At 30.4% G+C, this 288,358-nt stretch overlaps 8 protein-coding genes across 10 annotated transcripts; 5 read left to right on the forward strand and 3 right to left on the reverse strand.

Annotated features, from left to right (window-relative positions):
* The first annotated feature begins 13,368 nt into the window (after window positions 1–13,368).
* On the forward strand, window positions 13,369–38,403 carry LOC135955495 (uncharacterized transmembrane protein DDB_G0289901-like). Its single transcript, XM_065505844.1, has 4 exons — window positions 13,369–13,386; window positions 31,803–32,460; window positions 37,869–38,330; window positions 38,399–38,403. Exons 1-4 carry the CDS (start codon window positions 13,369–13,371, stop codon window positions 38,401–38,403), a joined length of 1,143 nt encoding a protein of 380 aa, XP_065361916.1.
* Window positions 38,404–38,431: 28 nt separating this feature from the next.
* Window positions 38,432–168,656, forward strand: bma (SCY1-like protein bma). 2 transcript variants are annotated; one of them, XM_065505368.1, is made up of 18 exons: window positions 38,432–38,614; window positions 38,775–38,900; window positions 39,033–39,131; window positions 43,326–43,472; window positions 43,615–43,735; window positions 44,040–44,135; window positions 44,328–44,473; window positions 60,243–60,373; window positions 73,672–73,786; window positions 84,159–84,304; window positions 84,910–85,063; window positions 93,056–93,232; window positions 93,404–93,476; window positions 93,671–93,807; window positions 103,247–103,463; window positions 126,944–127,197; window positions 133,657–133,725; window positions 168,355–168,656. In XM_065505368.1, the coding sequence occupies exons 1-18, from the start codon at window positions 38,438–38,440 to the stop codon at window positions 168,652–168,654; spliced, it is 2,685 nt and encodes an 894-aa protein (XP_065361440.1). In that variant the 5' UTR covers window positions 38,432–38,437; the 3' UTR covers window positions 168,655–168,656. The 2 variants fall into 2 exon arrangements, with proteins under 2 accessions (XP_065361440.1, XP_065361439.1); XM_065505367.1 differs by lacking the exon at window positions 133,657–133,725 and having other exon boundaries at window positions 38,438–38,614; window positions 168,385–168,656.
* Window positions 168,657–225,135: 56,479 nt separating this feature from the next.
* LOC135953508 (uncharacterized) lies at window positions 225,136–226,011 on the reverse strand. The gene is made up of 2 exons (XM_065503441.1): window positions 225,697–226,011; window positions 225,136–225,635 (listed from the first exon to the last, which is right to left on the reverse strand). The coding sequence occupies exons 1-2, from the start codon at window positions 225,979–225,981 to the stop codon at window positions 225,213–225,215; spliced, it is 708 nt and encodes a 235-aa protein (XP_065359513.1). The 5' UTR covers window positions 225,982–226,011; the 3' UTR covers window positions 225,136–225,212.
* A 914-nt stretch (window positions 226,012–226,925) lies between these two features.
* On the forward strand, window positions 226,926–229,484 carry LOC135954866 (caspase Dronc-like). The gene is made up of 2 exons (XM_065505111.1): window positions 226,926–227,866; window positions 228,345–229,484. The coding sequence occupies exons 1-2, from the start codon at window positions 227,429–227,431 to the stop codon at window positions 229,221–229,223; spliced, it is 1,317 nt and encodes a 438-aa protein (XP_065361183.1). The 5' UTR covers window positions 226,926–227,428; the 3' UTR covers window positions 229,224–229,484.
* A 2,221-nt stretch (window positions 229,485–231,705) lies between these two features.
* LOC135954370 (uncharacterized) lies at window positions 231,706–232,921 on the reverse strand. 2 transcript variants are annotated; one of them, XM_065504518.1, is made up of 5 exons: window positions 232,754–232,915; window positions 232,463–232,600; window positions 232,183–232,393; window positions 232,013–232,106; window positions 231,706–231,952 (listed from the first exon to the last, which is right to left on the reverse strand). In XM_065504518.1, exons 1-5 carry the CDS (start codon window positions 232,809–232,811, stop codon window positions 231,734–231,736), a joined length of 720 nt encoding a protein of 239 aa, XP_065360590.1. In that variant the 5' UTR covers window positions 232,812–232,915; the 3' UTR covers window positions 231,706–231,733. The 2 variants fall into 2 exon arrangements, with proteins under 2 accessions (XP_065360590.1, XP_065360589.1); XM_065504517.1 differs by having other exon boundaries at window positions 232,463–232,921.
* Window positions 232,922–242,666: 9,745 nt separating this feature from the next.
* LOC135954425 (caspase Dronc-like) lies at window positions 242,667–245,267 on the forward strand. Its single transcript, XM_065504595.1, has 2 exons — window positions 242,667–243,280; window positions 244,123–245,267. Exons 1-2 carry the CDS (start codon window positions 242,867–242,869, stop codon window positions 244,981–244,983), a joined length of 1,275 nt encoding a protein of 424 aa, XP_065360667.1. The 5' UTR covers window positions 242,667–242,866; the 3' UTR covers window positions 244,984–245,267.
* A 5,060-nt stretch (window positions 245,268–250,327) lies between these two features.
* On the reverse strand, window positions 250,328–251,268 carry mRpL46 (mitochondrial ribosomal protein L46). The gene has a single exon (XM_065503359.1). The coding sequence runs from the start codon at window positions 251,185–251,187 to the stop codon at window positions 250,381–250,383; it is 807 nt and encodes a 268-aa protein (XP_065359431.1). The 5' UTR covers window positions 251,188–251,268; the 3' UTR covers window positions 250,328–250,380.
* A 249-nt stretch (window positions 251,269–251,517) lies between these two features.
* Window positions 251,518–256,034, forward strand: vnc (GNAT family N-acetyltransferase vnc). The gene is made up of 2 exons (XM_065504253.1): window positions 251,518–251,651; window positions 254,930–256,034. The coding sequence occupies exon 2, from the start codon at window positions 255,202–255,204 to the stop codon at window positions 255,793–255,795; it is 594 nt and encodes a 197-aa protein (XP_065360325.1). The 5' UTR covers window positions 251,518–251,651; window positions 254,930–255,201; the 3' UTR covers window positions 255,796–256,034.
* Window positions 256,035–288,358: the final 32,324 nt, after the last annotated feature.

A 288,358-nucleotide genomic window follows, 5' to 3' on the forward strand; every position in this document is an offset into this window, starting at 1 on the left:
TTTTTTACATCAGTCGAGAATATGATGTCATGTAAATGGCCGCCGCCACAGTTGATTGTCATTTGAGCCCTTTTTATGGCATTTTCCATCAATTTGGCCAAAACTTCCGGCTATAGGTCCTCACATTCTTGACGGATATTGTCTTTAAGAGCTATATTCTTGACACCATACAGTGACTTTGGGTTACACGCGGATTTTCAGTGCCCCAGAAGTGAAGGAAATGGGCCTCATCACTCATGATTATTTTTGATGAAAAATCATCTTCCTCTTGGTGGTGATCAATTGGTCAGCAATATTCCGCGTTCTGGAGCAGTGTAGCGTAACATTGTTTATTAACGTGTATTTCGCATGTGTTTACTACACAAATGTCAAAATAGAACTTAGGGGCCAATCGCAAAATTTATAGCATTTCCTGATAGGAGGATTAGTTTTGCGCCACCTTGTACATAGACATCACGTAAAAATATTTTATGACAATCGAATCACAATAGGTCATAGCTCCCATATAAGTCCCAAAATCCAGAAATACATTAACGCATATAAACATTAAAAAATTCCACAGAAATTAGTTTCAAGTAGACAGAAATCATACCGCTTGATTTTGTGACTATGGCTCATATCAGGAAAATTCATTAATCGCAAATATATATTAAAATTTTGTCATATAACTCATTTTAATATGCGAAATTTTTAACTTTGTCTAAATATATTTGTATACCCTTTTTTATACACTGTTTCTTCACTTGAGGTTAATAAGGAAATATTTTGAGCCAAACGTGTGATGTTAACAATATTTAATTGGTTAACATTACACGTTTCGCTCAACATCTATATATAAATGACAAACTCTGTTGAAATGTTAAGAATGGTGATCCTGTGGAGTGCTGAAATTTTTTTAAAAATATAAGCAGTTTTGCTATAAAATTCTGAATAAAATCAAAACAACTTGCTAACGGAGGAGATACAAGGATCTTCCACAAAAATTATCCCCATAAAATTCCACAATATAACTCTGACAATACGAATTCTTTCGATAGGTCAAATGTATGTGCCTTGCTCTATCGCTTTAGAAATCCCGGTTCGAGTCCGAATGTGGGCGGCCTGTTATTTTTTCACGTTATAAATGCAAATTTTTGAAAATAAAATGATGTAAATGCAAAATTTTTGGAAAATAATCTAAAATAATCAAAAGTAATCTTTGAAAATAGTCGAATTATTTTTTGATTACATTTGATTATTTTTGATTATTTTCGCGTAATCGAAAGTAATCCTGATTATTTTTTGATTATTTGTAATCGTAATCAATTAGTAATCGTGCAAATCTGAATATAATCGTAATTTAATCATTACTTCACCTTTCGAAAAAAAATAATCTAATTACTAATTATTATGATTAGTAATCATTATTTAACAGCTATGCTTTAGACCAATATTTTTGGGCGTTACACACATCTGCACAAACGCATTATACCCTCCCCACTATGGTGGTGTAGGGTATAAAAACTGATTTCGGAGTGTTACTATGTGTGATCTTTACTTTGACTTATATATTGACTTGTTCATATGTGAACAAAACTTATAATAAATGATTATTTAATATTAAAGTTTTCCAAAAGTTTTTCTATAGCAAACAAATTTGTAACTATTTCCTCAAACATTATATCGATATCCACTTACCCACCATATTAACCTGTAAATAGCTATGTATATTAATCCTTCAAGCTCTTTCAGAGTTAATAAATATTAGTTTTTAGCAAAATATCCCAAAAGCTAAGTTTACCTAAAAGAATGCCATAAGACTAAACATGTTGTATCAACAGTATAATGCACATAAGAAAACAATTTCTCGGAAGAGCAAATGAAAATAAAACCTTAATAAATAACGAGGCTTAAGTATAAAATACATATTTGTACTTGTTGCATGTACGAGCTGGTATTCATTAGATGCTGTTATTTTTGTCTTTTGATATGTTTATTTTACCTGTTACAATTTTGCTGATTTTTTACTGTAAGCTGAAATTGTTTCTTTTTATAAATAACTCTTCCTGGAATCATTCAATATTTATGCAAAGAAAATTAGGTTTAATGAATTCCTACTTCCATGGCAAATAATTTTGATTAGCTGTAAAGTGTTTGAAGTTGTTCTAAGGCTAGCAACATTTGAGGAGATTGCTGGAAAATCTGATTTAATATTTAAGAACACATAAGAAGATGCTAAAAAATGAATTATTGAATTCATGTAAAAACCTACAGCATAGATATTGACGCCTCCAAACTAAAGTATGATAATTCAAAACAGTGTGTTTTTTCAGGAGAAACTTTCAAAGTCTCACTGTTTTTATCACAATTTCAATATACTTTTCTTAGTATTCCCAGAATTAAAGACAATAATGTATGTATGTCATGGGCAAAAATGACATAGACTGCTTTAGTATGGAGAAAAAATAGTTTGCATGTTTTTGGTGGGTCTATTGAGCTTTAGTTCGGAAACAAATTTAAGTATTGTATAAAATAATTTATCCGACCTACACGAACATTTAAGCATTGTTGTAAAAGACAAAATATTTTTCATTAAATATGAAATGTTATCGAAATTCTATTTCGATCGAAAATGGAATTAATTCCTTATTGTGTTCCTTCTGTCAAATTAATAAGATAACACAACTTATAATCGTAATGCTGGCTTTATCTAGAGATTATACTTTTTTTATACTTCTTTTTTGGCCACCATTTTCATCATTCCCGTATATACAACTAGCTGAAGCCGGTCCGCGTTGCTGGTCCCCCGAGGTGGTCAAATACCAAAGTTGTAGCAGATAAGTATAAGTACAGTACCATGCTATGCCCTTAAAAAAATAAACGAACGTATTTAATTCAAATTTGATATACAATGTCTCTTGTTTTTTTATCTGGAGTAAAAATATTTAAATTACTAACTGTCTCGGCAAACGAGGAATTCAGTTACTTAGGTGGCATTTACACTTTGATTTAAAATCATGTCGATTTTTTTGTTTTTCTTTTAAAACCCCTACGAAAATCCCCTTGAATTTATACGATGCCTTTTTTTGTCAACCACGTTTGCCTTTTTTGGCATATAATCGTATCAACAACCAATCAGAAAAGAGCTCAAAGCAGAATATCAAAAAAAGTCTTGAAAAACAGAAAACTTGCCTTATGTTTAGACGTCACAATTTGTTAGTACAAAAAATAAAACATGATTTTTAGTCATGACTTAAAGTCATAATGTAAATGCCCCCTTACACACGTACAGAAGAATTATATATATATAAAAATTTGATGTGTCAAATCAGGAGCAAGCCCCATACAATTGACCCTGTAAAAAACATGCATTTTTCAAATGTAAGCCTACAAATAGTCAACAATTGGCCTTGTGCTTTGTTAATGGTTATATCAAAGACAAGACGAATCGGGAAATCATCGGAATCACTACGTCTTCGCCTTTGAATTTACCACTGATGATTGTTGCCTCAGTTAAATTCGGTGAGCATTTTTTGATGGTCAATCTTGTTTCGTTGCATAATTTTGTCGTGTTTAAGTTGCGGAGAAACATTATCGGTGATCCAACCTTCAATGTGGTGACATTCCAGATGGTTCCAATGAATTCAAAAATTCAGTAGGATAATTGACGGCTTGTTTTTCGTTTATTACTGTGTCAATCGATTTGTATTTCATTGTTTCGCCAGATAGTTTCAATTGAATTTGCTCATTGAGCGTGTTGCACGTTCTCACAGCCAATCCGAATTTTTTTAGTTGCTTGCAAGACTTGGGAATACTTTATCGACAACGTCTTGAATATTCAATTGCATTTGGCAGAAGTTCGGCGGGAATGAAATCTCATTTTGGCGGGATCAATTGCAATTTTTCCACATCCGATGTCCAATAATTATTTTGAGAATGTTTCGGCAGAAGGGTCCTGCAGCAAATGCATACATATGTTTGTCTATAGCGTTCAGCTTCTATAGTTTCATTTCCAGAGAAATAAATTTGAATGAACTTCGCATCATCCTTGGGAAGCGGGAGCAATGATCCAATTCTGTGATACATTTGGCCTTGAACTTTAAAGTTGGTCATGAAGCCAACATTGTTTACGATATAAGTTGCCGCGAAGAACGTCACTTGAAAGCACGAGTTGCACATTCGGATAGATTAAAGGAAGTGCTTGGCACATATAATATGCGCCGGAAATTAAATTTAGAAGCGGCTTGATGATTGGTGGCTGAACTTCTTTACCGTTCGAACAGCAATGTAAACAAAGTTTACATGCTCAACTTTCATTCTTATTGTAATGAAATGCCGCCAACTATAAATCCATTCTTTCACTTGATCGAGCCATTCGGGAGCAATAACCTTCTAGTCTTTACATATGCTGTTGAGGTGTCTCTGCAACAAAAAAAATTATTCTTGCAAAAATTCCAAAGCACTTGTTACTTACTAATTTTATTTAACTTTTTGCTAAAGTTTCTGAATGGTTTGTGATTCGTTGACGTAAAACCATCCTTTCCAAAAAACTCAAGGGCTATCAAATCTGGGAATCGAGGTGGAAACACAAAATCTGCATTTTTTAAATTTTTTGGCTATCAAAAAGTTCACGCAGAATCGCAAACGTGGTATGAGCTGCAGCATCATCTTGCTGGTACAATATATCAGAATTATTTGTATCTACCGGAAGTAAACAACATGGTCCGATAACCGGAGACAGTTTCAGATGGTGTGTAATTGTCCCTGATACAATACTCTAGGACTTTGGGTTCCCATTTAAATGAAAATGGGCTTCATCGTTCATAATGAGATTGTTCAAAATGTTGTAATTTTCTCTCGCAAGCCAAATTAATATATTGGCACATTGTAGCAGTTGTGATAATTAAATAATAATTCTTAATTAAATAATAATTCTTGAGCCAATTAAATTGTATATGGAAACATCCCCAGATAAACTTTTAAAATGCGCCGCAGCGATGTTATGATTTTAAAAGTATGAGGTCATTTTAACCCCAAGTGCCATTGAAGGTTAATCTTCATTTTTGTGCTGTTATATATAACATTTCGCTATCTTTCCATTAGAAATTCCAAATATGGAAAAATTTTACTTTTGACCTTCAAGATTTAAGGTTTAACGTTAATTTAAAATTTGTTACACAAAATTTTTAAAAATTTGAAAATGGAGTTTTGAAACTGTCGTTAAAAAAATAATTTTTTTTTCATACCTGCGAATAGGTAAATACAAATACATATTGATATATTTTAAGTAAAAATGAGCTTTTATTTTAATATTTCTCAAAATATATTCTGTTCCTAAATTTCTTGTTGTAGTGTTGGGTATTCAAGCGATTAACCGTTAATCGGTTAACCGATTAATTTTAGACGGTTAACTGTTCGAATAATTTGAAATTGCCGATTTTCAAATAACAAATAAACCGATTCATTTGTGTCGATTAACTGAAAATCCTTTTTTTTGCACTTAAAAAAATGCTTTTGTATTTATTTATCCGTTTCAATTCAAATACAAATTTCAAATTAAAATTAGATATTTTTTGAACATCCTATAAACATGATTAGTGAGTTGTATAACAACTGACTTATTTAATTTACATGTATTTGAAACTTTGTTTATATTTACATGTATAGACGATACTTTTTTCGAAATGAGTCTTTTATCATAAATAAACGAAGCTGTGAAATTAATCAAAATCTAAAACAATCCAAAAAAGAATATTCTTTATCATGCTTTTGAGAGTTTTTTTCCAAGAAAAGTTTTATTAAATCTAAAGAAAAAAATCGTTTAAATTATATTTTTTTTATAAAAGATTATTTCAGAAGATCTCACTAAAACCCTAAAAAAACTCACACATCGCTAATTTGCTGCAACAACGTCATAATTAAAAAAAAGTCGTTTCGAGAAAAACGTCTTTGAATATTTTATGACATTTCACTATTTCTTAAATAAATTTTCAACATATCATGCGATTTCAGAAATATAAATGGTAGATATTAATATCTTTCTAATCTGTATTTAACCCAAATTTTTACTTATCAAATATACGAGAAAACATGAATTTTAATTTTGATGTTTACAACAAAAAAACACTCTCACACAAAAAATAATTGACTTCTTTGAAAACTGATAAAACTTTATGAAAGATTATAGAACAGCGCATATTTTGTATTATTCAGTTCAAAAAATACGGATTTTGAGTTATGAAGTTGTTGCAGCAAGTAGGCGATATGTATACAAAAATCATCTCAAATACCTTATTTGCTGTTTTTTTATGTTTTTGTACACAAAATTTGTTGTTGTATTTTCAATTTAAAATTAAAATAGAAATTATTCGGTTAATCGAATAATTTTAAATTAACCGATTATTAACCGCATAAATCTAAACCTCGATTAATTATTTGCTCGATTAACCGATTAAACCAGAAACCCGATTAATTGAATAGCCTATTGTAGTGGCCTGAGACACGTTAATGGCCTGGGAATTTTTAATAACTTTAACATTTTTTAACTAATTTCTGTTTTTTATGTCTCATTAGAATAACAATTACGTACACATTTCTATTATTTTAAATTAAATTGTAAAAGTAATTTTTTAATGGCAAAATTTTTACAAAAACTGAACAAATTGCATCTCAAAACTTCAGAGCGCAAGTCCTCGATATACCTAAAATTTTTTCAGGATGATTTTTTTTACCAATGTTCACCAAACTGGGGGGGGGTGTGAGACTGGCCAAAATCCAACTTTTGTTTATTAAGGGCCATCCTAATGAATAGATATATCAGCTACCATTTTATGGGTCCCCAAATCGTTTCCTGGAATACCTTATTTTTCAATTAAATATCAAAATAATCACAAACATCAAACATTTGTTCTTAAATTTCATATAAAAATTTCTTTCATTATAGCTTTGCTTCATCTTTTCTAATAGAAAACCTTTTAGTTATATCAGTAAATATTAAAAATTAATAAATATTACCATTAAATCTATTTCGTGTCAATTTCATGCACGCGAACTTATTTGATTTGTAAGAAATAAAACACAAATTAGGACTCTGCTGACTGCTTTTTCCAAACTGAAACATTGTATGTACACTTAGACTTACTAAATATTTAGTCCAATTCATGGAATAACATGCTAACTATACTTAGAGTCACTAAAAATAGAACACAGTTCATGCTATGTAGATTAGGGTGGCCCTTAATAAACGAAAGTTGGATTTTGGCCATTCTCACCCCCCAGTTTGGTGAACATTAGTAAAAAAATCACCCTGAAAAAATTTTAGGTCAAATTTTTCAAACTTCTAAAACCATAAAAAAATTATGATTTTAAATGTTTGGGGTCATTTTAACCCCGAGTGCCATTAAACGTTAATTTCCATTCTTGTTCTGTTATTATAAACCCTAGAGTTTATGTTATATTTTTGTTAAATTTCATCAAAATCGGCGCAAAAATATACAATATTTCGAACATTTCGAAATTCCAAATATTGAAAAATTTGACCTTTGACCTTCACGATTTAAGGGTTAACGTTTTCCGATTTTAGTAGAAGTTTCAGAGTATATTTAGAATTATCTGGACTATAATATTCGGAATAAGTTTGGCTTAAAATTCATAAGAGTAAGGAAATGGAGCTTATTGGCCTAAAAATGGCCAAATAATTGGTTTATCTCGAAAATTTCAAAATTTTAATCGCAGGTACGGAAAAACTATAAGAGATATTTTCATAATTTTTTCACATTTTTATTCCCTATTATATTCTTAATAAATCCCAATGAGATGGTCAAAAAAGTTTTAAATTTGTTTAACAAAATTTTTAAAAATTTGAAAATGGAGTTTTGAAACTGCCGTTAAACAAATTTTATTTTTTTGTTCATACCTAAGAATAGGTTAACGATATCCTACGAAGACAAAAACTCATATACAAGTATATTGGGACATATTTTAAGTAAAAATAAGCTTTTATTTTAATATTTATCAAAATATGTTAATTTTGTTCCTACATTTCTTGTTCTAGTGGCCTGAGACGCTTTAATGGCCTGGCGAATTTTTAATAACTTTAACATTTTTTGACCGATTTCTGTTTTTTATGTCTCATTAGAACGACAATTACGTACACATTTCGATTCTTAATAAAAATAAATTACAAAGGTAATTTTTTATGGCAAAATTTTTACAAAAACTGAAACAAATGCATTTTTTCCCCTTGTAAATGCATCTCAAAACTTCAGAGGGCTTGCGGCACGTCTTAACCCCAACTGATTTACCTAAAATTTTTTCAGGATGATTTTTTTAATAATGTTCACCAAACTGGAGGGTGAGAATGGCCAAAATCCAACTTTCGTTTATTAAGGGCCACCCTAATGTAGATATAGAAAACGCAATTTAAAAAAAGTCCACCATAAAATGTTATGTGAACTTGGTTTTAAAAATTTCCATACCAAAGTATGCTAAGTATATTTACAAAATTTTGTACTGAAAGTTTTTTTAATCGGCAAGTGTATGCTAAGTTGCTTCCCACTAAGCAGTTTTGCTGGATTTCAAGTTGAAAACAAGTGTAATTCAAGCCTTGAATAGCATTCTCCAGTAAAAAGTAAACACAAATTCAAGCCACATGTTTTTTTTTTTTAAAAAAAACATTTAATTTCTAGAAATATTTTTCAAGTTTAAATCATAATTAAATTTAGCATTCAAGTCAAATTCAAACAAAATGTTCAAGTGCTTGATTTTTTAGGGATTTAGTGCTTATTGGGTTATAATTGTGTATTGAATAAGTCAATCAGAACAAAATTTTGATTTAGTATTTAATAATAAATATAGATTTAAAACGTTCTAATTCGCCTTAGCCTACTTTAGTATATATATAAGCATGTCTTCACTTGAGTTGCTTACTTTTTTCGTTGTCCTTTCCACCTAATTAATTTCATTTATTAAAAAAAAAAAAAATACAAAAAAATAACAAGATAAATTCCATGATTTTGCAATTGGGAATAATATATACAGCTTGTATAAATAATTGTCACTTTTATTTACACTTTGCTACTTATTTTTTTAATCTTAAACAAACCATTTGAACTGTTGACAATATTAAATTTCTTAATTTATTTGTATTCTCTTGGCAATTAATTTATTTTCTAAATTACATTAATTTTGTTTTCTCTTGCAGTTTTTCTTTTTTTGTTAGCAAACTCCCTCAAACGTTACATATGTATGTATGTATTTATTATTTCAACATTTAAACTAATTCACTAATTTAATTGATTGTAACACTTACATATCAACGTTTGGGTAAAAAAAAGTGCAAGAAAAACTACAAAACTGAAATAAAACTTTGTTTTACATTGTTAGGTGTTCTTGCAAAAAAAAAAACTACACTCCGACCTTAGGAGACAGCTAAAAGAGATTAATACACTTTAAACTAAATACAAACACTTTAAATAGAGCTGTGCCGCTTTAAACGAAAATTAAAACGCTCTACTTTAGTGATTCAGTTTTAAAGGTTATGCACCAAGCAATTTCTTATTTTGCTTGTGATACCATAAAACAATCAGGGTTATTCCTGTTCTGACTTTCACCATTCACCTTATTTTTGGAAGCATAATTACAACAATAGTATCTAATTTTCTCAGCATTTCTAATTATAAATGTTTACACGTGATTTTTTTAACCTTAATTATATAATTTTAAAAATATTATTTTATATTATATTGTTGTAATTAAGCATTCAAAAATAGGGTGAATGGTGAAAGTGAGAACAGGAATACCCATGAATATATAAGTTGTTTTTGTCCAGGGACCATAAATAACCGTTGTCCATAAAATTGTAAATCAAAAACTGTCTATGTTAGAGTCAACGGAAACCTATACTGTTATATACCAATATATTCTTATTGACGTGCTCTTTCAGAAAATTATCTCAACTCCACAGTTAACAGTTATCTTTCAACGTAAAAATAAAAGTTCGCATGAAACTCTTAAAAAAAGAGTTGTAAATTGCCGTCCTAAAAAAAAAACTCATTTGAGGAGTTTTATTTTTCCCGTCATAAAATAAAAATTACTTGAGGAGTTTAATTTTTCCCGTCAGAAATAAAACTCTTTTCGTATATTTTCTATTTTTTTCAGTATCTTTCTTTATTGAGTCTGTTTGACTCAAGAGTTGTAAATAGCCGACATAAAAAAAACTCATTTGAGGAGTTTTATTTTTTTCCGTCAGAAAATAAAACTCTGCGTTTATTTTATAATTTTTTCAGTATCTTTATTGAATCTATCTGATATAATGTGTGCAGTAATTTATTTTTGTAAGAAAAAAACAACAATAATTTAATAATAAGAATCAAACAATAGCAAATTAAAATTCCAATTGTTTTTATTTTAATGACAATTTTTCAATTGCAACAATGCAACGTGCTTTACAAATTGTAATGACCTGACCAGCGACAAGCTTAAGTTGTCAATTTACATACAATGAGTTTTATTTTCTGACGGGAAAAATAAAACTCCTCAAATGAGTTTTTTTATGACGGCTATGTAAAACTCTTTTTTTAAGAGCTTCATGTCAACTTTAATTTTTACGTAGAAAAATAACTGTTTTAGATGGATATTTATTGTTAAGGTCACAAAATAACTTTTTTGATATCACTTATAACCGTTATGGTCTCTGAAATTGTCTGATAGTTTTAGTACAACCTTTTAACTGAATCACTAAAAAATAACGTTTAACTTAATTTTAGTTTAAAGTAGCATAACTCTACTTTTAAGTCATCTATAGAATACAGCATGTTCCTTAATTTTAAATAAACTAATAGAACAAATATAAGAGTTAAAAGTACTTATTCTGTAGCAGTAAAAACAGGCCTCGTTGTATATCGTTACCAACCTGGTAAGCTCCATTGACTTTATAATACTATGTACATGACCATATATTTTAAACTGGAACATTTATTTGAAAAGTTTTTATATTTACCTATACACTCGTCCTTACATACATATACTTATGTACGTGATAGTATCCCAGCAGTTCTAGTAGGCTGTCCCGAACTAGTGATTTAGGTTGATCACTAGTTACATAACTAGGTACTTGACTAGTTATTTTAACACCTTCAAATCCTAAGCAGGGATCAATTGACCCAAACAGTATGTTAAAAAGACATCCCATTGACAAACATTCCTCCGACAAATCTCAATAGATAACTTCGAATAAAACGTTTAAAGTGACTACACTCTAGGTTACTTAGAGACACTAAAGTGACAATTGACTTCACTCGCTAAGTTTCATGGGATGTCAGAATACTTAAGCAAAAAGAAAATAAACTGTATGAGACTTATATCAACGCAATTCGTAAAAAACCTGTTTAAAGTGACTACACTCTAGATTACTTAGAGACTCTCAAGTGCCAATTGCCTTCACCCTAGATTACCTGGGATGTATAATGTAACCAATTGTATTCTCTCCCAAAATGTGATCAAACATTAGTGACAATTTCTGTCTATAAGGGATACATTTACTATTGCTTAACTACAGGGATGCGTTCACATTTGTGAGTAGGAGTTAAGTACAACCGGTACATTTACATTAACTTACAGTCACTCTTGGTTTCTAATAGATACTAAAAGTAACTACTTTTTTATGCATGTATGTGCAACTTTTTAGTAGAATAGTTGTGTTTAACATAAAGGTCCAAAACTCTTAAGGTGCAACATAATTGTAACAACTTTGATTAGTCTCGTGTAACAGAAATTTTAAAAATTTAAAAATTGAGCTTTAAACGTGCCGGAAGTGTGGGAATTAAAAGAAATAGTCCGATTACAATGGCTCTAGATTAGGTATAGCTGAGTTTAAGTTTAGAATTTGAACATAAAAAACCAAGAGGTGCATTAGCTTCAAGGCCCTAAAATGAGTAACTCGGATATATCTTATATATAAACAGGTCAGACGTTTCTGTGTGTACACTTTTAAGTATGTTATTGTCCACCAATATTGATGAAACATATAGGGTTTAAAAGGATCTTTACGCTAGACATGCACAATAAGCGTTTTCAAAGTAGTCGAATTTTGGCCAGCGGACGATCCTAGTATATCGAGCCCTTAGCGCTAAATTATCGTAAGCGACATCTTCAAAATTTTTTTTTTATTGCTAAAACTAAAATTTTATGGACCAACTGATGTTTTAGCGTTCTCAGAATATCAAAATTGTTAATAACTTCAAAATTATAGAGGGTAAGATTTTATCGTAAGTCAATGTTTACATTTTACAGTAAACGAATTTTATCGTAAGCGACACTCAGTGGTATAAAAAAAAGAAGGAAATAAATCTGTAACTTCTAAATGGTTAAATTGGTTTGAATGAAATTTCACATGCGTAAAGAAGAAGTGTTGTCTAGTTTAAGTTCTGAACATGGACATCATGGGCCCACCAGGGGCTCGACCAAGAGTCCTCAGAGTAGGATACCTCGGGTATGTTACATTTTTAAAACGATCCTATTTCTTCGTTTGTATTCCAATTGATAACATCGTATCCAAATATTTCCCGATTTTCTCCAGTTTACCTTTATTAGACTAACAACATATGTATGTGTCAAATAGAAAATGAATTGTTTAAAAATAATGACTAAGTCCAAAGTTATATGAATTTGAATTAAAAAAAAATAAAAAAGATGATTTTTCACAAATTTTTTGGGAGAAAAAAACTTTTTTTTAATTTTAAGTTATCGCAAAAAATTTCTAAGAAGTTGTATAAGGAATTTATACTTTCTGAAAGCTAGGTCTTCATAAAATATTTTAAATGAAAAAAAAGTTAAAAAATTGTTGTTACCGAGGGGACCAGGTCCATTCAAAAAATACCTATTTTTTATGTAAAATTAATCTTTAGGGCAAAAATTCTAAAACCGCATATTCGATATCAAAGTATAGTAACCAATTTTGGGGGCTCAATATGTTTCTAATTATTTTGTAAAGGGTTCCGATAACCCCGACCCTGGTATGGATATTATAGCTAAAAAACTAAAAATTCCCATTTTTGGAATTTTTCAACACTTTTTTGTTAATTGCGGGATTGCTGATAGTAAATTTCGAAGTTCCAAAATAATAACGAACTATCTGTTTAGATTTTAATGATTTTCTTCCACTTGTTTTTAGTTCCCCCAGTGTGCACTGGTAGATCTACTGCCAGAATAGTATTTCACAGAAATTGTGCTGGAATTCTCTTGATAATAGCGGTATGCCTAACAAATCTTAGGGAATCCATAAGGTATCAGTTATTTGGTAAGCTAAATCTCCCTAATTTTGATATTTTATGTACCCAATTGTACACATGGATCACATGATTATGATAATCAACGCTATCTCGTTAAGAAATGGGTAGCAGTCTGGAGGTATTTTCGTTCTTAATAATGCAGATTACAATGTCGCAATGATGGTTCTACTGCCAAATTCCCATAACTACAATTAATGTTTATTCTGAGCTTGCAAAATAATTGAGAGCTACTAAAGCAGCAATTTCAAAAGAAAATCATTTTTGCACCAAATCATTACTTGCAATAAAAAAATGGATCCATTACTATAACCCGAAGCGGAAGACATCATATGCGAAGCCCGGCCAACCAGCCGAATCGACACCAAAGCCAAATATCCATGGCGCTAAGGTAATGATCTGTATGTATCACAGGGAACTTGTATTGAACTCCACTGATTCGCTTGAAGCGAACATTGTCTGAAAAAAGCCCAGAATATGCGGCCAGATATGAAACCATAATATTCCATCATGACAACGCTAGGCCACATGTTGCTATACCAGTTAAAAACTATGTAGTTGGGAAGTTTTGTCTCACCCGCCTTATAGTCCAGACCTTGCCTCATCCGGCTACTATTTGTTTCGATCGTTGCAGAACGTTCTCCGTAGGATACGCTTCACTTCAGAACAGAGTATCCGAAATAGGTTTGATTCGTCCATGGCGTCTCAAGATGAGCTGAAGTTCTTTGGGCTCAGAGTCCATATGTTGCTAGAAAGATGGGAATAGGTCATAGCTAGCAACGTTCAAAACTTTGAATAAATTTATATTGTGCAAATCTTTCAAAATAAAAGCTGAAACTTTGAAAAAACTCGCATTTTTCTACCTTCCGCTTAAATTAATGCGCAAAATGAGAGACATGGAAGTAGCCTAGGTTGGCCATAGCTATTATTATCACGAAAATAAAAATCGATTCGCCTGACAAGATATATTAATATTTGTCAAAGTGTTATCAAAATTTACCACTTGAACAATAGTGAACAATATTAGAGTCACGAAGTTTAAAAAAATGTAAATTTCGTCCCCTTAATAAACTAATTTTGCCATTTCGAAATAATTGAATTTAAAATTTTTGTGTTAGTAGACATCCAGAACAAAAGTAATATTTCAATTGATCTTTTGACCCACTTTGTGGAAGTAGAATTTCACCAAATTTTTACCACATATAGAATCAGTTATGCAATAAAAAAATAATGGTGTATATACACTATTGTTTTATTGAGGGGACGATTTGTACCACCTTAGTGTATTAGTATGACCATATACATGTACGTAGGTGTCCTTCCATAACTATAGTATAGAAGATCTCAAAATACATTGTGCAACGAAAAATGTAAAATGTTGTCCCTCCCTTATTTCAACTTTAAAGTGGTTTTAAATGAACATGAAATTAATGGAGAGTATGCTTGTGATATGATGGTTTTTCTTGCTACGAACCGCACAGGTATTCAAATGACAAAATATATTTTTTGTTGTTCGTTTGTAGTAGTAGTTGGATAAAATTGAGCCTAGATATTTGAGCTTTTTGACAAGACTACAAATGTTGATGAAGTTGCTTTAATGCTGGAAATATGTTCTGGGAAAGAAAAATGTTCTACAGAAAATTTAATTAACAAAAAATCAAAAATCAAAAAATAAAAATTAAATGGAATTTTGATTATGTGTTATGTAGTGCTGCAACAAAACTTGTGGAACTTTAAAAATTAAAGCTAAGAAAAGAAATCAATATCTTTAGTAATTATCCAGCTGTATACAACAAGGAAATGTATATAATTCAATATAAAACTTTACTTAAATGTTTAAAATTTCTATAAAAAACTGACCAGTTCTTTGAAAAATATTGAAAATTTAATTTTCAAATTTACTATTACTTTTTATTGAAATTGAAATTTTATTGAATACAGATTCTTGCCATTTCAACAGAGTCTATCATTTATATATACATAAATGTTGAGCCAAAAGTGTAATGTTAACCAATTATTTATTTAGTAGACAAACAAGAAAATCTTTTGTATAACAATACCTTTTTGCCTATTGGCAAACTCGCTTACCCAGAATTTATGTTGTAATGATAAAGAATACTGGGGGGATTCAAACGGACTCCCATTAGGTCGTATTGTCATAATGTCATAAAATATTTTTTTAGTTTAAACAAATTTTTGTTGGGTTTCAAACAAAAATGTTATAAACTAATAAGACTTTTTGAACTATGTTTATTGGTTTGTCATAAAATAACACTTTTTTTGTTTGCAGCACAACAAGAATTTGTTTAAACTAAAAAAATATTTTACGATCATACGACATAATAGCAGACCGTTTGAATCCCTCAACTGTTTCGTAAAATACCACAAAATAGACTTGTAATAGAAAATGTTATAAAAGTTACAAAACTAATCAATATATTAATAAATTTTAAACAAAAATCTATGAGTTCTTTAGCTTTTGGTTGATGCTGACTCATGCCTGTCCCTTTCGGATCCTTGCAGGTCCCTTTCGGTTCCTTGAGGTCCTTCATTAAATTAAAATTTTGTAAATAACTTCCTGAAGTCCTTATTTTCAATATTTCATAATAAACATAAAACTTTTTCAACGATTTAAAGCCTTGGTCAACAAGGGGTTAAGTTATACTTTGAAGTATATATGAGGAGCCGCAGAACAAAAGGTAATTTTTCGCACATTTAAAATTTTTGGGAAAATGAGTTTTATTTATTTCGCCATTTTAAAAAACTGCATGAACCTGGAAATGGTAACAAGTTTCTTACTTATCAATAGATACATCTAACTGCCATAAGTCACCACATTAAATGTTAAGAATTTTTGATATAAAACCATTTTAATATCGGAAAAAGAACCTTTAATAAATAGAGAAAAAATGTATGTTTTGTTAAAAACAAAATTAAAAAGTATGTTTTTAATGCGTTTTTTCAATGATAATATTTTGAATGAATGTTCTTAATCCTGATCTAATATATAAACAAATTACTAGGGTATTCGAATTATTCGATTTTTCTCTTGTTCGAATAAAACGAATAATTCGAATAAGAGATTTTAACTTGTTCGAATAATTCGATCACACGTTTAAAATTAATCGAATTATTCGAATAATTTCAATTTTTTTAAAAAAGTAAAGAATGAAGTTTTGATGTCGGTTTTTAAATATTTTATTGTTAGAGAAAAACAAAAAATAACGTTAAAGTTAACAACTCAAGTATTGATAATGTTAAAAAACATTCGAAAACAAAGTCCAACTCCCGAAAAATCTACAAAATAATTGACTAGCAAACCTTTTAGTTTCCGTTTTGGAGCTATGCTTTAAAAAATTTGGGCTAGTTGGACATGATCCTCAATTCAAATACAATATAAAAGTATTAAGAACTTTTTTATGTCGTTCATCAATTCGGGTTTTAAATTGAGTAACTTATTCTTTAGTAAATTAATCATTCACTATTTCTAAATTATTTATAACAAATTGTATTATACATCAAGTTCTATCAACGTTGCCGAATCTTTGCTTAATAAAGTGGTCTTGGGGATTTACACAATAAAGGAATATGAAATCTGAAATTTTATGTCATTGTCAGTGAACGTGGCTAATTTGATCATGATTGATGCATTTACAAATACGCAAAAAGTTTATTACCATGTTTGACAAAGATGTTCAAAATCATGTATAAGACGAACTCCATGCTTTTCTTGCAACAAAACTTTAGTTTGCAATATTTGTGTTTATCATTAGATTTATTAAATACTAGTTGATGTAGCATTTACTAATGTTAGTTCGTCAAGTTTCACCAACCCACATACACCTGCCTGTTCTTATTTATTTGCAAATAAAATATCTAAATTTGTACTGCATACTTTACGGAGCTTTTTTATTAAAGTTGAATGGACTAAAAAAAAAAATTCCGAGTTTTACCCGGAATTTTTTAATTTTTTTCTTTACAAACCATCTCCAAATCGCTCCAGCCGTTCTCACATGATGCCATTACATACATGGACCATTTCATTTTTATATATATAGATTTTTCAACACTTAAGTACGCGGTTAATATACATATATTTTAAGATCATGGCCTTCATCTATTTCAAGGTAATCATTATAAATGTCATCATCAGTATCACTTCCGATGACCGTTTCAAAATCACATTCTCCATCACATTTAACTCCACTTTAATCTAAGTTAATATTTTGATTATTAATTGCGATTCTTCTAATATGTCGCCAGCTAAATAACAAATATTTTATTCCGTACCTTTTATTTTCATTGGTTGAAGTCCTAAGTTAAAAATTTTGAAAGATTTATTTTTAGAATTGTAACTTCCTGCAGTAATATTTATACATTTATAGATGGAGCTATCGGAACACTCATCTACAGTGATTCAAAGTCCCTTTGTCTTTAGTTATTTGTCGAATTTCAGAAACAATACAATTTTTGTAGTCATTATTACTTATTTAAATTTGAAATTATGAAAAATTTTAAGCAATTTAATAAATTTAAATATATATGAACGTTTATTCGTTTTATTCGATTATTCTACATAAAATTTTTCGAATTATTCGTTATTCGAAAATGATCATTTTTAAATTGTTCGAATAATTATTCGTAAGAAATTATTCGATTAATCGAACGATCATTAGTCGAATGAATACCCTACAAATTACACATTGAAATTAAATAATTTTTTCGTTTCGTTTTTTTCGTTTTAGACTAGTGTTGTACGTTTTGTTAAGCACAATTTTTTTTAGAACCCATTTACTTAGTAAAAAAATTAAAAAAATTTTGCTGACTTGATTGTTTCTAGATTTCAACCCAAATATTATAAAAATACCAAAAAACCAATTTTTGATAAGATGCGAAAAAGTACGTTTGGTTCTGCGGCTCCTCATATAAGATTCGGCATTCCCTTTTTTGTTGAGTCGGGAATTACAAAAATTGTTATTGTGGTGTTATTATTAAAATTATATACATACGTATATTTTTTATGAAAAATATCTAATTTTGTTTTATTTTTTTAGAATTTTTTCACATTGTAAGTGAAAATAAAATGATGTAAATGGAAAATTTATTGAAAATAATCTAAAATAGTCGTAAGTAATCTTTGAAAATAGTCGGATTAGTTTTTGATTACTTTTGATTATCTTCTCATAATTGCAAATAATCTTAATTATTTTTTGATTATTTGTAATCGTAATCAATTAGTAATCAGAAATTGTTCTAAAGAAAATTATATAATCAATTAAATTATTTTTAAAAAATAATCTAATTGATTACTAATCGTAATCCAAAATTAACAGCTATGCTTTAAACAGCTTTACTGTAAACAAATAATTAATTTAATTTCTAAGCCAATTGTCTTGTTTGTCATTGTTAAGTCAGACATTTTTCAATTACTGTAGTCAATCTATTTTATTATTTCTTTTGTGTACTTTTTTTCCACATAATTAAATACAATTACTGAAATATTAGCAAGAAAAAAATAAGAAAATAAATTATATGTTGTCACAACAGGGAATTGTTTATCTAGTATATAAAAACGTCTTTTTTATTCAAAATTTCATTTTTTTTCCTTTAATTTTTTGTATTTTATATCATAAACAAACAGTAGAATAAATGTTTTGCTATATAAAACTGGCCAGCCAATTTAAAGCTATTAAACACTTACTTAAAAAATTCAATATTTAAATTTATATTGTTGCATACTCTGACCATGTTTACTTTAACATTTGCAAATTTTACTACATTAATTTGTGATCCTTTAAACAATTTTATGTCTATTTTTTATACTGAGATGTAAATTTGACAATGTTCTTCTGACCACCAAAAATCATAATAACCATTTTCACTAAAGTTTTCTTCACAAAAACCAACTTATGGAAGACAATAATGAGATTCATGTAAACGAGCAAATGCAACTCACATGAGGTGTTGTGCATTGTTATCCTAACTCAAATACGGTATACGGTTAGCGGTATTCACAATCTTGTGTTAATGGTCTTGCATCATTGCAAATGCAAAATTGTATAGGTTGTATTTTGCATAAATTGTATTTTGCAATGATGCTAGACACAAGATTGTGAATACCGCAATTGTCATGTTATGTCATTGCAATACAATCTACTTAATTGTTGTGCTGTGCCAATAAAGAAGTAGTCATCGAGTCGATATAAAGGGAATTTTTTTGTAGAGGCATATGTTTGCGGCTACCGCAAATATGGCTTACCCTGGAGGTCAGTAAATCAGGTTTTATTTACAAACACAAACTGTAAAGCATTTTACTTGTTTTGGTAGTCCAGCACAGTATCGTCTAGTCTACGCGGCAATAACGTGTCGAATATTCGATTACAAGTGCTCGTTCGGTTCTGGTTTATCTACATAGACCTGGGACTTTACACATTCACAGAGAAAATAATTTAATTTCGTCAAATCACATGAATGATGGGGCCAGTTAACAGGTCCATGTCTTGAAATTATTCATTCGCCAAATGCTTCTTTCCGTAAATTGATGTTATCGTAATGTGACACCATACTGCTTAAACCACGAAAATGATAGTAAGCATGTTTCTATACTGCTTACCAGTACCAAACAATAAATTTTTGTGAATGTAACGGTGTTTCGGTAATGGCTTGAATATTATCATCTCTTCCGATGAGGCAATTCTGTTTATTGATATAGCCATTTAACCAAAATGTGCTTCATCTCTGAACAACATTTTCAAATGAGGCTTCAATTGTATGAGTTTAATGTTGTAAGCGCGCAAATTTCCCATAAAGTGGATGGACATAATTGTTGAGCACTATGACTAATTGATACATGCACACAATTATAAAATGCACATAGAGCGGAAACCAGAAAAAATCTCATAATAATCACACATACGATTGCTGTTTTTGTTTTCACATAAATAGTATTTTTTACTAATTCATTGTTACCACTTATGTTTTTGACAACTGAGTTAGGTCTTTGATATTAGAGATTCCAATCTAGGTGTATTCATCTTTGTAATTAGCATATAGTAAATACATTTAACGGAAGGAAAGAGAAATGTCAATGAAAAACATTTAACAAAATTACTCTATTTTTACACATATAGATGACAAAATAACAAAATACATGGCAATACATTCTCATGAATTAGGCTATTAACTCTTAGTTATCTATATATTTGTTATCTATGGTATTTATCTTCCCAGCGGGAAAAAGGTGCAGTAAATATGCATTCCTGAAGGCCCTTCTTTGCAGGCATAAGGTTACCCAGCCGCATTGCAAAATCGTATAAATTTTACACGTTTTCAAAACTTTTTTGTGAATTGTGGGATTCCTGTTTTTATTTTTTCATTTTAATAGAAAAATCAACATAACTGTAAACTATCATTAAAAAAAACTGCACCAATATTTCCTTTCCATCAGTAACCATTAAAAAGAGGATGCCATTAATTTATTTACGAAAAAACCTTCAAAAATATACATATACAGCCCAATTATGAAAAAATCCACGGCAGTTTCTTTCCTTTTTGTTTTTTTAACATAGAATTTGAATAGGAAAAATTAGAAAAGGCAAAAAAACTCCCGGGGAATTTTTTTCCAATTGGGCTGTATATGTATGTTTAAAGACTATATCGCTGGCTTAATTAACGTGCAAAGGCTCTAAGTCCACTTTTTTTTAGAAATTGAGATTTTAATGCAGTAATATGCAATAAGTAAAAATACATCGATTACAAAGAAGAAAAAAATGCAGTTAAAAATGCTTTTTGTTGTTGTTTCGTAGTGATGATCAAAAGCGGTTAGTCCAATTTATCATAAGAAAAAGCTCTAAGTCCCTACAAAAGTACGGTTTAACCATTTCTGTCATATTGTTCAACGACATGTATTAAAACAATTAAGTAAATGAGTAAAATCATTTTTCTTTTAAAATTTCAATAATTTATTTTCGGAAGAGGGTCTTATATGGGAGCTATGACTAATTATGGACCGATCGCCATGAAAGTTATTTGTATTGAATTTTATGTGTATACCAAAATTTTTAAGAGATTTATACTCGTTAAAATGATTTTTAGAAGCGGGACTTATATGGGAGCTATGTCTAATTATAGACCGATCGGCATGAAATTAGGCGACATGATTTCAAAATATAAAACTTATTTAGAGCTAAATTTGTGTAGATACCTATATGAATTAAACATTTATGACGGATAAAGTATTTCGATAGGACATTTGTATAGGAGGTAGGGGGAATAATGGACCGATTACAGCCAGTTTCAATAGGCTTCGTCCTTGGGCCTAAACAAGTGTATTTACCACATTTTATCGAAATATCCTCAAACTTAATCGACTCATAAAGTGATTCTGAGTCTATCGGTATAAGTTAAGGTGGGGTTAGTCTAATATTTTTGGGCGTTACAAACATCTACACAAACGCATTATATGTATATTCGGCTGTGCCGAATCTTATAAACCCTTCACCAAATTGTAATTTAAAATATTTCCAGTTATACAAAATTTAATTTTTTTTTAAATTGTTTTTTAAAATTTAAATTTTTTTCTAAATGTTTTTTTAATTATTTAAAATTTTTTTTTTTGTTTTTTAAATTTATTAGTGAAAAACAGGTAAGAGAGCTGTATTCGGCTGTGTCGAATCTTATACCTTATAATATTATATACCTTTTTACAATTTTTTTTTTTTTGAAAAAGAATTTATGTTGAAAAATTTTTTTGGAAAAGAATTTGTCAAAAAAATTTTTCTTGGAACAAATTTTTTTTCCGTTTTTGACCCATTGTAGGTCCAACTTACTATAGCCTTATATGCATCGTTGCAGTGGACTTTAAAATATCTATCATTAGATATCCTTATTGTCTATATTAGACCCCTTTCACACTAGGCAATTTAGTTGCGCAAGTCTCTTGCCCAACAATAAAACAGCATCTGGCGTCTACAAACACAAGAGACTTGCGCAACTAAATTGCCTAGTGTGAAAGGGGTCTTAATGACTGAGTATCGAGATATCGATCAAAAATAGGCCAAACATCCAGGTTGTCACGGTTTTTTACTTATACCAAGCCGGAAGAATTCTCGATATATTGATGTATGAATCATGTATGTATGGGCGCTACGGAAAATTGATTTCAACATACAAACTGACAGATGAACAGACGGGCATGGCTATATCGACTTCGCTATATATAACGATCCTGAATATATATATTTTGTGGGGTCGCAAATGGAAAATCTAGAAATTAAAAACGGAATGAAAAACTTATATATACCCTTGCCACTCATGGTGAAGGGTATAAAAAGTACAATACTTTCATTGTAGTAAATAAGAAATGAAAGACAAGTTCTAAGAAAAAGACCTAAGTCCATCAAAAAATACAAACTAAGCAATAGAAAAAGCTCTAAGTTTACAAAAGCTGTTATCACGGCAAATACTTATTTTATCATTTTGCTTTTACGCACATAGTAGGGTATTAAATTAATCGGGTTTCTGGTTTAATCGGTTAATCGAGCAAATAATTAATCGAGGTTTAGATTTATTCGGTTTTATCAGTTTTCAAAAAAGTATATTATTTTTTGTGTGAGTGTTTTTTTGTTGTAAACACCAAAATTAAAATTCATGTTTTCTCGTATATTTGATAAGTAAAAATTTGAGTTAAATACAGATTAGAAAGATATTAACATCTACTATTTATATTAACATCTACTATTTATATTTGAAATCGCATGATTTGTTGAAAATTTATTTAAGAAATAGTAAAATGTCATAAAATATTCAAAGGCGTTTTTCTCGAAACGATTTTTTTTGAATTATGACGTTGTTGCAGCAAATGAGCGATGTGTGAGTTTTTTAGTGAGATCTTCTGAAATAATCTTTTATAAAAAGAATTTATTTCTTTAGATTTAATAAAACTTTTCTTGGGAAAAACTCTCTCTGATTGTATATGTTGGAGAAATCAAAAGAAATCATGATAAAGAATATTCCTTTTTGGATTGTTTTAGATTTTGATTAATTTAATAGTTTCGTTTAGTTATGATAAAAGACTCATTTAAAAAAAATCGCCTATACATGTAAATACAAACAAAGCTTCAAATACATGTCAATTAAATATGTCAGTTGTTATACATACTCTCTAATCATGTTTATTGGATGTTCAAAAAATATCTAATTTTAATTTGAAATTTGTATTTGAATTGAAAAACATTTTTTAAAGTGCAAAAAAAGGAATTTCGGTTAATCGACACAAATTAATCGGTTTATTTGTTATTTGAAAATCGGCAATTTCAAATTATTCGAACAGTTAACCGTCAAAAATTAATCGGTTAACCGATTAACGGTTAATCGATTGAATACCCTAGCACATAGTAAACAAATTTAAAATGTGGACTTAGAGCCTTTGCATGTTAAGCTAGCGATATATTGTTTTACTATAAGAGAAAAATCTGTCACGTATGGTATGTCACGTACGATATTAAATTTTATTATACCCTTCACCTTCGTGAGAAGGGTATATATAAGTTTGTCATGCCATAATTTCTACATTTTTCATTTCCGACCCTATAAAGTATATATATTCTGGATCCTTATAGATAGCGGAGTCGATTAAGCCATGTCCGTCTGTCTGTCTGTCTGTCTGTCTGTCTGTCTGTCTGTCTGTCTGTCTGTCTGTCTGTCTGTCTGTCTGTCTGTCTGTCTGTCTGTCTGTCTGTCTGTCTGTCTGTCTGTCTGTCTGTCTGTCTGTCTGTCTGTCTGTCTGTCTGTCTGTCTGTCTGTCTGTCTGTCTGTCTGTCTGTCTGTCTGTCTGTCTGTCTGTCTGTCTGTCTGTCTGTCTGTCTGTCTGTCTGTCTGTCTGTCTGTCTGTCTGTCTGTCTGTCTGTCTGTCTGTCTGTCTGTCTGTCTGTCTGTCTGTCTGTCTGTCTGTCTGTCTGTCTGTCTGTCTGTCTGTCTGTCTGTCTGTCTGTCTGTCTGTCTGTCTGTCTGTCTGTCTGTCTGTCTGTCTGTCTGTCTGTCTGTCTGTCTGTCTGTCTGTCTGTCTGTCTGTCTGTCTGTCTGTCTGCCTGTCTGTCTGTCTGTCTGTCTGTCTGTCTGTCTGTCTGTCTGTCTGTCTGTCTGTCTGTCTGTCTGTCTGTCTGTCTGTCTGTCTGTCTGTCTGTCTGTCTGTCTGTCTGTCTGTCTGTCTGTCTGTCTGTCTGTCTGTCTGTCTGTCTGTCTGTCTGTCTGTCTGTCTGTCTGTCTGTCTGTCTGTCTGTCTGTCTGTCTGTCTGTCTGTCTGTCTGTCTGTCTGTCTGTCTGTCTGTCTGTCTGTCTGTCTGTCTGTCTGTCTGTCTGTCTGTCTGTCTGTCTGTCTGTCTGTCTGTCTGTCTGTCTGTCTGTCTGTCTGTCTGTCTGTCTGTCTGTCTGTCTGTCTGTCTGTCTGTCTGTCTGTCTGTCTGTCTGTCTGTCTGTCTGTCTGTCTGTCTGTCTGTCTGTCTGTCTGTCTGTCTGTCTGTCTGTCTGTCTGTCTGTCTGTCTGTCTGTCTGTCTGTCTGTCTGTCTGTCTGTCTGTCTGTCTGTCTGTCTGTCTGTCTGTCTGTCTGTCTGTCTGTCTGTCTGTCTGTCTGTCTGTCTGTCTGTCTGTCTGTCTGTCTGTCTGTCTGTCTGTCTGTCTGTCTGTCTGTCTGTCTGTCTGTCTGTCTGTCTGTCTGTCTGTCTGTCTGTCTGTCTGTCTGTCTGTCTGTCTGTCTGTCTGTCTGTCTGTCTGTCTGTCTGTCTGTCTGTCTGTCTGTCTGTCTGTCTGTCCGTCTGTCTGTTGAAATCAATTTTCTGAAGACCCCAGATATCTTCGGGATCCAAATCGTCAATAATTCTGTCAGACATGCTTTCGAGAATTTTGCTATTTAAAATCAGCAAAATCATTCCACAAATGGCTGAGATATGAGGAAAAAACCAAGACAACCTCGATTTTTTACCTATTTTTGACCTATATCTGGATTACTAAGACATTAATATAGACAATATGGATATCTAATGATAGATATTTCAAAGACATTTGCAACGACGTATATAAATAAGACCATAGTAAGATGGACCTACAATGGGTCAAAATCGTAAAAAAAAATTTTAACCCGAATTTTTTTTTTCTCAAAAAAAAAATTTTAAAATTTAAAAAAAAAAAATAATTTAAAATAATCGAAAAAAATTTGTTTCCAAAAAATGAAAAAAACAACTGGAAAAAAATTAAATTTTGTTTACCTAAAAATATTTAAAATTTTGAAGTATAATTTGGTGAAGGGTATATAAGATTCGGCACAGCCGAATATAGCGCTCTTACTTGTTTATTATAAAATCATCCAAAGATTATTTTTATTTAGATATGACGAATTGTAAATGAAAAATATTTGGTTTAGTATAAGAAATTAAAAGAAAACAAAACGTTTCTAACGATTCGCAAATTGTTACCTCGAAATTACTTCCATTTCGAAATATTTTGGACAAGAATGTTTCGAAATAACTTAGTACTTTATAATGGAAAATAAAGATCAATTTATTTTTCAGATACTCTTATTATTGCAAAATCTATTCCACTTCATATTAAATCTAATGTCACGTACGATGACATTGAAATGCCCATATAGAAATACATATCCAACCAATCATATTTTAATTTTAAATAAAGGTTTTTTAGACCTTATTTTGTAAAGCAATTTTGAATGTGTATGATTTTTTTTAGAAGAAGCAAAGCCCTTCTAGAAATTCTTCTGCGAGAAGTACTATACTATGAGTATTGCATCTTCTAGAATGTGTAAACAGGTCTTTTAGAAGGACTACAAAGAGAAGACGCAACCTTTTTTGCAGCTGATTTTTACTAAAAAGAAAATACACTTTCAAATAAAAAAGTGGAAGTACCAATAAGTTGCGTTTTAGGGCAAGTTAAGTTATAGCAGAACTTTTACAAAAATCAAAACCAAAACGTTACGAATTGGAACGTACGATTATTTTCACTCTCATACAAATTTTGTGACAGTCGTGATAGTATAGTATAGCGGTACTACCAAAAAACCTTACATTCACTGGAAATTTGAAAAAAAAACTCTTGTTTTTCTAAAACTAATTGGCTCCTAATTTATATTTATTCAAATTTTTTATATTTTATTATTCTAAATTGTTTACAGTTTGATAAAAATATAAATGCTATTATATTTTATGTATGTATAACCTCATAATAAACATAATTAAACGATGCACAAAGAAAACAAAAACCACAGCATTTACACACTAATTTGGCAAAGCAATAAAACAAATACAACAATAAAACAGCAACAACAGCAACAATATAATAAAAATCTAATATAACTACAACATAATTTAATGAAATCCCTTAATTTGATTTTATTACAGCCACAAAATTGAACAGCAAAAAACAATAAAAACAAGGAGTATCAATCATATCAAATAAACGGAAAATAAACGTCAGAGGCAGGCTGATACTTAGTGAAGCAACAAGTATATTTCATACAGAAAAAAAAAATTAAAAATATTTATATACAAACAACAACACGTACCCACATACACACACACTCTTGCAACTCAGTAACAGGGGTTTGTTTTTGCTAAATACAGTACAATGACGACAACCAAAATTCGCTACTAAAACGTCAATTTAAGCGAATGAAAACTTCATTGAAAATTAACCAGAAACTAAACCACACACAAACACAACCAAAATTGACTGTGGATGTGTATTACATACACACACATTAGCAGGCAGTCATCCATGTATAAAGTAATCCTTTGTAGAGAAGGCCAATGGGAAACTAAATGCTATTTACTGTCATTATCCTTTTTCGGATATGATCCGCTGCATGAATTCATCTATGAGAAAATAATTATTTAAAAATTATATAGGATTTTATTGAAACAATTCCAAAGGTCATTAAAAATCAAGTTCATGTTTCAGGATTAAATTATTTACATCCCAGCACACAGTGGGGCAGAATCAAAATTGTTTGGAAAAGTACGGCAAAATATAGATAAAATTTTTAAATTTAAATTTTCAAATGCCTATAACTCGGAAATTATAAGAGATAAATAGCACACGCAAGACCTAGCGGATCTAAAAATATAAAAATCTTTGAAATTGGATGGGAAACAAAAACGAAGGTACCCTACTTTGAGCCCCCATAGCGCCCCTGGTGTATTTATAGGGCCCATATTAATAGCTTAAAATTAACTACTCCTTGGCTATGACCATATCAAATTTACAGATGTATTTTGCAAAAATTTTGATTCTGCCCCACTGTGCAGTAGTTAAGCTAGTACTCAGTGTCTAGACAGTAATTGTCACTAATGTCTGATCACTAGGCAGACACCACTTTATAGATTTTGGGTCATTTGACACGTATATGCTCTTTGTAGTGCAGATAGCGGTCAATTGTTTACTTTATACATCCCAGGTAATCCAGCGTGAAGTCAATTGTCACTTAAGTGTCTCTAAGTAATTTAGAGCGCCACCCCTGGAGCATATGTAGGGCCCATTTTAATAACTAAAACTGGAATATTCCTTGGCTATGACCAATTTCAATTTTTTCCCGATCGGACCAGCCGTATAGAAATGCCAGATTTATTTCTCCAAAATTTAGATTCTCAAAATTTGGATCACTAGGCTGACACCAATTTATAGATTTTGGGTCATTTGACATGTATGCGCTCTTTGTAGTGCAGAGAGAGGTCAATTGGTTACTTTATACATACCAGGTAATCCAGCGTGAAGTCAATTGTCACGTAAGTGTCTCTAAGTAATCTAGAGTGTAGTCACTTTCGAAATTTATTTTGAACTGCAATTATGTGTGAGTAATTCGTGCAAATAAGCCTACTGACGTAACCTAGCATAAAGTCTATTGTCACTTTAGTGTCCCTAAGTAACCTAGAATGTGGTCACTTTAAACGGTTATTTTGTACTGCACTTTAGAAAGTAGTTATTTTACCCACCAGAAGTATTCTATTGAAGAGTTGTCGGAGAAAAGTTTGTTTACAAGCAATCGGTTATTGTATTGTCTAGGAGATGCCTTTTTAACTGACTATTTGAGGTCAATTAACCATGGATATATGACTTAAAAATGCGGTATTTACGATAGATGGAGTATATCCTGAACGCGGTTTTTATTTTTAATAACTTTATGTCAATTTGAAGGGTACATTAGGGTGGCCCTTAATAAAGAAAAGTTTGATTTTTCACCCTCAGTTTGGTGAATTTTGGTAAGAAAAAAATCATTGTGAAGAAATTTTCAGTAAATCTCTTTAGGTTAAGAAAGCCCTCTGAAGTTTTGAAAAAATTAAATTTTTCAGTTTTTGTAAACATTTTGCCATTAACAAATTAATTTTGCAATTTAATTTGAAACACTATAAATGTGTACGCAATTGTTGTTCTAATGAGATATAACAGACAAAAATGTTAAAGTTATTAAAAATTCCCCAGACCATTAACGTATCTTATGCAACTAGAACAAGAAATGTAGGCACAAAATTAACCCTCTAACCGGCCAATTTTATTTCGAGGTAAAATAATATACCAGGTTAGTGTTTGAAAAAAAAAGAAATACGTTGGAATAAAAACAAATCAAAGACAAGTGCACGTTCTTGTTTATCACAATATGTAAATTGTTTGTCTCTTTACACATATTTACCGTTATAACGGGAAAAATATCCAAATAAAGCAGCATTACATACATTTATCATACACGCCTAAAGGCAGCCTTGCTGGTTAGAGGGTTAACATAATTTTAAAAATATTAAAACATTAATTTTTTTTTAAAGGCAGTTTCAAAACTACATTTTCAAATTTTTAAAAATTTTGTTTAACAAATTTCAGAATTTTTTGGGATTTATTGAGAATATAATAGGAAATTAAAATGTGAAAAAATTATGAAAATATCTTCTATAGTTTTTCCGTACCTGCGATTTAAATTTAGCAAGTTTTGAGAAATACAAATTATTTTGTCATATTTTGGTGAATGAGCTCAATTTCCTTACTGTTATGAATTTTAATTCAAATCTATTCAGAAATTAAATCGTGAAGGTCAAATGTCAAATTTTTCAATATTTGGAATTTCTCATGGAAAGATAGCGAAATTTTATATATTTTTGGGCCGATTTTGATGAACCTTAAGAAAAATATTACACGAAGTCTAGTATTTATAATAACATATAATTCTAAATATACTCTGAAAGTTTTAATTAAATCGGAAAACGTTTAACCTTAAATCGTGAAGGTCAAATGTAAAATGTTTCAATATTTGGAATTTCTCATGGAAATATAGCGAAATGTTACATATTTTTGGATTGATTTTGATAAACCTTAAGAAAAATATTACACAAAGACTAGTATTTGTAAAAAAAGCACAAAAATTTAAATTAACCCTTAATGGCACTTGGGTTTTAAATGGCACACAGCGTCAAAAAGATTGTTGTAAAACTCAACAAGAGCTTGCAAATTCAAGCAGCAATTTCAAAACGTTTGCGACCAGAAGCAGGGAAATTGGGTACCATACGAATTGAAAATGATGCTGGAACTCTTTAAAAGAAAATCATTACTTTGGTTAATTAAAAATGTATCTATTACGATAACCCGAAGCATTAGATATCGTATGTGAAGCCCGTCCAACCAGCCGAATCGATTCCAAAGCCAAATATCTATGGCGCTAAGGCAATTCCCTCTATTTGGTGGAAGCAAAAGGGTCCAATCTATTATGAGGTGCTGACATCTAGCCTGGCCATCACATAGAACCTGTACCGAACACAACTGATTCAGTTGAGGCGAGTATTTGCCGAAAAACACCCAGACTATGCGGCTGTTAAAAACTATTCAGAGTGGAGTGGTTGGAAAAGTTTTGCCTCAGCCGCCTTATAGTCCAGACAGTGCTCCGTCCGACTACTGCTATTTGTGTCGATCAATGCAGAACGCTCTTTCTATAAGACGCTTGACTTTGGAACAGATTATCCGAAATTAGCTTGATTCGTTGTTGGCCTCAAAAGATAAGCAGTTCTTTTGGCTCGGAATCCACATGTTACCTGAAAAATGGAAAAAGATCATAGCTAATAATGGCCAATAATTTGAATAAATTTATATTGTACAAATGTTTGAAAGTAGAAGCCAAAAAATTTAAAAAAATCCCCCATTTTTAAGTCATACCCCCAATATACATACTGAACATCGAAAATGTTTATCATTGTAGTCTAAATTTTGGCACAATATCTCTAGTTTTTGAGAGCCCTTGAATTTGTACTCAGCTATAGACTAGTTTTTCTTTAACACAATTTATATTTTTTAATCAGCCCACATTACATTAGAAGGCGAATATTAATCCAAATGTAAATTCCATATATTGCCGAACATTTTTAACCAGTTATATATAAATTATAAAGCCAGCTGAGTTTTCAAGAGTTTCCCATAAATATTTATTAGGTTTTCTTATTTGTTTGCTGGTTGAAAAAAGTTAAAAGACATGTGAAATTTCCAACTGGGTATGCTGAGTAAAAACAATAGAATGTACTCAATTACTTAGGCCAAAATTACTCTAATACAAACGTACATATATACATAAATACAAACATACTTACATACATAAGCATTAATGCCTACTAACTTTAGGTTAAATAACTACAGTGCTCCCTCGATTATTGCAACAACATAAATCTTTAATAAAACCAAAGGAACTAAATTGCACTTGTTAAGAAAACATTACTATAATATTTCATTGACTTAACGTCAAAACTTAAAAATGAAGATAAATTAACCAGAAAATAATTTTTTATTATTTGTAAAATTTAAAGATTTGAAAAAGTCACAACAACTTTTACAGGTTGCCTCTATTAAGTCACAAATTAAAAATTTAAATGTTATAATAAACCAAGAGTTGTATTAAAGGTGAGTTGCACATATCGAGGGCGCACTGTTTATTGTATTACTGATATATTTGTAGCAGCAAAAATAAAATTCAACAGAAAGAGCATGAATTGTGGTAGTGGTACTGGTCGCATAAAAACAAAAGCCATTCAATAGGATTATATAAACAAACTCAAGCATATAAACACTTAAGCACACAAAATATATAAAACTAATTTTCCAAAACAAAAACAACAACAAAAAAAAGAAGGGACACACAGAGCGAAAATCACTTGAAACGGACAATAAGTACAAACACAACAACATCAACCAACAAATAATCAACAAAACAAAACCAACCATCAACGAGCAACAAGTAACTGTGAATAAAATTAAAATTTATTGACTGTATCAAGGCAGCCAGCCCAATTAAAATCTAAACAACAGCAGCAGCAGTCACAAAAACTACATTAGCCACTTCAAAAAAAAATCCATACAATTTTCATAAGCTGCTGGTTCACTGAAAACGAAAACACAATAAATTTCTGGGAAAATCAACTTGAAAATTTGCCAAAATAGCGCTGCATTGGAAAAAATTAAAAGAGCATATATTGCAAACACACTCAAATAAATCACCACATGAACAGGGCGCGGAGGCAACATCAACATATCGGGCATACGGAGGCGATATCCAGCCATATCCAGAGCCTAATAATGTTGCTATAGAAAATCATCATCAACAACAACAAAAACAACTTCATCATCAGCAATCACATCTCGACAAATCTTTACGTAGCAACAGCAACAATTTCTCTTTACAACTACAACTACAACAAACTCAAGGACAGCAAAAACCTTTAGCGACTCCTCATCTGGACTCTCTCAAAAATACTGACTTTCTAACCTCCAATACAAAAGCCTCAATCACGGCGACTACAGCGGCAAGACGTTACTCCAGGTTTGAGAATACAGAGGCGTTGGAACGACGGGTAAGTTCAGCAAGCAGTGGCAGTGGCGGTGGTGGTGGCGGCTCTAGATCATTAGCAGCTTCAGCTCTTGCTGATATTATAACAGCGGATGTAGCTGGCTCTCCGCAACAGCAGCAACAACAGCACACATTCGGTACAAGAACGTACGCAGACGGCAGGATAAAACGTGCCAGCATTTATGGCTCCGATATCTCAGGCAAACTAACGGCAATTGGTGGTGCTGGTCCTAGTCGAGATAATACTGGCAGTTTAGTTAAACGTCATAGTGGCAGTTTTACAGGCGCATTTGATTTAACATCGAATCGTGGCCAAACAGGTGGGTAATAATTAATATGTTTATTGTCTTGCTTTAAAGCTAGGGTGATTATAACTGCCTATGTAGGTATTTATATCTAGCCGATGATTCTGCTTTAGAGAAGCAAATACATCGGTTGCTTTATATATATTTATCCATTTTCTTGTTTTTTTTATTGAATCATTATTTTAGAAATTCATAATAAGTATTCACATATTAACCTAAATCTTCTATATATATAAAAATGAAATGGTCCATATATGTAATGGCATCACGTGAGAACGGCTGCAGCGATTTGGGTAAAACTCGGATTTTTTTTTGAGTCCAGTCAACTGTAAAAAAGCTCCCTAAGTATGCAGTATAAATTTAGATATTTCATTTGCAAATAAATAAGAACAGGCAGGTGTATGTGGGTTGGAGAAACTTGAAGAACCAACATTAGTAAATTCTACCGGCCGAAGCCGGGGCCGTCAACTAGTTATAACTTTATTACCACTTTATCTGGCTAATTCCAAGGTTTCCATTCTTCTATGGCGTCTGTGATCCTCAAAGGATAGCAATTCCTCTGCAAGGTGATTTGGATGATCCAGTAATTTTTTTTATAGTTCGAAGTAGATTATTTGATCTCCTCTCGTATTGTAGGAACAATTTCTAACGTACCAAGGAGCACCTGTTATTACTCTTAAGAGTCTCGGCTGTCATCTTTGAATCTTTTCGATGCTAGAAGAAGATAGCCGGATGCCATACGACCATATTGGTTTTTTAACCGCCTTATACAAGAGAACCCTGTAGTCATTGACCGAGGACCAATAAGCCAGCGCATTTGAATAGACTTCAGTATACTCGGACCATGTTAGACGGCAGTCGAGATGGATACTAAGGTACCTTACATGGTTTTCGGGTATCTTGATATTGCTAATCTGTATTTAAGGGCAACTGCCTCTTAAATGTGAACACATTTTGTAGCTTTAGCTTTTATTTTCAATTTCTGCAACTCATTGATGTTAGACTGAAACTGCTCAGACGCTACATACGGATCTTTGTGAATGCTTACAAAGATCCGTATGTTCTGCAGAGGTGTATTTTTCGAAATAAAGAGATGACATCTTTTCATTTTAAAATGTCTCTGGATGGATACCATAGTCTTTCTTCTCATATTATGATATCCATAAGACGAGAGCAAGATAATTTGGTAATTCCTTCATCATAAAAATTGTTGTTACAAACATATACTTATTTACTACCATCATGTGAATCGCAACTTTATGTTATTATTACCGCAATCATATAAATAATTACAGTGACCATAATATTGTTAAAAACTTGTATAGGTGTTGAATTAAATTAAACATGTACAACTATATTTTGTCGCTGTGTGAAGAAATCGACGACAAGCTTGAATCCCACATACTGTTTGATGTGTGTACAATTAGGTACAAGATCTAATGACATCATAGAAGAGGCTGATACTCGAATGTCATATAGACTTCGAATGTCTTGGAGATCTTGAAAGCCACGGAACTGCAGCCATCACTAGGGTGTAGATAAAAATATCTATATCGACAGTCAAGCAGAGCTGAAGGCTTTGGTGTGTCCTGTGGCAATTTTTGTGATAAAAGCTCTCCGTGGGTTAATAAGTATATGCAACTGTAGCTTACGTGAAAATGAGGGCACAGATTAAATTGCGTGGCAAGATTCTGTAGTGGTACTTGGAGATAAAGGAATTGGTCATTGTGTAATATCTGATCCTATATGACCAATCACGGAACACCTCCCAGTGCAGTGTTCACTTTTGACTAAGGGCTAGACAGTGTCATTTCAGAATTATGTAGGATGTGCGACGATGTATATGATACTAAAACTCTGGAATATATCATCTGTAATGCTGGGCAGAATGTTCTACGATTGACTAGAAAACATTACCAGTTGCAGACTGACGATATCATATGTTTCATTAGTGAATCATAAGAGCAGAAAGCTTAAGGGCAAGATAGTGTAAATTATATACAGTTGCGAACAAGATAATAGCAGTACCATGAAATTTTGAAATATTTTAACTTTTTTTTACAGTGTACTGTGTTTGACATACAGAAGAGAGTGGACGTCGAATATATTGACTACAGCCTGATCTTCCAAATAAAACCAGTTTATACCCGCCAGTTCACAAAATATTGCGATATTTGCTTGCGAACCTGTCGGCATTCAGCGTACTCCAAACGAGTACCACTATGTATTTTTGTTAATAGTGGCTTTTCCTTGGAATTCGTTATGTGAAGTTTGCATCTAGAAATCATCTCCTAACTGTTATATCAATAACTTCTAAATTTCATTTAGTTTTTATTTGTTTGACATATTAAATGGATTGCATTTTATGATTCTAACGATATTTCGATCGTCCTGAGGTGCAGTTTTCCGTTTGCAGTTCCTATTTTCTATTTCTTTCTTTCTATTCAATAGCGTTTGATATAAAGTTGAATATATGGAAAGGATTTTCCTTATTTTTTAACATTAAAATTAATTTTCGCTAAGCAATGGTGCTATGTATTGCACGACCCACTAAAACAGGATTTATATAGAAAAGAACTATATTTAACATTAAAAATACAATAAATTCAGCATATTTAACTAAATTGTACTTTGATCTTAAAAAATATTTGACTTCTTTAAAAAAAATTAATTCAATATTCCGGCACTGCTATTTCAATATTTCCGAAGTTATCATTATTTTTACAAAATAATTACCTCACAAAATATTTACAGGGTTGACCGATTATGGGTATAAACAAAATTTTAAATTTAAAATATTTAAAGACGTTGTAGCCATTTCAAAAAAGTTTGCTAGTGGTACTGCTATTTTCTTGTTCGTAACTGTATATATAGAACTCTTATTTTCCTCCTCTATATTCTGTATTACTTAAAAATGCAGGATTTTTAGCTTTGTACAATATACATTTAATCAAAGTCTTGGCCATTATTAGCTATGTCCTTTTCCCATCTTTCTGACAACATATGGATTCCGAGCCATGAACGAATCAAGCCAATATCAGATACTCTGTTCCAAAGTGAAAGTATACAAGATAGAGATGCAGAGAGTTCTCATCGATCGAAAGGGCGGGTGAGGTAAAACTTCAAAACCATTTATTTCTAAATAGTTTTTAACAGGTATTGCAACATGTGGCCTAGCGTTGTCATGATGGAATAACACTGGTTCATATCCGGCCGTATATTCTGGATGTTATTGGGAAAATGTTTGCTTAAAATGAATCAGTTGCGTTCGGTGCAGGTTCCCTGTTATAGTCTGGCCAAATTTCTGTAGCTCATAATAAATAGGACACTTTTGATACCATCAAATACAGATAATTACTTAGTGCCATAAATATTTGGCTTTTGTGTCGACTTGGCCGGTTAGCCGGTCTTCACATACGACCTCTTACGCTTTGCGTCAACGTAATGGATCAATATTTCAACGCAAGTAAGGATTCGGTGCAAAAATGATTTTCTTTTATAGCGTTCAAGCATCATTTGGTATATTCAAAATCTTCTTCAAAGTCTATCGGCTTCAATTCGTATGGTATCCAATTTCCCTACTTTTGAATGAATACTGATGATCGCAAACGTTTTAAAATTGCTGCTTGAGTAGCTCCTAATGATTTTGCAAGCTCTTTTTGTATTTTACAACAATATTCATGGAGTAATGCCTCCAATTCTTGGTCTTCAAACTTTTTTAGTTGGCCCGGACGATCTTTCTCTTTCATGTCTCGTACATTGAAACCGAAGGAACACATTCACCATAAGTTTTGGTTAGTTATCGGTGTGTTTCGGCGGCACTTTTTTTCATAGTGTAGAAGTTAAGCTAAACTCCCTAATATGACGCTTTGTTGGCACAAAATTTTTGTTTAGACTATAATATTCAATAACTAAGTGAAAATAAATCAATCAAAAACAATAAATGTGTTCAAAGGATACCCCATGTATTTAAAATCCAGAATTTTTAAGTCATAAACTCAATATTTCCCACTAATATTGTCTATTTAGTAAAAATTTTCTTTCCTTCCTTAAGGATCATAGGCGTCTCCGAGTATCAAAATTAGAACTGAAAAAAAAACTGAATGGAGGATAGGGCGGGTCGATTGCCAGCCGGGGGCATGAATATGATTTTGAGGGTGCCTGTTAAGTCTGTTTTTTATTATTCACTCACTGATGCCAAATTACCCGGGCAAGTTACACGATCTGTTCGCAGTTGCTTATGGAGTAAATATATTTCGTAATTTTCACCCATATTGTTTTGAAATTAATGTCAAGTTACAAGTTAAATTTGACTGCTGGGTATTTTATACCGTTGATATCTATTTGCTGAAATTATGGTCATAAGCAGTATAACAAAACTTTATTATCAAACTTGTTCGTTAGTTCAAATGGCATCTTCTGTGTCACTTTTATCAAAGGGACAACACAATGACAAACAATTTATTTTGCTCCGATCTGAATCAATTTTTTTACATCGAATTCGACGTTACAGACTTGGACAACATGTGGTTGAAGCAGTTCGATGCTACGTTCTACGTTCCGTATGACAAAATCGACGACAAACTATTTATGTTTTACCGAACTGAATGATATGTTTCTAATAGCGACAGTGAACGTACGAACGGTTTGGGGATGTGATTATATCTTGTGGAGGTGACGCAAATTGGCCACCTAGTTCATATGATTTGACCCCGGTATACTTCTTTTTGTGGGATTATATGAAGTCGCAGATATATACCAAGAAACCCTCATTAATAATTTTAACCTCTCGGATCTATGTCATCGTACGAAGCCGCGGCGGACTTTTGAACAAGGTCATGCTCCATATCTGGGCATTTCAAGCAATAAAATAATATCGTTTATATCTAACATACAGATTGCTAAAAAAAAGTTAAAAAAAATTTGCACCAGAAATAAAACCACAACATTTCCAATTAAATAATATAAAAAATATCTTCGCAACTTGTCTATTGTATCTTCTAATCAAATATAAGAAACATTGTTATCAAATATTTGAACTTTTCTCTAAAAATTTACAAAATTTTCAAAGTCCGCCAGCAATCCATTTTCCCATTTTATAAACCACACTATTGTATTGAACATGCATACAAATTTATTTACTGCTAGACTTTAATTTATCTTCTATTCAAAAAAATACTAAAACAAAAAATAAATCACATTGAAACCAATGTTTTGGGGGATTTTTTATGCATGAGCGTTCATCATTTTGGAAATGCAGCAAACATTTTGCAAACTCTGGTTTTAAAAATATTGTTTTTTCCCCGGCATGAATAATAAATAATGAAAGCAACTGACACATTTTTGGTTAAAATGTTCTCTCTCTATTTACAAAATTTAACATTTATATTTTTTGTTTCGTTGTTTCTTGGTTTTCATTACAGGTGCTGTGAATGGCTTTGACAGTGGGAAACATTGGGATGGTGATAGCTTACAACAGCAGCAACAACAACAACAACATCAACAGCAGTATACAACAGATGCAACACAGGGTATTGGTGGCTCATCATCATACAGCACAAGTGCAAGTAGTACAAATTCACCTATGAGACAGCGTCTCCCCTCACAGTCGGGTCTCAGCGATTTGAGTGGCAATACACCAGGCATCTTTGTTGGCGGCCTAGGTGGCAGTAATATTTACAGCAATAACATACAAACACCCAGTACATTTAATATTCCAACTGGTGTAAGTGCTGGTGGTGCTACTGGAGGAGCTGGTGTTAGCAGTAGTAGTAGTGGTGTTGCTGGTGGAGGCAGCGCAGTGGCTATTGGAAATAGTAGCGTTGTTGCAGCAGGTCTTACTAGTGGTGGTAGCAGTAGTGGCGGTGGCACTGCAGGCAGTGTTGGTAATACTATTAGCGCTCCAAGTGGTGGATCGAGTGGAGGACCGGCAGTTTCTGGACCCAGACGTCAGGGTAGTTTTACGAATGTTTTTTCGAAAATAATTGATGGTATGCCAGCCAGTACAATGTTTTCGAAATTCAAGAGTGTCAATACCCCGGTTAGCCAACAGACGGTCATCGATGGTAATCCCATTAAGCAGTATTTCGATATTGGCAAACAAGTGGCTTGTGCTGGTCCCGAGTTGGCTTGGAGAATACACGATGGCAGTCGGAAAAGTGATGGCAAGGTAGGTTTACATTTCCACATAATAGTTCTATAATGTGGGGGAAAATAAGGCCAAGTTTTTGGAATTTTCATTTTTTTATCTCTTGTTATAGAGTAAATCTTTTTATATTTATAAAAATGCTTTGCTTTTCTCTTTTGTGTTTTTAAATTTTTTTTTTCAGGAATGTTCTGTATTCGTCTTTGAGAAAAAAGTTGCCGAAAAATTGCATAAACCCAGGCGCAAGGAAACAATAACGGAGATTTTAAAAAATTCAGTTAAAAATTTAGAAAGATTTCGACATCCTAAGGTAAGTTAAATAAAGTTTTTAGAATCTTTAATTTTTACTATAAAAAGTTATCAATTATGTATATACTACATACAATAAACAATTTTTAATATTAAATTACTTTATGTTTTTATTTCTTTGTATCACTCTCAGATGCTTCAAATTTATCATACGGTAGAGGAATCATCAGAAACATTGGCTTTTGCTACTGAACGAATTTTTGCAAGTCTTGCAAATATATTAGCATTTCATGTAAGTATGATAAAAAAAAAACTATATCAATAATTTACAAAAATTTTTAAAAATCACCAAAATTTTATTGAAGAAAAAATATTTTGGAGCAATAAACCCCAAATAAACCCCCTACACAATTTTCACCAGTAATATTAATAACTTAAAAAAACATGAATGAAATCGATCATATATTGTGTCCAAATACGTATAACTCAATAACTATCGAAGTCTTTAAGAATATATCGAGGGTTTATATTCAAATAGTGCTATACGACATTTTCTCGAAAATGAGTTTCTTATAGCAACGTATTCCCTAACTAATTTGTCATCTGTCATTTAAATTTAAAAAAAAAAAAATATTTCTAATGGATTGTTTCATAAAATTTGTATTGTTGTATCTAACACACAATATATTTTGTTAGTAAACAAGTGCTATATTCATATGAAATATTCGTGTCTATAATAAAATATTAAAAGTGTTTTTTTAAGTGGAGAAAACCTGCGTTTTCAGTTTATCATTTCGTGGATAAGTCCTTTTAAAAGGACTTAAAATTTTCAGAGGAGTAAATTTTTGAAAACATGTTTTAAAATACTTCTCATCATCCTAATATGCCAAATTTGATGTCAAATGATCAAGAAGGATTGAAAAACATTTCGTATTATTTTGATTTTGTCCTGTCAGGAACAAATAATGTTAAAAATGTCCTTTCAAATTGTTATCCTTGAATATCCTTTTAGATTTCCAATAATTTTTTTTCAAAAAAATAAAGATCCAAATATTGAATACCACATGCCAAAATTTCATCCTTCTATCTTCACTACTTAAGTGTTAAATAATATTTTAAATTTGCATTATTTGATTTTTTATATTTTATTTTAATAACTTTTAACTTTTTAAAAAACAAGTAAAATGGTATATTCGGGCAAGCCCGATCAACCAACAAAATGAATTCCCTACAGCCTATATTTGAAACGTTTTGGAGTATGTTCTGATAAAGTAAGCAAATTTTTTTAAAGACCCACGTATCACAGCTTCCTACAAAAAGAAATTCTGTGGAAAATTCTAGAAAGCTGATTAGCTTTATGTATAAATTTTGATACAACTACGAAGTTCTTCACGTATGTAAAACTATGTCCTATTCAACTAAGCAAGTATTAAAAACTCGTGTTATAGGGCCCATACACTACACCATCAATCAAGTAATTGTGCCAGCTGATTGGCCGTGTATGAGTTTGTGTTATGATTGTACCAGCTGCTGGTGCTTTATCAAAAATCGTTTGATATTTTTTTGATTGTACCAGTATGATTGAATCGAGTGTTGTAAAATTAGCTCATAAAAGTTAAATAAAACCTAGCTTTCCTTTGTCTTCTAGCAATTACTTTATCTAAACGCGTTTTTTTACTCCTTTATCGTTTTAGGATAATAGCAATAATAAATGCATTACAAATTTTATCGTTATTCATACAACCTTTTCCACACAATTTTTGGTAAAAGATTTATTTTGTACCAGCATGCTGGTGTAGTGTGTGTGTCCAGCTTAATTGCACAATCAATTGATGGCACATCATCGATGGTGTTGTGTATGAGCCATATGACTTACATAAAAACCTCAAAGTTTTTATTAAAGCTAATTTTTTTTTGTTCAAATAGTGCTATCTGCTTATTTCACTGTTAGAATCGAAAAAACTTCAACTTGTAAAAACTGCTATCTAACATATTAGCGCGAATATTAGGAATTAATAAAAACTTAACATATGTAGGATTTAGACTTCGTTTTTAAATAACATTGCAAAATAAACTTTAGTTATTACTGTTATAGTTAACGAAAAAAACATTTTTTTCGCTCTCCTGTAAAATGTTGATTTTCCTTATAGCACTATTTGAATATAAACCCTCGATATTCAATTTGATTTTAGACAAACCAAAACAAAACCAGTGCAGTCGACCAACGAAATTCAGCCACATTTTTTATTTTTTTTAAATGGTCATGAAATTTCGACAAAAGTTTAAGATTAAGTTTTGAATTTGTGGTTTGGACAGCATAGGGGTCCTCAAAGCACACCTCGACTATGATACATTTTTAAAACTATCCTATTTCTTCGTCTGTGTTTCGATTTCAAAATTGCATATATATAATCTCCGTGTATTACATAAAACCTCGTCGTAACTATCAATTATCTCTTATAAATTAGGAGAAATTCACATTTGTAAATTTAATTTTCAAAATTTTTACCCACCTTACTCCAGATTTTTGATAACAGCTAGTTTGTGGTTTCCAAATTATTTTACCCATTTTCTCCATTTTTCTTTTGTTTGACTAAAAACAAATGTATATGTCAAACAAAATAATAATTGTTTAAAAATCGTGACTGACTCCAATGTTATATGCATTTTATTTTAAAAATTTTAAAAAAGGCGATTTTTTGCTAGTTTTTAGGAAAAAACGATTTGAATGAGGAGGTGTTGTCGAGTTTAAGTTTTGAATTTGGACCTCAAGGGCCCACCAGGGCCGAGATCAAGGTTCTTCAAAATAGGACACCTCGGCTATGTTATATTTTTAAAACGATCCTATTTCTTCGTTTGTGTTCCGATTTCAAAAAATTACACATATAGCTTAGGAAATATTCGTATTTGAAAATTAAATTTTCATCATTTTTACCCACCTACTCCAGTTTTTTGATAACAACGGATCCAAATATTTCCCGATTTTCTCCAGTTTTTCTTTATACACACGTATGTATCAAACAGAAAAAGAATTGTCCAAAAAGGACAAAACTTTTCGAAAAGCTAACTTTTCATCAAATATTTGAAATGAAAAAGAAATTGAAAATTGTTGATACCGAGAGGACCAGGTCCATTAAAAACGCCTGATTTTTATCTAAAATTCAACTTTAGGGCAAAATTTCTATATCAAAATATAGTAACCGATTTTAGATGGCCCAATATGCTTTTAATTATTTTGAAAGAGTTCCGATAACCCCGACCCTGGTATGGATATTATAGCTAAAAATCTAAAAATTCCCATTTTTGGGATTTTTCAACACTTTTTTTTGAATTGCGGGATTGCTAATAATAAATTTTCCATATTTTTTTTAAATAGAAAATTCTGCATAACTTTGAATTTTCATTAAAAACTATTCATAAATAAAATTTTAATTTCAATTTCAAAAAATTTTCCAAAGTTATATATATTTTTGAAAACTAGACAAAATCCTCTATCCACTGATATATAATATGTATGCCTTATATCTTTTACGTGGCAAATTAATTAGGGAAAACTTAACAACTCGCAGAGAATTAGAACGTTGAAAATTAGTCGAAGAAAGAGGATCGTTTTAAAAATTAAACATGCACCCCTGGTTGGCCCTTGCAGTTCAAATTCAAAACTTAAACTTGGCAACACTTTTTCTTTACGCGTGTCAAATTTCATTTAAATCTAACTAATAATTCGCGTTATGATTTTTAAAATAAATTCGAACAATTTGCAAACGTTGCTCTGGCATTAGCCTAGTCATGATAATTGCCAAACCAGACTAACCTCAAAACAACCGAGAACTGTAAACTTAGTTATCACAGAAAACAGTGCTGTCAATTTAAAGTTCATAGTTTAAATTTTGAAACATTCGATTTTAACCTTAAGTTGATATGGTTTTTTGCAAATTTATTTGGTAATGGCTACAATATTTGCTATGGATGAGCCTTATTTTGTTCATTGGTAGCTAAAACTAACTACTGCAAAATTTAAGTGCAATCGGATAACTAGAACCCGTGCCGGAAATCAATTGAAAGTTGTAAAATAATGTTTTCTAAACATTTGAAACACATTTCATTTCATTCGTACGAAAATTTTGCAAACGATAAAGATTTATTACCACTTTTTTTCTATCGACCCCACTGCGTTGTAATTTTACACATTGGCTTACACATTATTCGACCATTGGTATAAGTGCTGTGGTGGCCGCTACATATGTTGAAGTTTTATATACACTTCATATCTAAATAATACCATCTGTCTAATACGTTATATATGAATATTATTTCTATTCAAAAATTCGGAAAAATCGATAATTTTGTATTGTTTCTTGAATTTTTCCACTAATAAAACTATTTAAAATGATACTAATCCATTTCTAATTCAAGCAAAATTTTTATCATTAAAACTGAATTATTATTTAATTTTCTTTTGTTTCTACATAAATAAAAATTCTAGGAATCCAAAACATATGAAAATGTCATCCCACCAAATACTGGCAATAATCAGTCAATACAACAATCACAAACACCAACGCCCATGAGGCCATCTCATGCCAAAGACTATACATTTTTGGATATTGAATTAAAATGTGGATTTTTACAGGTAAACTAAAAATTATTTATTTATCAACCTCCATAGACTCGCATATTTGAAATAATTATGAAGAAATTGTTGTTAAATTTATAAACAAATATTTGATGATAAAACAAAATACATCGAATGTATATATTTTTTGTATTAACAGTTAATAGAAGCAATAACATTTTTACACTACTCTGGGCATGTTATACATCGGAATATCTGTCCATCATCAATATTAATTACAAAAAGGGGTACCTGGAAATTAGCCGGTTTAGAATTTTTAGGTAAGTAGTTCCAAATAAATAAAATGTAATGAAACTACATTTTCATTACATTTTGATGTATGTTTACAACTAAAATTTATGAGAAATGTGAAAAAGGAATCAAACCCCAAATTTTAGTTGGAGACATCCATAGCTTTTTTGGTGTAAAAACTCTTCTCCAAGTTAAATTATTTTAACGAGATCATAAACAAATACTTAAACTTGTATTTGTTTAATAAAAATGTTATTTAATTCCATAAAATTACAATACATTACATCAAGCATATTTTAATTTAAGTAATTTTTCCATTTAAACACTTTGCAGAAAGAATGAATGAGACTGATATAAATGAATCCATCACATGTCAACCGTGGACAACACGCAGTTCAAAAATGGCCCAGCCAAATTTGGATTTTATGCGTAAGTTTTAATAACAATAGCAAAAATTTAAAACAAAAAAATATAAAAAAAATAAAGCTATTTAAAGCTGTGATTTAAATCTCTTAAAATATATGTTATTATTCTAGAAACTTATTTATTTCTTGTGCTGTTTTCCTTTATTTATGGTGCTTAACTTTTGTCTTTTGTTCTTTGCTTGTTTTGTATTTACAGCACCTGAAACTCAAATACATTCCAAATGTAGTCTGCTTAGTGACATGTTTTCTTTAGGTTTAGTAATCTGTGCTGTTTTTAATAGAGGGCGTCCCATTATCCAAGCAGGCAATATACCAGCCAACTATGTTAAACAATTGGAAATGGTAAGTTTCATATTACCACTCACTCACTCATTCGTCCACCCACCACTTACACGCTCTCTCACCCACTAACATCATACCCACTTACTCAATTTCTTAGATCCTGTGTCTAACAGTTGTCAGTAGCAACAAGTGTTGTTTTTTTTGTTCGTTTTTTATTCCTGCTTTGCTTGTTTATTTCTCTGTTTTATGTCATTTTAATAAAAATATGATTTAAGTTTGTAGAATGAATACTACTGGTGGTATACTACTGTTAACATAAGTATTTTTAAAGTGCTGTATCATTATATTCATTGACTGGGTTTGAAAACTTAAAGGTATGAAATCGGAATACCGATTACTTTATCTAGTTAATCAAGCAAATTACAGAAGAGTAGTCAGTAAAGGCGTTACCACAAATTGGTCGTTCACAAGATAAATTAAAATTCGGAATGTAACTACTCAAACTTGGTCAATGATTGTCAACTTAGCAATATTTTATTCCAACAAACTACAAACAAGTTTTTTGCAATATCTCAATATATACAGTAGAGTGTCCCAAATTCTTTTTTTTTGGAATTTCGGAACGCATACCCTCTAATTTTTTTATATTTACAAAACTATAGTTAAATATGAAATTTTGTCTTTCTATCATGATTGCACGGGTGTGCCGACTTGCGATTTAGTTTTGTGGTGCATTTACAAGGGGAAAAATGCAATTTTTCAGTTTTTGTAAAATGTTTGCCATTAAATAATTAGTTTTGCAATTTAATTTAAATGAATTGATATGTGTACGTAATTGTCGTTCTAATAAGATATAAAACACAAAAATTGGTTAAAAAATTTTAAAGTTATTGAAAAATCGCCAGGCCATTAACGTATCTCAGGCCACTAGAACAAGAAATGTATTAACAAAATTAAAATATTTTGAGAAATATTAAAATAACAGCTTATTTTTACTTAAAATATATACATATTTACTTGTATATGAGTTTTTGTCTTCGTAGGATACCGTTAACCTATTCGCAGGTATGTTAAAAAAAAAATATTTTTTTAACGGCAGTTAAAGGGTTAATTTTAATTTTTGTGCTGTTATTATAAATACTAGACTTCATGTTATACTTTTCTTGAGTTTCATCAAAATCGGACCAAAAAGATATAACATTTCGCTATTTTTCCATGAGAAATTCCAAATATTGAAAAATTTGACCTTTGACATTCTCGATTTAAGGGTTGACGTTTTCCGATTTTAGTAAAACTTTCAGACTATATTTAAAATTACATGGACTATAATATTATGAATAGCTTTTACTTAAAAATCATAACAGTAAGGAAATTCGGCTCATTCGCCAAAATATGGCCAAAAAATTAGTTTTTCTCGAAAATCGCTAAATTTAAATCGAAGGTACGGAAAAACTATAGGAGGGATTGACATAATTTTTACACATCTTTATTCCCTATTATGTTGACAATAAATCCCCAAGTGCTGCTCAACAAATTCTGAAATTTGTTTAACAAAATTTTTAAAAATTTGAAATTGGAATTTTGTAACTGCCGTTAAAAAAATATATTTTTTTTTGGTCATACCTGCGAATAGGTTAAGGGTATCCTACGAAGACAAAAACTCATATACAAGTAAATATGTATATATTATAAGTAAAAATAAGCTCTTATTTTAATATTTCTCAAAATATGTTAATTTTGTTCCTACGTTTCTTGTTCTAGTGGCCTGAGACACGTTAATGGCCTGGCGATTTCTTAATAACATGAACATTTTTTAACCAATTTTTATATTTTACGTCTTATTAGAACGAAAATTACGTACACATATCGATTCTTTTAAATTAAATTGCAAAAGTAATTATTTAATGGCAAAATTTTTACAAAAACTGAAAAAATTGCATTTTTTCCCCTTGTAAATGCACCACAAAACTAAATCGCAAGTCGGCACGGGTTACAATCATGATAGAAAGACAAAATTTCATATTTAACTATAGTTTTACAAAGTATACAGAGTCGACACGGCAAAAAAAATATATTTGTCTGTTTCGTTCGAAACAATTTCAACTGGTTTGGTTTTGTGCTTATTTATATAGTTGTTTGTTTTAACGCACTGTCTGTATTAAACCGCAAATTTGTTTTCTCTTTCTATCGAAACAATTTCAAAAAAAGCTGATTTTAGTGTTTTTGAACTGTCAAATTTGACGCCTCTGTATACTTTGTGGTGAAAACTATCCCTAATCCACAGCCAAAAAGTGCTACTCGTAAAAAACATATTTTTTATATAATTTTGACATGCAGAACTCCAACATTTCAAAATCGTACGATCTGTTATCGAGATATTTGCACTTTTATGTCTTCAATAAAAACCGGGTATTTTTAAGTTTCATCCCACGAACGCACAGTGGGGCAGAATTAAAATTGTTTGGAAATAAATCTGGCATTTCTAAACGCCTAGTCCGATCGGTATAAAATTTGACGCATAGCCAAGAAGTATTCGAGTTTATGTTATTAAAATGAGATCTACAAATAATTCGCGGGCGGCGCTATGAGGGCTCAAAGTCTGGTACCCGACATATAAAATGTTTGAACACGTGCAATTTTTTTTCCCCAACCGACTTCAAATATTTTTATATTTTTGGAAAGCGCTCGGCTAGTTCTTGAAAAAACTTGCGTACTTGTGCTATTTAGCTCTACTAATTTCTGAGTTGTAGCCATTTAAAAATTTAAATTTTCAAATTTTGACATATCTTGGTCCGCTTTTTTAAAAATATAGGTCGTACTTTTGCACCGAATGGACTAGAATTTGTTAGTTAGACAACGAAATTACGAATAACATGCAAGATTTCAAAGCAATATCAATTACGGATCCCAAAATAAACGATTTTCAATTTAAATATTCAAAAAATAGTTGATTTTTGCTGTTTTTTGGGCGAAAAGATGACTTAACTCTTTTTTTATTAAAAACAAGTAAGAAAGTATGGTCGGTCAAGCCCGACCATATAATAAAATACACTAAGTAAAAGAGCAAAAACATTTTTCTTTAAAAATATCAATAATTTATATTTTTCAGAAGTGTGCCTTATATGGGAGCTATGACCAATTATGGACCGATCACCATGAAATTAGGTCGTGTGATATATGTCTATATGAAAGTTTACTATGTTGAATTTTGTGCGTATACCAAAATTTTTAAGCGATTTATGCACGTTAAAGTGATTTTCGGAAGCGGGTCTATATGGGAGCTATGACTAATTATGGAGCGATCGTAACAAAATTTGGTAACATGAATTTTGTATATATAAAACTTATTTGTAGCGCAATTTGTGGAGATACATTTATAAATTAAACATTTATGAACGATAAAGTCCAATTTTGGAAGGATATTTGTATGGGGGCTACGTGAAATAATGGACCAATGGACAGCTAGTTTCAATAGGCTTGGTCCTTTGGCTGAAAAAATAATATGTACTAAATGGACAGCCAGCCAGCCAAACAGAAGGACGGACGGACATCGTTTAATTGACTCAGAAAGTTATTCTAAGCTGATCGGTATACTTTAAGGTGGGTTTTAGACTATTATTTTTGGGCGTTACAAACATCTGCACAAACGCATAATACCCTCCCCACTATGATGGTGTAGGGTATAATAAACTTTCTTTAAGAACATATAACAATTTTATATTTTTCTGTAAGGCATATTTAAAGAGAACATTTTGGGTTAAAAAAACATATCCAATTTTTCGAATATGTCGTCCCTACGCCACATAGAGGGATGGCTTCATATATATTTTTGGCAAAAATTATAAATTATAATGAGCGCTGAAATTTGGCACCGAGAATTATGTGGACCAAACTAAGAAAAAAATAAAATTTTATCAAAATCGACCACGCCCAACGCCCACTTCCATACAGTCCAAATTAATTTTTTCGCATAAAATGTTTCCTATCCAAGAAAAAGTCTAGAAATTTGGTACATATATTTTCTGAAACAAAAAAAGAACGTATGCCGAGTTTCAATAACATCGGCCGTGCCCATTGAAATTTGGCACCGAAAATTATATGGACCAAATTAAGAAAAAAAATAAAATTTTATCAAAATCGTCCACTCCCAACGCCCACTGCCCTTATAATCCAAATATATTTTTTCGCATACAATTTTTTATATCCAAGCAAAAGAAATTTGGTACATACATTTATTGAAACAAAAAAGTAAATCGGTCACGCCCACCGCCCACGAAATCCATACATAGATAAGAATTTTTTTGATATTTCGTTTATTATTAGAAAAAAAATGTTAAGTGTTCATCCTGTTCCGAAAACTATTTTTTATTAATCGAAACAAAACACTCCCACCTTTCATTTTATTAAAAAAACAGCTTGGGGGGAAGTGGGGCTACATTTTTTTTCTCCATGGAAAATCAAAAATAAAATAATTTTTAGAGGCTTATAGATTTGGACATATCTTCTGAACGGTTTATGATATCCCCATAATTTTTTTTTATTTATGGAGAAATGTTATATTTTTCAAATATGTTAAAGGTAAATGGTATTATTAGGAAAATTATACATATATAAACCACTGAATTGCGTGAAAGTATAGGTAAATTTTTGCTTAACACTTTGGACTTTGCTTCAATTTTTTAAAAATAAAATAAAATTTTTCTTAAAACTACAAGCATACATTTAATCTTTAAACATTTCTCTACATAACTGCATCATTTGATTTTTGAAATTAAGTGTTTGACACCAAAATCCCTTTGTGCGACATATCAATAAAATCATTTTAGAGGAAAATTTAAATTTTTTTTACTTTTATCGAACTTTTATTTTTATGGCGGATAAATCTGGCATTTCTAAACGTGGGCGTGGCCAAGGAGTATCTGCGTCTACGTTATTAAAATGGGCCATACAAATGATCCATTTGCGGCGCTATGGAGGCTCAAAGTATGAGTCCCCATGCAATTGTTTCCCATCCAATTTATATTTTTAGAAAGCGCTCGGCTAGGTCTTGAAAAAAATGCTTGCGTGTGCTATCTATCTCTTATAACTTCCGAGTTAACGGCATTTCAAAATTGCTATTTTAACTTGGTCATCATTTTTAAAAATACCGAACCGAATGGACTCGATTTAATTAGACAACTAAATTAGAAATAACATGCAAAAGATTTTGGAGCAATAAATTTTATGGATCCAAAAATAAAGGATTTTCAATTAAAATATTCCAAAAATAGTTGATTTTTGCTGTTTTTTAGGCGAAAAAGTGATTTAACTCTTTTTTATTAAAAACAAACTTTCTTTAAGAACATATAACAATTTTATATTTTTCTTGGTTTAATAAACATATCCTATTTTTCGAATATGTCGCTTAGGGTTGTTTTTCAAAATCGATTTCCGATTTTTATAGATGCTCACGTCTAGAATTGTGCCATTTAGTGTAAAAATACGATTGTGAAAGTTTTAGCTCAATCGGACTTTGCCATCCCGTGCCGAAAGTGCCTCGAAGTTTTAAAAATGACTACTGTATATTAGGGTGGCCCTTAATAAACGAAAGTTGGATTTTGGCCATTCTCACCCTCCAGTTTGGTGAACATTAGTAAAAAAATCACCCTGAAAAAATTTTGGGTAAATCGGTTGGGGTTAAGACGTGCCGTGCCGCAAGCCCTCTGATGTTTTGAGATGCATTTACAAGGGGAAAAATGCATTTTTTCAGTTTTTGTAAAAATTTTGGCATTAAAAAATCACTTTTGTAATTTAATTTAAAAGAATCGAAATGTGTACGTAATTGTCGTTCTAATGAGATATAAGAAACAGAAATCGCTCAAAAAATGTTAAAGTTATTAAATATTCGCCAGGCCATTAACGTGTATCAGGCCACTAGAACAAGAAATGTAGGAACAAAATTAACATATTTTGATAAATATTACAATAAAAGCTCCTTTTTACTTAAAATATGACCATATCTACTTGTATATGAGTATTTGTCTTCGTACGATAACGTTAACCTATTCTTAGGTATGAACAAAAAAATAAAATTTTTTTAACGGCAGTTTCAAAACTCCATTTTCAAATTTTTAAAAATTTTTTTATACTAATTTCAGAATTTTTTGATCATCTCATTGGGATTTATTAAGAATATAATAGGGAATAAAAATGTGAAAAAATTATGAAAATATCTCTTATAGTTTTTCCGTAACTGCGATTTAAATTTTGAAATTTTCGAGAAAAACCAATTATTTGGCAATTTTTAGGCCAATGAGCTCTATTTCTTTACTCTTATGAATTTCAAGCCAAACTTATTCAGAATATTATAGTCCAGATAATTCTAAATATACTCTGAAACTTTTACTAAAATCGGAGAACGCTAACCCTTAAATCGTGAAGGTCAAAGGTCAAATTTTTCAATATTTGGAATTTCTCTTGAAAGATTTCGAAATGTTCGAAATCCGATTTTGATGAAATCTAACAAAAATATGTGTGTTTTTGTATGTACATTTTTACTTTGTGGGTTTGTTTGAAGCCTATAAACGGCGAAACTGCTGGACCGATTTTCCTGAAATTTTCACACCGTCTTTCTGTATGCGTGGAAGGAATTAATGGATACCATTCATTAAAAAATTTTAAGTGTGCGAAATGCCACGCCAACCTTAAAAATAAAAATACAGCTCCTTCCTTGTAATTGACATGTTAAACTCTAAATGAAATAAAAATCGTTCAGGCAAAATGTGGCAGCTAATTTTTTACACATTAAAAAGCTTCATATATATAGATGACGACAACATAAAAACTAAAGCTTAACTCTGTTAAATTACCATTTGAAATTCTAATAGAATTTGGACATTGAACAAAAATTGCATTTTTTTTCTAAACAAAACATATTTTATGAAAAATTTAAACAGTGATATTTACTCTTGCCTTTGTTATATTAATTACACAAACAAATTTTTTTTTAATTGTTCTTATTATTTTTTGACGACAATTTCACTTGCGCAATTTCACAGTAGCAATTACTTATTTTTGAAGCAATGTACCAATGCTAGTGTAGCTATTTAAAGAAAAAATATTCCGTTATGTACTATGGACACTTGTCAACATACTACCATACAAAAAATTTGCTTTTGAAACATTGAAAAAATTACTTTTTTCCGGCTAGATTGAGCATTTGGACCACTGTGCAATAGTTAAGCTTCCTAGCGGTAATGAGGGCCAGTTCGTGGCCCCTCAAAGTTGGTCACCGCAGGTCTCAAATTTAAAAACAAAAATCGCAAAAAGGCCCACATCAAAGTGTGACTTTTTCATTGAATGTTCTGGAATCTCATGTGGATTGACAGCGTCCCAAATTCGATAATTTTGTTTACTGACATGCCCATTCATCCAGAAATGGGCGTTATCGCTGAAGATGCAAATTATGGTCACAACAAAAAACCCATTTTCATAGAACAGTTTTGTCATTTGCACGTGTTCCATAACGGATTGGAAATACAAACTGAATAAACTGCAGTCAATTCGAGAGATGTAGCGCAACACTATAGCCGCTATCAACTGCAAAGTTCGGAAATCCCTATGGAAAAATTCCATTTCAAATTTACATTTTATGCATGTCATGTTATTTTTTTTCTTACTCGCATTACTTTAAATTAAAGAATTTCTTTATCCTGGCTGCAAATAAAATGGCACTTTGCCTTTATAAACTTTCACTTAACTATAGAGTGGCATTAGCAGAAACAGCTTAAGTCTTAAATTTCTGTTGGAATTCTTGAAAAGTTAATCAAAAGTTAAATATGAAATAACTTAACTTATCTAATGATTTGCTTAGCGTTTTGTCAGTTTATTTTGATGAAACTATTTAACAGAGTTCAAATACGAGAGGCTACATTAAATTTCTGGGAGAAATGTGAAATTTTGTATGTTCTTAATGTTAGAAAACTCTCACAAATTTAAACTACAGCTGTAATATAAATTAAATAAAAGTTTCTCAAAATAATAAAATTAGTTTGCCGAAAAAAAAACTAAAATTATTTTATATTTCTTATAGCAAAGTTTTCAGTTATTTTCTTTTCCTCCAAAAAAATTTGCATAAACTTATATTAAAGATGTTGTTTCTTTCCTTAAATAACTGTACTAACTATATAGTCACAATTTTAAATCTGTATTAGAAATGGCAACGCTCTGCCTGCCTTCGTAACAGTATTTGTCTTTATTTGGTTAGATGAATTTATAAAGTTTTAAAACTTTCGTATGAAAATAAGTTTATTAGTATTGACTTAAAAAACAGTTGCCAATATTACCAACTAAAATGAAAGTTTAATTTTTTTTTCTTTGAACTAATTTTTGAAGCTAATTTAGCTGGTAAAGGCGACAAGTTTTTGTTGCAATCCTAATGTATTTAAGTATAAATTTGGGTTATTTTATTAAATATTTAGATTTAACGCAGTTGTTGCAAAAAATAATAAACAAAACTTTTTCTTTTGTAGTCATTATATTATTATCTATTAAATAAATAAAAAAAAAATAAAACTTGAAATAAGTTCTACGATAACTTAGTTTAAATTTAAACACCGCACAGTGGATTATATAAGGTGAATGCATCTCATAATTGATGTTTGCAAATGATTGAAATTAACCAAAAAAACAAGTAAGAAAGTATGGTCGGTCAAGCCCGACCATATAATACCCTACACTAAGTAAAAGAGTAAAAACATTTTTCTTTTAAAATTTCAATAATTTGTATTTTTGAGTGATTTTCGGAAGTGGGCCTCATATGGGGGCTATGACCAATTATGGACCGATCACCATGAAATTAGGTCGTGTGATTTGTGTCTATATGAAAGTTTACTATGTTGCATTTTTTGAGTATACCAACATTTTTAAGCGATTTATGCACGTTAGAGTGATTTTCGGAAGCGGGTCTATATGGGAGCTATGACTAATTATTGACCGATCGTAACAAAATTTGGTGAAATGAATTGTGTATATATAAAACTTATTTGGAGCGCAATTTGTGGAGATACGTTTATAAATTAAACATTTATGACCGATAAAGTCCAATTTCGGAAGGACATTTGTATGGGGGCTAGGTTAAATAATGGAACGATTTCAGCCAGTTTCAATAGGCTTAGTCCTTGGACCGAAAAAATAATATGTGCCAAATTTGAGCGAAATATCTTCAAAATTGCGACCTGTACTCTGCGCACAAGGTTTACATGGACAGCCAGCCAGCCAGCCGACCAGACGGACGGACGGACATCGTTTAATCGACTCAGAAAGTGATTCTAAGTCGATCGGTATACTTTAAGGTGGGTGTTAGACTAATATTTTTGGGCGTTACAAACATCTGCACAAACGCATAATATCCTCCCCACTGTGGTGGTGTAGGGTACAACAAGTTCTATCGTAAAGCTAAGATGTCTAGCAATAATTATTTGCAGAAATTATAGTTATTATGTCAACACAAGTATTCGACAGAACACACTACTTTCGACTTTAAAGATTTGGGAGTTAAGATTATACCATTTTCATGGGCGTATTTTTAATATTTATAATTATTTTTTTAGGACTGTTATACACTGTTGGAAAGGGCATCTTATCCAGATTCTATCTTTGTAATGAGTTTTGTATATATTTTCAGCTGATTTGAAATTTATTCATTTTAAATAAATAATGTTTTTAGGCTTACCTACGCAACTTTGACTAGGATTTTAACTATTGGCGCCGTTTGCCGCCGATCTAGTTTTAACAGGGAATTATTGTCTAACTTATTATCTAAAAGATGTATCAAAATTAGCTGCCTTTTGATACCTATAAACAAATGGCATGCAAAAAAGTTGAGCAACTCAGAAATTTAAAACAAAAAAATATGAACATTTTTTGATTTTAGTTGCTTTTCATTGCTTATTTTGCTATGATAGCTTATAAAAATGTATAACTCTGTATAAAGCAAATTTAGTTCTTAACAAAACAGTGTTTTAATTTTTTTAATCGAATGAAAATTGTAAAATTGATTCAACTTTTCATTAACACCTTTTATAGTATTTTCTCCCTCAGCGCATATAAAAAAACAAAAAACTAAGAATAAAAAACATTTTTTGTACAATTTTTAATTTACAAGGTAATTTTTTTCGAACTTTGTTCGCAGAAGTTTAATAACTTTTGCAAATATAAACCGATTTTAAGAAGCAATGTCTCATTTTTGTCTCTATAGAATTGTCTTTAAAACACGGTGCGAAAAAAATTAGTTTTCATATAAAAAAATTAAAACAGCTATTGTTGAATTTGAAAAATTATGAAAAAATAAAAAAATGCGAAACTTTTTACTAAAACTTACATAATTTCATGAAATATGCTGACATCTATGAACGATTAATTCGATTTCTATCCTTAATTGTTTAAAATTTTGAAATCGGTCTAAAAATATGTGAGTTAGAGGTACTGTACATTTACAATTACTTTTATACAAAATCTCAAAAAAAAATTAAAAATGTATTTTTAACCGTTCGTAACTGTTTTTTTTAATAATTCGATTTTTATGATGAAAAATACTTATTAAAGCTTAAAAGTCCCACCAATTCAACAAAAAAAATCTTTCAAAAATCATCATCAATTCAAAAGTTACAGATTTGAACTTAATGAAACATTCAATAACAAAAAAAACTGCAGAAAACAAATAAATATATGAACGTATACGTGTTTTTAATTATCATAGATTTTTTGAATATTACGTATACGTCACACTGTACACTGGATTAGAATCGCTTTTTTATACTGAGCACCAAAATGACGGGGCATATATTGATTTTGTCATTCCGTTTATAATACATCGAAATATTGGTGGTAGATGCAAAAAGTATATATATTCTGGGTCCTCATAAAATTCTAGGAAGATATAGCTATATCCATCCGTCTGTCTGTCTTGTAAAATCACGATAGGGTCTAAACGAAAGGAGTTGGCTCTCTGAAATTTTCCACAAATTCTCTCTGTTTATAAGGTTTGTATTCCATGAATTTTTCCACTACCCCATATAAATGTACCCCCGGAATATTGTTTGAGCAGTCATAAATATGTTGATTATACGGTAATTCTGATAAAATATTGTACAACGTAGTTCTAAGTACTCTGAAATTATCGAACACATCTATCAGAAAAGTAGCTCGTAAAGATAAATGCTCTGATTATTTTGTACCAATGCTAATACTGGGTTGATATCGAAAAAATTTCAAAAAGTTCCAGATCACAATGCGGTAAAGAACTTAGAAGCAAAAGAACGAGCGAACAAATTGAGGTGTAATGAATGATGAACATTTTCACAACTTCAAGAATAATATCGGACAAAAAAACAAAATTCCCCAAGAAGTTTCTACGGTGGAAAAGCAATTGCAATTGTAGCAAAAAAGCCAATTATTTGTGGCATCAGGCACCATACACACATAAATGTATATTACAGAGTGTCTAAAAAAACGGTTTTTACATTTCTTAAAACAGCACATATTTCTGGCATTTAAGTGGTATTCAAACAATAATGTCGATTTTGGGTACCGTGAAATAGCTCCCAATGAAATAATTCCCATCAAAAATTAAATAATTCCCAAACTTGAAAAATGAAATAACTACCAAAGGGTAAAATGAAATTACTCCCAGTAATCGGCGGTTTCATAATTTTAAAAATATTACTTCCAAAAAAGCGAAATAACTCCCAATGAAATAAATCCCAATAGAAATGAAATAATTCCTAATCCGAAGCAATTTATTTATGTAATCTAAAAAAAGGAACTTCAAAAGTGAAATTATTCTTCGCTTACCAAACATTTTTTGCATTGCGGGCCTATGGTGTAGCGCAAAGTTTTACTCCTGTGGGAGTAAGAAAATTGTTGTTGGGGTGTATCAAAAACTGGATTCGCTCAGAAAAGTTTTTTGCAGTGCGTTAAGGTTTTCTCCTCCGGGGTGTATCAAAATCTGGCTTCGCTCAGAAAAGATTTCTTTCATTGCAGTAAGGTTTTATAATATTTGAGAAAGCCGATTTTCATTTCGCACCAGATTAAGAAATCCATGCAACCTAACAAATGCCGACGATGTAAAAAGAATCCTATCTGATTGAAGCCGGTTTTTGATACACCCCAGAGGAGAAAACCTTTTCGCCCGGCCGAAGGCCTGCAATGCAAAAACTCTTCTTAGCGGAGCAAGTTTTTGATACACTCCAGAGGAGAAAAACTTAGCTGGAAATACAAAAAACTTTTCTGAGTGAAGACAGTTTTTGATATTTATGGGTTCTGCTTTTGCAAAGTAGAACCCAACAAAAATTAAATAACTTCCAATACAGTGAAATAACTCCTAATTTCCACAATAATATGAAATAAAACCCAACAAAAATTTTATTGGGAGTTATTGCATTATAAAATAACTCCCAACAAAAAATTATGAAATAACTCATGAAATTACAAGACTTAACCCCTAATTTTGTAAATCACATCACCACAGTAAAATTTTAAAAATTTGTTTTTGTTTTATATACAAACTTTTCAAATTATGAAAGGAAAATCAATGCCTCAATTTAGTTCGTTTTGTCTGTTCAGAATTTGTGTATAAAACAAGGCGGTATGAAATAACCCCCCAAAAATAAAATGAAATAACCCCCCAAAATGTGGGGCCTTATTTCATATGCAATAAAACCCGAATTTTGAAAATGAAATAAGACCCCAACAAAATGAAACAATTCCCCAAACAGAAATGATATAACACCCCATTATTGGGGTCTTATTTCATATGAAATATAACCCCAATTTATAAAATGAAATAAGTCCACAAATACAGTGAAGGTGATCAAAAACAATTGAGGATTTCATTGAGGATAAGTTTAAACACATGACGATAGTTTAAACACATTTTTGTTGTTTTTCAAACAAAAAAATTTTAAACTAATAAGACTTTTTGAACTATTTTTATTGTTTTATCATAAAATAACACTTTTTGTATGAAGTACAACTACAATTTGTTTAAACTATCATAATATATTACGACAATATAAACTTAATAGCAGACCGTTTGAATCCAAAATCTCCGAAATCTCTTTTAAGACTTTTGGATGAAATAAAAACTATATATATACAGTACGGGCTCGATTTGTGCAACTACCTATTATTGCAACTGACCGATTAGCGCAACAGCCTATTTTTTAACATTAGAGTCTTTATAACTGCAACTTTCTTCAAAAAACAGATGCGATAAGTGCAACTTTATTTTTTTTTTCATATGTAATATTATTCAAAAGTTATTCTATACTCTTCTCTATTTATTCTGGTTGTTTTTTTAATCAGAAGCGTAATTCAAAACTATTTGCCAAATCATAGGCACCTAAAAAATACTTTCACGACGACACTGCTCTCATAAAGAATTTTGGCTGTTTATTCACAGTTATTTTTTATTAAAATATTTTTTATTTATTCGAGTACATATTATATTTATTTACACCATTTATTTTTACTTTATGTTTAATAAATGAATTAATTACTTTCTGTTAATTAAATTGCATGTTTTTGTTAAAAAAGAATAAAAAATAATAGCGTATATAGTGGTCGCTTATTGCAACATTTCGAATATCGCAACAACCTCGATTTCCTTTCGGTTGCGCAAATCGAGCCCGTACTGTATTTGAATACGAAACATATTTCGTTTTAATGAGATTTGTTAAAATATTGATTTGTAAATATATTGTTACGAAATTGTACTTGAATTCAAATATAACGATTTTAACGGCTGATTTAAAAGTAGCATAATGCTTTCAAATAACAGTGCTGTAAAACTGTAACATATCTGTGGGCATTGTTGAGTGGAAGCTTTCAGTTGATTTGATCCTAAATTGGCAACGCTGTATTCGATTTCGAATATTCAGTTAAAGAACATTGTATTAGAAACCTCTAGACAGTTAAAGAACTTTCTAGATGGTAATGCAGTGTTATAAATAGTGGCAGAGGTTGCAGTCGTGAGTGAGTTTATCGGAGACGCTTTTCGAAAAAACATCATCTAAGTGCCTTAAAGTGTGTTGTGTTTTTCAAGTAAATTCGTGTACATTATAAATTGTGTCTGTAATTCTGAGAATTTATAAACGTGTATAAAAAAAAATTGGGTGGCTATTTAATTCTGTTGTTGTTGTACATTTTAAAGAAATAAAGAGTTGTTACAATTTTCAAACTACTAAACGGCTTTTATTTGCAATCAAAAGTATCCGGTTTATTTAAAGGAAATAAACCAGCGTTTTGAAAAGGTTAAAACGTAACAATATTTTGAATTAGTGTGATATCTTGTAATCCAGCGCAGCAGACGAAAAATTTTGTAAAAAATAAAAAATCGTGCGATTTTTTTTTTTGGGGGTTATTTCATTTTATTTTTGGGGGATTATTTCGTGGGGGGTTATTTCATGCCGCCATAAAACAAACACAAATTTTGAAATTTTGTTTTTGCTGTCCTCATAAATTTCACTTTGGTGCCATGATTTAAAAAATTAGGGTCTTAATGATTTTTAGTGAAGAAAAAAATTCAAATTCAAATTCGATTTAGAATCAAAGCCGTAATAAAATTTTGAACTTTTATAGACTGATAACTTTTGCCATTCTCTTCACTTAAATACCGAAATTCCAAAAACAATGCCGTTATTTACCATAAATTTTAGTCCATGTTAAAGGGTATATCCGAAATACCACTTCAGTTCTACAATATTTTCAATAATTACTGTCAATTACTCAACAACAATAAATACTCTTAACGCAACAAATAACTAAAACTATTATCTATAAAACTCTAAAGCAATTGTGTTAAGTACTCGCATCTGTATGCAATTTATAAATGAACAACAATTTGTTGCTCTTTTATGTAGATACAAGTTTTAAGCAAAATTCCTAGTCTAATGAAATTATTTATAGCAATAAAATTCGCTTCCAACTCAATGAACAGTTGAAATGAAATCCGCTTTAGCTAATAATCGGCTTAAGTCATTGGTTGTCATCTAAATTTCATTGTTGTCACCTGTAGCATTAACATCATGACAACCAGCTGGTCTGCGGGTATTAAACGGATTAAGTAGTTGTTATTTATAGTATTTTCTTAACTCTTTGTTTTTAGTTGTTTTTTTATTTTGCTGAGCTTTGGCAAAATAAATGAATCAATACGGGTGTTTTTAAAAATTAAGGATTTAAACATTTAAGGTAGCAATTTCATGTAGATATTTATATTTTGGCTAGAGAGAAACTATCTAACACTTGCTGTAGTTTATTAATTTTGGTTGTTTTAAATAGTCTCCAGCTTTGCTACCCTTAATGCTGATATTTATTTAATTTACTTACTTATTAAGAAATTTCCTATTTATTATAAACTTAATTTGTGTGTTTTTGTAGCCACAACAACACCTGTTGCTAACTGTTTAAACAATTGTGTATGTGTTAATCACGTAAATATCACAATGACATTTACCGTCTACTAAACATACACAAATATACATACATACTTCCTATTATTACCTCTATCTTTAACCATATTATACCCACATACACACACTTTTTCCTTATCATCATCAGTATTATTAAAGAATCCTTAGAAGTTATTTAATCAATTATCCATACACCTTTCAAATTACTAATGACTTTTAAATAAATGTCTTGTTGTCTTTCTCTGTTTTCTTTGTTTGTCTCGCGTTTTGTTCTCTTATTTATTTATACACACACACACGCTCTCACACACACTTACATATAAATATAAAAATAATTACACACATACAACTGTTATACTATTACACCCACCCACCCACAGTTGGATGATAATGTACAAAAAATGTTGCCAAGAGTTCCAGTGCCGCTGCAAGAAGCCACATCACGTCTAGTGAATCGAGATCCGACCGCAAGACCTACAGCCCAACTGTTACAATTGATTAAGTACTTTGTGTAAGTAAAAATAAAATATACGACTGTCTATCTATTCTTATATCTTATGTACAGCTGTAGGTACATTAATAAATATTGTATGTGGTTACATATATACGTTTAACTTATACATTAGGGTTCTTCCAAAAAAAAATGATTCATTATATTGTTACCCAATTTATTATTCAATAAAGATGGTTTTATAAAGGGTCTTGCATTTATCGCTTCCTATTTTTAAATTTAAATAAAACAAAATGTGTGTGAGTTATCATCAACATTTTGTATTAGTTTGAAAGGCTTATAGATACCATCATGTATGAAATATAACATCCAATGTCCAATATAGCATGTCGTTGGTGTACATTAGTGTGCTCCAAGATTGTATGGAGAAAAAAAAATTTCATACGGCCTGTAGAATTGTTCTATGTATTGTAGAAACACGTTGCACAGTGGTATAGGAATAAAAAAAGTTGGAAATAAATCTGTAACTTCTAAACTCTTAGTCAGATTTAAATGAAATTTGACATGCGCAAAGAAGACGTCTTGTCTTGGACCTACCAGTGATGCACCCAGGGGTCCAATGAGTCAAATTAGGACCCTTGGACGCCTGTCCTCCGATTATCTCTTAGAACTTAGGAGATATTTGCATTTGGAAATTAAAATTTCAATATTTTTACCCTATTCCAGCGGGTCCAACTATTTCTCGATTTGAACAACTACAAATGTATTTGTGAAACAAGAAAAGAATTGTTTAAAAATCTTAAGGCTCCATTAGTCTTTGCGTTCTGTAACGTTTCTGTTCTATGCCGTTGTGAATGCTGTTATATTGTAGTTAGTTTTTCCGTAAGATCGTATCAGCTGTTTTTAAAATAATAACCAGAAAACCAACTTGTTGATTTTGTTAATATTTTTAGTGTTTCTTGTATTTATACCGTCAACATTTTATTGTGAACATTTTTATAAATACATACATATATTGTTTGTTAATGATTTATTTTAAACTATTTTTTTACATACATTTGAAGAAATTTATATTTATTTTATTAAATTTCAATGTTTTTTTTTAAAATATTATATTTTTTATTCTTTTGTTAATAATAAATATTTACCTTTAAAAATGTTGGCTCCGCTGCTTTCATATTGTTAGCATTTTTGTGTGTATATGATATCAACTGTTTTAGCTGTCACTTAACGTTGCGGACAAAATTCTGTTTGCAACAGACTCATCCGCAACAGAACGGCAACGTTACAGAAAAACTAACGACATACACAACTTTCCCTAAGCTAAAAACAAAACAGCTGATTCGTTACGGAACGGAAAGTACAAACTAATTAGGCCTTTAACTGAATCCAAAGTTATAATCATTTGAATTTAAACATTTTTAAAAATATGATTTTTTGCTAGTTTTTGTGAAAAAGTACTTTAATTCTTATTAAGTTATCTAAAAAATAGATTTTTCCAAAACATAATTTTTTGATGAAAAATGCTTTTTTGAATTCTGATTTGTATATATATTATTAGCTTATATTGTTAATATTCATATAACATTCATTTAGTAAACGATAATTTTATGAACAATTAATTTAAAACGATAAATCATATAAAAATACAAAACGCAGTGGACAAAACAAAAGCACCCTCTTATAAGATGTTTAAAAATTTGACTCGGTACTGCATATTTGCAATGTGAGTTATCGGGAATCACAATAGGGAGACGTAGTGTGCAAAATTTAAGTTTTATACAGTTTATTGCGAAAAAAAAAACAATGACAAGGAACAAGTACTCCAGTAAATTTAAAATTAAAGTTATTGAAGACTGGAAGACGGGCTTATCACTACATGAATTTAGTAAAAAATATTCAATTAAAAGATCAGTTATTTCCAGGCTCGTTTCAAAATTTGTTAAGACTGGTCGATAATCTCCGGTGCATTCTGGAGGTCGTTCGCGAAAAAAACACGATATTATGATTTCTTGATCAAAAGAGCAATACAAAAAGATCCTACAGCATCAGCTATTCAAGTACGAACAAGTTTAAGATTATGCGTTAGCGAAAGAACAACCCGTAGAAAAGTAATAGAAGCCCGATTATTCAGCTGACGACCAGCAAAAAAAACATTTCTATCAGCTAAGAACATGAAAGCTGGACTGAAATTTGCAATGCCCACATCGACTGGAGTGTCCAAAAATTAAAGACAGTACTGTTCCCTGCCGAATCCAAATACAACTTAAAAGGTTCCGCTGGAATAAGACGTGTACGCAGACCAAAAGGAGGAAGACTGAATCCTAAGTATTGCAAAGGAACAATTAAACATGGAGGAGGCAATGTAATGGTATGGGGTTGCTTTTCTGGTCAAGGAATTGGGCCAATTCATAAAATTAATGGGATTATGGATCGGTTCATGTACCGTGATGTATTGAAAGCTGTAATGTTGCCTTATGCCAGTGAAGAGATGTCAATTATAGGGAGCTTCCAACAGTATAACGATCCTAAGCACCCCTCCAAAGTTTGTAAGACTTGGCTACACAGCAATAAGATTCAAGTTCTTCATTGGCCTGGTCAATCTCCCGATCTCAATCCTATTGAGAACTTGTGGCACATTGTTAATATGAAAATAAATCGTGAAAATTGCTGAAATAAGGATCGGAAATTTTCACGATTTATTTCATGCCGTTAAAATAGCCTGGGAAGGAATATCGAAAAACGCCATAAAAACATAATATCTTCTATGCCATGAGATGTTCTTGTGCTATCAAAAACAAAGGATTTGCAACAAAAAATTAATTGAAATTTTTTTTAGAGTATATCCTTGAAGGGGTGCTTTAGTTATGTCCGTTTCATTTTCTACCTTAAATTATTTTTTTATTTTAAGTTACCTGTTATAGAAAGGTTGTTTATCAATACTAAACATATTAACAAATGAAAATAATACATAATAGATATTTAAAACTTTGATTTTATACAAAAAAAATACCATATGAAAAAAATGCACTGAGGGGGTGCTTTAGTTATGGCCAATACTGTAACTGTAAAATTTCATTAAAAATATTCATCTTGCATCATTGTTGAATATAAAGCATTTTTTTTACATATTTTTCAAAAAAGTATTCCATGAATTTTTGAATTGTCAACAGCTATAGGTATATTTTGAAAAAAAAATCCTCTTTCCATTGATATATAACATGTTTTTTACGTGGCAAATTAATTAGGGAAAACTTAACAACTCGCAGAGATTTTACCAGCACTGTTATTTACATTCATAAAAATGTTGTCTATGTTAAGTAGAAGAGCTCTTAAGTTTTCCCTAATTATTTTGACACGTAAAATTAATTATCCCAATGGATAGGGGATTTTGTCTATTTTTCAAAAATATATAGTCTTTTGACCATTAAAAAATTCATGGAATACTTTTTTGAAAAATATGACAAAAATGCTTTTTATTAAATTTTTGCGAAGATAAAAAATTTTTCAAATTAAAATTAAATTTTTATTTATGAATACTTTTTAATGAAATAAAATATATTTTTAAATTTGTTATTAAGAATCCCGCAATTCCCAAAATTTTTTGGAAAAATTCAAAAAATGGGATTTTTAGTTGTTGGTTATGATATGACCAGCGGCGGAGTAAACGGAAAGCTTTACAAAATAATTAAGATCGTATTGGGCCATCTAAAATAGGTTACTATATCGACTATGCGATTTCAGAAGTTTTGCCCTAAATTTAAATTTTACATAAAAAATAGACGGTATCAAAAACTTTCAAATTTTTTTCATTTAAAATATTTCTTAAACATTTTTTAAATAACTTAAAAAGAAAAAAAAGTACTTTTTTCTCCCATAAACTAGTTTTTTTTTAGTTTTTAATTCAAATGCATATAACTTTGGAGTCAGTTACGATTTTGTGGTTAAAATGTTGAAAATTTAATTTTCAAATGCGAATATATCTAAGTTCGAAAACCCAGACGAAGAATAGGATCGTTTTAAAAATTGAACACACCCGAGGTGTCCTACTTTGGAAACTACTGGCCGCACGCCTGGTGGGCCCATGCGGACAATATTCAAAACTTTACAACACTTCTTCTTTGCGTATGTCAAATTTTATTCCAAGCGGACTAAGAGTTTATAAGTTAATCCACACCAAACATTTAATGTTTCAAAATGCATTGGACGTTCTTGAATCTAATGTGACGAAAACAATCCAAAATCTTTAAACAACAATCTAAATAAATGACAGTCAATTCGACAGATGTAGAGTAATAAGGCCGCTATCAACTGGGAAAGTTCGAAAGTCCCTATTGAAAGACCTTTGATATTTAGAATAGGCTACAAATCATTCTTTTGGAATTCGAATAAAAGTAATTCGGATAAGCGAGCAAAAAATATAAATTTCTTAATCGAATGAATAAAATTTTTCAATTTACAATAAACAAATATTAGTTCATCAAATTGAATAGAGTTTATTTTCAAGATAAAATTAATTTTTTTTTTTTTATTTTTTACTTAGAAAAGCGAGATTTTTTCAAACTTTTTGCTTCTATTTTGTACAATATAAATTTATTCAAAGTATTGGCAATTGTTAGCTATGACCTTTTCCCATCTTACTGGAAACATATGTATTCAGAACCAGAAGAACTGCTCATCTTTCGAGGCCAAGAACGAATCAAACCAATATCGTATACTCTGTTCCAAAGTGAAGCGTATACCAGACAGAGCCTTCTGGATCGATCGAAACAAATAGAATTCGGACGGCGAAAGGTTTGGTTTATAAAGTGGGCGACGCAAAGCTTCCCAACCTCTTCATTCTTCATAGTTTTTAACAGTTGACATGATGGAATATTACTGTTTGAAGTTGTCTGGCAAGATTTCAGCAGCTCACAAATAAAAAATATATGACATTTCCTTAGCATTTGACTAGTTGGCCGGGCGTCACATACGATCTCTTACGTTTCGGATTTTCTTCCAAATCATTCAAGCATCATTTTGAACATGCAAATTCAACTTTCATGGTCTTCAGATTCAATTTGGAATGAATCCTGCTGTTCGCAAACGTTTTTAAATTGCTGCTTTAGTAGCTACCAATGATTTTGCTCTTGTTAAGTTTGAAAAACAATCTTCATAGAGTAATGCCTTCAATTCTTTATCTTCAATATTTTTTTTGGCTGTCCTGGGAAATTATCTATTAAAAAAATTATTGAACTGAATGTGATAAATTTTCTAAAGAAAATAATCAGCAGAATCACCGAAATTTTCCATAGAAAATATTTAACAGAATGTGAACCACACAAACCATCTATCGCAAGTTTAAAACTTTTTTGGCACAAAATTCGTCATTTTCGAAGCCAAAAAAGACTTTGTTATTTACACTGAAATGTTTAATAACTAAGTGAGAGTAAATGAGAAATAACCTTCAATATAACCAAACATATAATTTATTAAAAGCTAAAAGTGTGTTCAACAGATATGCTAACTATTTTTAACTCATTCACCCAATATATACTTTGCATATTTTTGATTACAGATTTGAATTTGGGATAATCATCACGAAACTCTAGTTATTTCCATCGAGTTACATAGAATTCATTAATGGCGACATAGTTGCTTTAGACATATCATCTAAATGTAATCAAAATAATCATATTTGACATTATTCCAAGGTTTAATCGACATTATAGACTTAAATTAAATTAAAAAAAAATTTTAATTTTTTTTTTTAATATTTAGTGAAAAAAAATTTTTGGTGAAAAAAAAATTCGGCTTAAAAAATATTTTTTCCGATTTTGACCAATTGTAGGTCCAACTTACCATGGTCTTATATACGTCGTTGCACAGGACTTTGAAATATCTATCATTAGATATCCATATTGTCTATATTAATGATTTAGTAATCCAGATATGGGTCAAAAATAGGTAAAAAATCGAGGTTTTCCTGGTTTTTTCTTATATATCAGCCATTTGTGGACCAATTTTCTCGATTTTAAATAGCAGCCGAGCCGGAAGAATTTCGGAGATATTGATGTATGTATATCGAGTATATAAGTTATTTGGGGACTACAGAATGTTGATTTCAACATACTGACGGACAGAAGGACATGGCTAGATCAACTTCGCTATCTATAACGATACAGAATATATATACTTTGTGGAGTCGCAAAAGAAAAATGTAGAAATTACAAACGGAATGACAAACCCTTGCCACTCATGGTGAAGGGTATAAAAACTATATGACAACAAAACCAAAAGAAGCTAATTTTTCTTCATTTCACTAGGATATCCGAATTTCAAATCAAAATTCTCAAAATCATTTAGATTTTTCTCAATTTCATATTGAAATTCTGAATTTGAATTAAAATGTTTTTCCATTTTATTTGAATTTTTCACATTTTGATATTGAAATTCTCAATATTAATTGAAATTTTCTCAATTTTAAACAGAAATTCAATTTCAATTGGAATTTTTTCAATTTAAAATAGAAATTATCAATTAATTTCATTTGGAATTTTCTCAATATCATGTATAACATAGAGAAATATACATAGATCGGAAACTCTGCTGACAAAAACCAAATTCGATTGCCAAAAACCCAAGTTTTGAGAAAATATTAGTAAAAAAAAACATAGATAAATATACATAGATCGAAAAATCTCCTGTCAAAGACCTAAGTCAGTTGTCAAACCATATGTTTTAGAATGTATATATAATTAAAGAAAACAAAAAAACTATTTAAAACAAGTAAGAGAGATATATTATACTTCATAATAAAAAATTTAAATATTTTTAGGTAAACAAAATTTTTTTTCAGCTTTTGGAAAAAAATTTTCGAATTGTTTTTTTTGTAATTTTAAATTTTTTTTAAATTTTAAAAAAATTTTTGTTTTTAAATTTTTTTTGGGTGAAAAAAAATTCGGGTTAAAAAATATTTTTTCCGATTTTGACCCATTGTAGGTCCAACTTACTATGGTCTTATATACGTCGTTGCAAAGGTCTTTGAAATATCTGTCATAAGATATCCATATTGTCTATATTAATGATTTAGTAATCCAGATATAGGTAAAAAATCGAGGTTGTCCTGGTTTTTTCCTCATATCTCAGCCATTTGTGGACCGATTTTGCTGATTTTAAATAGCAAACTTCTCGAAAGCATGTCTGACAGAATTATTGAAGATTTGGATCCCGAAGATATCAGGGGTCTTTATAAAATTGATTTCAACAGACAGACAGACGGACATGGCTTAATCGACTCCGCTATCTATAACGATCCAGAATATATATAAAATGAAAAATGTAGAAATTACAAACGGAATGACAAACTTATATATACCCTTCTCACGAAGGTGAAGGGTATAAAAACAATAAGCGTTTGTGTGATTAATTTTATTGCTTGAATTGTTTCTTGTTTCCGCTCTATGTGTATTTCTCTACACGCAGAGAAAAAACATGGTTGTGGTAACCATAAACTAAGAGCAACATATTATGATCAGATTTTTGCTTGTAGTCCAAAACATATTATGATCATTATTAGTATCATAAAATATCATAATATGTTCTGAAATAATCAAATTATGATAAAAATCAATCATAATATGTTTTGAAATAATCATATTATGATAAAAAACAATCATAATATGACCCAGAGTCATCATATTTATGACCCAATTAAATCATATTATGATCCAAAACAATCATATTATGATCCAAAATAATCATATTAGTATTAAAATTTATTTTTGGAAATACAAAATTTTAATAGGATTTAGTTTTAAAATACTAAATTCACAATTAAAATATTATTGATAAAATCAAATTTATTGTTTTTCGCTCTAGGAAAGTTAAAGATAATATACAAATAAAACTATAGAGCGAATGGGAATTACAGACACTCAAAATTTACTTGTAAAAACAACACAGCTTAGACAAACACCAGCACTCACAAATGGTTGGAAAAAAGACTATTAAAAGTAAACATATTTTGTTTGCATCTTAAACATATTATGACTACATAATATAATATGTTTACCTATTTATCATTATATAGTTGTTGTAAACATATTTTGTTTGCATCTTAAACATAATATGACTACGCGTATATAAACTTAACATTTAATGGTTGTATATAAAAATAATATGTTTACCTAATTATCATTATTTGGTTGTTCGAAAACCATATTCATATTTATAATTGCGATGAAAATGTAAACGTTTACAGTAACTATAATATTGTTGAAATTAAATTAAAACAATAATTATATGTTTACGACAACAATATATTGTTACAGAGAACATAGTATAGTTGTCGTAACAATGTCCAACCATGTTTTTTCTCTGCGTGTATGATGTGTAATGTTCTCAACTTCAATCACAAATGGTGTAGATCCTTAGAATACAAAAAATTTTCAAATTCAGTGTCACACAAAGTACTACTAAATTTTTAGCATTATTATAATAATAAGAAACCTATTTTACTTAGTATAATACAGTTTATTTTTGCAGTAGCTACTGCATTTCTTAGTTTAGAGAGAATGAAATTAAGAGAAATCTAAAAAAAATGTAAACTATGTATTTATATTCAATAGAGTTTTCTAATGCAATTGCATTTGTGTGCTGTTTCCTCTTCCGGCTATAAGTTAACATTGTTCTTCTGTTCTGCTACATATTGCTTTTCTTTGTTTTGTTCCATTTTATACAATTTAGCAGCAAACAACAACTCGATAAATATACAGAACAACAACAAATATTTGAAAACTTGTTTATACTTTTTTAAAGAAAATGCAAAAAAGTTTGTAGAAATTTAATCACAATTAAATAAAAACAAAGCTAAGATATTTATATGTAAATAAATTAAACCATACTTGCGAAAAAAAAAACAAGTAAGAAAGTATAGTTTTAGCCCGGCCATATGATAACCTACACTGAGTATATGAGCAAATCATTTTTCTTTTAAAATTTCAATAATTTTAACTCAAGAGTAATTTTCGGAAGTGGGAGCTATGACCACTTATGGACCAATCGCCATTGAATTAGATCGCGTTATTTCCGGACCTTATATGGGAGCTTTTACCAACAATTCAACATAGCTTCCATTTAAAACCCACTTCCGAAAATCACTCACGGAAACCAATTATTGTAATTTTAAAAGTTAAATATTTTTGTTCGTTTCGTTTAAAAATTGAATGCAAGTAATTTAATTGGCTGGAATATTAAATATGTGTGGAGTGTAATGGGGACCTTGAGTATGTACTGTACATAAGTTGTTGATGTCACAGTATATGCAGAACCACAAAACTCATTAAGACTGTTACTCAATTCTGACCTCAGCCAGAACGAACCGTGATCTACACGGTAGAATGTTTTCTGCATCTGCTATTGCTTATAGGTGTCCTCCATGTACGTAATTTAAAACGACACCTATGAATGTTTTTCAAGCTGCTACGATAAAATATATCATAGAGACACTTCTGAATGTTCTCCTTGTACATACGTAGGTTCAGTGGGAGATGTCTAGGGAAGCCTCCAACTGTACGATGTCGAAGTTTGAATGACTCCTCCTATGACATTGGATTCAATTACCGGTAGAACATTTGTTGCCTAATGAGTATGGCGTCAGTGACAATCCTTAAGGCTACATTTTGAACACTAAAAAAAAACGATGATAACTACAAGATGCACCACTGAGCTATCAATAGTTTTGTAGGTAACAAACAAGTTATCTTTATTCATATCCCAAATACTGGCCACTAGGACTTTGAAGACCTTATTCCGTTCAGTGAAGGAATTTTGAATTTCATGTACCACTGCGCAAAGCTCATCAACGCTGAGAAGTTAAACAGAAGGGGCTATATGATCCTATTTTGAGAATCTTCTGGTTTCGAGAGAAATTTCGGCCTCCCAGATAATTCACTATCCATCTATTCGTGTTATTGGGTATAATGGAATGCAAGATGTCGAAGAAAAGTGAGTGACAGTGGTGAAGGACTTCTAAAGGTCAAGAGTCACGAGTATAATCCCATGATATCCTAGTAGATATGTTTATTATGTTGCGATGGTACTGGAGAGGATCTTCGAGACCTGTAGTATTGTTCTACACACAAACATTTTCTGTGATCTAGCCATTTATTCAGCTTGTCCCCATTTACCAACCGTCTAATATGACAATTCATTTGAACGATACTTAGAAACTACTGATTTATGATTCGTGATTTACACAGGTCAACAACAAAAAACGCTTGACTAACCCCTATATAGAGTTGATGCATCATGGTAAAAGTACAAAAATGGCAAAGAAATATTCTTTTTGCGTGAAAACAGCTAATTTTTGGTTTTATAAAACTTATTAAAATCCAAAAACGTTTTATTTTAAGAATATCGGACTAACCGTTTTTGAGTTCTCATTAATTATGTAGAGAAACGTCTAAAAATATTCAAAATTGTACTTAAAAATATTAAAAAAAAAATCTCTGCATAGAATTACAAATTTGGTCCATATTTGTACTGCTGGAACCACCATATATCAAAATTGTGTAGTAATTTAAAAAGCCTCTAAAATTTTTTCGATTTTTGTTGACCTGTGTAATTATTTTATGTGAAAAAAATCAATGTATACAAAATTTGTTTTTGTTTCAATACAAGTAAAAAAACTTCATCAAAAAAACATACAATGAAACTGAATTTATAGGAGTTGCTTTGCTGTTAAAAAATAATAGTATTTGTATTGAAAAAAAAATAAATTCTTGAAATTTTTAATATTTTGTTTCTCTGGTTTCATACAAAACTATCACATAGCGACAGGATTTAGAACATTATACACTAAATGTTGATGTATTCCAACAGGTCCATAATTCAGACTAATTCTCTTAGCGATTATATTAAGTTTTAAAACCTACACTTTAGATTCCAAAGTATTTTTAAATTCGTATAAGGCTGTCTATTATATCGAGCCCTTAGCGCCAAATTATCGTAAGCGACAAAACACAAATTTTACAGGAGAAGGTTTTTCGATTATTTTGAAATTTATACATATAATTAAAAATTTTATGATGCGATATATTATAATTTCGTTCAAGCTATTTGTCTAATATTTATAACTTTTGACAATTAAAAATTCATGGAATACTTCATTGAAAAATATGACAAAAATATTTTTTATTGGATTTTTGCATAGACACAAATTGTTCGAATTGAAATAAAATATTGTTACGTTTTAACCTTTTCAAACGTTTGGTTTATTTCCTTTAAATAAACCGGATACTTTTGATTGCAAATAAAAGCCGTTTAGTAGTTTGAAAATTGTAACAACTCTTTCTTTATTTAAAAATGTACAACAACAGAATTAAATAGTCACTCAATGTTTTTTTTATACACGTTTATAAATTCTCAGAAATACAGACACTTTATAATGTACACGAATTCACTTGAAAAATACAGCACACTTTAAGGCACTCAGTTGATGTTTATTCGAAAAGCGTCTCTGATAAACTCACTAACGACTGCAACCTCTGCCACTACTTATAACACTGCATTACCATCTAGAAAGCTCTATTTCTACAATGTTCTTTAACTGAATATTCGAATTCGAATATACGGTCGCAGCAAACAGCGTTGCCAACTTACGATCAATGGTCAACTGAAAGCTTTTATTTAATAATGCCCACAGATATGTTACAGTTTGCTACTTTTAAATCAGACCTTAAAATCGTTATATTTGAATTCAAGTACAATTTCGTAGCAATATTTATTTATGAATAGTTTTTAATGAAATTTCACAGTTATGTAATATTTTCTATTTAAAATGGAAAATAAAAACGAATTTGGAAATTTATCATAAGCAATCCCGCAATTCCAAAAAAAGTGTTGAAAAATCCCAAAAATGGAAATTTTTAGTTTTTTGGCTATAATAAATATACCAGGGTCGGAGTTATCGGAATCCTTTACAAAATAATTAAAAGCATATTGGGCCATTTAAAATCGGTTATTATATGTTGATATTTTTGGCCTAAAGTTTTTTTAATAAAAACAAAAATTAGGTGTTTTTTGAATGGACCTGGTCCCCTCGGTAACAAAAATTTTTAATTTTTTTTCATTCAAAATATTTTCAGAAAGTATAAATTCCTTATACATCCTCTTAGAAATTTTTTGCGATAACTTAAATAGAAAAAAAGTTATTTTTTCCCAAAAAATTAGCGAAAAATCGGCTTTTCAAAATTTTTTCTTATTTGACACATACGTATGTTGTTAGTCCAATGAAGGAAAACTGTAGAAAATCGGAAAATATTTGGATACGCTGTTATCAAAAAACTGGAGTAGGTTGGATAAAAATGTTGAAAATTTAATTTTCAAATGCGAATATCTCCTAACCTATAAGAGACAATTGATAGGTACGACTAGGTCTTTTGTAGCATTCGATGAAAAGATTTTATATGTGTAATTTTTTTGAAATCGGAACACAAACGAAGAAATAAGATAATTTTAAAAATGTAATATACCCGAGGTGTCCTAATATGAGGACCCTTGGTCGCGGCCCTGGTGGGCAAATGAGGTCCACGCTCAGAACTTAAACTCGGGAACACTTCTTCTTTGCGCATGTGAAATTTCATTCAAACCAATCTGACCATTTAGAAGTTACAGATTTATTTCCCTCTTTTTTTCTGTTCCACTATGTGTCGCTTACGATAAAATTCGTTTACTGTAAAATGTAAACATTGACTTACGATAAAATCTTAAAACCTATAATTTTGAAGTTATTAAGAATTTTGATATTCTGAGAATGCTAAAACATTAGTCGGTACATAAAATTTTAATTTTTGCAATAAAAAAAAATTTTGAAAATGACGCTTACGATAATTTGGCGCTAAGTGCTCGATATGCTCTTTCAATGTCATTATTAATCACAAAGTTTTCGTTTTTAGCTTAAATTTCATCGAAAAATTTCAATTAATTCAACAATTTTATTCATTCGAATAAAAAACATATTTTTTCTCGATTATTCGAATGACAAACCTAATGTCTACGAATATTTAAAATATTATAATTTCTTTTATTTCCAATTACATTTATATACTTTTATTATAAAAGTGAACACTTATATTTAAAAACATTTAATTATTTAAAATATTTTTATGAAAAATTTTTTTTTACATGTATTTAGAGGGTTACTACTTATATTTTTCCATTTTAATGTGTTGCTGCTAAACTAAGAACATCACAACCACCTTGTCAAAATTTAGTATTATAAATTAAACGCAATTATTTTTTCAAAAAAATAATTTTAACAATTTCTTTCTTCACGTTTCTTTTTTCTCCCTGCAACCATATTTCATTAATTTTAGTGATCCGGCGGTAAATGCCCTCAAGTTTCTTGATGTGGTTAACATGAAGGATACATCACAAAAATCCCAATTTTATAAAGTCACATTAATGGAAAGCATGCCGCTGATACCCAAGGTAAATTGTTAAAAAAAAAAAAGAAAACAAACAAAATAATGAAAAGCAGGAAAGAAAAATAAATGAACACAAGAAGAATTATTAAGCATTAAAAAATAATAATAAAAAAAATAACAGTTAAAGCACACCTACACACACATATCTAAATACACACTCATACACATTCACCTAGAGTAATGTAAACACATATTCAGAGCGTACACACAAAAAAAGGATTTAATTTCGCTACAACCGGATATTAAAACAGAAGCATACAAAAAACCAACATCGGGGAGAATAACAAGAACAGCAACAAAATCATCAACAAAACACTTTGCACCACATAAATTGTACCTGAATTTTTTTCTATTCGTGCGCTTTACTTTTGCCACATACTCTACTCGGGGCAGCAGGGAATCTTAAGGCTCTAAGTTTGTTTGTAATGAACACTATTTTGTAATGAAAGTTCAAAATAATTGCTTGAAATTTTTTATGTTACATACGGGCATTAATCTATTGGACTAACTAAAGTTAGTTGAAATTCTTCATATTTGAACCAGAATCTAAAAATTATATGCAATTTCAAGACACTTACAGCCTGGCCCACGATGTCGAAAGAAAAACGATTCGAACAAATTTGTATGAAAACTATTCGAAAGAATTTTAAAAACTGAGTGTTTTCCATAAAAATTTCTTCGACTCATTTTTCTTTCGATATCGTGGGCCAGGCTGTTATAATTTGTTGGCTTTTTTCGTAAACAATTTTTGTTAAGAACTAGAAAGACTATTTAGATGTAAACGAAAATTCCAAAGCAAAATTCTAACAACTACGGCTCTAAACTCAACAAGTCTGAACTAAAATATAGCCTCACTGTGTAGAGTACCTATTAAACATTTTCTATTGCCTAAAACAACCTTCTTTACTGTTGTTTAAATAACGTTTTTTCTGCTTGCCACAGGTAACTCTGCTGTGTTAATAAATTGTACGTACACGTTAGGGTGGCACATATTTGACGCTTTTTTGGATTTTCGATGCATCCAGGGTCTAAAATTTTTTTCCGTCACATAGTGTATCGATCCAGAGTGGGGCAGAATCAATTTTTGTTTAAAATAAATAAAACTGCTGGTCTGATCGTGGGCGTAACCGAGGAGTATTTGAGTTTATGTTATTAAAATGGACCCTACAAATACTCCAGGTGCGGTGCAATGGAGGCTCAAAGTTGGGTGACATTTTTTTTCCCATCCGATCCAAAAATTTTTATATGTTTGGAAAGCTCTGGAGAGGATAGGTTTTGATAGGCTTGCATGTGCTATTTATCTACACAGAAAAACAAAATTTCTTGATATTTTCTATTGTATTTTGAGTTTTGAATTTGATTATTTTGACAATTGAATATAATATACAATTTTCGTTATTTGTTGAATTTCAAATACAAAAATTATTGAATAGATAATTTTCGTAATTGAAAACACATTTTTGTTATTTTTTGTGTTTCAATTACGAAAATAATCTATTCAATAATTTTTGTATTTGAAATTCAACCAATAACGAAAATTGTATATTCAATTGTCAAAATAGTCAAATTCAAAACTGAAAATTCAATAGAAAATATCAAGAAATTTTGTTTTTGAGCAAATGAATACTTGATTTAATTATGAAATAATTGAAACCAGTTCAATATGGGATAAATGTTTGAATTGAAATATAATTTTTTCTGTGTATATATATAAAAGAGTAACCACAGAAAAAACTATACTTCAATTCAAACATTTATCACATATTGAACTGGTTTCAATTATTTCATAATTGAATCAAGTATTCATGTGCTCAAAAAGAAAATTTTCTGATATTTTCTATTGAAGTTTGAGTTTTGAATTTGATAATTTTGATATTTGAATTTACAATTTTCGTTATTGGTTGAACTTTAAATACAAAAATTATTGAATAGATTATTTTCGTAATTGAAAAAACAAAAAATAACAAAAATGTGTTTACAATTACGAAAATTATATATTCAATAATTTTTGTATTTAAAGTTCAACCAATAACGAAAATTGTAAATTCAAATATCAAAATTATCAAATTCAAAACTCAAAATTCAATAGAAAATATCAGAAAATTTTGTTTTTGAGCACATGAATACTTGATTCAATTATGAAATAATTGAAACCAGTGACAAATATTTGAATTGAAACGGTTTAAGAAATAGTTTTTTCTGTAACGTTACTGAATGACTGATTCATCATCGCACAGCCCAAACGACTGAAGCTAGAACCATGAAATTTTAACTGTGGGTTCCTCCCTCCCCAAAACGATCCCAAAAAAAAAAAACTTAAAATTGCATGTTACTTCATTTAAATAATAAGCTGACAGGTGTTTAGTACTTTTTCGAAATTCGAAACTTTTAGGGGAGATAACGTGTAAAAACTATATATTGATACTTTTTTGGCACACTATGTATCTTTTAAACCAATAAACCTAGAAACAAATTTTAAATCGTATTCTTTACTTATTAAAAAATAAAAAATATAAGTTTAGTACTTTTTCGAAATTCGAACCGTTAAGGGATAAAAATTGTTTTTATTTTTGGTACTTTTTCATAACAATATGTTTTTCTATAATTTGACATAGACATACGAATATTTTATTATGAACTCCCACCACGATGCAGATTTTTATTTGAATAAAATTTTACCACCACAATGGGGATCAAAAAGGTACCAAAAAGGGGATAGAATCGGGAAAATACATTTTATTTGAAATTATTAAGCCAATTTTGATAATTTTTTTAACATTGGCTCCTGGCTGGATTCATATAAAAACAAGTAAGAAACTATGATCGGTCAAGCCCGACCATATAATACCCTACACTAAGTAAAAGAGCAAAAACATTTTTCTTTTAAAATTTCAATAATTTATATTTTTGAGTGATTTTCGGAAGTGGGCCCTATATGGGAGCTGTGACCAATTATGGACCGATCACCATGAAATTAGGTCGTGCGATTTATGTCTATATTAAAGTTTACTATGTTTAATTTTGTGTGTATACCAACATTTTTAAGCGATTTATGCACGTTAAAGTGATTTTCGGAAGCGGGTTCTATATGGGAGCTATGACTAATTATGGACCGATCGTAACAAAATTTGGTGACATGAATTTTGTATATATAAAACTTATTTGGAGCGGAATTTGTGGGGGTACATATATAAATTAAACATTTATGACCGATAAAATCCAATTTCGGGAGGACATTTGTATGGGGGCTAGGTGAAATAATGGACCGATTTCAGCCAGTTTCAATAGGATTGGTCCTTTGGCCGAAAAAATAATATCTACCAAATTTCATCGAAATATCTTCAAAATTGCTCTGCTCACAAGGTTTACATGGACAGCCAGCCAGCCGACCAGACGGACATCGTTTGATTCTAAGTCGATGGGTATACTTTAAGGTGGGTGTTAGACTAATATTTTTGGGCGTTACAAACATCTGCACAAACGCATTATACCCTCCCCTCTATGGTGGTGTAGGATATAATTAACTAACAGGTTGTTATTTGGAACTCGAGTGCCAGGAAGTATATTGGGCCAAATCCGGGTAATCAGTTTGGTACTTTTTTTAAAACATATCTTTTCTTGGGCACATTAACACAGATTTAAGATTTGAGACATGTCTGTAGCATAAACAGTTTTTAAAAAAATTTTAAATTAAATTTTTAAATTTCAAACTTGAGGGGTGTTCAAGGAAGAAAGGGGAAATTGGTACTTTTCTCCTAATGGTACTCTTTTAATATTTTTAATTATTTCACTTATCGACATTAAAGTTAGCTGATATGTATCTGAGTGAAGTTAGTGTTAGGAATAGGGGATAATATTTAGGTACCAAAATGTGAGAACTGAACTATAGGTACTTTTTTATTATTCTAATGGTACTTTTTGAATTTTCTATTACAATAGACTTAAAAACATGAAATTAAGCACATATGGTCCTAACTGATTGAGAATTCTAGGGCGAGACTTTTTGGTACTTTTTCTTTATTCTAATGGTACTTTTTAAATTTTTTATAACAATGGACTTAGAAACATGAAATTAAGCATACATGGTCCTAAGTGAGTAATAATTCTAGGGGTAGAATTTTTGGTACATTTTCTTTATTCGAATGGTACTTTTTGTAATTTCTTCACCAATGAACCTAAAAACATGAAATTTACCGGAGTGAGTGGGAATGCACAACTTTCATTTTGGTACTTTTTCTATATTCTAATGGTACTTTTTGAATTTTCTGTAATAACGGACATCGAAATATGACATTAAACATATATGGTCTTAACTGAGTGGGAATTCTAGGGGGAGACTGTTTGGTACTTTTTCTTTATACGAATGGTACTTCTTGTAATTTCTTCACCAATGAACCTGGAAACATGAAATAAAGCTTATATGGACCCGAGTGAGAGGGAAACCACAAGTGGCTTCTTTTTGGTACCTTTTCTATATTCTAATGGTACTTTCTGAATTTTCTGTAATAATGGACATAGAAATATGACATTAAGCGTATATGGTCTTAAGTGAGTGGGAATTCTAGGGGGAGTCTTTTTGGTACTTTTCCTTTATTCGAATGGTACCTTTTGTAATTTCTTCTTCAATGAAGCTAGAAACATGAAATAAAGCTTATATGGACCCGAGTGAGAGGGAAACCACAAGTGGCTTATTTTTGGTACCTTTTCTATATTCTAATGGTAAAGAAATGGAAAACAATTTAACAATTTAAATGATGGAAAACAATTTAACACCTTGGAAGCATAGAAAATCCATAAAGTGTGAAACTGAATCCACCCTAATGCACATACACCTATCCATAAATATACTCTCTCCAACACAAATACACACTTAGTACATACCTGTATACATAGAATACAACAAACCCACTTTGATTAGAGCGCCACTTATTTTTCAATTTAACCCCGAAAAAACGACGCAAATAATAAATCGATAATAATGCCGAAATAAATTGAGGCGAGCTTAAATTTAGGTAAACGTAAATATTTGACAATTTAAATTTTATATACATAAGCACAGGTATTTTGAAATATTTTGTTTTAGGTTTTTTTTGTTGTTTGCCTGTAACAAAATAATCCTTGATAATTTGGGTATTTTCTAAATAAATACACTTTTATGTTGATAATTGATATTATGGCCTAAGGTTAGTTGTTTGCTTGTTTTATTTTTTTTTTGTTTAGGAATTCTTGTGCTACAAAGTAAAGTAACAATTTAATTTTGTACGAATATTGATTAACATATCTGGTTGGACAAGGTTTTTAAGGCGAATTTAGTTAATTTAGTTTAAAGAGAATGAAAACATTGAAAATAATAACTTGTATAATTTAGTAAAAAAAAAAGTTTTCAGGTTTTAGTGTTCAGTATTACATAACTATTTACATTTTCTTTTCTAAATCATGCTAGTGTTTTAAAACATAATTTTTCGCAAATAATTGCTAAAAAGTCATTCTTATATTTTAATTCAAGCTACATTAATACATATCAAGAGACAATTTACTATTATTGTCAAGTGTTTTTTGGCGTTCAAAAAACCTTAAATTTAGCCTAGTTACTTTTGTAGCACCTTTAAAAAACAGTAAGCCATAGCTACAGAATTTGATCGTAGGTCATAAGACCTCCATAGACTACAGAGTAGTCGGCCTGAAGTAGTCAAATTAAGGATATGCTTTATTGAATCAGTTACTTGACTAGGTGGAATCTAAGTTACTTGCGGGAAGATAATAAACTGACTGCAATAAATAGTGATTTTAATCATAATGTTAAGTTGTAATAGATTTTTAAACTATATTCAAAAAATTCAAAATACTGACTTATAATGAAAATTAAACCGGCAATAAATAACTAGTGTCTTATAGAAAATATTATTGTCTTATAGTAACAACTATAGTGTTATATTAAAGACTATTCAAAATCTTGTAGTAAATGCTGTAGTCTTGTAACTAGTAAGGTAGATTGTCTTATAGTAGAGGCTATATTCTTATAGTTAAGACTATATTCCTGTAGTAAGCCAAGCATATCCCAAGTTAATAGCAAACACTACAGTTTTTTTAGTAAAGTCTATAGACTCATAGTAAATACCATGGCCTTGTAGTAAGGACTAGAGTATAAAGCTGTAATGTCTATGGTCTTAAATTAATTAATATAGTCTTATAGTAAAGCCTACAGTTTTGTAGTAAAGTCTTTTAGTAAAGACTATAGTCTTATATTAAATACTATAGTATTATAGTAAAGCCTACATTCTTACACTAAAAACTATAGTCTTATAATAAAAATAATAGTTTTATAGTAAATACTATAGTCATATAATAAATACTATAACCTTCTTGTAATAAAGAATCGATATTATTAGAGTAGGTCGAGCACATCATCAGTAACACTATAGTCCTGTAGATAAGGCTATAGTTTTTTAGAAAAGACTACATTCTTATAATGACGACAACAGTTCTAAGTATAGTAACCCGAGCACATTTCATGAAAACAATCACTATAGATTTCAGGAAATGCTGTAGTAAGAACTACACGCTAATAGTAAATACTATAGTCCTATAGCAAAGAATATAGTCTTACCATAGTTTTTTAGTAAAGACTATAGTGTTAAAGTAAAGTCGATAATATTATACCACATAATATAGCCTTATAGTAAAGTTTATAGTCTTATAGTAAATACTATAGTCTTTAAATAAAATAGTAAATAATATAAGACTATATAGTACTATATGTTTTGTTACTCTCTTATCGTAAAGACTATAGTCCTGTAGGAAGCCGAGCACATCCCATGTTTTTAGCAAACACTATAGTTTTTTAGTAGTAAGGACTATAGTCTTATATTTAATAATATAGTCCTAGAATAAAGTCGATAGTCTTGTACTAAATAACATAGCCTTATAGTAAAGGTAGTAGTCTTATAGTGAAGACTATAGTATTATACTAAATATAATAGTATTATATTAAAGAATACATCTATTTATTTTTTTATACTTTCTTACTTGTTTTTGTATGATGTGGTGCGGAATCTTCATAGATGGGAATTGGGATTGATTATGTGCTATTCAGCTACTGATCCACCTACTCACTAAACCACATTCCCATTCGTCGACAAGGTTTTGTTAAGCTCCACAATCTTGCTTTCGGGTCTGTTCTCATCTATGTTTATTTCCTTGGCAGCATACACTCTATAAAGCTCATCTGCTGCTAGGTTCAGTGTGATTATGCCGGCAAAAAGACATTACATTTTTTCGAAATGTGACTTTAATTGATTTTCCTAATATGGCTGCACCATATAGTAATATAGTATTACGAATTGTTAGTTTATAAAGGATTTCATTTCACTCAAGTGGATGTTAGTTATAGCTTTATTTTTCAAATCTTGTATATTCAAACTCTTGATACAAAACTTCTGCAAAACTTCCTACCGTTTTCGATAGAGGATGTTGTCTAATTAAGACCAAGTCTCCTATTTTAATTTTATACGTTCGTCTTTTTAAATTGTAATATCGTTTCTGGTCTTCAGATGTTCTAGCCATTTTTCTTCTTACCATCTCGAAAACTTCATTCATTTTAGCTTGGCGTTCTTCTGGATTAAATCTCATAATACCTCTACCAATAATAACTTCGTCTTACAAAGGTTTCGGTAGCCTCGCTTCTCTTCCTTGAGTAATAAATGCTGGTGAATAATCTGTGGTCGTTGATACACTTGTGTACATAGCCAACATTATTTCTGGTATCAATTCGTTCCATCTGTTGTATTGTTCACAAGAAAACTGATCTATCATTGTTTTTAAATGATTAGCTCGTTCTGTTGCGTTTTCTTGAGGAGTAAATCATTGGTGGACTACCAGTTCTTCTAATACTCCTTTCACAATTCGTGATGTAAACTGGGTACCATTATCAGTAATAAGGACATTCGGGATACCATATCAAGCAAAACGACGCTAACGAAATGCTTTGGTAACTCCTTCAGCTGTAGCCTTCCGATTTGGCACTAACTCACTCCATTTTGAGAATTTATAAAAAAATTACTAGGAACATTGTATTACCTTCTTTAGTCCCATTATATAGATAGATGAACACAGCTGGATAGTTTTATAATTTTAAGAGAACTCAGAATATATATAAATTTGTGTGTCTACGACCAATATTTAGATGTGTTACAAACGAAATGACTAATCTGACAAGCGTGGTTAAGACAGTCAATAGAGAAAAATACTCACTATAAAAGTTATACATTGCTACTAGGGATGCCAAATGGGACTGGGTATTACAAATCCCGGGATTCGGGATTTTAGAAATGTAAATCCCGGGATCCTGGGATTTTTCGGGACACCGGGATTTTTCGGGACTTCGGGATTTTAGTTAAACGTCAAAAACATCAAATTCAACAATAAAAACTATTAATTTCATTAATATATTTAATTAAAAATATAACAAATCAAAAACTAATGCATTGAATTAAAATAAAATGGTCCATGATTTTCCCTAGCTCCATACAATGGTCCCCCGGAGTACTGTTTGAGCAGTCCTAAATATCCTTATAAAATTTTGCACAAAATAAGTTGTAAGTACTCTGAAATTATACTGTAAAGTATTGCGGAAATCGGGCAAGATTTGCCTTCAGAAAATAACTTGAACATAAATTTCGTAAAAGTGTAAAAGTCTGTCAATGCAAGTGAGACGTACTGCTCCCTGATTCAAATGAAAAAATCTTGCGTTTGAATTTGAAGCGAGATTAGCATTATAAATATGCTGAAATTTAGCTTTCTAAGTATTTTGGGTGATTCAAAAATCTTCCTAAAATATCAAAAATCTTATAATATTCTGGGATTTGTTAATACCGAAAAATCCCGGGATTCTTTTTCACAAATCCCGGGATTCGGGAAATCCCGATCCCGAAAAATCCCGGGATTTCGGGATTGGAATCCCTAATTGCTACTATCAATACCAAAGACTACTCTTCAAAACAGGGTAAACTGTAACGGCTGTTTGCAACATTCAGCATGTTTATAAACATTTCCAGTGCTCGAAACTTCTACTTATCAACAATTTTGATAACACGCTTTTATTAATATTGTTTATAAGTATAACAACATTAACTGTTAAAGCTGCTAACATTAACATAGCTGCTAAAGGCTTTACAAATAGAACATTCTAGTTTTGTCCGTTAGATAGATTCATGAAATTAGTAGAAAACAAGTAAGAAAGTATGGTCGGTCAAGCCCGACCATATAATACCCTACACTAAGTAAAAGAGCAAAAAAAAATTTTCTTTTAAAATTTCAATAATTTATATTTTTGAGTGATTTTCGGAAGTGGGGTTATATGGGGGCTATGACCAATTATGGACCGATCACCATGAAATTAGGTCGTGTGATTTATGTCTATATGAAAGTTTACTGTGTTGAATTTTGTGTGTTTACCAACATTTTTAAGCGATTTATGCACGTTAAAGTGATTTTCGGAAGCGGGTCTATATGGGAGCTATGACTAATTATGGACCGATCGTAACAAAATTTGGTGACATGAATTTTGTGTATATAAAACTTATTTGGAGCGGAATTTGTGGAGATACATTTATAGATTAAACATTTATGACCGATAAAGTCGAATTTCGAGAGGACATTTGTATGGGGGCTAGGTGAAATAGTGGACCGATTTCAGCCAGTTTCAATAGGCTTGGTCCCTGAGCCGAAGAAATAATATGTACCAAATTTGATCGAAATATCTTCAAAATTGCGACCTGTAATCTGCGCACAAGGTTTACATGGACAGTCAGCCAGCCAGCCGACCAGACGGACGGACGGACATCGCTTAATCGACTCAGAAAGTGATTCTAAGTCGATCGGTATACTTTAAGGTGGGTGTTAGACTAATATTTTTGGGCGTTACAAACATCTGCACAAACGCATAATACCCTCCCCACTATGGTGGTGTAGGGTATAATGACACTGTGTATATAAATAGAAACCGAAAATTGCAGCTAGTCAGTGTATTGTAGGCGCTGTTAGACTACGTCAACTGTATTACCAGTGTATTTTTACAGTGTGTAATATAAGTATACATTTCAATTAATATAAGAGTTGTTACAATTTTAAAACTACTAAGCTGCTTTTTTAGAGTGTAATATCTCTTACAACATGACAACGTAGAACATACATATGTAGCCTTATAAATCGGTTCACATTTTTCGATATATATTCCACGCCTTATACATATAAGTATATGATTACGTTTACAATATAATCAGCAAATTTATGTACAACGCCAAACGTCGAACGTTCCAATTGTGTTCTCACATTAAGTTCACTTATTTCTTTTTTTGCTTATTTAATTTTCATTGCAGAAATTGTGGTGGCAAAATCTCTGGCCTATGCTGCAGTCGGAAATTAGCAATGGCGAAGTGCTGGCTGCAGTTCTACACCCTGTTCTCACTCTATTGCAGGATTCTTCCAAAACTGAATACGAAGCTGTTATGGCGCCAACAATGAAGTAAGTTTTTCGATTCAACTAACTGATAAATAATTATGCAATAGTGAACGCACAATTGTGGTAGCATATTGACAGCTAATCGTGTGTTATTAGCGTGTGTCTAGCTGCAAATTAAAGCTAAATTAATAAATAGCCTTTATACTCTTATATACCAAAATTAGTAAAATATGTTGGGAAACATTTTAATTATTTATGGAATTCCTGCTAATATGTTATCAAAAATTTATAGGGTTTATGGTAAATTGTTTTAAATGGAAATGAGCATTCGATAATTACATAAGCCATAATTAAGGTGCTATAATTTCCATGGATGTTTTGAAACAATAACAATTTTTAAACTCTCAATGTTAAAAATGTCAAAAAGTGTTAAGTATCATGAAATTTAAATATTCAACTTATCAAAGCAAGCACTTTATTCCAAGAATTTATATTCATAATAGTATTTATTTCAATTTAAATTTCAATTATATTTGTAGGTATCTATACCTCTTTAGAGTTATTCTCTTGCCTGCATTAAATTATTGAATAAGTATTTTAAATAAATTCAAGTATTTCAAATCACATATACAAATATATTTAATATTTTATATCATTTTCTATTCAAGAATCATTTTAAATGGACCTAAATCTATACAAGCAACTGTTACTTTACTGGAGAATTTACATTTGATTATTGATAAAACACCAACAGAGGATGTCACTACGGATATTATGCCAATGTTATTTGCATCCTTTGAAAGTTCCACCATACAAGTGCAGGTAAGTTGAGTATCAGCAGCAGCAACATCATCATCATATGTATTTACGTTCCAACATCTAAAGATTACAAATAAAATGTATTTTCTTTTTTTATATTTTTATAAAAATAGTATGAGTATTAAAAAACTCATACATACAAACATATAACTTGTAGTTATATGAGTAGTTAAAAATATCAATATTTCACCTTTACAGAAATTGTATGCAAAATACTATCTTGTTTTTTTATTATATTTTAACTTATAAATGTCTTTGCAACATTTATTTATACTGTTGTAGATAATAATTTAAGAGTTTCTTTTTTTTCTCATTTTATCTTACATTTGCATTTGAAGAAGTCTTATAAAACTGTATATTTTATGCAATTTATTCATATGTTGACATTAAATACTTTAATCATGATGTAGTTAGAAATTATGTAAATTTTTAATGGATGTCATTCGAAGTAATAGTGATTGAATGATGAAATATTTTAGATAGATTGTAAACTGATGCTTAAACTCTAAAAATAAATTGTTTGGTCGTTAAGTCTGTGCATTTTTACTATTAAAATTTAATTCAAAAACCTAAATGTCTTCATAAACTAGACTATTATACGCTTATCCTATTATGTACAAGTCCGAAGTTGTAAATGCTTTACAATTATCATTCAGTTGATGAAAGTTCCTGAAATCAAAGAACCGACCACAATGTACTTTGCTTCCGGATAACAAAGTGGAAAAAGTGCAATATTTTTGAAGGACGGAGTTTTAAAGTGGCATATTTTTGAATCTAATTGAGATATTGACTTGAAATTTTTTTGGAAGTTCAAAAATTTACTTATCTAAACAAAATAAAATATTTCGGAATAAATGTGGATCAAATTTCTCCTAATATTTGCAATCATATTAAAATTTTTGTTTTAGGAACTCAATAAATATGTAATAAAGTCTTTATATATTCACAAAACTCAATGAAATTTTGAACGTTTTTTAAATTTGTCTTAATAAAAAAGTGTAGGGATGACGTGATCTCAATCTACACTGATGGTTCAAAGACAGAAAGAGGCAAGGGCTCGGGAATCTTCTCAGATGAGCTGGACCTTTTGATGTCTATTCGATTACCCGATACCTGCACGGTTTTCCAGGCAGAGATTTATGCCATCGATACAGCCGCGAGAAGAATCCGGGAACTCAATCTCGAAAATTCGACCATACATGTCTACTTGGACAGCCTTGCATCACTCAAGGCTCTTAACTCCAACGTGATCAGGTCGAAATGTCTTCTCAATTGTATCAAATCACTGGCACAACTGACACAACATCACGTCGAGTTGATTTGGGTTCCAGGACACGAGGGCATTCGGGGAAATGAAGTATCTGATGAGTGCGCAACCAATGGTTCGTCCATGGACGTATCTCTAGCGCAAAGGGATATTCACACTCCCCTGGTGACAGTATCGAAATTGATAGATGAATGGGCTTTGAGCGAGACGGAACTCAGGTGGTCAAATATCATCACTTGAAAAATATCCAGAATGCTCTGGCCCAATCTGACAGAGGATAGAACTATGACTCTTTTGTCTCTTAGCAGGAATTCGATTAGGCTTCTTACGGGTATAATTACAGGGCACTGTATGATTGGACATATGTCGGAACGTATGGGCTACCCACGTTATAGCTATTGTAGAAGTTGTTTAGATGAAGAGGAGGAGGAATCAGTACAGCACCTTCTATGTGAATGCCCAGCTTTACAAGAGCAAAGACTACTACATCTTGTTAGAGCTCTTTTCCATGATCTGGACTGTCTCAGAGATGTGTCACTAGTAAATATGATCAGATTTATTAGAAGTACCGGTTGGTTCCCACGGGGACCACAGGAATCACATAGTCAACGAAATTAGAGAGGGAAACTATTCTCACTTTATGTACGAAATTTCAGTATAAGGGTATAGTATTTCTAAGGGTACCTCAATAGGCCACACGGCCTCCGAGTCAACTCGCTAAATTGCGAGCAACCCACGAAACCTAACCTAATAAAAAAGTGTAACAAAAAATTGTAAAATGGTCAAAGGAAATCCCGCAATTCCTAAAAATTGGAGCGAAAATCCCAAAAATTATATTTTTTTACAATTTTTCTCATAGGATCCACATTTCCTTCGGTGCTGGGAAAATACTTTGTGGATAAATAGGGAAAACATCAAGGTTTTTATATCTGCATTCAGTTTTCTGATCCCAGCTTTGGGATTTTAGAACAAGTGGCCCAAAGTTAAAATTTTAATAAGAAATAGGTCAAATTCTGAAGGGCGTAGCGACGACATACTCGAAAATTTTTTTTATACCAAAATGTTCTCCGTAAAGTTACCTTACAGAAAAACATAAAACTGTTATACGTTCTTAAAGAAAATTTTGTTTAAATAAAAAATGAGTTATGTCATCTTTTCGCCCAAAAAATAGCAAAAATCTACTATTTTTTTAATTTTTAAATTGAAAATCGTTTATTTTTGAATCCAAAATAAATATTGATCTGAAATATTTTTATATAATTGGCAATTTAGTTGTCTAACTAACAAGAAAACCGTAGTCCATTCGGTCCAAAAGTACGTCCTATATTTTTAAAAAGGCAGACCAAGGTATGGCAAAATTCTAAAAATTAAAATTTTGAAATAGCTATATCTCCAAATAAATAGCACAAGAAAGCTTTCGCTTTCCAAAAATATAAAAATCTTTGAAATGTGATGGGAAACAGAAAAATGGCACGTGTTTAAAAATTGTATATGCCGAAGGTACCCTAATTTGAGCCCCCATACTGCCGCCCCTAGAGCATTTGTAGGGTCCATTTTAATAACTTAAACTCGAATACTCCTTGTTTGTCCAGATTTATTTACAAAAATGTTGATTCTTCCCCACTGTGCTGTAGAAATAACTTAGCTGAGACCCAGATAATCTCCCTGTAGAGTACAAGAATTTATCTCCTTATTAAATTTTCAACTCAATACCGACGTCTCTTAATATTTTAATAGCAGCATAACTGCCCACGAAAATTCGTACTGGATCGGTGATATCATTATCCTTTAACCATAAAATCTCCTCTCTGATTGCCAGATATATTAAAGAGCGACAAAGATACCTGCCAATGTTACAATATAAAAACCCTGCAACATATGATTGTCCAATTTCAAACCATCGCATTGTGGAAGACATCGTCAAAACCAGCCATTACTGCAAATAAATAAATTTGATGAACATCTTGAGCAAGTCATCGATAGATGAGTTGAACTATACTCTTCTCTTCATCCTCGATAGCCTCTGCAGAAGTCATAGAGTCTCCTGTGATTTTATGGTCCTAACTTCGTATAACACTGTGTATAATTTTTTGAGTCATGGAAATATAAACATATACGGACACCACTACATGATAAAAGACCTAAAAAAAAAGACCCGCGTCTCCAAATGAGGCTGGTCTTGGTTGCTATCGTCCTGTGAAAAAACCACTCATTTCTAAAAAGAACCGTTCTGCTCGTCTACAATTTGCCAGGGATCATTTAAACTGGTCGATACAGAAATGGAATACTGTCCTCTTTTCCGACGAATCCAATTTAAGAGGCAGTGATGGGAGAACATTTGTAAGACGACCAAAGGGAAAAAGATTACATCCAAAGTACACAAATAAGACTGTAAAGTTTGGCAGTGGCAATATTATGGTATGTGGATGTTTTTCAGGGCAAGGTATGGGCCCAATTCATATTATAAAAGATACCATGACAGGTATAGGATACAGAACCATATTAAACGATGTTCTGTATCCATACGCTGAGGAAAATATGCCCCTAGTTTTGAGATTCCTACACGACAACGACCCGAAACACACCTCTAGGGTTGTAACCGAGTGGTTACAATCCAACGAGGTAAGTGTTTTGAAGTGGCCTGCCCAATCGCCAGATCTCAATCCCATAGAAAATCTATGGGAAATTGTAGATCGTAAAATAAGGACCAAAAATTACACCAGGAAGGAAGATTTATTGGAGGCGGTTATAAGGGAATGGCAAAATATTTCAAAGGACACCATTGACTCTTTAATTGGTTCAATGCATCGTCGATGTGTAGCAGTTATAAAAAGTAACGGATACCCAACAAAAAATTGAGTTATTGCAAAGTTAAAATAATACCTAAGTTTCCATTGTTTTGTCAATGCCGTAATAAAGAAATCTTTTAATTTTAGTTCTCATTTTTAGAATTTAATTAATTATGTCCTTTATTTTTTGTTAAATTAAGTTAATAAAAGTATACAAATAAAATACTACAAAAATGTTAAAATTTGCTAATGAAATATTTGGAAAAGTTTCCATTGTTTTGTCAACCACTGTATATCTTTCTAATTAACAAGCCCATTCATTTAGACATCTAGTCTGTGGCTCTTCGAAGAGAGTGATATCGATGAGTGATAGTTTGCACACAGCTAGAAGGCTGCAGCACAGATTATCTATGGCTTGATCCTTTGCTAGTGATTATCCCTAATCTACGCACTCAAATGAGTGCGACTGTCAAATGTCTCGCATTCGAGTTTAAGGATTTTCTGCATACCAGACTATCGTTTACGTAGTGTAAAAAAATAGGGAACTCTTTGCAGTCAGTCTGTAAGCCTGAAAGATATCCTGATCCCAAATTACTCAATCTAAACTCCACCACCAATATCTTCTCTCGCCTCAGACCCATCCTTGAATATACTTAAATTCAACGGTGACGAAGAGTTTTTTCAGTACTCCCTTATTGAAAATCGAATGTTTCTCAGGAGACTTGGGTACAATATTCATTGTCCCTATGATACTGGCATCACTCAAAAGTATGTAGTCCCAGTTCCCAGATATATGAAGCCTAATAACACAGGTCAACCGCATCATGGTTACCTAAGTACAAAAATGATAAAATTTTTGAATTATATGGATTTTTTTTTAAATTTTGAATTTTTTTAGATGTTTCTCCACATAATTTATGATAACTCTAAAAGGGTTAGTCCAATATTATTGAAGTAAACTAAGAAAAGTTCAAATTTACATAAACCTTTAATCTGATTATATATTGCTTTTAAATCGGCTCAGTAGTTTCGGAGTTATAATAACAAATTGATGCAAAAAATATAGTTTTTACGTCAAAATAGCAAATTTTTGTGTTTTAAAAAACTCATGAAAAATCGAAAACGGTCTGTAATTAGTAAACCATAGCACAGTGGTTTAGAAACTTCTTTTTTGGAAATAATTCGGTATCTCGGGAACTATTGGAAATATTATTACAATAATTATTTGATACTGTTGAAAACATTATGACCTGAGGATTGAAATTAAATAATTTTATAAAATTTTGGGACTTCATTTACCTTAAAAACTAAAAAACCTTTCATATGGTGATTTTCCACGAATAAAAATATTAATATTAATATAACAAAATTGGGAACTAATTTAGATCTAAATGTCCTTAAATTAATGACATTATAATTTTTGACACTTTTTATTTTCAAATACCGAAATTCCTAAAACGGGGAAAATGTGTTCCAAAAACTGAGTTTTTTTAGAAAAGTGCCTACTGTGACGCTATTTACCGTGTGATAGTAAAACAACTTTCTAAATATTTAAACAACATATAGGGTTATACAAATACGGAACTTTTTCGAGGATCGGTGCTTTGCCTTTTTAGAATTTTTTACTGAAACCTAAATATTTTTTTTAAAATTGTCCAAGTTTGGATAGGTCTGGGGGATACTGTGTCCGCTTAAGTGAGCCCAATTTTACTTTACATGCTTTTGCATTAAGTTTTCTTTCCGGAACATATAAAAATTGTATATAGTCCCAAAGAAAATTTGTTTCTACAAAAGAAAAAATATAGGGACTTTTTTAGGAAAAATCTTAAAAAATTAGGCCCATTTTACATGTTCCAACTTTGGATGCGTGTAACTTTTTACACGGACGAGATAACTGTTACCAAGTTTTTTTTATTTTATTTAGAATTTTATTGCCAATATAGCTGATATTTTGAAAAAAAAATTCGACCCTCCGTAGGGCCGCCATATCTAAAAAACAAAAAAAAATCGAGCAAAATTAAAAAAAAAAAAAATAAACCTAAATATCTCTTCAACTGAAGGAGATAACCTACATATGTAAGCGTATTTTTTGTAGACCTTCTCAAGGACTATTTATATTATAAATTTCAGCTCATTCGGATCATAAATGAATTTTTGGGGATTTTTATAAAAATTTTGAGATCCGAGGTGACCAACTTTGAGGGGGCACAAACTGGCCCGTATTACCCCTAGGAAGCTGAACAAATGTAATTCAACTCAAAAACACCTAAGCTCTAACCATGTGAAATTTTGTAATAATACAAATATTTCCCGAGATACCGAATTATTTCAAAAAAAAAAAAGTTTCTAAACCACTGTGCATAGTGCAATAAGCCCAATTATGAGTTAAAATAACTAACAAATTCATCCATTGGTGAGATTAGTACGATTATTACTAACTGCATTGCCTGCACTAGGTTACGTCCGACGTCATAGCCCATTAGAGTCTATAAAAGGATATTTATGGTAGATTTTCAATTGATGTGAGATTTATCGGATGATTCTGCGTAGAGCTGTCAGTTCGAAAGTAGAGATCCATTAATAGTCCAATTATCATCAGACCGATTGTCTCGGAGAAACTTATTCCATGAGGTTTTGCAAATCATTCCATTGAATTGAAGCTTACGACGACTTCTACCAGATTCCATAATATCAGCTTAAGATCATATTAGCAATGTCTCCAATACTTCCAATGATGGAGAGTTGGATACTTGCGTGAAGATAATCTTTTTACATCCTAATCAGTTTTCCTTCTGTCAATGAAGTGTTCCTCAGTTTTGTGTTTTAAGATATGGAAAAGTCCAGTTCCGAGAATGAATATTTGTTCGACACATTCCAGTTCTCGGTTTAAGATTCTCAATTACAAGTATAATATACAAAAATATACAGTAACTCCTGCCTTTTAGTAACTGCAAATATAGGTACAGAAAGACTGAGTCCATAATAGCTCCTATATTAGTCCCGCTTCCGAAAATCGCTGTCAAAAGTAAATTATTGAAATTTTAAAGGAAAATATTTTTTTCAGTTTTCCTTACAAATGTCCAGATGTCGTTGTTCCGAGAATGAATATTTGTTCGACACATTCCAGTTCGCGGTTTAATTCGTATGATTCTCAATTACAAGTATAAGATACAGCAAACATTCATAAAGAGTAAGTCAGAAAAGAGTGAGTCCATAGCTCCTATATCCAGTGTAGGGTATTATATGGTCGGCCTTGTCCGACCATATTTTCTTAATTGTTTTATTATAAAAATAATTCATGCTTTTCAAAAGATAAAATTTCCTTTCCGCTGATATAAAAGATGTCTAGATTTTCTCACATTTTCAATGCCACGTCACCTTCAGACAGAATTACAATTTCTCAGACTTCAGTGACTTTTTAATCACAGCCAGATTATAAGAATAAAAGGTCTGTTTGTCTGTAATAAAATTACCATTCAATGTATTTACATAAATATTTTCTCCTTAGTTGTCTGTTAAGTTTTCAACAAAAAAAAAAAGAAAAATAAGATGAATACAATTCATTATTATTCACAATTCATCAATAATTCTATTTAATGTTTTAGCCCCCAAAAAAAAGGTCTGTTTTTCTTTGCTTCAGCAGGGAATTTACAAGGTGTTTTGGCAAATACATAAAGGATTAAATATTGATTTTCTTGTTTTACATATTTCAAAATATTTTATGCAAATTTTGGTCCGCAAACATACCTACAAGCCTTTAAATGGAGATTATTATTTTATAAAATTCCATGTAAACTCAAGGCAACTACAAGGTAGATTTGGGTGCTTAACTCCTTTCTCATTTCTATGTTTTTTATGTTGCAACAGCATGTTTTTGTGGATTAAGTTTTAAAATTTGTTGTCTAATTAACATATTTGGTTTAATTCATTTCATTTTAGAATGCTGCGGTAGTTGCGGTTACAAATGTTTATGACAATATTACAGAAGCGTCAATTAAACGCATGGTTTTGCCTAAAGTTAAATCGGTATTTGAAAAGAATCTCACCGATCCGAAAATTGTACAAAATGTATTGATTTGTGTTGAAAGTCTTATGGATAGAATGGATAAGCCAGAGGTATGTGAAAACTTGAATAATTTTGTGCCATAAATTAATTTATAAAATAAAATATCTTTAAGAACTGTAAATAAACCAAAAGAAAAACTTAATTGTTTTATTGCCACACCAACCATTATGGTTGCTTTTAATTATTAATGCAACTTTCTGTATACATTTTCACATTTCAAGGTAACGGAAGAAATATTATTGATACTTGCTGGCGTGGAAATACCAGATCCAGATTTAATAATGCGTTCTGTGCGTAAGTATAATTTTTATTTCTCCACATCTCAACGGCAAAGCAAAGTGTTAATGTATGCCTGTCGAACATTGCATGCATCATTTGCTATATCATCATTACCATCATTAATAAAGTTTTCTTTCTTTCTGTGTTTTCTACTCTTGCAAGAAGCAAAATTTAAAAGGAATATAAAATTTTTCATTTCAAACTTGCAGGTATTTATCAGCGTATGTTCTTTGATGTTTCGTATAATTTAACAACTGAAGCAGTTGCCAATAATGTCTTGCCACTGCTGATACCGCACACCATAAATCCACATTTATCTTTGGAACAATATTGTCTGTTACTCGAGGTTGGTATAATGCAGCATCATGATGTTGAAAATAAATATTTTCCATTCATACACGAACACAAAAACACATGCATTCATACATAGTAGGGTGGCCATAATTTATGCAATTTTTGGATTTTCAATGCTCTCAAGGTCTAACGCGGGATAACGTTTAGAGATTGTATATTTTATATGAAATATCGAATTTTTGGTCAAAGCTACAATTGTAGAAAATATATATGGGGGATTTCATGTCAAGTGAACCAACTTTTAAAATCGATGTCTTCCAGGATGAAATTTTCACCAAGGTTACACATATTAGATAGTAATTCAGACACAATTTCTTAACAAGATCGGTCAAGAATTCTCTGAGTCAGAGGTGATAAAAATTTGTCATTTTGGCCATCCATATGTTTTTTCTCATCCCTGTAACTTTTTACCTATTGTTCTTAGCAAAATGTGTCCCAAATAGTTTAAATAGCTATTTCTTCAATTTTTAAAATTTTTTAATATTTTTTTTTCGAAATCAAAAACTTTTTTGACTTTTTTCAAAAGACAGTTTGTGCCGAATATTTTCTACCCACCATCAATATGTATTTTTGGCTTTCTAAGGGGACTTGAATCAGTTATGGTCTGAACTGTACAGAATTTGATAGAGTGATGTTAATATCATATTGGATGTATGACTTCAAAATACGGAATTTTCTCAAACTTGTAGCTTTTATTTTGAAACATTTGTACAATATAAATTTATGATCTTTTCCCATCTTTATGACAAAATATGGATTCCGAGCCAAAAGAACTGCTCATCTTTTGAGGCCACGAACAAATCAAGCCAATATCGGATGCTCTCTTGCATATTTTAGCGTATCCCAGAGGGAACTTTCTGCATCGACCGAAACAAATGGAAGTCGGACAGAGCACAGTCGGGTGAATCAAAACTTTCCAACCACTTCATTCTACATAGTATTTAACAGGTATTTCAACATAGTTATGACCTAGCGTTGCACAATGGGGCAGAATAAAAATTAGTTGGAAATAAATCTGGAATTTCTAAACAGCTGCACTGTGGTTCCAAATCCAAATCTAGGTGGACAAAATTATGAAAATCGGTATCTTCAGAATTTAGAAAAACTTAGTTTTTTCGGAAGCTGACAATCTGCTCTCCTCCAATACAAATGGGTTTTTCAATTGGACATTTCGTTTTATCGACAGAAGCGCCAGAAGTTCAACAAATTTTGAATAATATTTTCGTTAATTTTTTTTTAATATTTTACTGCTTTACTAAATTAGATATATCTCAATGGTTTTACCATATAGAAATTCATACTTCAAAACATAGATAAACATTGATATAGGCTTTTATTAAATGTATATCTTATGTTTATGGGCATCTCCATTTTCCTGTTATAGTCCTTTAAACTTGATTCTCAAATATACTGATTTTTTTTTTCTAAGAATGTTATATAGCTTGCCAAAAAAAAAGACCATCGAAACCCGTCCAATGACTTTATACATCATTTAAAGATACTTCTGGGAAATGTCTTTGTAAAAAAAAATTTAGCCGCCAGCCCCCGCCGAAATACTTTTTTTTAATTTTAACGGAATGGAATTTTTAGAAATATTTATTTATTTATTATTGATTTTTATATATCTAGACCCTACTGTAACTTGAAATATAGTAAATACAGATATTTTTAAAAATTTAGTTTCAGAAAGACATAAAAAAGTATTTTTTTAATTTTTTATTAATGTTTTTTATATGTACATATATATAGACCCTACTGTAACTTGAAAATAAGTTTATGTTGATCTTTTAAAATTTTTTTTGGAATCGGAGATACCAATTATAAATAAAAAAAGATCGCCAAATAATTTTGTCCACCTAGATTTTGATTTGGAACCATAGTGAGCTGGCCAGATTAGGATAAAATTTGACGTGGCCATATCCAAAAAGTATTCGAGCTTAAGTTATAAAAATGGGCCCTACAAATGCTCCAGGGGCGGCACTATTGGGGCTGAAAGTTGGATACCTTCTCACCTCTTCGCCCAAAAAACAGCAAAAATCTACTATTTTTTTTAATTTCTATCCAGAAAATCGTTAATTTTTGGATTCATACAAGTGCTCCTTGCACATCCAATATTTTTAGACACGTGCAGTTTTTTTGTTTCTCATTTTATAAAAAAGAGTTAAGTCTACTATTTTTTTAATTTTTATACAGAAAATCGTTTATTTTTGTATCCATAACACAACAAAAATTACAAGGTCCAACCAATAAATTTTAATAGAGGAGACAAAAAAAAATACACGTTTTGAAAGTTTGCATCTGAATTACATTTGAGGGGGGTTAAAGTTTCGCAATTCTGGCACATTCTTATTGTTAATCGGAATAAAAAAATCATATGATTCTTACATTTTACGTATAAAATGTGTTCAGCAAATTTATGTAGAATATTACGCAGAACATTTTTGTAGAATATATTAACCCTCTAAATCCTCAAGGCATGGGTCTTTTTTGTCCTTTATTTAAATAAGTGCAAAAAACACCATTAAACAGGGATTTAAGGGGTTAAAATGTTCTGCAAAAATATTATCCGTGAAATTTTACTATGAGTCCCTGAATACACCAAAACAGAAAACTCAACCAGAAAGTCAAATATAAGACACAACAAAAGAGAGCCTAGGGTTAATTTCGCATTTATTAAGAATTTTATTTTAAGTACCCCAAAAAATTCATCACGACTAAAAAATAATTGATTTTACTAATATCTCTATTATTTAACCTTCGATAGCAAATCTGAATACAAGACAATTCCACTTCATTACCATACAATGTCCAATATAGAATGTCCCATAGATATTTGGCTTTGGTGTCGATTCGGCTGGTAGGTCGGGCTTTACATACGATCTCTTACGCTTTGGGTTATTGTAATGGAATGATTTTTCATCTCAAAATTTCCTTTTATAGCGTTCAAGCATAATTTCGGACATGCAAACTCGTTTTTCAAGGCTTCAATTCGTTTGGTACCCAATTTCACTGCTTTTTATTGAATCTTGCTCGCAAACGTTTTGAAATGGATGCTTGAGTACTAAGTTAGCTCCTAATGATTTTGCAAGCTCTTGTTGAGTTTGACAACAATCTTCATGGAGTAATGTCTTCAATTCTTGTCCTTCAAAATTTTTTGGAACATGACGCTTTGTTGGCACAAAATTCTACAGTTTCGATGCAAAAAAAACTTTCTTGTTTACCATATAATGTTCAATAACTAAGTGAGGGGGACTAGGGACAAATGTTGCACGATTTTCCCTGATTTTCAGAGTACTTAGGACTAATTTGTGGAAAATTGTATCGGTATTGCCGCATAATCAAGCTATTTATGATTGTTCAAACAGTATTCCGTGGTGACATTTGTATGGTGGCTAGGTGAAATCATGGACCGATATTGTCCATTTTCAATATCAAATAAATCTTTGTGGAGAAGTACAGCTAGCTAGCTCTTTATGTTTTTCAACCCCTAAACATTATTCGATTAAGATTAATCCAAAAAGTGCAAAATAAGGGCCACCCTAATACACACTTACTACATATATCTATCATATATCTATATCTAGAGAAAGACAGATGAATATCATTCGTATCATATTTACAAAATCATAAATGAGTACTTTAATTACATTATCACATCATAATCGCAATAGTAAGGATATTCACAGATTCTGTTTATGCACGTCACATAGAATAACATGAAATGTGAACCAGTTCCCATAGAATAGCAATATGATAACATTCCTTAAGGAGATTGGGTCAACATAGAACTGGTGCCGTGATTTGTACCTCGAGAGGAAGGGAACGTTTCTAGTTCCAACACGTTTTATGATGAAGACCTGCCATTTCAACATTGCACTGTCCTAACACTAAATCAAATGTACTTGTTATGTTTTTCCCTCCATAGTGTAAACCTCGTTCACAAAGTACAGGCCGCAATTTTTAAGATATTTTGATTAAAATTAGCACATGCATTTTTTTCTGTCCAAAGACGAAGCTCATTGAAACTGGATGAAATCCCATACAAATGTGCTCCCGAAATAGGACTTTATCGGTGATAAATGTTTAATTTATATAGGTATCTACTAGGATATTCAAATTATTCGATTTTTCTCTTGTTGGAATAAAACGAATAATTCGAATAAGAGATTTTGACTTGTTAGAATAATTCAATCACACGTTTAAAATTAATCGAATTATTCGAATAATTTACATTTTTAATTAAAGAAGTAAAGAATGAAGTTTTTTGTTAAAGAAAAACAAAAAATAACGCTAAAGTTAACAATTCAAGTATTTATAAGGTTAAAAAACATTCGAAAACAAAATCCATCATTAAATTTTCATCAGAAATATTCTGATAGGGAATCTGCCTATCGAATAATCTACAAAACAATCGACTAGCAAACTCTTTAGTTTCTGTTTTGGAGCTATATATTTAAAAACTTTGAGTTAGTTGGTTATGATCCTGGAATCAAGTACAATATAAACGTATTAAAAACTTTCTAAATTATTTATAACAAATTGTATTATAACCTCAAGCTCTATCAATTGTTTAATCAAGTGGTCTTAGGGAGTTACACAAATATGTCCAAAGCTTGATATCATTGTCAACGTAATCATTATAAATGTCATCCTCAATATCACTTTCGATGATAGTTTCAAAATCACATTCGCCATCACTTTCACAACCACTTTAATTTATGTTAATATTTTGATTGTTAATTGCGATTCTGCTAGTATTTCGCCAGCATATATTCATGTTTAGAAGCTAAAATTTCAGTTTCGAAATCAAGACAATTTTTGTAAGTTTATTACTTATTTAAATTTGGAATTATGAAAATTTTTAAGCAATTTAATAAATTTAAATATATGAGGTGCCGCAGAACAAAATGTACTTTTTCGAATCTTTTCAAAAATTGGTTTTTTGGTATTTTTATAATATTTGGGTTGAAATCTTCTAGAAACAATCAAGTCAGAACATTTTTTTAATTTAGTATACTAGTATTGTACATAACGTACAATACTAGTATAAAACAAAAAAAAAAAATTATTTAATTTCAATGTGTAATTTGTTTATATATTAGATGAGGATTAAAAAAATAAGTAAGAAACTTGTTACCATTTCCATGTTCATGCAGTTTTTTAAGGGGGCGAAATAAATACAACTCATTTTCCCAAAAATTTTAAATGTGCGAAAAAGTACCTTTTGTTTTGCGGCTCCTCATATATGTATGTAAATTTATCCGTTTTATACGATTATTGTACATAAAATTGTTCGAATTATTCGTTATTCGAAAATTGTCATTTTTATATTGTTCGAATAATTATTCGTCAGAAATTATTCGATTATTATGATACACAGTTTCAACCTAGTTTCAACTAACTAAGAAGACCTGCTTCTTCTGAATGTAAATATCAGCAAAACGAAAACATTACATGTTAACAATTCTACATTAAAAACCTTGAACTGCAAGATGTTGACTCCTTCAGACATTTGGGTAGCATTATAATAAAGACTGGAGGCTCTAAGGAGGACATTTAAATCCGCGTCACAAAAGCCAGACAATCCTATCGTAAGCTGAAATCAAACCGGAGCTCTCGAGCTCTTTCTCGTCGAGTGAAGCATAAAATGTTCAAAACAAACGTAAAGTCAATCCTACTCTATGGCTGTGAAACATGCCATGCTGCAAGTTTTTGTGAAGCAATGGAAAATCCCCAAAATTATATATATCTTCTGGCCAAATGTTATAACCAGGGAAACCAAAATATGCAAATGCATGTTTTTTCTGGTGAGTCTAATGAGCACATAGATATGATATTTACACGTTTCAGAACTATTTAAGAATTTTGGCATCGATTTGTTAGTGCCATTATATATTTGTTTTAAGAGTATATTTATGTCATATTTATGCGTTTTTAGAGCATATTTTACTGTTTAATAGCATATTTTGACTTTATCAAAAACAAATTGTGTCTTACTTATTTTTCGCTGTTGTGTTACAGGTTTCTACTTCCTCTGTTTAAAATTCAAAATTGAAAAATAGATGGTTTTTTTTAATATAAAATAAGCACTATTTTAATAATAGCGCCATCTAAATATCAAATTTTTGTTCTAATTCAAACTTAACCGTTCTAAGAGTTAAATAAATATTATCTTTTAATTTGCTCCTATAACATCAGTTGATGTCGAAAAAACATTTTCTTTGTATAAATATGTTTTCAGATCCAATAGACAACAATTTTTATTTGAAAATTTAAGTCAATATTTTGTAATTTATTGCAATAATAACCTTAATTGAAGAAGTGACTTTATGTTTATATAAAATATCATCAAAAAATACCTCTCGAGGCCTTTTCTTAGCTTATGTTAATATTGTTTTTATGTTGTATTTATTTTTTGTTATTGTTGTTTTAGTTCGTGTTATTTTTGTTTATTTTATGTTACTTTACCTTTTTAGAAGTGAATTGTATTGATTTTTTTAAATAAAAGTATATTTTTTGGTTAAAAATTGTGTAAAAGTTTGTTTTTTTAAGAGCATATTTTTTAAATTTTAAGAGCATATTTTAAAGTTTTTACTGCATATTTTAAGCGCTTAAAACGCTTTTTTTAGAGCATATTTCCGGTTTCCCTGGTTATAACGAATGTCAGATTGAGGATTGTTGTCAATTTAGCCCTTTTCTGGCTATATTTAGCACTTTTGAAACTTGTTTAGCCACAAAAAAGTAAATTTAGCCTTTAGCCATTTTTGTAGCCTTTTGTATTTTCATTTAGTTTATAGCTAAATCAAAACTTATGTATTTACTCTTATGATCTGAAATTTTTGCTGTTGAAAATTAGTAAAATCAGTTAAAAAAAATTGGCAGGAATATTATAACTAAAAATGTTGAACCAGTAAACAATTTAAGCACATACACATTGTTGGAACCTTCTATACATTCTTCAAAATTATATCTTTAATTATATCTTTAAATTTTTGCTCAAGCATTTTATTATTTGCATCAAGGACGCATTCAAAATACATGTTTTATTCTTCCATGGTTGCTCAGAATTGTGTTTCAAAGGCAATGTCTCTGTAACTTTTGAAACGATTGAGATATTTTTGTATTTTTTTAATTTACAGATAACTTCTTGAACATCCATAATTTCTAATGTTTTGACCAAATATTTTGGCTACCTTAGTTTTGATATGTTTACTAACTAATGGCAAAATTTATGTTTTTGTCAATTAAAATCAATTCTGTCCGGCGACGTGTATAATTTTTAGAATATTTTTTTTCTGCATTACTTGAGGGTCATATTTGTCATATATGTATTTACTTATCAAAATATTCTCCATCGATTTCGAAGTTATCACAAGGGATTACTTTATACATAATTTGTCTTTCATATAAAAAATTTGTTTAGGAGCATTTTGCAGGCCAGGTGATAAACATGAGGTTTTAAATACATCGGCATATGATATACGTGTGTGCACATATTACGTTATTTTAAAGTTAAGGATCAACATACAGGAATAAATATTCTTATTTTCTTCCATTTGAACGTGTGTTTTTTGTGTCAAATGTATGTATTTTTTTAATTAAAAATTTTAGGCCATTTTTAGGCACTTTGGCAACACTGTTGAGGACCGAAACTAATCCACTGCCAATTGCAACAGAAATTAAGAAACGCAAGTGGAACTGGATTTGCGACCCCACAAAGTATATATATTATGGATCGTTATAGATAGCGAAGTCGATTTAGCCATGTCCGTCTGTATGTTGAAATCAACTTTCCGTAGTCTCCAAATAACTTACATACATGATTCATACATCAATATATCGGGAATTCTTCCGACTCAGTTGCTATTTAAAATCGACAAAATCGGCCCACAAATGGCTGAGATTAAAGAAAAAACCGGGACAATTTCGATTTTGATCTATATCTGGATTACTAAGTCATTAATATAGACAATATGGATATCTAATGATAGCTATTTCAAAGTCGATTGCAATGATGTATATAAGGCTATAGTAAGTTGGACCTACAATGGGTCAAAATCGGGAAAATATTTTTTAACCCGATTTTTTTTTCATCAAAAAAAAATTTTTTTTTTGTTTTAAATTCTTTTTAAAAAATTAAAAAACAATTTGGAAAAAAAATTTAAAAACAATTTAAAAAAAAAATTTTTTTTGTTTAAATAAAAATATTTAAAAACAAGTAAGAAAGTATGGTCGGTCGGTCAAGCCCGACCATATAATACCCTACACCAAGTAAATGAGTAAAAATATTTTTCTTTTAAAATATCAATAATTTATATTCGTGAGTGATTTTCGGAAGTGGGTCTTATATGGGAGCTATGACCAATTATGGACTGATCACCATAAAATAAGGTCGTGTGATTTATGTCTATATGAAAGTTATTTATGTTGAATTCTGTGTATATACCAACATTTTTAAGCGATTTATGCACGTTAAAGTGATTTTCGGAAGCGGGTCTATATGGGAGCTATGACTAATTATAAACCGATCGTAACAAAATTTGGTGACATGAATTTTGTGTATATAAAACTTATTTGGAGCGAAATTTGTGTAGATACATATATAAATTAAACATTTATGATCAATAAAGTCCAATTTCGAGAGGACATTTGTATGGGGGCCAGGTGAAATAATTGAGCGATTTCAGCCAGTTTCAATAGGCTTGGTCCTTGGGTCGAAAAAATTATATGTACCAAATTTTATAGAAATATCTTCAAAATTGCGGCCTGTACTCTGCGCACAAGTTTTACATGGACATCCAGCCAGACGGACGGACATCGTTTAATCGACCAATATTTTTGGGCGTTACACACATCTGCACAAACGCATTATACCCTCCCCACTATGGTGGTGTAGGGTATAAAAAATATGTTTAAGTATAATTTGCTGAAGGAAATATAAGATTCGGCACAACCGAATATAGCTCTCTTACATGTTTTACTAGATTTGTTTAAAACACATTGATAAATTCTAAACTGTTTGCCACTTATTCAAGTGAAGTGATATGTCATAATTTCACATGTCGTGGGACTACTGCTTTTAAAACCATTTACTCTAATTGTCAGTTGTTTTAAAAGCACTAGTTCCATGACATGTTAAAATAGGACATAGAACTTCAATTGTCCAATTGATTCAAAAAGTTATAATAATTTTCTAATTTTTAACATAGAATAGGAATAAATAATTGTCAAATTACATAGGATAGTACATAAAAATATAGCTTTACATTGAATTACATTTAGTGTAAGCAAACTCACACAAAATACCATTAAATCTGAACCATTTTCCATGAAATATCATTGAATATTAAACATTTTATATAGAATTTCATTAAACATTTATAAGTGATCACCCCTATTGAATATCAATTTACCATATAATTTTTCTTAAGGCAATTCAATCGTTTTTGGAAAATATTGACCGACAACAACGCAATCGCTTGAAAATGGAGAACATATCAATGTCATCACCGGAACGTCATCGTACCTTAAGGCATCAGTATTCAACGGATAATATGAACGCAATACCGCCATTCAATATACCGAATTTACGCATTGATCAACGTAAAACCTCCAGTGCCGAGGATATGGCAAGAAAAAATTCTGGTGGTAAGTCTTTTTTTTTTTGTTCAATTGAAATTTTATGACTTTTCTTGTTTTATTTTATCATGTCATGGAATGTAGTCACAGTAGACTGTCTCAAAGTGAATGATTTGTGAATATAAACTTGATAGAGTTTTACAATATTTCTAACAATTTGAAGCTTTCAACAACTCTTGAATTTTGTAGTCAAATTTAATTTTATAGCCCTTTTTTATAGCCAAAGCCCCAACAATTCAAGCACTTGAATATTTTGTTGGAATTTGACTTCACAGCATATGTAATTATGTTTTAAATATTTGAAAAAAATAAACCGATATCTGCATCCATGAAGGTACCGTGTTACAGTCTTTCGAAGTATATTGGAACAATTTTGAGGAATATTGTGTCGCCCAAATACAATATACAAAATTCAGTAGAATTAAAACGAAAACTGGAAAGCGTCTCATTGGAAAATGACGATATTATGGTCTCTTTCGACGTGGTATCATTATTCACTAATATACCGATTCACTTGGCTATAAGGAATATACTTGACAAATGGAAAACACTTAAGGAACACACGGCAATACCAAGGCAAACATTTTTGAAAATTCTTCAGTTTTGTTTAACTGATAATAACTATCTCACTTTTGACAATAAATTTTACCATCAAACATATGGTATGCCAATGGGAAACCCCCTATCGCCAACAATTGCAAATATTGTACTTGACACACTACTGGACGATGTAATTGACGAATTAAGGGCTAATAATATAGAGATTAAGTTTATCACTAAGTATGTGGATGACTTGTTTGCGATTATAAGGAAATCGGACGAAGGGAGGATATTAAGAACAATGAACGTTTATCACAATAGGATACAATTTACAATAGAACGCGAGAAGAATATGTCAATACCGTATCTGGACATCAATATCATCAAGGATAATGGAAGAATAAGGACAAATTGGTACACGAAACCCACATCTTCAGGTAGAATGGTTAACTTCAACTCTACACAACCATTGAAAATGAAGATAGGTACAGCGACGAATTTAATAAGGAAAGTATTACAGATAAGTGATGTTGAATACAGGAAAACCAATATTAATAGAATAAGAAAAATACTTACAAAGAATAGTTACCCAACATATATGACGAACAATTTAATCAACAAAGTACTAAAATATGGAAAAAAGCAGAAAAATCCAGACACTGAGGAGGAAAAAGTTTTTTACAGTGTACCATTTATTCCCAAACTAACGGAGACAAAAACTATGAAGAGAATGATCACAGAGAAAACAACAACAATAGCTTACAAATCAAATATGACACTGAGGCATCTATTTACAAACAACAAAACAAAAATTGACAAACTTAAGAGTGATAATGTGGTCTATGAGATAAAATGTGACGGTAATGAAAGGGAGAGATGTAACTTGGTTTACATTGGTACGACAAAGAGAATGTTGGGGACGAGAGTTAATGAACACAAAACAGATATTGAAAAAGGAAAAATAACGACGGCATTATCTCTGCACGTAAAGGAGTGCAATCATAAGATGGATTTTGACAATATTAAGATATTGGACAGAGAACAAAAAGAGAACAAACGATACACTCTTGAAAGCTTAAGAATACAACAAAAAATACACAATACAATGAACACGAAAGAGGACAAGGATAACACAAAACTGCAATATTCCGCTGCAATATTTAATTATTAAATCAGTTGAAGTTCTGTGATATTAGTATTAAGTTTGACTTATAGTATATGTTTGTGTTGTAATGATTATTTATTTATTTATTAATTCTGTGTCGTGAAGTCCAGTTTTTTTTAAATAATAAGTTAATTGACAATGTAAACAATAGAATTTCGTAAGTTGAACTGTGATATCTTAAGTTTTTCAATGATTTATAATAAAATATTTATATGTTTTTGTCGCTAGAATTCAACAATAAAAGAAAACCCCTGAAGAAGTTTGAAACAAACAAACGAAACGTTGGGTAAATAATAATAAAAATGAAAATACTTTGATTTTTATTTACACATTTGGTAACAAATGATTGACCATAAATAGCCCGTAAGATTGGAATCTTAAAAACTAAAATTGTCAACATCATTGGTCATAAATAGAAAACTAAAAAAAAAAAATAAATATTTACGTTTCCTTTATACTGGAGAATGCTATTGAAATCAAATGTAATAAAACTGTAATTCAATTGCTTGACTATAATTCAAGGCTTGAATTACACTTGTTTTAAACTTAAATTTCAGTAGAAATGCTTATTGGGTAAATACAATACATATTTATGAATTAATACGCCAACCAATGTTTGGGCAATAAAACGCTTTAGGTTTTATTTATCTTAATTAATGTTAAAACAACAATAAATAAGCAAAATCTTATGCGAGTGAGTCATGATAAATATATATTTAATTTAATAGTTATGCAAGTATAATAATAATATTCAACTTCTTAGTTATACAATCGCGCAAATATTAATTAAGTAATTGATATGACAATGCTTAAGGGGAGCTTTTAATTATAATTTAATTTAAATTTTATTTTCAACTTTAATTACATGTGTATGACAAGTTGTTACTTATAAAAATTAAAACCTTGCAGTTTTGAAATCTTAATGGTTGTTCCTATTATGGGTTGGAGTGAGGGCCAAGTTGACGTTACACAGTAGTTAAGAAAGTTTTTTGGAAATAATTCGGTATCTCGGAAAATATTAGAGATATCGTAACGAATTTTGACTTGGACCTAAGGTATTTTTCAGTTAATTTACTGTTGTTCGGTTTCACAGGGGGAATTGGGGCCCCCAAAGTTGGTCTTCGGGTCTAACATTTTTGTTAAAAAATCCATTGAGCTGAACTTTAAAATAAACCTTGACTCTTAACCGTTTTTCATATCGAGCCCTTAGCCAAATTATCGTAAGCGACAAAACACAAATTTTACAGGAGAAGGTTTTTTTAGATTATTTTGATATTTATACATAGAATTAAAAATGTTATGATGTTAGCATAATTTCGTTCAAGCTATTTGTCTACTTTTCAAAACTATTGATAACTTTTGACAATTAAAAATTCATGGAATACTTTATTGAAAAATATGACAAAAATATGTTTTTTATTGAATTTTTGCATAGATAAACATTTTTCGAATTGAAATAAAATTGTTATTTATGAATAGTTTTTAATGAAATTTCACAGTTATGTAAACTCTTCTATTTAAAATAGAAAAATAAAAACGAATTTTGAATTTTCCCAAAAAAGTGTTGAAAAATTCCAAAAATGGTAATTTTTATTTTTTTTTGCTTAATATCCATACCAGGGTCGGGGTAATCGGGACCCTATACAAAATAATTAGAAACATATTGAGCCACCTATAATCGGTTACTATATTTTGATATCGGATATGCGATTTGAGAATTTTTGGCCTAAAGTTTTATTTTACATAAAAAATAGGTGTTTTTTGAAAGGACCTGGTCCCCTCGGTAACAACAATTTTGAAATTGGGCTTCCTTTAAAATATTTTATGAAAACTTAGCTTTCAGAAAGTAGAAATTCCTTATACATCCTCTTAGAAATTTTTTGCGATAGCTTAAAAAGAACAAAAGTTCTTTTTTCCCAAAAAATTAGCGAAAATTCGCTTTTTAAATTTATTTTAAATTCAAATGCATATAACTTTGAACTTAGTCATTATTTTTAAACAATTCTTTTTCCATTTGATACATACATATGTTGTTAGTTCAATGAAGGAAAACTGGAGAAAATCGGGAAATATTTGGATACACTGTTATCAAAAAACTGGAGTAGGGTGGGTAAAAATGTTGAAAATTTAATTTTCAAATGCGAATATCTCCTAAACTATAATAGCTACGACTAGGTTTTTTGTAGTGCTCGATGAAAAGATTCTACATGTATAATGTTTTTGAAATCGGAACTCAAACCAAGAAATAATATCGTTTTAAAAATGTAACATACCCTATGTGTCCTAATTGTCGCGCCCCTGGTGGGCCCATGAGGTCCACGTTCTGAACTTAAACTCGACAACACTTCTTCTTTGCGCATGGGAAATTTCATTTAAACCAATCTAACCATTTATAAGTTACAGATTTATTTTCCCTCTTTTTTCTCGTAAGTCAATGTTTATATTTTACAGTAAACAAATTTTATCGTAAGCGACACACAGTGGTATAGTGTGACGCTTACGATAAAATTTGTTTACTGTAAAATATAAACATTGACTTACGATAAAATCTTACCCCCTATATTTTTGATGTTATTAACAATTTTGATATTCTGAGAACGCTAAAACATCAGTCGGTCCATAAAATTTTAATTTTTGCAATAAAAGAAAAAATTTAAAAATGTCGCTTACGATAATTTGGCTCTAAGGGCTCGATATATTGCATGAAAAATGTGATTTACCAACCATTTAAGTCAATATACGTTTCAATTCATAAGTAACATTAATAATATTTAAAAATTTTGCATGCAATATACGAACAAACGTTCAAGTTTTTAAAAAGGAGCTTTTTGGAGCTTTTGTAAAATAAATATAAGCTTTTTAGATAAGTATTTGATATTAGTGAAAACCTTAATAAAGAAAAGTTTGATCTTTCCCAGTAAAAAAACCCGTGCCAGCCATTTGAAGTTTTGAGATGCACTTACAAGGGAAAAAATCAAATTTTTTCAGTTTTTGTAAAAATGTTGCCACTAAAAAATTACTTTTGCTATTTAAAAGAATAGAAATATGTACGTAATTTTCATTCTAATTTACATTTACAAGTACTTACATTAAAGTTTAGTTATACAGAAAAGAAAAACAAAATAAATAATCTGCTAATATTTTTCTCAAAGGTAACATTTTGGAAAGTAATAGAAAACTAAAATAATTTCAAAATTTTAATAACTGGGAGTTTCAGATCATTCCGAATTAAACCTAGTTTTTCTATAAATTGCAAATTTATGCCAAATTTTCTCTAATATGAAAAACTACTATCGCCATCGTTATTGGCGTATAATTTCACTTTGTAAAGGTACGATTTTTATACCCTACACCACCATAGTGGGGAGGGTATTATGCGTTTATGCATATGTTTGTAACGCCCAAAAATATTAGACCAAGCCTATTGAAACTGGCTGAAATCGGTCCATTATTTCACCTAGCCCCCACACAAATGTCCTTCCGAAATTGGACTTTATCGGTCAAAAATGTTTAATTTATAAATGTATCCTGTCATCATGTCATCAAATTTTGTTACGATCGGTCCATAACACTATGCAACAAATGAAGACTTTTGGAAAAACACAAGATCATGACAGTATAGGTTCGACTCTACTACTAAAGGGTAGTAAAACCCTGTACTCAGTTTGTCCATTTTGGTGACCGATTTTTTTTTATGGGCCCCCAAAGTTTCTGAAAATCAGTGGAGCCTCTAAAAAAGGTGTCATCAGTTTTTGGTTAACACCTAATTCAGACTTTGTGATACGGCTTAACTTTATATGGCAATAATATAGCTAAGAGTCCGCCAAATAAGTTTTGTTAAAATTTGTTTCCAAAAAATAGCTTTTTCGTGAACTTTTCTTGAACAAATCCCAACCGATAGAGTCCTATTTCGGGAGGACATTTGTATGGAGGCTAGGTGAAATTGAAAAATTTTAACGCATTATCTTCAAAATTGTGACCTGTACGTATACAGCCAGCCAGACGGACGGACAATATTTAAACGACTCAGAAAGTGATTCCGAGACTTTAGGGTGGTTGGTAGACTACTATTATTTTTGGCCGTTACAAACATCAACACAAAAAAAATTATGATTTGAGTATACTGTTTTGTTCAAAATGAGTTCACGACTTGAACGAAAAAAAACAAATTTTAGAACAAGAAATATATTTAGGACCATTATTACAACTTGCCTTTATAGTTAAAGGTAACTTTAAGCTATAGGAAAAGGTACCCTTAAAGTTAACTTTAACTATAAAGGCAAGTTGTAACAATGGCCCTTAGAATGTAAAAACTGTGCAATGATCTATAATATTATAAAGCTAAGAAATGTCCAGATAGGAATACAAAACAAAATATATATGTTGGAATCACCCAGTCGACGTCTTTACGAAAAACTTTTCTTATTACTTTTCAAACTACTGGTACATTGCAAGACATGGTGTTTGCATAGTAATCGTATACTATGATGGTTCTGATGCTCCAGACTATTATAAACTTAACATTAAGTTCAAATTTCCCAAATAACCAGTCACATAACTAGTTCTGTGTTAGTTTTCTTCTCCCTTGAGAATAAACTGGTTCCTAATGACAAATGTTTAAGCTGACTGCAATTAGGGAAAGTGAAATTACAATTGATTCTGAGCCTACGCTAGGTGAGCATAAACGTTAAATAACTTAAAAATATATAAATTGGAATCTTCCAAGTTATCAGACATTAGCAAAAATAGATAATATAAAAAGGTAGACAGTATCACCTTTAAAACTGTTGAAATGTTTTGAAATTTAAAGAGTATTTTACAATGATTACAATTACTTTCTCTTATTTTCAAGAATGATAGTGAGTACTTACTTTTGTGTTTATAGCAATGGAAGCAGTGGGTATCACAATGTTTCTACTTAACTCAGTTACGGTTGTCTGCATTAATTTGGTAATGTACGTGTATGATGTAATTCCTTTCAAAATAACCATATTTTCATTTGAAATTGAGGGAAATTATTATCTTTTCTTAATTATAAACTCAAACAGCTGTTGCCTAGAAGTTTTCGTTTAGTTAAAATGACATTAAATAACAAGAAACAAATAATACCCTACACTAAGTAAAAGAGCAAAAACATTTTTCTTAAAATTTCAATAATTTATATTTTTGATTGATTTTCGGAAGTGGGCCTTATATGGGAGCTATGACCAATTATGGACCGATCACCATGAAATTAGGTCGCGTGATTTATGTCTATATTAAAGGTAACTATGTTGAATTTTGTGTGTATACCAACATTTTTAAGCGATTTATGTACGTTAAAGTGATTTTCGGAAGCGGGTCTATATGGGAGCTATGACTAATTATGGACCGATCGTTGGTGGCATGAATTTTCTATATATAAAACTTATTTGAAGCGGAATTTGTGGAGATACATATATAAATTAAACATTTATGACCGATAAAGTCCAATTTCGGAAGGACATTTGTATGGGGGCTAGGTGAAATAATGGACCGCTTTCATCCAGTTTCAATAGGCTTGGTCCTTGGGCCCAAAAAATAATATGTACCAAATTTGATCGAAATATCTTCAAAATTGCGACCTGTACTCTGCGCACATGGTTTACATGGACAGCCAGACGGACGGACGGACGGACATCGCTTAATCGACTCAGAAAGTGATTCTAAGTCGATCGGTATACTTTAAGGTGGTGTTAGACTAATATTTTTGGGCGTTACAAACATCTGCACAAACGCATTATACCCTCCCCACTAAGGTGGTGTAGGGTATAAAAATACATTGATGCTATAGGAACTAAGGTTTTTTGCTAATTTTAATTGTACTGTGCATAATACGATTAATTTACATTGTTTTAAATACGAAACAATATTGAAAAAGTTCTGTTTGCAAAAATTTCAATTGAAATTTCAGTCTTAACATTTTTAAATGGTTTAAAATCTCTTAGAAATGAATATGACAAGTAACTGAAAACACCTGTAAACAGATTACAATCCAACTAATGTATTCATTTAAATTTAATTTATATAACATTTTGTGGTTTTTTCATTTTCATTTGGAAAAAGTTATATGAAAACTTATTTATTACAACATGCAATAAATTTAAATTATGAACTTTCGACAACTTTAAGCATACTTGTTTATAAAGCAGGCATTTAAAGGAATGTGTTCATAATAATATATTATTAAAATAAAAAAAATATTATCATCCCCATTGCAAACAAATTTTAAAATCGATTCAATGCTTTTGAGAAAGTTACTTTTTCAAGAACTTTATAATTTTCTAAATTCCTTTATAACTCTGTCTCATAATTCATTTGTTCGTTTGCATAGCAACTATTTAGATATGGAAAATTCCAGTTTGTTATTCTCTTTTCAATGTTAATGTCAAGGTTATTAATTTTCATTTGAAATCATATACATATGTATGTATTTGAAGTACTCAACTTTGTTTTCTCTTTTTTATTTATTATTATTCCTTTTTTTTTCTTCTTTTCTGTCTGTCTAACTTTTTGTTTTGTTAATGTCATTTAACAAAATTTATGGTCAACATTTCATAAACACCTTTCAAATGCAAATTCATATGAAAAATTTGTACTAGACCTACAAAGTGGTTACAGCACAATTAGGACGGTATATGGTAGTTTAGAACATAAATGCACATAACTTTTTTATTATTTTTGTAACCAGTCAACACAATTCAAAATATAACAGAATGGTTTGGTTTAGTTGCGTGATCTGTCGCAGAGTGTATAAAATGTGTCAATGTATTCCTTACTGGACCAACGTCACAATGAAACAATCACAATAAACCCACCCTTCAAATAAATATACATTTAAACCATTATGAAAAATCTATTTTTCTAATGTAATAAAAGCTGTGAAAAATTTAAAAATTAATTCTGACGGATGTGTTTTTCTAGAATTTTTTAACAATTAATTTTTAAGTAATTGATATTGGAAGGGGAAAATATTCGAAAATAATTTTTGAGAGAAAATGTTACATTTTTATTTCAAGTAGTGAAAATTATTAAAAATATTGTTTATCGGATGTATAACATAAAAATGCGAAATTTACAAGAGATAACTTATATGTAATTTTGAAGGGTACATATCTGTCACATATTATCAGTTATGGCGTTTTATTTTCTGGCATAAATGATGCCTTTTTTCTGGCTTTGGCCTTCTTTGTGATCTTTTCTGAAAATCGCAAAAAATTCGAAATAAATATTTTAAAGCTGCCTAAAAGTATGCTTTAGTTTATAATAATTTAATAGTTTATAGCCCAAAACAATTCCTTTAGTTTTTTCTATTTACCTACCTAAACGGTGTTAAGACTCATTCCTAGGATATTCATATATTCTAGAAAGTTATTTATTGAGATCTTAGGTACATTTTTTGTAGTCGATTGTTTCCTTGAATTTTGAACGCTTTGCTACCTATGGACCTGAACAGGGGAAAAAAGGTAAAAAAAAATATTTTTTTTTAATTTTTGGCGATTTTGATCCTGAAGATGAAGTTTTTTTGATTTTATATATTCACAATTTTTGTTCTTTATGACAAGGGCTAGTAGTAGTGGTATCAGTATATGGTTATTTTTTTTTCGTGTTGTACTGTACAATATATGCAAAACTAACATTTATAACAAAATATGCAAAAATATTCATGTTGGATAATCGGATTCAGAAACGTAATTGCTCCAAATTGATTTTGGTTTTCTGAACACAAACATGCATTTGTATGAAAATCGTTTTGAAAGCAATATTTTCTTATTAAGAGATTATTCCTGAGTATACTTGTTATAATTGAAAAATATTAATCATACGACATGGTTGTAACTGAAGAAAACAATTTGTTAAGATGAATATTTCTCTATACCGGAAATCAAGGTTGTAAAATTGCATAACAAAAATTTAATTTCATAAAAATTTTTAGGTTAAGTTGTTCTGATCTTGGTGTGTTAGTCCAATGTCAATGGTTTCTAAAAAATGTTCAATGTAACTAACTTGGAATAACTTCATTAACTATTAGTATTGTTTCTTTGAGATATTTTGATCCAAATTTTTGTTTAAATAATATAGTTTGTTAAATTTTAATTTGAAAATAAAGTTATTCGATTAAACGATTAATCCAAAATTATTGATGGAATAATTTTATCTTCTAAATTGAAAAGTTTTATTCATTCGAATCAAAAATATATAATTTTTCCACGATTATTCGAATGAACACCCTATTTAAAATTTAATAACAAATGTGAGCTATTTTTGATTATTAAATTATTATTTCTATATGTTGTTAAACTTTAACTTGAAAATAAGTTTATTCGAGTATCCGATTAATTGATTAATCGACAATTATTAATAGAATAATTTTTTATTCCAAATTGAAAAATATTATTCATTCGAATCAAAAATATATATTTTTTCCTTTAAAATTTAATAACAAATTTGAAATATTTATGATTACTAAATCATTATTCCTATATTTTTTTTAAATTTTAACTTAAAAATAAGTTTATTCGTATATCCGATTAAACGATTAATCGACAATTATTTATCGAATAATTTTTTATTCTAAATTGAAAAATATTATTCATTCGTATCAAAAATATATATTTTTTCCTCCATTATTCGAATAACTTTTATTCGAATAAAAAACCTATTTAAAATTTAATAACAAATTTGAGCTATTTTTGATTATTAAATTATTATTTCTATATGTTGTTAAACTATAACTTGAAAATAAGTTTATTCGAGTATCAGATTAATCGATTAATCGACAATTATTAATCGAATAATTTTTTAATTCCAAATTGAAAAATATTATTCATTCGAATCAAAAATATATATTTTTCCTTTAAAATTTAATAACAAATTTGAAATATTTTTCATTACTAAATCATTATTCCTCTATTTTTTTAAATTTGAACTTAAAATAAGTTTATTTGAGTATCCGATTAAACGACTTATCGACAATTATAAATCGAATAATTTTTTATTCTAAATTGAAAACTATTATTCATTCGAATCAAAAATATATGTATATTTTTTCCACGATTATTCGAATAATATTTATTCGAATGAAAACCCTATTTAAAATTTAATAACAAATTTGAGTTGTTTTTGATTATTAAATCATTATTCCTATATTTTGTTAAATTTTAACTTGAAAATAAGTTTATTCGAGTATCCGATTAATCGACAATTATTAAGCGAATAATTTTTTATTCCAAATTGAAAAATATTTTTCATTCGAATCAAAAATATATATTTGTTCCTGGATTATTCGAATAATTCGTATTCGAATGAAAACCCTATTTAAAATTTATATATATTTTGTTAAATTTTAACTTGAAAATAAGTTTATTCGAGTATCCGATTAAACGATTAATCAAATAATTTTTTCTTATAAATTGAAAATTTTTATTTATTCGAATCAAAAATATATATTTTTTTTCTCCATTATTGAAATAATTTTTATTCGAATGAAAACTCAATTTAAAATTTAATAACATATTTGAAATATTTTTGATTACTAAATCAATATTCCTATATGTTTTTTTAAATTTTAACATAAAAATAAGTTTATTCGTGTATCCGATTAAACGATTAATCGACTATTATTAATCGAATAATTTTTTTATACTAAATTAAAAAATATTATTCATTCGAATCAAAAATATATATTTTTTGCTTTAAAATTTAATAACTAATTTGAAATATTTATTTTTACTAAATCATTATTCCTATATTTTGTTAAATTTTAACTTGAAAATAAGTTTATTCGAGTATCCGATTAATCGACAATTATTAAGCGAATAATTTGTTTATTCCAAATTGAAAAATATTATTCATTCGAATCAAAAATATATATTTTTTCCTGGATTATTCGAATAATTTTTATTCGAATGAAAACCCTATTTAAAATTTAATAACAAATTTGAGCTGTTTTTGATTACTAAATCATTATTCCTATATTTTGTTAAATTTTAACTTGAAAATAAGTTTATTCGAGTATATTAAACTGTTAATCGGCAATTATAAATCGACAAATTTTTTCTTATAAATTGAAAAATATTATTCATTCGAACCAAAAATATATAATTTTTTCCTCGATTATTCGAATAATTTTTATTCGAATGAAAACCCTATTTAAAATTTAATAACAGATTTGAGTTGTATTCCTATATTTTGTTAAATTTTAACTTGAAAATAAGTTTATTCGAGTATCCCATTAAACGATTAATCGACAATTATTAATCGAATAATTTTTAATTTTAAATTGAAAAATATTATTCATTAGAATCAAAAATATATATTTTTCCACGATTATTCGAATAATTTTTATTCGAATGAAAACCCTATTTAAAATTTAATAACAAATTTGAGTTTTTTTTGATTATTAAATCATTATTCCTATATTTTGTTAAATTTTAACTTGAAGCTAAGTTTATTCGAGTATCCTATTAAGCGATTAATCGACAATTATTAATCGAATAATTGTTTATTCTAAATTGAAAAATATCATTCATTCGAATCAAAAATATATATTTTTTCCTCCATTATTCGAATATAAATTATATTCGAATGAAAACTCAATTTAAAATTTAATAACAAATTTGAAATATCTTTGATTATTAAATCATTATTCCTATATTTTGTTAAATTTTAACTTGAAAATAAGTTTATTCGAGTATCCCATTAAACGATTAATCGACAAATTTTTTCTTATAAATTGAAAAATATTATTCATTCGAATCTAAAATATATAATTTTTTCCTCGATTATTCGAATAATTTTTATTCGAATGAAAACCCTATTTAAAATTTAATAACATATTTGAGTTGTTTTTGATTATTAAATCATTATTCCTATATTTTGTTAAATTTTAACTTGAAAATAAGTTTATTCGAGTGTTCCATTAAACGATTAATCGATTAATCGAATTTTTTTTATTCTAAATTGAAAAATATTATTCATTCGAATCAAAAATATATAATCTTTTCCTCGATTATTCGAACAATTTTTATTCGATTGAAAACCATATTTCAAATTTAATAACAAATTTGAGCTGTTTTTGATTACTAAATCATTATTCCTATACTTTGTTAAATTTTAACTTGAAAATAAGTTTATTCGAGTATATTAAACGGTTAATCGACAATTATTAATCGACAATTTTTTTCTTATAAATTGAAAAATATTATTCATTCGAATCAAAAATATATAATTTTTTCCTGGATTATTCGAATAATTTTTATTCGAATGAAAACCCTATTTAAAATTTAATAACAAATTTGAGTTGTTTTTGATTATTAAATCATTATTACTATATTTTGTTAAATTTTAACTTGAAAATAAGTTTATTCGAGTATCCCATTAAACGATTAATCGACTATTATTAATCGAATAATTTTTTTATTCTAAATTGAAAAATATTATTCATTCGAATCAAAAATGTATAGTTTTTCCTCGATTATTCGAATAATTTTTATTCGAATGAAAACCCTATTTAAAATTTAATAACAGATTTGAGTTGGTTTTGATTATTAAATCATTATTCCTATATTTTGTTAAATTTTAACTTGAAAATAAGTTTCTTCGTGTATCCGATTAATCGATTAAACGACTATTATTAATCGAATAATTTTTTTATACTAAATTAAAAAATATTATTCATTCGAATCAAAAATATATATTTTTTGCTTTAAAATTTAATAACTAATTTGAAATATTTATTTTTACTAAATCATTATTCCTATATTTTGTTAAATTTTAACTTGAAAATAAGTTTATTCGAGTATCCTATTAATCGACAATTATTAAGCGAATAATTTATTTATTCCAAATTGAATAATACCATTCATTCGAATCAAAAATATATATTTTTTCCTGGATTATTCGAATAATTTTTATTCGAATGAAAACCATATTTAAAATTTAATAACAAATTTGAGTTGTTTTTGATTACTAAATCATTATTCCTATATTTTGTTAAATTTGAACTTGAAAATAAGTTTATAAGAGTATCCCATTAAACGATTAATCGACTATTATTAGTCGAATAATTTTTTTTATTCTCAATTGAAAAATATTATTCATTCGAATCAAAAATATATAATCTTTTCCTCGATTATTCGAATAATTTTTATTCGATTGAAAACCATGTTTAAAATTTAATAACAAATTTGAGCTATCATTCCTACAGCTCAGTTGTTTGGCTATTACATGAAAATGTAGCAATATAATGGAATAAAAGAAGCCCAAGTGGCCAATTTTCATTGAATTCTGTACGACATTGAGAATTTTACTAAACAAACAAAATCCAAATAACCCAAAATCTTAATGAAACCTTTCTAATTAACGAGAAAACATAAAAGTATTTACAAGCTATTCTATGCATGTGTTACACACAAGTTACTATGGCAATCGCAGATAGTAACCAAAATTTAAGATTAATTCTCATGCTAATATGCAAAAATATGCCAGCCAAGGAACAGAAATGATAAGATAGGCTTTCAACGACCCCAAACCACATGCTGCCTTAAATCTTCTTTTTATGAGTTCCGCCAAATATGTATGTACGTACTTGAAAATGTTTTAAAATTTGTTTTCTATCATTTGCAATTCCATTTCAAATGTAAATATTCCCGAGGGGAATCAGCAATGTTTGTACCTTAAAGTGTTGTAAACATACGTAAAACAAAAATGTTTATGCTCGTGAACTGGTGGGAGAGAAAAGAAGTGGTTGGGCTTTTGGTTTGGTGATATAGGGTAAAATGGTTACATCAAAACAGAAATTTTATTGCTGCTGTAATAACAGCAGGTGATACTCGTGCAATGTATGTAGTAAGTAAATTACAAATATACATATATGAGCAAAAACATAATTTTGTTCAAATTAGAATAAATTTCGTTCACAGATTATTTTGGCTTTGTGTTCCACTGTATTTTGTGGCTTATTCGCGTAGGCCTGTGACTTAATAAAACTTCACAAGAGGGATCAAATCGCACAATCTCGGTGGCACACCTTCACGTGAGGTGACCATGCCCTCAAAAAGATCCTACAGAATGTCCAATGAGGCATGATCTATGTGGTGGGGGGACATTTGTATGCTGCTAGATGAAATCATGGACCGATATTGTATTCCAGATAGTATATCAGGAATATTTCAGCCAACTTGCTCCTTTAATTTTGGGCAGACGAACGGACATAGCTGGCCCAAACGAAGGAAGCTAGCTGCCCATATATAGATCGTTTAGATTATAAAAGAAAAGTGTTTTTGCCCATATGTATACATGGTGTGTGTATACAAGTCTATTTATGTATGCGTGTACTTGAGTACATAGAAACCACATAACAACTACAAATGCAAATGCAAACAACATAAATACATAAATAGATGTATGTAAGTACTAGGTAACATTAACTGTCAACATGTCATAAAAAATGACAAACAAATTTTGTTTTTAAGGTTCAAGGTTGCTACTAACCTGATGAGTTTAACAATAAATTCTAACAAGTACGTAAATTTTTCTTTAAAACACAAATTTTGGTTTGAAATGAGAGCCATAATTTTAACAAAAATTCTTAAGACTTTTATTGCAGAAAATTCTAAAAGCCCATTTTTAATTTAGAAAATGAGAACATTATACATATATTGTATTGGTGCAGGTTATAGGCTGAAAGCATCATACTCTTTCGAAAATGAGACTCCCAAAAAGTGACTGCTGTTACTGGTTTCCGATATCGCGACATGATAACAGAGTTATTTCTGCCTAAAGTTTATGAAATTGACATGGACGTTATTTCAGTTGAATATTCCAAACATCCCATGAAACAATTCAATTAAAGCATGATATACTTCCTAGTCGTGACGCTCCTGTTTCAGTAATCGGAATCATTAGATTTATTTTTATGAGCTTATTTGAAGTCAAAGGTTTTTTTCAGTAAACCCATATTTTCCGCATCTTTAACCAGCCCTCAGAGGAGGCTCCTCTTTACGCAATTCATCGCATTAGTTTTAAAAATATATGTATTAGGGTGTCCCTTATTTTATACTTTTAAAATTTTCGATTATCCATAGGTCTAATTGTTATCCGTCATATAAAAACCAAATTTAAAAAAAATCGTATTACGTTTAAAGGTTGCATTTTTTGTTTCGAGTTTTGTGTACTCTGACCCAAATAGGCCAGCCAAAAAAGTTTGAAAACCAAGAATTGGATGCACTACTCCTTGAATATTGTTGTCAAACTCAATAACAGCTTGCAAAATCATTGGTAGCTACTCAGTCAGAAATCTCAAAACATTTTCAAGCAGCACGATTCATCCAAAAGCAGGGAAATTCAATCCCATACGAATTAATGTCGAGAGAAATGATAGTTGAGCGCAATAAAAAAACAAGTAAGAAAGTATGGTCGGTCAAGCCCGACCATATAATATCCTACACTAAGTAAAAGAGCAAAAACATTTTTCTTTTAAAATTTCAATAATTTATATTTTTGAGTGATTTTCGGAAGTGGGCCTTATATGAGAATTATGACCAATTATGGACCGATCACCATGAAATTTATGTCTATATCGAAGTTAGCTATATTGAATTTTGTGTGTATACCAACATTTTTAAGCGATTTATGCACGTTAAAGTGATTTTCGGAAGCGGGTCTATATGGCAGCTATGACTAATTATGGAGCGATCGTAACAAAATTCGGTGACATAAATTTCGTATATATAAAATTTATTTGGAGTGGAACTTGTGGAGATACATTAATAAATTAAACATTTATGACCGATAAAGTCTAATTTTGGAAGGACATTTGTAAAACAGGCAAGTTTAAACAGGCTTGGTCCTTGGGCCAAAAAAATAATATGTACCAAATTTGATCGAAATATCTTCAAAATTGCGACTTGTACTCTGCGCCCAAGGTTTATATGGACAGCCAGCCAGCCAGCCAGCCAGCCAGCCAGACGGACGGACGGACATCGTTTAATCGACTCAGAAAGTGATTCTAAGTCGATCGGTAAACTTTAAGGTGGGTGTTAGACTAATATTGTTGGGCGTTACAAACATATATACAAACACATTATACCCTCCCCACTATGGTGGTGTAGGGTATAAAAATGTTTGCACCAAATCATTACTTGCAATGAAAAGCCGAAACGTAAGTGATCGTATGCGAAGCCCCGCCAAACAGCCGAATCGACACCAAAGTCAAATATACATGGCGCTAAGGTAATGATCTGTATTTGGAGGGACCGAAAGGGTCCGCCCTGAATGCGGCCTAGGGTAGCCCTTAATAGACGAAACTTGGATTATTGCCAGTCTCACCACCCAGTTTGGTGAACATTGGTAAAAAAAAATCATCCATTTATCATCATGCATTTATTTACAAGGGGAAAAAATGAAATTTTTTTCAGTTTTTGTAAAAATTTAACCATTAAAAAATTACTTTTGCTATTTAATTTAAAAGAATAGAAATGTGTACGTAATTGTCGTTCTAATGAGACATAAAAAAACAGAAATTGAACAAAAAATTTTAAAGTTATTAAAAATCCCCCAGGCCATTAACGTGTCACAGGCAACTAGAACAAGAAATGTAGTAACAAAATTAACATATTTTGAGAAATATTAAAATAAAAGCTAATTTTTACATAAAATATATCCATATTTACTTTTATATGAGTTTTTGTCTTCGTAGGATACCGTTAACCTATCCTATAAAAAAAATTTAATGGCTGTTTCAAAACTCCATTTTCAAATTTTTAAAAATTTTGTTAAACAAATTTCAGAATTTTTTTGATCATCTCATTGGGATTTATTTGGCAATATAATAGGGAATAAAAATATGAAAAAAATTGGAAATATCTCTTATAGTATTGCCGTTCCTGCAATTTAAATTTTGAAATTTTCGAGAAAAACTAATTTTTTGGCCATTTTTTTCCTTACTGATATGAAGTTTTAGTAAAACCTGTTCAGAATATTATAGTCCAGGTAAAAATATAGTCTGAAAGTTTTACTAAAATAGGAAAACGTTAAACCTTAATCGTGAAGGTCAAATGTAAATTTTTTCAATATTTGGAATTTCTAATTTAAAGATAGCGAAATGTTATTTATTTTTGGGCCGATTTTGACAAAACTAGTATTTATAATAATAGCACAATGTTAGTAAAGTCCAGTCCAGTCCTTGCACCGTCCGACTACTATTTGTTTTGGTCGATTTAGAACGCTCTCTTTGGGATATGCTTCACTTCACAACAGAATATCCGAAATTGGGTTGATTCGTTATTGAGAAAGAACGAGCAGTTCTTTTGGCTCGTAATCCATATGTTACCAGAAAGATGGGAAATTTATATTGTACAAATGTTTCAAAATAAAAGCTAAACATTTGAAAAAATCTCTCATTTTCAAGTCAGCATGTTTTTGAAAAATATCGATATTTTGACCAAAACTCGAAACTTCAAATAAATGTTATCTGTTAAAATTTTTTCATTTGGTTTTAAGATAATGCGTCATGACAGAGAACGATTTTTTGGACCTTGGAAGCTTAAAAAAGGGCCACTCTTAAATAAATTAAATGTGTTAAGCCACACTACCATGAAGAATTCATTTGGGATATAAGTCTTTTTCATAAATACACTTATGTCAGTGACCTTTTTACAATTTCCTTATGCCACTGTTACAAACAAACAAATTTTTTTAAGGTATTTTTTATTATTTGATTATAGAAAAATGTGCTTAAATGCAACAAGCAGCAGAAAACATGTGAAACAAATAGAGGGTAATAAATCTGTAACTTCATAACGCACAATCAATCCGATTTGAATAAAATTTTACATGAGCAAATAGACAGTGTTTTCAAGTTTAAAATTTGAGTTTGGACCTCATGGGCCCATCAAGGGCCCACAAAGTATGACACCTCGGGTATGCTACATTCTAAAATGATACTATTTCTTCATTTGGTTTCAGATTTCAAAAAAATTATATATAAAGAATCTCCACGTCGAGCACTTTTTTCGCTAGTTTTTTTTAAAAACAGTACTATTCTTCTTTTTAACTTATCTAATGAATTTCGAAAAAGATGTATAAGAAATTTACATTTTTTGAGAAGCTAATTTTACATAAAATATTCTAAATGAAAAAAAGTTTGAAAATTATTGATATCGAGGGGACAAGGTTCATCCAAAAAACGCATATTTTTTATGTAAAAAATTTAGGGCAAAATTTCTCAAATTGCATAGTCGATAGCGAAATATAGTAACCAATTTTAGATGGCCAAATATGTTCTAAATTACTTTGCAGAAGGCTCCGATAAGTCCGCCTTTAGTATGCATATTATTGCAAAAAAACTAAAAATTTCATTTTTGGGATTTTTCAAAACTTTTTTGGGAATTCCGGGATTCATGATAAAATATTTCAAAATTTATTTCCCGGTTTACATTTTCATTAAAAAAATCTATATAAATTTAAAATTTCGCTAAAAAATATTTTATTTCAATTTGAAAAATTTGTATCTTTGCAAAAACTCAATGAAAAGCATTTTTTGTTATATTTTTCAAAAAAGTATTCCATGAATTTTTTAATTGTCGAAAGTTATATTTTTGAAAACTAGACAAAATCCCCTATCCAACGATATATAATGTGTCTACATTATATTTTTGACATGACAAATTAGTTAGGGAAAACTTAACAACTCGCAGAGAATTTACCTAGCACTTCACAGTGGGGCAGAATCATAATTTTTGGAAATAAATCTGTCATTTTCAAACTGCTTATCCGCTCAGGATAAAATTTGACATAGGCGTAGCCAAATAGTATTCGAGTTCAAGTTATTAAAATGGGCCCTACAAATGTTCCAGGGACGGCGCTATGGGGCCTCAAAGTAGGGTACCTTCGTCATGTAAAATTTTTAAACACGTGCAATTTTTTTTGTTTCCCATCCGATTTCAAAGTTTTTTATATTTTTTGAAAGCGCTCGGCTAGGTCTTGAAAAAACATGCTTGCGTGTGCTATTTATATCTTATAATTTCCGAATTAGAGGTATTTCAAAATTGAAATTGTAAAATTTTGCCACAACTTGGATCCCTTTTTTAAAAATATTGGTCGGACTTTTAAACCGAATTTTTTTTTGTTGGTTAGATAACTAAATTACGCATAACATACAAAAGATTTCAGACCAATATCAATTACGGATCCAAAAATAAACGATTTTCAATTTAAATATTCAAAAAATAGTTGATTTTTGCTGTTTTTTGGGCGAAAAGGTGACTTAACTCTTTTTCTTTTAAAAAAATAAACTTTCTTTAAGAACATAAAACAATTTTATATTTTTCTATAAGGTATCTTTACGAAGAACATTTGGGTATAAAAAAGATGTCCTATTTTTGCAAGTATGTTTCCCCTACGCCCTTCGGAATGTGTCCTATTTTTTTATCAAAATTTCAACTTTGGGGCACATTTTCTAAAATCCCAAAGCTGGAATCAAAAAACGGGAAGCAGTTTTAGAAACCTCAATGTGTTCCTTATTAACTCCCAAAGTATTTTCACAGCCCAGAAGAAAATGTGGACCCCATTGTCAAAATTGTAAAAAAATCCATTTTTGAGATTTTTGCTCCAATTTTTAGGAATTGCGGTATTCCCTCTGACCTTTTGACAAGTTTTTTTACAATTTGTTATTTAGAATAACAATTTTACATACTACATACATATTTATTGAGTCTAAAACTAAAATTTGTATAAAATTCTTAATAGGATGGCAAATAATAGGACCAATTTGATCCACATTTATTCCGAACTAATAGATAAGTAAATGTTTGGTCTTACAAACAAAATTTCAGGTCAATATCTCAATTAGATTCAAATATACGCCACTTTAAAACTATGTACATTGTACATCCATCAAAAATATTTCAAATAATAACTTATATACACGATTCATACATCAATATCTCCGAAATTCTTCCGGCTCGGTCGCTATTTAAAATCAAGAAAATCGGTCGACAATGGCTGAGATATAAGAAAAAACCAGGACAACCTCGATTTTTTACCTATTTTTGACCTATATCTGGATTACTAAGTCATTAATATAGACAATATGAATATCTAATGATAGATATTTCAAAGACCTTTGCAACGACGCACGGTGGCTCATATCTCAATTTCATCGGCCAAAAGTCCAAATTTTTGTTAACTCCGATTTCAAAAATTTTAATGCCATTCAATAGTAAACACATTGAAACTAAGGTAGCCAAACAATTAGATTGTGTGCAATTGTGTGCGTGGCATGCTGTTAATGTCAAATATTTTATGTCATTTTATAAAAAATTGATCAGAAGTAAATTATCATTACTTGCAAACTATTATAGATAATTGGATGATTTTTCTTTTGTTATGTTGGTAGGATAATAGTCTTTAAGAGCTGATATGATTTGTCATTGTTCCGTTTATACCTGATGTGTTATTAATTTTTTTTTTCTCAGGTACTATATTTTAGCCAAATTTGAATTTCAGTGAAGTAAAAGTGCTTAGGGTCAAAAGGGGTTAAACAAATTTTACAACCAGGAGAAAGTCCAAAGTGTCCTCTTTAAGCCTATATATACTTGTTGACCTGTTTTGACCTGTTTGTTAAACACTTTTTGCATTTGAATGAAATTACTCCCAAATTTTTGTTCTATTTTTATTTTATTTGTTCATATGACTGGCGCAAAGTACAAGTCGCAATTTTGAAGATATTGCGATAAAATTACTGAAATCGGTCCACTATTTCACTTAGCACCCATACAAATGTTCTCCCGAAGTTATACTTTATCGGTCGTAAATGGTTAATTTATATATCTACACAAATTTTGCTCCAAATAAGTTTTATATAAACTGAATTAATGTCACCTAATTTTATGATGATCGGTCCATTATTAGTCATAGCTTCCATATAAGACCCGCTTCCGAAAATCACTTTAACGATCATAAATCTCTTAAAAATGTTGGTATAAACATAAAATTCAATAGAAATAACATTCATATAGAAGTAAATCACACGACCTAATTTCCTGGCGATCGGTCCATTATTAGTCATAGCTTCCATATAAGACCCGCTTCCGAAAATCACTTTAACGAGCATAAATCTCTTAAAAATGTTGGTATAAACATAAAATTCAATAGAAATAACTTCCATATAGACATAAATCACACGACCTAATTTCATGGCGATAGTCATATCATAGCTCCCATATAAGACCCGCTTCCGAAAATCATTCACGAAAATAAATTATAGTGTAGGGTAGTATATAGTCGAGCTTGGCCGAACATACTTCCTTACTTGTTTTTATCTGCTGATAACTTTTTTAATAAGTATAGCTGATTCAAAAAATAAAAAATTTGCATTTTCATACTAAATGCTATAAAAATTAAATTTTAACCTTAAATTGCGCAACAACTGCTAAACGGATTTTAATGAAATTAAAACTAGAGAAAAATTCAAAAAAAAGTTTCTAAAATATCTCTATCGGTTCAAAAGTTACAGAGTTTTGGCCGATGAATAACGAAAATGAGCGACTGTGCGACTCATATCGGAAAAAATATTTCTTAACCCGAATTTTTTTTTTTCAAATTTAAAAAATTTTAAAATTTTAAAATTTAAAAAAAACAATTTGAAAAAATTTTTTTCCAAAAAATGAAAAAAACTGAAAAAAAAAATTTGTTCACTTAAAAATATTTCAATTTTTTATTTTGAAGTATAATTTGGTGAAGGGTATATAAGATTCGGCACGGCGGAATATAGCTCTCTTACTTGTTTAGTATGAAAAAGTGCAATATTTTTGATGGAAGCAGTTTTAAAGTGACATATTTTTGAATCTAATTGAGATATTGACTTGAAATTTTTTTTCTAAGGCCAAAAATTAACTTATCTAAACAAAAAAATATAACTTGGAATAAATGTGCATCAAATTGTTCCTAATATTTGCAATCCTATTAAAATTTTTATACAAATTTTAGTTTTAGAATCTCAATAAATATGTAATAAAATCTTTATTTATTAACAAAACCCAATGGAATTTTCAACGTTTTCTTATAATTGTTACACATGCTATAATAAATTTAATGAACCTACCATTTCAATATCTGCCTGTGGCTTTCCCAATAAATTCTGAAAAAATTTACACCGTTTTGAATAATAATATTTCAGTTATTTAAAACCAAATGACCCTCATGCACATTCGCTGCTTCCCATGCGAATGTGCATAAACATGAATATTAAATATCACTATTTTTCTGGTTTTTCCACTCATTAATTATTTTTGTATTGTTGTTATTTTTTTATATTTTTTATTAAAAAAAAACAATTTTTTCTACATAAAATGTGTTCAATCGAATTTCAGTAGAGAAATTTGATGATATTGCCACAAATGATACATTTTCTGGATCAAGATATTTAAATTTCAGTTCAATTTGCTTAATTTTAAAAAAGGTCAAATCAATATTAAATTTGTATTACAGTCTAATGTTATAAAACAGGATAATTAAGTAAAATTCATTAAAACAGTTTATTTCGAACTATAATTGCGACCCTTTCTACCAAATACCATTCATTATTCATTGCTTTAAATTATTCGGTCGAACCCTACAAATAAATATCAAATTTCCACTCACATCTACTAACTATTATTAAGTCTGTCTGCATATTCCACCATACATTTTTATATTTTAAAATATTTATGAGTTTATTTATTTATTTTATTTTTTTCTATCTCCCCCATTTATTATTCTGAAGGCTCTGGTATGCTGGGTGGCTGGTGGTTTGGCTGTTCGCCCTCATCGCCGGATAGTAATTTTCTACGTGTGGCGAATGCATTTCCCAATCGTCGTTTATCAGACAATACATTAATGACACCAAAAATACGTATTGCACCATCGTGCGCCTCATCGCCGGGTGGAACGCCTGGCAGTGGTTTGCCAACACGTCGTCATTCCAGCATTGGTCCACAGGAGAGACGTGGCTCAACAATAAATCTATCGCCACCTACGGTAAGTTGTCATTTATTTTTGCTGTTGTAATCACACTTTATTATTGATGGTGTATTTATTATTTATTTATTTGTTTGTTATTTTTTTTTTTTGTTTGAAATTGTTTTTTTTTTATTATAAGTTTTACTATTGAAACCATAATTTTATTGTTCTTTTTTATTGAAGATATTCTTTTAATAACAATTTTTATTTTGCGGTCAAATTGACAAATATTATTATATTCTTTCTGTATTTTTTGCTATTGTTTTGTGATTTAAGTTGTGATTAATTTTGCTGTTTGAGGCTGAAATGTTTCCATTGTCAAATTAATGAAATTTAAATGCAATTTATGAATTGTCACACCTGTAAAATTGATATACATACATACTTGAGGGATTATTGTGCTTTTAATAATTGAATATTTCTCTATTAGTCTTAAGCTATTTAAATACAGTTTTTTTTTTAGTATGAGTTTTAAATTGTTTATTTAGATTTAAATTAAACACGTAGGGAGGGACAAAATATAGTTGCACATGTTTCCATAACAATTTAACAATATTATGGTCACTTGAATTATGTATATGATTACGGTAGCCATAATATGTTTAAGTTAATTTAGAGTATTAATCACCTTCCTTGTTAGCACACTGTAGCCAACAAATGAATCTACATTTTTTAATACTGAAAATAAAAAATATCTTTAAAAGAAATGAAAACTGACACTAATTCTTATCAAACAGTTAAATACAAATCCTAAAAACTGTTACAAGAAATAAGGTGAGACTCTCAGGAATATTTATAAATAATTTAATATTAACAAGTAAGAAAGTATAGTGGGAGCAACCATAAAATTAGCTGGCATGACTTCTGTATATATGAAACCTATTTGTGTTAAATTTTATTTGAATACCAAACATTTTAAGAAATCTATACTCATTAAAAGGATTTTCGGAAGTGGGCATCATATGGAGATATCTTTGCTTGATAAGACTATACCCTCATCTGTGTTTCTATTACTGGGTCCATAAATAATTGTCCCACTTATGTTCTGGGTGCAAATTCCCGAACGTTCCACTCTTATATTGGTTATGTAGGAGACCGGGTATATTCGAATAAAACCGGTTTATCTGGTTGAGCACACACGAATTTTGGGATCAATGAGAACAAACCTAGTATTAGAACATTGGACTACATGTTATCGACTTTGGAATTGCACTGGAATTGCAGAATATTCATACATTCAAATCGTGAAATTGCTAATCAGGTGTGGTTCATTGCTGCGCAGTGGGAACATTTCGAAAACTAATTAAAATAAATATGTAATTTCTAGATGGATATAACGATTTTAATAAAACAACCAATGGCAACAGAAGAGGTAGTTCCGAGTTTTAATTTTGAATTTAGGCCTAATAGAATATGGAACCTGGGCATATATATGCTAAATGGAACCTGGGCATATATATGCTAAATGAATGAGACTAGAGGGTCAATAAGTACGTGGCTTTTTGAATGAAACATAGGTTTTTGTATTAAAGATCATTTTAGTTTTCAACATAGTATCCTTTGAGCTCTATACTAAAGTTTCTCCAATTTTTTAACCATTTCATCAAATAAGATTTATTGAGGTCATCGAAATAGGGATTTAATGAAATCCCTATTTCGATGGGAAACAAGAAATAGTCGCTCGGGGCTAAATCCGAAGAATAGGGCGGATGATGGAGCAATTCTTAGCCTAATACTTGAAAACAGCACATCGCATTGTCCAAGTGAAAAATACGTTTTTTTTTTCTCATACATACTGCGGTTGAACAACGGCATGATCCATGTGAGATGCCTACGGCTTCCACAATCTCTCGCACATTCAATCTTCGATCGGCAAACACTGTATCGTGAATTTTTGTTCAATTGTTTTGGTCGTCAAAATTTCAACTGGACGTTCAGAACGTTCGGTATCTTCCGAGCTTGTACAAAATTTGGTTAATCCCTTTTTTCCATTGAAATTGATGATGCAGAATATTTATCAAGCAGAACTTGAGATATCGCTATTAATGGCTGTCAAACACAAACTAAATGACGCAACTTGTTGAATGAATGACGCCTGTTGACAAGAGCAGTGCTGTCCTTTCTGTTAAGAGGCGCGAAATTCCAAAGTAACGAACTTATTGGCCCGCCATCTTGTATAAAAGTGTAGGAAATTGTGTTTCCTTTTCCAAAATGTATTAAATTTTTAATATTTAAACAATTGATGGCAGGTTTTTTGCAAAAACAAATCTGAAGTAAAGTAAAGCAGAAGTAAGAAGGAAAAAAGTTAAAGATGTTTTATTGGCAGTCCAACAAATCCCAAAAAAAAAAACAAGTAAGAAAGTATGGTCGGTCAAGCCCGACCATATAATACCCTACACTAAGTAAAAGAGCAAAAACATTTTTCTTTTAAAATTTCAATAATTTATATTTTTGAGTGATTTTCGGAAGTGGGCCTTATATGGGGACTATGAACAATTATGGAGCGATCACCATGAAATTAGGTCGTGTGTTTTATGTCTATATGAAAGTTTACTATGTTGAATTTTGTGAGTATACCAACATTTTTAAGCGATTTATGCACGTTAAAGTGATTTTCGGAAGCGGGTCTATATGGGAGCTATGACTAATTATGGACCGATCGTAACAAAATTTGGTGACATGAATTTTGTATATATATAACTTATTTGGAGCGCAATTTGTGGAGATACATTTATAAATTAAACATTTATGACCGATAAAGTCCAATTTCGGAAGGACATTTGTATGGGGGCTAGGTGAAATATCTCACCGATTTCTACCAGTTGCAATAGGCTCCGTCCTTAGGCCTTATATGTACCAAATTTTATCGAGATATCTTCAAAATTACGACCTGTACTCTGCGCACAAGGTTTACATGGACAGCCAGCCAGCCGACCAGCCAGACGGACGGACATCGTTTAATCGACTCAGAATGTGATTCTAAGTCGATCGGTATACTTTTTGGGCGTTACAAATATCTGCACAAACGCATTATACCCTCCCCACTATGGTGGTGTAGGGTATAAAAAGTGCCCTTAATTTGGATTTTTTGTTATACTCTCAGGAATGTTTATACATAATTTCATATTCATAAGTTTTGGACTTTGGATTTCAAAAGTAAAAATGTACCAATATGCATGTTATATTTGGTAGGTTCTTTAAAATAATCAAAAAGTACCATTAAGGCCCACTTTAGACTTTTCTTATATGTATATGCCGTCTTAGTATGGTGGAATGGGCTAGAGAACTCTGTTTGTTTCTATTACTGGGTCCATAAAGACTACATTTTGGTAATGTAGGAGCCCATAGAAATGAATCTACAGGATATATTCGAATAAAACCGATTGATGTGGTTGAGCATATGCGAATTCTGGGAATCAATGAGAACGATCATAGTATTAGATTTTGGAATTGCACTGGAATTATAAAATATTTATACCTGAAAGAGATCAGTAATAGAATTATAGTCGTGAAAATGTGTATCAGGTGTGGTTCACTGATGATCTGTGTTAAAATTTGGAAAAAAAAATAAAAAAATAAATAAATCTGTGATTTCTAAACGGTTATTATGACTTTAATAAAATTTCCAATGGCTACAAAAGAGTTTTAATCGAGTTTTAGTTTTGAATTTAGAACTTATAGAATATCCAAAGCATATTTATGCAAAATTTAAAACGTGCAAAATGTATTTTGAAGCCATGTATGAGAATAGAGAAATATATAATAGATGAATAATTCCATGAATTTTTGAATGAAACCTGTGTTTGGATAAAAAATCATTTTAGTTTTCAACATAGTGTTCTTTGGCCTCTATACATTTTGTCCAACGTTTCTCCAAATTTTTCATCCCTTCCAAAAAATAATATTTGCCGAATCCATCGAAATAAGCAATAGGTGAATTCTCTTTCCGCCGAGCCATTTCTAAAAGTTTGAAAACAATAAATGAGGGAGCAATTCGAACCCAACTACATGCTTTCTTTCATTATCCTGGTGCCTTCTTTGCCACCGATTCACCCCGAGCAACGCACTCTTTTGACTACTGTTTATTTTGGTGGATCCACGTTTCGTACACGGTTACGAAACAGCGCAAAAACTCGTCCATATTGCGGTTACATTCCAGCGAAGTTGTCACACGATTGCGTTTGTGTGATCATTCAAAATGAGCAGAGCCATGTGACATGCCTATGGCTACCACAATCTCACGCACTTTCACTATCATGAATTTTTCAATGAGTAAAGCACTTTTTTACTACTGAAATTGATGGTGCAGAATTCCCATAGTATTTATCAAGCATAACTTGGTTTGAGATATGTTTATACCCTATAATGCGTTTGTGCTGATGTTTGTAACGCCTAAAAATATTAGTCTAACACCCATCTTAAAGTATACTGATCGACTCAGAATCACTTTCTGAGGCAGACGGACAGCCATGTAAATTTTGTGCGGAAATTGTTACGTACATTTGCTTTAGCTCAACGAAGCCTATTGAAACTGGTTGAAATCAGTCCATTATTTCACCTAGCCTCCATACAAATGTCTTCCCGAAATTGGACATTATCGGTTATAAATATTTAATTTATATACAAATTTTCTCCAAAAAAGTTTTATATATACGAAATACATGTCACCAAATTTTATTACGATCGGTCCATAATTAGTCATAGCTCCCATATAAGAACTGCTTCCGAAAATCACTTTAACGTGCATTTATCTCCTAAACATGTTGGTATAGATATAAAATTCAACACAAACTTTCACATTGACATAATTCACACGTCCTAAAATCCGAAATCACGAATATAAATTATTGAAATTTTAAAAGAAAAAAAAGAAAAATATTTTTGCCCATTTACTTAGTTGTTTTTTTCGCAAATACTATCAATCACTAAAATTGGCTGTCAAACATAAACTAAATGACGCAGCTCGTTAAATAGCTTACAGGAGTCAACTGACGGATGTCTGTTGACAGAAGAAGTGTTGCCCCTTCAGTTAAGAAACTCGAAATTCAAAAGTCACGGAGGGTCATCATCGTATATAAAAATATAGAAAATTGTGTTTTCTTTTCAAATGTGTAGTCTTTAATAAAACAATTCATGAACAAAAATTTAAATATCCAGAAATATTTGGATCCGTTTTTAGTAAAAAAAACCAAAAAATGCAAATATCTTGTAAATTATAAGATATAGATTCCATATATGTATATCTTTCGGTTAGGATCAAAATCAAAAAATTGGTATATAGCCATACTTCGGCTATACCTATTCTCTAGCTATGGAAAGGTTTATTAAAATCTGGCCATTCGTTTAGAAATTAAAGATTTATCTTCACTTTTTTACAGCAGTTAATGCTGTTGCCAATGAAGATTTGCTGATGATATTCCCAAATTTCGAAAGACTTGAGCTTCAATATAGAACATGACACTTTTGTATGGCATCCCGCGGTAAATAATTCGTTCTTGCGTTAGAATTTACCCGACATTGGGGTAACTTAACTGGATTCAGCCAGGCCAAAAGTTGCAATTGCTTTGAAAGTGAGATTTTAGGATACTTGTTCCACTATTAACCGGACATTATGGTCTCAGATACCACCAATTTACTTTAGGTAATGTTGAAACAACATAGTGCTTGTTGTTTCGAGATATACTGATATTACTTTCAGAAGGTCTTTCAGAAAAATAACAGTTAAACACGATGCTTGGGCCTATTTGAATGAAGTTTAGGGCTGCACAAAAGGTCATAATATTTCGCACTTGTAATTTTTTTCTCGAATACTACGTTCCCACATAGACAATATGTATGTATATCAAATAAAAGGCCTTTACAAAGCTCCTTTTAGACCAAAATATTCTTTTAGTGTAATTTCAGTAAAACAGGAAAAAAAATACTAAAAATAATAATTAATCACAACTTAAGCCTTATAAAAATCAAATATTTTGATTTAATTTTAAATTTTTCTTCAGTTCATTACTTCTTTAACTTTAATTTCAATTTAATAAAAAAAAAAATATTAAAAAAAAACTACATACGTATACAACCATAATGTTATTTTAAACCTTTTTGTAACTACAACCAACTTACTACTAACTACAACCGGAAAGAGTCCTTAGTAATAACCAAATGAAATCCTAATAATTTTTTTTATTATTTCATTACCTTTTTCCTATCCTCTGGTTAAAAAAAAATAAAAATATATATAAACGACAAATCCCTTTAAACAAAACTAAAATTAAATATAAAAAAAATGTTAAAACTAAAATTTAAACAAAACTCCAACTAACATTTTAACACTAACCCAATAACTATATATAAAACACAATTATTTATATATCTATACATAAACACTCATAATAACACATATATATTATAAACATATACTTTATATACATTTCTCTATATATATATATAAAAAAAAACTCCAATCACATATTTACTACTTAGGCGTATGGTTTTGGTGCAAGAGGTGGCTCAGGATCAAGTCTTTCGGTTCCCTCATCGTCTGTTTATGTAGTAAGTCTAAAAAACTTAAAAACAATATTTACAACAAATCAAAATAATAAGAGATCAAAGGGAACTTGATGATAAATACGAGTATTTATCTAAATAATCATTAAAAAAATATATGAGAAATAATTAAGAAAGAATTACTTGTGCGAGTATGATGTTTTTATACATGTAACAATTCAACGTATTTTACTTACTGCTGTTTTCTAACTAAGATATTAAGAGCAAAATTACAATTGAAACGACAAAGCTACAAACCACAAATAGAAAAGAAAACTAATTTAAAGTCATTTCATTATAGAAAATGGTGAGACTAAATATTTAAATCATTGGTAGGCGGCCATAGCCCTCAGGGGTTCTTTATATGTACTCAACATGATCTGTTGCCAGATTTTCCGATTTATGGACTATTTGGCAATTTTTTTATTTCAAAAATAGCAATCTGTGAATTGCCAATTTTTTGCCTGAAAATCACAAGATTTTCATAAAATCACATAATTAACAAATAGAAAGAATAAAAATATGATGATTCAGATACCCAAATTAAATCGAATAATGCGAATATTTTTCGATTATTTTCATATGCTCATGCATCAGAAGATTCTCGGTACATGCAAATATTTTTGATACTAGGTCCAAGATTTATATATATTGTTACGTTTTAACCTTTTCAAAACGTTGGTTTATTTCCTTTTAATAAACCGGATACTTTTGATTGCAAATAAAAGCCGTTTAGTAGTTTAAAAATTGTAACAACTCTTTATTTATTTAAAATGTACAACAACAGAATTAAATAGTCGCTTAGTACACACTTTATAATGTACATGAATTCACTTGAAATAATACAGCGCACTTTAAGGCACTCAGTTGATGTTTATTTGAATAGCGTCTCTGATAAACTCACTAACGACTGCAACCTTTGCCACTACTTATAACACTGCCATCTGCTCTCTAGAATGTTCTTTAACTGTCAAAGCTCGTATATTCGAAGCCTAGAGCTTTCGAATACACACGCCATCTCTGGTGAACTTTCTACAATGTTCTTTAACTGTCAAAAACTCGAATATTCGAATTCGGCAGCAAACATTCAGCGTTGCCATACTTACGATCAATGATCAACTCAAAGCTTTTATTCAATGTTAATAATACCCACAGATATGTTACAGTTTGAGAGGCACTGCTTTCAAATAGGATTATGCAACTTTAAATCAGCCGTTAATATCGTTATATTTGAATTAAAGTACAATTTCGTAACAATATATATATATCCGACCGAAAATGGAATACAACTTCCATGTATGGACCGGTGCTTCAAAGTCTATTTTTGATCTTCTCCACCGCATACAGGAGAGGGCGATGGTGATTATTGGTGACAGAGTAGGGTATTCAACTCTATTGATTCGATGGAGAACCATCGCAATGTGGGCCACGTTTCACTGTTCTCTCGGTACTACAATGAAATGTATGCTGATGAAATTAGGGAACTTGTTCCTGATACCCCCAGATTTTCGCATAATACACATTCTTAATCAATAACACATTCCTTTGTAGTCGATTGGCCAGTGGACCGCACAACACACTACAGGGAAAATTCGTTATTTAGCCATACTGTACGTATGTGGAATGTAGGAAAGTTCAAATCGAATGTCCACAAATACTACTCCCTCTATACTCTCTCCCATAACTTATTTTACTAGTTCCAACACAATGCTTTGCATGAGTAGGGGTTATCCCCTGAGTGCTGAAACAAAAAAAAATTTACAGCAGCTGGCGATTAAAATGCCAGACACATATTCTGGGCGTCTCGCCATACTACTCCTGGAGGCAGACAAGAAGCAATATCGTCTAGCAGCGGCCAACCTAACATCTAGTAGCCAACCTACCTATTGACCCGCAGATCTTAATAAGATTCCCGATGTAATTGACTTCGCTATGATCAAGACTCGAAATTTTACCAATGCGGTACAAGTTCCCAGTTCCCATGGGATGTTACAGATATTCAAGATGTTCTGGAAATATTGAGCCATTTATAGGAGATAAAAGAATATTCAGGAGCTACGAGACTGAAGGTTAAACTTAATCGGTGCCAAAAAAGATTATATATCGCCTTACAGACTAATAAAGAATCAAATATTAGAAACTATTTGCAAAACTTAGATCCTACTAAGAAAACAGAATATAGTTTGTGGAAGACTGTATCCCCTATGCAACTAATATTGTCGAGACATTCGCTAAGCATTTAGCTGAAGTGTTTACCACATTCTCCGACGATTATTAATGAGAATGAAATTCCGGTTCTCTATCGTGAAGATAGAGCAATTAATGGTATCAAAGCAGGAAAATCCCGTACCTAACTCAGCACTGAGATTTACATATATTGTTTATTTTTAACTTCATATTACGCACTGGATGTTTCGCAACCTCATGGAAAGTTTAAGAGAGTTTCAGTTAGTTAAGTGACGTAATAACGCCTATTCAGTTTCTTGTAAATATTCTTCGATATTTAATATTGAAAAGTTAAGTATTCCTTGAGAGCCTTATACTATATCTTGATACTAATAGCATCAAGGAGACACAGTACCATTGAACAGTTGTATCGAATAAAAGCTCTTATCAGGAAAGCCTTCGAGAGCAAACAGTATTGCTCTGCATGTGTGTTCACGTTTCGTTCACTTTAAGATGAGGCAATTGCACTTCAATATAGATTAACAATATCAGGATACCCGAACAGAGCCATGTAAGGTACCTTGGTATCCATCTCGACCGCAGTCTAACATGGACCCTCAGTATCTTCTTCTAACTTCGTAAAGATACAAAGAAAACAGTCAAAACTTGTAAGAGTACTAACAGGTGCTCCTTGGTACATAGGGATCTCAATGTTCCTACAATACGCGATGAAATCAAATATTCTACTTCGAACTACAAGGAAAAATTACTGGATCATTCAAATCCCCTAGCAAGGGAATTGCTATACTTTGAGGGTCACAGACTCCTAAGAAGAACGGAAACTTTATGCTTAGCCAGATAATCTTATTGATAAATAGATTAAGTTTCCAGGCAGCCCTATAGTGAAGACAGGAAAGAAGAGCAGCTCACTTGGGTCCTGAAAGTAAAAAGATAGAAAAGAGTGACTGATAGAAGTAAAAAGAGCAGGGGACAGTCAGGTGTGATGAAGAGTTAGAAAAGTGAAGAGGAAGAAGGTCCGAAAAAGAGAGAAGAGGTGAGTATTATTAAGCTCCAGTCAATTGGCGGTTATTGGGTTTCTCCGTGGAGGTTCTCGTGTCTGACCTAATTCGCCAATTGATATTCCTGATAAAGGCATTAATACACTCTAGCTTCATGTCCCAAAGACTAATTAAGGTACGATATCCCTGAAACCTTAAGCGTAGATCTCCTAATGCCGAACAATGACAAAGAGATGATAAATGGTCTCATCCTCCTCTTCATTTTGACAACTTGACAGTCTCCTCGCATGATTGCCGAAAGTGTAGTGATCGGTTATAGCAGCCACTGAATCACTTAATTGTGAGCGTAGCAAGCCAAGAACATATGTTATCCGTCCTCGTTTTAGTCGGGGCCATATCGTCCTGGTTATAGTGCATGTGGGTTCACAACCCCATCTAGTCTGAGCTAGCTTGTAGTAAAAGTTACTAATTTGTAGCTTGCATTTTGGTTAACGGAATCCCACATAGGAAGTATCTGTCTCCGTCAGGCAACATGGCGCCTTTTTTCACAGAATCATAAGCAACATAGTTGCCCGTAATATCTCCGTGTCCACGTACCCACTTGAGCACGACTGTTGAATGTCTCGCCATCCTGTTTAAGGATTCCCGGCATTCCTGGACTAAATTAGATGTTGCCGTCTGACTGTCAGTATATATACGAATATCCCTGCCTGATATCTTGTTATAACTGAGCCAGTTAGCTGCACTTTTAATGGACGATATTTGGAATTCTAAAAGATAGCCTAGTTTCGAATTCCTTTATGTAGACACCTACGCCAATACGATCTCCCTTCCTAGAACCGTCCGTATAGACTGAGAGACTTGTCGTGTGATGTAAAAGTCACCATTTCTTCCGTGTTGTATGGAATTGAGTAACCGAAGTTCCTCGACAGTAACAGCCTAGTAATGCAGTATTCGATATTATAAGGAAGATACTTCCTATTGTACTGGCATGACCGTATGGAGCATGTTTCGCACTTAGCCTAAAAGCCGAAGTGAATGTAATTTTTCTGGCCATTAGATCCACAGATATACAGTTCAATGTAGTAAAGAGCGACTTTTTTGCAGTCGTTCTTAGACCTCCTGTTATTAGGATTGCCATTCTGCTTAAAACCTTCCCGAAAAGCATACAAATTGAGCCTTTGTCTAGTGCCTTCCTCCAGACAGAGACTCTATAGAATAATATCGGTTTGGTGACCGTATCAAATAGCCAGTCAACAAACTGGGGTCTAATACCTTTTGATGTCCTTAAAGAGTATTTCCAGGTTTCCAGGTATAACTCTCAAGTATTTTTCGCTGTCCGATAATGATAGTTCAACACCATTTAATCGGGGAAGCAAGAAATGAAGAATCTTATACTTCCTTGTGAAAAATACAAGCTCGGTTCTGCTTGGATTTACACTCAGTCCACTATCAGACAAAAAATTCCTATTTTTTTTTCTTTTTTTGGAAATGGAAATCCCGCAATGTTCAAACAACTTTAGTGAATTTCTCAAATCGTATTCTAAGTTGAAAAAATTCAACTTAACGTTTCCTATAAAAAAACTAACCTAAAAAATAACATTTTTATATGTTAACGAACAAACCTTTTATTAATTATTATGTATTTAGGAATTCACCAATTTTATGGTAGACAATTTTACAACAATTTCCTCCAAAATGAACAATCTTCTTAATTTAGTTAACATTAACTTGTCTTTGATTATAAAATAATAAATTTTCATTAATTCCCTTTTGAATAATATTGTTGCAGTCCGACGCTTGTCGTTTCAATTGTAATTTATCTACGAATATCAGCTACGTCTCTACTACTGTGTGAATGTTTGTAATCGGATTGTCATTATATTTTACTCCCAATATGTATCTTTATAATCATTATTTGTGTCTTTTTTTTTGTAATATGTTGTTATTTCTTTATATACATATCTATATAAAACAAAATAATAAAAAAAATCATATATAAGGTGTCACCTTGTATATAAAAACATGTATATTTTGACAGTTAATAAATTGTATGGAATTTTTCAAATATTAAGTCAAACTTATGTACGAATACATGCTACATGCCACCTAACTACATGTATGGAATATGAATATTGCTCGCATTTACTGATTTTGCCACTTATTTTTTTTCTTGTGATGTCAACTGTTGATGAAATATCTATTTTTTTCGTAATTTACTACACTGCTGTCTTTATTAAATGATATATTTCAAAATATATTTATAAATATATAACAAACAAACAAAAAAAACGCTGTGATACTCATACATTTGCTCAATATTTTTCCTGTTAAATGTATAAAAAAAAAGCTGAAATAATTCTGGTGATGATGATGATTGTTATAAATTTGTTTTTTCCTATTTTAAGTTAATATTCCTTAATTATTTATTTGTTATATTTTGTTTTATTTTTCTGAATGATTTGGTTGATTGCATTTTATCATTGGTATGTGTTTAATAAATGTCGTATTTATTTTTAAAATTGATATGGATACTTTTTATTATGGTTGTTTTTTTTTTTTTTTTTGAAATTACAAATGACATATGTATATTAGGCATATAACTAATTTTGGCGAAATTTTTGGCGTACCATCACGTGATGGCCAATGTTGTAAATCATTTTTTTAGGTCAATTGGAATCAAAAACATCACGCACCATCACCAATTTCTAAAATAAACCAAATTTTTTTTCTCTGAAAAATTATATAAATAATTTCATATTTTTGTTTTGTTTGGTTTCTAAAATAAACCAAATTATCTTTTGAAGTATGTCCGCAATTATTATTAAAATAAAATATATTGTATTTCAAAATAATTGAAAATATTTCATGAAAAACTTTATTGCGTTTGGTGCGAGAACTTTTTTAACAACCGCGAAAAAATAATACCGTGGTTTTTTATATTTTCTAATACTATATACGACTATGCTATGCCAATTTGCATATTTGCAAAAATTGTCAATAGTTATATCCCTACTGTATATCACTTTAAGATAATGTACTCATAATGATATCTTTAAAATGCTAAGGAGTTATTAATGTCACTTCCTAGTAAATGAGATTGACAGGGAATTTGATGGAAAAGAGAAATTGTATTTATTACTAACATTTGGTATGAATTTTATAGACCCTTTAATATATCTACACTATTTCCAAATCTATTTCAGAAATTTCTAATAATATTGCAGAACAAATTTCGAATTTAATTTCAGGCATTTCTAATTGTATTTCAAAATATTTTAATTTTATTTCAGAAATTTTTTGTCTTCTAAAAGAAACATTGTGTAGGGGTGGCTAGTTGGGTGATCGGCTCGGTTTTTAACAACCGCTTATAACCGGTTTTTTTGGTCGGTTTCGGTTTCGAATAAACCGAGTTTTTCTCCTCGAATAGCCGGTTTTTTCTAAAAATGAGTTTTCATGAGTTTTAGTGTATTAAAAACTTAAAAAACATTCAAAATTCAAAAAACTTTTTTAAAAGAAGACTTTTTATATTTAGACACATGTCACAAGTGATCTGGAAGGCCTGAAAACTTGCTCAATGCATTGTTATCTATATGTCCTACAAGTACACTGAGTGAAAGATCATTTTCAATGTCTATAGTTTTATAAAAACAAAAGAAAATATCGATCTACTCCAAAGCATTTAAACTGTGTTTTATTCCTAAGAGATTATTTTAACCTTCATAAGTTCTTCAAATTTACTGACGTTAACGATCTTCTGGTCAAATTTGACCCAAATAGAAAATACATTTTTTTTGTGAATTTAAAAAAAAAAACCTAACGAAATTAAATTAAATTTTTAGAAAAAATGAAATTTTAAATTCAAAATGAGTAAAATTGGGAAGACCTTATGAAGGATAAGAAAAACATAGCTTTAGTATTTACCCTTGTACTGCAAGTATGATGAAAAAGAGACAGATATATATTAGAGCTTGATTGTGCGTAACTAAATTCAAGATTTTTGCTCCAGGTCAAATATGCCCAAATACTTTAAGTCCAAAGAAGTTTATAGATATTTTTTTGTCAATTTGTTTTTCTAAAAACCTAACATAGTTGTTGACATTTGAAATTAAATAAAATTCATAAAATATCAACCAATAACTTTTAGAAAAAATTAAATATTAATTTCAAAATGGGGCAAATTTGAACCGAATACCTTGTGAAGGTTAAAAGAAGTAATCAAAATTGTTTTAATCCCTATTATTTTAATAAATACAGCTGTTTTGCTTCTTATTTCTAGGCGTTTTAATATTTTACCAAAAAACCGGTTAACCGGTTATTATTAAAAAACCGAAATCGAAACCGAAACCGGTTTATTTTAAATTAAAATTTTTCGAAGAAACCGAAAACCATAGTGGCTAGGCCATCCTTCCAAAATAAATTAATCTCCTTATAAGCCATATTATTGAGCCAAAAATTTTGTTATCATTCAGAATATTAATTGAACTTTGCTTTTAATTCCTGCAAAAAGGTCATTAAAAGGTCAGCATTATTTGGTTTGCTGTAATTATTCTCCTAATTTCTGCAGCTCATTACCTACTGGATCTCTTGATTCGTACGGCATGAACACCGAGGCCATGAAAGTAAAAAGATAGAAAGAGATAGAAGTAAAATGAGCAGGAGACAGTCAGGCGTGACCAGTCAATTTGCGGTTATTGGGTCTCTTGGTGGTGGCCTAATTTGCCAATTGCTATTCCTGATAAATGCATTAATGCACTCTAGTTTCATGTCCGAATGCTCAGAAAGACTATTTAAGGAACGATAACCCAGAAACCTTAAGCGTAGATCTCCTAATGCCGAAAAATGACAAAGAAGATGATAAATGGTCTCATCCATCCTCATCTTCATTTTGACAACTTCTTGATAAGTCGTTGTAGGGCAAACCATGTCTCCTCGCATGGTTGCCGAAAGTGTAGTGATCGTTTATATCAGCCACTGGATCACTTAATTGTGAGCGTGGCAAGCCAAGAAAATATGTTGTCCGTCCTCGGTTTAGTCGGGGCCGTATCGGTTATAGTGCATGTTGGTTCACAACCCCATCTAGTCTGAGCGACCTTGTAGTAAAAGTTACTAATATAATACCTCTTCTTATAACCTCATAAATATTTTCAAAATTTTAGTTATAGTTAGTTTATTGGAAAGGATGTGGTAGGAGTAGAAGGTACGGAAGCTAGGACGAAGAGGAGCTCGTAGGAGATGCGGGTCTTACCCTAATTGGGGTTCATACCAGGATAATGGAGCATGAAGGGTAGGTTAGGGTTTTGGATGTGGACGGGATCTTTTGTTATTGTCGAGAGAATCTATTGGTGAATCGAGTACCATTTAAATGTTCGAGGACATGGCTCTACACTCTGACGAGAAGCTAGATATCACTGTGATATCTACTAACAGTCAGAAGGCAGAGGAATCACCTCCCACCGACGAGGAAAAGTTAATCCAAAAGAGTCGATCGTTAGTAGATCGCCCACATGAGACAGGGCTCCAAGATTGTTCTGCTTATCGGATAGAGAGCCGGCTTCAATTACCTCAAAGGAGTAGTATTGTGTTGGTCTTTTTCTGTGTAGTGTCATGCAGATGCTGAAGTCGCCGACCTCATCAGCATGTAGCTTAGGTGAAAGCGCTAAGGTCTTCGGCAAGTTCTGTGTATAATAGTAGGGCATCAACGTAATCTTCACAGGTACCAAGGGTGAAGAGTGCTGGGAAACTTCCAGCTAGTTTACTTAAGGTGTTCCGTAAAGGGGACCTTAAAGGAACAAAGCTGGCAGTGTTCAGCATTACACGACAAAGGTTGTAAAGAACCCGGCATCGGTGAAGACTGGTGGTTTAACTCCTAAGAGAGCTCTTAAAGGCTCCCAAAAGGAGACTATTAAGAGAGCTAAATTTGGGGATGATCAACTATTCTCATCAACTAAGAAGGTGCAGAAAACTTTGAGCCAGTATGATAATTTTCAGGCGACAGGCGATGAGGATGGTTGATCATCCCCAGATTTAGCTCTCTTAATAGTCTCCTTTTGGGAGCCTTTAAGAGCTCTCTTAGGAGTTAAACCACCAGTCTTCACCGATGCCGGGTTCTTTACTACCTTTGTCGTGTAATGCTGAACACTGCCAGCTTTGTTCCTTTAAGGTCCCCTTTACGAAGCATCTTAAGTAAACTAGCCGGAAGTTTCCCAGCACTCTTCACCCTTGGTACCTGTGAAGATTACGTTGATGCCCTACTATTATCCACAGAACTTGCCGAAGACCTTAGCGCTTCAGAAGTTCGATCACCACCGTTCTTATTTTCACCTAAGCTACATGCTGATGAGGTCGGCGACTTCAGCATCTGCATGACACTACACAGAAAAAGACCAACACAATACTACTCCTTTTAGGTAATTGAAGCGGGCTCTCTATCCGATAAGTAGGAGATTTTCGGATTCCACTGCTAGCATTCTCTTCCTTCGTTCGGCTGGTATTCGACAACTCTTCCACGGCTACCTACCGAACAATCTTGGAGCCCTCTCTGTTATGTGGGCGATCTACTAACGATCGACTCTTTAGGATTAACTTATCCTCGTCGGTGGGAGGTGATTCCTCTGCCTTCTGACTGTTAGTAGATATCACAGTGATATCTAGCTTCTCGTCAGAGTGTAGAGCCATCTCCTCGAACATTTAAATGGTACTCGATTCACCAATAGATTCTCTCGACAATAACAAAAGATCCCGTCCACATCTAAAACCCTAAGCTACCCTTCATGCTCCATTATCCTGATATGAACCTCTGTTAGGGTAAGACCCGCATCTCCTACGAGCTCCTCTTCGTCCCAGCTACCCCTTCCATACCCTCTACTCCTACCACATCCTTTCCAACAAACTAACTATAACTAATATTTTGAAAATATGTTTGATCCATTTGATATGTTTATTAAATATTGTGAAAAAACTACTAAAAATGTATATTTAAGCCTTAAATAAATACTTGTGATGATTTATGATCGTTGCAGAAAATAAAGAGTTTTCCAAATTCTATATATAGGATTCAATACGACAAATAGATTATGAAGAATCTTTATGGAAGACTTTTGATTCCTATATCGTGGAATACATATCTGTAAAAATATGCAGATTATATACAATTATTGGAGAATGATGGAAGTTTTACTTTGAATCATCCAGTTGATAATATGAATAATGTGTCACTGTTTATATGTGGCACGGTCTGAATAGAGTGTTGATCATCAAATCTTGCTAAGTCTAGAGTAGTGCGTTTCTCCCATAAAGGTATCATTTGTTTAGAGAAGGTAGTACAATTTAAGTATTTTTCTCCGTTTTAAAGAAGATGTCACTTCTATTTATGTATGGAAATATTCTGAGGAATGTCATAAGAAAATACAACAAATATTTATTCTTGTTTGAAGATAAATAAGCGTATGGAATTTAAAATTGCTGACAAAAGTAGAATTTCCATCCCAGCTTCATAATAATAATAACGTGTGGTAAGAGTAATATTTTTTGGAAAAGCAATTTGAATTTGAATACGAATTGCTACTAAAATAAACAACTTTTCTGTGATTTAAATTTGACTCTTTTGGCAATCCATTTATTTTATATCTGCATTAGTAAAATTTTACATTTTAAACATTTCTAATCTGTAGAAAAAAAAAACAACAAACAAAATCAGGCGTTATCATTTTATCAATATTACAAAATTGTTGTTTTCCATACGCCCTCCCTCTCTCTCTCACTATTTGAGTTGTTATTTTTTTTTTATATTTGAGTAATACCATTTAAGTGAAAAAAAACTCTAGGGTATCAAAAGGTTAACAAACAAAAGTTTACGGAGATAAATTGTTGTTAGGAAAACAAAAGTGAAACAAACAACAAAAATTAGAATAAAAAAAAGATGAAAAACATTTAGAGATTGAAGCAGAGGCAGAGGAAGTGGAAATGAAAGTGAACAAGGTAGTGAGTGAATGAGTAATACATAGTGAAAGTCTTATTAAAATAAATTAACATTTGACTGAAAGTGATTTTATGCAGCAGCGAAAGAAATCCTGTTGAGAGTGAAAGGATTAAAGCGACAGCTCAACAATGTAAAGCAAAAAGGAAAATAAATTTCATTGTATGTTTAGGTTATATTTTGTTAGGTTTGATTTTTTTTTTTTGTTCTACATTTCATTTTCATGTCTGTGAGGTGGCACTGTAGGTGCAATTGTATAATGGAGACTTCTAAACTAATGTTTTAAAATTGTAGAAAATTTGATATAAGAAAAAAAAAGAAAATTTTTTATTGTTTTTAGAAGGAACATATTTAATTAAACATATAAGAAACATGGTGTCGAAGTGGACTTGGTTATGAAAATACTTTTATAAAAGGGACCAAACGAAAAATGTCGATCAAAAAAAAATCTTCAAAAGTGCAAAATACATAAAGTCAAACTGTTAATAACTTTAGAACTATTAGTCAGATTTGACAATTTTTGATATCATAATAAAGCTAATGAGTAAAACTCGACTGGACTTTTAAGTTTTTTTTTCGACAAATTCGTTTCTCTCTCAAATATGAGGAGCCGCAGAACAAAAGGTACTTTTTAGCATCTTATCAAAAATTGGTTTTTTGGTATTTTTATAATATTTGGGTTGAAATCTTCTAGAAACAATCAAGTTAGCAAAATGGGTTCTAAAAAAATGTGTACTTAATAAAACGTACAACACTAGTATAAAACGAAAAAAAAAAAATAATTTCAATGTGTAATTTGTTTATATAGTAGATCAGCATTAAAAAATATTCATTTAAAATAGTATCGTTAAAAAAAAAATTTATAAAAAACATACTTTTCCCAAAAATTTTAAATGTGCGAAAAAGTACCTTTTGTTCTGTGGCTCCTCATATAAAATGCCATAAAAAAATCATCATTATACATAGGATATATCAAAGAAGACAACTTCCATTTTCCAAAGATTTTACTTAAATATTAGTCATTTTACGACTAAAAGCACCATTGTGTTTTCTCATTTTAATTTAGCGATATATTTGAAAAAAAATATTTACCTTTTTCTGTACATTTTTCTAACTAAATGTAAATTTTTATGAAAAATATTTCTATCAAAAAAAGGATAATTTGAATAAGGGTCCTTTGAAGAAATTACTTCATACTGATGGTAAAAACATGGCAAAAATTGGGTTCTACGGATCTCAAACTACTAGAGCAAACATGACTTTTTGAATTTCCCGCCTCTTAACGGAATTATCCAAGGCTAAGCCTGTTAAATACAATGGGAACTCTGCACGATCAATTTCAATGCTGAATTTCGTTGTGTCCGTACAAGCACGAAAGATGAAGAACGTTCTAGATTTCTTGTTTCCAAACCTGTAGCAATGTCTCGGCGCACAGAGAGGCCAAACATACTAGTTTTGCGGATTAATTGAAAAAACAAATTTCAAGTATCGTGAAAACTGAAAGTGCCAGCTTAAAGAGCACAAAATTCTACATCAGCAGGCAAAAAATTAATGTGAAATATTAAAAGGTATTTTTATAGTCACGTGTTGAAATTACATATTGTGAGAAAAAAACCTAAAAAATTTATCAAAAAAAAAAATGGATTTTGTCCGTTCAAATGGACATAAAGTTATTAGCTGGGCTCAGCTGGGCAGAGAATTTAATATAATTTAAAAGCCTGGATAGTTAGGCGTTGTTTCAGGCCTGGACGTGGTTAGATTCTTGTATTATAATGAGATAAACAATAATAAGCTTTTACCAATTACTTTTCTTTATTTCAGTTTAGTTTTCCATCCGTTGATTTTCTAATCGTGAATGAATAGCACGCGGAATTTTAACAATTTAACTCTCATGCACTCACGCTTGTATATGCTTGTTTAAAAGTTTTTTTTTTGTGATTAATTCGTTTTTTCTTGTGGTTAATACGAAGTCATCCGATAGCAGGCAATTTAGCGAGAATTTTAAAGTTTTATATCGGGAGCCAGTTATCACTCACGTTCAGATCTGTAGTTTTTATATTGTCTTATTTCAAATATTGTGTTGTATAAATTTTAAAGCAGTGCATTTAAACTTTGCAAGTCTTTTAGTGGCAGGAGTTGGGAAAGATCTCTATTATTCAACCAATGCGGATTGGTCTAAGGGCTACCCACGTAAAATTTTGCGAGCGTCGCTATTATTGTTGTTGAGATATTAATGAATCCGTAAAAAAGTGGCATTTGACCCCACTGTGCGGCGGAAAGAGGTCTGCCACGAAACATATAGACATAATGTTTCGTAGCTCCCAAATAACTTACAAATATGACTAATACATCAATATATCGGGAATTCTACCGCCTCGGTTGTTATTTAAAAATGAGAAAATAAATGGCTGAGATATGAGGAGAAAAAATTTGAAAAAATATTTTTTCCGATTTTCTTTTTCACCAAAAAAAATTTGTTGTCCTAAATTTTTTTTCACTAATAAATTTAAAAAAAAAAACATTGAAAAAAAATAAAAAACAATTTCTAAAAAAATATTTTGTTTTGTTTACATAAAAATATTTAAGAGATTCGAGTCGAAATAATCGAAAAAGTACTGAAATTAGAAGAATTGGGTTGATGGGATGAGTTATCATTAAAATATCAACCAATAAGAAAAAACTTGAAAATATTAATTTTAAAAATTTCGTGTATCAAGAATTCCACCAAAGAACACAGAAAAACTCAAGTTCTTGACCTTCACCATATTTGGAAAACACATACCCCTTCGAATAATTTGGATATTTCCCTCTTTTTATTCTTTTAAATTTAAAGAAAAAACAGATTTTATTAACGTTTTAAAATCGAAATAAATTAAAATAAAAATCTCAATGTCCGAATGATTCTAAAGAGTATATGTTTTTAGCATGTGATACAAATCGAAAGATTTTATAAATTTTCTGAGTATGTCACCAAAAACCTAAATTTAAAGTATATTCTTTAAGCAAGGATATTTTAAAATTAATTATTTAAAATATATTCTTCGAAATTTTATGAAATTCTTCGAAATTTAAGGAAATTTTTATTAAACGTGTACCCAGCTGTTCTAGGAGACTTTTTCTTACTAATGATTTTACAACTAGTTTCCTAAATAGCTATGTGACTAGTTGTTTTAGCACGTGCATGTCCTAAGCATGGGATCAATTTAGGCTTTTTTGATTACAATGAGACTCATTGGATTCACATACAGGTTACATAGAGTCAATTATCTTAGTAGCTAACTGGCTGTTTACTTAAACAACTACATAACTAGTAGTTTTAACAAGTTAATTGACCTAAAATATTCAATTAAAAATACATCTCATAGGCAGTCCAGTAACCGATTGTTTGTAAACAAAGCTTCCTCCAACAACTCTCTAATAGTAGTGCTCATTTAAAGAGCAGTACTTTTGGTTACAAAGAGACAATAATATGGCAATTGAATTTATGCTATATTATATGGGATGTCAGTATATGAGAATTACTCATAAAAAAATCTGTAGAAAATTAACTTTCATAGATTACTTAGATACACTTGTATTCATGCTAGATTACATGGAATTTACAAAATAACAATTGATTTATCGCTGCACTACCAAGATCATATACATCTCAAATGGCCCAAAATATATAAATTGGGTTCAGCCAAGTGGTCAGGCATTAGTGACAATTATTGTCTACTAGTTGACCGCCCCGACTTCGTCCTGTAGTTATTTACTAATGTTAGTTTTTCAAGTTTCTCCAACCCACATACACCTGCCTGTTCTAATTTATTTGCAAATAAAATATCTAAATTTGTACTGCATACTTTAGGGTGCTTTTTCCGAGTTCTTTACAAACCATCTCCTGAAAATTTCGAATCAGTTCTAACAATAGAAAGTCAGTTGATAAAGAAGAATTTCAGTTGAGGCAACCAAACTTTAGTTACCCCTTACAAAATATTGTAGTCACAACTGTAAAATTCGGTCACTAAGATAGAATCATTCGATTGGCAACAAATTCGGTTGCTATCACGAATCTGTTTCTGTATAGATAGACGATAGAGGATAAGGGATACATTGCCTAATTTCATAACTGCTGAATATTATCTCGAGATCCCCTCATGGTCCCATTCTGAATTGTTTATGTGTTGTTAACCATTATAATTGAGGAAAATCTTTGGAAAATGGAAGATAGCTTTTTTGTTCAAGGACAATTTTTTTGGTTTAGTATCATGTGTTTAAAAGGAAAAGATGAGATTAAAATTTTAAAAATTGGATGAGCGCTTAAAGTTAAAGTTATAAACATTTGAAATGGAACGATTTGTTTGCCATTCTTATAAAAAATTTGAACTTTGAACCAGTGTTTAAAAAACTAGACTACAAGTAGCAGTAGCAACGAAAAAACACAAGTAGTCTAGTTAAAAAATTAATAAAAGCTCGGAGTCAATCAATTACTACTACTACTGCTACCTTCACATTTTGGTAGCAGTAGTTGTAGTAGCATCAATAAAAGAAAAATTTAAAAGTAGCACAGTAATTTATTTTCTATTGCTACCTTAAAAAAGAAAATGTTTTGATGTAGCAGAGTCATCAGTTTTTTATTAATTCTGCTAATTATTTAAAATTAGGAGTAATAGAAGTAGCAGTTGAGGTAGTAGAAGAAGTAGCAGCTAAGTAGCAGTTGAGGTAGCAATAAAATAAGTCAAAAATAAAAATCTTCAGCCAAAAAAGTATATTGTGTGTTGTTGTTGTGAATGTATATTTGTGTAAGTTGGTCGTGTTGTAAACAAAAGTTCGGATTTTTTGTTATACACACAGACAACACGATCTTTCTGTTAGCAACACGAACATCTGAGACGAATAAAAACGAATAATTCTTTCAAAAACTCTCAAAACAGAAACAACACACAGTGTTTAATTCTGTCAATTTTGGTGTTATGACTGAATATTTTCTTTTTTGACTACTTTTATTGCTATCTTAACTGCTGCATCAACTGCTACTTAACTGCTACCTTATTTCTAAATAATAAAAATTAATACTCGATATAGAGCAGTAGCAATGATTTGTATTTTTATGCTACTACTCCATTTACAATTCATGTTTCATTACTACTGCTCTGTTAAGAGTTTTATATTTTGAAAGTAGCAGTAGTTTTAAAAAAAACAAGAAAACGAAAAAAGACAAATGCTACTGCTACCGCTACCGCTACATACACTTTTTTGAAGCAGTAGTTGTAGCAACAGTTAAAAATTTGTTAGTTATCGTAGCTTTTTAAACACTGCTTTGAACCCTGTGAAAATACAAATAAAAGCGAATATAAAAATTTTTGAGAAACTTCAAATTTTATATAACCATAAGGAATCTGTGCTTCAACAAGTAAGGTCTTATGCCTTCTAGAAAATTTTTGTTTTTCCCCAAAAATAGTTTATGCTGCTTAAATATTATCCTCAAAACTTCATTCTATGCTGGTATTTTGAAAGTTTTTAACCCATAACTTTTCAATTTGGCCCACTGTGTGGCGTAAGTTTGTGTGTGTGTGTGTGTATTAGAGTGTGTGTCTCTGCGTGTGTGTGTAAGTTTAATACATTGATTGGTGTGCTGTTGTTGTTTTTGTTACAGTTCCCGTTTTGCTTTTTTTGTTTATTTCCTTTAATATGTTGTATGTGTGTAATCAGGACTTTTAACTTCTTGTACTTGCTGCGTGTATACGAAACGTATTAACTAATACATACTACAACTAAACACATACACTTACACATCTACAAATATACAAATATTGTATACATTCTCATACACATTTACTTACCTAAATAACCATTTGTGTTCCAATCTTCTTTACATTAACATAATTTGTTTGTTTGTTCGTTTGTTTGTGTTTTTCTTTCATATTTATTTTATTTTCATTTCTGTTTTATTCTTTATGTCGAAATTGTTTCAGATTGTCTAGTTAATCCCAAACATACATACATGTTCATAGCCAGACAACATACATCAGTACATTCTTAAGTAACATTACATATATGTATAGTAGGGTGGCTATTATTTTGCATCTTTTTGGATATTCAATAATTCCTAGATTTAATATTGTTCTCCGTTGTCTAAAAACAAAATACTGAACATTTGAGCACTTTCGAAAACAGTTAAAGGTTTCATAATTTATTTGAATTTTTTGGCTTTAGGTCAAATTGCAACGGTGGGTCAATAAGTCCGTGACCTTTTGAATTTCCCGGCTCTTAACTACAAGGGTAAAACTGCTCCTGTCAGTTGACTCCTGTCAAAATTTGAACAAGCTGTGTCATATAGTTTTAATTTTTTGATCGAAGGGATCATGATACTAAATGAAAAAAATGTTGTAAGTTAATGTCTGAGAGAATTCTTCTTGTCAGAGTTATATTGTGGAATTTTATGAGGATCATTTTTGTGGAAGATCACAACCATCTAGCTCCTCTCTTTAGGTGTCAATTTTACCCTTTTTTCGAGAAAATCACAAAAGTCCTTTCAAAAAGGACATTTAAGGATTAAAATATTCTACGAAAAGTTTTACCCTCTTAACTACAAGGGTAAAACTGCTCCTGTCAGTTGACTCCTGTCAAATTTTGAACAAGCTGTGTCATTTAGTTTGTGTTTGACAGCTTTTATAGCAGACAACCTAGTGGCTTAAGAAGAATTTAGAAAAAAGTGAATTTCAAGTGCACAGTAGGCATTACACTGTCCAACAGCATTTTTGGCACAAAATAGCGATCCTATTCTACAGTTTGGTAGAATAAACTTAAAGTCCAGCTGGTCTGAGTTCTTTTTTACAGTGCGTCAAAATTTAAATTTTTTGATCGAAGGGATCATGATACTAAATGAAAAAAATGTTGTAAGTTAATGTCTGAGAGAATTCTTTTTGTCAGAGTTGTATTGTGGAATTTTATGAGGATCATTTTTGTGGAAGATCTCAACCATCTAGCTCCTCTCTTTAGGGGTCAATTTTACCCTTTTTCGAGAAAATCTAAAAAAGTCCTTTCAAAAAGGACATTTAAGGATTAAAATATTCTACGAAAATTTTTACCGGAAAATTTCATTTGGGGTCACCAAAGAAACCAAATTTGTAAATAAAGCTCTTTACACTTAATTAGCAAAATTACACAACACCTTGGGTCTCACATTTTTTAAAAAATCGCCACAAATCCGTATATGATTCTAATAAGCTGAATTTTTATCATTTGCGTATGAGAAAGCTTTCCACAAGATGGCTACCGCATTTGTTCATGATCGGGTGCACAAAAGGATACACTCATGTGCAGTTTCCAATGCAAAAATACGTGAATAAGGTTACGAAATGCTCCCTCTTCCGCCCTATTCACCGGGTTTAGCCCCGAGTGACTATTTCTTATTTCCATTTTGTATAAAGAAGATAAATGTAAGACATTGGCAGCATCGAAAATCCAAAAAGAACAAAATAAGCATCAGCCTAATATTTACAAATACACACATTTCCACATCCTTAAGTAACTCTACATACATATTGTACAGTTTGCATTTGAAACATTGTAAACATTTTCATCTAAATTCATATCTCGTTTTATAACATGAATTTTTGTAATAACTAAAATAAATAAATTAAAACCTTAAATTTGTTTGTATGTATCAAAAATATTTGTTATTTTTTCTTTTTATTATTTAATTTATTTTTTAAAGATGTTATTTATTTTATTTCTGTATATGAGTGTTATGTTTTATTTATTTAAAATATTTTCTTTATAAACAGTTGAATGATTTTGATTACTGAGCATAAAGGCTGTTAATACCACAAATATATGTAAATATTGCATTGATAGAGTAAAATAATTTGATATTTAATCTTAATAACATTTCTTTGTACTTAAATCATAAATGAGTAGCAGAAAAATAGTTTATTTTATTTAATGAATTACTTAAATTGATAAATAACAATGTAAGAATAAAATAAACTCATACTATAATTGCGAAAAACTTGAGATACTACGGACTCCACTACGTGAGTCATGCACTTTTTTTATAGACCCCCAAAGATTTGGGAAATCGGTGTAATTTTTTGCAAAAAAGGAGATCAAGTCATTATAGCATTATCGGAAACGTGAAGACGGACAAACTATCCACGATGGGATGATGTATGGATACCGTAAATCTGGAAAATACCAAACCCTTCCCATGTTTTAAAGGAGAGGGCAATAAATTATAGTGTCAAAGACGGGCAAAACTCTACTATCAGCAATATCATTTGGGGAAACCCAAACCTAAACAGAACAAAGGATATTCCGAACCTGAATAGCACAGTGCAACACGAAAAAATAGCCATATACGGACACCACTACGTGAGTCATGCACTTTTTTTAATAGACCCCCAAAGATTTGGGAAATCGGTGTCATTTTTGCAAAAAAGAGATAATTTTCTCAGGCTCATATCTTGCAAACAGTTGGGAATTTTGATTTACTCTCTTTTCCCTGTTCAGGTCCATAGGTAGCAAACCGTTCAAAATTCAAGGAAACAATCATCCACATAAATGTACCTAAGATCTCAATTAACAACTTTCCAAAACATATAAATTTCTTAGGAATGATTCTTAACACCGTTTAGGTAGGTCAATATAAGTTAGTAAGAAAAAACTAAAGGAATTAAGAGTTTTGATTCATAAAATATTAAATTATTATAAACTAAAGCATACTTTTAGGCAGCTATAAAAAAATTTATTTCGAATTTTTTGCGATTTTTATCTTGAAGATGACGTTTTTATACCCTACACCACCATAGTGGGGAGGGTATTTTGCGTTTGTGCAGATGTTTGTAACGCCTAAAAACATTAGTCTAACACCCACTTTAAAGTATACCGATCGACTTAGAATCACTTTCTGAGTCGATTATACGATGTCCGTCCGTCCGTCTGGCTGGTTGGTTGTCTGGCTGGCTGTCCATGTAAATCTTGTGCGCAGAGTACAGGCCGCAATTTTGAAGATATTTGGATCATATTTGATATATATTATTTTTTCGGCCCAAGGATCAAGCCTATTGAAACTGTCTGAAATCGGACCATTATTTCACCTAGCCCCCATACAAATGTCCTTCCGAAATTGGACTTTATCGGTCATAAATGTTTAATTTATATATGTATCTCCACAAATTGACTCCAAATAAGTTTTATATATTCAAAATTCATGTCACCAAATTTTGTTACGATCGGTCCATAATTAGTCATAGCTCCCATATAGTGCCGCTTCCTAAAATCACTTTATCATGCATAAATCGCTTAAAAATTTTGGTATACACACAAAATTCAACATAGTTAACTTTAATATAGACATAAATCACACGACCTAATTTCATGGTGATCGGTCCATAATTGGTTATAGCCCCCATATAAGGCCCACTTCCGAAATTCACTCAAAAATATAAATTATTGAAATTTTAAAAGAAAAATGTTTTTGCTCTTTTACTTAGTGTAGGGTATTATATATTCACAATTTCTTTATGACAAGGACTACAACTTTGCCTCAGAGAATAAATCAAAATTCCGAACTGTTTGCAAGATATGATCCTGAGAAAATTATCACGTTTTTGCATCGAGGCCCCAAATTTTTGGGGGCCCATAAAAAAGTGCATAACTTTGGGAAGAACTGGGGACACGGGTCTTTTTTTTTTGTCTTTTAACACGTAGTGGTATCCGTATATGGCTGAAATGCAGAAAATCCAAATTTATATTGAGAAAATACAAATTGAAATCGAGAAATCGAAATTAATGTTAAGAAATAAGAAATGGAATTTCAGAAAAACTAATTAATATTGAGAAAAAAAAATTGAAATTGAGAAATTGACTTGCTGGTAAATAAATGGAAGTCCCAGTAAACTGTATGTAAAAGTCGTTACTACCTTGCACAGTGGTTTAGAAACGTTTTTTTTTTTTTTTGTGGGGGGGGGGGGTAATCTCGTGAACTATTTGAGATATTGTTATGAAATTTCACAAGGTAGGGGCTGAGGTGTTTTCGAGTTGACTTACGTTTGTTCAACTGCCTAGCGCTAATGGGGACCAGTGCGTTGCCTCGGATCTCAATTTTTTTTTAAAAAAATCGCCAAAAATCCATTTACTATCCGAATGAGCTCAAATTTAAATATAAATAGTCATTGAGAAGACCTGCAAAAAATACCCATACATGTGTATCTCTATTAATTTAAGAGCTATTTTGTTTTATTGATTTTTTTTAAATTTTTCTCGATTTTTTATGGTTTTTTAGATATGGTGGGCCATCCCACAGTGGGTTGAATGGTACCCAAAGTGGCGATTAATTCATAGAAGCCGTAGTTTTAAAATATTATATTTTTTTATTGATGAGTTATTATAAGCACATAAAAACACAGCATTTTAGAAAAAAAAAGGTTAAAAAAAAATTGTTTTAGCCCTTTAAGCGCATTATTGTTTTTTTGGAAAAAAAAAGACCTTAGTTCACAATGTATGCTGTAACTTTGGAATGGAAAGCGATAAATTAATGAATTAAATTGGAAATAAAAGCATATTTAATATGCTATTAAAAAATTCAAAACATAAATTTATTATATGCATTTACATTAGCATAAATTTAATTTAAAATCTAATTTTTGTTTTTCACAAAATTTTATAAATGTACAAATTTTTTTAAAAAAATCCACAAAAGACAATATTATAAATTTTTGTAATGAACAATCATAAATACATAAAAACACAACTTTAAAAAAAATGTAAGAAACAAATGTTTTAACCTATTTTGTATCAGAATATGTTTTTTAGCAAGAGGAGTTCTTTCACTATAACTTAAATAAGTAAAAAACCTCAATAAACCCGCACGATTTTTTTTCTGTATATAGAAGCTCAAAGTTCATATTTTAAGAGCATTTAATGGAATTTACCCGATCTCGCCCTGATTTTTTTTAAACTCAATCTATATATCGAAAAAACCCCAATAATGGAGAACTTTAAAAAAAAAATCTTAAAAAATATTTTCAAAGCATTTATCTAAACAAAAATTATTTATTTATGTTCTCAAATACCTGAAGTTGATGGTTCCATTTTAATATTTCTACTTTTAACTGATTTAACAAAAAATATAAGCTCTCGAAATATCACAATTTTCAATTTTAACCACAGCACGCAAAATTTGTAAAAATTATTTGACTTTGACCGCTCACTGCCAATAAAGTAAGTTACTCACAACTGTAATTTTAGCAGTTTGTGATGTATTATTTAATGCACTTTAACCCAATACCAAACATGACTGAAACAGATAAAGTTCAGTTTTTGAATTAATCGCCACTTTTGGTACATTTCAACCCTCTGTGCAACGGAGGGCCGAAATATTGGCGATAAAATTCTAAATAAACAGTTATCTAGTCCCTAAAGTTTTCCCAAAACAGTCTATCAGCCCAATTATGAATAAAAATTCCCCGGGAGCTTTTCTCATTTGTCCTATTCAAATTCAATGGGAAAAAACTCCCGGGGAACAAACTCCCGCGGAATGTTTTATTCATAATTGGGCTGCATATATTGGACTATATCTAATTTTTACCTGATCCGGAAAGAGAAGTATGGAAAGTAAAATTTGGCTCACTTTACCGGACACAACATCCCCCAGACCAATCCAAAGTTGGCCAATTTTTAAGAATATTTTTCGGTTTGAGTAAAAAAATCTAAAAAGGCAGCAGCAATCCTTGCAAAAGCTCCATATTTTTGTATAACACTATTGGGGTATTCACATGGTCTGCTATTAGTCATATTGTCATAATGTCCTAATATATTATAATTGCTGTTGTTGTGTTTTAAACAAAAAAATATATTATTTCATGACAAAACAATAAACATAGTTCAAATAGTGTTATTAGTTTAGAACTTTTTTGTTCTAAACTATCATAATATATTAAGACATTATGACAATATGACCAAATAGTAGACCATGTGAATACCCCATATATGTTATTTAATTCCTTACTAAGTTATTTTACTATCACTCAGTAAATAACGTCACTAAACAAACTCAGTTTTTGGGACACATTTTCCCCGTTTTAGGAATTTGAAAATAAATAATGTCAAAAATTTGAATGCCATTGATTTAAGGATATCTCAGTCTATATAAGCTCCAAATTTTGTTATGATATTTTCAACCGTTAAAATTTTACATTAATTAAAATTTTATATTTTTATTCGTTGAAAAACACCATATTATAACTTTTTTAGTTTTTAAGGTAAATGATGTCTCATAAATTTATAAAATTATTTAGTTTTTCTAAAATAAATTTGATGGGTTCCACCAATATCAAATACTTATATAAAACGCCTTTAGATACTCCCCAGAAGTTAAACAAACTTTGCCCCCTTTTACGTTTTTTCATATATTGCATGCAATTATAATGGATTTTTTTCGATTTGTTTAAAAATTTGAGACCTTACTTGCCCCCAAAAACACATCATCACCAACCATGTGAAATTTCTTAACAATATCTCAAATAGTTTCCGAGATAACGAATTATTTCCAAAACAAAAAACGTTTCTAAACTACTGTGCCTTGAATTATAACTGCAATTCTAACATCTTTATGAAAATAGTATTTTTAAGACAACAACTGCAACTTCAAATAAATTTATTTCAATATAAGTACTTTCATTATAATCATGTATCTTCATATATTTGTGGCAACACTACCATTTAACTCAAAACTTTTTGTTTTTCTCTTAACTTTTTTGGTAGTATACCACTATTTAAACTATAATTTCAGTTTATTTTAACATTTCCATTTCTTTATTTTCTTTTTTTTTATTAATTAAAAATTATATTATATACCAAATTACATATATATGTGTAACTACTACTACCACTACTCCTATTACGGCTACTGTCTTTAACTCTTTTTTTCATGTTACTTTATGTTTGATTTATTATGTTTCATTTTCTTACGTGTACTATCAAAACAACAAAAAAAATTACAAAAAATAAATGGAATATATAAAAAAATAAAATTTTATATATAAACTGAAAAAAAAACTACGCAGCTTGCACGGAGCATGATCGTGAGTACACGTTTTCATTTTAATCAATCTTTGTTTTCTTTCTTGCTTTTATTATTATTAAAAAAAAAAGAATTTAACTTAATATTACTTACTTACTAAGTTTTTCGTTTTGTGTGCAACAAATACAAAGTGTATTGCAAAGAAAGAAAATGGGAATACGAGTACAATTAAGAAAGTAACAAAAAAGAACGAAGTATAAGTTAAGGGGTTTCACAGTTAACAGTTATACTTATGCTTACATACATATATGAGAGTTTTATGTAATAAAATAAAGCATAATTTCAGGATGAATGATGGATTTAAAGGAAATTTTAATGTTTTTAATTATTTTTGTAAAAATCTTGATTTACTTTAAAAAAAAATACTAATGATTTAGAAATTTCTTATTAAGCACTAATATTAGATATGATTTTGATGTCTGCAGTAGTATCAATTATATAAATAAAATTTTCGAAGACCTTGTTTTCGTTCCGAATAATTACTGATATGTTCTAAATAAAACGAGATATATTTTATTAACCTTCCGTTACTCGCAACTGATCTATTTTTTTATATTGTATTTTTTTATAGTAAATTTTTTTAAACACCCTAAATTTTAAGCTATTTTTTGATAAAAATATATTTATACTGCAATTTTATTTGTATAATTCCTTTAATTACTTCGAATTTAATATTGTTTATATATTTTCGAAATAAAAAAAGTGAAGAGATTATTTTCAAACGCGACTTTCTTTTATTGATATCAATTTGATACATTGCGACTAGTCTCGATTGAAAATGATTGCGTCTAACGGAGGGTTAAAATGGATGCATTAATTTAGTTTATTCACAATTGCACAATTTAATTCTGAAATTTGTCCACTATGAGAATACGCTACTTTCAATATACTTTCCTAAAAATCCTTTTCTTTTGAACACAGGATATTGAACCAAAAAATAATTGTAATTCGTCTGGAATATCGTTTGGTTGGTTGTCACATAATAACTTTCTTTTTTCAAATACCTCCTCATCTGTTTTACAGGCCGTATTTGGAGTAATAATTTTGATATCAAAATTTCAAAGGCTTATAATAGAAAACTAATCAATGGCAATAGCAAATTATCAAACATTTTTTAATATTGGGTATATGACATAAAAATGTGGGATTTACAATAGATGGCGTTTTTATACCCTTCACCTTCGTGACAAGGGTATATATAAGTTTGTCCTTCTGTTTGTAATTTCTACATTTTTCATTTCCGACCCTATAAAGTATATATATTCTGGATCCTTATAGATAGCAGAGTCGATTAAGCAATGTCCGTCTGTCCGTCTGTCTGTCCGTCTGTCTGTTGAAATCAATTTTCTGAAGACCCCAGATATCTTCGGGATCCAAATCTTCAATAATTCTGTCAGACATGCTTTCGAGAATTTTGCTATTTAAAATCAGCAAAATCGGTCCACAAATGGCTGAGATATCAGGAAAAAACCAAGACAACCTTTTTTACCTATACCTGGATTACTAAGACATTAATATAGACAATATGGATATCTAATGATAGATATTTCAAAGACATTTGCAACGATGAATATAAGACCATAGTAAGATGGACCTACAATGGGTCAAAATTTAAAATTTAAAAAAAAAATTAAAATAACAATCGAAACAATTTTTTTTTCCAAAAAATGAAAAAAACAACAACAACAAAATATTTAAAATTTTGAAGTATAATTTGGTGAAGGGTATATAAGATTCGGCACAGCCGAATATACCACTCTTACTTGTTTTTTTTTTTTTTTTTCGAAAATGTCGAGTTTTATAAAAACGAATCGTCATATGCGGGAAGATTTGCTTCACTTCTTCAATTTGAAAAAAATTTGCCGCTGAAACACACCGAATACTCACCAAAGCTTATGGTGAATATGTTCCATCGGTTTCAATGTCCGAGAGTTGGTTTGTGCGGTTCAGAAGTTGTGATTTTAACACGGAATACAAAGAGGCCAGTCAAACAAGTTTGAAGACCAAGAATTGGAGGCATTACTGCATGATGATTGTTGTCAAACTCATCAAAAGCTTGCAAAATCATTGGGAGCTACTACAGCAGCCATTTTCAAAGATTTTCAAGCACCAGGATTCATTCAAAAGCAGGAAATTTAGATACCATAGGAATTGAAGCCGACAGACTGTGAACAGAAAATCGTTTTTACACCAAATCATTCCGTAATCATGAATCCATTACTGTAACCAAAGCCTAAAAGATCGTATGTGAAGGTGGAACAAAGGGATCCAATCTATTATATGCTGCTTAAATCTGACCAGACCATCACAGGGAACCTGTACCGAACGCAACTGATACGCTTGAAGCGATCATTGACCGAAAAATGCCCACAATATGCGGCCTGAATTCCATCATGACAACGCTAAGCCACATGTTGCAATACCGGTTTCAAAGTATTTAGAAAGAACAGGTTGGGAAGTTATGCCTGACCCGCTTTATAGTCCAGACCTTGCCCCTTCCTACTACTATTTGTTTCGATCGATGCAGAACGCTCTCTCTGGGATACGTTTCACTTTGGAACAGATTATCCGATATTGGCTTGATTTGTCCATGGCCTCAAAAGATGAATAGTTCTTCGCACGTTGAAACCAATGAAACACATTCACCATAAGCTTCGGTGAGCAAAAGTGCTTCAACAGCACTTTTTTAAAATATATTCGACATTTTCGAAGCAGAAAAAAACTTTGTTGTTTACACTATAACGTTCAATAACTAAGTGATAATAAATGACAGATATGTACCCTTCAAAATGACAAATAAATTATTAAAAACAAATACCGTGTTCAAGAATTACACACAATAAATTACATTGTGCGTAATTTTTGAGTCATGTAAATATAACCATATACGGATACCACTACTTGATAAAAGACCAAAAAGACCCAGTTTTGCCCAAAGTCATGCACTTTTTTTATGGACCCCCAAAGATTTGGGGCCTCGGTGTCATTTTTGCAAAAAGAGTGATCATTTTCTCAGGCTCATATCTAGCAAACAGTTCCGAATTTTGATTTACTCTTTGAGGCAAAGTTTTCAGAATTCATCCTCCTACGTTATCTTAAAACACGCAGCCAACATGTATAAAAAATTAAGTGATAATTTAGTTTATTCAGTTACTCAGCGAAACTGTGAAACCCCTAACTACTGAATTTTCCAATACTTTGCTCTTAATACCTTTTCTGTTAATCTTAATAAAACTTTGTTTATTTATCTTTAATTTCACTTACTAAATGTTCTTTTTTTATTCCTATACATTTGAAAATACATAATCACACATTTGCTTATTTAATTTACCAATTTATTCATTTATTTAAACATATTTAACTACACAATAATAAATAATGATTCAATTTGTTAAACTAATAAAGCTTTAAATACATATTGCGTTTTATTATTCTTCTAATTATTATAAATATAATTTTAAATTTTATCCTTAAAACAACAACAACTACTTCATGTTCTATATCCTTTTCCGTTTTACTCATCTACATGGTTTTATACTGTTAATTGATTGTTATTTGTTTAACAAAAAAAATGGAAAAAAAAACTACTAAACTAAAGAGTTAACAAATATTGGTGATTATTAATTGTTTATTTGCATTTTATTAAATATTTGGCATAAAAATTTTATTTGAAACTTGAATTGAGAACGAACAAATATAAAACAAAATAAATATTTATTTTATATATAAATTTATTTCTTTTATAAAAAATTTTTATTTGAATTTATTAAATCGTTTGTTTGTTGTTGGTTTTATTCGTTTGAATTTTGTTTGTCACAACGTATGTATTTGAATTGGCTATTTTAATTATTATTGTGAGAAAAAACAACTAACCAAATAAATTAAAAATTTAAAACAAAAAAAAAACTAAAATGTTTCTTCTTGTTTTTCTCTTTTTGTTTTTAATTAAAAATAATAAAAAAAAAAACAGAGCTGAGAAATATGTATTTTTAATACTTTGCCGGGCATTTAATACTTTTGTTTAAACGCTGTGGCAAATTGCCCCATAAACATTTTAACGCATCGTTAAATTTACAATTTCTTTTTGGTCACAGCTCAATAAATGTGTTAAGACTGCGGCATAATGAAGTTATATAGATGCTTAAATGTTTATGATAACAAAACAGTAAAAAAAAAATGCTGTAAACAATAAGTTTATTCATTATTTATGTACAGGGTTGAATAAATATTAAATTGTTTGGGTTAATTTAAAACAGTTAAGGACATACACATATACCTTGCACTGTGATAAATTTGCGACAAAAATAAGTGGAAAAAACTATGTAAATTCTGAATTTATAGTTCGAAATTATTTTTATAAAACTTCTAACGGCTATAGAAGAGGTACAGTCGAGTTTAAACTTTGAATTTAGACCTTATAAGATATCAGGAGGCGGTGTCATAAGGCCCCAAACATACTTCTAGTCTGGTTATTTACTAATAGTGGATCCCAAACTTTCCAGATTTTTTGACATTTTCTTTTATAGATAAAAAGATCTAAATATTTGTCGTAGAACCAAATAAATATATATTCTGGGTGCTCATAAGATTCTACAACGATCTACACCATTTCCAATTGTATTTCAGAAGTTTCTAATTGTATTTCAGAAATTTCCAATTGAATTTCAGAAATTTCTAATTATATTTCAGAAAATTCCAATTCAATTTCAGAAATTTCCATTTATATTTCAGAAATTTCCATTTATATTTCAGAAATTTCCTATTATATTTCAGAAATTTCTAATTATATTTCAGAATTTTCTAATTATATTTCAGAATTTTCCATTTATATTTCAGAAATTTCTAATTGTATTTCAGAAATTTCCAATTGTATTTCAGAATTTTCCAATTGTATTTCAGAAATTTCCATTTGTATTTCAGAATTTTTATTTTATACTTAAAAAGTTACCAATTGTATTTCAGAATTTTCCAATTGTATTTCAGAAATATCCATTTGTATTTCAGAAAATTCTAATAGCAATACCAATGGATATTTCTGAAATACAAATAGAAAATTCTGAAATACAATCGGAAAATTCTGAAATACAATTAGAAACATTTTAAATATAAATTAAAAATTTTGAAATACAAATGGAAATTTCTGAAATACAATTGGAAAATTCTGAAATACAATTGGAAATTTCTGAAATACAATTAGAAATTTCTGAAATATAAATGGAAAATTCTGAAATATAATTAGAAAATTCTGAAATATAATTAGAAATTTCTGAAATATAAATGGAATATTCTGAAATATAATTAGAAAATTCTGAAATATAATTAGAAATTTCTGAAATATAATTGGAAATTTCTGAAATATAAATGGAAATTTCTGAAATTGAATTGGAATTTTTTTAAATATAATTAGAAATTTCTGAAATTCAATTGGAAACTTCTGAAATACAATTGGAAATGGTGTAGTATGTCCAAAGGAGCTAGCTGACATTAATTTTTCACAAATACTCTATGGTGACAAGGTTTGTTTGGTATTGAAACTGGGCAACATGAGTCCACGATAGCACCTATCCCTCATACAAATGTCCACCCGAAATACTATTTAAGCAGTTATTAATATGCTAATTATGCAACAATCCTGATCAAATTTTGCACAATTTAGTTCTAAGTTCTCTGAAATTATACAGTAAATTATGGAGAAAATCGACCAACATAGTCCCCATATAAAGTCACCATCAGAAAATGACATAAAATTTCATAATTGTCTTACAATAAATAATATCGTCATGAAATTGGACATATACAAGTTTTTATACCCTTCACCATGAATGGCAAGGGTATATATAAGTTTGTCATTCCGTTTGTAATTTCTACATTTTTCACAAATTATAAATATTCTGGATCGTTATAGATAGCGAAGTCGATATAGCCATGTCCATCTGTATGTCTGTATGTTGAAATCAACTTTCCGTAGTCCCTAACTAACTTACATACATGATTCATACATCGATATGTCAGGAATTCTTCCGGCTTCGGTTGCTATTTAAAATCGACAAAATCGGCCCACAAATGGCTGAGATATAAGGAAAAAACCGGGAAAGCCTAGATTTTTGGCCAATTTTTTATCTATAAATCGATTACTAAGTCATTAATAAAGACAATGTGGATATCTAAGGATAGATATTTCAAAGTCTATTGCAACCAATGGGTCAAAATCGGGAAAATATTTTTTAACCCGAATTTTTTTCATCAAAAATTTGTTTTGTCATAAGTTATTTATTTTTAACAAATTATTTTTTAAAAATAAAAAAAAAAAACAAATTAAAAAAAAAATTTGGAAAAAACTTTTTAAAAAAAAAATTAAAAAACAATTTGGAAAAAAAAAATTCTAAAAACTTTTTTAATAAAAAAAAAAAAATATCGAAAAAAAATTTAAATTTTGTTTACCTAAAAAGACCGAAACCGTTTAACCAGTAAACCGATTTTTTCAAAAACACACTTTTTCGGTTAAACCAGAAACCGGTTTTTCAAATTTGTCAGTTTTTTGGACACTCTAGTACCATACGAATTGAAACAGAGAGACGATTTTTCATGTCCGAGATGATGCTTGTACACTAAAAAAGAAAATCGTTTGTGCACCAAATCATTACTTGCAATGAAAAATGGATTCATTACTATAACCCGAAGCTTAATAAATCATATGTGAAGCCCGGCCAACCAGCCGAATAGCACCTAAGAAATTTATCCATGACGCAAAGGTAATTCTCTGTGTTTTGTGAGAGCAAAAGGGTCCTATCTATTATGAGCTGCTGAAATATGGCCAGACCATCACAGACTTGAAACCGTTATATTTCACCATGACAACGCTCGGCCACATTATGCAATATCTGTTAAAAACTATTTATAATGAAATGATTTGGGAAGTTTTCTCCCATCATTTGTATAGTGCAGAACGCTCTCACTTTGGAACAGAGTATCCGATATTGGTTTGATTCGTTCCTGGCCTCAAAAGATGAGGAAAAATGTCATAGCTAACAATAGCCAATACTTTGAATAAATTTATATTGCACAAATGTTTAAAATAAAAGCTAAAAATTTAAAAATAAAAATCAAGCATTTTTAAGGCATACACCCAATAAATTTAAATATTGTTATTACTGCAAGGACCAGAGTCCTCCATATATTTAATATAAATTTAAAATATAACCCAAATTTTCCCTAAAGGCATAGCTGTATTCAAATTATTTAGCAGAGAGAATTTTTTAGGAATTGTGGGATTTTCAATAACAAATCTCAAGATTTTATCAAATATAATATTTCGAACTAATAGTTCTATATAAATTTAAAATTTCATTGAAAAACATTTCTAAAAAAAAGCACAAAAACTTAGCTGAAAATAGTTATTAAGAATCGTATATATTTTTGAAAAGAAGACACAATTTTCTACACTTTGATATAAAATATGTCTATCTTATCGTTTTCACTAGTCTCATTAATGGCTTCAGAATATACAACTCTCAGTAAAATAACTTTATAGTTTTCTTGCATTTTTGGTAATGCAGTAGTCGGTAATGTGGTGAATTAAAATATATATATATATATATTATATGCTGTCATTTCTAAATGACTGGTCTGAATTTTTACATAGACATAGCACAGTGGTTTCAATGATGGACCACACAGGCGCAGAGAGGTCTCAAAATAGAACATGCTAAATTTTTAAACTTTAACGATTTGCGCTTCGTCCAAAATCAAAGATTTTAATATATTATTAAAGCCCTTGATTACACCAATATGGGCGCATGCTATTTATCTCTTATAGTTATTGAGTTATATGCATTTGAAAATTTAAATATCAGAATTTCACCCTGTTTTTCATATTATCTAAAACAATTTGTTACCAATTTCAATAAAATGTTTCCTATTAACTGGTTAAACAGTAAATAAAAAAATCATATGAAAAATGTTCAAAGTAATATATTTTACGAGTCCAAAATTAATCGATGAAAAATTTCATAAATGAGAAAATTTAAAATTTTTGTCCGAAAAAGAACTTTTACTTCCTAGAAAAAAGTTTCTTAGGAAACTTGCAATGTGTTTATATTTTTTGGAAATACAACTCAACAGAGACAGCTCTCAAATAAAAAAAAAACACCTCAAATTCAGTAAAAAGAGTTTTCCTAGGCCCTTCCGAATTTAACCTATTTTTTATAAACATTTTGAATTTAGCATAAGTGTTTTAAAACTCAATAGCTGGGATTCCAAAATGGATAAAAGTTTTAGATATTATGGAGTATTACAAATCATTCATATTATTTTTTTACCAGCCCAAGACCAAATGTGAACTTTCAGAGCCGAATTCCAAAACTAAGAAAATTGGAATTCTTATTAGTTTTTTTTGCAAATTTTCTGAATTGCTATTCCTAGTACATTTATTTCCGCTTTTAGATAACAAGCGTAACAAATTTAATTGCAATATACTAACGAACCAACCTTTTATTGAATATTATATATTTATGAATTCCCCCATTTTACAGTTTATGTCTAAAAATGCAATATTTTTGAATATTTCGGAGCAAAATATTTTTCAGAATTTTACAAACGACTTTCATCAAAATGAACTCCCTTATTTATTGGTTTTAAAGTTAAATACTTATTACAGACATTTTGAATTTCATCGATTTTTAGTCAACAACTTGAATGTAAATTTTGAGCACTGTGGTTCCAAATTCAAATCTAACTGGACAAAATTATTGATTGGCATTGTTATTGGATAAATCCTATTGTTTAAATAGCTCTGGAGTTTTCGACTTACTAAAATATAATTTTTTAACTGCAAAAATTTGGAATACTAAATTAAAATAAAAGGTTTAGCAAAAAATCCTTTAAGTAGACAAATTTTCATACATTTTCAACAAAGTCATAATTGGTAATAAAATTAAAGAATAGAAGAGATGGGGTGGGATTATTTTGAATATAGACAGATTTCAATGATACAATAAAAGTGACCCCCTCGGCTTAGTAGAAATTTATACAGCTTGTAACTTGTACAAATATGGACAGATTTCAATGAATGAGACTAACGCAAGTGAGAAGGTAAATAAATTCCAGTTTATGTTACCATGTTATATTGGTGTATGACTTAAAAATTGTGGGATATTTTGGTCGTTTTTCGGCCAATGCTCGCTTCAAATCAATCAGTTGCATTCGGTACAGGTTCCTTGTTATGGTCTGGCCAGATTTCAGCAGGTCATAATAAATAGGACCCTTTTGCTCCCACCAAATGCAGAAAATTACCTTAGCGCCATGGATATTTGGCTTTGGTGTCGATTCAGCTGGTTGATCGAGTTTCTCTTACGCCTCGGGTTATTAATCGCTACACTTTTCATCGCAAATAATGTTTAGGTACAGAGTTCAAGCAGCATTTTAGATATTAAAATCGTCTGTCAAATTCTCTGAGCTTCAATTCGAATTGTAACCAATTTCCCAGCTTTTTGATCAATCGTTTGAAATTGCTGATTGAGTAGCTCCTAATGATTATGCAAGCTCTTGTTGAGTTTGGCAACAATCTGTATGGAGTAATGCTTCCAATTCTTTGACTTCAAACTTTTGACCTGTGCGATCTTTGTCTTCCAAGTCAAAATCACCACTTCAGAAACAGATGGTGCTTCAGCGGCACTTTTTTTAAATTAAAGAAGCAAAGCGACTTAATAACTTGACAAAAATTATTAAGTATTTAAAAATTGAGGGGTCATCATCAAAACCTAAACTCGAATACTGCTCTCCTACAGCTATGTGAATACCGTTTGCTTTGCTTTGCTTTGAAGTAGTCACGATGTTAATCATTATAAGACAATTATGAATGTTCAAGTCATTTTGTGAGGGGTGCCTTGTAGAGAAAAAAGTTTACCGATTTTCGCCAACAACAGAAAGTATTTGTGGAAAATTTTAGCCGGTATGAGCCCTATCGTGTTTTCAGCAGACATACAGACGGACAGACTGACATAGCTAGATCTTCCTATAATTGTTTGAGGACCCGGAATATATATACTTTTTGAGTCTACGACCAATATTTCGATATGTTACAAACGGAATGACAAAATCAATATACCCTGGCGTTATTGAGAAAAAGTATTAATTACATTCCAAGGAATAAATGAAAAGAAATCCATTAAATTAGAAAATTGTTTGTAACTAAAAAACAACATAAATGCAAAGTATTTAAAAAAAAAAAAAAAAAAAACTTAAACATATTTCTCTGCTCTTTACATTTATTTTACTTATCTACCCCCCAGCACATTTTCGCACAAGATAATATTTTCTAATACGAATATTTTGTTTAATATTATTTTAAAAAATTTACAAGACAATTAATAAAATTCTTTAAGCAAATTTTTAATTTTCCAAAGAAATCTCCTTTACTATCATCCAACAAACAGGGTGGATCAATGCCAAATACATCGAGCAGTGTACCATTTTTACTATCATCCAGCATGCAATCGATTCGCTCCAGACGCACCTCAACTGTACTGTCATCGGGACCACTGGGTTCGGGATCGGGTCTGCTACAGCAGCTAGGCAGTGGCATGGTAAGACAATTTACTTCAGTTTCTGGTACAACCAGTCCCTTAGTACCCATATTGCAAGTTAATAATCAACGACAAAATGTCCGAAAGTGTCCGTCACTCAATATAACATTTAGTCAATAAATGGAAATCTAAACAAACTTTTAAAAAAAAAACACAAATAAATTACAAACTAAAAAAATAAGTGAAAACAAACTCTTGATATTAAATTGAATTGAATTAAATGGTTGTAATTGTAATTTTTTCAAACATACAAACAAACAAAATTGAAAAATAACTATATTTTACATTAAAAAAATATAAATAAATTAAAACGGAATAAAAAAAGGATTTCATTAACTACTTACCAAAACCATAATAATAAATTTTAATATTCTAACAAATATAAAAGGTATTTTTTAACAAATCACTAAACGATTTAGACAAATCACTATTTAAATAACAACAAATGTTTTTTAACTTCAAATCTCGATCATATTAAACAAAAAAGGTATTTTATTTTTTAAATTATTAATATTCAAACAACAGAAAATAAACTATTAATAATAGATGATTGATTTTAAATCATTTATGGCCAAAAATTAAACTAAACAATTTTAAATGAGGGGCAGAGGGTAAAAAAGATTTTTATTAATTTTTTTTTTTTTTTATTTTAACTTAATTATACTATAAGATTTTTAAAAATATTTTCAACTTACCTATTGTACTATTAAAAAAACAAATTTTTATTATGTATATGTTAGATTTTTTTTAAAGTTGAATTTAATTTAAATGTTCCCTGATTGTTATTTAGACAAAATAAAAATTTTAAATATTGAATAAATATCAATTTAGTAGTTTGATCTTTTTTTTATAAATATTTATGTACAATTGATGATGTTTTGTAAATAGAAATGGAAAAAATCCTAGAACTAAACAAATGCTTTCAGATAATTATTAGATTAAAATTAAAAAACTGTTTTGAAAATGAGTACGAATGTGTGATCGGCCTTACTGTTGCGATTGGTTTTCGAGACAAAGAGAACGAGCTGCAGTGTCTAATGTACATACATATTTATGTGTTTGCATTGAACGTAAGAAGCGGGAAAAAGATGCAGTAAAGAGGCCTTCCTAAAGGGCTTATTTTGCGAAAGTGCCTACTGTGACGTAAAAACACTTAGTAAGTATTTTTTACTCAAACCGAATTTTTATACCCTTCACCGGGTATATATAAGTTTGTCAATCCATTTGTAATTTCTACATTTTTCATTTCCGACCCTATAAAGTATATATATTCTGGATCCTTATAGATAGCGGAGTCGATTAAGTCATGTCCGTCTGTCTGTCTGTTGAAATCAATTTTCTGAAGACCCCAGATATCTTCGGGATCCAAATCTTCAATAATTCTGTCAGACATGCTTTCGAGAAGTTTGATATTTAAAATCAGCAAAATCGGTCCACAAATGGCTGAGATATGAGGAAAAAACCAAGACAACCTCGATTTTTTACCTATTTTTGACCTATATCTGGATTACTATGACATTAATATAGACAATATGGATATCTAATGATAGATATTTCAAAGACATTTGCAACGACGTATATAAGACCATAGTAAGATGGACCTACAATGGGTCAAAATCGAAAACCCGAATTAAAAAAAAATTTAAAATTTAAAAAAAAAAATTTTAAATTTTAAATTTTAAAAAAAAATTTTAAATTTGAAAAATTTCGAAAAAAAAAATCGAAAAAATTTTTTTTCCAAAAAATGAAAAATACAACTGGAAAAAAAATTAAATTTTGTTTACCTAAAAATATTTAAAATTTTTAAGTATAACTTGGTGAAGGGTATATAAGAGTCGGCCAAGCCGAATATAGCAATCTTAATTGTTTTTTTTAAATTGGCCATATTTGGATAGGACTGGTGGTGACATTTTCGCTTAAGTGAGCCAAATTTTTCTTTACATACTTTTGCATTAAGTTATCGTTCCGGATCATATAAAAAATCTATATAGTCCCGAAGATAATTTCTACAAAAGAAAAAATATATGGGCTTTTTTAAGAAAAAACGTAAAAAATACGGCCCTCATATTTTAAAAATAAATTTCGACCTTCCGTAGGCCCGCCATATCTAAAAAACCATAAAAAGATCGAGCAAAATTAAAAAAAAAATAAATCAATAAACCTGAATATCAACTAATAGAGATAACCTACACGCATATTTTTTGTAGATCTTCTCAAGGACTATTTATATTTAAAACTTCAGCTCATTCGGATCATAAATGAATTTTTGGCGATTTTTTTAAAAATTTTGAGACCCAAGGTGACCAACTTTGAGGGGCAACGCACTGGCCCGCATTAGCGCTAGGAAGCTGAACAAACGTAAATCAATCAGAAACACCTCAGCTCAAACCATGTGAAATTTCGTACCAATATCTCCAATAGTTCCCAAGATACCGAATTATTTCCAAACAAAAAGTTTCTAAACCACTGTGCGTTGAAGGTCTGTAAGCACACTTTCCTCATAATGTCTGCATAGGAACCTAATTGAAGATCTGCTGAAACCAGCCATTAAAGATTGTTATTGAAGCAAATATTCTTAATGAATTCAGCATAAAACCTAAAGAATAAACTTTAAAGTGTCACATGTGAAGTTTTATATATAAAAAACTATTTCACGCGAACTTCACAACGTCAAATGTTATAAACGACTAAATCTGTTGGAAGATTTGTTCCTCTGCTTTCATGTAATGTTTTATAATAAACAGTGCAAAACTAATTTTATTATAGAGGGACAACATATATGAATATTTGCAAAACCAAGCATGTTAGAATTTTAAATAAATGTTTGAAGATTTTGAAATGCAATTTTGAATGTGTATGAAGGTTTTTAGAAGGAGAAGTAAAGCCCTTCTAGAACATTTTCTGTAAGTTGGCAGAATGGAATGGGTATCGGATCTTACATAATGTGTAAACAGATCATTTAGAAGGCATAAAAAGTAAAGCCCTATAAATTTGTCCCGGTAGATTCTACTTTTAAAATCTTATTTACATGTGTAATAGGGAGAACTAAAATTTTTGGACTAAACAAAAGTAAACACTTATAACCCAGTAAGAACCAAAGCCCCAAAAATTCAAGCACTTGAACATTTTGTTGGAATTTTACTTGAATGCAAATGTAATTATACTTTAACCATGAAAAATATTTGAAAATTTATTTATTTTTCAAACAAAAAACATATGGCTTGAATTTATGTTTCCTTTTTGCTGGAGAATGCTATTGAAATAAAGTGTAATACAACTGTAATTCAATTGCTTGACTATAATTCAAGGCTTGAATTACACTTGCTTTCAACTTGAATTCAAGTAAAAATGCTTATTGGGAATTCGATGGTATTATACTTCCCAACAAAAACTTAGTAATGGCCTGCAATAACTCAATAACTTACTTTACAATGATTACAAAATACCGTCTGCAACACCTTCGAAAAATCTAAATATCTGTTCTAAATTGGAACAAAGGGCCGTAACGAAATTCTTCTATCGTGATCTGTTAGGCCAAGTTCTTTCTGTATCACTAATTTTGGATTCTAGTTGCCTTCTCCAGTCAATTCCTATCTTTGATCGGTCATTATGAGGCCTTCTCAAAATATGGCCAACCCAGCTCCATTTGCTCTATGCAATTCTATGCGGATTTTAGTTTCGCCTGTTCATTGCCAAAGGTCTCTGTTGGTAACCATATTCGGCCAAAATATTCGCAATATTTTTCTCAAACAGCTATTAATGAATATTTGCTGGGATTGCAGTAGAGTTCCAGGACTCACATCCATATAGCAGGGTGAATCAAACATTTGAGAAGAAAAAGCGGAGCTTAGTTTTTACATGTATTTGTGGTGACTTCCATAGTCTTTGCAATAATCCAAATGACTGTTTTGCCTTTCTTATACGATATGCAATATCTTCTCTTCTCCTGTGGTGGATATGAAGCCTCCTAAAGCTGGGTTTCCACATACACCGTAATCGGCGCCGATAACGAAAACTGAAACTGAAAAACGTTGGTGTTCGTCACCGTATGAGTGCTTTTCGGAAGTGGACCTTATATGGGAGCTATGAGCAATTATGGACCGATCACCATGAAATTAGGTCGAGTGATTTGTGTCTATATAAAAGTTTACAGTGTTGAATTTTGTGAGTATACCAAAATTTTTAAGCGATTTATGCACGTTAAAGTGATTTTCGGAAGCGGGTCTATATGGGAGCTATGACTAATTAAGGACCGATCGTAACAAAATTTGTTGACATGAATTTTGTATATATAAATCTTATTTGGAGCGTAATTTGTGGAGATACATGTATAAATTAAACATTTATGACCGATAAAGTCCAATTTCGGAAGGACATTTGTATGGGGGCTAGGTGAAAGAATGGACCGATATCAGCCAGTTTCAATAGGCTTGGTCCTTGGGCCGAAAAAATAATATGTACCAAATTTGATCGAAATATCTTCAAAATTGCGACCTGTACTCTGCGCACAAGGTTTACATGGACAGCCAGCCAGCCGACCAGACGGTCGGACGGACGGACGGACATCGTTCCGAAAGTGATTCTAAGTCGATCGGTATACCTTAAGGTGGGTGTTAGACTAATATTTTTGGGCGTTACAAACATCTGCACAAACGCATTATACCCTCCCCACTATGGTGGTGTAGGGTATAATAATTAAAATAATTTCGTTCCTACAGCACCGAAAACAACCCACTTGAAGTGGTTTTCAACACCAGATGCCAGCTGATGTATCTGCTGCAATTTGGCAAATATCATCAGCGTAGTCAAGATCCTCCAGAAAATCATGTACTGGCTCTTCTAATACGGGTTGATTGCTGCATAACTGAGTTCGATTCAATATTGAATAACAGCGGAGATAGGATACATCCCTATTGTACCCAAGTGCTTATACCAATTGGGTTGCTTAACATGCGTTCATGTAGTACATGCCATACAAAGCTCTGATAAGGTCGATTAGCTCAGATGGAATTCCCTTGCATGGAAGTGCGTGCGAAATTGCCTGATGGTGGATTGTATTAAATGCTATTGTGAAGTCTATAAATTTCAAATATAGTGGAGATCACCATTCCACCGACTTCTCTATGAGCCGTAGGTAATTTACATGATCGGTGTGGTCTAAAACCAGCTTGCTCATTTTGAAGATCTGCAGAAATTGATGATGACAGTCTAGCATTATGTTCGCTAACACCTTATTAATCATGGTTAAAGAAGTAATACCCCGCCAGTTCTTGCATTTTGTTAAGTCTCCCTTCTTGGGTAGTTTAATTATTCACTTAGTTCAATAGCAAAAGAGTGGGTCCATTCTGATAATAGGTCTGAGTATTTCAGCACTAAGAGTCGAATCAGCCTTAAGGAGTTCAGGATTGATGTTGCCTGCGGCTGGTACCTTTATATTCTTCAGTGCACGTATAGCATTGGTGATCTCAGTTTCGTCTGGTCAAATCGTACTCATGTTGGATCTGATTTGATATAAAGTACAGTGACAGTTGTGGAACAGTATGCTGGCATAATAGTCGGACCACTCCACGGACGAAGCAGTTCATCCTATCGGGTCCTTAAGGGGATATGTGGTTGAACGGGGGTTCCCTGATATCTCCTTTGCAGTTTTTTACAAAACTTCGATGTGTATTGACAGCTGTCTGGGCTTCTGTGCCCATATTTTCCATCCAAACCCGTTTGTCTCGTCGCGAACTTCGTTTCACCAGGCAATCTAAACTGGAATACTGAGCATGTAGGATAGACTTAGAATCTCCTGTTCTAGCAACATTAATGCCATCTTTAAATTGTCTTATATCTTCAATAAGTTGCCAAGTAGCGTCAGAAATCCACACTTTACGCTTAGGTTGAGGATGCCCAAGATGTTAATTATGCATTTTATAGCATTCCATTGCCCTTTGTTGCTGTTCGGAACATTTTCATAGCGAGTTCGTAGAGAGCATACATAACGTTTGAGAGTATTTGGGAATTTCAATTTGGATACATCGTATCGTCTTGGCAAAGAATGTGTTGTTTATCGCTGGATTGCAGATATCCTTGATCGTAACTCTCCTACAAGTAGATGGTGGTCTGCACATCCAGTAATGAACCACGACACTTCTTGCTTGTAGTCAATTTGGGTTTCTGTTCGTGGTCGGGGGAAATCCAGGTTACTTTATGCACGCCTCTGTGTTGAAAGATAGTGCCACCGATAGTAAGACCAGTGCTCGCACATATTCCGGTAAATTCATTTTCCAAAGTCCATGAGTCTCAATATTCGTGTTAACTGGGCTCACCTGTGCTAGGAGTGTCTCTTATTATCTGTTCCAGGAGGCTGTAGAAGTCTTCTTTGTCGTTGGGGTCTGAGACTTCAGAGAGGATGTCGCATTGAATGCGTGTTCTGTTACATGCCCGGGTGTGAAGGCGGATGGAAGTAATCCTATCAGAATGAAGCTTCCATGCCATTAGAGCACTCTTGGTCTCTATAGAAAGAAGAAAACCTACGCCGCTCAATCGAGGGAGCCCACTTGCCTTGCCAGAATATAAAAAGGTAGTGTCACCTTCAGTTGTTATTGCGCCATAATCAGGCCCCCGGTTTCACATAAACCGAGGAAGAGAAGGTTATAATTTTTGAACTCCTTGCATATTGAACCAATCTTGATGGTTCCAGAAGCGTTCTAATATTCCATGTTCTGCATCGTGGCCTTCATTTACAGCTAAACGTCGTCAACAGTTGGGGTTTCTGTAATCCGGAGAGTTTGAGATGAACCGATGATTTGCCAATCGCATCCGATTCTGGTATTAATATTGCTGATTGGAGCCTCCAGACATGCTTTTTTCAACTAGTTGAGTGGCGCCAATTACTCGCCACGTCATTCCAAGGATATTTGAAGGGTATTTAAAGGAGCTCTAAACGAGACCCCCGAGACTCTTCCCTTGAGACCGCTGATTTGTCCGTGACTGGTTATTTCATTCACAGCATCCCAGCATAACTACTGGGGTTACCACTATCCGCTTGATAGCATTCAGCTATGCCTCCCAATGTATGTGATTTTACATATTACATGCTACTTAGCCGCCACTTGTACACTATAAATGTATCCAAAATATTGTTAGCTATGACCTTTTCCCATCTTTCTGGCAACATATGGATTCCGCGCCGAAATAACTGCTCATTTGTTATCCGACTCCAACTGTGACATTAGTGCTTCTACCCAGCTATCTATAAGGATAAATAGTGCACCATAGATGCACTACACAGCGTTTATATTTATTTTCGACTGCCTTCTGATGGCCCATTGGAATTTCGGAAGAACTACAGCATAACATAATCCTTACTCTTCTCAATATTATTTTAAAATTTGTGGTATTTTCATTTGGTTTCATTACTTTAACTAAAGATTTCGATTTCACGCTTGCTTAAGTGTAGTTCACTTCGGGAGTTCTGGACCATCAGCTGAAATGTGTTTAAGATGGGGGAATTTTTATTTAATTTTAGTTTAGCCAAGACCGCATTTTTTCTGATGCAAATGCTGGCGTTTTTCTTCTAATCCTTATTAAATTGATCCAATATGTTGGCTTAATATTTGCCATTGATTGTTTTGAATATAGTTGAATGCGTACATCCAAAAAAACGGTTGCCTTGATTTTAACCCTCCTTGGACTTCTTCGGCGCCGATTCACCCCGAAAAACCCACTGTTTTGACTGCTGACAGACACACCAAGGTTTCGAAATGGCACAAAAACGCATCCATATTGCGATTGCGTTTGGTGTCAGTTGTGAGCAAACGCCCATCTCGGGGAAAAGTTTTTAATACCCAAGTGATTATTCAAAATTAAAACCTATAGGAAAATGAAGCCTATGGCTTCCACAATCTCTAGTACTTTCAATCCCAGATCGGCCGACAACATATCGTGAATTTCTTCAATTGTTTCGGGTGTAGAGACCTAAGCTGGGTGTCCAGAACGTTCGCCATCTTCCGTGCTCGTAGGGCCACAACGAAAATCAGTAAACCTTTATTTACCATTGAACTTGATGGTGCAGAGTTCCCATAGTATTTATCAAGCTTAGCCTTTATTTGAGTGATGGTTTTTTTTTCCAAAAAAAAAAACGAAATTCACTTTTTTCCATTATCTCCTCATACGGTAGTCTGCTATCAATGGCTGTCAAACAAAACCAAATGACGCAGCTTGTTAAAATTTTGACAGGAGTCAACTGACAGATGCCTGTTAACCGCATTCGTACCTAAAGTATTTGTTTAGTTTTAGGCTCAAAACAAGTTCATTTACAAACATCAATATTTTTTCCAACAAAAAAACAAATTATAAATAATTCCACAAATAAAAATTTCCCCAAAAAAACCTAAAATTATTTTAAATATTTTTGTGAGTGTATATAAATAACAATTTATTTTCCTAATTTAAAAAACTAAATTTTTTAAACAAAATCCCTATAATTATATAAATATGTAACCATTTTAATTTCATGATAATAAAATACAATACATTTTAACAACATGTGTTCCTTCCTCGCAAAAGTGCACACGTAATTGTTTATAATAACAATATCAAAAAATAATAAACACAATAAATAATAATTTCATGGAATTAAAGAGATTGACATTAAATAAATATTATTATTAACACTCCAGTTTACTGTTTATCTAGGAAATGTTTCAATTAACACTTAAACACAATCATATGAAGCACTATTTGTTTAAAGCAAAAAGTGTTTAGAAAAAATTTTAAATATTTTTTTATTGTTAGGTTTCTAGAAATAATTACATGGTTAATAAGAATTATAGTTCAATTAAAATAAATTAGAGGATTTTTTTTTGTTTGTAAATATGTATTTGATAATAAGGATTTAATTTATATAATGCATAATTCTTATTAACTGTTTATTTTTATTTCAATTAATTTAATTAAGGCTTAAAGTGGACATGTAATGAAATTATAAATTAAATTTTCATAGAACAAATTTCTAGTGTCAAATATTAAAATATTCTATACGATATTCTAGCTGGAATTCATGAATTAAATCGCTCATTTTAACGACAGTTACTACTTCATTTTCTCAATCGTTAAAATGCTCGATTTCATTCATGAACGACACAAAACTAATTCTAATGGCCACTGAATCTAAAATTCGTTAAATAAAAATTGGCATAGACGGAAAATGCCCTTTTGATCATGAACACTTTTTGCCTAAAACTATTTTACAATTTAAATCTTTGATATTTATTATATAATTTAATTTTTTTTGTTCATTAATATAATGACTTCTCCCCCCTCCCATTTTATAAATCCATTTAATTTAGACAAAATTCAAATGAAGAACAAATATTTTAAATAAAGCACAATTCATAATTATTTTCAGCTTTTTGTAGAATTATTTTACTGTAAATATTTATTATGTTTCATTTCGTGAATAAAAATCAAAACCAAATAAATATTATCCATTAGTATTAAATTTATTTGTAAATATTAAATCACTAAAACAAAATACATATTTGCTTTAAATTTTACACCTGTAAAAATGTTTATTGAAATATTTGAATATTTTAATTGCATGCCCCAATATTGTTTTATTTATTTATTTTTGGTAAATTTCAATTAATTTAAATTGATTTATATTTATTTGTTTTCAATCTGTTTAACTAACATTAACATGCACTCAAATAATAATTTAGTTAAATGCAAATACGTTAATTTATTTATATAAATTTAATTATTTAATTTCATTAAAAAACTCCATTTAATATTGTTGTAAACTTTAAATACAAGTATAATGTTTATTTTTAGTAATGATGCTAAAGCTTTAGTATCCCTCGTTTTCCGAGTTTTATACTATTTAATATGAAACAACGTGATAATCGATGCCCCATTTTTTTAAAATTAAAATATAACTTGATACGTTCCCTAATTCATTCGTTCTCTAATTAGTATAGGGTTATCTTATTAGTCCATTTCACCACTCATACATCTATTAGTCCATGGTGATACCACGGTACATTGCTCAGACAGAGTCCTTAATATATAACCAATCCAAATTCATGAAATACATCAGATACCATGTTGATCACTTGTTTTCTCACCAACCCGTAAAATAAACACCTAGATGCCCCGTTACAGATACCAACAAAGAGATATAACTCATAGACATTCTCTGAAGTCTAAGTATTCTGGAGATTACATTTGCATTCCGAATTTACTATCATAGTTCCCATTATGTGTTGTTCATTGGCCTGATATATCCTTATATATTTCCAAACATATACAAATTCATCAGAACTCATTCATCAAATGCATCAGATGCCACTCTGATCATTTATTCTCTCTCCAACCCGTAACAGTGATCTCAAATGTATTCAACGCCTTCCTGCTTATTCTCATCTCCAAAGATCCAAAATAAGTCATTGTATTCAACATGTAGATTCCCAGGTTACTGATACCACCAAAGATATATATGTATCTCCTAGTTTTTCTCTGAAGTCTAAGTATTCAGGTGATTACATTTTCATTTCAAATTTACTATAATAGTTCCCAGTATGTCATGTTTATTGGCCTAATACGTCCCTATATATTCCCAAACATATATACGACCCAAATTGATCAGTCAACGACAAGAAAGGCAGGCAATGACAAGGAATCCTATGGCGAATCTACTGTCTGCAACTGTCCTAATCCTAATATCTACCAGAAAACCTAAAGTATAAAAGTTTAACTCGCTTTGTTATACCAGCAATAAAATTTTATCAAATATTGCAGTCTGGATTTTAACAATTCATAGACAGATTCTTTACGATAGAGTTAATATTTTATTCTTACTAAATCTTAAATATTCAGAATCTTTAAATGGTGCCAATTGTTTTTAACAAATACAGTGAAATTAGGTGTAGACATAACTTGAGATTTTCCTCTGTATCGTAAACAAATATATCCATCAGGGCATATGTGACCGTTTTACTTATATATCCTCTTTAGACCTGAACATGGACCGACTGAGATTATTATTATTATTATTAGAGAGGCTTCACGCACTGTGAACCATAGAATCTTGTGTGCAGGTTTAAAGGTTCATCATAACAGATTTAGGCTGCGTATGAAGCCAATTATTCTATATGATGAGAGATCAATTACATCTCTCATCACTGCCAGCATTGGTTAGTCGCATGGAATATCTTCAGAGGTTTCAGCACGAAGTTCACAAAACCTACATTACCTAAAACCACAGTATCCGGTAAATAACCCAGTAAGTATTCTCAAGTCACCCTTTCCGAGTGATAGCAGCAATTGAGATCAACGTTTGCACAGAATAATGAATAATGTCTAAGGACTGGTAAATTACCCCAAAATCGGAACCAATTCATTCGTTCCATAGTGTGATGCCAAAGATCGGTTCTGGGCCTATGAACGAGAGTTGGGAACCTCTATTGGGTACCCATGAGGGTCACGTAGTACGTTCATTACCAGCGTGGCCAGGTATCCAGTACAAAATGAGTTCATTGTGCGTACCGAGTTCATTCAAAGATGTCCAGAAGTCCATAACAACACCAGACCTTACTTCATATTATGATAAGGCTACAAGAGCAGCCTGGCTATAGAACATAACACATATCCTAGTATTCTTCAATATCTTTCTTAAACATTTATTAGAATATATAAGAATGGCGTAAATCTCTGCCTGAAATATAGATGGGAATTTACCCATTTGAATATCTCTTTGACAATTTGGCCCATAAATACGAGACCCAGTGACACCATTAACCTGTTTGAAACCATCGGTAAACCACAGTAATGGAAATACTGATGAGACGACTGAGATAGTAGACTCTTATGTGCTGTTTTTCTATAGCAAACGAGTACTTTGAGTGGAAATTTAACATGTGTTTTGTTATTGTAACAAAAACAAAATACATGTAAAATTTCCACTCAAAGCACTCGTTCGCTATAGAAAAACAGCACATTAATGTATTTTTTCTACTTTCTGGTGTACAAATAAAATACGCGTTTGTTTTTAGGTTTAGTCTATCTCTATTCCATCTTTAACGTCTTCAAAATAGAAGAATTTCCCTTTTTTCCTCGTCTAAACCTTGATTTTTGGACCAAATGATTTTGAGAAGAGCAAAACACTTCAGTTTTCTGCCCCAATATTTTATTAAAAAGGTGTTACTATATCCAGGTTCTTAAGGATCCCGGCGCTGTTATACCTCTACCTGATTTATTTAAGGATTAATGGTGCAGCATAGTCTGCCTACAAGACTTTTTACACAATACTTACGCTTACATTAATGACTTTTTCGACTGTCTTCTGGTATTGGTCAGCATAGAGTAGTTCCTCAGCCGCTCATCCACAATATGAAATATATGTCGGCTGTTCCTTGGCGATTTTGTTGACTTACTTTCTCCGCAGTAGTTGCGGATCTCTTCATTTCGTTTTCCATCCATCAACTAAAATGTTTGCTTGCTTTCGTGAGTAGACTTTGAAGAGAATATTGGAATGAACTCTCTGGCTATTCGCCGAAAATTAGTTTCAACTATCTTATATGCAACATCCCTTTGATGTTTACCTTGTTGGGTTTTTCTCTTTCTTCACATTTTCATATCACTTATCAGGGGTTCAGGGTATCTCCATAGAAGGCCACAAAATAATAACCTCATTTAGAATTATTGATTGAAAAATATGTGGACCATTTGAACGATATTTGTAGCTAGTACCCTACTATTTCCACTGGCTCTCTTGTAAAAATAACGAGTTACCCATTCCATATATTTGTATATGTCAATTAAATTGATCACTATGTTGCTCAAACTGATGGATCGAAAATTATATATCCTTCTTAGTTTTTTTCCAAAAAAAAAAATATACTTCTTTTAAAGATTCTGGCAGTCTTATCAACCATGAAGTTAATATCAACGAAGCCTTTGTGTACTATATCCCCTCTGTTGTATAATTAGGGTCACATACTTATGCCTGTCAGTAACTTACTGTTAAAGATCACGGCGATCCTATCAATGCACATTTAATAAAAATGGAGTATAACTCTCCAGTCCGTATTCTATCTTGCTACAGGTCAGTTATTCGTATTTTATGCACCCTTATATGTTGAAAATATCTCGTGTGATATATTAAACTTATTTCTGTTGAATTCTATGTCGATATCAACGTATATATAGGATTTATGCTCGTTAAAGTAATTTTCGGAAGTGGGCCTTATATGGGAGCGATCATCATAAAATTAGGAACATGTCTTCCGTATATAAAAATTATTTGGAGCAAAATTTGTGTATATACATATATCAATTAAACATTTATGACCGATAAAGTCCTATTTCGGGAGGACATTTGTATGGAGGCCAATTTCAATAGACTTTGTCCTTGGGCCAAAACAAATGCATGTATCAAATTTGATCAAAATGTCTTCAAATGCGCAGCCGTACTTAGGGCACAAGCTTTATACGGACTTTGTTCAATTGACTCAGAAAGTGATTCAGAGATCTTTTCATCATTGATTAATGAACTGATTCCATTATTGTTCCAAATAATGGATGAATGAAGCTGACAATTTCAGACAAAAATCATTGGTCGCAATTTAAAACTAGATCGAGTACTGTGGAAATAATGAAGTTTTAATACTCACCACCTAAAAGATGGGGGTTATATTGAGTTTGTCATTCCATTTGTAACATACGGAAATATTGGTTGTATAACCAAAAAGTATATTGTTACGAAATTGCACTATCAATTTGAATTTAACAGTCTGTACCGACTGTTTGCAACATTCATCATGTTTGTAAACATTTCCATCAATAGAAACTTCTACTTATCAACAATGTTGATAACACGCTGCTATTAACATTTGACATGTTTATAAGTATAACAACATTAACTGTTAATGCTGCTAAACATTAACATTATAGCTGCTAAAAGCTCTAGAAATAAAACATTCTAGTTTGAAACTACTAGAAGATGGCACTGTGTGTATATATAGGCATTATTAGACTTAACATCTACTGTATTTCCAGTATGTTATAAGTGTGTATTAAAAGAGAGTGACTATTTAAATTGTTGTTTAAATTTAAATAAATAAAGAGTTTAACAAATTTTAAACATTTTATTTGCAATTAAAAGAATACGGTTTGTTCAAAAGAAATAAACCACCAAGGAAATGTGCATCTGCTGTTGGCATAATAGGGCCTCGATAAAAGGATATACGTGGATGACATTTTCCCCAAATATTCAATTGTATAAAAAACAAGTAAGAGTCTATATTCGGCCGTGCCGAATCTTGAATACCCTCCACCTAAATATGATGGTATAACAACTGAAATAATATAACAATTGTTAGTAAGACTAGTTTACGCAGAAGATATTTGATTTCAAATTTACAAACAAATTTTATCTAATTCAGCAATTTATAATTTAAATTTCTATTAGAACGTATGAAATTTAATAATTTATTAATACGTTTGGATCAACATTTTTCCTTTTTAACCTCAAGTGAAAAAACAGAGTATAAAAAAGGGTATACAAATGGGACTTATATGGGAGATATGAATCGATTGTCATAAAATATTTAAACGTGATTTTTATGTATTTATGTGGGAGCTGTTGCCAAATATGGACCTATATTCACAAAATTCAGTAGTAGATTTTAAAAATTACTGATCTGTGTACTATTTTGGTTCAATATATGGAAACTATGACCTAGTATTTGAGTGCTATTTTTGTACAATTTCATATAAACAACGCCATTAACAAGAGTGGAGCTATGACGAATTATGAACCAATATTTAAAAAATCCTGTAGTACGAATCTTGGATACAAATTACTGATCGGTGTACAATTTTGGTTCAGTACAGATTATTTTTAATATTTGTGCAGATTATTGTGTTTTCCGGAAGTGGTTTTTATATGGAGGCTATGACCAATTATGGGCCTATCATCGTAACATTTGGTACATCGATTTTTATATACATATATTGAACAAATTTGTTTCGAATTTCAACCTGATAACTATATATTTGTGAGGAATTTATGAGGAGTTTAGTGATTTTCGGGAGTGGACCTTATATGGGAGCTATGGTTAAATATGGACCGATATTCACAGTAGTATGATTGCTGAATACAAATTACTGATTTGTGCGTAATTTCATTCAGATATCGATTTGTTTTAAATATTTATTAAGGTTAATACCTTTTTCGGAAATGGGCCTTATAGGGGAGCTATGACCAATTATCGGCCAATCTGCGTAATATTTGGTACAGTAATTTCGATATATATACTTATTATTTGTATCGAATTTTAGCATGATAAAGCTATTTATAAAAGACTTATGAGTACTTAACTGATTTTCAGAAGTGGACCTTATATGGGAGCTATGGTCAAATATGGACCGATATTCACAATTTCTAAATATAAATTAGAGATTTGTATAAAATTTTGTTTTGATAATTATATTTTTCAGATATTTATGTAGGTTAATGTTTTTTTCGGAAGTGGTCCTATATTGGGAGCTATAACCAATTATTGGCCGATCTTCATAGAATTAATTATATCGATTTTGGTATATATGGGGACTATTTATGACGAATTTAAACTTAATAGCGATATTTATAAGACATTTATTCTTATTTAAATGATTTTCGGAAGTGAACTTTATATGGGGGCTACGCTCAAATATGGGCAGATCCACAAAAAAATTGGTGTTGTGATTTTTTTAAGCACGAAACTTATATTTCCTGAATTTTGTGTGGATACTGCAATTTGGTAGGCATTTACAGACCATAAAACCATATTTCGGGAAGAAATTTGTATGGGGGCTAGGAGAAATCATGGACCGATTCCTATAATTTTTACCAGAGTTAGTTCTTTTACCATAAAAATATTGTGCGTAAAATTTGATCTGCAATATATTTGCACAAATAACAAAAATAATTTTTAAATTATCATGTTTTTTTTTAGGTTGTCTCACATTTTGGTTCATAACTCTGGTTCCACTGAACCGATATTGCTCATTTTCAATATCAAACTGCTTAGGAGAACAATAAACATTTTTCTTGCAAGTTAACCAATTTTATTTGTCTATTTTGGACGTGAGCGTGTTTTACACAGACAGACAGACGGACAGACAGACGTACATAGCTCAATCGACTTAGAATTTCATAAGGATCAATAATATATATACTTTGTTGGGTCTCAGATGAATATTTCTCAATGTTACACACGGAATGACAAACTTATATATACCCTCATTCACCACTTATGGTGGTGGAGGGTATAAAAACAAATATAGAAAATGATTATTGTGATTGGGTCATAGGTTGCTAAGAGCAAATATATTTCTTTTATATAACAGCAAATTGTTAAAACAAAAATAAAACACTTAATCCCTCAACCGCTTTTGTTAATTAATATCCTCTATCTTTATTAATAAAAGCGAACAAATTAATAAATATTTAATCTCCAACGCACAATGTGCTGCATGTTCATTATCACTAAATAAACAATTTATACTGATGTATTTAAGAGAACATAAATATTGAACCAGCAGAAAAAAGAAAATATCTCATACATCGTTTTGTAATTATTTTTTTTATTATTATTTACTACTACTACTACCACTACATTGTACTAATACATATTTTATTGTACTTGTATGTATGAATTGTATTGTATAAAAATTTTACTTTCTGCCCATCTGAATTGAAAATTGCATACGTTTAATTTGGTTATTTTTTTTCTATTATCAATATCTAAAAAAAAAACAAACAAACTTTATATTAATTGAATTTAATATTTGCTTTATTAACTTTCACCAACATTTAAACTAGCATTTTGTTTGCTTAGTAATGAAATATAATAAAATTGAAATTTTCGTAAAATAAAATTTTTTAACTTTATATATACAACAAAATATAAATTACATCAAATAGAAATTTAAAAAAATTATTTATTGCTTTTGCTAAATCCTACTACAACTATTTCATCATCTACAACTGCAACAATTAAAACAGTTTAATGTAAAAATTAAAAAATTAAAAAAATAAAATTAGAAGAAAATTGATTGACTGACACTTTGAAAAAAAGGAAATATAATATTTATTTTGCTACAATATAATAATCAACACTTTGTATATAAAATTATTATGTAAAATATGCAATAAAACACTCCAACACTCACTTAAACATAATTGTACTAAAAATAAATTCTTCTGATGCCAAAATACTAACAATAAACAAACTATTTTATTAATATTTTTGTAGTACTATATTCATTGTATATTTATGTATTATTGTATGCTTTGTTTTTATACTTTTTCTACTTAATCATTTTAAACAATTATATTTGATATTCTCTACACTGAAACTGCTTGCCTTAAATACTTACTAAAATTTACTAAAAAAAAAAAACAAATCTATTCTAAAGCTCATGTTCCATTATTAAACAAAAATTAACAAAAACAAAATAATAATAATAATTTAGTTGTTGTTTTTATATTAAAACCTTTTAAATTTTTAATTATAGCATAGTATATATTAAATTTGTTCTTTTGTATATATTCATTGTATGTAGAAGTTCATAGCTGTGCAAATTGTTGTATTTTAAATGTCATTTTTACATTTTATGTATTAATATCACCATATTTTTGTTACCACATACTTATTTATAAAATAATACAATATAATTAATTAAAAGGTTATGAGGTTACATTTTTATGAACTTTTTATTTTCAAAATGATTTTAACTAAAGTTTTGGTTTGTTTAAAAAAATTCAAGGTTTCCTAAGAGTTCTAACTAGTTCTAACTAGTGATTTTACCTATCATTTAGGGTGACAACTACTTACATAACTAGCTACGTGACTAGTGTATGTCCTAAGCAGGGAGCAATTGAACCTTTTTAATTAGACTGTCTGATAGCTGGTCCAAAGTAGCCAACGCATTGGATTTACATATCGATTACATACTGGTTACTTGATCAGCTAGTTATTTTGACATGTATGGGTGCAAGCAGAAGTTAATTGACATCAAATAGTCAGTTAAAAAGACATCTCATAGACAGTCCAATAGCCGATTGCTTGCAAACAAATCTTCCTAAAATAAATACTTTTTAAAATGCACTACAAAATAAATGTTTAAAGTGACTACACCATAGGTTACATAGAGACACTAAAGGGGCAAGTGGCTACACTCTAGATTACTTAGAGACACTTGAGTGACAATTGCCTTCACGCTAGGTAACAGGGGAAATCAGTAAACCTAAGCAAAAAGAAAACAAACTGTATGAGAATTATATCAACACAATTTCTATAAAATCAGTTTATACAAATTACTCACAAAATGTTTAAATTGACTACACTCTAGATTACTTAGAGACACTTATGTGACAATTGACTTCACGCTAGATTACATGGGACGAATAAAGTAAGCAATTGATTTCTCTCTGCACTACATACATGCCAAATGACCCAAAATATTTCAATAGGAATTGGCCAAGTGACAATTACTATCTATAATAGGGGGGTTACACGGTATGTATTGCATGTGTTTTGTGACATGTATTGGCACATTTTTTTCACATGTAAACATATACATGCTGTGTGATTCATATGAAACTTTGTGTATGTAAAATACATGTGTATGCCTTATTACATTTTTGTCAATTAGAGCATGTTCTATTTTCGTGTATTTTGAGATACAACACTGTGTGAGTGCAAAATAAAAAACACAAAACTAAAATGAGTACTAAAAAATCATAACAAAGTAAGTTTCATCAAATTAAATATATTTATTCGTATTTAAAAATGTAATAAATAGATGTATAGTTAAAATCAAAAATTCTATAAACTATAGAGGTTATGGCACACGTAATTATATATCGAGCCCTTAGCGCCAAATTATCGTAAGCGACATTTTCTAATTTTTTTTTTATTGCTAAAATTAATATTTTATGGACCGACTCAGAATATCAAAATTGTTAATAACTTAAAATTATAGCGGGTAAGATTTTATCGTAAGTCAATGTTTATATTTTACAGAAAACGAATAAGACACACAGTGATATCGAAAAAAAAGAGCGAAATAAATCTGTAACTTCCAAATGGTTAGATTGGTTTGAATGAAATTTCACACTCTCAAAGAAAAAGTGTTGTCGAGTTTAATTTTTGAACCTTGACCTCATGGGCCCACAGGGGGCGCGACCAAGTGTACTCAAAGTAGGACACCTCGGGTATGTTATATTTTTAAAACGATCCAATTTATTCGTTTGTGTTTCGATTTCAAAAAAATTACACACATATAATCTTCTCATCGAGCACTATTAAAAACCTTGTCCTAGCTGTCAAATATCTCTTATAGCTCAGGAGGTATTCGCATTTGAAAATTAAATTTTCAAAATTTTTACCCACTGCACTCCAGTTTTTTAATAACAGCGGGTACAAATATTTTCCGATTTTCTCCAATTTTCATTTGTTGGAGTAACAATTGTTTAAAACTAATAATTAAGTCGAAAGTTATAAGCATTCAAATTTAAAAAAATTTAAAAAGACGATTTTTCGCTAATTTTCTGGGAAAAAAGTACTTTTTACTTTTTAATTTATCTCAAAAAATTTCTAAAAAGGATGTATGAGGAATATATACTTTCTGAAAGCTAAGTTTTCATAAAATATTTTAAATAAAAAAAAAATTAAAAGATTTTTGTTACCGAGGGGACCAGGTCCATTCAAAAAACACCTATTTTTTATGTAAAATTAAATTTTAGGGCAAAAATTCTAAAATCGCATATTCGATATCAAACTATAGTAACCAATTTTAGGTGGCCTAATATGTTTCTAATTATTTTGTAAAGGGTTCCGATAACCCCGACCCTGGTATGGATATTATAGCCAAAAAACTAAAAATTCCCATTTTTGGATTTTTTTAACACTTTTTTGGGAATTGCTGGATTGCTGATAATAAATTTGAAAATTCGTTTTTATTTTTCCATTTTAAATAGAGAAATCTATATACATATCTGTGAAATTTTATGAAAAACTATTCATAAATAAAAAATTTATTTCAATTCGAAAAATTTGTATCTATGCAAAAATTTAATAAAAAACATTTTTTAATTGTCAAAATAGCTTGAACGAAATTATATTATATCGCATCATAACATTTTTAATTCTCTGTATAAATTTCAAAATAATCAAAAAAAACCTTCTCCTGTAAAATTTGAGTTTTGCGCTTACGATATTTTGGCGCTAAGGGCTCGATATGTACGTGTGAACATGGAAATTATAAATCGTGTGTATAACGTGAATTTTGACATACACATGAACTTCCATGTCTATTCGATTACCCGATACCTGCACGGTTTTCCAGGCAGAGATTTATGCCATCGATACAGCCGCGAGAAGAATCCGGGAATTGAATCTCGAAAATTCGACTATACATATCTACTTGGACAGCCTTGCATCAATCGAAATGTCTTCTCAATTGTATCAAATCACTGGCACAACTGACACAACATCACGTCGAGTTAATATGGGTTCCAGGACACGAGGGCATCCGGGAAAATGAAGTATCTGATGAGTGCGCAACCAACGGGTCGTCCCTGGACGTATCTCTAGCGCAAAGGGATATTCACACTCCCCTGGTGACAGTATCGAGATTGATAGATAAATGGGTTTTGAGTGAGACGGAACTCAGGTGGTCAAATATCATCACTTGTAGAATATCAAGAATGCTCTGGCCCAATCTGACAGAGGATAGAACTAGGACTCTTTTGTATCTTAGCAGGAATTCTATCAGGCTTCTTACGGGTATAATTACTGGGCACTGTATGATTGGACATATGTCGGAACGTATGGGTTACCCTCGTTATAGCTACTGCAGAAGTTGTTTAGATGAAGGGGAGGAGGAATCGGTACAGCACCTTCTATGTGAATGCCCAGCCTTACAAGAGCATAGACTACTACATCTTGGTAGAGCTCTTTTCCATAATCTGGACTGTCTCAGAGATGTGTCACTAGTAAATATGATCAGATTTATTAGAAGTACCGGTTGGTTCCCACGGGGATCACAGGAATCACATAGTCAACGAAATTAGGGAGGGAAACTATTCTCACTTTATGTACGAATTTTCAGCATAAGGGTATAGTATTTCTAAGGGTACCACAATGGGCCACACGGACTCCGAGTGAACTCGCTAAATTGCGAGCAAACCACGTAACCTAACCTATGCCTTCAAGGAAAATATCTAAGCTTTCTTTTGGGAAAAAAATAAAAGTCAAAAAAGTTTTTGATTTCGGAAAAAAAAATTCAGAAATTTTTTTATTTTTATTTTTAAATATTTTTTTGGAAAGATTGAAGAAATAGATATCTAAACAATTTGGGACACATTTTGCTAAGAACAATAGGTAATAAGTTACATGGATGAGAAAAAACACATATTTGTCCAAAATGTCACTTTTGAACTGAGTGTGCGATATGGATTAATTCGGAACTACAATGGTTCAAAATAGGTAAACATATTTTTTAACCAGAGTTTCTTATTTTCACCAAAAAAAAAAATATTTAACATAAGTTTTTCACTAATAAAATTTGTTCACCAAAAAATATTTTCAATCGTTTTCTTAAAGTATAATATGCAGAATGGCTTTGATGTCGACTCTTATATACTTGTTACTTGATATCTTTGATATTTGTTAGAAATTGTTCACATTTCAATCGAAGTTATTATAAAATATCTTTTTTAAAACGTGGTCATTATATGGAAATATATTGGGTGCCTGACTTAAATATGTGGGATTTTTTACAATTGTTTGCTGTTATTTTGAAACATTTGTACAATATAAATTTATTCAGAGTATTGGTCATTGTTAGCTATGATCTTTTCCTATCTTTCTGGCATAAAATGGATTCCAAGACAAAATAACTGCTCACCTTTTGAGTCCATGAACGATTCAAGCCAATATCGTATACTCTATTCCAAAGTGAAATATATCTCAGAGAGAGTGTTCTGCTTCGACAGAAAAAAATACTAGTCGGACTGTTCAAGGTCTGGACCATAAAGCGGGTGATACAAAACTTTCCAACCACTTCATTCTAAATAGTATTAAATATTACATTTTAATGTCTGGCGACATATTGTGGGAGATTTTGGGCAAATTCTCGCAAATTCTATCATAATTATTGGGTGCAAAAATGATTCGTATGGTAACCAATTCCCTGCTTTTGGATGAAAATTTGATTGGGCCTATGTGCGTAGATTTGGTTATATATTAAAGCCAGTTTTCCACTGGCAAACATATCCGCATAGAATACACTGCAATTGTTAGACAATCTAAATGGGACATTCATTCCATCCTTCTGCACAAGGAAAGCTGTACCAACCCCACCTTCCCAGACGTATAGGATGTCGATAGTCATAGGTAGCCTTAGGTGGCGAATGTGTAGTCGGCATTACCATGAATTGATTTTTCTCCTTTATCTTGCCATAAAAAGTGGTAATAAATATGTATTTTCTAAACTACTGATGCGAGCAAATTATACAATTTATAAATTTGAACTCTAGGTGAGTTATAGGTTGGCAAAATCGACCACCACTGTACAAATATGAACAGAAAAAATGTGTAAAAATCCGTGGAGAAATTTTACGGCAGTTTAAAGTCAGGGTGCTTCACTACAAAAACAAAATACTGTTGGTTATGATTTTAAAAAACATAACCTTAATGACTCTTTTATCTAAATTAAATAACCAAAACTTTAGTTATATTTTAAAGTCATAATAAACATATAAAACCTTAACTAATAAAACATTAGACAGTATTATTTAAATAAAAAAATCTCTATCAAATCAAGTGCCTTAAAACAAATACAAGTAAAAGTTTTTAAATTATAATAAAATATCATTTAAAACTTTTCACACAAGAGACAAAAATTAAAACAAAATAATCGCAAAAAGCTGAAAATTTTCCATTACATTCTAAAGAAATCAAATACGTGTAATTATATTGAAAGTAACTGAAAAGGTAAAACAAAAAAAAAACAAGATATAAATAAAGAAATAAATATATAGTAGTAGTCAATAACAATAATATTAATTATAATTAATAATTACAAGTAAAAGGTACAACATTTTTAGAATTAAATAACTTCCCACTCTAACACATACACTCACACAGATATACATATACATACTCGCACACACATACACATTTATTTAAAGCCTGCTTCTTTATCTTAGTAGTAGTTGTGTAAGTAAATTGTAGATTTTACTCCCGAAAAACCAATTAAAATCTCAGTAATAATGATCATGAAGATGATGATGATGATGATTCCTGTGAAATGTGATTTATTTCATTTAAAGAAAATGTTGAAATGTTATTCATTTAGTTGAGGTATGTACAGATAGATGTGTAATTTTTCAAATTCTATTTAATAATTATCATAACTAACTATACAATATAATTATTTTTCGATACATACATACATTTTTATTTATTGGTATTTATTCTTAAATGTAATAATAAATAAGACATTTATTTTTTTTTCTTTCTTGTTTGTAATTTTTTTAATTCTATAATTGTTCTAGAGAAATTGGTAGTACATATACAGCGTGGTACAACGTAACGTATGTGGAATATTTAATTGTTATGAAAACACTTATACGCCCTGATTCTAAATGTATTTATACCCTACACCACCATAGTGGGGAGGGTATTATGCGTTTGTGCAGATGTTTGTAACACCCAAAAATATTAGTCTAACACCCACCTTAAAGTATACCGATCGACTTAGAATCACTTTCTGGGTCGATTAAGCGATGTCCGTCCGTCCGTCTGGTCGGCTGGCTGGCTGTCCATGTAAACCTTGTGCGCAGAGTACAGGTCGCAGTTTTAAAGATATTTCGATCAAATTTGGCACATATTATTTTTTCGGCTCAAGGACCAAGCCTATTGAAACTGGCTGAAATCGCTCCACTATTTCACCTAGCCCCCATACAAATGTCATCCCGAAATTGGACTTTATCGGTCATAAATGTTTAATTTATATATGTATCTCCACAAATTCCGCTCCAAATAAGTTTTATATACACAAAATTCATCTCACCAAATTTTGTTACGATCGGTCCATAATTAGTCATAGCTCCCATATAGACCCGCTTCCGAAAATCACTTTAACGTGCATAAATCGCTTAAAAATGTTGGTAAACACACAAAATTCAACATAGTTAACTTTAATATAGACATAAATCACACGATCTAATTTCATTGTGATCGGTCCATAATTGGTCATAGCCCCCATATAACCCCACTTCCGAAAATCACTCAAAAATATAAATTATTGAAATTTTAAAAGAAAAATTTGTTTATCTCTTTTACTTAGTGTAGGGTATTATATGGTCGGGCTTGACCGACCATACTTTCTTACTTGTTTTCTTTTCGAACAAAAATATTAAACGTTTTCGAACGCATTTAAATAGCCAGTGTCCGATCTAAGGACTTTTGTTAGAAATTGTCACTTTGGGACTAGTTTTACGGAAACGTTGCTCAGACATAAAACCTGGTACCAGTTCATTATTCAAGAAAATATATTTCAAATTGTCACCCTCGGAATAAATTCTTAAGTATGCATTATTATTCCATATCGCTTTCTTTAGAACAACTTAGGACTTAAATATGTCTTGATTTGTATTTTTATGCCCACTGTTTGATTGCAGTGCCGACGTTTCATTTACGTTTTTCACAACACAATTTCAAATTTTTTCAAAGCAATTGGCTTTGCTTCTTCATCAAATCTAAGAATTTTCACATTGACAAATTCATTTGAATTAGAAATGAATTGCAATTCATTCTACAAATTCATTTGAGTTGTGAAATGAATTCCAATTAATTTTTACCAAATTCTTTCAATTATTTTGTTTGTGTGAAAAGAACTAATTCAAAATTCAGTGCTTGAATAATTCGCGAATTAATTCAAAAATTAATGATTTATTTACAGCTCTGTATGATTCTAAGTCCATCTAGCTATGTCTGAAAATACGATGTAGCTCTAACCAAAGGAGCTAGCTGGGTCCTATGATTTCACCTAACCCACATACAAATGTACTCCGGAAAACTGTTTCAGGAGTCATAAATATGTTGACTATGCGGAAATCCTGATAAAATTTAGCACAAATCAGTTCTAAGTACTGTGAAATTATTCTTAAAGTATGGCGAAAATCGGGCAAAATTTTTCACTAGTCCCCATACAAAAAAACGACTTGAACTTTCATAATTTTCTTATAATAACACTGTACAACACCAAAATAAATTACGAGGTCCGACCAATAAATTTTGATAGAAGACACATAAAAAAAAGACACGTGCATCGGTATAGTGTAATTAATATCGTGAAGATATTGGACATTAAAAAGTTTTATATGAACCTAAATTGTTCTACCAACTTTTGTGAGGACCGGTCTATATATTAGAAAAATATTTTTTGTCACATAACATTCTTACTTGTTTCAATTGTTTTAGACAAATTGATAGTATCAGCCAGTTTCAGCGTGGTACTACATGAAGTATACGTAATATTTAATTGTTAAGAAATCACGTATACGTGTAGAGGTTCTTGTTTGATAAGAAACTTAAATAATACGATAAAAAAATATTTTTTTTTTTCAACATAGTCTCCTTTGAGCTCTAAACACTTTTTCCAACGTTTCTCCAGTTTGTGTATCCCTTCAAAAAATTTAATTTGTCAAGGTCATCAAATTAGACATTTTATGATCGATTCACCCCGAAAAAATCACTTTTTTGACTGCTGTTTGGTCTCTGGTGTGCTCCAAGTTTCTTTACGAAACAGCGAAAAAACTATTCCATATTGTGGTTGATCAACGCCAAGCACTCCTGCGAAATTGTCACACTATTGCACAAAACGCCATCGATTTTGAGCAAACGCGCCACCCATCTTGAGGAAAGCTTTCTCATACTCAAGTGATCATTCAAAATTGACACCAAAATTTATCCATATTATGAACTCTTTCAATTTATTTGTGTGTGAGACCTAAATTGGGCAACTTCCGTGCTTGAACGGCCACAACGGCCATTGAAATTGACGGTGCAGAGTTCACATAGTATTTATCAAGCTTAATGAGCAGACGAAATTCACTTTTTTCTCAAGTCACGAGGTAGTCTGCTATCAATGGATGTCAAACACAAACTTAATGACGCAGCTTGCTCCAAATTCCACAGAAGACAAGTGACAGCAGTGTTTAAGGGGGTGATTGTAACTATAGACTGTATCGAGATATTTTTGAAAAGTTCAAAATACATACTACCTTGTTGAACATACATGGTCAACTATTACCTTAACGTACATACGACGATGACCCACACATTTTTATACATATCTAAACATCTATGAAAATATTTACATAATAGAAATACCTAGTAACCCCAAAGAGAAGGGTCACCGTCTTAGAGGAATTATCAAGCAGGAGTTTCGAGATGACCAGTGAGGAAAACGTGTGAAACTGTAATTGATTTTGGACTACAGCTCATTAAACAAAAGAACTACATCATCAGCATACTGATAAAATCTATATATAAAAGAGTAACGTTACTGACTGACTGACTGAATGACTGACTCATCATCGCTCAGCCCAAACGGCTGAAGCTAGAATCACGAAATTTTAACTGTGGGTTCCTCCCTCCCCAAAACGATCCGATAAGAAGGGGTTTTTGGAAATTCGAACGTTTAGGGGGTACAAAATGGTAAAAACGGGTAAATTCAGTAACCTTATATCTTCAAAACTAATAAAGATACAAAAAAACTTAAAATAGCATGTTACTCCATTTAAAAAATAAGCTGACAGGTGTTTCGTACTTTTTGGAAATTCGAAACTTTTAGGGGAGAAAACGGGTAAAAACTGTATTTTGGTACTTTTTTTGCACCCTATGTGTCTTTTAAACCAATAAACATAGAAACAAATTTTAAATCGTATTCTTTAATTAACAAAAAATAAAAAATATAAGTTTGGTACTTTTTGGAAATTCGAACCCTTAAGGGATAAAAATGGTGTTTATTTTGGTACTTTTTCATAAAATATGTTTTTCTATAATTTGACAAGACATACGAATAATTTATTATGAGCTCCCACCATGATACAAAAATTTATTTGAATTAAATTTTACCAAAGCAATGGGGATAAAAAAGGTACCAAAAAGGGGATAAAATCGGGAAAATACATTTTATTGAAATTATTAAGCCAATTTTGATAATTTTTTAACATTGGTTCCTGATTCGTACAAAAATTAACTAACAGGGTGTTATTTGGAACTCGAGTGCCAAGGTGTATATTGGGCCAAATCCGGGTAAACAGTTCGGTACTTCTTTTAAAACATATTTTTTCTTGGGGACATTAACACAGATTTTAATATCTTGAGACATGTCTGTAGCATAAGCAATTTTGGCAAAATGGAATATTTTTAAAGTTCGAACTTGATTGTTTCAAGGAAGAAAAGGGAAATTGTTACTTTTCTCCTAATGGTACTTTTTTTTAATATTTTAAATTATTTCACTTATCGACATTAAAGTTAGCTGATATGTATCTGAGTGAAGTTTGTGTTAGGAATAGGGTACAATATTTAGGTACCAAAATGTGAGAACTGAACTATAAGTACTTTTTTATTCATCTAATGGTACTTTTTGAATTTTATATGACAATGGACTTAGAAACATGAAATTAAACATACACGGTCCTATGTCAGTGAGAATTCTAGGAGGAGACTTTTTGGTACTTTTTCTTTAATCGAATGGTACTTTTTATAATTTCTTCACCAATGAACCTAGAAACATGAAATAAAGCTTACATGGGCCAGAGTGGGTGGGAATCCACAAGTGTCTGCTTTTTGGTACTTTTTCTATATTATAATGGTACTTTTTGAATTTTCTATAATAATGGACCTAGAAATATGTAATTAAGCGTATATGGTCCTATGTGAGTAAAAATTCAAGCGGATACTTCATGGTACTTTTTCTTTATTATAATGGTACTTTTTTTAATTTTGTATAACAATGGACTTAGAAACATGAAATTAAGCATACTCGGTCCTAAGTCAATGAGAATTGTAGGGAAGACTTTTTGGTACTTTTTCTTTATTCTAATGGTACTTTTTTGAATTTTCTATAACAATGAACTTAGAAACGTGATATTTAGCATATGTGGTCCTATGTGAGTGAGAATTCTAGTGATAGACTTTTTGGTACTTCTTCTTTATTCGACTTTTTGTAATTTCTTCACCAATTAACATAAAACCATGAAATTAAGCTTATATGGGAGTGAGTGGGAAACTACAAGGGGGGGCTTTTTGGTAATTTCTAATGAAATATGAAATTATACTTCTATGGTCCCAAGTGAGTGAAAATTCAAGGCCATACTTCTTGGTACTTTTTCTTTGTTCTCATAGGTACTTTTTTGAATTTACTATAATAACTTTCATAGAGTTTCTTAAAAACGAAGAATTTCAAAACCGCGGTTTCGTTTTTTTTCGGTTTTGTGATAATTTTTAAATATTAATTGTTATAGAAACAAAATTAGTTGATAATATAGGAAAGGCTATACATATTTAAAATTCTAACTTGACGGGTTATAGTTTAGTGAGTGCGAATTCAAAATTGATAATCAATGGTACTATTTGTTTATTGCAATGGTACTTTTCGCAATGGTACTATTTTATAATAATAAACCTAACAATTTAAAATTAGGCACACATGATTCTGAATGAATTTGAATTCACAAAAGGTGACTTTAGTGGTAACTTTCTTTTGCATTTTCTATAATAATTTACCCAGAAATATGAAATTATACATTTACAATCAGATTCACAAAGGGAGACTTAATAGTACTATTTCACTCTTCTATTTGGGATGGCGAAGCGCACCGGGTCAGCTAGTATATAATATTAATCCATTTATTAAGAAAATAATAAAAATAAATTGTACTGTTTTCTTTGTGTTTGTCCAGGTAAATCGATATTTACCAACTATATTTTTTCAATATTTCTCAGCTTTGATAGAAACGTGTTTTAAAAAAAATACTAGTTTTAAAATGATCCAATTACACTGTACAACACCAAAAAAAAAATTACGAGGTCCGACCAATAAATTTTGATGAATTTCATTTGAGGGGGTGTTAAAGCTTCCCAACTCTTGCACATTCTTATTGCTAATCGTCATAAGAAACCATGTGATCCTTACATTTTAGGTATAAAATGTGTTCAGCAAAGTTATGTAAAATATTATGGAGAATATTTTTGTAGAATATGTTAACCCTCTAAATCCTCAAGGCATGGGTCTTTTTTGTCCTTCCTTTAAATATGAGCATAAAACACCATTACAACAGGGATTTAAGGGGTTAAAATGTTCCGCAAAAATATTATCCGTAAAATTTTGCTATAAGTCCCTAAATACACCAAAACGGAAAATTCAACCAGAAAGTCAGAAATAAGACATTACAGAAGAGAGCCGAGGGTTAATTTCGCATTTATTAAGAATTTGGATAGGAAGTCTTCATTAATTAAATTTTTTTAGCTATAGGCAATTCCACTTTATTACCATAAGCATATTTCATATATATATTTTATAAATATTTCATATTTTTGGGGTACTTTAAAATAAAATTCTTAATAAATGCGAAATTAACTCTATGCTCTCTTTTGTTATGTCTTTTTTCTGACTTTCTTGTTGAATTTTCCGTTTTAATGTATTCAGGGACTTATAGTAAAATTTTACGGTCAATATTTTTGCGGAATATTTTAACCCCTTAAATCCCTGTTTTAATGGAGTTTGTTTCTCTTTTTTAAAAGAAATACAAAAAAGACCCATGCCTTGAGGAGTTAGAGGGTTAACATATTCTACAAAAATGTTCTCCGTAACATTTTGCATAAATTTTCTGAATACATTTTATACCTTAAATCTTCTTTAAAATAAAATTCTTAATAAATGCGAAATTAATCCTCGGCTCTCTTTTGTTATGTCTTATTTCTGACTTTCTGGTTGAATTTCCCGTTTTGGTGTATTTAGGGACTTATAGTAAAATTTTACGGATAATATTATTTCGCAACATTTTAACCCCTTAAATCCCTGTTGTAATGGTGTTTTTTGCTCATTTTTAAAAGAAGGACAAAGAAGACCCATGCCTTGAGGATTTAGAGGGTTAACATATTCTACAAAAATATTCTCTATAATATTTTACATAACTTTGCTGAACACATTTTATACCTAAAATGTAAGGATCACATGGTTTCTTATGACGATTAACAATAAGAATGTGCCAGAGTTGGGAAACTTTAATCCCCCTCAAATGAAATTCAGATGTAAACTTTCAAAACGCCGATACACGTGTCTTTTTTTTTTGTCTCCTTTATCAAAATTTATTAGTCGGACCTTGTAATTTTGGAAAAAATTTGATTTTGTTGTATATCTATCATATGCCTCTGAACCAAAACAACCGCTCTTCTTTTGAGGCAAAGAACGAATCAACCATATCCCAGAGAGAGCGTTTTGCATTTATAGAAATAAATAGTAGTCGGACGGGGCAAGGTCTAAACTATAAAGCGGTTGAGGCAAAACCTCCCAACAATTTCATTCTAAATAATGTAGTTACCGTTACCACTAACATAATATTTTACCGAAATAATCCAAATTAGCGTTACCGTTACCTTTTAACCGTTTCGTATCGGTAGATAACCTTGCTTATTTTGGAATGGTTTTATTATGGTGTTTGATATACATACTGTTACGTTTTAAGCTTTTCAAAACGTTTGGTTTATTTCCCTTAAATAAACCGGATACTTTTGATTGCAAATAAAAGCCGTTTAGTAGTTTAAAAATTGTAACAACTCTTTATTTCTTTAAAATGTACAACAACAACAGAATTAAATAGCCATTCAATGTTTTTTATACACGTTTATAAATTCTCAGAATTACAGACACAATTTATAATGTACACGAATTTACTTGAAAAACACAACACACTTTAAGGCACTTAGATGATGTTTCTTCGAAAAGCGTCTCTGATCAACTCACTCATGACTGCAACCTCTGCCACTATTTATAACACTGCATTACCATCTAGAAAGCTCTTTAACTGTCTAGAGGTTTCTAATACATACGCCATCTGTGGTGTACTTTCTACAATGTTCTTTAACTGAATATTCGAAATCGAATACAGCGTTGCCAACTTACGATCAAATCAACTGAAAGCTTTTATTTAATAATGCCCACAGATATGTTACAGTTTTACAGCACTGTTATTTGAAAGCATTATGCTACTTTTAAATCAGCCGTTAAAATCGTTATATTTGAATTCAAGTACCATTTCGTAACAATACAAAGAAAATTTACAAGAAATTTGTAATTTCTGGTTTAAATTTATATTCAACACATAGGTACTAATAATTTCTTCAACTATATTACAGATGGCGTATGAGTGTTGTTTATAACAATTAAATAGTCATCATACGTAAATTCATAAATTTATCCCGAATTTAGAAATTAAACAATATGTATAACAAAATTTTCAAAATAAATAAATAAAAGCATATTTAAAAATAATAATTTTTAATAAGATAACAATTACAATAACACATAGAAATGACTATAATTACACAATTATTTATACACCAAAACATTACAATTATTCTCATAACTACAATATAAATGTTTAATTTGAAATTATTTCATTTTACATACAATACATATATTAAATGTCATAGAAATACTCTTAGATTCATTATCTTTTCATACTGCGAGTAAATAGTAGTTAAAAAAAAATTAAAAAAAAAATATCAAATGAATGTTTTCAGTTTTATGTCTTCAATAGCAAATAAACGTTTTTTAAGTTTCTTTTGATTTTATTTGTTTAGCTGTGAAAATCCCTGTAATAAGTACGTAGTATTTCAAAAATATTAATTGGGGGATTCAAATGGTCTGCTATTAAGTCATATTTCCATAATGTCCTAATGTTTTATGATAGTTTAAACAAATTTTTGTTTAGGACATTATGACAATATGACTTATTAGCAAACGATTTGAATCTTCCAAATATATTTTTTTTTTCTAAACCCTGTTAAAGTAGTTAGTTTGAATGTTTTAAACTATTTCCCATACATAGCAATACAACACATATAACTTTTAACTTAAAATTATAACAATAAATTTAAAATTAACTTTAACATTTACATTAACATTTCTGTTTCAGTATCAACTATTTTCGGGTCGTAATAACTAAGAATCCTTAAACATAAAGAGCTTAGAGAAAAACACTTACAAAAACAAATAAAAAATCTAATCTAATCTAATAAATTAGCAGACATATTAAGTCTTACATCAACCAAAAATAAATTAAACATGCTAAAACAATTAAATCTAACTAAAAAGGGGAAACATACATATGTAAGATGAAAGAAACCCTTAATTAGCAAACAACACTTCACAGTATAATTAATAAAAGAAAACATATAAAAATCATAAATTATTTATGTGTTTTTTTGTGAACATCTGAATTACTTGTTTATTATTTATTAATCATCATTAACATTATTATTATCTTTTTAATCTATGTATTTTATTGAAACAGTAGTTGTATTATTAAATATATAGTACATACAACTAGAACTACATCCACATATATTCACTTATAAACTTGAAAGGAATTTATATTTATTGTCAAATTAAATATTAAATTACAACTTATTTGTTTATAAAAAAAACTTACATACAAACATATAGAAATTTTTTTAAAATTATAGCTTCTGTTTTCAGCTAATATTTATTCAATTGTGATTTTTTTAAAGGAAAAAAATAACCATATACGGACACCACTACGTGATAAAAGACAAAAAAAAAAAAGACACGTGTCTCCCAGTTTTACCCTAAAAGATGTAATTTTGCAAAAAAAGTCATCATTTTCTCAGGCTCATATCTTGCAAACCGTTCGGAATTTTGAATTACTCTCTGAAGCAACGTTGTAGCCCTTGTCATAGAGAATAAAAATTGTGAACATATAAAATATAAAAAACTTCATCTTCAAGATCAAAATCGCAAAAAACTTAAAAAAACGAAATAAATTTGTTTAAAACTGCCTAAAAGTATGCTTTAGTTTATTATAATTTATTAGTTTATGGCCCAAAACACTTCATTCCTCTCAGCAACATGATTACATGATTTTTTTTAACAATATTGTGGTCACTATAACTATGTATATGCTTTCGGTAATCATAATATGTTTAAGTTACCATTCACATAATTGTAGCAATCATATATATGATTGTAGTAATTAAGTATATGTTTGTGGTAACCATTTGTATGATTATGATCTGAGAAAAACATATTATGATATAATCAGCAGCATGATTGCAATAAACCAAAATTTATTATATTGTTACGTTTTTACCTTTTAAAAACGGGGGTTTATTTCCTTTGAATAAATCGGATACTTTTGATTGTAAATAAAAGCAGTTTAGCAGTTTTATAATTTGTAACAACTCTTTATTTATTCAAATGTACAATAGCAACAGAATTAAATAGCCACTCAGTGTTTTATACGCGTTTATAAATTCGCCGAAATACACAGACTTTACAATGTACAAGTATACGCTGGCAATGCAGTCGATGTATTTACTTAACGATGCTACAAATTAGACTGTTAAATTCAAATCGCAATTTCAAATTCGTAACAATATGATATACATAATTACAGTGACCATAATATGGTTAAAAACCTTGTAAAAATGTTGAAATGGTTTTTGTAAACATGTTCAATAGGGTGAGTCGATTTAGCAATCGATATTGTCATGGACAAATCGTCCATAGCTTTTGTCATGAGGAAAAAAATACGACATATCAAAAAAAAATGTTTCTAGGCGACCAAAATTTATTTTTTTTTAGTAGGTAATACAAAAATCGGCTACCTACTAAAACAATCTTAAAAATAAATGTTGAGAAAAATAAAAGTCAATTTTTTTACTTAAGTATTAAGTTTACAAAGTATATATATTCTGGATCGTTATAGATATCGAAGTCGATATAGCCATGTCCGTCTGTCCGTCTGTATGTTGAACATTCTGTAGCCCCCAAATAATTTATATACATGATTCATACCTCTATATATCGGGAATTCTTCCGGCTCGGTTGCTATTTGAAATCGGGAAAATCGGCCTAAAAGTGGCTGAAATAAAATGAGACAAATCTCGAATCCCGAATGTTTATTCATCAAAGAAATGTTTTCGTCATAAATACTTTTTCAAAAATTCTTTTCTTTTTCAAAAAAAATTCAAAAAAAAATTAAAAAAAAAAATTTTGTTTACCTAAGGATATATAAAAAAAATTATTTTAAAGTATAATTTGGTGAAGGGTATATAAGATTCGGCACAGCCCAATATTTGATACTTGTTTGATATGTCGTTTTTTCCTCATGCCAAAAGCTATCGAAAAATTAATGGCACAATATCAAAAAATTGTAACCTTACAAATCGACCCACCCTAATGTACAACTATATATTTTTTTCTAGTTGTACATCTGTCGAATTAGCTATCATTTATTCAGTTTGTTTTGCCAAATAACCATGGACGGATGTAGCATTAAACAACACGTACAAATGATAAAATTGTTTTATCGAAATGTGTGTTCTGTCCGGGCAATGTTCCGTGCGCTTTGTTTATTTTACGGTCGCCATAATCGTTCTACTGAGAGGTCTATACGCAGTGTGGTGGATCATATATTTGAGTCCACTAGATCAGTAAACAATGAATCAACTACGACTAAACGTAACTTTGGTCAACACCCATTCAAATTTCAACTGACCCAGAAGCTGAGGATAAACGTCCATATACAACGATTTGTGTTAGCTGAATGAGCACTGAAGCAATTGGAAACTGACCCTAATTTTCATCAAATAATAATTTTAGCGGTGAGTTCCATTTCTGTAACAAATTTGACGAATTTTGGACCGATATCAATCCACATAAGATCCAAGTGCGTCATCGGACCATATTTCTTTGATAACGACATTGGCCAAACCATCAAAGTCAACGGGGACTGCTCAGCCCGAATTATGCGTCAAGCTCATGGGAAATTAAACATTTCGGCTGATCTTCACCCAGAGAAACCATGACGGTAATTTGCACGATGTGATGTTCTAGACATAATGGCATCGATAGGCTTTTCAAACGAATAAAAAATGTCAATAATATCTCCCAAATACTTTGTTTTATTTAAATTTAAAGATACGAACCGCTTAATGAAATAACTTGTGATGCAGTTTTAATTTCCAACCGGTGTATGCTTAGTCTGTCCAGGTTCTTCAAAGGTCTGTTTCCTTTGAAGTATTCTTTACCACAGAAAATATCTTGTATATTTGGAATATGTTAGTTAATGGAATAGAGGATTCGACGAGATAAACGATTTGGATCTCGGTCGGCTAACGACTTATTATTATAAAGTAAATGCAACGGATACAATCCATGGAGATGAATTCGTTGGCTCTATAAGTTACGACTAGCTACTGAGTATAATCGAAGAGAAAAATACGAAGAGAAAAATACTTCGGCTCTCGGTCGGCTAACTACGGATACTTTGTTACCCGGGAGCAAAGTAGATGGAGACTTCGATTCTAGCCTCCCCTGTTCATGTTATTCTTAGATGACTTCTATTAGAATTCACATAAACTATTTGGGAATTATTAACAACAATATGTATTGACTTTTGTAACTGCACATTACAAACTAATTCGTCGGAAATTTAGTTGAATTTTCGGTTGAAAACCTATTGTATACATAAATTTTCTTAAGAAATAGATTTGAATTGAAGAACAATTTAATCATTCAATTAATATAAAAAAAATATTTTGTAATGGATTTGAATTACGGAAAACTTGAATGATACAATAAGGAATTTATTCTCAAAGTAATGAATTCAATACGACTGAAGTTCTAAAGAATTAAGCACATGAATTAATTCGCAATGAATTATTTAACACATCCAACCAAACAACACCCCCTCCCCCAACTATACTTGCAATAAATCTGTTGGCAATAAACGCCGAAACAATATTGCTTATTGCTTTACTTATGTTAAGGCTATCGGAAATCGTATTTACATATGTTAACATACAAGACGTAAAAAACGATTTACTATAATTTATCATTTTGTAAATTTTTTCTTTTGAAATGTCAAACACAAATTGACAACCAAATTTGACATTTTATATTCGCAATAATTGTCAACGAAAAACTAATGGCAAAGTACAAAAAGGTGCGTCTTCACTGGAGATAACATAATTTAGACATTTGCTGCAATATATGTTAATAAATTTATTGCCCGTCTAGATGGGGATGAATATACAATCAAGACTTAATTAATTCTTTCGAACCTTTGTTTTATACAAAGTTAAATATTAAAGTATTTGCTGAATTTAAAAATTTCTTAAATGTATGTATGTTTGTTTATTTATAAATAAAGCAATTTCTTCAAAAATCCATTCTATAATCTTTAAAACATCAACACTATTTTCATATTCAATACATTTAAATGTTTTCATCAATTCAACAACAATCATAATTTAAATTACACAAACCTTATTGCTCTTAAAATAATACTCGTACACTAACGTAATTAATTACTTTATCCAGAAATCAATTAAAATCAACACTTATTATTAACAAACATTGCATAATAAAAAAAATAAATGTCTTAGAGCAACTAACTATTTTAGACAAAAATCAAATTTAAACTATAATAATTAAAAACAATCTACCAAGATCAAATTTAAAACAAAAAAAAAAATCATTAATATTTATATAGTATATGTCATGTTTTATATATTGTATAATTAGAAAATTTTTTCTTTACTAAATATTTACATACATTATTCGTAATCTAATTACAAATAGTCAGACAAATCAGTGTAATATAAATGTAGATTTACTTAAATTTAATCAAATCAAAATAATATTTATTTTAAATTATGAAATCATTTAATTTTTATACTAAAGCTAAGTTCACTCCACTCTGCACTCCAGTAAATGTTAACTAATCAAAATACAGAGTGAAATTTTTACAAAATTATTTGTCAAATTAAGGAAATTATAAATAAACAATGACAGTCCAGCACGTTTGAAATACATACTCCTTTTTATATTACGAGCATCTAATATGATTTCCCCAAAGAACTTATGAAGCGCCATAAATATGTCACTTATCCGCAATACATCAATGTAAAATCCATTTGCTGAAAGAAATTATTATTTTTAACCCCCTATCTATACCTGATAAATTTTTATCATGATAAACGTCAAAATTATCAAGTATAGTCTCCATTTATTAGTATTATTGCTTCGTTATGACACAATTGTTAGTGATTTTGCACAGACAACTTTGTCTTGGCAACAAACGTCATTAATTGTTATGATAAATATTTGTCAACTATAGACAGGAGGTAATTTTGTTGACAAAATTTGACATTTAATAATTGGATCGTTTATTTCAAAAACCAGTCAAATTAAAAACTGAGTTATTGGGCGATAACTGTTTTGTAAAGGTAAATGCATCGTTTAATGGAAAAAAAATAATTACTGCCCCCCTATTATGGTGAAGCATAGCCGATAAATCCGTGTTTAGTGCAGAAAGAAGTCAAGTGACAGCGCTTGACTGGTTTCTGCCTATGTAATACTAGGCCCTGATCTATTTATTTTTATAAATGTTGTAGGTTAATAAATGTTTAAAAAATAAAAGATTTACAAGCTCTAAACTTTAGTTGTTTGAATATGGCGAGTTTTATGAGAATATTTTTCAATGGCCCAACCGTCAAGTGCAAACTTTATATTATTTTTTAAATATATCGAGCCCTTAGCGTCAAATTATCGTAAGCGACAAAACACAAATTTAACAGGAGAAGGTTTTTTCGATTATTTTGAAATTTATTGAAATAACATTTTTATTTATGAATAGTTTTTAATGAAATTGCACAGTTACATAGATTTTTCTATTTGAAATGGAAAAATAAAAACGAATATTGAAATTTATTATCAGCAATCCCGCAATTCCCAAAAAAGTGTTGAAAATTTCCAAAAATGATCATTTTTAGTTTTTTAGCTATAATATCCATACCAGTGTCGGGATTATCAGAACCCTTTACAAAATAATTAGAAACATATTGGGCCACCTGAAATCGGTTACTAAATTTTGATATCGAATATGCGATTTGAAAATTTTTGCCCTGAAGATTAATTTTACATAAAAAATAGTTATTTTTTGAATGGACCTGGTCTCCTCGGTAAAAACAATTTTTTAATTTTTTTTTCATTTGGAATATTTTAAGAAAACCTAGCTTCCAGAAGGTATAAATTTCTTATACAGCCTCTTAGAAATTTTTTGCGATAACTTAAGATTAAAAAAGGTTCTTTTTTCCCAAAAAATTAGTGAAAAATCACATTTTTAATTTTTTTTAATTTAAATGCATATAACTTTGGACTTAGTCATTATTTTTAAACAATTCATTTTCTATTTAACACATACATATGTTGTTAGTGTAATAAAGGAAAACTGGAGAAAATCGGAAAATATTTGGATACGCTGTTATCAAAAAACTGGAGTAGGTTGGGTAAAAATGTTGAAAATTTAATTTTCAAATGCGAATATCTCCTAAGCTATAAGAGACAATTGATAAGCTATAAGAGACAATTGGTAGCACTCGATGAAATGATTTTATGTGTCTAATTTTTTTGAAATCGGAACTCAAACGAAGAAATAGGATAATTTTAAAAATGTAATATACCCGAGGTGTCCTACTTTGAGGACCCTTGGTCGCGGCCCTGGTGGGCCCATGAGGTCCGCGTTCAGAACATAAACTCGAGAACACTTCTTCTTTGCTCATGTGAAATTTGATTCAAACCAATCTAACCATTTAGAAGTTATAGATTTATTTCCCTCTTTTTTTCTATACCACTATGTGTCGCTTACGATAAAATTCGTTTACTGTAAAATGTAAACATTGACTTACGATAAAATCTTACCCCCTATAATTTTGAAGTTATTAACAATTTTTGAAATTCTGAGAACGCTAAAACATCAGTCGGTCCATAAAATTTTAATTTTTGCAATAAAAAAAAATTTATAAAATGTCGCTTACGATAATTTGGCGCTAAGGGCTCGATATATTAACTCTTTCAGCCCCGCTTTTTTGTGTATAAGTTTAAAATCACAACAAATGCATTTTTACTTTAATCAAGGTTAGTTTATTATAAAAAGTAAGAAAAAACTAAATCAAAACATAATAAAACCACCCCATTCCAAGGTTTGTTGTGGAGTGAAGTGGTTAGTTTATTAACCACCGTGGCGGTTGGCATTAAAAATAACTAGAATTTTTTGGAACTCGAATATTTTTGACTAAATTTTTTAAATAGACGATTCAATTAACATAAGACATGCTAATGATAATATTTGAATGTTATCTCCAGAGCAGTGGTGCCCAAAATCACAATTCCCTAGCACGCATAATAGGGCAAGAAAATTCTGCTGACGTTACATTGAAACACATACACTATAAGCTTACTTGTGCGTTTTCTTATAATGATCATGTGTTTGTTGCTTTGTTTTCATCTCAGAGAACAAAATCAAATCAAATTCTCCGCTGTTCTTATAATGATCATGTGTTTGTTGCTTTGATTTCATCTCACAGAACAAAATCAAATCAAATTCTCCGTTGTTTTACCAACACAACCAAAGTTTTGATGGTATGTGTTCGGGCACCACTGCTCCAGAGTTAAAATATGGATAAATACACATCCCAGCATTTCCCGAACTATAGATTTTACCTATAATTTTGGGTGATAACTAGTTACGTGAATAGTTATTTTAACACGTGCATGTCCTAAGCAATGAATTAATTGAGACTTTTGATTACAATGAGACTATCTGATAGCTGGTCCAAAGTAGTCAACACATTGAATTAACATAGCTAACAGGTTACTTGATTAGCTACATAACTAGTTATTTTAACACGTATGTTTGCTAATTGACTCCAAATAGACAATTAAAAATACATCTCATAGACATTCCAATAAAAGACTGCTTGTAAACAAACCTTCCTCTGACAACTCTCCAATGTTTATTATGTACTTCACTTTACACCACCAGAAGTAATCTAGGTGGTGTAAAGTGAAGTACATAATAAACTTTTAAAGTGACTACACTCTATGTTACTTAGAGACATTAAAGTGACAATTGAATTTGCGCTAGCTTACATGGGATGTTAGTATACTTAAGCAAAAAGAAAATAAACTGTATGAGAATTATATTAACACAATTTGTGTAAATCCAATTTGTATGATTTACATACAAATGTTTAAAGTGACTACACTGTAGTTTACTTAGAGACACTTAAGTAACAATTGACTTAACGCTAGATAAAGTATCCGATTGAATAAAGTATCCGATTGACTTATGTTTGTATTACAAAGATCACATCACAAATGACCCAAAATATATAAATTGGATTCAGTGACCAGACATAAAAGACAATTACTGTCTGTAAGGGATACATTCACTACTTGCTTAACTGCTGGAGTAGATCGGAAACTCTCCTGCCAAAGACCTAACTCAGTTGTCAGTTGTAAGTGGTAAGAATGTATTAGTAAACTAAACTAAAGACAACTGTCGTATGATTTGTTGGAGTAATTTGTATACCCTACACCATGATAGTGGGGAGAGTATAATGCGTTTGTACTGATGTACAATATTAGTCTATTAAAGTATAGCGATCGAATGAGAATCACTTTCTAAGTCGATTAAACGATATCGGTTCATTATTTCACCTAGCCCCCAAACAAATTTCCTCCAGAAATTGTACTTTATCGGTCATAACTGTTTAATTTATAAAGGTATCTAAACAAATTTCTCTGCAAATAAGTTTTATATACATATACAGAAATCATGCCACGCAATTTTATGTCCATCATTTGTCATAGCTCCCATATAAGGCCAATGTCCGGAAAGCATTAGCGAAAATAAATTTTTTAAATTAAAAAAGAAAAATTGTTTGCTCATTATTCAGTGTAGGGTATTATATGGTCGGGCTTGACCGACTATACTTTCTTAATTGTATTGTTTTCTACGATTAAAATAATAGAGTAGAAGTTGTTCGATTCTGGAGTGGAATTAAAAGTGATAGCCAAATTGGAAATCTAATAAATACAAAAGAGAAATGAGTATAATTTACTGCAGAGTGGAGAACTCCATCATATTAAACGTAGCTTAAAGATTATTTAGTTATTAATAAGAATTTCAAGCAGTTTTGATTCTAAAAACTAATCAGAATTGTTAATATTTTGCTAATAATAACGATTTTCCTGTCATATTTATTTGAACAAATTTTGGTATAAATCCGTCTATCAGGCTGTATGTTTAAATCAATTTTCCGTAGCCCCAAAATAACTTACATACATGATTCATACATCACTATATCCGCTATAGGACCCAGTTCGGTCACTATTTGAAATCGAGAAACAAATGGCTGAGATATAAGGAAAAAACCAGGACAACCTCGATTTTTCATCTATATCTGGTTTACTAAAAGTTATTAATATAGACAAGATATTTCAAAGACCTTTGGAATGGCAACGGGTCAGAAATGGGAAAAATATTTTTTAACCTGAATATTTTTTCACCAAAAATGTTTATGTTTTTATTAACAAAAATTTGTTCCATAAAATTTGTTTCGCTAAATAAAAAAAAAATATTAAATTTTGTTTAAAATTATTATTTAAAAATATAATTTGAACATAAGCTACGTTTCCGCATACACAAAAATCGGCACCGAAAAATTTTTCGTTTCAGAAATCGTCAACGAAAATTGGGACCGAAATGGCACCGATCAGTAACGAAAAACCTGTCATTTAGGGCCGGAACGAAAACAACTTCAAGAAGGTTGTTTTCGATGCTGTAGGAACGAAATTATTTTAATTGTTTTTTTTATTTCAAATTTAAAGAAAATCAAAATGAATAATAAAAATAAATTTTCTTTATTGGAAGAGGAAAAAATAATAGATTTTGTCAAAAATAATAAAATTCTATTTAATGTGTGACATCCAAAATTAAAACAATAATAATTTCGTTTCTGTTTTATACCGCAACGCACTCAACTGAAACGAAAACAATTCAGAAACGAGACGGTGACGAACACCAACGTTTTTCAGTTTCAGTTTTCGTTATCGGCGCCGATTACGGTGTATGCGGAAATCCAGCTTTACTCGTTTAACACATTGACTGCCAAGTCGGACACATATGTCCGACACGACTTTTATTCTCTCTAGCCATGTCACACAATAGTGCTGGTTTTTAAGAATTTTTTCGATGTTGTCTGGAAGTTCCTTATCAAAACTGTAATCTTCACATTCTTCATCACTTTCTGAACTTGTACTGAGTATTTTTTCTAACTCAGTATCCCATAAAAAAAACCTTTTTACCAATTCGTAAGACCCTCTTATTTATAAAAAAAATCAGTTTCTAAGCAGTAAATATTACTGACAGTAGCCTAAATTCCAATATTGACGTTTTCGAAGAGATTACGCAAAGAAAATGCCTTGGCAGTCAATGTGTTAATCATAAACTTAGAATTTTGTTTAAAAAAAATCGACATTTTCGAAGGTGGTCAACTTTGACACTCTGTATCTCACCCTGTGTTCCAACAGGAGAGTCACACATTTCATTTTATGAGAGCTTATGTCCTCCTGTACGATTCGTTGGTACATCTTTTTTTAATTTGACTAGTAGTTTACAAGATACAGATTTATTACCACTCTTTTCCGATCGAGCCCGAGCACTGTGCAGTCTTGCCAAAAGTTATGAGTCATACGGTCCGGTTAATTTTGCTCGTTTCCGCTCTTTATCTATTTAAGAATAATTTTATTATAGAACAGATTAATTAAATAGTAAAAGAAAGATAATTTAACTATTGAATAATTAAAATAACTTGCAAAATCTAAGTTTTGAAGCAAAAACTGCTTGAAATTCGAAAACTTTATTTTTAAAACAATTTTATTTAATTAGAAAAATACTTTATTAAATAAATCCGAAAACTTTATTTAAAATTTCTAATGTTTTTTTTAAACCAAATTTAATTAAAATCAAGTCCATACTGAATGATATTAAAACAAACCAACTACTACTAAGATAAAAAATAATGGGAACCAATTAAAAAAACAACAAACAAATTATTTGCACATTTGATGAGGGAACAAATCAAAAACCCTAAACAACTTAGAATAATATTTTTGAAAATATCAACATTTTTAAAACAACAAAACAAAACAATTTTAAAACACACACTTATAGAAAATATTTACAAAACATTTAAAACTATAAAAATATAAAGTTTTTTTTTAATTTTTATTAAAAGAAAAAAGAAATTAAAACAACTAAAAAAATTCATTTGATGTGAAACAAATTGATAAATGTGTAATAGCAATATATTGAAAAAACAAAAACAAACGAAAAAATCTCCTCTCAACCTCTACATCTTCATAAAAACATTTAAAAATTAATACAATAATAATGAAATAAATAATTCTTAGTATTATTGTTAAAACTAAAACAACTAATAAATAAATGAATAAATACATAACAAAATATTTGTCAATTCTCTATTTTTAACTCTAAATGTTAAATAGAAATACTTTATTAAACTAAAAACTACTACTAGAACTAACTAACAACTAATAAAATATATTTAAACAAACAACAATTTGCATATCCTTTTAAATCCTTTATAAAACCAAAAAAATAAAATACTTTGAGTATGTTTATTTTTTTAGAAACCTAGAGCCTAAACTATTTCCTAAAATATCTTCTACATTTTAACATCTAAACTTACTACTCGTACTTATGGACAATCAAAAATTAAATGAATAACACAAAACCCCAAGAAATTTAAAAACCAAAAAATAAATAATCAAATAAATCTTTACACTTTAATAAAAGGACAAACAAATATACATAAATAAAAAAATATTTAAAACAATAAAATTAAAAGAAAATCTATTTTTAAATAAAATAAAACTAAATAAATAAAATATATATATAAAAAATGTTATGAATAAAATAGCTAAAATCTTCTTTAAGATATAATTGTTAAATCCATAATAAATGTTATAAAATCATTGTACAAATTACAAGTAATTTTTTTTATTTATTTTTAAGTTTTAAGTTGTAAATTATCAAAAATAATTTAAACATTCAATGATTTGTATGCAGATTGATTAACTCCTAAAAGTATGCTTCTCATAGTTGAATAGAAAAACAGCCTTAAGTTATAGTGTACGAGCGAAAAAAAACCCAGCAGACATAAAATAAAATATGAAAGTGGCACCGTAAAGCAGAATCATTATATTTTGGAAATAAATATGCTATTTCTAACTGACAGATTAAAAAAAAATAAATAAATCTGTAATTCGGAGTCACGTTTAGGCTGGGCTATAATGCCCTAAAGTGAGACACATCGTTTACATTCAAAATAAATTAAAAACTCATGGAAATTCCATGAAGTGTGTGGGTTGCTTAATATAGCAGGACGGTGGACATGAAAGTTGTAATCCGCTAAGGAGTGTATCAATTCACCTGCCCAAGCAACTAGCCCTTTAAATGGATGGCGCTTAAGTTGTATTCCTATATATACAGTGGTGGCCAGGAGTTTATGACAAAAATTGTTTGCTAAATTCCACGTGATTGTCAATTATTTTTTCAAATATTTCCACAAATATGTATGCATGAGGACTGTTTTAACACACAAGTGTGTTTTATTCGACTGTGTCAATTCATACATATTCACCACGAACTCATAAAATTTTTCTACAACTTGACCAACAAATTTTTTTTAAATAAACATATTTTCTCACATTTATATCATTATATTTTTATTATTATAAAATATTCGGACCAAATTTCGTATTTTTAGTTCCATTAGTTTCTGTCATATCATGTTATTAACAGCGGATGTTCGCTGAGGTGGGTCAACGTATTTCCACATAAATTTGTCCACATATGTTTTACCGATTTTTCCAAACATTTTTCAGAAACTAGAAACATTAATAATAAATTTCATACCCTTAGAGGTCCTTTTATTTTGGCTCTATCGCACTTAAAATTCAGTTGATGAAAAATATTCAAGTATTTGTCTTAAATTGGTGGCCACCACTGTATATATTAATTCCTGTTGTTCCTATAAGGAGCATAGGGCCGTAACTAGATCATTCCATTCGGATCTGTCGTATGCAACGGCTTTAGTTTCTCTCCAGCTTTTACGAACTCTCGTCAATTCCACATCAATTTACCGCTTCCATGTATGTGCATGTCGACCTCTACACCTGCTTCCCTGGGGATTCCATTCGATTGCCTGCTTAGCAATATAATTATCATATTTACCAAGTGTGTGACCTATCCACTTCCATTTGCGTTTAAATAATTCCGTTTGTATGGGAATTTGTTGTGTTGTTTCCCAAAGACGAGAGTTGGTGATTGTATTTGGCCAATATATTTTAAGAAGTCTGCGAAGACATTTATTGGTAAAAACTTGCATAGATTGAACATCAGAGCTAGCGGCATTCCATGTTTCACGCCGATATTGTAAAATTGACTTTACTTTGGAGTTAAAGATTTTGAGCTTCGTCCTTTGTGAAATATTGAACGAATTCCACACGTTAGTCATCATTCCAAATGCTTGTTTATCCTTTTGATGTTGTTAACTTCCCATTATCATATTTTAAAGGCTTTCCTTGTTGTTCCTTGTTGATGTATAGTTCCACACAAATCTCTGCTCCGATTTATTATTGGCAATATTTTCCGCCCTTGACAGCTCGATTAGAATGCTTCTCCAGACTTGCGGTTTCCAATGTTTTGGTGTACTTCTTAGCACGTCGAGATCCTTCAATTTATTTATGTCGAATTTGACCCTGGACGATATTTTGTTCCTCCTTATTTCGTACTAAGTGGTGATCACTGGCAATGTCGGCCCATCTCTTATTAAATACGTCAAAAATAGACCACCGCCATTTCCGACTGATGGTGATGTGATTAATTTGGTTTTCGGTCACATGGTCAGATGAAATCCAAGTAACCTTGTGTATTCTCTTATGTGGAAATAGTGTGCCACCAATAACGAGAGAATTTATAATACACATTTGGTTAAATAGTTCGACATTTTGCGTCATTCTCCCTAAGCCATGTCTGCCCATCGTACTCTCCATACTGTAGTTTTCAACGCCAACTTGCGCATTGAAATCGCCTTTGACCATTAGTATATCTCCCTGATTAACTGTAGCTAACACCCTTTCAAGTTGCCTATAAAACGCATCCTGTATTGTAGATGTTTTATGTGGCAAATTCAGGCAAATACAAGCGAATTCATTAATTTTTTATATATGTATGCAGTTTGACATTCTCAACAATAACAGAGTTGTTTCGAATGTTAATTGTTAATGAATTCGCTCATATATAAGTTCGCCTTGGTTGGATTATAAACTTTGAAACTTTAGTGAGTAGGAGGGTACAATGGTAAGCATATAAATGTTTGGCGTAATCCATTGGTATTGGAATGAGACATTGAAGGACTGAAGTGGTGAAGGGTGTCGTGTGAACAGTGGTTGATCACGAGTTAGTCTGTCCTAAGTTTAAGTTGAAAGCCGAAAATTTTCAAGTTATAATAAAAAGTAAGTAAAATTTCTTGATAATTAAACACTTGAATAATTTTGAACGTAAGGGAATACGGTTGCAATTCCGAACGACCATAAAGAATCCGTGGAGAGGTATCGAAAGAGTTTTATTTTCTGTTTTACAGTCGTAGTACCATAGAAGTCTTTTGCAGAGAGATATGGTACTTAGATGGACTAGAAGAGGATGACATTTACTGTTGTTTCTCACCTTGAAAATTTATGGTGGGGTCAGGCTTTATGATGTGCGAATTAAAAATAATATTCGATTCTAATAAACACTAAATAACTGTTAAAAATGTAAATTTAAACGGGTTTTCCTACTATGGGTTAGCATGGGGACCAATATATGGATTTCGAGGAAATTTTCCTTTTTGTCAGAAATTTTATAAAATTATTTCTTAAAAATCATTTATTAATAAAGTCCCAAATAAACAATCCAAAGGAACAATCTGAAATTTAATATTAGAAAGGAGTCTAGTAAATGATTTTTAAGAAATAATTTTATAAAATTTCTGACAAAAAGGAAAATTTCCTCGAAATCCATATATTGGTCCCCATGCTAACCCATAGTAGGAAAACCCGTTTAAATTTACATTTTTAACAGTTATTTAGTTCGTTAATTTGTGCTCAAAATTTTCCAAGACAACAAATTAGACCACTACACTAAAATATATTATTTAATAAAATATACAGCCTAACCACAAAAGCTGAAAAGGCTGTATGTCAGGAATAAAATTAACAATGTTGGCATACAAGACGTCAATAGTTTCTGATTTATCAGAATAAACAGTTTTTTTTAAATTTAACCCTTGAACCCTAATATAAAAGGGTTAAAAATGTCCTGGAAATTTAAGATTACAAAGACGTAAATTATTAACTTAAAGAAATAATCTGACATTAAGTATTAGAAAATCAGAAACAATTTTACATATTTCCTTTAAATCCGTCAAATTCAATTTCGGTTGCAATGATATCCCATAATAGGTACAACTGAATTCAAACCATAACTTTATTATACCCTTCAGCTTCGTGAGAAGGGTATATATAAGTTTGTCATTCCGTTTGTAATTTCTACATTTTTCATTTCCGACCCTATAAAGTATATATATTCTGGATCCTTATAGATAGCGGAGTCGATTAAGCCATGTCCGTCTGTCTGTCTGTCTGTCCGTCTGTCTGTCTGTCTGTCTGTTGAAATCAGTTTTCTGAAGACCCCAGATATCTTCGGGATCCAAATCTTCAATAATTCGGTCAGACATGCTTTCGAGAATTTTGCTATTTAAAATCAGCAAAATCGGTCCACAAATGGCTGAGATATGAGGAAAAAACCAAGACAACCTCTATTTTTGACCTATTTTTTACCTATATCTGGATTACTAAGACATTAATATAGACAATATGGATATCTAATGATAGATATTTCAAAGACATTTGCAACGACGTATATAAGAATATAGTAAGTTGGACCTACAATGGGTCAAAATCGGGAAAAAAAATTTTGAACCCGAATTTTTTTTTTTTTAAAAAAAAAAATTGAAAAAACAAAAAAAAAAATTTTTAAAATTTTAAAAAAAAAAAATTTTTAAATTTAAAAAAAAAAAATTTTAAAATTTAAAAAAAAAAATTTTAAATTTAAAAAAAAAAAATAATTAAATTTAAAATAACAATCGAAAAATTTTTTTTTCAAATAATTCAAAAAACAACTGGAAAAAAAATTAAATTTTGTTTACCTAAAAATATTTAAAATTTTGAAGTATAATTTGGTGAAGGGTATATAAGATTCGGCACAGCCGAATATAGCACTCTTACTTGTTTTTTTTTAAATTTAAGTTTAAAAAAATGTTTGTAATTGTAGAATTTAGTTTTTGATATCAAATTATAATGGGTTGTCGATTTCAGAATATTTTTATATTTAAAGTATATATATTCTGGATCGTTATAGATAGCGAAGTCGATATAGCCATGTCCGTCTGTATGTATAATATATCGAGAATTCTTCCGGCTTGGTTGCTAATTAAAATCGACAAAATCGGCAAACAAATTGCTGAGATATAAGGAAAAAACCGGGATAACCTCGATTTTTGGCCCACTTTTGATCTACATATATCTGGATTACTAAGTCATTAATATAGAAAGTCCATTGCAACGATTATATAAGGCTATAGTAATTTGGACCTACAATGTGTCAAATTTTTAACCGGATTTTTTTTCATCAAAAAATTGTTTTTGTCATAAATTCTTTATTCAAAAATAAAAAAATTAAAAAAATTTCGAAAAAAACTTTTTCAACAAATTTAAACAATTTCGAAAAAAAAAAATTTCCAAAACAATTTAAAAAAAAATTAAATTTTTTTTGATTTAAAAAAAATTTGGAAAAAAAATTAAAACACAATTTCGAAAAAAAAAAAAAAAATTTCCAAAACCTAAAAATATTTAATTCCATTTTTTTTAAAATTATTTTACAAAACTCGAAACTTAACATAAAATGTGCAAATTCAAAACGTTACTGTGAATAGAATTCCAGTGATAAGAAAACCAGCAAGCATATTTTGGACATATTTTTCTGTCCTTTTATTGATGCAATTTTCCGACATGTGATGCCATTTTTTTAAGACTTTTTATGCAATAATTATTTTTTGATTTTTGTTGGGGAATTTGTGAAATTGCTCATGGACTCTTCTTTTTTTAATAAATTATATTATTGAAACCTTTTGGAAAGTCCTATTATAAGACTTATTTTACTATTGGAAGTTTAAAGTGTAAAAAATAAAAATATAAAATTTGTTAACGGAGTATAGTATCCAAACTGCATACACATCGAGTTTTATTTAAAAATTCCAAAAAACAAAAATCATGTTTTATTATTTAATTGACTTTTTTATTATTTATTAGTAGAATATACATACATGTTTATAACTATATTTTTTTATAAAAAAAAACAAACAAATATAACTAACAAAGTGGAAAAGCAAAACGATTACTTTATTTTCAAACATTATACATATTAAACAATTTAATATAAATAATAATTTAATAACATAATACATATCGTTTGTTAGAAATAGTTTACTTTTCTTCATTTTATAACAATTTTAAATACAAAATAAAACAAAAATATTTTGAAAAAAAAAAAAACAAAACAAAATATAAAAGCTCAATTTGGACTGAATTTTTTTATTTGATAAACAAAACAAAGTAATATTAATAAATAAATTTTAGAGAATTTGTTATTGAAATAAGTTATTAATTAAGAATTATTTAAGACAAAACAACATCCCCCAAATATTATTACATATTATTAAAAGGTTAAACAGATTTGAGCTTGAAATAAAACTAAATTAGATTTTAATTTTATCAACTGACAAAAGGAAAACAACAATTAAATTAACTAGTGATTTTATGTGATTTAAACAAATAACAAATTTCTTTTATTAAAACAAACACAACACACATCATTTTAATTGTTTCATTAACACAAAATTTTACTAAAAATCAAGCACTTTTTAGTCATAAAACTAAAATTAGACAAAACTAAATTCATATGTTCTTTAAATTTATAAAAAAAATATCATTAATCAATTGTTTATCAGTAAAAGAAAACACAAAAATAACAAACAGAAAATATTGTACATTTCGAAATTTTATAAATGTTTTATGTCTCTCGCTCTCTCTCTCTATCTCTCTCTCTAACACATTCGAAATACAAATTGAATTTCTCAGTTAAACCTCATAAACAACTTCCCTAGCCATAGTGCAAAAATAAATCAAATTCTTTTCAAAACAATAGTAATTGAATGTCTCTAAAACAAATATGTACTATATGTATAACGACAGGCATGTCCTAGAAATTTTCAAAAAATATTTCTTTAAAATACAATTCTTAATAAATTCCTTTTTCAAACATAATGAAAAGGCATGTCTGGGTTATGAATAAATATTTTAAATTTATTAAATTAAATTTACTAAATAGAATTTATGTTTATTAAATATCAAAATAAAAAATTAAGAAAAAAAAAATAAGTAAACTGTTGTGTAGCATATTGTATGTATGTACGAATAATACTGAATGTAGAGTTATAGAATTCAAGACATTTTCTAAAATATTATTTTATGCATTTATTATTAATTTAGTAAAAGAATGAAAACAAAATTATTAAACAAATCAACAAATAGTCAAAGAAAACCAACCAACTTTCATTGTGCAAAAAACTAAAATTATTAAAAATTAATTAAACCGATGAAGGAAAATAAAGAATTAAATGTTAAATGTCCAAATAATAAAAGAAAACTATGTTGTTTAATTTGATTACACTGGTAATGTATTGTATTAATTCAGAGTATTTATTACACAGGTCAACAAATAAAGAAATTGAAACTGGTTAAAATCTGTCCATTATTTCAGCCGGCCCCATATAAATGTCGTCCCGAAATAGGACTTTCTCAGTAATAAATTCTTAATTTATACAGATATCCACGATTTTTGAATGATATTGTTGAATGATAATTTTTATTCATATAGGTTTGGGTTATGTTTGATTTACATTTGATTTTAAAATATGTACAATGAATCTTATGGTCATAAAATCATAAGCGTAGCTTGATCTAAACTGTTATTTGTTCCTTATCATAATATTAATAGGCAAGTCGATTTCTTTAGACCCCTTTTACGCTCACATTATACATTCAATTTGGGAAGAAATATACCATTTTAAAGGGATTTATTCACAGAAGTGCAGAATATATATTTTATTGAAATCGGTTTAGTTTTTTAGGAGTTATACGCGTTTAAAGATGTTACTAAAACATATGCAAAAACGTGTACATGAGAACCTAAACCTTCGCTTTAACAATACCCACCCGGGTGACCACATCGTTTTTATTGGTTTAATATTTTTTTAATTTTCTTTCGATTTAAATGAAATTTATACTCACTGAACAAATTTTAGAGTTATATAGACTTTAATAGAAACATTTTAAACTTTTTATAAGTTTTTTTAAATTTTTGAAAATTTCGTTCGTCGCATATATTTATAGAAGTGTAGTGTCACATATATTTATAGAAGGGTATTGGTAAACCATGTACATAAAAAAACTTTGGTAAAGCGAAGGTTAAGCTAAAAAGTAAACAAAGCAATGCGTGTGGTTGTTGTTGTAAATAAATAAGAGAAACAATTAAACAGTATTGATTTCGCTCTGTTTTATGTGAGAGTTGTTATAGAAAACAATGAAGAAGAATATTTTAATAATTTAAAGTCGCTTGTAAGAAATATTTTGAAGGTTTTTTTTTATTTTCTCAATATGTAATTGTGAGTAAATAGTTATTTTATAATATCTGCAGAACTATAATTGTGACGGGCTTTAAACTTTATACCAATTTATCAATTTATTATCACTGCATGAAGTTTAACCAAAAATGTGATGGATCGGAATAGGTGGCGAGTCACCTCCCATACAAAGTAAATAGTTATTTTTAAATATTTTGTGAACTATAATTTCAAGATTTTTCAATTGTCTATATGGCTCTTTTATCATTTTGCATAGTTTCGCTGAAAATTTTCGGGATTGGAATAGTGGGCGTGGCACACCCTATACAAAGTAAATATTTAATTTCGAATATCTGGAGAACTATTACAATTATAAAAGTGTTTAAGCTTTTTACGAATTAATTTCTTATTACTGTGCGGAGTTAGCTGAAAATAGGCGAAATTAGATTAGAGGACGTAGCACCTCCCATACAAAGTAAATATTAATTTCGAATGTCTGGGGAACCAAAATGGGAGGGTCGGAAAAGGATGTGAGTCACCTCCCATACAAAGTTATAATTACATGATTTTTCAAACTTTGTCCGCATAGCTCTATTACCATTTTACAGAGATTGGCTGAAAATGGTCGGGATTGCATTAGTGGTGGCACCTCTCATACAAAGTAAATAATTAATTTCGAATATCTGGAGAACTATAATTCTAAAAGTATTTAAAATGTATATCAATCAATTTATTTCCATATTAAAAACGAATTTATTCTTGATCCTTTTACAAAGTTTAGCTAAACATGATCGGCTTAGTTGGAATGAAGCCTCCCATATAAAGGAAAGTTAAAGTGAAGCTTAATATGAGTTTTTTTTACATAAAATACATACAAATGGGTGGGATCAGAACAGTGAAGTAGTATCTCCCATACCAAATTAGTTAATGTTTGAATATCAAGTAAACAGTAATTGAGAGATTCTCAATATTTTGCATGTGTTATTTTCATACCATTGTATGTAGTTTAATTTTACTAGGATAGGCGTAGCGAAGTGCACCGGGATATACTAGTTATATTAGTTAGACAAAATACTATTTTTGAGTTGAAAAGATTTATTTATATCTAAACTCTCTATATGTAAGTTGGCAACGCTGCGACCGTATATTCGAACTCGAATATTCAGTTAAAGAACATTGTAGAAATAGAGCTTTCTAGATGATTATGCAGTGTTATAAATAGTGGCAGAGGTTGCAGTCGAGAGAGAGTTTATCAGAGACGCTTTTCGAATAAACATCAACTGAGTGAGTGCCTTAAAGTGTGTTGTGTTTTTCAATTGAATTCGTGTACATTATAAATTGTGTCTGTATTTCTGAGAATTTATAAACGTGTATAAAAAACATTGAGTGGCTATTTAATTCTGTTGTTGTACATTTTAAAGAAATAAAGAGATGTTACAATTTTCAAACTACTAAACTGCTTTTATTTGCAATCAAAAGTATCCGGTTTATTTAAAGGAAATAAACCAGCGTACAGAGGGTTGAAATGTAACAAAAGTGGCGATTAATTCAAAAGCTGAACTTTATCTGTTTCAGTCATGTTTGGTATTGGGTTAAAGTGCATTAAATAATACATCACAAACTGCTAAAATTACAGTTGTGAGTAACTTACTTTATTGGCAGTGAGCGGTCAAAGCCAAATAATTTTTACAAATTTTGCGTGCTGTGGTTAAAATTGAAAATTGTGATATTTCGAGAGCTTATATTTTTTGTTAAATCTGTTAAAAGTAGAAATATTAAAATGGAACCATCAACTTCAGTTATTTGAGAACATAAATAAATAATTTTTGTTTAGATAAATGTTTTGAAAACATTTTTTAAGATTTTTTTTAAAGTTCTCCATTATTGGGGGTTTTCGATATATAGATTAAGTTTAAAAAAAAATCAGGGCGAGATCGGGTAAATTCCATTAAATGCACTTAAAATATGAACTTTCAGCTTCTATATAGAGAAAAAAAATAGTGCGGGTTTATTGAGGTTTTTTACTTATTTAAGATATAGTGAAAGAACTCCTCTTGCTAAAAAACATATTCTGATACAAAATAGGTTAAAACATTTTTTTCTTAAATTTTTTTTAAAGTTGTGTTTTTATGTATTTATGATTGTTCATTACAAAAATTTATAATATTGTCTTTTGAGGCTTTTTTTAAAAAAATTTGTACATTTATAAAATTTTGTGAAAAACAAAAATTAGATTTTAAATTAAATTTATGCTAATGTAAATTTAACAAAAAACAATAATGCGCTTAAAGGGTTAAAAAAATTTTTTTTAACCTTTTTTTTCTAAAATGCTGTGTTTTTATGTGCTTATAATAACTCATCATTAAAAAAATATAATATTTTAAAACTACTGCTTCTATGAATTAATCGCCACTTTGGGTACAATTCAACCCACTGTGCAGCGTTTTGAAAAGGTTAAAACGTAACAATATATAAATACGCCTTTGTACAAATAATTTTATAAATAAAGAATTGAATTGAAAAAAAAAAACTGCTAAATTTGAAAATCGTTCCTGAAGCATTGCACTACGTAACCATTGTTATATTCTCGCAACTAGCAGAACTAATAGTAATGCATAATGCCTCTATGATAAGAATGTTTGCGCTGATGATATGTGTGAACACGAATCCACAATAACTAAGTTTAGCCTGTCGGATAAAAAATGAACCAAAAAGGTTTACGGATTTGACTCCTTTATTTTAGCTTGTAAAAACCAAACATTACATGTGCTCCGTTGTACGATTGGCATTGGAATATCTTTTAACTTTTTGGGTTCCAAAAACCCCATGATTAATGTTCTAGGGCATATGAATCTCTTAACGGAACAATCTACAAATCCAAAAAAATCTTTCTGCGACTTCAAAACTTTCTGGGGTGGTTTTGAACACCCCCTATCTACGCCAATGCATAAAATAAAATATACATGGAAGCGTTACTGAGAGAATATATGTAAATATAAGTAATCACAGGTCGAGCTCCTTTTCCTCATTAAATGCTTATTGGCCAAGTCGTTAACGAATTTAGATATTATGAGTTTTTATATAAAAAATCGATTTGTGTTCAGAAATATGAGTGATCGCAGATCGAGCTCCCTTTCTTGATTAAACGCTTATTGTTTTTAAATTAAAAATCGAGTTTTGGTCAGAAATATAATTGATCACAAATCGAGCTCCTTTTCTTGATTAAACGCTTATTGGCCAAGTTATTAGTGAATTTAGATATTTTGAGTTTTTAAATTAAAAATCAATTTTTGGTCAGAAATATAAGTGATCACAGATCGAGCTCATTTTATTGATTAAACGCTTATTGGCCAAGTTATTAGTGAATTTAGATATTTTGAGTTTTTATATAAAAAATCGGTTTTTGGTCAAGTTATTAGCGGTTTTTAATTATTTCAGTTTTTAAATAAAAAATCGATTTTTGGCCAGAAATATGAGAGATCACAGATCGAGCTCCTTTTGTTGATTAAACGCTTATTGTCCAAGTTATTAGCGAATTTAGATATTTTGAGTTTTTATATAAAAAATCGATTTTTATTCAGAAATATGACTGATCACTTATCGTGCTCCTTTTGTTGATTAAACCCTTATTGGCCAAGTTATTAACGAATTTAGATATTGTGAGTTTTTATATAAAAAATCGATTTTTGGTTAAAAGTATGAGTGATCACAGATCGTAAAAAACTTTTGTGAACTATTGCGAACATTTAAACAAAAAATTAGCCAAATCGGTGTAGCCGTTTTCCGATTTTAGATAAATCAAAAAAGTGGACGTAAAAGTGGCCGTGATCAATTTTTCATTCCGTAAAAACCTAAGTTGGACTATGGCGATTTTTGAATTGTTAATGATGCCTTCAATTTTTTCACAAGATGCCTTAAGTGACTTGATAAGAGAATTTAGCCCTACAAAAAAGAGATCAGAGCTGCTAGGATCTAGAATCAATGAAAGAAATATTTTAACTCAAGGTAAGAAATCGTTTTTTAGCAGGCATTTTAATGAAAATAGAACACTCATGGACAGCTCAAAGCTAAGTTTAAAATGTGTCTTACTAAATATTGGTAATAATCATGCAGATGTGCTGTTATGAAATGTAGTAAGTAGATTCAGTCTGTCAGCATATACGGTCCAGGTTAGACCCGATTAACATCTTATGTTCATATTTGAAGAATTATCATGGATTTATACAAATTTCTAGATCATGTAGGGAGTTTTTTCCCTTTTCGTTTTTTTAACATAGAATTTGAATAGGAAAAATGAGAAAAGGGAAAAAACTCCCGAGGAATTTTTTTTTTCATAATTGGGCTGAATATGAAATGGTAAGAACACGTACTATCTAGAACTAATTCTAGTTTTAACGCCAAATGTATGCATTCAGGAACTAAATTTAAAAATATAATTTGTTTAAACAAAATTAAAAACAAATGTATTTGCAGATGATATCCATATTCTTAAAAAAAATATCCGTATAATCAAATAAAATACATATGATATAATTTCATATAAAACTACACTAACTTAACTAAGAAGTAAAAAACTAGCTTCAAAAAGTATTTAAGTATATTTCAATAACTTTTTATATGTGTATGTTTGGTAACATCATGTGTCCTTCCTCATTTTTAAACATCATTATCATCTTCATCATCATCTTCCTGCAGATGAGACAGCAGTAATTTACCCGCCGCTCTTTCTATTTTCTCCTTAGAATTTGCCATATTTATCGATTTCTTTTTAAACATCGACGATGTTTTCTTTTGTCCCACCACATACTCTGGCATAACCAATTTGGAACCCTTCAATTTGGGCGAATCGATTTCGGTATCCATTTTCTCCAAAGATTCCAAAGATTTTAAATTACGACGTATTTTACTGGACTTTTTAAATTCAATTTTTGTCTTATCCCCCTCATCTTTTTCAGGCGATTCTAGAGAATCTTTATGTTCATCGATTTTTCGTAGAAATTCAAAAGCCGCCGATGAATTTGTCTGGTCAGATATATCGACATCCTCCAATGAATATTTCTTCCATTTGTGGGGATTAATCTATGGTGAAATTGATCGATTAGTTGAATAGTGAAATTTGTTTTTGAAAATGAATACATACCTGGTAGTCTGGCAAACGTCTGGGTTTCAAACATCTAGCAATGGGTAATTCGGGTTTCTTAAATATACTCTCCTTTCCCCTCAAATGATGAAGAGTTCGTTCTGATGCTGTTTGTTTATTTCGGGTGCCACCTCCTTGACGATAGTTCATTTCCAGGCCACCTTGGGCAGTTCTGCTGAGTGCTGTTGTGGAATTTGCTTGGTCCAACACGGTTCCCTTAAGTTCGGTGCTGGCATCATCTAGGCATGCAAAAAGTGCATTACGTTTTGCAGCAAAATCATGCATTTATTATTTATTTATTCCACAATAAAATAAAAAAAGTAAACAATAGAATTGTAGAACTTTGACATCCACAGTGAAATGATAACTTATGAGTGATGCCATAGTACAATGTAAATTTAAAAAAGGATTTTTAACAAAAAACCGCTAAAACTTAATGCAAATTGACAGAACTTGATAATTGTAATTGATTATTGGTAAACAAAAATCAAAGCTTTGAATGAATTAATTTAATATTAAAATCATAATTGAAAAATTCCAGCAATTCATTCCATAAAACCGTTCTTAATAAAATAATAATTTTAAAAGTACTAAAATAATTGTATGAATTCAGCTAACAATGAATATTGTTTATGATATTAATATGTTAAATTATATTTTTATTTCATTTATCTAACGTTTACACATGTAAGTAACAGTTGCAAAAACTCAACACATTCATACTTTTGCACTAATACAATTATGTAAATTTACACATGCATAGTGATTGGGTTAGGGCAAACGAATAAATGTGTTCAGTTACTTGCATGTGTAAACGCCAGGTTATTTATAAACAAACAAATGCTCAAAGAACACCAAAAAAAATTAAATTCCCTACACCCCGTTGTTCCACCATCTGTATACAGTGACTGACAATTCAAAGTTTTTGACAACTATTTTTCAAAATACTAAATTTTGAGTTGACTTTACAGTAAAATATGACTGACTATCAAAAAATTAAAACGTGCAGACTCTGCATGTCCAAACTATTTTGGAGATGACTTTATAGTAAAATATGTCAACTTTTAAAAATTCAAGACTTTCCCATTAACTAAATACATAATTTATAACCATACAACCCTGTTCTTTGTTGAATTTATAGAAAACATACACAATTTTACAACTGTTAATACTATTTATTATGAATTTCATCATCATCATAATTTTTTTAGTTATTATTGTTTAGTAAATTGCAAGCTATTAAACGAACAAGTGCACTTTTAATTAAACGAAACCTTTTGTTTCAAAAGAAATTTTAACAAAATTGAACATAAATATTTTATAGTTAAACAATTACGACAAAAAATAAATTGATTTGTTTATTAGATAAAATTATCGGGATATTAAAATAATAACTTGCTTTTGAGAAAATAAGGATTAAAAACTAAACAAAGACTGCTGCATAGAGTGAAGAAAGATAACGAAAAGTCGAACAAAGGAACTGTTCTGGAATAGTTAAAATATTATAATTATATTATAGTAAAAAGAGAGACAACTTGTGTGTGTAGGAAAGAGAGAAACCATTGCTATTTTTAGAGGAGAATCTTAATAACTTCCTAAACATTACAAATCACTGCCTCCAAATATACTGCCGAAATCATTGTCATTGACATCCAAATAAACTTCAGATTTCCCCAAAAGGCAACAACTACTACGTCACTAAAACAACTGTATAAGATCAATAAAACTCACAATGGATGCTACTCAACGTAAAATTATTTCAGATAACATTGATAAATTGATTATTGTAACAGACTTCAAAACATTGTGTGATGCTTGTTATCAATATAATTTATTGAGTAATGTCATGATACAGAACATCCACCATTCCGAACCAGAAAAGCAGACAGCAGGGCCTTGTGATGACGATACGATTAAAAGGGAACGTCACAAAAGATTGTTTATGAAGATAACTCAAAGAGGTCCAGAAGCTTTTGATAAATTGAAACAAGTTTTTATCGATTTGAATTATAAGGATGCTTTAAAATTATTGTACGACGACGATGATCGTACGATTTCAATAAGTACAAGTAAAAAAATGGGTACAGCAATCACCGCAAATAGTGAATTTATTCAAGAGAATGTTGAAAACAATAACATCGATGATAGAGATGGTACCACAAGTAGACAGGTAAGAGTTTGTACAAATTCAAATTCGGTCAATATTGAAAGTGTTTGTTTTTTCTTTATACGGATATACAGTGGTTGAAAATACAATGGAAACTTTAACATTGTATGTAGTTACATATCGTTACCTTAATATAGGAAGGCCCTAACTCGTAATAGCCGGCAATACTGAAAATATAAATATTAACGAAAAAATATAAACTGTTACTGGAATCTTGATTTGTTCCGTTTTTTTTTTTATTATTTATGGTAATAGATTATTACTTCCCATGGTTACTTCCAAAGAAAAATGTAACTTATAAAAATTCGAATATAATAAAAAAAAAATATGTCGAAGAATAAAAATAATTTGGGTGAGGTCGGAAATTATTTGTTATACGGTTCATTATGCCTTATACAGTTACTTAAATCTATAAAAAGATAATTAGTTTACCAACTACATACCTACAGAAACAAATTTAATTATAATTGTTTTTTTTCAGTTTTCTCGCTCACTTTCGGATAATATTACTCTACACCAATATAAGGATACAATTCAACCAAAGAAAAATGTATGCGTTCGCAATGCATCACGCATTTTCAAACATCCCAGTATTGAAACTTATCCCATGGAGAGTAAAAATAACCGGGGCGTTTTCTTCATGGTTAATATTGTAGATTTTCCAGCCGACAAGTCGCGTTTAGGAGCGGACGAAGATACCCATTCACTACTGTCGCTGTTTAAGCAATTGAATTTTAAATTGTACGCCTACAAAAATCTGTCGCAAAAGAAATTCTTTGAACTACTCGATGAGCTATTGAGCTTGCAGGAAATAAAAGACACCGAATGTTTTGTCATGGCATTAATGACACACGGCCAGCTTCTTAACGGCGCACAATGGATAACATTCAACGATGGCTCAGTGGTGAAGATGGAAGAAATTGAAAAACGTTTCTACCATGAAAACTGTGCACAGTTAGTGGGTAAACCGAAAATTTTCATTTATCCCTATTGTCGTGGGGAAATATCGGATAAGGGTGTTACCGTTAAAACACAAACCGAAAGCGTTGGCACTGGTACAGGCACTAGTCAACGTTCTATAAATAATATTGCTCAACTATCGGATGTTATCAAATGCCATGCCACGACAGCAGGTTTTGTGGCTCATCGTGATGTTGATGATGGCTCCTGGTACATTCAGAGTTTTGTTGATACTATGGCGGCACACGCTCACAATACATCCTTCGAAGAAATGCTGAAAATAATTCAAGCCGATATAGCCAAATTGCGCACAAATAGCAATGAATTGCAAACGGCCAGTTATGTCAATATAGGCTTTAATAAAATCCTTTATTTTAATCCCGGCATTTCTGTAAATTAATTTATGTATGTATGTTCTTCCACTGATCAGTGCTGCCAAAAGTTTATATTGCTTAACATTATTATTATACAAACAATTCCAAGTAAATTTACTTATATTTTATTGTAGTTACTTAAATTAAGATAAAGTATTTTTATTACAAAATGTACCGATTATATTTGCAATATGTAATAGTATTACTTTCATAGTTAATTTGTAATACATAAATTAAGAAAATTTATATATAAAATATATATATATTTACAATTTTATTTTTAAAAATACTACAGTGTGATTTATTTTAAGAAATTCCAAAAAAAAAAGTCAGTCTAGTCATCAAATCGATATAATCTGTATTTATAAACGCTCAGTAACCGCAGACTTATGCTTCATTGCGAAATACAAATACCACAAATCCCAACATACGGCAAATGCAGTAGTAGATGAATAATAAAGTTCAGTATATTCGTCGATTTGATCCCATTATATAAAGAACTCTAAAGTCTTCTGTAATTTCTAAAATAATAGTCCAATTTTAATATAGAGAAGGCATAGTTAAGTTGTGAATTTGGATTTTAAACACCAAGGAGGGGAGTTTGTGGAGTCTCATGGCCACCAAATGGGGTATATGGAAAATTAAATGATCGAATTTTTATTCTCGATCCGATTTTGAAGACATATATATGGAATCTACTAGAAGAGATATAAAACAACGTAAAGCTTACCGCTATTAGCAAAAAATCAGGAAAAAAACTGAAATTTTAATTTTCAAATGCGAATTTAATCATCCCAATTATGAAAAAAAAAAATTCCCCGGGTGTTTTTTCCCTTTTTTTTAACATAGAATTTGAATAGGAAAAATGAGAAAGGTAAAAAACTCCCGGGGATTTTTTTTCATAATTGGGATGATTAAATTCGCATTTGAAAATTAAAATTTCAGTTTTTTTCCTGATTTTTTGCTAATAGCGGTAAGCTTTCCGGATTTTTAATTTTATTTGTTATTCCGTGTGTAACATGGAGAAATATTCATCGGAGACAAAACAAAGTTTAAGCTATGTCCGTCTTTTTGTATATCCAACCAAAAACAACTGGATTTATACAAAACTATTCATCATTCTCCTAATCAGTGTGGTATTGAAATTTTGCACACATTATATTTATGATAAAAGGCCAAACTTTGTATAAAATAGTAAGAATTGGTCCATGATTTCTCCTAACCCTAGCAACACTTCCCAAAATCACATTATCCTGTATAAATATCGATATCGAACCAAAATTTGACACAGATAAGTTATGTGTATGCAAAAATCATACTACTGGAATGCAGCCCAGATGACAAGTATCAAATAATTTAAGAGAATTTAGTCAGCAAATATGATAAACATTTAAGGAATAGTATGAAATTGGAATTTTTAATAACACATTTTTCGATTTCTAAACAATTTGTTTTCAAAATCGATTTCAATAAATTTTGGGAAATATATATGTATACAAATAGTATAAAAAATTTGTATTACTGCGAGGTTCAGAGCCTTCCGAAGTAGACCTATTATGTATGTAAATTTCAAAAAATTAAAACCAGTTTTGTATGACCCAATATGTTCTTAAAATATTTTGGCCCAACCTTGGTAGAACCCAACTTTTTTTTTTCAAATTTTGTAATTTCATATGCATTTCTGTTTATAAGATCAGTTATGTAGATTCTTATTATGCAATAATAAAATAATGGTGTATATGCTTATACACTATTGTTTTATTGAGGGGACGATATGACTAACAATCTAAAGAATCATTATTATTACTGGAAAAAATAATAGAAACGCGTAAACGGATTCAATTTTTATAGGCACATCTTTTTATTTTTTGTTAAAAAATTATTTTATTTTAACATTTTGTTGCTCCACCTTTTTTTCGCAACTTCATTGCTCATGGAATCAACCTATTTTTTGCAAACGTCCTTGTCAATGGAAAACTACTCTTCGTGGATTTTTTCCCACAATTCGTCTTTATTTTTTGGACTGAAACCCTACAGTTTCCACTTCAGCACTCCCCAAAGGTGTTCTATTGGATTAACTAACGTCCGATGCCTGCGAAGGCCATTCCATAAGAGGTACCTAAAAGGTATGTTTTCATTTTTGCTTTAACTAGAAGAAAGATCTACATATATACCTATATATTGATTTTGTTCAGTATGTTTTGGCCGACACTTTATATCGTATCTGTTTCACAGAATTCAACTCCGATTGAAAGTGGAAAATTTCAAAAAATTCACATTTGTTTTAATTTGAAAAACGCTGCGAAATTAAAATCAGAAATAAGGAATTATGAAATATTTTTGGAATTAATAAATTACACGGAATCTGATGAACATAAAACAAAATCGATCGGAATAAAATCTACGGAATTGAAATCATTCCGAACAAAATGTGTGACAAGCCTGTATATAACAAAGTGCAATTTTAAAATCGGACTATCCATGATTGTCTAATACGTAGAATCGTGATTATTGTTTATTACTAAAATTATTTTTATTATTTTTTCAACATTGTTACAATATTTTTAAGCTTTAAATTGTTATAATTTACATTTGTAATGCAACACCTTTCTAACTGTGCATGATCTGTATTTAAAGGATCCAAATTATAGAATCTATGATTTGTGTTATTAAAACTTAAAGAATATTCAATTTTTCTTTTCATGTTTCGTACATCATCATCGGCTTCGTCAGTGTTTGCTTCATTTATTAGATTCTAAACAAAAACATTAAGATAGCGTTTACATACTTTTTTAAAATAAATCTAAGAAATTACCTGAAATTCGTTGGATAGAAATTTGGCCGAAGCTTCATCCAATGGTGTTTGTGGCCGGCCCATTAAAGCGTTACTAAGAAATTTGTAAATGGCTCTAGAATAATAAAATATAGAGGCAAGTATAATAAATATGTATGAATAGTTAAAAATTCATTGGGTCTCATATATACTTAAAATTAACACCTAGCATGGCCTCCGGCTCAGGATGATACTCATTATTCGCTATGGCGTTCATAACTAAAGCCGATTCATAGTTACACTGCGATGACACACCAGATGCTTGGAAATAATTCAACCATTCTGTGATGTTACTAAAACTCAACGAATCACATTCTTGATATACGTACTGCTGGGCTTCTTTGGCGGCCGCATCAAAAAATTCTACAACACATAAACAATCTGTATTGACTATTTTTTTTTCATAATCACATTAACCAAAAAAAGACATACCGTTTACTTCCTCGACATTGATATTATATCCTTTCGCATATCCTGCAACTACTTGTGGCGTGCAACCTTCCCGGTGAAATGTTTCCAGAAATCGTTTCTTCAAATAAAGTGTAAATTCGTCCATTTTTTTTACTTCACCTATATGTTTACAATTTTTAAATGCACTGTTATATTTTTTTTTAGTTTGATATTTTGCGTGTCGGATTTTTCCGCGAACTTTCTTTTGAAGATTAATCTTCACATTCGTGTCTCCAATTGTGGCCATATCTGGCTTTTCATCGAGAAACTCACATGATTGGGAAACCGTATCTTCAAGTATGTCTGGTTCAGACTTAATGTTTATATCCATATTTTATCACTAATTTTAATTGTTTATATATATGCTCTTGCAATTTTTTTATTTACAAACGCAAATTAAATGAATGCCCAAACTGATTATTCCTTCCTTGTAACTGCTACTGTCAATTTTACATATGTTTGTTGTTACAACAAAAACACATTTGTAGTATTCACAACAACAAAAATTAGTGAATTTGACAGCTTGAGGCTCCAATCAAGTGATGAAAAAATTAATCAGCTTTGCTATCGACACCACAATACAAGGTTGTATTATAATTGCAGCGTTCTGCAGTGTTGATATATTCTGTAAAACCTTTAATTACACTGGTCAACAAATTAGAGATCATGGTCTGGGGAGAAGACCTTTTCGTCATTTAGTCTCGATTAAAAATTAAGGGATCAGTTGAATTAAAAAAACACGAAAATTTTTGATCTATAAAACAATAAAGTGTGTATTCAATAATATTCTTTCCCAAAAAAATAATTAAAATTTTAATACATTTATATTATTTTTTTAAATTATTAAGATTTTAATTAAATCAAATCTGAATTCAATTTACAGAAAAAAAACAGGGTTGAACATTAATATTACAAATTAACTGAAATGAATTGTAGTGATAAATATATACCATACTCGTTGCCTATTTAAAATTGTAATATTACTTTTTTGACAGCTGTCATTTGTTGCATATGTGTAATAAGGTGTGTTCGCGTACTTTCCAGTAAAAAATATCCAGTAACTTTATTTTAGAGAGTAAAAATAAATTACTCTCAATCTGAAAAGTATCAAAAAAAAGTACGCGAACAACAATTTTAAAAATAAGTTGTATTTTATTATAAATTAATTTAAATCGTTTGTTTTGGGCTATTTTACTTCTTTTCTTTGCAAAACTTGTAAATTGTATAAATTTCCAACTTTTTAGTTTTGTTTACATTTGCAACCATATGTTTTAAACGTTTTTTATGTTGATATTTTTTACTGGACAAAAAATGTCCAGTGAAAAATATCATGTTCTCTATCTACGAACTGTCACTTTTAACCATTGGTAGGCGTTCATATTGTTGAGATTACGAACATTTTCGTGAACTTACACGTACACAACCCGAAAGTAAATAAAACACACAGTAAGAGCGTAAAAATACAAATATTTCATTCAGTTACAGTGTTGCCATATATTTTGAAAACTTGATATATGGTAACACTGTTCAGTTACTTGATGTTGTTGCTAATTTTTTATTTTTAACCCATACATGCACACAAACTACAATTTCTCTTTTTGCGCTTCCCCTTTTTAACACTCTCTTGCTCTCTCGTTACAAGTTTTTAAAAGTAAACGAACGGAATCCCGTAACTTCGAGTGATAATTTTTACAAATTATTACAAATTATCAAGTACGCGAACAAAACTAATCTGTGATAAATAGCATGATTTCAATTCATAATATTTATAAATAATTTCTTAAATAAATTGATTTTTTATTATTTTTTATTTTAAAGTAAAATGTAAAATCATTTAAATTTTCATGTTATTGTAAATGATTGTAATTTTTCTTGCAATTTATTTTAATACGATTTTCAGATACAAAATGAGAAAATATACCTAAAATAATGGTATTTTTTGAAGAAGATTTTTACGTTACGGATTTTGTTGATACATCTTGAAAGATTGGACAATATATGTGAAAAAATTCATATTCAATTAATAATATTTATTAAAAAATTTATTGCAATTATGAATTTTTTTTCCGGATTAACCAAATTTAATGAAAATATATTTTCATCATTTAATTTGTAAATATTTTGTGTTTGGTTTTTTTAGTTATCCTGTCATTTAAAATAATTTTTGGTTGAAAACTGTCAGTTTAAGTTTATGTTAAAACACAAATTTACATTGTGATAATGAGGGTTACAAATAAATAAATAAAATTTTTCCAATAATTAAATAAACAAGTAAGAGAGCTATATTCGGCTATGATGGGTAGTCATCTAGACGCGATGTAGAGGCTTAAGTGCGATGATTCGTGTTGGCCATGTTGGAGGGGACAGTTTAACTTGTCTCTGGCAGGGTCTCCCATTCCAGAAGGGCACGCGTAGAGCATGATACTAAGAACTACCCTCCCCCCTTTGTCTGATAGCGTCTGTTCTCCTCTGGGGCGACTATTAGACGCTTTTTCCATCGAACCCTTTTCCCCTCATTGAGAGGGGTGGTTAAGGTGGATAGTCCGGCTGGTCCGTAAGGACTCTTTAATGTCCGACCGAAATCCACCAGCGTCTGTTTCCCATATTGGGCGGCTGGTGGTCTGCGTCTGTTTCTCCAATGGGGCGGCAGTTATTCAACACCTGGCAGCAGGTATAAAATGCAATAAATTGTCCATCAGGACACATGGAGGAAAGAAAGCCATGCCCCATGTACCCGGTCGGGGGCTTCATAATCTCCGGGGACCCTACTCCAACAGCGATGGTTTCGGGCTGTGGTGAGTCGAATGCTACTGTAACTCAGGCTAGTCAGGTGATCACATCGGGCCAGACTAGTCTGCATGCTACTGGTGTTGCAAGAGGTCAATCTGGCATACCCAGATTGGCTGATTGTAAAAAATCTAAGGCAATAGGTGGTAGTGACCTAAGCGGCGAGGTACCTCTGGACTTCTCTCCAAGTACCTTCAAAGCCGCTAAAGCCCAAGTCGCCAAGGCGGCTAAATCCCTGTTTCGGGTGCCTCTAAGGGGGAAGCGACTAAGTCGCCCCTCACGGATGCTTCCCATATGCCAACTGTGCGTTCAGGTCTTGTGAAGGAATCCTCCTGTCCTGAAGACGCATCACCCCTGGCCAATTCCGGCTCTGAAACTAACCCCAGGCATAAAAACCCTGCTAGAAGGGCTGCTACCACCAGGCGTTCCGCTTACCGCTTTGTTGAGGAACTTGGCTCTAAAAAAGTCGAGGATCTCACTAAGGAGCAACAAGCTTCACTCTCCTGGGCGAAAGCCTATATTGCTGGTCCCAAGACCGCTCCCCCTTCTGCTGAATTACCAGCGGGGTCTAAACGGCAACGTTCAGAGAAGGATACAGCGGCCAAGAGCCAGCAACCGGGACCTAAAAGGCCCAAAGCGACACAAAGGTCGTTAGCTAAGTCCTTTAGCGAGATTGTCAAAGACAGTCTTGTCAGGGCGGTTATCGACCGGAGTGCCAATGACGGATCCATATCTCAATTGAATTGGGATATGGTGAAGCAAAAACTGGTGTTTTGGAAAGTTCTCAAAGAGAACCCATGCACTCCTCCACAATGCGATGACGCTGGTTGGTAACAGGGTCACGTAAAACTTATGTCTTGCGTAGATGAACGCTCAGCGTTGCTACTAAAGACTGCCGTCGCATCACTGGGTGAGGTATGGCCGGGGTCTAGGCTTGAGGTGGTATCTGTGAGTGAGATACCCCGAAAGCCTAGATCCATAGCTAAAATACCAGCTGAGCCATCTAGCCCGGAGGAGATCATGGAGATCCTTCAGTGCTGCAACCCACAGCTTCCAACTCAAGACTGGAAAGTTGTTAAGGTTACGGACGCTGAGGGGTCTTCAAGAAAGGCGATCGTTGTCCTGAATAAGGACTCTTTGGGGCCGCTAAGGAAGGCACAAGGGAAGGTCTACTATGGATTTGGTACGATCATCCTGCGTGTCTACCGTTGCGACAACAAAGGCGATACCTCCTCAGGTGATGTCAAGCCCATGCTCTCGGAAGAGGGCATGGATTGCAATGACGCCACTGATCCAACCGACACTGAAGATACCAACTCAGTCTCCGAACTAGTTGGTACATTCTTTGAACGGATGGTTGAGGTGGTGGACGAGGACGCCCTCCTGAATTCTGACCAGGAGGACGCCGACGTCACTATTGTAAAAATGGAGCATGGTGAGGGTGACACAGATAAACCTTCACCACTCTAAAGCAGCATCAGCTGCACTGCTCCTCCGAATTGCTCAGAACGGGGAGGAGCTAGTCATGGTCCAGGAACCTTGGGTCCATCAGGATCGCATCTGTGGACTATGTCTGAAGGGCTATAAGCTCTACTTCGCTAAAGGCGCTGGTAAAATTAGATCCTGTATAATGGCTAAAAGCTCATTGAAAATCTTCATTCTGTCTGATTACAGTAATGAAGATACAGTAGCAGTCTCATGGCAGTAGCAGTCGCATGACCACGGGGAGCATCCACCAAACGATGATGTCCATAGTGCTGTGAAGGACAAGAAGGACGCAAGAAGGACGTGTCGTAAATTGTTCAACGAGGCAAAGAGGTTGGGTAACTGGCCGGAATATAAGTCCTCAGTGAATCACTTTAAGAACCTTACGAGGAATGCGAAAAGGAAAGCCTGGGGGGACTTCTGTAGCGGCGTGGAAGGATCCTCTGAGACTAACCGATTACGTAAAATTCTATCAACTTCACCGGTTGTACCAAGCTATATCCAGAAACCCTGTGGTAGATGTACTCTGAATAGTAAAGAAACACTTGAGGTCCTATTAGATACTCATTTTCCAGGTTGCCTTCCAGTCGATGATGAGACTGTGAATGGGGCTGCCGATTCTGCTGCTCCGGGTGATAACTCTGTTCCGATAAACACGGATATAATCCAATGGGCAATCAAAAGCTTCGACCCGTTTAAATCTCCTGGGCCGGATGGCATTATTCCTGCTGATCTTCAAAAGAACGAAGAAATAGTTGTACCATGGCTCATTAGCATATACACAGCGTGTATTAGATGGACCTTTATCCCTACATGGTGGACGAGATGTAGAGTAGTCTTCATTCCTAAAGGTGGTAAGGCGACTCACACTAAACCAAAGGATTATAGGCCAATTAGTCTTGCATCCTTCCTGCTGAAAACCCTAGAAAGAGTGATTGACGTATATCTGAGAATGACGATTCCGTCGGAACTCATCTCTAAATCCCAACATGCCTACACCAAAGGCAGATCTGTCAGGCCCGATGCCATCCTATATGCGATGGATGAACTGGGAATTGATCTATGTGTTCGCCGACTAGTCGAAAAGATACTCGGTTACAGAGTCATTTGTGCTACTTTAGGTGGTGTAAGTGTTTTAAAAGTGGCCAATCGTGGAACCCCGCAGGGGGGTGTATTATCACCACTTCTGTGGAATTTGGCTATGAATTCCCTGTTGATCAGGATGGACAACAGAAGGATCAAGACAGTCGCATATGCTGATGATGTTGCAGTTTTTATATCTGGTAAATTTCTGGATACAATATCTAGTTGTATGGAATCAGCATTAAGTACACTGTGTGAGTGGAGTATTTCAAGTGGACTTAGTGCGAACCCACAAAAAACGGAATTGGTTCTCTTCACTAGGAGGTATAAGATCGATGACTTCAGACCACCTAGACTGAATGGAATCAGTCTTGAGATTAGAGATAATGTGAAGTATCTTGGCATCATTCTAGATAAAAGACTGTCCTGGAATTTGAATATTCAAAACAGGATTAACAAGGCTTATGTAGCCATCTACTTCTGTAAGAAAGCAATTGGTACAAACTGGGGTATTATGCCGAAGGGTATCAATTGGATCTTCAAAGCAGTTGTTAAACCCATCTTGTTCTATGGAGTGTTGGTGTGGTGGCACGCCTTGGATAATGCTACTCACCGTAAGGCTGTGGAACGAGTTCTCAAGACTATTGCGATACTGATTACAGGCGCTATAAGGACTACCCCTCTAAGGCACTTTTTACTATCCTAAACTGGTTACCAGTTGATTTGATGGTGATACAAATGGCTCTCAACTCTGCTATGAGACTGAATGCTGGATGTTCGTGGTCTGGTAAAGATCATGGAAACTCTAAGATACTGAACTACTATGGGTACTTACATAGTAATGTCGATTACTGCATCGCAAAACCATTTTTCGATAGGCATTTCCATATTAAGATCCCGAATAGGGATTCATGGCAGCGCGGACTCTTACCCCCTGATGATGTCATAAGGGTATTTACTGATGGCTCAAAGCGGGGAAATAGGGTCGGTGGTGGTTTCTTTATTGAGAACTATGGGATTAAATCCTATTTCAGGCTACCTAACTTTTGTACGGCTCTTCCGGCGGAAGTTACGGCCATTAAACGTGCATCCAACTGGCTGAGGTTTTATCAAATATCTGGTGATATATGTATATTTACCGATAGCAAGGCTGCCGTTAACGGAATAGCGGGTGTCTTTACGACATCTAGGTTAACCGAGGAATGCCGGGTATCTCTTAATGAGATAGCGAGACATTCTAGGATAACGCTTATATGGGTCCCTGGCCACGATGGTAATCAGGGTAATTGTATAGCTGACGAACTGGCCAAAATGGGTGCGATGATGGATGATGATGTGCCGAATCTTATATACCCTTCACCAAATTATACTTCAAAATAAAAATTTTAAATATTTTTAGGTAAACAAATTTTTTTTCCAAAGTTGTTTTTTCATTTTTTGGAAATTTGTTTTTTTCGAATTGTTATATTAATTTTTGTTTTTAAATTTAAAATTTTTTTTTTGATTTATCAATTTTTTTTGGTGAAAAAAAGATCAAACTTACTATGTACTATATTCGTCGTTGCAAAGGTCTTTGAAATATCTATCATTAGATATCCATATTAATGTCTTAGTAATCCAGATATAGGTCAAAAATCTAGGTTGTCCTGGTTTTTTCCTCATATCTCAGCCATTTGTGGACTGATTTTGCTGATTTTAAATAGGAAACTTATCGAAAGCATGTCTGACAGAATTATTGAAGATTTGGATCCCGAAGTTATCTGGGGTCTTCAGAAAATTGATTTCAACAGACAGGCAGACGGACAGACATACAGAAATGGCTTAATCGACTACGTTATCTATAAGCATCCGGAATATATATAATTTATAGGGTCAGAAAATTATATTTTGGAAATTACAAACGGAATGACAAACTTAAAAATTATATATTCAATAAATTTTATTGAGCTAATTTACAATAGATTTGTATAGAATGATAAGATATAAATTCAATACGTTTGATGTCAATATAATTTATATTAAACTCATCACTAACTATAGGTCTTAATATTAACAAGTAAGAGTGCTATATTCGGCTATGCCGAATCTTATATACCCTTCACCTTTGTTGTGGATGCATTATTATTTTTTATAATAAGTATATAGGTATGTATGTACATTGCCCACTTTCAGCGTACAGCATCCTAAATTTATCAAGAACACAAAAAACAACAACAACGCCAAACGAAACAGAACACCAAAAGAAAAAACAAAATACGCAAGGCAATGAAACCAACACACATCCAAACATACGTTTAATTGTATAAAAAACAACAACAACGCCAAAAGAAACAAAACACAAAAGAAAAACAAAATACGCAAAGCATGCACATTCAAACATACGATTTGTTGATTTTTTGTCAAAAAAAACCAACACACAACCAAACAAACGTTTAGTTGTATAAAAAACAACAACAACGCCAAAAGAAACAAAACACAAAAAAAAAACAAAATACGCATAGCTTGCAGATCCAACCATACGTTTTGTTGTTTTTTTGTCAAAGCATGCAATACATTGTGTTTTTTTATGAAATTTTCAGAGGTTGTCTCGGATTTTTGCTCATATCTCCGTTATTTATGGACGGATTTTGCTGATTTTAAATAGCAAAACTCTCGAAAGTATGTCTGACAGAATTGTTGAAGATTTGGATCCCGGAGATATCTGGGGCCTTCAGAAAATTGATTTCAACAGACAGACAGACGGACAGACAGACAGACAGACAGACGGACATGGCTTAATCGACTCCGCTATCTATAAGGATCCAGAATATATATACTTTATAGGGTCGGAAATGAAAAATGTAGAAATTACAAACGGAATGACAAACTTATATATACCCTTCTCACGAAGCTGAAGGGTATAAAAAAGATAACAGGAATATGTCACATTGTTTTTTGCTACCACAAATGACCCCATATTCATAAAAAAATTAAATTTAAACAATGTTTTAAAGCAAAATTTCCATACTAAATTTGATTTTAAAACGTTTAAATTTTAAAATTGTTTATGAATAAGGCTATTACACTTTAATCTTTTAACTATTTCTTCTAAATAATACAAAAATTCATCCAAAATCGTTTTAAAAATCTATTTTCATCTCGACAATTTGGATGATACCTTCTACAAAGACAGTTCATAAAGCATTTCAGACAAAGTGTTTCTTTGAGTGTTTGTACCATGATAAAAATTTACCAGGTATAGAATCTATACTATAGATATGGATGTTACATGTGTATTTATATCCTGGTGGTTTATTAAAAACAACATAAAACCACTATATAATGGATCGATTTCAGTCATATTATATTTTGTGTACTCTTAAATTGAATTTCAATTCGTCCGAAAAGGGAGCAGCATTGCATTCCTGTCTCTACCAGTTTAAATATTCATTTGAAAATTGTATACGAGATTTGATTATTGCAACCGTCCGGGGAGAAATTTTTGGGAATTTCTTAAACTCTGTTGCTATTAAATTATCTTGTCTTGGAATAGATTTACGAGGTCTTCCTCCCAAATGTCTTTTTAGTATTTTTTTACTGAAGTTTAAAAGTTTCCATTGCTAAGAAGTATAACCAATTTAATGCTTAAAAAAGGCTCTGAAATTTACTATTTTAAAAGAAAACACAATAAAATTTACAGTTTATATTTTCATAATTTTTTTTCTGTTTATATTCATATTTTCTGTATTGACGGCCTTCGGCCTGGTGAAGGACTTTAAACTCTGGGGTGTATAGAACACCGGCTTCGCTAAAATCACTTTTTCTGTATATCAAGATTTTCTAAAGTACTGTCATATAAACTCAAAAAGATATTTTTGGTGCACAATATTAATAAACTGGACCATATTATATATCATATTATAATGGTATTGTGAAGAACTATTTAATGATTCCCATAACGTTCAGAATGTTTTCCAAATATATGAGAAATGTACTATTATATGTATTGACTTTAAATTTCTATAACTCTTAAACTAAGAGGGAGGATAGGGATTGATAGCTCTCATATCAACCCCAAAAAAATTATAAAAATGCAAGCTGTTTCGCTGATCTTGATTTATGCCGCGAAATCTAGTACATATGAAGTTTCAAGCCAAATCTAGATATTTTGACGAGATTTCCCATACAAAATGAAACTACTTCGTGACTAGATTTTGGGGAAATCTCCTCAAATCTACTCAGTACCAAGTGATGCAACCGAGAATTTCTTCATAACGGACTAAAAAATACAGCACTGTACAAGTAAAATTTGGCAGATACAAATAAAAAAATAATATAAAAAGTGCGGAAAAATTTTAGCGTTTGATAAATATTTTCAATGGATGCAAATATGAATAAAAGTTAAATTTATAAATTATAATACTAAAAATTTACTTATTTACTGCGGGTTTTGTTAGTCAGCTGTTTTTGTTATTAAATGAAATCTTGCTAAATGTCAGAAAACAGCGGTGTAAACGGTAAATGCACTATTAAGTATTATAGTTTGTCACATACGTTTTATATGTATTCGCACAGTTGCTTAAGCTGACTAAGCTAGTGTATGCATATTATAGTTGGGCCTTAAGTAAAGTTGCTTCTTAGTGAACAGTGTATAATTATTAGTGAACAGTGTATAATTATTAAGAAATTTTATACGACAAATGCAACAAACATAAATAAAAATATTTTCAAATTAACAAAATGTTCAATTGATAGTACAACCACAAACCAAATGTATACAAATATTTAAACAGTTATTACAATAAATAAAAAAAGTCTTTTAAAATATAATAATAATTTGTTTTTGTAAATAAAATGAGAATTCTCAACTAAAAAGCGACGAGAAGATTTGCCATATTTGTAGATTAATCTTAACTAAATATTACAAATTCACATCCGATTGAAATTTCATTGACACTCAAGTGAAAATAAACTTCAGCTTTAACCGAAAAAGGCAACATCTACTACGTCACTGAAATTACAACAAACGACAAAAAAAAAAAACTCTCAACCATGGAATCTAACCAACGTAAACGTATTGAAAAAAATATTGATTCATTAGTTAATCTAACAGATTTCGATAAATTATGTCTGGCTTGTTATGACGGTCATTTATTAAGTAGCAAAATGATACAAAATATATGCCATTATTTACCTCAAACTATTTCGGAAGACTGCGGTGTTGACGACAAGATTAAAAGAGAACGTCACAAACTGTTATTTAAAAAGATCACGAAAAGAGGTCCGGATGCTTTTGAAAAATTACATAAAATTTTTACTGCTTTGAAATACAAGGAAGCTTTGCATATATTGTTTGATGCTGATGAGGGTATGATTTCGCTAAGTTCAAGTAAAAAAACTGGAAAACCGACGTCTGGAAATAATATTGATAAGAATATTATAAACGATACAGCATTAATTGGACAGGTAGGAATTTTGCAAATATGTCTACGTGCAAATAAATATATTGCAAATAGAAAAATTTGCCGTAACAAAGTGACATATAAACAGTGAGTTAGTTAATTGCAAATAATTTTATGTAATAAATTCAATAATTTAAATAGAGTAAAGATATATGTATTATATGTAGTTTCTATGATCTATGATGCTTTGAGTTCAGATAGGTGTAACAACTGTTAGCGAAATTGATAGACAGTTAAATTTATTTGGTGTTTAACTTAACATCTTGTTAAGTTTAGTTTAAATAACATGTTAAAAACGAATCTGTATTGTATTTTAATTTGTGCTGCCACATTTTTTTTATTAAAAACCATCGCAAAGAAATTATTTAAAATAATTATAAATTACACTTCTATAAGTTGATTGTTCGAAAAATTCGTCAAAAAAATCGATTTTTCAAAGTCGTAGGTTCGAAAAGTCTACATTTGTTTCAACTATAAGACCCTATTATAAACAATATTGAACCAATACGAAATTCTAAGTGACAATACTTTGTTCGGGCTTACAACATTACATATCGCACTGGTTCCTCTAAAGAGAGTTAACTCAAAATTCAAAAATTTTCAGTAGAGGCAAAAAACTGTTTTTTTCAAAAGACGGTTACAATTGTATTTTTTGGCGAAAGAGTAGAAAAAATGATGTAAGATTTTTACAGTGGGTAAATATGACCACTGAACGTCGATTTCTTGCAAAAAGTGAAAAATTTTGAGTTGACTCTCTTTAGAGAACCCAGTGCGATATTTTATTCCAGATAACTGATCAAATTTAGCATAAAAATATTCATATCTCAAAATATTTAATACTTTCAGAGTACACACACTTGCCGCACAAATAACGACACTAATATAACTTTGCACGAATACGAGGGTTTAATTCAACCAAAGAAACCTATTTCTGTTCAAAAGGCCAACCGAATTACTATAGATCCAAATTTTGGGACATATCACATGGAAAGTAAAAATAATCGCGGCATATTGTTTATGGTTAGCAGTGACAAGCAGCAACATGAACTATACGATGATGACCATTCACTAATGTCACTATTTCAGCAACTGGGCTTTAAAGTGTATGCCTACAGCAATATTTCGCTAAATAAATTCCTTGAACTGCTCGATGAGCTACTCAGTTCTGACAATATTAATGATATAGAATGCTTTGTATTGGCCTTGAGAGCAGGCGGTCGACTAATCGATGGTGTACAATGGACAACATTCAATGATGGCTCTGTGGTTAAGGTAGAAGATATTCAAAAATATTTCTATCATCAAAGATGCAAGCAGTTGGTGGGGAAGCCCAAAATTTTCATCTATCCGTATAGCGAAGTGCCGAACAAATGCGTTAGTAGTTCACGCGAAATACAAACCGATAGTGTTGGTCGCGAAGTGCGTTTAAAACAAGTTTCTCAATTGTCGGATGTGATTAACTGTTATGCCACTACCAAGGGTTTCTTGGATCATCGGGATAATGAAAACTACTCGTGTTACATACAGAATTTCGTCGATGTAGTGGCCGCCCATGCTTTTAATACACATTTTGAAGATATGCTTAAGATAATTCAAGATAATGTTGAAAAACTGAGTATTAAACGCGGTCACTTACAAATTGCCAGCAATGAAAACATTAGTTTTAATAAAATTCTATACTTTAATCCTGGCATAATTGTGAATTAAGTATAAATAGTTCAATAATTATTGTAAATGCTCATCTCACATTAGCTGTGTTTCCCTATTTTCCAGAATTTATTGTTAAATATAATTATAGTTAATAGTAATCTATAATTAAGATTTTTATGACTAGTGCGGGAACACAATAAATACACATAATAATTATTTTTTTTAATATTTTAATAAATAGTATTAAGTTCCAAATGTCCATAGTATTAAATATTTTACTATGGTTTCGACTTAGTTTATAATAGTAATTAAATTGTTAAATAAAATACTTTTTGGGGAAATTTTAACTTTTAAATTTTTTTTAAATTTTAGATTTGTTTCAGTACTTTTAGTAAATGTTTTTTTTTTTCATGGGTAGCCACTCTTCAAGCAGCTCACTTGGATCCATTAAGAAAACTGATCCCATTGTGATACCCAAGGGGTAAACGTCTGTGTATTAATTATACGTCCATCGTTTCCAGGCTAAACCAACCAGATTCTCTGATGAAAGAGTAGATTCGTCTAAGACTCAATCCTGATAGCTCATCTAAGCATGATAGGAATGGTAATCCGTTCCCTCAGGTTTATCAGAGCCGGGCATTGGCAGAATAGGTGGGACACCGTCTCCTCCTCTTCTTCATTGTGACAGCTCCTACAGTAGTCATTGTACCGTAGGCCCAATCTCCTAGCATGTGTCCCAATTATACAGTGTCCTGTAATGAATGAAACAATTAGCCTTATTGGCTCACGATGAAATTCTATAAGTAGATTCGTCCTGTTGGCATCATATACGGGCCAAGTAGACCTCGTTATAACACAGGAAGACTCATTGGTCCACCTGTTTTGTGCAGATTCATATAGTATCCGCTGAACAGCCATCTTGCAATTAGCAAGGGAAATACCAGAAAAGGGATCGATCTCTTCATCATCCATCATCGCCCCCCTTTTGGCCAGTTCGTCTGCTATACAATTACCCTGATTTCCATCGTGACCAGGGACCCATATAAGCGTTATCCTAGAATGTCTCGCTATCTCATAAGGGATACCCGGCATTCCTTGGTTAACCTCGATGTCGTGAAGACACCCGCTATTCCGTTAACGGCAGCCTTGCTGTCAGTAAATATACATATATCAGATATTCGATAAAACCTCCGCTTGAAGAGCCGTTCAGAAGTTAGGTAGCCTGAAGTAGGATTTAATCCCATAGTTATCAATGAAGAAACCACCACCGACCCTGCAGCCCCTTTGTGAGCCATCAGTATATATCCTTATGACATTGTCAGGGGGAAGAGTCCGCGCTGCCATAAATCCCTATTCGGAATCAAAATATGGAACTGCCTATCGAAAAAAGGGTTTGCGATGCAGTAATCGACATTACTATGTAAGTGCCCATAATAATTCAGTATCTTAGAGTGTCCATAGTCTTTTCCAGACCACGAACATCCAGCCTTCAGTCTCACAGCAGAGTTGAGAGCCATTTGTATCACCATCAAATCAACTGGTAACCAGTTTAGGATAGTTAAAAGTGCCTTAGAGGGGGTAGTCCTTATAGCGCCTGTAATCAGTATCGCGATAGTCCTAAGAACTCGTTCCACAGCCTTCCGGTGAGTAGCATTATCCAATGCATGCCACCACACCACCACTCCATAGAACAAGATGGATTTAACAACTGATTTGAAGATCCAATTGATACCCCAGTTAGTACCAATTGCCCTTTTACAGGAATAGATGGCCACATATGCCTTGTTAATCCTGTTTTGAATGTTAAAATTCCAGGATAGCCTTTTATCTAGAATAATGCCAAGGTACTTTGCATTATCTCTGATCTAAATGGTTGGATTCACTAATTTATATATGTGATTCCTGCAAGACTTCACGAATTGATTCCGGTACTTCCTTGCGCGATGAATTGCGAAGTGGACTTGCAGACATCCATATTCATTATAGCTGAAGTAAAAATTTAGTTTTTACTTCATTGCAATAAGTTGATACAATTTGTGGATGCATCTCATAAAAATCTAAAATTACTTGAAGATCACAATAATATCTGATTGTTCTCGTATTAAGTTCATGAATACGCATCGTCAAGTTCTATTTCTACATTAATGTATTAGAAAGATGCTCTAAAAAATATAGGCTTTTATCAAAATAAAAGGATCGATTTATAAATTGATAAAAATAATGAAATATGGAAAAAATTATCTGGATAGGGTATGAAATATACTTTACGACCTATTCTCAACATACCAAATACACATAAAAAATTTCTTAAAAATAGGTTGTGCCGTTTCGGAGGAGTTTAAACACAAACATTGTGAAACGAGATTTTTATATTTTAGAATTTGATAAAAGATCATGTTATTGAAAATTTAAATTAAGGTATGGTATGTATTAAAGACCTGCACAAGCTGCATTGTTTAACACGAAGACAATTGCCACATGATGCTTTTGTCATGTCATGTTATGTTCTTTTACCTACTTAACAGCAACACGCAAAGGCAATGTATATCAAAACAAAAAACAAACGCAGCATCATTTTAACAACATCATAACACACACAACATTAAAAAAATTAACAGATGCATGGATGACATGGAAAATAATTTCAAGTCATTTAAATCATGTATGAGGCCTTTTTTGTATGAGATGATTTCAATTCACTTGTAGTATTTATTGTGTGCAATAAGAAAAAATCTATATTAATATATAAATGTCTTTGTAAGTTTGTTGGTTTGTTTATTTGTTTGAGCATCACGCCTAAACGGCTGAACCGATTTTATTGAAATTTGGAACGTAGATAGATCCTTACTGGGAAGCGTCAATAGGCTATATATTTTTTTACTACGACAGGGCTAGCGAAGCGCACCGAGTCAAGCTAGTTGACTATAAAAATACAACTGAAATTTATATTTATATTATATAGTAGGTCAAAATAATAATACGAAAGTACACCAATGGGTTTTTCAATGTTGTTTTGGAAAATTTTACAATATTTAGTAATATTACCTGTTATATTATTACTTTAAAAGGAATACGTGGAATATAAGCCATAAAATGCCAATAATTTTCATGGAATTAAAAATGTAATGTGTTTCACATACATATTTTAAATACTACCTGACTTAGGTACAACCGCTCGAATATTATTAACGGGACATTTAATAATTACATTGCTAAATAAAATAAAACTTCATGAACAAAGCCAATTGGCCTATTAGACGGTGTTTAATTAAAGAAAATTAAATTAATGTATAAATCCTTAACGGTGAAGTTTATAATATATTTAATGTTTAAATTTAATGAAGTGTCTCTGAATCGTTCGCGGCATAATTGCTACAAAAATATAAATCTACGAAAATGATCCAATGGAACAAAAGCAACTACCCAACGATTTGAAGAAAAAGTGTAGGGCATTTTTTCCCTATTTTTTGTTTTCAAATAAAATCTAGAAGGCTTGAACAAAATTATTTAAATTTTCTAGTATATTTTAATGTTATTCAAAAATGTTTGAAATTTTTCTTGGAAAATATTTAATTTTTTTATGATTTTCAGCTATACAATGAGAAAATATGTATACGTTTCAGACTTTTCTATACATTTAGAAATATTGGCCAATATTGGGATATTATACAAAAATATTTGAACTACATAATGCAATTTATTATAAAATAGCAACAAATTTGTGTAAAAAATTAAAAATTTCCTTCATGTACAAATTAATAATATTTATGAACATGTTCTTATTCTGAATGAAAAAAGTTTGGAAAAAATTCATGTTCGATTAATAATATTTATTAAAAAATTCATTCCAATTATGAATTTCTTTTTCCTGTGTTACACTTTATTATTTATATTTTTTAAAAATCCTTATATTATTTGTTCTAAATATTTAAAAAAAAATATATAATGCTAAATAATAATAGTTCTCAGATTTTCACAGTTCAGCAGTTATGTACAATTTCATTCTGCTATGCAATTTTATTCTGCCTAACAATGCGACACTTGTTAACATCAATTCAATTCAAGCTACCACACATAACAACAGCATCATCAATAGTTATAGACATGACATGGCACAACACGGTTTTCGCGGCGCGAAGACATGGTACAACATGGTTTTTGCGGCGCGATGACATTGAACAACATGATGTGCGCGTCGACACAACAAAACAAAGCATCAAATTTTGAAGTAAGACATTTTTCTACAAAATGTTGTCTTGTGCAGGCCTTTAGTATGTATGTACCAGAGAATGGATTGAAAACATTCACGTTTACTGCCCATTCATAAATTCATTGCTATTGCATTGCCTTTAATCGAGAATAACAAAAAAATGCCGAGCTATGCGTAAACACATTTGTTTTTCTGATTGCCATATTAAAGAAACTAAAAACATTCACACCATTCGGTAAGTATTCGTGTGCATACATACGTAGTTTGTGAACATACAGAATCTTACGGAATTAAGATTTAATTATTTTTTTTTAATTAAAATGCATATAACATTGAAGTCGGTCATGATTTTTAAACAATTCTTTTTCTGTTTAATATATACATTTATTGTTAGTCCAATAAAACAAAAATGGAGAAAATCGGGAAATATTTAGTCCCGATATTATCAAAAAACTGGAGTAGGATGGGTAAAAATGTTGAAAATTTAATTTTAAAATGCGAATATCTCCTAAGCTATAAGAGATAATTGGTGGAAATCGGAACCCAAACGAAGAAATTGGATCGTTTTAATAATGTAACATATCCGAGGTGTCCTACTTTGGGGACCCCGGGCCGCGCATCTGGTGGACCCACGAGGCCGAAACTCAAAACTTAAACTCGACAATATTTTCTCTTTGTGCACGTCAAATTTTATTGAAATCGGAATAAGCGTCTAAAAGTTACAGATTTGTTTCCCTCTATTTTTTTCTATAACACTGTGCAATACCAATATGTTAAGTTAAACTTGTGTAACGTTAAAACTTTTAACATGTACGTAAATTCATTCTATCAGCATTAAAACCATTCACACCATTCGTTAAGTATTCGTTGCTTTTGGGAGTGTATACGAATAATGTCATGCATTGCTTTACAGAATTAATGTATATTGTCAACAAAAGGCTCATTTTATGTGAATGCATTCAAAAGCACAAAATAGAGCATATTCAATCCGTTCTCTGGTATGAACCTAGTTTTTGAAAACATTTTTCATTCTATTGTCACTCAATTTCTTTTAGGTGGCTCAAAGAGTTCATATTAGTAATAATTTCATTGCTGAAAAGTAGTTCCCACCCTGATATATGAGTTATAAACAAAACACTTCTGAATTACTCCTACTTTTTTCCCGTGTAATTGATAGTTTTTTATGACATCTCTATTTCGATTAAAATAACGTTAAATTTTTTATTTATACAAATGTAATACAATTAAAACAAAAACTTTTGTACATTTTCACTATATGCAGGATTCAATTTGCCACTTAAAGCTTCTTTCTGTAACCATTCGTATGTTTTACTTAAACTCTGATCTACGTTTCCATTTTTCAACGAGGCCCTGAAGAAAAATACTTTGGCACCCACACTATTTTCGCGAGCTGCAACTGGGTATTTGTATTTGTAGAAACCACAAGGAGCATTGCCATAGAATTGAACATCCAACTGATCACCACATTTTTCACGCAGAACTCGTTCAGCAGCTTGTCTCATGGTTTCTCCCTCGAGGCGAGGTCCTTGTGGCAATAATAAATGATTTTTGGAGCCCAACTTGTGTTCAACTAGCAAATACAGTGTCTCGTCCAAGCAACGGTTCGTGGAGATCACATTTTTAGCCGCATCATCGGCTGTAGTGCGTGGTGCGAATTTAAATTTGTTTATTTCTTCGATGTAGGCATCTTTAAGATCTTGGGCGGTTTGCTTGGCAACGGACTCATCAAGATCAACTTCCATTTGGCCTTTTTTCAAAAGTTCAGCTTGTTTTAAGTCACGCTCATGTTGCAGCTCATGCTTGGACTTGAGCGATTTCTCGAACTCTACACGCCACAAATATTGTTGGAACTCTTTCTCAAGTTCATTGAATTCTTTGGAAACGACAGGCAACCTCTCCACCAGAATACCGGCATACAAATCCCATTTTTCTTGTTTGCCAGCTGCTGCTGTGGAGGCAAATGTTCTTGCAAATTCTTGGCTTTTACCACGTACTTGTTGTACAATTAATAAGGGGAATCGTCGTAACATTTCGATATTAAATAGTTTCTTTTGTAAATATTAAATAACAACAAATAAGTGCTTTAAGCAAAAAATACTTCGATAATAGAAAAAATAACCTCTAAATATTCTCATACAAAGTTGCACAGAAAAGTACTAGAATTAAAATAAAAATTTACAAATTTTGAATTAAATTTCCTATTATTAAAGGCAATTATAGAAAAATTTAAACATTTATAAAGTAAATTATTAAATTTTTAAATATTTGTATGCAGTATTCATTTTTAATTTACTACTTTATATTTTATTTACTACCTTTTAAATTATTTTGTTATCATTTTTTAATGAATGTCGAAAAACATATGGTTGTCATATTGTACTATATACAATTTTCGCGTGTGTTCTGTTCACTTTGTAAAGTTTTCAAAGTTTTGCTTAATTTTAATTAAATACGAAAGTATTTTCATAAATTTTGTTTTATTAACACAGTAAAGGTTAGTTGTTTTATATTTTTGTTATAATTATAAATCAAATATTACTGTATTAGAGGTTTTTCTACAAATTCTAACCTCGCGACCGGTGTGGTGCTGCAATAGTTTATAATACAAGGAAGTTGTATATCAAGCAATAAATAAAGTAGACAATTAATTCTTTATTAATTAAACAAATATTAAAATAGGCAATATATTTAAATAGCGAAAAAATAAGGAAGACATTTGTTAAACATCTTCCTCCGATTTAAATGCTAGTTTACAGTCTTGTCTAAAACTATAAGTACACCTGGTTTTTATTATTTTTTTTCGATATACCTACTCAATTTACATGCAGTTATTTTAATCATCTTTTTATAAGTTTAAATTTGAATATATAATGAAATTCCTAATTTAAAAATGTTATTTCCCCATTTTTATGGTAATGAAAATTCCATTCTTAAAATTTTAATATGTATGTATGCAAATATGGCTTGATATGGTATTGAAAGTTTTGTAGATTCCGCAATGCTTTTATATTTTCATATTTGCTTTACTTTTTAAAATTAGACTATTCATCACATACTTGACTGGCTTAAAATTTTGTAAAGCCCGTCCGAAACCGTTTTTTAGGCCGAATAATTACCGAAACTTTTCAAATGTACTATAAATTTCCAAAAAAAATAATATTTCAATTTTAGAACATGTTTCAGCTCATTTTAGCACATTTTTACAGCATCCTCTTTATATTGATTAATCCATATATCTTGTTTTTTCATCTTGAACTGAAAAGTTTTTTTGAGTGAAATGTTTTTACCCGATGCTTAGACTATTTACAATAAAAAGCCTGTTTATACTTTAAAGATCCATAATCTTTGTTATTCCTTTATAAAAGTTTCGGTATCTAGCTTTATGCGAAACCGAAAATTCGTCTCCTTTTAGATAGTTTGCCATCTCCTTATAACCACATCTGATTGAACTTCTAGCATGGTATAATTTTGAGTGCCAATTTTGCACTTATAGTTTTTCTATGGAATTAAGATCTGTTGATTGGACAGGCCACTTCAAAATACGTACCACATTGGATTGTAATCACACGTCTACAACCATAGAATTGTGATTGGAGTCATTGTCTTGCTGAAATCTGGAAATTAGGAGTATATTTTCCTATCTTGTTATTAAATTATCTAGTCTTGGATCAGATTTACGAGGTGTTCCTCCCAAATGTTGAATTTTTACAGTACCTAAATTATGAAATTTGGTTTTCAAATAAGTTTCCATTGTACTATCACTTACTGTCTATTACTTACGTTTAAATATGTTTGAGATCAGAGCTTCGAATTAATTAATTCAATATTAGCTTAATTCATTAAACTCATAATTCAGTATTATTAATGTTAGTATTTCATTCCATTAAACCATTTCTGCTAAAACAAATTATTTAGCTTCATACAAAAGATTTGTTTGAATAGAATTCATTCAATGTTGAATTAAATCATAATAAAATTCATACCACCTTCGAATGGTTCAATTTTTTTTCAATTCAAATCTAATAGTTTTTGTTAATTAAAATTTAATCTAATCATTTACAAAACCAATTGGAAAAAACTGTCTTGAGCCTATTTGTAAAAGATTTGAATTTAAGTAATTTTGAATCATTCAAGATATCTATTTTATTAGTATATTTTGTAATAGATTTAAATTGAAGAACACTTGAATGATTCAATAGTGAATTAATTCTGTAAGGAATGAATTCAATTCATGAAATGATTGGTTAAGAGATACAATTTAATTTAATTTAATTTTGAAAATTAAATTAAGAATTAATTCTTTCGAAGCATTGGTTGAGATATAATTAGTATTATTGATGTTTATTTTTAAAAAGTAATTTATTTTTCTAAAATTTGATTTTTGTTTACTATTTTTTTATTTATGGTATTAAAGTGAAGAACACTTGAAAGATTCAATAGGGAATTAATTCTATAAGGAATGAAATCTCAAATAAACGAATGAGATATATTTCAAGTGCAAAAGAATTAAGCCTATGAATTAATTTGTAATTAAATCATTAATAAAAAATTAAGAGATACAATTTAATTTGATTTTGAAAATTAAATTTAATAATTCTTTCGAACCTTTGGTTGATATCTACATAGTGTTATTGATGTTTATTTTCATAAATAAATTTATATTTCTAATATTGGCAATTTATTATTTTCTTTTTTTATTCCATTAAAGTTATAGCAAAGCTTTAATTATTAAAACGTTCCATTGATATTTACCATTCCATTGATATTTACCACTAATGAAAAAAACGTAAACGTTTGCGGTTGTTTATTTCAATTGAACTGTTATGTTAACATTCCCTTGTGAGTGACAGCTAGTACGTCCTTTTGTTGTTGTCAACAGCTGTCTTGGTTTTCTAATCATTTTCTTTTTTTTCATTGTTTTTGTTATTCATACCATCATTTTGCACTGTGATATTTTATTTGTTGCGTGTTATAGAGCTGTCGATGTTTTATATATTTTTGTTACTTTCTTTAATTATTTTGTGTAATTAATTGTCCAAGAAACTAAAAACGAATTTATTTTTTATAAATATTTTACAAATTGTGTACATATTAGCTGAGTGTTCCAATTAGTTTGCTTTTGCATTTCTATATAAAAAAAACTTACAATCAAATCACTGTAAAAACAACAAATTAGATGCAATAATGTCTATAGCCTCGACATTGGCTTTGATTTTTACGGTTTTGGCCTCAGTTTGCATAGTTTCTGTTATTATCTTGTTGGGTAAGCAATCAATATCACTATTTAATTTAATCTTTAATTGATAATAATTTGCCAGTATGTGTAATTTGAGTAGTAATACTGTAGATATTATGAAATTATTATAAACAGTTGGGAAATCAAATTTCTCCTAATGGTTTCATATATATATCATACAACGTGGAATATATTAATGTTAGCTAGGGATCGTGTGTTGCTAAATGGTCTTTTAAAGCGCCCACGTTTAGTATTTGAGTATATTAAACTTTGACCCATTTAATGATATGGACTTTTATATGCTTGAAGTTTGTGTTTGCATTAAAGAAAACTGAAAACAAACCAAAGCTAAATAGATTTGTATACTGATACAGTAATGATCATGTGCCTAGGGGCAAGAACATTGTATTTGTTAAATCCATTTTAGGAAACTATTTAAATTCAATGCTAATGAGAAAAAATATTTTGTAAACTAAGCTGTATTTAATAACTCAAGTAATAAAACGTTCTTTCTTTCTTTCTCTCTCTAATTCTAGGCTGGTTCCTGATTTGGAAAGCATTTTTGTCTAAATTCCGTTTAGTACGAGAACTTTTGGGACAAACAAACGCCGACGGAACGCCATACACGAACGGAGAATCGAAAACTGTAACGAGTAATTCTCTGCCAACACAAAACAAACTAAAAAAACTAAGAAAAGACTAACAGCGACTAAAAACTCGCAAATTTTTAAAATAAACACACAATAAACCTCCAATATCCAACCAGTACTTAGTCCAGTAATCCATATACACAAATAAATCATTCAACATGAATATACGTTGTGCTAAACCCGAAGATTTAATGGCCATGCAACACTGCAATTTGTTGTGTTTGCCGGAAAATTATCAAATGAAATACTACTTCTACCATGGCCTCACCTGGCCCCAGCTAAGTTATGTAGCTGCCGACGATAAGGGCAACATTGTAGGCTATGTTCTCGCCAAAATGGAAGAACCCGAATCCGGTGAGGATAGCAGACGCGGCCATATTACTTCACTAGCGGTTAAGCGTTCCTATCGTCGTTTGGGCTTAGCTCAAAAGCTAATGAATCAAGCTTCCAAGGCCATGGTAGAATGTTTCGATGCCCAATATGTATCCCTGCATGTACGCAAAAGCAATCGTGCTGCCCTGAATCTTTATACAAATACGCTGAAATTTAAGATTATTGAAATCGAACCAAAATATTATGCTGATGGTGAGGATGCCTACGCCATGAGACGTGATTTAGTCGAATTCGTTGCGCCCAATGAGAAACGCGATGGCGATAGTGAGGATCAGCAAGATAAAGAAAACAAAATTCATTATCGCGAATCATTACCTCCCAATCACGATCATAGCAATCATGATGGTCATTGTTGTTAAAAATTAACAATCAGAAATAACTATGCGTTTGAAGGAATAAATTATTTTAAGCAAAATTGTGCGTAGTATTTGCAAGAAACAAATTATTTGCATTTTTTTTAATAGAAATTTTAATTATTTTATCGACTAAATGAAAAACATTTAATTTTGTTTTCTTTTTCTTTGTAATTTTCTCATTGTAAAGCAAAAATAAATGTGCAAATTCTTTAATAAAGAATTTAAGAAGAAAAACCAACAAACTGAACTTATGTATTGGCTATTTATAGGTTGATTTATATTATTCATTAATCGCAGAAATTAAAGTAAGTATGTATGTATTTTTGATTATATATTCATGATAAATGATGAGAATAGGATATCAGGCAATTTCCGATATCTATAAGCATAGGAAATATATGATGCACAGTGGGGCAGAATCAAGATATTTTGGAAATAAATTGTAATTTTTGACTGGCGAATCCGATTGACATGAAATTTGAAATAGGCATAGCAGCGTAGTATCAGATGAAGAAATTACAAAAAGTACCAAAGGAATGACCCGAGTTCACTCGGCCAAGGGCTGTCAACTCAGCAATCACTGCTGCTACAACAACAACAGGATTTGGCCCAATCGAGTTCCAAATAACACTCTGTTAGTTAATTTGTGTATGAATCCAGGAACAAATGTTAAAAAAAATTATGAAAATTGGCTTAATTTGAAATAAAATTTATTTTTCAGTTTTTGGGTAAAATATTATTCAAATAAATTTCTGTATCGTGGTGGGAGCTCATAAATATATGTCTAGTCAATTTATCCCATAACGGTTCGAATTTCAAAAAAGTACCAAATTCATATTTGTTATTATAACCCCCATTAACACGAAGTCTGGTTATGCCTTAACTAATAGTTATACAGTCGGTTAAAATTATTTTTGTATGAAAACTGTCAGTATAACTATTAGTTAAAACATAATCAGACTTCGTGTTACTGGGGGTAAGTAAAGAATACGAAATGTGTTTCTATGTTTATTGGTTTAAAAGATACATAGGGTGCCAAAAAAGTACCAAAATACAGTTTTTACAAGTTTTCTCCCCTAAAATGTTCGATTTCAAAAATTGTATATCTTGAGTTAAACAACTCTTTTTTTGTTATATGTATATACATTAGAGTGCTCCAAAAAAATAAAATTGCGAATTTTGACCGTCCCCCCCTCTAGAATTGTTCTATGTATTGTAGAAACACATTGTGTAAAATATTAGGATGATAGGATAACGTTAACTGGTGGCGCAACGACGCTGAAGTTTTGAGGTGCATTTACAGGGGGAAAATATGCAATTTTTTCAGTTTTTGTAAAAATGTTGCCATTAAATAATGACTTTTACAATTTAATTTAAAAGAATCGAAATGTACACGTAATTGTCGTTATAATAAGATATAAAAGACAAAAATTGGTGAAAAAATTTTAAAGTTATTAAAAAATCGCCAGGCCATTAACGTGTCTCAGGCCACTAGAACAAGAAATTTATGAACAAAATTAACATATTTTGAGAAATATTAAAATAAAAGCTTATTTTTACTTAAAATATATCCATATTTACTTGTATATGAGTTTTTGTCCTCGTAGGATACCGTTAACCTATTCGCAGGTATGACCAAAAAAATTTAATTTTTTTAACGGCAGTTTCAAAACTCCAATTTCAAATTTTTAAAAATTTTGTTAAACAAATTTCAGAATTTTTTGATCATCACATGGGGATTTATTGACAACATAATAGGGAATAAAAATGTGAAAAAAGTATGTCAATACCTCCTATAGTTTTTCCGTACCTGCGATATAAATTTTGCGATTTTCGAGAAAAACTAATTTTTTGGCCATATTTTGGGGAATGACCAGAATTTCCTTACTGTAATGATTTTTAAGTAAAAGCTATTCAGAATAATATAGTCCAGGTAATTTTAAATATAGTCTGAAAGGTTTACTAAAATCGGAAAACTTTAACCCTTAAATCGTGAAGGTCAAAGGTAAATTTTTTCAATATTTGGAATTTCTCATGGAAAGATAGCGAAATATTATATATTTTTGGGCCGATTTTGATGAAACTTAAGAAAAATATAAAATGAAGTCTAGTATTCACAATAACAGTACAAAAATGGAAATTAACCCTTAAGAGTACTTGGGGTCAAAATGAATGTGTTTTTTGTGATTTTAAAAGTTGAGGGTCATTTGGACCCCAAGTGCTATTAAGGGTTAATTTCCATTTTTGTACTGTTATTGTGAATACTAGACTTCATTTTATATTTTTCATAAGTTTCATCAAAATCGGCTCAAAAATATATAATATTTCGCTATCTTTCCATGAGAAATTCCAAATATTGAAAAAATTTACCTTTGACCTTCACGATTTAAGGGTTAAAGTTTTCCGATTTTAGTAAACCTTTCAGACTATATTTAAAATTACCTGGACTATATTATGCTGAATAGCTTTTACTTAAAAATCATTACAGTAAGGAAATTCTGGTCATTCCCCAAAATATGGCCAAAAAATTAGTTTTTCTCGAAAATCGCAAAATTTATATCGCAGGTACGGAAAAACTATAGGAGGTATTGACATACTTTTTTCACATTTTTATTCCCTATTATGTTGTCAATAAATCCCCATGTGATGATCAAAAAATTCTGAAATTTGTTTAACAAAATTTTTAAAAATTTGAAATTGGAGTTTTGAAACTGCCGTTAAAAAAATTTAATTTTTTTGGTCATACCTGCGAATAGGTTAACGGTATCCTACGATGACAAAAACTCATATACAAGTAAATATGGATATATTTTAAGTAAAAATAAGCATTTATTTTAATATTTCTCAAAATATGTTAATTTTGTTCATAAATTTCTTGTTCTAGTGGCCTGAGACACGTTAATGGCCTGGCGATTTTTTAATAACTTTAACATTTTTTCACCAATTTTTGTCTTTTATATCTTATTATAACGACAATTACGTACACATTTCGATTCTTTTAAATTAAATTGTAAAAGTCATTATTTAATGGCAAAATTTTTACAAAAACTGAAAAAATTGCATATTTTCCCCTTGTAAATGCACCTCAAAACTTCAGCGTCGTTGCGCCACCAGTTAACGTTATCCTATCATCCTAATATTTTACACAACGTGTTTCTACAATACATAGAACAATTCTAGAGAGGGGGACGGCCTGTACCTAGAAAGTTTTTTTCGTCCATACAATCTTGGAGCACTCTAATATACATACATATATCTCACTGGCATCCCATCCAACGTCCAAACGGGTCTTCAAAAATCTTTCTTTTGAAAAAGGTGATTTCTTTTAAATAGCCCCTAAGCTTTCTTTTGAAAAAGGTCCCATTTTGTAAAAAAGTCAAACAAATTTTGGATTTTAGAAAAAAATTTAAAAAATATTTATTTTATTTTCGATTGAAGAAATATCTTTTTAAACTATTTGGGGCACATTTTGCTAAGAACAATAGATAATAAGTTACATGGATGTGAAAAACACCTGGGGCCAAATTACAGCATTCGTGATCGAATGAGCATCGTATCGAAAAATGATTTCGATATCGAAATTATGATAAAATGTAATAAATTTCTTGCTCGATATCGAATGCCATAATCTCAAATAAGAAAATTACGATAAATTTTACTCGATATCGAATGCGGTAATTCGGCCCCTGTTTGGCCAACATGTAAGATTTTGACCGCCTCTAACTCAGAGAGTTCTTGTTGAATTACTAGCTAACAGGACTAACCTATGTGCCGATAGGAAGACATGATTTCAAAACTTGGTTCACTCGATATGAAATCCCCCATATAGTTGATAACATTTTTTAATAAGTAAAGCTGATTCAAAAAAACAAAAAAATGCGCATTTTCATACTAAATGCTATAACAAATTAAAAGTTAAACTTTAGTTTTAAATTTCACAACAACTGCTGAACAAAATTTCTAAAATATCTCTATCGATTCAAAAGTTACATGGTTTTTGCCCATGAAAATCGATTCTGAGCCACTGTGCGGAGGAGATTTATAAAATTTATCGGCTTTTCGGCATGAATCCTCTGAGCAGGGTATTTCAGAAATTCGTCAATCATTAACTTGTCATTTCTACTTGTTTGTTGAGCTCAATTTTTTTCATAGGAATTTACAATTTTCTTCTCATTTGCTTTGTTAATAATATGTCAAGATTACTTAAGCGTTTTTGGTTTGTTTTTTTTTGTTGCCGTTATTCGTAGTTTTATGCATGTTCCTTTTGTTGCATTTAGTTGTTGCTGTTGTAATGTTTTACCCTTCATTGGATTTCATTTTCCAATTCCAGGATTTCTTTTGCTTCAAGACATTATTCATTACAAAACAAAAACCCAAACATTCTACAACATGGTTCCTTTACATTTTTCTGCAATTTCCTTGCCTTTGCGCCCAACAAAGAATAAAAAGAAACAACTGACTGTTGATTAATTGTGAGACTGTTTTTGAGTAGCAGTATTTTAGTTGGGTTCATATTGTACGTATGCAACATGTACGAGTATGTTTACATGGGCTTCCCGGCTGCCGGTCTCCCGTCTTTATGATGTACCAGAGTTCAAACATTCCGCTGCATGTAACAGTTTTTTCTAAACGATTTACAAGAATACGAGTAATAAAAAATACAAAAACTTAAAACGAAATAGGAAAAGGAAATAAAGAAAAAATTAGTCGTTCAATTATTAAAACCAACTGTTTTTAAATGATTATTGAAGAGTTTAAAATGTGGAAGAATAGTTAGTAGTTTATTTGCAAAACATACAACGCGATTGATTGCTGGCAATATTTATTAAAAGAACATTAGAACCATTATCCTTAAAGCAAAAACATATAAATATCCTTTATTATACAGTTTGGCTTTTCCATTAAATACAAAGTTAAATACAATTTAAGGTCGTATAAACATTATAAGTCCAAGGTATTAGATATACAATGATGACAAAACAATGGAAACTTTTCCAAATATTCCATATGTAGCCTAAAATTTAAAATTTATTTTACTTGTATAGTTTTATTTATATAAATTAACTGAAAAACAAACAACATAATTAATTATATTCTGAAAAAAGGGAACAAAATTAAAAATATTCACTATTTCGCTACTGACAAAACAATGGAAACTTTTAAACTTCTGCAAGAAAGAAGTGTAAAACGAAAATAATATTTAAAAGAACGATGTAAACAGCATCCTGTTTACATTTATTTTATTTTTAAATTCTGGTAATTTTTCACAATTTCTTTTTCTAAGTTTTTCGCATAATTGATTTTTTTTCAAAGTTAACGTAAATGGCTAAAGTTAAGATTTGTGAAGACTTAAAAAATAAAATAATTAACGATTTTAAAGCTGGTTTAAAACAAAAAAGTATCTGTGACAAATATTCACTAAATAAATCAGCAGTTTCAAAAATTATAAAGAAATTTCGTGAGACCGGTTCTGTAAAAACTCAACATTTAGGTGGAAGACCTCGTAAGACTACTCCTAGACAATATAATTTAATAACGTGAGAGTTCAAGAAATTCCCAAAAATAACTCTTCGATAGGTTGTTAATAGCCTAAAATTAGAAATAAGTACCCGAACAGTTAGTCGCAGGGCAAATGAGGCTGGTCTTGGTTGCTATCGTCCTGTGAAAAAACTACTCATTTCTAAAAAGAACCGTTCTGCTCGTCTACAATTTGCCAGGGATCATTTAAACTGGTCGATACAGAAATGGAATACTGTCCTCTTTTCCGACGAATACAAATACAATTTAAGAGGCAGTGATGGGAGAACATTTGTAAGACGACCAATGGGAAAAAGATTAGATCCAAAGTACACAAATAAGACTGTAAACTTTGGCGGTGGCAATATTATGGTATGGGGATGTTTTTCAGGGCAAGGTATGGGCCCAATTCATATTATAAAAGATACCATGACAGGTATAGGATACAGAACCATATTAAACGATGTTATGTATCCATACGCTGAGGAAAATATGCCCCTAGTTTGAAGATTTCAACAGGACAACGACCTGAAACACATCTCTAGGGTTGTAACCGAGTGGTTACAATCCAACGAGGTACGTGTTTTGAAGTGGCCTGCCCAATCGCCAGATCTCAATCCCATAGAAAATCTATGGGAATTTGTAGATTGTAAAATAAGGACCCAAAAATACACCAGGAAGGAAGATTTATCGGAGGCGGTTATAAGGGAATGCCAAAATATTTCAAAGGAGACCATTGACTCTTTAATTGGTTGGTTTAATGCATCGTCGATGTATAGCAGTTATAAAAAATAAGGGATACCCAACAAAATATTGAGTTATTGCAAAGTTTAGACCATATTTGTTAAAATAATACCTAAGTTTCCATGGTTTTGTCAATGCCGTAATAAAGAAATCATTTAATTTTGTTTTCTCATTTTTAGAATTTAATTAATTATGTCCTTTGTTTTTTCTTAAATTAAGTTAATAAAAGTACCTATACAAATAAAATACTACAAAAATGTTTTTTAAAAAATTATTTCAGATTTTAGGCCACTAATGAAATATTTGGAAAAGTTTCCATTGTTTCCATTGTATAATGTTTTACAAATTACCACATATATTGTGGTTGGCAATACAATGGAAACTTTTCCAATCATTCAAATAATAGGTCAAAATTAAAAAAAAAATCTTGTAATTTTTACTTGTTTATATTAAAAACAAACAGTAAGAATGATATTAACAAAACAATGGAAACTTATGTTTAATTTTTACAAAAATTGTCTGGTCCTTTTAGTGACTCAGTATTTTGTTGGATATCCCTTGTTTTTTATTACTGCTTCACAATTACAGAATCAATCGTCTCCTTTGCCATTCCCTTATAGCCGCATCTGGTAAAGAATCCTTCACGGTATAATTTTGAGTCCGTATTTTGCATTCTACAATATTCCATAGGTTTTCTATGGGATTGAGATCTGGCGATTAGTCGGGCCACTTCAAAACACGTACTTCATTCGATTGTAAACACTCGGTTATAATCCTAGAGGTGTGTTTAAACCAGAGATCGAAAATAACTCATCCATATACCAAAAAACCCAAATTGTGATTTATATTTTTGTGATAAAAATAAATCACTGAAAATAACAGTTATAAAATGATTTTTATTTAAATATTTTGGTATGACCTTTATTCGTTTTTGTTGTTTTTTAATTGTTTGGTGTGAGATAAACAATTCATTTGTTCTTGTTCTTAATAACAGTTACAATAACATATTGTTAGTATGAAGTAATGAAGTCTGATTAACAGAAATGATATTTTTTTTTTTTTTAATTTCTTATTAATATTTTGATAAATTTTATATATTTAAGCGTTGATTTGATATTTTTCATGTTCGCAAATAAAAGTCACAAGCTGACAAATTACGAAAAAAATAAATTATAAATCACTCATCCAGATTATTTGTGGTTGTTTCTTTTCTGTTTCTCTCAACCCCAAACCTAAAATTTTCTCGAATAAATCACTCTCTCAGTGATATATCACAAAAAATTATTTTTAAATGGCTGCGAATGAGAATTTACCATTGAAATGAAAGTTAACCCGTTATTTTCGGTCTCTGGTTTAAAGTCATTGTTGTGCTGGAATCTCCAAACCTGGAACATATTATCTCAGCCTCGTTAAAGTATCCTCGAAATTTAAATTAAAGTAAAAAAAACAGGCTTCTAAAAATACTTAAATATATTATTGAATCCTTTTAATTTACGCCACACTCACATCCCTTTATTTGCATACGCAATTTATAGTTAGGCAACTCTACCGGAAATAAACTAATTTTACTTTCTTCTTTATTTGTCAGTTTCTTATAAAATCTTAAGTGGTGCGCGCTGATTGTTCTGATGTATAAAAGTAAAAACGTTTAAATAATAGTTAAAGTGTTGTAATAAATATAATTCTGATAAATAAATAATATATTTTAGTGTTTTAATGAATTAATAATACATAATCTTAAATAAGCTTCAAATTTGATATGAAATTGTAATGCAAAAGTGTTTCTTAAACAAATTGTTTGTTTTGTCGTATGTTTTGTTTTTGCTTTGCATTGTGTTTTTGTTTTCCAATTGTTAGTGTTGTTCTTGCTTAACTGCAGCAACTGTGTTTTTGTAAGAGAAGAAATAAGCCTAAAAAAGCTAAGAGAAAAGAGGTCTATTAATTTACTAAGAGTAAATTTAATGAATTTACTGTTGTTTGCTGGTTTTAACGGAATGAGCGGTTTTCTTATTGAAATTGCAAGTAATAGAAAGCACAACATTTAAAATTTACATAAATTTTAAGTGAAATTCCATGTTACGTTGGGGAAAAATTACTAGTAAACAAGGTAGGTTACCGTTACCGTTAAAATGCAGTTACCGAAATAAAACAAAATGTATTTCGCACAATAAATTGTTTGAATATTTAGTAAAAATGGCTAGAGTCAACTTTAGCGAAAATTATAAAACCAAAATTGAAGAAAAAAAAAAAACTGTCTGTATTGTAAAAATTTTAATAAATCAACAGTTTAAAAAATTATAAACAGTTACTGTAAAAACTGAACAGTTAATGCAAGTTAATTTAATAGCGATTAAGAAATTCCCAAAAATTACTCCCCGGCTTGTTATCAATAATCTAAAATTGGAAATTTGTTCTCTAACTGTTAGCCGTATCACATTGGTTTAGAAACGTTTTTTTTGGGATATAATTCGGTATCACTGGAACTATTGGAGATATTGTTACGATATTTCAAATGGTTGGAGCTGAGGTGTTATCAGCTCCTTTTCTTGATTAAACGCTTATTGGCCAAGTTATTAGCGAATTTAGATATTTTGAGTTTTTATATAAAAAGGTAGATTTTTGGCCAGAAATATGAGTGATCAAAGCTCCTTTTCTTGATTAAACGTTTATTGGCCGAGTTATTATTAGCGAAATTAGATATTTTGAGTTTTTATATAAAAAATCGATTTTTGTTCAGAAATATGAGTGATCACAGACCTAGCTCCTTTTCTCGATTAAACGCTTATTGACCAAGTTATTAGCGAATTTAGATATTTTGAGTTCTTATATAAAAATATCGATTTTTTGTCAGAAATATGAGTGATCACAGATCGAGCTGCTTTTCTTGATTAAACGCTTTTGGCCAAGTTATTAGCGAATTTAGATATTTTGAGTTTTTATATAAAAAATCGATTTTTTGGTCAGAAATATGAGTGAGCACAGATCGAGCACCTTTTCTTGATTAAACGTTTATTGGCCGAGTTATTATTAGCGAAATTAGATATTTTGAGTTTTTATATAAAAAAATCGATTTTTGGCCAGAAATATGAGTGATCAAAGCTCCTTTTCTTGATTAAACGTTTATTGGCCAAGTTATTATTAGCGAAATTAGATATTTTGAGTTTTTATATAAAAAATCGATTTTTGTTCAGAAATATGAGTGATCACAGATCCAGCTGCTTTTCTTGATTAAACGTTTATTGGCCAAGTTATTAGCGAATTTAGATATTTTGAGTTTTTATATAAAAATATCAATTTTTTGTCTGAAATATGAGTGATCACAGATCGAGCTCCTTTTCTTGATTAAACGCATATTGGCAAAGTTATTAGCGAATTTAGATATTTTGAGTTTTTATATAAAAAATCGATTATTTGGTCAGAAATATGAGTGAGAACAGATCGAGCACCTTTTCTTGATTAAACGTTTATTGGCCAAGTTATTAGCGAATTTAGATATTGTGAGTTTTTATATAAGTAATGGAATTTTGGTCTGAAATATGAGTGATCGCAGATCGAGCTTCTTTTCTTGATTAAACGCTTATTGGCCAAGTTATTAGCGAATTTAGATATTTTGAGTTTTTAAATTAAAAATCGATTTTTGGTCAGAAATATAAGTGATCGCAGATCGAGATCCTTTTCTTTATTAAACGCTAATCGGCCAAGTTATTAGCTAATTTAGATATTTTGAGTTTTTATATAAAAATATCGATTTTTGGACAGAAATATGAGTGATCACAGATCGAGCTCCTTTTCTTGATTAAACGCTTATTGGCAAAGTTATTAGCGAATTTAGATATTTTGAGTTTTTATATAAAAAATCGATTTTTTGGTCAGAAATATGAGTGAGCACAGATCGAGCACCTTTTCTTGATTAAACGTTTATTGGCCAAGTTATTAGCGAATTTAGATATTTTGAGTTTTTTGTATAAAAATCAGAAATATAAGTGTTCGCAGATCGAGATCCTTTTCTCGATTAAACGCTTATTGGCCAAGTTATCAGCGAATTTAGATATTTTGAATTTTTAAATTAAAAATCGATTTTTGGACAGAAATATAAGTGATCACAGATCGAGCTCGTTTTTTTTATTAAACGTTTATTGGCCAAGTTATTAGCGAATTTAGATATTTTGAGTTCTTATATAAAAATATCGATTTTTCTTGATTAAACTCTAATTGGCCAAGTTCCTGAGTTTATATAAAAATATCGATTTTTGTTCAGAAATATGAGTGATCACAGATCGATCTCTTTTTCTTTATTAAACGCTTATTGGCCAAGTTATTAGCGAATTTAGATATTTTGAGTTCTTATATAAAAATATCGATTTTTGGTCAGAAATATGAGTGATCACAGATCGAGCTCCTTTTCGAGATTAAACGCTTATTGGCCAAGTTATTATCGAATTTAGATATTTTGAGTTTTTATATAAAAAGATAAATTTTTGGCCAGAAATATGAGTGATCACAGATCTCGGGTATGAGTTTATCGACCACCACACAGTGCACAGTGGTTTAGAAACTTTTTTTTTGGGAAATAATTCGATATCTCGGGAACTATTGGAGATATTATTACAAAATTTCACATGGTTAGAGCTGCTTTTGAGTTGAATTACATTTGTTCAGCTTCCTAGGGGTAATACGGGCCAGTTTGTGCCTCCTCCAAAAAACCAAAAATCCCCAAAAATTCATTTATGATCCGAATGAGCTGAAATTTAAAATATAAATAGTCCTTGAGAAGATCTACAAAAAATACGCTTACATGTGTAGGTTATCTCCTTCAATTGAAGAGATATATAGATTTTTTTTTTTTTTAATTTTGCTCGATTTTTTTTTGTTTTTTAGATATGGCGGCCCTACGGAGGGTCGAATTTTGGAACATGTAAAATGGGCCTAATTTTTTACGATTTTTCCTAAAAAAGTCCCTATATTTTTTCTTTTGTAGAAACAAATTTCTGTTACACTAAAATTTCTGTTAAGTCAGTATGTGTTTGAATTCAAAATTTACATTTGATATGTTAATAACATTTTGTACGCATTATATGAAAAAATGTACAAATTTGTCAAAGCGGGCAAGGTTTGTGGAACTTCTGAGGAGTAAATAAAGGCTTTTTATATAAGTATTTGATACTGTTGAAAACATTATGACCTGAAGATTGATATTTTAGTAAAATTAAATAATTTTATAAAATTTTGGGACTTCATTTACCTTAAAAACTAAAAAAACTTTCATATGGTGATTTTCCACGAATAAAAATATAAAATTTGATTTAATGTAAAATTTTAACGGTTAAAGATATCATAACAAAATTGGGAACTAATTTAGATCCAAATGTCCTTAAATTAATGACATTATAATTTTTGACATTTTTTATTTTCAAATACCGAAATTCCTAAAACGGGGAAAATGTGTTCCAAAAACTGAGTTTTGTTTAGAAAAGTGCCTACTGTGACGCTATTTACCGTGTGATAGTAAAACAACTTTCTAAGTATTTAAACAACATATAGGGTTATACAAATACGGAACTTTTTCGAGGATCGGTGCTTTGCCTTTTTAGAATTTTTTACTGAAACCTAAATATTTTTTTTTAAAATTGTCCAAGTTTGGATAGGTCTGGGGGATACTGTGTCCGCTTAAGTGAGCCCAATTTTACTTTACATGCTTTTGCATTAAGTTTTCTTTCCGGAACATATAAAAATTGTATATAGTCCCAAAGAAAATTTGTTTCTACAAAAGAAAAAATATAGGGACTTTTTTAGGAAAAATCGTAAAAAATTAGGCCCATTTTACATGTTCCAACTTTGGATGCGCGTTACCAAGTTTTTTTTATTTTATTTAGAATTTTATATTCGACCCTCCGTAGGGCCGCCATATCTAAAAAACAAAAAAAAATCGAGCTATATTAAAAAAAAAAAATAAATAAACCTAAATACCTCTTCAACTGAAGGAGATAACCTACACATGTAAGCGTATTTTTGTAGATCTTCTCAAGGACTATTGAATTTTTGGGGATTTTTTTAAACATTTTGAGACCCGAGGTGACCAACTTTGAGGAGGCACAAACTGGCCCGTATTACCCCTAGGAAGCTGCGCGTGTGAAATTTCATTCAAATCGGACTAAGGGTTTAGAAGTTACACATTTATTTCCCTCTTTTTTTTTTCTCACACCACTGTGTGGCGGTCTATAAACTCATTATAATACTCTTTGACCATTTTCCAGATGTGCGGCAATAACTCCAATCACAGCCATGTCACTGCTTTTGGTCACATATTTGCTGATGTATTTAAGAAGTGGGCGTATTAGTGGATGTGGACAATTTTTATTTCTCTAAAAACTTTTGCCAAATCCGTCCTGCGATTTTAGATATACCTAAAAAAAGTTGGCGTGGTCAATATTTCTTTCAGTAAAAACTTAAATTGGATTACTATGAACATTTAAACAAAAATTAGTCAAATCGGTGCAGACGTTTTCCGATTTTGGATAAATCGAAAAAGTGGGCGTGGTAAATTTTTCATTTCGTGAAAATCTAAATTGGACTATGACCAACATTTTTAAAAAAAAAAAAATTGTCTAAATCAGTCCGGCCGTTCTCAACTGATGCGACATTTGATTTTTATTTATATAGATTTAATTTTGCTAAAATATCAATATTCAAGTCATAAGGTTTTCATCAATATCAAATCTATATACATATGGGGGATTTCATGTCAAGTGAACCAACTTTTGAAATCGATGTCTTCCGATCGGGATGAAATTTGCACCAAGGTTAGCTCTATTGGATAGTAACTCAGACACAATTTTTCAACAACATCGGTCGAGAACTCTCTGAGTTATAGGGGGTAAAATTTTGACAATTTGGTCAAACAGGGGTTTTTTCTTATCCATGTAACTTATTACCTATTGTTCTTAGCAAAATGTGTTCCAAATAGTATAGATAGCTATTTCTTCGATCTTTCGAAAAAAAATATTTAAAAAAAAAAATAAAAAATTTTTAATATTTTTTTTCCGAAATCAAAAACTTTTTTGACTTTTTTTTAAAATACGCTATTTTTTTTTATTTTTTTTTTTTTCTTAAAATAAAGTTTAGATATTTTCCTTGAACACCTACTTGGTCGCTTAGTGGGATGCGAGTGGGATATCTATCAAAATAAATATTTTGTAACTCAAAACATAAAATTTTTGACTTTTTTTGCAAAATCAAAAACTTTGTTGACTTTTTTTTTCAAAATGGACCCTTTTTTAATCTTTTTTTTTAGGTCAAACAAAAGCTTAGATATTATCCTTGAAGACCCTTTTGGTCGCTTAGTGGGATGCGAGTGGGATATCTATCAAAATAAATATTTTTTAACTCAAGACTTACAATTTTTGACTTTTTTTTTTGCAAATACGATTTTTTTTCCAAATGGGCCCTTTTTTTAAAATTTTTTTTGTAGTCAAAAGAAAGCTTAGGTCCATTCCTTTAAGATATTTTTAGTCCCTTAGTGGGATGCGAGTAGGATATCTATCAAAATAAATATTTTGTAACGCAAGACATACAATTTTTTAATTTTTTTTTGCAAAATCAAAATTTTTTTCCAATATGGGCCCTTTTTTATTTTTTTTTTTTGCTCAAAAGAAAGCCTAGGTCCATTCCTTTAAGATATTTTTAGTCCCTTAGTGGGATGCGAGTGGGATATCTATCAAAATAAATGTTTTAACACAAAAATTGTATGTCTTGAGTTACAAAACATTTATTTTGATATATATCCCACACGCATCCCACTAAGCGATCAAAACCATCTTAAAGGAATAGGCCTAAGCTTTCTTTATAGCAAAAAAAAAAATTACAAAAAGGGCCCATTTTAAAAAAAACTCAAAAAAGTTTTTGATTTTGCCAAAAAATCAAAAATTGTATATCTTGAGTTACAAAATATTTATTTTGATAGATATCCCACTCGTATCCCACTAAGGGACCTAAAATATCTTAAAGGAATGGACCTAAGCTTTCTTTTGACTAAAAAAAAATTTTTAAAAAAGGGCCCATTTTGAAAAAAAAATCGAATTTGCAAAAAAAAAGTCAATAATTAAATGTCTTGAGTTACAACATTTTTATTTTAATAGATATCCTACTCACATCTTCCTAAGTGACAATATAGGTCTTAAAGGAAAAGACCTAAGCTTTCTTTTGAGCAAAAAAAATTTTTAAAAAAAAGTCCCATATTGGAAAAAAATTTCGATTTTGCAAAAAAAAATTAAAAAATTGTATGTCTTGCGTTACAAAATATTTATTTTGATAGATATCCCACTCGCATCCCACTAAGGGACTAAAAATATCTTAAAGGAATGGACCTAGGCTTTCTTTTGAGCAAAAAAAAAAAATAAAAAAGGGCCCATATTGGAAAAAAATTTTGATTTTGCAAAAAAAAATTAAAAAATTGTATGTCTTGCGTTACAAAATATTTATTTTGATAGATATCCTACTCGCATCCCACTAAGGGACTAAAAATATCTTAAAGGAATGGACCTAAGCTTTCTTTTGACTACAAAAAAAATTTTAAAAAAAGGGCCCATTTGGAAAAAAATCGTATTTGCAAAAAAAAAAGTCAAAAATTGTAAGTCTTGAGTTAAAAAATATTTATTTTGATAGATATCCCACTCGCATCCCACTAAGCGACCAAAAGGGTCTTCAAGGATAATATCTAAGCTTTTGTTTGACCTAAAAAAAAAGATTAAAAAAGGGTCCATTTTGAAAAAAAAAGTCAACAAAGTTTTTGATTTTGCAAAAAAAGTCAAAAATTTTATGTTTTGAGTTACAAAATATTTATTTTGATAGATATCCCACTCGCATCCCACTAAGCGACCAAGTAGGTGTTCAAGGAAAATATCTAAACTTTATTTTAAGAAAAAAAAAAAAATAAAAAAAAATAGCGTATTTTAAAAAAAAGTCAAAAAAGTTTTTGATTTCGGAAAAAAAATATTAAAAATTTTTTATTTTTTTTTTTAAATATTTTTTTTCGAAAGATCGAAGAAATAGCTATCTATACTATTTGGAACACATTTTGCTAAGAACAATAGGTAATAAGTTACATGGATAAGAAAAAACCCCTGTTTGACCAAATTGTCAAAATTTTACCCCCTATAACTCAGAGAGTTCTCGACCGATGTTGTTGAAAAATTGTGTCTGAGTTACTATCCAATAGAGCTAACCTTGGTGCAAATTTCATCCCGATCGGAAGACATCGATTTCAAAAGTTGGTTCACTTGACATGAAATCCCCCATATATAAATCACACAAAATGGTTCTACCTATGTCCGTTATAGACTCTGAAATCATCAATCCGATAAGCTCCAAACCGATGAGCTTCATTAGAAAGATAATTTTGTGAAGATGGTTTTAGACACCATTCGGTCCGTCTGTCTGTCTGTTGAAATCAATTTTCTGAAGACCCCAGAATATTTTAAAATTTAAAAAAACTTTTTCAAAAAAATTATTTTTTCAAAAAATTTAAAAACTTTGGAACAAAAAAAAAAATTGTTTACCTAAAAATATTTAAAATTTGTATTTTGAAGTATAATTTGGTGAAGGGTATATAAGATTCGGCACAGTCGTTTTTATTCATATGGGCTGGGGGAGAAAATACTAAAAAAGGTGTTAATGAAAAGTTGAATAACTTTTACAATTTTCATCCGATTTGAATAATTAAAACGATGGTTTGTTAAGAACTAAATTTTCTTAATACAATGGTATACATTTTTATAAGCTTCCATATCAAAATTAGCAATGAAAAGCGACTAAAATCAAAATAGTTGATAAATTTTGTTTTTCTTTTAGTTATTCTTAACAAAAACAATACTTATAACCAGGGAAACCAAAATATGCAAATGCATGTTTTTTCTGGTGAGTCTAATGAGCACATGGATAAGATATTTACACGTTTCAGAACTATTTAAGAATTTTGGCATCGATTTGTTAGTCATATTTTTGCATATTTTACCCTTAAATGCATATTTTTGCATATATTTGTTTTAAGAGCATATTTATGTCATATTTTTGCGTTTTAGAGCATATTTTACTGTTTAATAGCATATTTTGACTTTATCAAAAACAAATTTTGTCTTACTTATTTTTCGCTGTTACAGCGAAATTTCAAAATTGAAAAATATATGGCTTTTTTTAATATAAAATAACCACTATTTTAATAATAGCGCCATCTAAATTTAAAATTTAAGTTCTAATTCAAACTTAACCGTTCTAAGTGTTAAAAAAATATTGTCTTTTAAATTTGCTCCTATAACATCAGTTGATGTCGAAAGAACATTTTCTATGTATAAAAATGCTTTCAGATCCAATAGACAACGATTTTTATTTAAAAATTTAAGTCAATATTTTGTAATTTATTGCAATAATGACCTTAATTGAAGAAGTGACTTTATATTTACATAAAAAATCATCAAAAAATACCTCTCGAGGCCTTTACATAGCTTATTGTTTTTATGTTGTATTTATTATACCCTTCAGCTTCGTGAGAAGGGTATATATAAGTTTGTCATTCCGTTTGTAATTTCTACATTTTTCATTTCCGACCCTATAAAGTATATATATTCTGGATCCTTATAGATAGCGGAGTCGATTAAGCCATGTCCGTCTGTCTGTCTGTCTGTCTGTCTGTCTGTCCGTCTGTCTGTCTGTCTGTCTGTTGAAATCAATTTTCTGAAGGCCCCAGATATCTCCGGGATCCAAATCTTCAACAATTCTGTCAGACATACTTTCGAGAATTTTGCTATTTAAAATCAGCAAAATCCGTCCATAAATAACGGAGATATGAGCAAAAATCCGAGACAACCTCTGAAAATTTCATCAAAAAACACAATGTATTGCATGCTTTGACAAAAAAGCAACAAAACGTATGGTTGTTGGTTTGGTGTTGTTGTTGTTTTTTATACAACTAAACGTTTGTTTGGTTGTGTGTTGGTTTTTTTGACAAAAAAACAACAAAACGTATGTTTTTATGTGCAAGCTTTGCGTATTTTGTTTTTTTTTTTGTGTTTTGTTTCTTTTGGCGTTGTTGTTGTTTTTTATACAACTAAACTTTTGTTTGGTTGTGTGTTGGTTTTTTTGATAAAAAAACAACAAATCGTATGTTTGAATGTACATGCTTTTAGTATTTTGTTTTTTTCTTTTGTGTTTTGTTTCTTTTGGCGTTGTTGTTGTTTTTTATACAATTAAACGTATGTTTGGATGTGTGTTGGTTTCATTGCCTTGCGTATTTTGTTTTTTCTTTTGGTGTTCTGTTTCGTTTGGCGTTGTTGTTGTTTTTTGTGTTCTTGATAAATTTAGGATGCTGTACGCTGAAAGTGGGCAATGTACATACATACCTATATACTTATTATAAAAAATAATAATGCATCCACAACAAAGGTGAAGGGTATATAAGATTCGGCATAGCCGAATATAGCACTCTTACTTGTTTTTTGTTATACTTGTTTTAGTTCATGTTATTTTTGTTTATTTTATGTTACTTTACTTTTTTAGAAATGAATTGTATTGATTTTTTTAAATAAAAGTATAATTTTTTGCTAAAAATTATGTAAAAGTTTGTTTTTTTAAGAGCATATTTTTTAAATTTTAAGAGCATATTTTAAAGTTTTTACTGCATATTTAAAGCGCTTAAAACACTTTTTTTAGAGCATATTTCCGGTTTCCCTGCTTATAACTAACAAATGTATCAAAAAAAAAAGTCATTTTAAAGCGCATTCAGTTTTCATTCCAACCCCGTTTAAAAATTTTAAGTCGGACAGAGACTGACTGAGTTATAGATCGATAAGTTGACGAACATCACTGAAAACGGTTTTTTCAGAATAACTTCTGAATTTGAGGGTGTTTTTGAAATTTGTAATGTACTCAGCCAGCCCTATAACCCACGCTAGGTCATTTTAAAACTTTTTTTCCATCGTAGCACCGTGTAATTAAAGAATTTTTAGTGTAGTAGCACACGCCGCACAGTGGTATGAGAAAAAAAAAAGATGGAAATAAATCTGTAACTTCTAAACCCTTAGTCCGATTTGAATGAAATTTGACATGCGCACAGACGAAGTGTTGTCGAGTTTAAGTTTTGAATTTTGACCGCACGAGGCCACCGGGGGTGCGGCCAGGGTTCCCCAAAGTAGGACACCTCGGGTATGTTCAATTTTTAAAACGATCCTATTTCTTCGGCTGTGTTCCTCGTCGTAGCTATCAATTATCTCTTATAACTTAGGAGATATTCGCATTTGAAAATTAAATTTTCATCATTTTTACCCACCCTACTCCAGTTTTTTGATAACAGCATATCCAAATATTTCCCGATTTTCTCCATTTTTCTTTTGTTGGACTAACAATAAATTTATGCAGGAAATATAGAAAGAATTGTTTAAAAGTCGTGACTGAGTCCAAAGTTACATGCATTTGAATTTTAAAAAGGCGATTTTTCGCTATTTTTATTGGAAAAAAGTACTATTATTCTTTTTAAGTTATCTAAAAAATTTCTAAAAGGATGTATAAAGAATTTGTACTTTTTAAAAAGCTAACTTTGCATCGAATGTTTTAAATTAAAAAAAATTTAAAATTTTCAATACCGAGGGGACCAGGTCCATTCAAAAAACGCCTATTTTTTATGTAAAATTCAACTTTAGTGCAAAAATTCTCAAATCGCATACTCGATATCAAAATATAGTAACCCATTTTACATGGCCCAATATGTTCTTAATTATGTTGTAAAGGGTTCCTAAAAACTAAAAAATCGCATTTTTGGGATTTTTCAACACTTTTTGGAAATGATTACAAATTTAAAAATTGGTGTCCAGTTTTTCATTTTAAAAATCTATATTACTGTAAAATTTTGTTAAAAAATATTCATAAATAAAAATTTTATTTTAAATTAAAATATTTGAATCTTTGCAAAAAAAAGCATTTTTTGTCATATTTTCCAAAAAAGTATTCCATGATTTTTTTAGTTGTAAAAAGTTATATATATTTTTGAAAAGTAGACAAAATTCCCTATCCTTTGATATATAATATGTCTACATTGTCCATTTTACGTGGCAAATTAATTAGGGAAAACTTAACAACTCGCAGAGAATTTACCTAGCACTGTTGTTTACATTCATAAAAATGTTATTTGCAGGCAAACATACTTTTTATGAATTTCTATGTTAGGTAAATTCTCTGCGAGTTGTTAAGTTTTCCCTAATTAATTTGCCACGTAAAAAGGACAATGTAGACATATTTCCTATATAAATTTATTGTTAGTCCAACAAAAGAAAAGTGGAGAAAATCGAGAAATATTTGGATCCGCTATTATCGAAAAACTGGAGTAGGGTGGGTTTAATTTAATTTTCAAATGCGAATATCTAGTGATCCTAGTGATCATTTTGAAATCGGAACACAGCCGAAGAAATAGGATCGTTTTAAAAATTGAACATACCCGAGGTGTCCTACTTTGAGGAACATATAAAAAGCCTATATTTACTCTTCAGAAGCTCCACAAACCTTGCTCCCGTTGAACAATTTTAACATTTTTTCATATATCGCATGCAAAATGTGTTATACCAAAATTTATTTTAAGTCAGTATCTGTTAAAATTCATAAGTTAGATTTGATATGCAAATACATATACATATTTTGATTTCAATAAATCGATAGTTTGCGTAGCGCCAACCTGTTGCAACCCATCTCGCTCGGTTCAATTGCATCTTTACACGATCTTCATTGTCCTTAAAAACAGCTACAGCTTCCTTTTTGAGGAAATAAGGTCCGCATCAACCGCATCATTGTTGTGGATTTGTCGCACTCCAAATGCGGCTATTTTATTTATTAAGCCAAAAAGGAGCCTCATTGCTGAACTAAATTTTGCTATAAAACAGTCGTCTTTAAGTTGCGCGAATCGATGACTGATTTACAAAGTAATCTATCTATTAGGGTATTCATTCGACTAATGATCGTTCGATTAATCGAATAATTATTCGAACAATTTAAAAATGTTAATTTTCGAATATCCAATAATTCGAACAATTTTATGTAGAATAATCGAATAATACGAAAAAATGTATATTTAAATTTATTAAATTAAAATTGTATTGTTTCTGAAATTCGACAAATAATAGTTCCGATAGCTCCTTCTATAAATATATAAATATTACTGCAAGAAGTTACAATTCTAAAAATAAATCTTTAAAAAATTTTAACCAATGAAAATAAAAGGTACGGAATAAAATATTTGTTATTTAGCTGGCGAAATATTAGAAGAATCGCAATTAATAATCAAATTTTTAATTTAGATTAAAGTGGAGTTGAATGTGATGGAGAATATGATTTTGAAACGGTCTTCGAAAGTGATATTGAGGATGACATTTATAATGATTACATTGAAATAGATGAAGGTCATGATCTTAAAATATATGTATATAAGTGATATTATTAACCGCGTACGTAAGTCTTGCATAATATTCAATAAATCGAATGATAAACACAAATACTGCAAACTAACGTTTTGTTGCAAGAAAAGCAGGAGTTCGTCTTATACATGATTTTGAACATCGTTGAACATGTTTTTCTAACATGGTAATAAACATTTTGCGTATTTGTAAATGCGTCAATCATGCACTGCCTGACTTCAAATTAGCCACAATGATATCAAACTTTGGACAGATTCCCTTTATTGTGTAATCCCCCAAGACCACTTTATTAAGCAAAGATTCGGCAACGTTGATAGAGCTTGATGTATAATACAATTTGTTATAAATAATTTAGAAATAGTGAATAATTAATTTACTAAAGAATTAGTTACTCAATTTAAAACCCGAATTAATGAACGACATAAAAAAGTTCTTAATACGTTTATATTGTATTTGAATTCAGGATCATGTCAAACTAGCTCAAATTTTTTAAAGCATAGCTCCAAAACGGAAACTAAAGGGTTTTTTAGTTTGTTTTGTAGATTGTTTGGGAGTTAATCTGATCAGAATATTTCTGTTGAAAATTTAATGATGGACTTTGTTTTCGAATGTTTTTTAACATTATCAATACTTAAATTGTTAACTTTAACGTTATTTTATTCGATTAATTTTAAACGAATAATTCGAATAAGAGATTTTAACTTGTTCGAATAATTCGATCACACGAATTATTCGAACAAGTTAAAATCTCTTATTCGAATTATTCGTTTTATTTGAACAAGAGAAAAATCGAATAATTCGAATACCCTACTATCTATACATATGCATAAAAATGAAATGGTATGTAATGTCATCATTGTGAACAAAAAAAAAATTAAAAATTTCGAGAAAAACTCGGAAATTTTTATTTTTTAGTCCAGTCAACTGTAATAAAAAAAGCTCCCTAAGGTATGCAGTACAATTTTAGATATTTTATTTGCAAATAAATAAGAACAGGCAGGTGTATGTGGGTTGGAGAAACTTGAAGAACTAACATTATTAAATACTACCGGGGAAGCCGGGGCAGTCAACTAGTTTTATATATTTTGGTAGTGTTTTCCAAGCGTCAAGCTATTCATGATTAATTTAAGCAAAGTAAATCTGCGTATTCAAATTAAGCCATAATTTGCAATAATAAAAACATACCTAAAGTAACAAATTATAAGAAAAAAGCTTTTAAAGGGAAAATAACGGTATTTATTTTATAACAACTATAATATTCTAATACAATAATTATATTATCAAACATAATTATAGCAATGTGAAAGCTAACTATGATAAAAAAGCTGTTATATGTATATCCAAAGCTATCGATAACAGAGTCATGCGCACTGACAAACCTGTCTGTCATCTTGGCAAAATGACAGCTACACTTGCTAAAGCAACTTTTGACAATAGCTGAGAGAGAGAGCAAAAAAAAACAATAACAGAGAGTTTGACAGGGTAAAAGAAAAAATACTACGCCTTTTACTATAATTAACAGCAACAAAGCAGCAAAGGAAAAGGATATATTAATGAAAAACAGTTGAGCAGCAATTTTTATGGTAAAAGCCTGGCATGTGTACGAGAAACATGTTAGTTTTGACAAGTAAACAACCGTTGTAAGGTCAGTACAAAAGGCGCTGGCTACGAGTACGTTACAAATAAACGGAAATACGCGTAATTATTAAATAAATAAATATATAAAAGTGAAATTACAAATGCAAATAAATAAAGGGAAAAGAAAAAAAATTATACAAATATAAATACAAAAAATAATAATAATAACAAACAAAGCAAACAAAATGTATTGCAAGTGACAAGTTGCTCAAAATTTGTTTAATTAAAGAAAATATTTCTAAAATTTTTAAGGAAAAAAATTAAAATAAAAATTAAAAAGTCCCGAGATAAATTCAACAAAACTAAGAAGATTTAAGAAGTTAAAGCTAAAAAAAATAAAGTGAAAGTAAATAAAACAACGTGGATTTTAAAGGATATGAGGAAAATAATTTAAATTGTGGCAAATTCAAATAGAATTTAAATTGAATTGAATTTTATACAAATGCTATTTATTATATTGTATTTATGGTTTTTGCTTAGCCAAGTGAAAATTTTAAATGGTGCGTAATCCTCTAAGGGCATTGTTGTTATTGTAAATTTCCAGAATTGCCCAAATTTCCATTATATGTACAAAAGATTCCTCTATTATTATTGTTGTTATTGCCAAAATTGTTTTGCCGAAATACAAAAATAAGAAGAATATTATAATAAGAAAAGCATATAAAAGCAGGAGAATCAATATTCGACGTATTTGATTTTTTGCCAAGGGTGTTAACAACAGACGGCGCGCGTAAATAAAGTTTTCTCGGTTTTAAAATATCCATACTACAGTGTAAAAGTAACAAAAGCTGGGGATAAAAATAAAATGAAATAAAAATAATAAAATAAATTAAAAATCAAGCAAAAAAAAAAAGAAAAAAGTGTCTAAAAGTTAAGAAAAAGTAAGCAAAAATCCTTTTAAGAAAAGGCCACTCACAACAAGATAAAATCCTTAAGTGGGATAGGAAAAAGTAACAAAAAAAAAAAACAATAACAAAATCGAAGACAACAACAAAATAACAAAAAGTTGAAAAAAAAACAGTTAAGTGTGAAATAACATACAAACACACTCAAAATAAACTCTCATATTGCTATAAAATACACTGGCATTGCCATTTATACTCGCATACATAGTAATACACACATACTCTTATATAAATCTACATCCTTACACACACACACACATACATACCTAGACATCCTTTCCTACATGTGTTTATAAAACATACACACATTCACACTCACCAAAGAAACGTTGTAAAATAAAAAATAACAACAAAACGAGTACAGTGCACGTTGTCAAATCGGGTCAAAAGTTCGCAACAACATTCACTAGCACTCAGTCAACCGCTACCCCCGTCACTAACTCCAGCGCCACCTTCACCATAACCATCAGCACCACCCCCCACCCCTATTCGCATTATCATCATCAAGGAAGAAAGTGGAAATAAAAGACAAAACAAACAAACGTACACATACGATTGTAATTTTCTCACTTGTATATGTTTGGGAGCATCCATCCACACCAGGGATGAAAATGTTGATATAATTATACAATTTAAAGCTGAACTGTTTTGTTATTGATATGACAATAATGACTGAATTTATTTATTTGTTAGAATGAAATGATTTTAGAGAACAACTCCTTTTTAAAGTTTAAATTACTATAAGGCAAGCCATAATTTAGGTGAAGAACTGATTTTAAAATTGTTTTATTATCAAACTGTAGTCAAAAAAGTTCAAACCCAATAAGCACTAAATTCCTAAAACATCAAACACTTCAACCTTTTGCTGGAATTTGACTTGAAAGCAAGTGTACTTATGTTTAAAACTTGAAAAATATTTGAAAAAATTGAATATTTTTTAATATTTCCTTTAACTGGATAATGATATTGATATAAAGTGTAATACAACTATAATTCAATTGCTTGATATTGGACTCAAGGCTGGAATTACACTTGCTTTCAACTTGAATTCGAGCAAATGGGTAAACATTTATTTTAACGTTTTTTCTCTTTAAATACTCTCAAACCCAATAAGCACTAAATTTCTAAAAATCAAGCACTTGAACCTTTTGCTAGAATTTGACTTTAATGCAAATATACTTAATTAAACTAGAAAAATTTAAAAATTTTTCAAACAAAAAACATATTGCTTGAATTTATGTTTCCTTTTAACTGGAGAATGCTATTGATATTAAGTGTAGTATAACCCAATAAGCACCAAAGCCTCAAAAATTCAAGCACTTGAACATTTTGTTGGAAATTGACTTGAATGCAAATGTAATTATGTTTTAAACTTGAAAAATGTTGAAAAAATAAAATATTTTTCAAACTAAAAACATATTGCTTGGAAACATAAATTCCTTTTTACTGGAGAATGCTGTTGAAATAAAGTGTAATACAACTGTAATTCAATTGTTTGACTGGGAACTATTATTCAATTGCTTGATACTGGACACAAGGCTGAAATTACACTTGTATTCAACTGGAATTCCAGGAAATGGGCAAACATTTATTTTAAAGATTTTCCTCTTTAAAGACTCCAAATCCAATAAACACTAAATCCCTAAAAAATCAAGCACTTGAACCTTATGCCTGATAGTGAACTAAAGGCTGGAATTACACTTGTTTTAAACTTGAATTCCAGCAAAAATACTTATTAGGAAATGACTTTACTGTCACTTCCTGTAAAGTAAAAAATATGGTGTTATAAAAATTCCATTCGTATTACCTTTGTAACAAAGGAAATAAAAATAAATGCACTATAACTCTCAATATAAATCTCACCCCAATTTAAGAAAATTTATACAATTTTTTTTACAATATTTTTGCAGGACTGAGTTTTATAGTGGCCTATTTTTGAATCTAATTGAGATATTGACTTGAATTTTTTTGTTACTTTTGTAACAAAAAAAATTAATTCGGAATAAATGTGGATCAAATTGCTCCTAATATTTGCAATTCTATTAAAATTTTGATACAAATTTTAGTTTTAGAAACTCAATAAATATGTAATATATAATAATAAGCAATTACAAGGCATATCAATACATTGTGACATTCATGAACGCATAAATGTTTTGTTAAGTATCATAAATAAAAACAGTTCACAAATTTGACAGATGTTGTGCATTGAAAAGCATACAATAAAGAACTTGCGATATTTCCAAAACAAAATCTATTGTGTTGCAATCTGCGTTTATGAAGTCAGCCAAAATCTTTATTTATTAACAAAACTCATTAAAATTTTAACGTTTTTTAAACTTGTCAAAAAGTCAAAGCGAATCATGCAATTCCTAAAAATTGGAGCGAAAATCCCAAAAATTTAATTTTTTACAATTTTGCCCATAGGGTCCACATTTCCTTATGGGCTGGGAAAATACTTTAGGGCTAAATAGAGAACACATGAGGGTTTCCAAAGTTGCTTTCCTTTTTCTAATCCCAGCTTTGAAATTTTAGAACATGTGGCCCAAATTTGAAATTTTGATAAAAAAAATAGGTCAATTTCCGAAGGACGTAGTCGAAAAATTGGATATGCTTTTTATACGAAAATGTTCTCCATAAAAATACATTATAGAAAAACATAAAATGTTTATATGTTTTTAAAGAAAGTTTTTTTAAAATAGAAAAAGAGTTAAGGCAAAAATCTACTATTTTTTAATTGAAAATCGTTTATTTTTGGATCCATAATTGATATTGCTCTGAAATCTTTTGTATATTATTAGTAATTTAGTTGTCTAACTAGCATATATTTTTAAAAAAGTGGACCAAGGTATGGCCAAATTTTAAAATTTCAATTTTGAAATGCCTATAACTCGGAAATTTTATAAGAAAAACAAAAAATGGCATGTGTTTAAAAATTTTACATGTCGAAGATATCCTACTCTGAGCCTCCATAGCGCTACCCCTGGAGAATTTATAGGTCCCATTTTAATAACTTAAACTCGAATACTGCTTGGCTATGCCCACGTCAAATTTTATCCCGATCCGACCAGCAGTTTAGAAATGCCAGATTTATTTCCCACTGTGCAGCGGCAAGCTTTAGGTGTCAATTTACATAAAATAAGTTTTATTTTGTAAGGCAAACACTAAAACTCCTCAAATGAGTCTAATAAATCTTTTTTACATTGAAAAATAATTGTTTTAGATGGATTTTTATTTTTAAAGTCTCAAAATAACTGTTATAAAAAATATTTTTTTTTTACATGAGATTTAGAAGCTGATAGGACCTGATTTTTCCTATATTTGGTACCATTTCCAATTTTATTTCAGAAATTTCCATTTGTGTGGACCTGATTTTTCCTATATTTCCATTTCCAATTGTATTTCAGAAATTTCCATTTGTGTTTCAAAATGTTTAATTTATATTGTACTTTCGGATGGTAATACTATTAAAATTTTCTGAAATATAAATGAATTGTTACTTTATATTAGCCTTTTTCGATTTTCGATGCCCCTAAGGGTATTGTTCTCCATCATCTCCATCTCCATAGAGTGTTATATTCGGCTGTGGCGAAAAAACTAATACTTGTACATTAGGGTGGGTCGATTTTTTTCACGAAATACAAATTCATTTAAATATTGGCCCATTGGGATAATTTTTTTTATTTTTTTTTTTTATTCAGTTCTTTTTTATTTACAATCTATCCAAAGATATTAAGTAAATTTGATAAACAGTGTTAAATATGGCTTACAAACTACTCACTAACTAATACTACTACACATTTTCCGAAAATCCTCCCATTAAAGATTTTAAAGATTCTGTTACTTTTTTGAACGAAATGGTTCACTTTCCTGTGCTCTTTAATTCCTTTTTTACAAGAGCCCAATACCTTTTCACAGGCCGTAGTTCTGGACAGTTGTTGGGTGGATTTGCCTTCCGTGGTACAAATTTGACATTATTGTTTAAATACCACTCAAGGGCCCTCTTTCCATAGTGGCATAATGTCAAATCGGACCAGAAATATGAAGGCACTCTGTGCTGTTTTAAGAAAGGTATAAGCCGTTTTTGTAAAAACTCGGTAATACATATTTCTGTGTTTATCGTACCCGATGTCACAAATGATTGGCTACATTTGCCACAACCACAAATGGCTTGCCACACTAGAAACTTCTTCGTCCATCAGTTACTTAAAAATCCTAACCAGGAAGTTGTGAAAAGTCTGTCCGTACATATGTTTCATCATCCATCACACAACAGGTGGAATAGTGTGTATAAGTTTTTACTGACTCACTCTTTAGATGTTTAAATATAAATAAATTTTTAATAAAAAACTATTTTTAAATCAAGCCTTTATTTAAATGCTCTAAAGAGAAGCTTATGATGTAATAAATAGTTTGATTCAATTTAAAGTTAATTTTCTTCTTTTTAGAGCATTTAAATAAAAACTAGTCTGAAAATATTTTTTGATTACTGATTTATTTTCTCTGTTTTAGAGCAGCTTGAATATTTCGAATTTTGGAACCTTTTATTCAGAAACTACATTGAAAATACTTTAAAATGCATGAACATTTTGCATTTTTTTTTTCAAATCGTTTATGTTCCAAATTGGAAAATTTAAAAACTTAACTCAAGTACTATAGCTAAAATTATTCTTTAGAAATTTCGATTTTTCGAATTTTATTTCACATAAAGTAATGAATCATCAACTTTGTACATGATCTAGATATTATTCTAACAGCTTTCAAAATTAATTTTTCAATTTTTCAAACATAGTATTCCACTGTAATCAGATGCATACAATGAATGTTAAATTTCTGCTTACGTAATATATCAATGTTGCAAGTTAAATAAAAGCTTTTAAAAATAAAAATTTTCTGACGTTTTTTACCCATTATAACATTTCAGCTAAAACATACAATACACATAGGGGTTTTGAATAATTCATTATCATGTTACCAAGGCAACCAAAATATGCTCTAATAAAATATGCAACTAAAAACGAAAAATATGCTCCTAAAATATGCACCTAAAAAGGGTTGATTATTGTTTGATTTCAAAGTTTTATTAAAAAACTAGTAAGAAAGTATGGTCGGTCAAGCCTGACCATATAATATCCTACACTAAGTAAAAGAGCAAAAAAAAATTTTCTTTTCAAATTTCAATAATTTATATTTTTGAGTGATTTTCGGAAGAGGGGTTATATGGGGGCTATGACCAATTATGGACCGATCACCATGAAATTAGGTCGTGTGATTTATGTCTATATTAAAGTTAACTATGTTGAATTTTGTGTGTTTGCCAACATTTTTAAGCGATTTATGCACGTTAAAGTGATTATCGGAAGCGGGTCTATATGGGAGCTATGACTAATTATGGACAGATCGTAACAAAATTTGGTGACATGAATTTTGTGTATATAAAACTTATTTGGAGCGGAATTTGTGGAGATACATTTATAAATTAAACATTTATAACCGATAAAGTCCAATTTCGGGAGGACATTTGTATGGGGGCTAGGTGAAATAGTGGACCGATTTCAGCCAGTTTCAATAGGCTTGGTCCTTGGGCCGAAAAAATAACAAAAATTTGATCGAAATATTGCGACCTGTACTCTGCACACAAGGTTTACATGGGCAGCCAGCCAGCCGACCGACCAGACGGACGGACGGACATCGCTTAATCGACTCAGAAAGTGATTCTAAGTCGATCGGTATACTTTAAGGTGGGTGTTAGACTAATATTTTTGGGCGTTACAAACATCTGCACAAACGCATAATACCCTCCCCACTATGGTGGTGTAGGGTATAAATACATAAGAAATTAATCAAATATTTAGCTCATAAACTAAAATTGGTTAATATAGAATTAAATTTCGATTTTATTATATTTAGCAATAACAAAGGGACCAATTTCATGGACCCAAGTGAGCTGGTTGATAACTAGCTGCCTTCATAACCTAACCTAGCAATAAATAATTATACTATGTGTTTATTTAAGTTTTCAAACTAAATCTTGTTTTAGATTTCTATAGAATTTCTCAGGCAATCTTAATCAATTGATTTCTCTCATTTTTTAAATTTCCTAATTCCACAATTTTCATTTGCGACCCCATAAAGAATAGACATATGTTTATACTCTGAAGTCTTAAATTATCATTCGAAAAACCCCAAATAAATAATAATAATAATAAATATTATTGCTGAGTTATAGCAAAGAACTGTAGAAAAAGTTTTCGCCTTTTTTTGGTGAAAAAATTTCGTTTTAACTTTTGTTCTTTGTAGTTTCGTTAGTTTTTAATTTCTGGGATTCCCAACTAAAAATCCCGGGAATCAGGTTGTGAAAAATTGGCAAAATTACCGGAAATTTGTCCTGGGAAACTATCACTCAGTCTGCATTTTTCTGTTTGCTGCTCCTTTTAATTGCATAATTTACAATTTATTTCTTTATAGTACATTTACACCGAGGCGAAATCTAGTGGATTTTAATTGAAATCTTGTTCAAAATCTATACCGTTTACACCGCTGTTTTCTGACATTTAGCAAGATTTCATTTAATAACAAAAACAGCTGACTAACAAAACCCGCAGTAAATAAGTACATTTTTAGTATTATAATTTATAAATTTAACTTTTATTCATATTTGCATCCATTGAAAATATTTATCAAACGCTAAAATTGTTCCGCACTTTTTATATTATTTTTTTTATTTGTATCTGTCAAATTTTACTTGTACAGTGCTGTATTTTTTAGTCCGTTATGAAGAAATTCACAGTTGCATCACTTGGTACTGAGTAGATTTGAGGAGATTTCCCCAAAATCTAGTCACGAAGTAGATTTCATTTTGTATGGGAAATCTCGTCAAAATAACTAGATTTGGCTCGAAATCTCATATGTACTAGATTTCGCTTCGGTGTAAATGCACTATTATACATGTTTCGGTTTTCGTCCGAAAACGATTTGTTGCCTAATTCGAATATACAACATTTATTAATTTCATCTGTCTAATGATTTTGTTCCTAATGGTTTTTAGAATTTCCACAATAGAAGTACCAAGAATGTTTTATTCTGTTTAGGGTTGAAATTACTTTCAAGAAACTTTATGTCATTTATTTGGGTTTCTAATAATATATACAATTATTTTCAAAATAGAACTTATTTCCTATAAAAAATTTTTTGTGTTGCACATTCCTGATCTACAATATTACGTACCACATACGTATGTATGTATGAATGAATGTTGTAACCCAGAGCTCTCGAGTATACGCCAACACATGTTTAAATCTTTTATTTTTCTTCTGCTCCTGTCACACCACAATCTATAATGATGATAAAGGGACCTAAATAAGAATATATGAAATACAAAAAAAAAAAGGAAACAAAAACAAATACATACATAACTGTGTATGCGATTTTGTTCAATGAAAAAATAAGAAAAAAGAATAAACTGAAAACCAAACTATTACAAACCCAATTACACGAACACATACACCAGAAGGAAGTTTAAATCTAATCTCAATAGTTTCGTGTAAATTATACTGCAATATTTGTGGGAGTTGTGAGTTATGTGAGTGTGTGAGGAAATTACACTGGTCGAAATTTAATTAGTAGTTTTTAATGGAGTGACACTACAGCAAAATATTGAAGTACAGTATTTTTTACTTCTGGTTATAATATGGGTTAAAGATGTCCAAGTAAAAAAAATATATTATTTTTGTTATATTCACGGTTCAATAGAGTACAAAAGTTTATATTAACAAACAAATTTCATTATTAAATTACAAATATAAGCATATGTCTACATTTGTTTTCTGAAATTAATTATTAGAAAATAGGCTGCAAAAATTCGTTTAAATAAATAATTTTAACGAATGACCAAAAAAATATTTCCTCAAAATCTACCTAATCCCAATTAGGTACAACCGTTAAAAATTGCAATTATTTTCCTTTATTATTTAGAATCATGACAAAAATGTTTGATTTTTTTGAAATTTCGTTTAAAAAAAATTTTAAAATGTAAAATTTGGGATTAAGATTTGCACGAAATTTTATAATTTTTTTGCTATGAATTTATAACACAAGGCAACAAAATCGAAAAAAAAATTTAAAGGCTTTTTAAACCACTACACAAATTTGATGAGGTTCCAATTCTATGGAGAGGTTTTTTTTAAAAAATGTTTAAGTAAAATTATATTTTTTTTTAAACGTTTCTCCACATATTTAATGATAACTCAAAAATGGTTTGTCTGATGTTATTAGAATAAACTTAGAAAAGATTTGAAAGAAGAACATTAACTACTCAATTTTATGTATTTTAAACTTAAAACTAAAATTTTGTGAAAATGAGCGAATTCGCTTAATTGTGAATAAATTTGAAAAAAATCCATCGATTTTTATGGTCGATATCTCATTTTGTTGCTACTATATGTGGCTTTGGGATAAAGTAATAAACCTGAACAATTTCTATCGTTTTTGATTTTTCATGATTTTTTTAAAACAAAAAAATTTGTTATTTTCACGTAAAAAATATATTTTTTGCTTCAATTTGTTATTGTAACTTGGAAACTGCTCAGCCGATTGAAATGCAACATATATATGAAAATTTGTACATAGCATGGGGAAAATGTTTTCAAAATTCAATCATTCAAAAGAAGAACATTAACTACTCAATTTTATGTATATGAAACAAAAAACTAAAATTTTGTAAAATTGAGCGAATTCGCTTAATTGTGAATAAATTAGAAAAGAATCGATCGATATTTAAGACCGATATCTCATTTTGTTTCTATTACATGTGAGTTCGCGGTTAAGTACTAAATCTGAACAATTTCTATCGTTTTCGATTATTTATGATTTTTTAAATTTGAAAAATTTTCTATTTTCACGTAAAAAATATATTTTTTGCTTTAATTTGTTACTATAACTCCGATTGAAACGCAATATACATGTGAAAATTTACATATAGCATGGGAAATATGTTTTCAAAATTTAATCAATCGAAACTACTCAATTATCAAACAAAAAACTAAAATTTTGTGAAAATGAGCGAATTTTGGCTTAATTGTAAATAAATTTGAAAAGAATCAATCGATATTTATGATCGATATTTTATTTTGTTTCTATTACATGTGGCTTTGTGAACAATCTTCGATTTTGTGTTTTTTAAAACAAAAAACAAAAAAATTTGCTATTTTCACTTAAAAAATATATTTTTTGCTTAAATTTGTTATAATAACTCCGAAATTACTGAGCCGATTAAAACGTAATATATAAACGTATTAAAGGTTATTTAAATATAAA

The sequence above is a fragment of the Calliphora vicina genome, chromosome 3 (genome assembly GCF_958450345.1).
Source record: "Calliphora vicina chromosome 3, idCalVici1.1, whole genome shotgun sequence".
NCBI lineage: Eukaryota > Metazoa > Arthropoda > Insecta > Diptera > Calliphoridae > Calliphora > Calliphora vicina.

What these genes read in the sequence shown, in the direction of transcription:
- mRpL46 (XM_065503359.1), bottom strand. Translation starts at nt 251,187, where the DNA reads ATGTTACGACGATTCCCCTTATTAATTGTACAACAAGTACGTGGTAAA.
- vnc (XM_065504253.1), top strand. Translation starts at nt 255,202, where the DNA reads ATGAATATACGTTGTGCTAAACCCGAAGATTTAATGGCCATGCAACAC.
- LOC135953508 (XM_065503441.1), bottom strand. Translation starts at nt 225,981, where the DNA reads ATGCATGATTTTGCTGCAAAACGTAATGCACTTTTTGCATGCCTAGAT. An exon ending in GACGTTTGCCAGACTACCAG is followed by an intron (nt 225,636 to 225,696) that starts GTATGTATTCAT and finishes ATTTCACCATAG; the next exon opens with ATTAATCCCCACAAATGGAA.
- LOC135955495 (XM_065505844.1), top strand. An exon ending in ATCGAATCGTGGCCAAACAG is followed by an intron (nt 32,461 to 37,868) that starts GTGGGTAATAAT and finishes TTTTCATTACAG; the next exon opens with GTGCTGTGAATGGCTTTGAC.
- bma (XM_065505368.1), top strand. Translation starts at nt 38,438, where the DNA reads ATGCCAGCCAGTACAATGTTTTCGAAATTCAAGAGTGTCAATACCCCG. An exon ending in GCCAAATTTGGATTTTATGC is followed by an intron (nt 44,136 to 44,327) that starts GTAAGTTTTAAT and finishes TTGTATTTACAG; the next exon opens with CACCTGAAACTCAAATACAT. An exon ending in GCATGCCGCTGATACCCAAG is followed by an intron (nt 73,787 to 84,158) that starts GTAAATTGTTAA and finishes TTTTCATTGCAG; the next exon opens with AAATTGTGGTGGCAAAATCT.
- LOC135954866 (XM_065505111.1), top strand. Translation starts at nt 227,429, where the DNA reads ATGGATGCTACTCAACGTAAAATTATTTCAGATAACATTGATAAATTG. An exon ending in ATGGTACCACAAGTAGACAG is followed by an intron (nt 227,867 to 228,344) that starts GTAAGAGTTTGT and finishes GTTTTTTTTCAG; the next exon opens with TTTTCTCGCTCACTTTCGGA.
- LOC135954425 (XM_065504595.1), top strand. Translation starts at nt 242,867, where the DNA reads ATGGAATCTAACCAACGTAAACGTATTGAAAAAAATATTGATTCATTA. An exon ending in ATACAGCATTAATTGGACAG is followed by an intron (nt 243,281 to 244,122) that starts GTAGGAATTTTG and finishes TAATACTTTCAG; the next exon opens with AGTACACACACTTGCCGCAC.
- LOC135954370 (XM_065504517.1), bottom strand. Translation starts at nt 232,811, where the DNA reads ATGGATATAAACATTAAGTCTGAACCAGACATACTTGAAGATACGGTT. An exon ending in CAATGTCGAGGAAGTAAACG is followed by an intron (nt 232,394 to 232,462) that starts GTATGTCTTTTT and finishes TATGTGTTGTAG; the next exon opens with AATTTTTTGATGCGGCCGCC. An exon ending in TTCTATCCAACGAATTTCAG is followed by an intron (nt 231,953 to 232,012) that starts GTAATTTCTTAG and finishes GTTTTTGTTTAG; the next exon opens with AATCTAATAAATGAAGCAAA.